The sequence below is a fragment of the Chiloscyllium punctatum genome, chromosome 39 (genome assembly GCF_047496795.1).
Source record: "Chiloscyllium punctatum isolate Juve2018m chromosome 39, sChiPun1.3, whole genome shotgun sequence".
In the NCBI taxonomy this organism is placed as follows: Eukaryota; Metazoa; Chordata; class Chondrichthyes; order Orectolobiformes; family Hemiscylliidae; genus Chiloscyllium; species Chiloscyllium punctatum.
The window spans coordinates 26,963,620-27,251,977 of NC_092777.1; the positions used below are offsets into that span (position 1 = coordinate 26,963,620).

The following is a 288,358-nucleotide window of genomic DNA, read 5'->3' on the forward strand; positions in this document are numbered from 1 at the left end:
GTTCCGATGATGTTAAAGACAGCCACAAAGAGGGAGTCTCTTTGAGAGTTAAAAGTTTTCAAAGAAAATGAGCAACCAGTCTGCTGTTGTATTGAATAAAAAGGAAACCATGAGGATCAAACAGCAGTGTATCTTATTGTATAAAATATTACTTCGAAATTTTAAAAAATGCTGTTTCTCATGTTGTGTCACTGCAGGACGATGTCTGCTTAGAGGATGAGAAAACAAGAGCCAGACAGTCTGTATGCTCATAATTATTCATACAGTAGCAGTAGAGGTTTCTTTTTAATTAACTGAAATTATTTATTTCAATTGAAGCAATTTTTCAGTAACACAATGTCTTAGTACCATCAGTTATGATAGGAAAACAAGTTTTTCAATGAACAAAATTAATTGTTTTCCATGGTAATGGATTTTATATTTTCCTCTGCTGTGGATATCTTAAACCAAGTGATTTGGCACACAATAGAGACATACTCTGCAAATATGAACGTTCTAGTAAACCTACCAATGTACCCCTTCAACCACACCAGGGGCAGCTCCAAGTATAAAAATCTCTTGTGAGTGCCCCACCCATTCGCCATAAATGTCAATGATTTCAGATGCCATTCTTTATGTTACCAGTAACAGAAATAACAAACCCAGTCAATCAGCAAATACAGAAACATGGTAAACCCAAAGGCTGAATGAATTTGGAGGCCCTTTTTGGCTTCCTGTGATGGTGAGACAGCAGTCTGAAAAGCTACGCATTGAGATAAGGCACCAAGACAGGAATGTTCAAGCTGAGCTCAAGGCAAAAGCACTACAGAGCAAAAGTGAATTAAATTTTAAAGAAACTATTTGGCACTTAGTTGAAGCTGCAATAAGCACTGATCGGTGGGAATCTAACTAAGCAAATAAATAACCTAATAGATCTTTCTTAGAATAAATACATAGCTTTTAGCTGGTAGTTCAAACAGAGAGATTGTGTTCAGGTGCATAAATCCCTGAAAGTTGCCACCTGGGTTGATAGGGTTGTTAAGAAGACATATGGTGTGTTGGCATCTATTGGTAGGGGGAATTGAGTTTCGGAGCCACGAGGTCATGCTTCAGCTGTACAAGACACTGGTAAGGCTGCACCTGGAGTATTGCATGCAATTCTGGTCACCGCATTATAGGAAGGATGTGGAAGCTTTGGAAAGGGTTCAGAGGAGATTTACTAGGGTGTTGCCTGGTATGGAAGGAAGGTCTTACGAGGAAAGGATGAGGGAACTGAGGCTGTTTTCATTGGAGGGAAGAAGGTTAAGAGATGACTTAATCGAGATGTATCAGATAATCAAAGGGTTAGATAGGGTGGACAGTGAGTGACTTTTTTACTCGGATTGTGAAGGCTAACACGAGGGGACATAGCTTTAAATTGAGGGGTGATAGATTTAGGACAGTTATAAGGGTCGTTTCTTCACTCAGAGAGTAGTAGGGGCATGGAACAGCCTGCCTGCAACAGTAGTAGACTCGCTGACGTTAAGGGCATTTAAATGGGCATTGGACACACATATCGATAATAATGGAACATTGTAGGTTAGCTTGGCATCAGATTAAGTTTGCAGGTTGGCGCAACATCAATATTCTATGTAATATTCTAAGTTCTATGTTCTATGATTCTGATGATGAATGCCATAAAATTAACTAACAATAACTTCTTAACTGTATTAACCCTGAATTGAAGTATTGAGATTTCCAGTCAACAAGAGGAATCTGGAATAGTTTTATTTGAATAACGTGACACAGTCTTGGTTCAAAATCTCGGCCATTGTCTTATTTAATTGCATCTTCTCCCGATAAAATCTATTTTTTTCCTGATCAAGATGCCTTTGCGTAAAAAGAAAAATCAAACATTTCAAAAATTCAGAAACTTCTGTGTGATAAAAAAGTTTATATTTGTTCAAAGATTTGTTCTCATGGTTTAAATTGTTCTTGGTATGTGAATAGAAACTTTGGATAAGTTGGACTGAAGTTAAAATTATCAAATATCTATTACTTCAAATAAACCATTATGAATTTCTAAAAAAAACAGAAGTTGCAGAGGAGTAACATTCAGCTTGAAACATTGGCTAAGATTTAGTGTACCCAGCACTAAGTGTGGGTGCCCAAGCCTTTAGGCACAACTAAAGCCCTATCCCTTGACCATATTAATGAGAAGTGCTACTGGATCAAGGTCCAATAACCCACCTAGGAGCTGACTGGAACACCATATTATGGAATCCAAGCCCTGAGAAAAGAGGGTACGTGACAGGTCAAGAATTGAGGTCTGGTGCTCTTTGGGGTCCAATGTGCTTGGGTCAGGATGGAGGCTCTTGTTCTTGAGTCAAGGAAGCAGGCCTCTGACTTCATGTCAGAGGCTGGGGCAAGAGTGGGACAAGAAGCAGCACTGGATCCTGTGATTTCTGACCCTGCCCCTGTCAGCCTCGACACTGATGTCTCACTCTGCCAGAAACTCTCAGTCAATCACAGGCTGACACCTTCTAGGAGCTGGAAGCCATTACTGGAGGCTCAGGTTACATAGCCATGAATGGCTGTAAATGTGCGGAGGTAATAATACCTCTTAGGAGGCTACAGGACCAGGAGAAGGGGATCAAGGAGTTGGAGGAAGGACACAGGGTGACATTTTTGCAGCCCTGCTTGTGCTCCAAATACTCTGGGATCGGGACAGGTTGAGTTTCCCACCAAGATGGTGGGCAGTCTTGCCTGTTGGGTAAATAGCAATGTTTCTAATCTGCTGGGAAGGCAGGTATTCTTGTCAGTGTTTGATTAAGGACCTTGAGTGGCTGTTTATTGTCCACTTAAGAACTTTAATTGGTAGCAAGTTGGGAAGGTGACCCATTAGCCTTCCCATCCATAACCTGATTGCTGTGATGGCCAGAAGGGTGAGAGCCTCTCTGGTGTCAACCTGCTTGATTATTTGCCATTCCTGCCACTGCCCCATCTCTGGTGTCCCAAAATATTAAAGACTGTGGTGGTTCAAGAGGGTAGATCTCACCAACACCTTGTCCAGGACAATTGGAGACGGGAAATCAATTCTGGCCTGGGCACTCATGCTCACAGCCCCTGAATGAACAACAGTACTGTAGAAAATAGATATACGAAACTATCCACTACCTCAAAGTTACATTGTCAAGGATAAATCATGAGAATCCTGGATCATTTGTCTTCCTGATTTGGATAGTCATGGCAAATTCATTAAATGCCTATCTACCCTAAGACACTGTCCCTGCCTCCAACAGAGACCGAGAAGTTTGTGCAAATGCTGTAGGAGTGCTGGGTTCCTATGCCTAATAAACTGTCTCACATTAGCACCTGGAACTTTGCCAATAGCAAGTAAGTCAATAGCTTTGCTAAGCTTCTCCACAGTGGGTTTGATATTCAGCTCAATCATGAAAGATAGGCTTTCTAAGGCATCTAAGCTAATTCAGTGAATGTATTCTTCCTAGGACACTTGAATAGTGTAGTCACCTATTCAAATATTTATTGTGGTTGGTAATATCTTAGTTTACAATTGATTTCAATGGAACTCTTTTCTTTGCTCATTGATTTGTCACTTCTTTGAACTTTTCAAACATGTTCCTTGACTCTCCTCTGTTAAAGGCCATCTGGATATTCTGGCCAATTTGTAGCTGATAGCCACTGATGCATTGCCCAGCGTTATGTTTGATTTTATTTTCAGTGGCTTTTATATGCAGTCTTAAACTTCTCACTGAGATCATTGTTCCAAACAGGTAACTGAATTCCAGAGGCAAGATGAGAGAGACCGGCCTTGAGATCAAGGGTGCATTGAGGAGATCTGGCAAAACTGTCTCAATGGGAATCTGGGGAAGATTAGAGCTGTACTTGGCACATTGGAAGCGGGCTGTGGTTATTGGAGGGCAGTCATTCCTGCTGTAGGACATCACTGCAGGAGTTCCTCAGGCTAGTGCCTTTGTCTCAATCGACTACAGTTGTTTAATGATGTCCTCTCTCTGTGATTCTGTTAGAAGTGGGGACAATCATTGATGACTGCATAATGTTCAGCATAATTTGAAACTCTTCAGATACAGAAGCAGTCTATGTTCAAATACAACAAGAGCTACATAATATATGAACTTTGGCTGACATTGCAAGCAACATTCAAGCTATGCAAGTGCCTGAATATCTCTAATAAAGAGGATCTAGCTATCACCCCTTGACCATCAAGAGTATCACCATTACTGAATCCCCTATTACCAACATCCTGAGATTTACAATTAACCAGAAACTGAATAGAGCTGACTATATAAGTACTATGGCTAAAAGATAGGTCAGAGCCAATAACCCATTTCATGACTCCCCAAAGCCTGTCCATCATCGACAAGGTACAAGTCATCAGTGTGATGGAATATTCTTTACTTGCCTGGATGGTAGAGCTCCAGTAAGACTCAAGAAGCTCAACGCCATCCAGGGTAAAGCAGATCACTTTATTGGCTTCACATCCACAAACACTCACTTCTCCATTACCGATACTCAGTAGCAGCAGTATGTACCGTTTACAAGATGCACTGCAGAAATTTGCCAAGGCTCCTTTGAAAGCGCTTTCCAAACCCCTGACCACTACCACCCAGAAGCACAAGGGCAGCAGATATGTGGGACCATCACAACTTGCAAGTTCCCCTCCAAGCCATTCACCATCCAGACTTAGAAATATATTATCATTCCTTCAGTATCGCTGAATCAAAATCCTGGAACTCTCTCTTTAATGGCAAGGATTGCTGCAGTCGAAAAGTGTGCCAGTGGAAAAGTACAGCAGGTCAGGCAGCATCCAAGCAGCAGGAGAGTCGAAGTTTCGGGCATGAGTCCTTCATCAGGAATGAATACTGGCACAGCCAGCATGCCCACATCCTGTGAGTGGATAATCAAAAACCTCTCTTTTAATGAATGAGAGCAGACAACTAAGCTTCAAGGCAGGTTCGATCATAGTGGTGTTAGCTGCAACTCACTCAATACTTTTCCACTCTTGCTTCCCATTTGATAAGTGGGCAGTCCAGCAGGTGGTTAGATTGTAGGAAAGAAGAGAAAGGGATGTGGGAACTGGACAGTTGAATGGGATTAGTACACAGTTCATGTGGAGGACAAAAATCAGCATTGGCCAGCTTGGACTGAGCAATCTGTTTCTATGTTTGATTTTTGTGTAACTTAAGGTAATGAAAGACATGATGTAGCTTTTTGAAGAGTGTTTGTAGTCCCTGTAGTGCTTGTCATTGCAGCAGTGAATTTCTCTGCAGTTTATCAAATGTAGAACTTAATGTTTCCTAAATTACACTGTTCTCCTGCACAATATGTTCACTTCCAAATCCATAGCATGATAATTTGTTGATCAATTCCTTCAAAGCAATTGTATTAATTACATTCTTGCAAATTGAATGGAAATGGATAGGCCTCCAACAAACACTACCTCAAAGATGGCATTCAGTGCCATTTAACTACTTGTAGCATTTCACAACTTAAAAACTTGAGATAGCTACGTTGAGCAAAATCTTACTTTTGGCACAATAAGGCATTGTTTATGACCCCATTCACATTCTATGCAGCATTTCCTGCTTCTTGAAAAGACCAACATTTCTCAGTACGTTCTGCCAGAAGTGAAACTCACCCGGCAATCAGACATGCCAGAACACCACAGATCAGCTGCTTACTTACCATGCACTACCACTTGTGAAAGCATAGATAATGATCTTAAATTCTCCTGATACTTGTGGCAAGTGGACAAGTTTTCATGTTTGCAGCTAGTTCTGAGAATTAATCTGACACTATGCAGACAGCTTTTTACAGAGATTGTAAAGTAACAGTGCTTGGAGTGGAATGTTATTCCACTTTTTGTGAGCACTGAATTAAGTCTACATTATCAGAACAATCAGAGCACTGAAGGAAGTGGCTTTGGAAATATTGGATACATTGATGGTTATATTCCTAAACTTGATAGATTCTGGAACAGTTCCTATAAATTGCGGAGTGGTGAATGTAACCCCACTATATGAAAAGGAAGAAAAAGAAATAAAGAGCTTTGGACTAGTTAACCAAACATCAGCAGTAGAGAAAAAAATGCTAAATGCTAATATAAACAATTTGATAACAGAACTTTTAAAAAGCATTAAAGGGATTGGACCAAGCCAGCAAAAGCATTAAAAAGGCCAACTATGCAAGATAAATCTACTGGAGTTTTTCACAAGTTAACTAGTAGAATAAGGAGAGGAGAATAAGTGGATGCGGTGCATTGGGATTTTGAGAAGGCTTTTGAGAAGAGGTTAGTCGGCCAGGTTAATAGGGATCTAATATTGATTGGGATTGAGCATTGATTGACAGACACGAAACAGACATTGGGAATAAGTGGATCTTTTTTGGTGTGGCAGGCAGTAACAAATGCAAGGATCAGTGCGTGATCTCAGTTTTTCACAATACATATAAATGACCACAATGGGGGAATGAGCTGTAACACTTCTAATTTTGCTGTTGAGTAAGAATTGGACAGGATTACGAGTTGTAAGGAAGATACAAGGAGGTGTCCAGGTGATTTTCCTGATGAAGGGCTCCAGCCCGAAATGTTGATTTTCCTGCTCCTTGGATGCTGCCTGACCTGCTGTGCTTTTCCAGCACCAGTCTAATCTTGACTCTAATCTCCAGCATCTGCGGTACCCACCACCATCCAGGTGATTTCGACAATTCAAATGAGTGGAGAAACAAATGGAAGAAGCAATACGATATGGCTAAGTGTGAAGTTTTACACTTCAGAATGAGAAACGGAAAAGTAGAGTATTACTTAATTAGAAATATATTGGGAAATATGAATGTCCAAAGGGATCTGGGTGTTCTCATACACTCATCAATGAAAGTGGATGGGCAAGTGCAGCAATCAATTGGGAAGGCAAATGAAGGCATCATGGCCTTCATCGCAAGAGTTCAGAAGTAGGGTTGCCTTATTTCAGTTATACAGGGACTTGGCAAAATCACACCTAGAGTATTGTGTGCAATTTTGGTTCCTCTACCTAAGAAAGAATAGACTTGCCTGAGGGAATGCGGTGGAGGTTGGCTAGGCTGATACCAAGGATGGCAGACTGTCCTATGAAGAGAGGTTGGTTTGACTAGGCATACATTCACTAGAGTTTAGAAGGATGAGGGAGGATCTGATTGAAATGTTTAAAATTCTAACAGGGCTGAACTGGACTGACTAGCCACAGAGAGGAGAATTTTCCTGGTTGGGGAGTCTTGAACAGGGGTCATAGTCTTAGAATATGGGGTAGACAATTTAGGACTGAGATGAGGATTTTATTTCATTGAAAGGATAGTGAACCTCTGAAATTCTTCACCTAAGAAGGCTGTGGAGGCCAAGTCATACATACCGGAAAGAGGTAGATACATTTTTAGATGTTAAAGGCATCAAGAGTATGGGAAACAAGCAGGAATATAGCATGAGATAGAGGATAAGAGGATCATATTGAATGGTGAAGCAGAATTGAAGGGCTGAATGGTCTACTTCAGCTCCTTGTTTATATGTTCTTATGTTACAATGCATCTTAACATCAAAACTGTGTTGTACTCCAAGTGTAGCTATACAAATTCACAAACACTCAAATATCCCAAACAAATGATTATGCTGACACCATCAGTTTAATTTCAGTTGGCACAGAATTATTAATTATTTTCAATCTTGAACTTACTGTTTCTTTCTAGAAGTCCCTCAATGTGAGTAGAACACTGTTCATGATGTAAAATGGTAAGAGCCTCCATCTGAAGTCTTTTTACAAAAGGGGGGGTTATTGCACTGCAGCTACCACATGCTTCTGGCTGACCTGGAAAATCTCCTTCTCTTGCTGCCTATCTTAGGCATACAGGAAGTATTTATTTATTTAATTTTAGATTAGATTACTTACAGTGTGGAAACAGGCCCTTCGGCCCAACAAGTCCACACCGACCCTCCGAAAAGCAACCCACCCAGACCCATTCCACTACATTTACCCATTCACCTAACACTACGGCCAACTTAGCATAGCCAATTCACCTAACCTGCACATTTTTTTTTGAACTGTGGGAGGAAACCAGAGCACCCGGAGGAAACCCACGCAGACACGGGGAGAATGTGCAAACTCCACACAGACAGTCGCCTGAGGCGGGAATTGAACCCGGGTCTCTGGTGCTGTGAGGCAGCAGTGCTAACCACTGTGCCACCGTGCCGCCCATAAATTGGTCACACTGTGACCACAGATTCCATGGCCACAAAGTGCTGCAGTAGGACTCATGCTTGGAGCTTGTGGGTCGGAGGTTGGGATACAATTCATTGCACCACATGAACCTTTCCCATCATTAACTGCTGTTCATTGGAAGCTGGGTGTTGGTTACTTTAGAAATAGAAATTGATTTTGCAGAGGACCCTTGCGGTCAACAAAAATGGGAGATTTCCATTCCTTCTATGTGAACTGGTTTTGAAACATGGGTCCTAGAAATAAAAATGGTGTCTTGCTTTGATATACCATTCTCTCCAGTTATGGTGATACTATTATGATCTAATTGCTCAGCTTGAGATTTTACACAATGCCTTCACATACTGGACCACTTAGGATTCTGTGCATAAATCTCATTCTGTGCATAAGCTTTCAATTATGCTTAAAATCACGAAATATCTTGCGGCAACTAAATGAATGTTTTCCCTGATCCTTGAGCCCCCTTATTTCAATACTTAAATTTGAAATTAGTTTGGATTCACACGAGTGTGGAACTATAATAGAAAATTTAATTAGTTACTGCCTTCAACCTTCTCAGAACTATTGCAACAATTGCACCCTGTAATTTAAGTGCTAAAAGTCAGCAGGGTATCACAATAAATGAGAGAACTGCACATAATCACCCTCCTCTACCTAACAATGATACAGTTAGATCATATTTACACCTCATTAAACTGATAATAAGACACACTGGGTGGATAAAATTGTTTAAAAGCATGATACAAACTATTCTTCAACAAGAATAGTTAAGAATTAGCTGTTGTTAGAAAACTTCCAATTTTTTTCCAATAATCTCCCTCCTAATTTCCTCCCCCTTCTGAAAGCATTAACTTGGTCTGATATAATAAAACAAAGAACTGTGGATGTTAGTGATCTGAAACAATCAAAACCAGAAATGTAGTTTGTTTCTCTTTTAGTTTGTTTTAGTCGTGGTTTTCATGAATGGTAATACCTTCATCCACATGGAATGATTTTACAGGGAGGTTCAAACCAATGGTTAAGTGAGTGTGCAGTGTGGCTGAGACCAATTCATTTCCAAACCTAAAAATATATATTTCTAATTTCATCCCCATCACTCAAGCTATTGACATTAATTTTAATCATGGTACCCTTTAGAAATGGTTAATTCAGGCACAACCAATTTAATTGAACTAACAATAAAATTGCTTAGGAATATTACTAACTTTTAAAGTTCCTTCTATGTATTTCACTTTTTTAAAAAGAATGCAACAAATAGTCTTCATTAATGTGTATATGGTATTCATTATTGATCATGTATATAGAGAACACTTTTTCAAATGTACCCTTGAAATTATAATTAAATCCTATGTGTAGGTGTACCTCATCTGCTCCACGTCACTGTCGCTGCTTCCATCCCTGCCCTTTAGGGTGCTGTCACAGACCCATAGAAATTGCCTGTCTGCTGGCACTGGCATCTTGCAGACTCATTGCAAATGAGTGTAGTGCTGGAAAAGCACTGCCAGTCAGGCTGCATCCAAGGAGCAGGAGAGCCGATGATTCGATCATAAGCTCTACATCAGGAATGTGACGTGACATTCCTGATGAAGGGCTTATGCTCAAAACCTCAACTCTCCTGCTCCTCAGATGCTGCCTGACCGGCTGTACCTTTCCAGCACTCTGATCTCCAGCAATAGCATTGCAAATGAGGGCTAACTACTGAAGTCAATGGGCCTCTAGCTGGTGCCTTTGGGTAGAAAATGTAATTATTCTGGCCACAACCCACACCATGTTAGAAGTAAGGCTTAACCTAATATGTCTAGAATTGACCGACCTTTACCTATCCGTAATGAAGCATTCACTTCTAACTTGGGTTCTGGCATGTAATTCAAAATGAAATTTCAAAGGAAACAATTATAATACTGTACACTCTTAGCAGTGCACTCAAGGGTGGAATATCCAGCCCTAATGCAAATTTTCCTGATGAAGGGCTTTTGCCCGAAACGTCGATTTCGAAGCTCCTTGGATGCTGCCTGAACTGCTGTGCTCTTCCAGCACCACTAATCCAGAATCTGGTTTCCAGCATCTGCAGTCATTGTTTTTACCTCCATTATCTACCCGTATGTCTTATTTCATCTTAATTTTTTGGTAGAATACCCTTGTTACCTGAGAGCTGGAATTTTGCACTCTGACCTTTGACTAATTCCCTATGCATTTTATGGATAGATCAATCATCAATAAACTGGAGAAGGGATCTGGTAGATCATTTTGTCCCTTGGTATTTCATTATCAAATAATTAATCAAAATTTACATTACAATATTAAAAAATAAGAAAGGACACAGTGCATAATAGCTCTACCTTCTTGGTAGCTGTTTCAAGAACTGATTTCAATTCACAATTGTTTTGAATGATACAAACACTTATGGTCCAATTACCTTTGAATAAATCTTGCTTTAATAAAATGTGGGTGTGAGGCGGCCAATCAGATGTAATTCTATTAAACTTAACATCAAAAAACAACTTGTACCTCTAAAGTACCATTACCATTGAAAAATATCCCAAGTACTTCTCTGAAGCGTAATTATACAACGATGGATGAAGAAGACTATAAGAATAGTGAGCAAAAATGTGCTCCAAGAATAAGGCCTTAAGGAGGATCTCTAGAGGATGTGAACAGCAAAAACAGCAACAACAGCTTGGAGATGTCTAACACTTCTAACATAATAAAACATCCCAATTCATTTCACAGAAGCACGATAAAACAAAATTAGACATTGAACCCCATCAGGAGATAATTAAGGAAATGACCAAATGTTTGATCAAAGAACAGGTTTTGAGACTTGTCTTAAAGAAAGTGAAAAGGAGACATCTTAAGAAGGAATTTCCAGAGTGTAGGACTGGACTGATCACCAGTGGTTGGGCTGATAGAAAAAGGGGCCCACACCAGGCCAGAGTTTGAGTACACGGATTTCTGGTAAGTTGTCGGACCAATAGGAATATGAAGATACAATAATAGTATACTAACATCATTTTTTTAAGGAACAGCCCAAAGAATGAAGTGTACTGTGACTTACATTGCAAAATCCAGTTAAAAATATGCAAACTTATCACAATTACATAGCAACAAAAACAAAATCAGCAGGATATTAAAAGAAGGATTATGTTAAATTAAAATGATATAGAATTACAAAGCTTGCAAGAATGAAATTACTAATAATAGGTTTATATACACTGATGTACAGTACTTAAAAATTACAACATTTTGTGGAGGACATAAATCATATAAAGAGGAGGGTTACGTGTGTCCTATATTTGAGGCATTGAGGTACCAGGAGCCAATGCACATCACAAACACATTGATGATGAATGAATGGACTTATTGGCTATAGAGTCTTGAATAAGTTGAAGCTTATACATAGTGGAGAATGGGAGTCCTTCCAAGTGAGTGTTGGAATAGCTGCATCTGGAGGTGATGAATGAATGGATGAGGATTTCACTAATTTTCTTAAGAAATGGTTTTCAGAAAGGCTTAACTTCCAACTTCTAGAGTCCCTTCTCTCCTTTTTCAAATTGTGTTCTTCAACAATTGGACAACCTGAGCTACTCCATAATTTCTTCTGCAAATGTGTCTTTTAATTCTTAATTGATTTTTAACAGCTCTTCAAACAACAGTTTTTAAATCAGGATATACGTTCCAGAATTTTCTTTTTCAGTATCCTCAATCTAATTCAAGGAGCTGACAGTTTGGCCCCTGTGGACAATTTCAGAATTGTGTTTCCCACATATGGCATTTCATTTTAAAAAGTTCATAACTGATGTTTTCATCCAAAAACTTAACTAATGTCAAAAAAGGCACTCCTAACAGCATAGTTTTAACTTGGTGCGTTAATTCCACTTTATGGGTTTCTACATTTACTATCCTGTGATAATATTTGCTGTTAGATTTTAGGCAGATTGGAAGAAATGTATAAACAGTGGCCACTTCAGCATTCACTGAAAGGTTCAGTCTTAATAAACAGCATAGGTTTATAGAACTTTCACTCCTCTATTAAATGCCACATATGTATTCCTATACCTTAAAGCTTCAGTGTAACCAAAATAAGTCTGTCCATTAACGTTATCTTAAATATAACTGTCTAATAATATGATGTTTGACACCATTTGGTACAAATAGGAGAAAATAAATGAAAATTTTGTAGGTTCTGGTGCAACGTACAATGAAGATGCAATCCCATGGCATGCTATCCCACTTACATTAAGTGTAGCATTCAGCTCATAGGAGGCTCAGTTTGCTTCTGGAGGTTGTGTTTTTGCTGTGAATGCAAAGTTAAAGCCTGAGCTGCAGCAATCATCTTTCTATTTAAAAAAAAAGCCTACTAAATGGATAGTTCATTCAAAAGATGCTTCTAAAATTTGAATTAACTCTAAATTGAATTTCCTGGAATGAGACAGCCACTGTGAATTGATAATTCACAATATGTTTTCATCTTTGTAGACACCATCAGCTGGACATAATCCATCATGTGCAAACTGCAAAAGATGTTTGGAGAAACGAGTTTTTCTGTGTTTGAAGATGAATGCATGCATTAAATGGCAATGCTTCAACTTGACTGATATTGAAGATTCTCACATAATTGTCAAAAAAGATAAATATGAGAGGGCTGCAGGATTTCCATGTTGCATAGTTGAGCAGACTTGAATATTGTTAAATAAAAAAATAAACTATGCCCAATTTTGATGTTGTAGTCGACTAATCTTGAATTATAGTATTTGTACGTAAAAAGCCAGGCCAATTCCTTGTTATCCATGATTAAAGTACATCAACAAATATAAATGTTGCCTTTTCGATCAAAGCAAAATTACCTGCTGAGTTTTGCCAAAGCAAGATTTTTTTTAAAAAATAGATTTGGTTTGGTAATCACAAATGGGCACTTACAGAAAATTATTTGGTTGATTCCTGCTCTGACCTTCAACAACCATCTTATCATCTGAATGATCTCTCCAAATTGAATGAATATTTCTTCCCCAAAGGAAATCTCCTATGGTTTCTGTTTCCAAACATTCTCTGAAATGAGTTACATCCTGATAGTTCCATCTTGATCAAATCGACTCAAATTTGAAACAGAGCTGCTATCATTTGCAGTTAAATAGAATAATATTTTTTAAAAATCAACTAAGAATTTTAACTAACTGCACAACAGAGGATGATACCATTTGACTCACCTTGTTTGAATGTGTGTCTTTGAAAGTGTTATCCAATTTGTCTTATGCCTCTAAAATTAGCTGAAGAACTGCAGATGCTGAAAATTTAAAACTGCTAAAGAAATGAACAGGTTTGGCAGCATCTGTGGACAGAGAAACAGAATTAACATTTTGAGTCCAGGAATTCATCTTCAGAACAGTCCTCTGCTATTGCTGCTTTTCAAATAGACACCAAATATTTTTTGTCAGTTTATATTACATTTGCTTCCAGCAGCCATTCAGGTACTGTACTCCATCCATAACAACTTACTGCATTAAAAAAAATCCCCAGACTTTATTTTGTAAATTGTCTGAAAGCTCTGTCATTGATGTATCTGCCATGCTGCTAATGGAAATAGTTCATTCCTATCTATTCTCCAAAACCCTTAGTAACTTTGAATGCCTCTCTTATTAAATCTCCCCCAAAATGTTCTCTATTACTGGACCAATTCCAATTTCTCTGGTTCCCACAAAAATTAAATCACTCTTCCATGGTATCATTCCAACAATGTAATCACTCCAAGGCCTTGACTTATCTCTTAAAATGAGACACCAATTGTACACACTAGTCAAGTCAAGTCACAACCAGAGGCTTGTAAGGGGTCAAGGCATGAAAAATAGGTAAACCTTATCTGAAAAAAGGGATGCAAGTCCAAACTATTTGGCTAAACTATTAAATGTTCCACATAAAAGCAATACTAAAGGAGAATCAACATTTAATGAGTTACAAAGGGATGAATCTAAGTCAGCCATTTCCAAAAAACTGTAAATTTGTGAGCAGCCAGAATCACAAAATGTACATCCACCTTCGAAATTTATAACAGACAAAAAAAAAACAAATCAACAACTTCTCATCTTGGCCGCAACTTGAACCAAACTGAACAGATTAATTTAGATGTTTAGAAGTCTGAATTATGTCCCTCCTCGGTGAGAGCTGAAATCTAAATATGCTCCTTCTTTTCACATTTTGACCAGTGCTATGTTTTTTGGAATTGACGTTTACTTGAACTGCAACTCAAATTCCTATCTCCAAATCATCCTTGATGGCTTTTTTATGCCTTTGGTCTTTCTTACTCTCTTGAAGATTGCTTAATCCAAAAGCTAATTTCTGATGAAAAATAAACACTACATCAACACTTATAATTAGCATTATAAGAATATTTGTTTAGAATAAATAATGATCTAGCCTTAATATTTCTACAAGGTATTTAGGATTCTTAATGACTTTTCCCAGTGTTCAAAGTTCTATATAATAGATATTATGTGTCTTAATGAGATGGAGACTCTTAATTCTTGAAACTGGTGCTGTATTTTTATTGTAATATGGGGGCTTAATGAGCATTTTCTATTTTCTCAACAATTGCAATTAAGGGACCATACTGCCCAGAAATCTCTGTCAGGGAGGATCTGTCCACTTTGCCGTTTTAAGTACTTTGTCCAAATAAATAATAAAGCTTGACTATTGACTTTCACTAATATTGATTATCACACTATTAGAAGCATATAAGTCATACTTCCATAATCCAGCATCTTCAGTACTGGGCTTTTGTTAGACTGGAGAATGTGAGGGATCACAAGAGGTCAAGTGTCAGGATCAGCAGAGTAGTTTTTAAACATGTTTAAAAAGTGCTTTGCAACATATTCAGAATAATTTTGTATTTTATTAATAGATTCAATTAGATTTTCTTGCAGTATATTATGTTTTGAAACAATAATTGTTTGTCAATGTAGCACCTAATATAAGGATAAAGTTGCACAACCACTAGAGGCATTTGTTCCGGCGTTTAATTTTTTTATCTCTCACACCCAGCTGTCAGCAACAAAATAAACCTTTTTACTGAAGGGCCAACAAGTATGAACATAATTATTCCACACAACAAGAGCGTTTCACTAAGGTAAATACTGGTACAGATTGGGCATGTGCACACCGAGACCTTGTGATCTGAATAATGACTTTACATAGACTGAAACCAGAACTAGACCCATACTGTTGGTGCCAAACCACAAAGCTTACCAGACTAGACAGTGCTGGATCAGGGAGGTACAACCTCTACCAGGAACACATGTTACAGCCTCACCTGCCAGATGTCTTTTCAGTCAGTGAACAAGTAAAATATGCCTTTAAATGGTAGATGTGAAGAAGATGGTTCCTCTTATGGGAGAGTCTAGGTCTACGTGTCACTCTATAAAAAAACCCATTTGAAATAGAGATGATGCAATACATTTTTCTCTCAGTGGGTGGTGAGTCTTCGGAACTCTTCCTGAAAAGGTAGTGGAAGCTGGGTCCTCGAATAATTTTATGGCAGAGGGGTAAAGAGAGTTGAAGGGTAATTAGGGATGGGTGGAAATGTAGTTTTGAGGTTACAATCAGATCAGAAATAGTTCAATTATAGAACAGGCTCAAGTGACTGAATGACGTATGTTCATATGTCAGGTGGGACCATCTGATCCTGTGCTGGTCCCAGATGGCAGGAAGGCTGGCGAACACTGAAATTGAGAACCCACCCACCATTTTTTTGGATAGTTGAGCTCGTTAACAAACCATCTGTCTAATACTTCAACTATTGTGGGCAGGCAGGAAGTGGGCAGAGTGGTTGGAAGGCTGTGATATTTTATTCGAGCTGGTTAAAAGGTGGGAGGTATGGGGTATATCCTTCCAGGGTTTTACTATGCGCACTAGGGGTTCATCCCCCATTACTGCTAGTTATCATTTCCCACCTGACCACTTCCAACCCCTTCCCTCCCTTGGCTTTGCATTGCCCCTTCCATTTTATCTCTACCTGTGATGTGGAGGTTCTGATGTTGGGCTGGGGTGGACAAAGTCAGAAGTCACATGACCCCAGGTTATTATCCATCAGGTTTATTGAAAATCACAAGCTTTCAGAATGCTGTTTCTTCAGAGGGTGAGGTGATATTCACCTGACAAAGGAGCAGCGCTCCAAAAGCTTGGAGTTTCCAATTTTTAATATTCATTCATGGGATGAGGATGTCACTGGATAGACCAGCAATTATTGCCCATCTCTAATTGCCCAGAGGCCAGACCAGGTAAGGATGGCAGCTCCCTTCCCTGAAGGACATTAGTGAACCAGATGGGGCTGTTGGACCATAACCTGGTGTCATGTGACTTGTGACATTTATCTCTACCTGTCCCCTCCATCCCAATCCTTGCACCAACCTCTCCATCCTATCCTCTCCCTAGTCTTCCGAATACTTCCATAGACAAAAGAACTTGGGACTTAGCTGGCTGCAGGATCCACATTCTATTTCTATAGTGCTCTTTGCAGTCCCAATAATGCCTATGACTGAATTATGGCACTGCTAGACCTACCAGCCAAACTGATGGGCTAGCAATGGTTTGAGGGCAGAACTTCCTCCAGCTGAGAGGTGGGATGTCCAATCCTCACCTGTTTAAGATTACCCAGAGGGTTTTATGACTGTAGGGGACCTTGTTTAACACTAATTTGTTCAGGATCAACTTTGCCTCTGGATAGAGGGAGAGCACATGGTTCCATCAGCCTGCAGTGATGAGAATGTCTGCCTCCTTTGCTGCATTATTGCATGAGGTGGATGTATAGCAAAAAATTGCAAGAGATAAGTTCTGAGCTCCACGATGTGCTGGTGATCATCATTTGCAAATCACAACTGAACATATTTGACATGTCAGTTTCTGATTCAAGTGCTTGATTCAATTCTGGAAGAAATTGGGAGATGTTGGAAGAGTACAAAAATAAGCAAGCAGAATTGTCCTCAGAAACAAGTGTGGCTATGTGATAAGCCAGGGTGGAGAAAGTCCATGAGCAAACAGTTTAGTGATTTGTAATGAGTCATACAATAGGCATAACCACAGCTGTAATCCTGACATAATTTGACAGCTAGCATGAGCAAGGATGACAAAGCTTTGAGTCCACTTGCAAACCTCCAACTTAATGAGAGACCCAAGGACATCTGTAAATCATTCCTGATCAGCTGTTACTGTGTACGATATAATGAAGACAGTTTAATCAGTTTTGTTTTCTGTTTTGATAAAAATTGTTAGACCACTTTGACAGAAATGATGGTAAGAAGGCTGTTGTTAATTAAGACTGGTATCACAGGTGAATGATTGTGAAATACAACTGGGATCAACGACAGTAATGATTGTACAGATGAGAAAGTTGCGGGTAATGAAAACAGCATGGCACCAAATGAAGAAAAAATTATCCCCTTCCTAGTCACACAAAAACATCATCCCTATGATCAATCAATTGCTACTGCTTTAATGTTTAAAGCACAATATTTGTAATGTGTGATTGCGCAGGAAAGCATATTCAATAACCAATTTCAAGAGTCATCATTTATCAACTATAAATTGTTGTTTAACTGGGTGACAGGCCAGAAGACAGTAACAACACGCACTTGTTTAATTATGTCTGCAAGGTACAACTATATTAATAAATAGTGACCAATGTGTCAACATGTTTGTCAAAGAATTAATTGCCACTAAAATCATGCTTGATGCTTCTAAAGATTAGCTAGAATTTGCTGAGTCTGTTTATTGTAAGAAAAAATGTTTGAGGGATTGAAAGATGTTGTTTCATTTTCGTTCAGCACATTGTTCCAACTAATAAGTTGAATATCCTTTAATACCTTTGTGTGCATAGCCCACCAAACCTTATATCAGTTGTACAACATAATGAGAAAAATCTTAGCACATTTCACAAGGGCATTACTTTCATAAAATCCAAGAAGGAAAGCAACTTCATTACAAATCAACATCCATTCTGACAGGGATGGAATTAATTCTATCCTTTTATTTTTTATTGATGCTTTTTACAACAGCTTTCAAGTGATTTTTAAAATTTTAAGGCAGATGATTTTCTATATTATAGACTTAAATCAATATTATTGTAGTCCAGAAAAGAGTTAAATCAGAGTTATTACAGGCCAGAAAAAGTAACAGCATGTCACACCATTATATATGTGCAAATTAGTCTACATATTCAGACTCTTAGGAGAAATGCAAGGAGTTGCAAATATCCAGAACCACTAGCTCTATCAATACTGCTCTACCATTTGTTTCATAAAAAGGATGTATTGCCCATGGTTTTCTATGCTTTTCTTGACCTTCCTGGATATGCATATGTTATTACAATAAATGACAAAATTGGTTAACAAGTGAACTAAAATACAGAATTAAACTATCTCCTTAATCGTAAACACATGTATTCACATGATGAACAAGACATTACGGCTCTGCTGAGATGATATTGAACTATTTTTTAAAAAATCAAAAGGCAAAAACACTGGTGGTCCATGAGTCCAAAGGCAAAGGATAAAGTGGGAAAGTATCACCCAGTCCAATTGATTTCTTGTTAATGAGATCGAGATGCTGATTGCCAAAGCATTGATGGAATTTTCAAATCAGACTTCAATTCATGCTAGGGTCAGTTAACAATCCTGAACTTTCAGTTGATCAAGTTCCCACAATACATACGCCAAGAGAGAGATCTTTTCAACCTGTTCAGCTTTAAGGAAAGGGAGTCAAAAGATATAGTGCTGGAAAAGCACAGCCAGTCAGGCAGCATCCGAGGAGCAGGAGAGTTGATGTTTTGAGCATAAGTTCTTCATCTGCAGTCATCACATTCTTCTTTAAGGAAAGGGAGTCTAGCTTTCTGCTGTAAGCTTTCTGAAGTCTTTCCTTCGGCTGAGACACCCAGGTGATCATGAAAAACCGAAACCAGCTCCACAAGTGTGTTGGAGCAAATTACTGCAGATACTAGAATCTGTACAGAAAACAACACCAAACTGCTGGAGATCACAGCATCCATGGAGAGAAAGCAAGCTAACGTTTTGAGTCGAGATGACTCTTCATCAGAGTTAGCTTGTTTTCTCTCCTTGAATGCTGCCTGACCTGCTGTGATCTCCAGCATTTTGTTTTGTTTTCTGTACAGATTCTAGTATCTGCAGTAATTTGCTCCAACACACTTTTGGAGCTGGTTTCTGTTTTCCATGATCACCTGGTCTGTTAGCTGAAGAAAATGCAGTCGCAATCAACTATAATTGAAAAATTTTGCAAACTTATTCTTTCAGGTGATAAATTGTTCATTGAGATTTTCAAAATTTCTCAATTTATTTAGTTTATTTTTTTCTTTTCTATTTCAGTTTTCTCTATCTCAATCCAATCAATTTGCTCTTAAGTTTTTATCTTCCTGTTTCTGATTTGACTGCAATTAATTCTTCATTGCAATACTCCTCTTATTTATTTTTCAATTCTTAATTTGCACTGAAGTTGGTCCCACTATTCACTGAGATTGACAATACCCTGTTGCTGGATTAGTGGTGCTGGAAGAGCACAGCAGTTCAGGCAGCATCCAACGAGCAGCGAAATCGATTTCGCTGCTCGTTGGATGCTGCCTGAACTGCTGTGCTCTTCCAGCACCACTAATCCAGTATTTGATTTTCAGCATCTGCAGTCATTGTTTTTACCTTGTTGATTAATACCCTGTTGCTGCCTTAATCATTTCATTGAGGAGCACTGGTGAGGTGGGAAGGCTGCAGAAGAATTTGGACAGGTTAGGAGAGTGGGCAAAGAAATGGCAGATGGAGTACAATGTGGGAAAGTGTGTGGTCATTCATGTTGGTAGGAAGAATAGAGGCATGGACTATTTTCTAAGTGGGGAGGAAATTCAGAAGTCTGAAGTGCAAAGAAACTTGGGAGTTCTAGTCCAGAATTCTGTCAAGGTAAACTTGCAGGTTGAGTCAGTAGTTAGGAAGGCAAATGCAATGATGGCATTTATTTTGAGGCCTTGAAAATAAAAACAGGGAGGTACTTCTTGATAAGGGTCTGGTCAGACCACATTTGGAGTATTGTGTGCAGTTTTGGGCCGTGGGGTGGCACAGTGACACAGTGGTTAGCACTGCTGCCTTACAGCGCCAGGGACCCAGTTTCGATTCCAGCCTCTGGGTGACTGTCTGTGTGGAATTTGTACATTCTCCCCATGTCTGCGCGGGTTTCCTCCTACAATCCAAAGATATGCAGGTCAGGCGAATAGGGCATGTTAAATTGCCTATAGTGTTAGGCGCATTAGTCAGAGGGAATGGGTCTTGGTGGGTTACTTTTCAGAGGGTCGATGTGGACTTGTTGGGCCGAAGGGCCTGTTTCCACACTGTAGGCAATCTAATCTAATCTAATCTAATCTTAGGAAGGATGTGCTGGCCCTGGAACGTTTTCAGAGGAGGTTCACGAGAATGATCCCAGGAATGAAAAACCTAACACATGAGGAATGTTTTAGGACTCTGGATCTATATTCAATGGAGTTTAGAATGTTGGGGAGGGGGGTCTAATTGAAAGTTACAAAATACTGAATGGCCTGGATAGAGTGGATGTTGGGATGATGTTTCCAGTGGGAGGAGAGACTAGAGCGTGAGGACACAGCCTTGGAGTAAAGGGAAGACATTTTAGATCCGAGATAAGGAGAAACTTCTTCAGCCAGAGAGTGCTGAATCTATGGAATTCATTGCTACAGAAGGTTGCGGAGGCCAGGTCATTAAGTATATTTAGGAAGAGGATAGACAAGTTCTTGATTGTCAAGGGGATCAAGGGTTATGGGGAGAAGGCAGGCGAATGAGGATGGGAAACATATCAGCCATTATTGAATGGTAGAGCAGACCCAATGGACTGTAAGGCCTAATTTCTGCTACTACGTGTTATGGTCTTATGGACTTATTATCAGCTCAGATATCCAGCAGCTAATGGTGCAAAATATCTCGACCTGTAGAGTCGAAAGAAATGTACACCTTTTTTAGGCTGATAACTGATATTACACCTGCTGACTGGAGAGCTAACCAATGCCCCACATCCCCCTTGTCCAGGAAATCTGACTGGTATTATTTGAAAATCCAACACTTTTTAGATCACCAGTGGGTCATCTTCCAGGACCAAGAGCTCTTCGGCAGAAATCACTCCCTGCATCATCTTAGTTAGAGTCAAGGCAGAAAGCTAGTAGAACCATCCCCTCTACCCCCAAGCCAGGTTAGATTTCTCTCTGCCACCAAACTCATGTCAGCAAATGGCACAAGACCTTGCCCAATGTTTAACAAACAGGGCATGCATACTTCCTCCACCAGTACCCTCTCCTCCATTGTGGGAAATAAAACCATTTGTATACATTTGTGGTGATATGTGCATGTAAAACAAATGTTCATCATACACGTTCACCCTTAACTCTGTAGAATGTTAATCCAATGAATTTTGCAATGGTTTTTTTTAATCTGTGAGAGGCCAAGTGCCTTTTAGTAATTTTCAGATGGAATTTTGACTTAGTTTCATTTCTAATGGTTGTGTTTAATATAAATTTGATTATATAAGTACTGTGACTACTAGTGTGTGTCATAAGGTGGAAATAACTCACCCCCTGACTCCTCAAGGCTGACCACTCAGCTGCAAGGCATAAGTCAGAAATTAGATGGAATACGCCCCTTGCTTGGATGAGTGTCACTTCAACAAAACTCAAAAAGCTCAATACTATCAAGAACAAAGAGTGCCCATATGACTGGCAACCAATTAACACCTTCAATATTCACTCCCTCTCGTATTGATTCCCAATGGCAGCAGAGTGTATTATCTATCTACAAGAAGCAATCTTCAAGACTCCTTCCAAATACGTGCCCACGAACATCTAGACAGACAAGGGCAACACAAGCGATAAAAACACCACACTCTGGGAGTTCCCATCCAAGTCACACAGCAATAAAAGTAAAAGATTGTGGATTGTGGAAATCTGAAATAAAACAAAATGGTGGGAGAATTCAGCAAGTCTGGCAGCATCTGTGGAGAAAGAAACAGAGTTAACATTTTGAGTCCAGGATGATGATTCTTAGTTCCAAAAGAAGAGTCATACCTGACTCGAAACATTTAACATTTTTTGCCAGACCTTTTGAGTTTTTCCAGCATTTCCTGTTCTCATTTCAAGCGACACACTATCCTGATTTTCAACTACACCATCATTATTGCTGAGACAATATCCTGGAACTTACTTCCTAACAGTACTGCAGCTGCATGTACACTACATGGACTGCAGCACTTCAAGGAGACAACTCAACTTCACCTTTTCTTGGGCAGTCAGTGATACCCACATTCCATAAATTATATTTTTTTAAAATCGTAATTCCTTTTTATCCTTTCCATCCCTGCTCATGCTCTTATTGTTCCAATACGTTGACTTCCAAACATACAAAAATTGGGGAGTAGATAAGAAACAGACTGCCCATCAAAATTTGACTTCATTGAACAATTTTACAGCTGTTCAACATGTTTGTTTGACGATCTTTCAAGAGCTTTAATCAAAAATATATTTTCTAAATAAATAAGCAAATCGAGAACACAGGGTCAGTTTAAATTATATCCAATCTTTGTTCCCTCATACACGATATAAGACCAACCAAGAAAATATCATCATAACCTGGTCAAAATAAATGGTGTTTTCTTTTTAATATGTGTATAGGGGAAGTTATATATATAGTGCATTTCACAGACAATGACTTTAATAAACTAGTAACTGATTGCCATAATGCACCCATAAAATGGATAATGAGATTTCATAAAATACAATGTAACATAGTAATGTTAGCTATCAGCTTCCAAAGCAGTTACTGTGAAATGGAATTGGTTAAATGATATTTGAGGCAATTGACTTGTGAGTACGAGGAAAACATTATATATTTCTCTAGACATTTAATTGCATTCACAGGAACGAAAGGTGCTGCAGACAAACTGTGTCAATAAATTATATTAAGATTTGATTAATCACTTTAGCATGCGAAATTTAGCTTTGAATTCTTCTATCTGCCTCCAAACAGGCATTGGTTATCAAACAGGGCTGATGTGGTGAGCTATAGATTTTAGAATGGAACCTAACATCTGAGAGTGTAGGTGAGGCAAGTTCAACTGGGACCTTCAAGAGGGAACAAGAATGTTATCTGCAAAGGAAGAATATGCAGGGCTATGGGGAGATGACAAGAGTGTTTCCATTAGATAAATTGCTTCTATGATGGGCTAAACAGTAACAATTAAACACTGCTAATTTTGTATTCTATAGCTCATTCATTTATCCCAAAGGTTAACTTACGGCTAAACTGCTCAGCAAGTGTTTAATTCATTAGATCCCTGCACTGCTTGTATTCATTTTAAACTACTGCTGGAAACGGTTTTCACATGTTCTAAACATGTTTTCAGAAGTAACCCTATTGGCTATGATATCAAAGGTCCTTTTGCCGATCTCATTACAGTTCTGCTTTATTTGTCTATTTAATACAAAACTGGTAAGTGGTTCCAGGTTGTTTGGTCAGGATAGTTAGGCTCTAGAAAATGATTCATGCAGAGACTATTATTTCCTCTGTTCTTCAATTAGGTTGTATTTCTTGAGAATAGTATTGGTGATAAATGATAAGATAATCTCAGCTATCGTGGTGAAACACTCTGGTGGATGCTGGTGAAATATTGTTTAGTGTTGGAGCTGTGTGAGAAACGCGAGAGGCACTTTGGAACTTTTCACCCAAATTGTAAGGGCATATTGTTTCCTCATATGTTTTGTATAGTTTTAGGTTACTTTAGCTTCTGTCCTTCAGTGTTTTCTTCTCAATGTAAATGGACACTTTAGTCTCCCGAAAAGATTGGAACAAAAGCAAAGTAGTGCTGATGCTGAAGATCTGAAACAAACATACAGTTCTGAAGAACTCATGCTGGACATGAAATGTTAATACTGTGTCTGTCTCCACAGATTCTGCCAGACTTGCTGGCATTCTCCAGCATTCTCTGTGTTTGTCCCTGAAAAGATAGGACAACATCAATACAGTTCTCTCAGTCCTTATTCAAGAGGAGTGGCCTCTTTGCTTGATTAGGCTTTTATCCATTATTATTATTATTATTATTATTATTATTATTATTATTATTATCCCTACTATTTCAGAGGACATTTGACAGCTTAACTTTACCTTTTGTTGTATATGTTATTGATCAACCAAAATATTTTGCTTTGCCTTATTCTCTGCTTTGCTGTGGCCAATGTTCTGAAACATCGAGATGATAGTAAAGGTCCAGTTTGGGCAAAACTGACAGGAATATGGTTCTCAAACTATGACAGATGATTGGATCCTCAGTGGCATTGTAATTTAAAATGCTAAGTACAGACATTTTCCCAGCAGTGTCTTGTATCTTTAGGTTATGAGTTAAAAAGGGTATTGGGCAAAATCTTCCATTTTCAGTTAAAATGCTTTCTTGAGTGAGATTCAGGATGTCCAGTCTGCCATTGCTCACAGCAACATTTCCCACACAATTTTCCAAATTTCACCTCATGTAATTGAACTCTGCAACATCTTCTGTATGGAGTCATAGGGGAGGAGTGACTGCAGCACTTACCACTGCTGCAGCTTTGTGACGTTTAGATGTCTCTGGTCCTGTATTTTAATTCCAGCTGCACACCACTTTAGACACTGCAAGCCACTTTTCATTGTTTTGCAGCCTTTGACATTTTATCGGTGAGAACGTGGTCCAGAAAGAGAAGCAGGCTGCTGCTTTTCAGACAGGAGCCTGGAGGTGCAGATGGGCAGACCAGTGGAGAAGACTGCCAGTTTCTACCCAGCTGATCATCATAGAGGCCATGTCGCCAAATATCACCCCCTTCTCTCTGCCACTATCTCCTCACTGCTATCTCACACTCTCAGGCCACCACACACTCCAACATGTACTCCCTTGTCCCAGGCCCAACAGAATACAAACCTGTTCTGATCATTTAACTCCTTTGGCCATGGTATCATTCTGGTGAATGTCCACTGCATCCCAGCAAAGCTGATGTAGCCTCACAGACATATGTTTCTCAGAACTGAACACACTGATCCGAGTGTAGTCTAGTCAGAGTTTCATATGACAGGAACATAACTTTGTATTCACCCCCTTTGAGATGACAGCTGAAATCCATCAAACCTTTCAATTACTTTTTGAGAGAAATACTGTTTTTTAGTGATTTCCAAATTGTTCTCGTAATCCAGTGTTCCAATGATTAATGCAAATGTTTGCTCATGTGCTTTTCATTTTGCTGAACGGTCTCTTTCACAAAAGTTTTTCAAATACCTTCTGGAAATTCCTATCTAAAAAATTCCATAGTCAGTCCCATACCTATCATAAAAGCACTTGAAATATGTCATAACCCGTCTGAACAATTTGATGAACAATATCTATTATAACAGCAAAATGTTAGGGATATGAAATTAAAACAGAATGAGTTTGAGAGACTCAGCAGGTATTACAGCACCTCTAGAGAGAGAAAAACAGAACATTCTGAAGGAGAATCATATTGAACTTGCAACTACTTCTCTCTCCACAGATGTTGCCAGACACAGATTTTTCAGTATTTTCTGTTCTTCTCCCATCCTGATTATGTTTGTGACCTCCTCCGCCAGGTTAGTTTGACATTATATTTGCTTTGCAAAAACACATAATACACAACAGTGTTAGTCATATTAGTCTATGGTTTATTCCCCCACCTTCTGAATCAATGATAATCTATAATAAGATGTGTTTTTTTTTCTGTCTGTCTCCACTGCTGTGATTGGTCAGAGGGCTGATCTAGAAGGTGAAGTAGCATATGGAAGCTGTCAATGGTTGGCGGTAGCGTTGGGATGGGGAGGTAGGGTAGGTGGAGAAAAAGGGACAGCAGAGGGTAAGGCTGGCTAATAAAGAAGTTACCCTGACTGGAAGGATTGGCCATAAGGGAAAAAGGCAGGGATGAGGGTTAACAGCTTGGAAAGGGCAGTTGGCAAAGGAGGTCCAACATGGGGGGGGGGCGGTATAACTGAATGATTGACATGCAAAGCAGGCTATGGAATGAGGAGAAACAGCACTGGAGATCGGGGCAATGGCATGGGAAGCTTGGAATGGGAAGGAAGGGTTGGATAGTAGGCAGGCGGGGGTTGATCGGTTTGGGATTGGAAGAAGAAAAATATATTTTTATAACACATTTCATAACCGCTGGGTGTTTCAAAGTCATTTTCAATCAATTTATTGTTTTTTGATGTGTAATTACTGCTATAATGTCAGAAATTTAACAGTCAACTTATCCACAACGAACCTCCCATAGACTGTAATGTGATAGTGAGCAGATAAGTTTTCTGTGTCATGTTGATTGAGGGATACGTATTGGGCAATATAACTGTCCAACACTTCTTTGAAATATTGCTATTAGATCATGCACATTGACCCAAGCAGACAGGCAGGAACTTGGTTAAACATGCCAATCAACAAATAACATCTCTGCAACAACACTTGGCCAGTCCTGGGCCATTAGCCTTGAATTTTAGTTCAAGATTCAAAGGGATGGAATGGCACAGTGTGGAGATTGACTGAAGTATTGTAATATTTATTTTACCACAAAAATCTCAGCTGGTTTTCTAAAACTGAAGGTAATTCCTATTTTCTTCACAGTTAATGAAGTCTCTGTCAACTTAAGATGAGGCCTCAGCAGAAATGTATCCAGGTAAAAAAAAATCCAACCTCACTAACAAATATTTATTATTCTGCAAACCACATTCTCATACACTGCTTATAACAAAGGAGAAAAACAAATATGTTACATTGTTGTGTTCACATACGTGCTTTGAATATCAATGTGACTTGTGCAACATGATCATAGGAGATGTTAAAAACTGCAGCTACCAACAACAAAGCCAAAAGCAAGTTATATTCAAAGCATTTATTTTAAAGAAATGTTCATCAAAATACTTAAAGCTGCTATGGTTTTACTTCTTACTGTTTGATATTTCAAAATCCTGTGACTTTGTTTAAATCAATTTGGATCTGTTAAGTCTAATTGCCTGAGTTCTACAAGAACATCTTTGTTTAAACATTCATGTTTGAAGTTTCATTGATCACAGACACACATCCAGCTGTTTCAGAGAAGCTAATTCAAGAGTCATATGAGTTGTCATGAGAAAACAATCAAGTTAGATATGCTCATTCTTTCTTTTCTCAGAGCTGGAGTCTGAAGTTCTTGTGTTAGGCTCACTGTGCCTTTACAATAATACAGAGTATTCACTGTAATTCAGGCTCAGAAAGCATATTTTGTATGAAACTAAGTTGTAGTCATCCAAATATTGAATCATGCTTTTATACAAACACTGACCATCACCCCAAATAGCCATTATCATTGAGTCTAAAATGGAGTGACAATTATGGAGTCTTGTACACAATTGTCCCAATTGTAACCTTCTCTGCCTGAATAGAAGAATGTTGCTGCCTTTAGAAAAGAGATATAGTACTTACTACTATGTTTAAATTGCACTTGATTTTCAGGCTGCTATTTTAATTCCAGTCTAGGCCGGTGATGCATTCGTCACAGTAGACAAGGATTTCATAATCATATATGATCAAAAGTCAGGGTCACATCACTAACTCCCCAGAAGATTTTCAATCTGAGCTGGTCAAAACTGTTCGCAAAAAGGCTCAAAACCTGGATACTTACAGTATGTTGGATGGTTTATTTCTGTGACAAGTGAAGTTCCTCTAGGCCACACAAAGACTCTTGGACCATGACTTTGTGCATTACTCTTGACTTGTACTTCACTAAAAACTTCCTTTTGTGCTGATTTCCACTCAACGGTTCAACCAAATAAGCCGGTTGCTAATCTTGCTCCCTCATGCCTTTAAAATGGAGGCTGATGTATCATCTGTTATGCACCATATTGTTCGGTTGCTTAGTTCAGGTTTCTGCTGCATCTTTAAAATACAGTGATTCAGTGTTGTTCACACAAAGTTCTCTTATTAATGATGAATAAAGACCAAACATGTCTGTCTGAACTTTATCTGTTGAGGAATTGCACACATACAATTAAAACTGACCTTTTTTATCTGATTTTACAAAATAGTCCATGTGGCATTTGATCCATTGAAGTGATGAGAATTTCCACTCTGCCTATATCAACAAAATAAAAACTACTTACAAGTCCTATTCAGTTCTAAAGAAGTCATGAAATTCGAAACATTGACATTGTTTTTCTCTCCACAGATGTTGCTAGATCTGCTGAGTTACTCCAGCATTTTCTGTCTTTATGTCAATGGTATAGTTTTTGTCTGTTTTTGTCTGTTTCTAATCTGTCTCGTGACACGCTTTTAGAATTGATTTTTTGCATAAATATGAAATACCTGTTGCATGAGAGGTTATGGTTTCTTTTCAACTGCACTCAGATTCTATCATATCTGGGAAAAAAAATCATTCACATTTTTATGCATCTTATATTTTAAGATACTTTAGCTTCTGTATCAAAGCCATCTGTATGTTAAAAAAAAACATGTTGCTTCTTATAAACTAAAAAGCAGGAAATTCAATGAGATTTGAGTCTTCATTTGCTATCTGTGAGAACACTCCTAGATGAGTATTTGCTGACGTTACTGTTTTGGATACCTGATGACTCCTTTAACTTAGCATCAGATTTATTAGATGCCAAGAAAGGAGAAGTATATTTCGTGGAGATTGCTAAATCTTTAAAAACAGCAAAACACACAATTGACTGTAGATTCCAATCCATTAATCTTTGTAGAATAGTAATTTGTTGTACATTTTTGAACTTGAATTACCACCACGTTCGTTAGCACCTCAGTATATGGATAACAAAATGGCGGAGGTGGCAGCTTAGGTAGTGTTTGTGTTCCTGGTCCGTCTACTTCCTTTCAGCTGAATGGCCAAATCCATTTTTATTATTATTTCTTCATATTATTATCTCTTAATTTCACCTTTTATATCAAATTAATCTTTTCTTTCTGTGGTTGAGGTGTACCAGTTTCGGTTGAACAGCCCTGGGTCCTTGGCATTTTCGATAGATCCCTGGGATCCAGTAGTTTCAGCAGGCCTCCTGGTTCTTGATGGTTTCAGCAGGCCTCCTGGTCCTTGATGGTTTCAGCAGGCCTCCTGGTCCTTGATGGTTTCAGCAGGTCCCCCTGGTCCTTGATGGTTTCAGCAGGTCCCCCTGGTCCTTGATGGTTTCAGCAGGTCCCCCTAGTCCTCAATGGTTTCAGATGACCCCAGTCCTTGATTGTTTCAACAGGCCACCAACCCTCAATGGTTTCAGCAGGCCCCCTGGTCACTGATGGTTTCAACAGGTTCCCCCTTTTCCTCAATGGTTTCAAAAGGCCCCCAGTCCTCAATAATTTCAGCAGGTCCACGATCCTTAATGTATACAGCATGCCCCAAGTCCCCAGTGGTTTCAGCAAGCCGCCAGCCCTCAATAGTTTCAGCAGGCCCGCTGGTCCTTGATGGTTTCAGCAGGCCCACGGTCCTTGGTGGTTTCAGCAGACCAATGGCCCTCGATAGTTTCAGCAGGCCCATGGTCCTCGATAGTTTCAGCAGGCCCACGGTCCTTGGTGGTTTCAGCAGACCAATGGCCCTTGTTAGTTTCAGCAGGCCCATGGTCCTCGATGGTTTCAGCAGACCCCCTTGTCTTTGGTTTCAGGAGGCCCCCAGTCCTCATTAGTTTTGAAAGACCCATAGCTCTTGACAATTTTGAGAGTCTGCTGGTTCAGGGCAGTGGGGTAAGGCCCTGGTCCTTTGCAGTTTTGGCAGCATTTCCACCCCCCCCCCCCCCCCCCCCCCCACACACACACTCAGCTTTGACAGTTATGCCAGCTCCACCGCACTCCCCAACAGCTTTGACAGTTATACCAGCCCCAACCCCCCAGCTTTGACAGTTATAACTGTTCCACCCCCCAGCTTTGACAGTTATTTGAGATAACACCCCCCCACCACCACCCCTTACCCCAGCTTTGGCAGTTATACCAGCTCCATTCCCCACCCAGCTTTGGCAGTTATACCAGCTCCATTCCCCACCCAGCTTTGGCAGTTGGGCAGTTCATGAAACCAAGATCTATGGAATGAACAAAAAATGATGTTTGCCTTAACTTTCCTTTTTTTATATTTAATTTATGTAATTAAAAGGTGCTAGTTTTGAGGTGAGTTACACACATTTTACTGTATTTTCACAAATACAAGTAACAATATACTTGTATCTATATTGATAATGATATAGCCAAAGAACAAATAGACAAAGTCTTTTTTCCCTGGGGTGGGGAGCCCTGAACTAGACTACATTGTTTTAGGGTGAGAGGGGAAAGATTTAAAAGGGATTTAAAGGGCAACATTTTCACGCAGAGGATGGTGCGTGTATGGAATGAGCTGCCAGAGGAAGGGTGGAGACTGGTACAATTACAGTATTTAAAAGGCATCTGAATATATGAATAGGAAGGGTTGAGAGAGATATGGGCCAACTGCTGGCAAATGGTTAGGTTAGGATATCTGGTCAGCATGGTTGAGTTGGACCAAAGGGTTTGTTTCTGTGCTGTACATCTCTATGACTGTATGTAGTTTCAGGGAACCAACAAGATGAAGTGAAAACCCGTAAGTGTTTCAATGATAATCAGAATATAGTCAACATGAGAATATAAAGTTAAAAATCCCACAGTGCGTGCCACCATTTATTAGCATCTGGAATTACTATCATAAAAAAGTTTCTTGAATACAGACTGAATGAAAAGGCGGGCAAGGGTTTATTTTGCCAACACAATAGAATCTGTATCGACTTGAAAAGAAAACACAAGCCCCTCATTCTACAGGTATTTTCAGTATTTATGCAAAAGGTCAATTCTGAAATCGTGAGATGGGACAGATTAGAAATAATCACAAACTAAACCACTGAGGATGAAAGATCTGGAGAGCTTGAATAAAAAAGCAGTACTCTTGTGTTACCATCTGCTGGTAAATAATTTAAACATATCTTTAGGCAGTTAGAACACCTGGTGTTGCAGGGGGTACACATTCATGGAATTAAAAAGGAACTTTATGAAATATGAAGAAATAATCAAGAGATTTATAGTTCCCATAGCATAGTTTATTCCAACCAAGCCTTAAACACTGAAGATGCTTGCAAGTGATTAATACAGGAATTATTATTGAATGTATTCAGGATCTTGCACAAAGGTGTCATGCTATTTCTTAGTTTTATTTTGGAAAATGTTGCTTTCTCTCTGAAAAGAATGACTTCGATACAAATAGGAGTAAATGGTTTTACATTTGGTTTTATAGTTGAATAATAGATAATTAAAATTAATCCTTTATAAAGAGCAGAGAGTTATCAAGAAATTGTCATCATTAAAAGACAAGGTAACACTAAAATTGTACATTGCTTTAATGGAGGAAGGGAAAAGTAATAGAAAATAAATTTAAGTTCCTCATCATTGCAGATCTTCCATATAGACCTGACCTCTTGATTTCTCAGTTTATGAAAAAAACTGGAAAGCTTTTAATGCATGGTTCTACCTCAATTTATATGTGTGAATTTGTGTGTGTATATATATATATATATATATACACACACGATGGTGGGAGATGCCAGTCCTGAAATATGATACTTTTCTAAATTATAATATCAATACTTCATAGTTAGATAAAACTTGACAGATAAAAAGTATAATCTTATCCAATCTGCTCCAAAAATGATTTAATTCTGAATTGAGAATTACCAGTTCTGAGGGAGCATGCAAAATTAGACAGATCCTGAAGTTGGCTCTGGGGTTGCAAAGCACAGGTCAAAGTGATGCAGGCAACAAGCAGATGTTGTAATTCCAGCAAACTACAACAATTATAGCAGGCAACCTAGTGCTGAGTGCACTTCAGGATAAGCTCCTCAAGTCTGCTATCATGAGAACAGGAATTCAGCTGTGTTACTTGCAGAGCATGGTCGCAAGATAAGCAGTGCACTCCTTTGCAGTTTCAGTACACGTTATAGTTTACAAAGCTGTGTGTGTTCTGTCGATGGCAACCTGGTCCAAAGGGAAGCTCATCGGCTTGGTAAAGGTGCCTGCATGCTCCCCTGTGCATCGTTTTTTTACAGAAAAGATAACAAAGTTTCTCCTCCTAAAACCTACTTCCTGTGCCATTTCTCTGATGCAGCATCGGGCAGTGAACAGCAATGTGTTCACTATGTCATGCGTTCCAGCCTGGAAGGATTTGAGGACAAATAAATCGGTCACCTCCTCAGTCACTGACAGTGCCAAATATACACTAATCTGAAACTGCTTGCTTCTTCTTGGTGAAGAACCCACTGAATTACAAAGAGCTCCTAACATATAGAGAGATAAGTGAAGTGTTCCTGTAAGATAAGGCCACCTTCTCATAGCTGTCCTCCCCTGATTCTTGGAATAGCTTTTCATCTTTACTGAAAAGGAGTGAGAAAGAATTACTACTATAACCTATATATCATAATCCAATAAAGTGGGCTTTGCAATAGCAATTGATGCCTTTGTCATGTGCAGCCTTTGCCTAATGTTATTGACACCTACAAATTAAAAATAGCCATTCGAGATTAATCAGCCGATAGCCCACAAGTCATTGGTGCTGCCTTTTAGCAACAGTGGAGGTGCCATCTCAAGTTGCTAAATTCACTTCCAACTATACCTGGTTAATAGTAGCCACTGACTTAAGTGAAAAGGTCCAAGTGGCTGGGGTAGCATCAAATTAGGTTTGTCTGCTGACTGAAGATAATCTTTCCACTCTACGTACTTTCTGAGCATGAAGATATTGCCACTGCTAATTCCCTCATCAAAATGGGATACAGCATGCATTGTGCAGCAAGTATCAGAAATAACAGGAGTGGCAAGTTGCCACTAATCCATTAGCTATCAGCATTAGGGAGCCAAAGCTTTTCTATGAATGCCATCATTACTTTTGTAACGAGGTGTATTTTGAAATCTGCAATGTGTTGTCCTTTGCACTTACAGATGTTTGGAGCTGTCTGGAACCTTGGGGAAATGGCTGGAAGATAATCTATCTCCTTAGCTGGTGATAGTTAGAAATATACAAAAAACAAAATGAAGAACAAGAAAATTTGGTAAACTGGATTCAAATTAAGTTCAGAAAGAGAAATACAAGTTACAATACAGGAAGATAAAATCGGAAAAATAAATAAAACTTTAGAAATGTTAAATGTTAACTTTAGAAATGTTAAAAAACGACTTGGAGCTTTAAAAGTTCCCTTTTATAGAATCACAATAGTTGCAGCACAGAAGGTGAGGTGCTGGATTGGTAGTGTGGTTATAGTGGTTATCTTATTGGACTAGTAATCCAGAGCCTCAGGCTAATGATCAGGGGAGGTAGGTTTGATTATGGAATTTGAACTCAACTTAGAAATCCTGAATTCATATCTGGTCTAGTAGTGTCCATGAAGTCACTTATATAAAAATGGGCCTCTTTCCCCTAATGCCCTTTAGAGAAGGAAATCTGCTCTCATGACTTGATCTGGCCTATGTGAGATTCCAAACCCATTGCAATGGTCCAGAAATTCACTTGGTTGTACTAAACTGCTACAAAGCCTCAGGTAAGGAATGATATCAGACAGACAACTTGATGTTGACTTAGACACCAGAAACTTACAACTCAAATGCAGTCCTGTTGGCTCTGCAAAGTGCTCCTTAATAATGTCCAGGGACTTGTGTCCAACATTGGAAGACGAGTCCCACAGACTCGAAATACAACTACCATGTTCCCATCATATTTTGTACCAACTTTGCAGGAAACATTTTTTAAACAGATCTAGCAACTGGGGTTCCAAGAGATTCAGTGGGCCAAATCAGAGCAGAATTAGAATTCAACCACAATCTGTATCTTCATGGCCCAGCAAATGCCCCACTCTACCATCAAGCTGGGGACCAACTCAAGTTCAATAAGAGGGGAACAGGGCATTCCAGGAACAGCATCAGGAATATGTGATAATGAGGGATGAAGACAGGGAAGCCGCAACATAGGATTACTTGCATGTCAAACAGTGGAGGCAGGATGCAATATGCTGTAATTGACAAAGCACAACAACAGATAAAATCTCAGCTCTGTGGGCTTGCCACTTTCAATTGTAAATGGCAGTGCATACTTAAACAACCAAAACCAATCTCAATAATATGGGGTCTCAGCACATAAATGAGGTCTGGGTGAGCATTTTTTTCAGGAGTGGCATGAATTATCCAGCATCCTGGAGCAATTTATAACTCACAATGTGCCCCCTTTCTTTTCACAGACTCCTGGATTGTTTAGACAGGAGTAACAGAGTGTGGATCTAACTCTCCGATCTTTTTTCAGCAAATGCCAGACTTCAGGATCTCAAAACAATGTTTTATACCAATCTACAATGCACAATATAATCTGGCTAAGATAACTTATTTATGGATCTGTACTGGGGAAAATGAGTTAAAAGCATTGCTCCCAATATTTTATAATGTGTCATAATTTGTGCATTGATATCTCCTTCAGGATAAAGTATCAGCAGACAAGGACAAGGTCTTGCCTTTAGGTACAGCATATAAATGAATGAATGAATGAATGAATGAATCTCCTTTCATTCCAGTTTAAGGTAACCGCCTTAAAGTCAACCATGCAATGAAACAATGAAGTTAGAAAGTGTTGGACACACACTGTTGAATATCTTTGATCTTCAGGACTGGGCAGTTTGAGCTGCCTATTCTTGGTACTTGCATTACTATATCTCATAACTCCAGCAGTTGCAATCCATTCAGCCAATTCAAAATTGGAGGAACAATCAAACACCCATCCTGTTTTAAGGTACCACAGAAGGACATTTTATTTATCTGAGAATGAAGTCTCATAACTTCTCCGCACCTTGGCTATTCATTTTTCCTCACAAATTAAAGCTCAACGTATACTAAAAAAACCTTTTCACCCTCTATAGTGCATGCGGCACCTGAGCTGCTTTTGTTTCCTTGTAGCCGTTAGACTCCTGGACCCACTGCCTGGTGATATGTCAGTCCTTGGATATTTAGAACAAAGCTGGAAGTATAGAGTTGTGGTGGGGAAAAAAATCAAAAACTGCACACTTACACCATCTGTAACCTGGAATCAGAAGAAATTATGAGCTTGAGGGAAAGCGGGATTTGAGGAGGAGGATTGGAGATGTACATTTCATTATCTTCAACCTTTGCAGCCCTGCCACTGGTCATGGCCTGAGTTCTTCCTGCTCCAATGATGGTGAGTGCTGTATCATTTATAGAGCTGTGAATACAAAGCTGTCCCCTCCCTGTTAGATGCTGCTGCCTTTGGTTATATATTGCATACAATATGGAAGTGAGGCTGTGGCTATGGTAGCATGATCTGGTTGATGTAATTGTCATAGCTGAATAGATAACGCTGTTTGACTTCAGGTAAGACTTGCAGCAGTATTAAGTTTGTAGAGGGTCAGGTGAAGCTATGAATATGACATATGACTTGTAATGTATGGAAATTATTTACAGGTGGTTGATTGTAATTTGTTGCATTGAGCAGTGTGAAAAGCTAGTCGTGGAGTTATTGGAATGACACATTTGAAGATGCATTTACTGACCTTGATCACTCATGGGAGATCATTGAACTAATTTCAGCACTGCCCTCAGCTCCTTGTGAGTAGCCTCCTGGCATTGACCTGTTCAATGATCTACTTCCTTTGAAGGGATTATCTGGAGGACCTCTCTCCTCTTCACCATCTCCTGCACCAAGGACTCCAGTATGCTACCAGAGAACCATGAACTGAGCTCTCTGTCAAGTTATACTATTTCATTGTCTTTCTCAAATCTAATGCTTCTTCAATGAATTCCTTTACTTTTTCAAATCCAAATTGCACAACTTCTTTGAGGTGAAGGCTTGTTTTAAGTATTCCAGGCCAGTGAGAATTCCTGTTAACACCTCAAGATTCTGCACCTTGTGATCTGGCTTGCAGCCACTTAGTGCTGGATATCGAATTGTTACAGTAAGTAACATCACAATGTTTTTGTGTTACCTACTTTGTAACAATTGGACACGAGTTAATTCCACATCAGTATCTTCATGCTCATTTATGAGCTAAAACCAAACTTTCTCCATTATTTCTGAAATGACTGCTTCATTCACAAAAGTTTACAATCACTCACATAAACAGGCAAGGAGATAGTCATGCCATGTCTTTGAAGTAAATAGTGACTGCTGATTGCAAATGACACTGTTATAAATACCCGTAACCTTTATTAAATGTGTGCTTTCAAAAACTCATAAATGAGGTAAAAGAAATTACCCAATACAGAAAATAGCACCCTCAGTTAAAGCAATCTGTGAATAAAATATTAAGATAATACAAAGAATTAGCAACTCTGTAAAAATAACAATTTCTGCGAAAAGATTTATAATTTTGAGATAACAAGTGTCAAAAAACTTCTAAATAATTCCAAGTTAAACTGAACTCTAATGCAAATGTGCTAGAGTGCTCATTCTATAACCTTTTGTAATATGTAGCTAATAGTTTAAATAAATAATGCAAAAATGCATATTTGAACATCAGGATAAAATAGCCTTGCTTCCAACAGCATCACGTCCAAATTTACTCAGTATATCTTTTTATCTTATTATTTTACTCAAAAAGTCTTATTGGTAATATTTTACATGCTTCGTATTTCAGTTATCCCAACCAAAATTCTGTCCTGTCATTTGGTAAAACTTCATGTTGAAAGGCCGGTAAAAGTCTCTCAGTCTCTGAACGACCTCTGGGTCAATGTTGGGATGGGTTCTGCCTTTAGTTTTGCCCAGACAGTGGGGCTTGCTGCTGCCCTCTGGCTTCTTCAAGCAGGGGAAGCCCTTGGTCTTGTTGAAATAGAAATGTTTGTCGGTGATGATTCTCTTCAGACCCAGAAAGTCCTGTACTTTGCCTAGTTCTCCGGCTGGGTCACTGATCAGCCTCTCACCACTCACAAACAGAATCTGGCCCATTGGGAAATAAAGGAGCCAATTCTCCAGGTGCTTGGCATAGATGCCAATCTGAATAGCACTCCATGAGGTGTCGATCAGGCCTGTAGTCCTATTTTTGAAGGCCAAACTCTCAAAACTGGGGATATCCGGTTTCTTTGAGAGAGTTTGTGTATAGTCAGAAATCGCCCTTGTGACAGGATCCCGAACCACCACTATTAGCTTGGCATCCTTGGACATTGCATAGATTCGGGCAGCTGCCTCCTTAGTAACAAAGTAACTTGGTGTTTTCTCCATGGTGATTTGTCCATCCAGTGTTTTGGGCATCAGACCCCTGTAGAAACATAAATTTATATTTTGAAAAAAAATCATGTCAGAAAAATTATCTAGAATTCAAATATTTTAATCATGCTAGAATTCTGTTTGGATATAATGGAAATACAGTTCATCGTTTACAGGAGACAAATTGGCTTCCTCTAAATATCTGCACCCAATTTTCTTTCCCTTTCAAATCAATAGACAGTAAAATCAAATAGGGGTGTGATAGCAACCGATCCACCAATACTCTAGTTATGCTTTTGCTGAAGTTGGCCTTTCCACCTCATCATTCTAGATATCGCTTTCTGAGCTTTTATTTTATGGAAGTAACACTTTGGACAACAGTTCGATAAAAATGAAAGAAGAATTTATTTCCTTTATTTCTCTCATTTCTTGTGCCAGGCACTAGGCCTCTTTTGACTTTCTTGCTGAGTGCTGATTGTTTTCATGAACTACCAACATGAAGTTGTATTTTATATTGAAGCTTTCAAAGCTGTAAGCCATTCCAATGTGTTTATACAGGAACACAACCAGACAAACAAAACTGACAATGAGCAGAAGGAATGCTTAGAACAAGGAACCAGAAATTTGATCAAATCAAGAAGTTTCATGGAAGATTTTAATGGATGGAATAGAGATGGAGATATGCAGAGCTTTGGGGAAAGAAATCAAGAGTTTTGGGTCCAGATGGCTGAAAGCATGACCAGCAATAGGTAGAATATACCCATTTAATGGAAGAATGTAGAGTTGTTGGAAGGTTGAAGGACTGGAGGACACAGAGAGATAAAGAAGAGCAAGACATTGAGGCATTGACTATGAGGCTGCAAATGCTAACATTATTCCAAGCAGAATCTTCATGTTATACTCAACTACAGTTGAAATCTTTCTATTTTTAGTGCTATTCTGTAGTACATACTGTAGCTTAGTACTGTCAATATTTCATTCCCAGTATTTGTTCTTCATTCCCTGAATTTGTGCACATTGATTGGCATTTGCTACTCTTAAACTCAATCCCCAACCTTTCCCCTTTTGGACTATTCATTCTCCTCTTACAGCTCCTCTCTCCTCAATTAATTAAGATAACTTTGTTTCTGTTTCAGCTTCCAAACTCATTTATGTCCAGTATCGGAGTTGACGGCCCCAAGGAACCTACTGATTATTTTTTACTGTTCCTTTATAGCTGAATGTGCAATGATCCTTTGTTCCTTCTGATTGAGCCAATCTTTGACTTGCTCCTGAGATTTCGACCAATTAAAGCACAATGCTGGGTCCAGTGGGATCTCACTGTTTACACAATGCATTCACTTCGGCTTTACTCTGAGGAAAAATCAGAACTACCTTGCCAAGAAATTTTATGGTTCAGACAGGATTTTCATAAACTCCAAATAAAAAAAAATCTAATTTGCAAGTCTTTGTACAGCAACCCCTCATTTTCACTCAGTGATTGAAACTTAAACAAAAGCAACAAAATGCTTTCTGAAACCACAGATTACTCACAATAGTGATTATGTGTGGCTGCTTCTCAAACAGACTGAACCAAGTTCCATGCTCTGTAAGTGCTTTTTAAAAACATGACCACTGAGTATTTTATGAATGGTTTAAGATTTTGTCATTGTAATGCGTAAACACTGTCAGTGAAAGACATGATTTGCTTGGTTTATTTCAAACACAGTTAGGCCTGGCTTTTGTTAACATGAGCCTTCTATCATTGTGACAGAGTTTCGTTCAGTGTGGATTTTCTAGAATTTAGCTGGTACTTTTAAAAATCTTTTTAATAGCAAGCCTGTAGCATGGGGCTAACTTGGGTACACTATCTGGAGTTTAGCGTGTACAATCAATAGATGCAATAATACTCCTGTGAATTGATGGCACTTGTCTTTTCTCCTCTTTAGCATACTCCCTGTGAGCCACTAGAGCTGGCTACAACTCCACAAACAGCAATGACACTAACGGTGGACCATCGGCCTCATAGACTCCTGACCTCAAGGACAGGCTGAGGTAAAAGACCGGTGACAGCTAATCATAGTACCTGTGCCAACTCTGTATTTCCACTGCATTCAGAGGGCAACTCTGGTCCCTTTATGTCATATCATTTTTAAAAGTTACACGCCTTTGATGCTCACAGGGATGCTGAAGACTTATAACCAGGGCAGGTCACCCACACTGCTTATTGTCAACTGGTTTCTCTGATGTGGAGCTGCCAGTGTTGGAGTGAGGTGAACAATGTCAGAAGTGATGTGTCACCAGGCTACAATCCAACAGGTTTATTTAATATCACATGCTTTCAGAGTGCTGCTCCTGCATTCGGCAAGGCTCCTCCTCTCACTGTTGTATAAGTTGTTGGTGAGGCCGCACTTGGAGTACTGTGTACAGTTTTGGTCACTCTGTTACAGGAAACACATAGTCAAACTGAATGCAAAGAAGTTTTACAAGGACGCTGCCAGGACTAGTAGGCTTGAGTTTGAGGGAGAGGATGACCAGGATAGGACCTTATTCCTTGGAACGGAGGAGAATGAGGGGTGACTTTATTCAGGTGTATAAAATCATGAGAGGCATAGATAGAACAAATGCATGTAATCTTTTTCCCAGGGATGGGGAAGTGAAAACTAGAGAGCACTGGTTTAAGGTGAAATGGGGAAGATTTAAGAAGGACCTGAGAGGCAACTTTTTCTTGCAGAAAGTGGTGCTTATATGGAATGTGCTGCCAGAAAAAGTGGTTGAGGCAGGCATAATAGCAACATGTAAAAAACATTTGGATAGGTACACAGATGGGAAGGGTTTAGAGGGATATGGACCAAATACAGGCAATTGGGAACTAACTGAGTGGGAACCATGGTCATCATGGAGCAGTTTGGGCCGAAGGGCCTGTTTTAAAGTTGTATTACTCTATGACTCAAAATAAATCTGTTGGCTTTTAACCTGGTGTCATATGACTTTTGAACTGGTTTCTCAGTGGGGTCTTTCAAGAATGCCTATTTTGCATAGCTAAGAGGCCTACTGCTTTAAAATGGTTTCCACGGATTTGGCAATGGGATGTCTGGGCAGATTGGGCACAAGCTATCCCACTAAATTCTGGTGCCTTGCAGCTATTTTCTGCCAAAACCAGGTGTCTGTAGGCATGTGAAAGAAAACAAAATCACAGTAAAACATGGAAATTTGGTACCAGTCCAAACTCATTTATGTCCAGTACAGAAAAGTGTACAAAATTATTTTGGACCAGTTTAATCATTTCCATGTTTTAATGCTTTTTTTTCCCAGTGGTTAGCACTGCTGCCTCAAAGCGCCAGGGACCCGGGTTCAATTCCTGCCTCGGGCACTGTCTGTGTGGAGTTTGCACATTCTCCCTGTGTCTGCGTGGGTTTCCTCCGGCTGCTGCGGTTTCCTTCCACAGTCCAAAGATGCGAAGATTAGGTGAATTGGCCATGCTAAATTGCCCATAGAGTTAGGTGCATTAGTCAGGGGTAAATGTAGGGGAATGAGTCTGGGTGGGTTGCTCTTCGGAGGGTCGGTATGGACTTGTTGGGTTGAAAGACATGTTTCCACACTGTAGGGAATCTAATCTAATATTCCATGATGAAATAATGAAACCCATTTTGTACACTGGTCCAGTTTAGACCAGAACAGGTGTTTCTGTGTTTCACTTATTTTTTACACTATAGCATGGTGCTCAATGTCTCCAATAACCCATGTGATCTCATAAACTTTGGAGCTGTTTCAAATAAAGCCCCCGCAGAACCAATGAGAGAGTCTCAGTTTTGGATCCTGTTGTGCTGTTGAGTTGGTTAGTCTCAATTGAGGTCAAGACGAGGGAGGCAAAATTGTACAAGGTTTCTCCACCTCACATTTAAGGCATCATCTGACTTGATTGGCTGTGACATCTTTCCAGTTTAATAGTCCATTTCTTGTTGGGGGAGTACTGTGGGGAATTGCTGTGTTCACTTTGAAAGGGAGTCTGTTTGAGTAATTGAGTGAAGCAAAATTTGAAGGCAGAAGTTTTCTGAAATGATAGATTGTTGTACAACAATTGTCGTGCAGATCAGTTGAAGCAATGTTGGCCAGTTCAACATTTTCTACAAGCATGTTAAGAAGTTTCAGCCACTAAGCGTTGTTGTAATGAATTATAGGTCAAAGAGAGGTTTCCGAGTTGGCTGATCATGAAACAAGACCACAGCTTTTTAAAATCAAATCTGATAAGTGAGGAGCCTTGGCAAACCATCAAAATGAACTTTTAGAAGCTGAATAGACAATTGTCCCTGAAATGGAGACGTGGCTCTTAAATGAACTTTCATTATAGATAAGTGAAATATCCTGCCAGATTCTGGGATAATGTTCAGTACTAATGTAATATCTGTTGTCATGTTGCCTTGGACCACCCTCATTTTTAAAAGTCACACACATTATATCTATTTATTCCTATGCTTCTTTTTATTATTTTTATATTCATTTCTTTAGCAGACTATGTGACTCTAATTAATATTAACATTTGCTCAGGCTAGGTAGGCAGCTGATGATGTAAATCCCATCACTCGTGGTATTTGTATATATGCACATGTGGATAGTGCAAATCATAAATTCCCACGATTAGCACAACAGGTCACCTCAGAACTTATATCTGTACAAAGTATTTTCAAGGACATCAAGCATAAGTGTGAATATGTGTGTCTGAACTTTGTCAACTTTGCCAGCATTCCACAAGGGTCTAACATCTGGTTTCCCTCTCTACAATTTACCACTAAATCTCCTGTAACACGGGACCCAGAATTGTACACAATATTCCAGCTGAGGTCCAACATGAAAATGGTCAAATTGCTCATCAGAAATGAATTAGCTCCACAGGTTAGTTTATTACCGTAACGTCTGCTTCATAACTAGTAAACCAACTGAAGTGTGCGCATGCAGGTTGCAAACCCAAAGCCAACTCACAGGATCACAATATTGTATACACACAGCATATGGAATCCTTAAAGTTGAACTTTCTTAAAGACAAAGCACAACACAACAGGAATCAGGAGATAAAATCATTCTCAAAAAGGGAGCAAGGGTCTGCAGTGCAGGACACAGATTCCTGATGGAATAGTGAATGGAAGGTGCAGGCTTTGGATGAAGAGCTCAGTGTCATGTTGAGGTAGAAGATAATCAAGATGGGAGTGTAAAGGGAAGATGTCGAGGCCTCAGCAAAGGATTGATTATTCAGTGTCAGAGAAATGTTAGGAAAAACAGAACAAGAAGTTCAGATGACATCAACTAAAAGATTTTCAATTTCTACATGCATGGAAACAATACTCAACTCCATCTCACTATCATTCCTCCTGAACACTCCACTGCCTTTGAGTTTGTCAAATTGACTATCAAACATTCAATATTAGATTAACAGAATTTTCAATAAAATATCAGGAAGACAGCAAACACTGTCTTTAACCTTCACCACAAACACCAGCACAGATTCTGGCAACTTTCTGAACCAGGCCATTCACAACCTTGGCATCCTATTTGAGCTTGATATTAACCTCCTAACCGCACATCCACTCCATCAACAAGATTACACTACTCCACTTCAAAGACATCATCTGATCCCAATCTGCCTCAGGTGATGTTTGGCTGAAACTCTCATAAATGCCTTTGTAAACACTAGACTTAATTATTCCTTAATTATTCTTCACACTTAACACACTCTCCAACCTTCAACTCATCTAGAACCCTGCCACCTGCACTTCAACTCTCACCAAACCGCTCTTGAAGATGGCAAAGACCATCTCCAACAAGAGAGAATCTAACCATTGACCTTTGACATCAATGGTATCACTATTCCTGATCCGTTAATAACAACATCTTGGACATTACCATTGACCAGAAACTGAACTGAACCATGTAAATACGTAGTTAAAAGAGTATGTCACGGTCTCAGAATTTTGTAACAAGTAACTCATTTCATGACTTCCCAAAGCTTGTCCACCATCTCCAGGTCAAAGATGTGGTGGAATACTCCCCAGTTGTATGGATAAGCACAGCTCCAACAAAAGTTCAGAAGCTTGACAGCCTCCAGGACAAAGCAGTCCATTAGATTGGCACAACATCCACAAACATTTAGCCACTCCACCACTGACACTTAATAGAATCAGTGTGTACCATCTACAAGACGCACTGGAGTAATTCACCAAGGCTCCTTAGGCAGACCTTCCACACCCGTGACTACTTCCATCTAGAAAGTCAAAAGGTAGCAAGTGCATGGGAACACCACACCTGCAAGTTCACTCCAATCCATACGCTACTGATTTTGGAAGATGTCCCCATTACTTCAATGTTGCTGGGTCAAAATCCTGTAATTTGTTCCACTGTGGGTCTAACTATAGCAAATGGATTTCAGATGTACATGAAAGCAGCTCACCACTCAAGGGTAGTTAGGGATGGGTAATAAATTTTGGGCCAGCCAACAATGTCCACATCCCAAGAATGAATAAAACATCAGAGGAAAGGGCAGGGAGGGGGTTTTGGAGGCACACTCTCACTTCGACTTTCCCCAGATTAGGGCAACTGGATGTCTAACCTCCCACCCAGCAGGCAGGCAGGCAGACAGGCAGACAGGCAGGCAAACAGACAGGCAGGCAGGCAGACAGACAGGCAGACAGACAGGCAGGCAGACAGGCAGACAGACAGGCAGACAGGCAGGCAGACAGACAGGCAGGCAGACAGGCAAACAGACAGGCAGGCAAACAGACAGGCAGGCAGGCAGACAGGCAGGCAGGCAGACAGGCAGACAGACAGGCAGGCAGGCAGACAGGCAGGCAGGCAGACAGACAGGTTGCCATGGGTTCCTAGTTGAAACTAGTCACATTTCTTGCTCACCACAGATAATCAGAGAAGAGCTGAGTTGAACTTGTAAGTGGCCAATAATTGGTCATTTAAGGACCTTAATGGGTAACAGATCAAGAATGTCACCCAATGGAACACCTTGCTCAGAACAGAAATTATTGAGATGGCAAGAAGTGAGTGAATTTCTCTCCAGGACAAATCTAGCCAATTATTTACAACATGCCCAAATATTTCCCTTCCAGACTCCCCCAGTGAAGTTTATTGTACCATTAAAAAATTATGTTAAAATAACTGATACACTTTCCTATCTCTTTTCCTTATCATGTTAGAAGACACACATTAACTGAGAGCAAAAGAAAATTTGTATCAGTAGGGCAGAGTCCCTGACTGTGCAAATATTATATCAATGACTGACCACAGCAGCATACTTACAGGAGGGGCAAGAATGGAATGATGAAGAACAGGAGCCACAATAAAGTTTCCCTTGCTAAGGATATTGCTACCAATGGTAGTACCCATACTACCACTCCAGATCTACTTGAAACAGCATACAGACAGTATATGAAACTGGATCCTTGTTAGACTTTATAGTTGAGACAAGAGGGTCAATATTCCAATATGGATACAGATTAGCTACAAATTATAAATTCAGGTATAAAATTTACTGGAAAAGCTGCGGGGGATGGACAGGCTGTTTTTCAATGCTCCACCGCCATAGAAGTATACTCTCCCAACACCAGTGAACCACAGCTGGTGTGTATACGATCTACAGATCGAGCTTCAGCAAGCCCCCATGGCTTCTTAGGCAGCTCCTTCACCCTATACTCCTGAGAGGACAGGACAGCAGGTGCATGGAAAAAAGCAGTCACCCTACTTTCCTCTTCAGCTCTTCATTTTCTTCTACTGAAAGCTGAGATGAGAGATTTCCTTTGGGGACATCTATTATTGACAGTGATGAAACTGTACAACAAGAGGTCAGGAAGCAGAACTATTGTAATAACAGTTGCTCTAAAATAACTGCCGAAAAAGAATTTTTAAAAAAACAACTAAAAACAAATGTTCAAGGAGTTTTAAGACTGATCTATTCTTTTTCAAACAGGATCTTTAAATGTGCTTGTGCTAACAGATCACCATATATTCTTGGAAGTGGGTATGACTGACAGTGCAACACACATGGACATCCAGAAACTGCATTCAGTTCTTCTCACTCCCATGTCACTATTTATAAGACCATAAGTTTAGAAGCACAAACAGGTCATTCAGTCCATTGAGTCTATTCCACCATTTAATGTGATCATGGCTGACCTGACAATCCTCAATTTCCCTTTCCTGTCTTTTCCCCGTAACCCTTGGTGCCCCTATAGATTAAAAATCTATTGCATCTTTAATAAACCTAACAACCCACCTCAACAGCCCTTGCAGTATATAATTTCACATGTTCATTATTCTTTGAGAGAAGAAATTCTTCCTTCACTCCATCTTAACTGGGCTATAAATGAAGATCACACCTATTTAAACTCCACATTCCTTGTCCCAGTTTCCCTACAAGGAAAGGCAGTGCACAATGTGGCTGGTAATTTAACACATTAGACTTCTGACAATTTACAAATGGGTTTTGAATAGGGCAAACAGGTTTGGTTGGAAAATCCTCAGGCAGTGATTGTTCTGTTGGAACTATGGGAAGGCTCAGAACTGACCTTGGTTCAAAGTAGTGGCACGGTGGCTTAGTGGTTGGCACTGCTACCTCACAGCGCCAGGGAACCGGGATCGATTCCACCCTCGGGTGACCATTTACGTGGAGTTTGCACATTCTCTGTGTCTGCATGGGTTTCTTCTGGGTGCTCCAGTTTCCTCCCACAGTCCAAAAATGTGTGGGTTAGGTAGATTGACCATGCTAAATTGCCCATATCATCCAGGCCTATGCAAGTCAGGTGGATTAGCCATGGGAAATGCTGGGTTACAGGAATAAGGGTAGGGGAATGGGTCTGGGTGGGATGCTCTTCAGAGGATTGGGATGGGTTGAAAAGCCTGCTTCCAGACTGTAGGGATTCTGTGAATTCACGTCATTCAAGTTAGGATTGTTTGTCATTTTATTATATAGTACAAAATTATGTATTACGGGAGGCTGTTCAGTCTGTCCTGGCTGAGGGAGAAAACCAAGGTTCATTTTCATCAGGGACATGTTGTTTGCAGACGACATAGCACTGGCAATACACTTGGGCGAGCAACTGTAATGCCTCACAGACAGCTTCTCTAGAGCCTGCAGGAGTTTAGCTTGGTCATCAGCCTGAGGAAAACAAACGTGTTGAGTCAAGGCGCTGTGCATCCCCCTGCCATTACCATCAACAACCACAAGCTGGAGGTAGTCCACGAATTTACATACCTTAGCTCCACCACCATGGACAGTCTCTCCCTGGACTCTGAGGTCAACAGATGGGTCAGACAAACAGCCTCAACATTCGTCAAGCTGTCAAAAAGAGTCTTGGAGAACAGAAAGCTAACGATGCACACCAAGGTTGCAGTCGACAGGGCCTGCATCCTCAGCACACTGTTTTACTGCAGCGAGACCTGGAGCCTCTACTCCAGACAAGAGCAGTGTCTCAACGCCTTCCACCTTCACAGCCTGAGGCACATCCTGGACATCAAGTGGACTGACCAAGTCACCAACAATGAGGTCCTGACCCATGCCCAGATACCCAGCTTCTTCACGCTGCTCCAACAATGCTGTCTCCACCGGCTGGGCCATGTACACAGCATGTCAGACGGGAAGATCCCGAAAGACCTGCACTACGGAGAACTGGCCTCTGGCAAGAGAGCACAAGGGCAGCCCCATCTTTGTTTCAAAAGTGTCTGCAAGAGAGACATGCAAGAGAGTCACTGAACATGAATGTCGAGAGGTGGGAGCACTTTGAAAGCGATCGCTCTTTCTGGGGGCTGGAATTACGCATAAGTCTAAAAAGAGAAGAGAAGCTGAGGCTTTCTGCTGAAGAAAAGTGCACTCACCAAGAAAACAGCACCAAGTCAACACTGGAGGACAGCACCTTCAAGTGCAGTCACTGCAGCCAAAACTGCCATTCCCATGTGGGTCTCTACAGCCACAACAGACCCTGCTCTACCAACAAGGATTGCACCAAGACATCCCAGGCGCAGATCCATGGGCTTACAAGACTAATGGATGCCACCAATATTGCAAAATAGATGACGTGATGGGAATGGCTGTTTCAACATGCCACCTTCAGACAAGAGGCTAGTTAAGTTAGGCACTGTGCCTGGGTACATTCACTGTCTTTTGGCCATTTAAAAACATTGGCTTTCAAGGCAATAATACTAAAATCGGCTGATTTTTGCCAGTAGGCCGATTCTCAAAATAATGTCTCAGTACAGCCTGCTAAGAACTGGACCAGGTTGAGCTGTCACTTTTCCTCATCAAAACTCACTCAATCCAATCAACTTGAATGACAAACTGCAGCTTTGCTTCTTCATTGCGTTAATTGGTCTTACAGGATGGACTAGATGAAGTTGTCTATCACTGTGATTGTCATTATTATGTAAAGCTAAGACGCCACAGAATATGAGAAAGTGCCAGATAGCCACTGGACTGGCACAGGGCTACATGCTGATGAAGACACTAAAATTTGAGTCAGTTGCCCCAGAAGTGTAATAAGAAAAGGCCACTTTCTAAGGTTATTCTGCTGTGGGACATAAAGAGGTCTTAGAATCTTTCATGCTGTTTGTTCGACATGGAATGAACATTACAAATAAAAGCTGCAATTGCAAACATGCTGAGGCATTTCAGAGTGCCACGTGTATTGAGAGAAACTGATCTCATTTGCACTTTATGTAAGGTCAACTGTCTGAGAATGTACTTTCATAAACGTTATGAATAAATATATTTTCAGAGGAACAAAAGTACCTGACAGCTATTGGATTTTCTGGCACGCTCAAATGTTAATAAGAACATCTGTGGCAGATGCTTCTTTTTGTCTTCACTGTAGTTCCATGAGTTTTGTTTGGAATTGATTTTATATCAAAGGGAAGCAGTCTTGAATAAATGTTTGGCAAAGATATTCCATCGGTGTTAAAATCATTTTTTGAAATTGCTTCACGAAAATTGTGTCACCTCATCTCATCACTGGTACCTAAATATTTTATTGCAGTGAAAATAATTTCATTATTTTCCCTTTTCTCCCTGAAACCTCAGAGCTAATATGAAAAAAGGAAATGAATATCTATAATCGCAGCAAATTTGCCCCATTTAGACAATGTGATTTACTGGAACAAAAAAAGAAATTACTGGAGAAACTCTGCAGGTCTGGCAGCATCTATGGAAAGAAAGCAAAGTTACGTTTCCATTCCAGTGACCAGCAATTTCTGTTTTTGGTTCAGATTTTCAGCATCCACAGTTGCCTGTTTTATGTTAGTGATTTACTAGTGACGTTGACATATGTTTGTGTGGGTCATCTCCAATAATTATTGAGACTCAATGAGTTGGATTTTAAAGGTGAATGTGTGTATCTCTTGACTTGAGTGTTGAAACATGTTGCTCAATAACTTTTTATTTATGATGGTGGTAGTTAAGTCGCACCATTCTTTGAAGATTGCTCTGCTCCAAGTTCCTGAAAATATCCTTCACTCAGCCAACAAAACAGGCAAAATTTCATAAAATCTTACAGTAGGTGATGAGGCCATTTGGCTCCTTGTGTCTCTTCCACCTCTTTATGCAAGAGACATTTAATTGGATAGATGAGAGCTTTCGTTTGCAACATCACCTTTGTTTTCAGAATAATTGTTGCTGAACATGAATTTGTTTGAATCTGTAACAATGTGGTACTGAAGGTCTAAGAGTTAGCCTGGCTGCTTCTCGTGAAACACAAAGGGTTCTTGTATTTACAGTTAATGTGTTCATGTTTATAAGATTGTGGTTTAGGCCAACTGTGTATGGTTAGATTATTAATGATTTACAGCTGTTCTCTGCCACTTCAATCTATTCTCAAGCTCAGGGAATTTCAAATTCAAAAGTCAAAAGCACAGTTTAATTATTTATTAAAACTGCTGGCACTGCTTGAAGGAGAGCTTTGTGTACAATACTTCAGCTCATAATAGCACTGCACAGCAAAGCAGGTTACATTCTGATAGCTAAATCCCAAATGAAAAGAGACTTGCCTGCACCACTTAGTGTGATGCATACAAACATAGAGATTGTGGATATTCGTAAAGGATGACTTTAATTAGCTGGGAATCTGCTGGAACCCTAGATAAGTGAACAATTCATGAGGCTATGGAATGTTGGTCAGGTTTACACCAGATGTTTTATTTTAGGCTAAACACCACTTTAGGGATAAAAGATAAAACGTGACAGCAATTTTATTCCAATGCAAAACGAGTTGAAAATCTTACTATAAGTTTTGATGACATAGAAATCCTCTGAAAGCATGATTTTGTCAATGTAGATGTGGCTTTGATGAAGCTCAGAAAGAGTCTGACAGAAAAAGTTAACAATTACAGGTAACAGTGGTATATCTGTTTATAACCCTGAGCCATTCATCACAAAATGAATCTGTGTTGAAATATTGGTTTTCAAATCTCTTCATAGCCTCACACTTCCTGACTCCTGTTATCGTATAAAGCTCGACAATCTTCTGTGAAATCTGTCATCCAATTCTGACCTCCTGCATCCCCTGTTTCCTTCACACCACCATTTGCAGCTTTATCTTTGACATTCCAGGAAGCTCAGTAATTCCTTCACAAACGTCTTTGCATCTCACCTCACCTCCGTCCTTTAAGAAACTATTGATAACCAACAGGATATGGTTAAAATAAGTTAGTACTATTTCCTATTTTTTTATTTAAACTAATACTCATGAGAGTTCATAGATGTAGTAAGCAGCAGTTTCTTTAGGGCTTGCTTGTAAAATATTGTACTGTACAAGGGTCTGAGCTATTGCAGCAGTAGCAGGCTAGTTTTCTTAACTAGACCCTTGGAACCATCAATGACTTCCTTACACTCCAGAGTTGTGAGTCCTGAGGTGACTAAACAGTCCCATACTGGATCCACATGTTTTGCTGGAGGTAAGGGAGATGGTGTTTGCAAAGGTGAGCAGCTGGGACATTTTGAGTTCCCACTCACTTCTCCCACTGTTTGTGCTTGGCCTCCACCTGGACCTATTGCAGACATTCAATGGTTAGTACCTTCCCATTCACTTCTTCTCCAGTTCCAGCCAAGTTAGCCAAGAGATTTCTGTGAGCCAATAGGGATGTAGTATGTTTTCAGGGATGCTTTGAGGACCTCCTTGAAGTGTTTCCACTGGCCTCCTGGTAGCTGCGTGTCGTGACGAAGCTCACAGCACAGAGTTAGTTTGGAAGTCGTGCACATGATGCGGTCTGCCCAAAGCAGCAGCTTAACAGTCGCAAGTGTCTCAATGCTAGGGCCATTGGGCTGAGAGAGAACACTGATGTTGGACTGTCTACCCCACCAATGGATTTGCAGGATTTTGTGGAGACCACACTGATAATATTTTTCTAGTGATTTGAGGTTTTTGCTGTACAGAAGACCATAGGAAATAGGAACAGGATTAGACCATTTGGCCATTTGACCATCTGCCATTCAATAGGATCATGGCTGATCCAACATTCTTCACAGCCACTTTCCCACCTTTCGGCTGTAATCCTCAACTCCTCTACTGATCACAAATCTATCAATCTTAGCCTTAAATATACATAAGGACACTGCCCCCACAGCTCTCTGTGGCAAGCAGTTTCAAAGATTCACAAGCCTTTGAGTAAAAGAAAAAAATTCCTTTTCATTTCAATCTTAAATTAGCTTCCCCTTATTCTGAGTCTATGCCCTCTCATCCTAGAATCTCCCAAGAGGGGAAACATCCTGTCAGCATTTGCCCTTTGAGAATCCTGTATATTTCAATGAGACTTCATTCTTCTAAACTCCAGTGAGTATGGAGTCAAACCTGTTTAGTTTTTGCTCATAAGACAATCCCTCCATATCAGGAATTGTCCCAATGAACCTTCTTTGAACTACTTGCAATGAAATGGTATCTTTCCTTGAACAAGGAAACCAAAACTGCCAGATGTGGTCTCTCACCAGCACCTTGGACAATAGTAGTAAGACTTCCCTGGTCTCATACTCCAATCCCCTAGAAATAAGGCCAACATTCCATTAGCCTTCCTGTTTACCTGCAGTGTCTGTATGCTAGCTTTCTATATTTCACACAGAAGTACATCCAAGCACCTTTGTCTGGCAGCTTTTCACCATTTAAGTAATGCTTTGTTCTTTTATTCTCCTTTCCAAAATGAAGAACTTCATATTTTCCCACATTATGTTCCATTGGCAATTTTTGCCCACTTAGTTAACCTATCAATATCTGGGATTCTCGTGCTTTTATATGAAGACATGCTTCATCACTTTACTCCTGAATGGCTTGGCTTTCTCATGCCTTCTTTTAATTCTTGAATCCTCCACAGAAGATAAAAGCTGCAGTGTACGAATCTGTAAGGAGAAGCTATAAGCAGAGGTTGGATAAACTTGGATTGTTTCATGAGAATGTCGCAGGCTGAAGGACAATCTGATCGAAGTATATAAAATCATGACAGGCATGCATAGGGTGAACAGTCTGAGTCTTTTTCCAAGAATGGAAATGTCAAAAACTAGGGTCGTAGGTTGAAAATGAGGGGGCGAAAGTTTTAAAGAGATGTACAAGGAAAGTTTGTTTTTTTACACAGAAGATGGTAGGTGCCTGGAACATGCTGCCAAGGGAGGTAGTAGAAGCAGATACACTAGCAATGTTTAAGAGGCACATGACATATGAACAGACAGGGATAAGAGGGATATGGACCACATGCAGGTTGGATGGGATTAGTTTAGAATGGCAACAAGATCAGCACAGACATGGTGGACTAACGGGTCTGTTCCTTGGCTTTACTGTTCTATATTGACATTGGTTATGATTGTACTCAGTTAGATTAGTGCACCCTTCAATCTTCCAAACTAAAGGGAACACAAGTCTGTGAAACTTTTCCTCATAATTGAACTAATTACATTCTAGCATCAGATGGTAGTGCAGGGGTAATGTCACCAGGCTAATAATCCAGAGACCGAGCTAAAGCTTTGGGGCATGGTTCAACACCCACCAAAGCAGTTAGTCGAATTCAAATGCAATTAATAAGTTTTAAAAATATGTAAAGGTGAGTCTTAGTGATGGCGACCATGAACTATTTAAAATAGTTGTACCAATCTATCTGGTTCGCCAATACCCTTTAGGGAAGGAAATCCATCTGATCTAAATGTGATCACCTTAACTCTCATTGAATTTAACAGTGTAATCTCCAGACAACCATGGATTTTCTGTGTTACAGCTGCAACAGTCTCTCTCCCAGCGCAATAAGATGACAAGAAAGAGTGAACGCAGTGCAGATTAGCAAAGATACGATACATAAGCCACAATGGTGAGTAAAATCCTCAACATATGTTGGCAAATTACTGATCTTTTAGCAGTGTTCTAAATATTGAAATGAAGAATAGTACATCAATGATCTACAAATTGATGATCAAGACAACAAAATAGCCAAATTCTTAAATACTCTAGGAAATGAATGCTTGAGAAGAATTAATTCCTCATATTTCTCTGACAACAATTGGAAACATACTGAATAGATATTGTCATAGTTATAGAGTCATAGTGACATACAGCACAGAAACAGACCCTTCAATCTAACTCGTCTAGCTTTCCTAAATTAATCTAATCCCATTTGCCAGCACTTGGTCCATATCCCTCTAAACCCTTCCTATTCATATACCCATCCCGACGTAGTAATTAAATGTTGTAATTGTACCGGCCTTCACCACTTCCTCTGGCAGCTCATTCATATACACACCATCCTCTGCATGAAAACATTGCCCCTTAGGTCCCTTTTAAACCTTGCCGCTCTCACCTTATATACCCTCCAGATCTTGAATTTCATAGAAGATAAGCTCAAGGTTAGGGTAATCTTCAGAATTCACAGGCTTGATTTTTCGTTTTACTTACATACTTACCTATGAACATATGAAACAGCAGAAGTAGACCATTTGGTCTGTTAAGCCTGCTTCACCATTCAACAAGATCATAACTGATCGGTTTGTCAAGTTAGAATCTATCCACCTCTGCCTTAAAAAATATTGAATCTGTTTCCAGTACTGTCTGAGGCAGAGAGTTTGAATGCTGCACAAAGTTCTGAGGCAAAAAGAAAATTCTCCTCTTCTCTGTCCAAAAAGAGTGACTAAGGGCAAGTAATCTCAAACCAGTGCCTGTCAAACCTAGCTTGTTTTTATCTACCTTTATTAAATGACTCACTCATTTAAGTTATCAATCTAGTAAACTTCCTCTGAAATAACTTCAACACACTTACATTCTTCCTTAAACAAGGAGAATGAAGCTGTATATATATATTTGAGATGTGCTGTCACCAATGGCATGTTTAACTAAAGCATAACATCCTTACTTTTATGTTGAATCCTCTCATTATGAAGTTAGTTGTATACTAGACTTCTCGATTATATGTTGTACATGCCTTTTGTTTCATATGCTTCCTAACCAACTGGATGCACCTGATTCCTTGTGGAAAAAAATAAAGAGAGTGGTGCAGAAGTTTGATTGAACAGCATATAGATAATTAGAAAGAAAAACTGAAATTGGGTTTTTGGGTCATTGTACCCGAAACATTAACTGTGATCTCTCTCCACATTTTACTGCCAGGTCTGTTAAGTTTCTTTCCCCAAAATTTATGTTTTCGTTTCTGATTTCCAGCTTCCGCAGGTCTTTCAGCTTTTATATACATAATTATCCCAGCTTCATTCAGACAAAGTGTAAGTGTACAAAGCAATAACACCAACACATTGATATGTGGAATGATGGAAAGGAAATGTGCTCAATGAGATCGTATAATATTACAATAAGCAATGGTCTATTCTCGGATAGAACAAAAGACAAGTTCAAATTGGATATGATAATCTACAAGTAAACTAAGAAGATGATTCATACACTGGAACTATTTTATTAATACCAGAAGACAATATATCCTAATAAACTGTTTATACCAACCTAAAGGAGCAGATGGCACATTGAAGTATGCAGCAAAATCCAAAGAACACAATCTGGTCTTGTACATATTCACTGAAATGCATTGCAATGTGTAAAGATCAGATCTGCAAAAGCATCTCTGTCATTCTTGATGTGTGTCCATGCATATGTTTTTCATCAGAAATCCTACCATTTGAATGAAAAGGGGTATGTTGTGATCCTGCATGTATCTAAGATCAGGGAAGTATGTACCTATTGGGAGAGTTAGATGATGATACCACTGTTATTTATCTCATGTGATATTGTTGCATGAAGATGTTAAAACCATCATGTATTGCTGCTGCTGGACTTTTTATCCAACAAGCAAGTCAATCATAAACCAGCTTAAGCTTAAACTATATCAATGATATAATTGTAATATACTTAGTTGTTCTAGAAATAATTCTTCTTCTATATGTTCTCAGTAGGAACCCAGTCTCAGTGTTCATATAAATCCAAGAACACATCAGACTTTGAACAAAATAACAGCAGAGCTTTTGACAGGATGATCTTTCTGTCAGAATTGAGGATTGGGACTAGCTGTAATCTTTTCAAAGTTTAGTAGGATGAAATTAAGATTCATCCAAGATATTGCAGAAGCTGCCTGACAGTTGCATTGGATAAGTTGAGAAAGATTACTGGAGAGTTGAGTACCAAACGTGGAAGCTGATTATCAAAGATTATAGGTGGATAATGGACTAGAAAGAATCAAAGTGGATCTGGATCTAGATGTGATGGAGATGGGTTGGGAAAGGAAGCAACTGCGAGAATGTTTTTGATGTGAGTGCTTGTGTGAAAATAGAAAAAATTGAGAGCCATTACAATAGCTTAACAGAATTGAAGATGAATGGTGTGGTTACCATACAGACAGGATGAGAAGGGACAATACACTATTTTTGAGAAGATTTGTAGCTCAGGTTGAAGCTTTGGTTGTAGGTTTGCTCGCTGAGCTGAAAAGTTCATTTCCAGATGGTTCATTACCTTACTAGGTAATACCTTCAGTGGCCCTCATGCGAAGCAATGCTGAAAATTCCTGCTTTCTATTTATATGTTTGGGTTGGTGATGTCATTTCCTGCAGTGATGTTGTTTCCTGTGGTGAAATCACTTCCTGTTCCTTTTCTCAGGAGTGGTAGATGGGGTTTAACTCGATGTGTTTGTTGATAGCGTTCCGGTTGGAATGCCATGCTTCTAGGAATTCTCATGCGTGTCTTTGTTTTTTTTGTCCTAGGATACATGTGTTGTCCCAGTCAAAGTGGTGTCCTTCCTCATCTGTATGTGAGGATACTAGTGAGAGAGGGTCATGTCTTTTTGTGGCTACTTAGTGCTCATGTATCCTGGTGGCTAGTTTTCTGCCTATTTGTCCAATGTAGAGTTTGTTACAGTCCTTGCACAGTATTTTGTAAATGACGTTAGTTTTGCTCATTGTCTGTATAGGGTCTTTCAAGTTCATCAGCTGCTGTTTCAGTGTGTTGGTGGGTTTGTGGGCTAACATGATGCCAAGGGGTCTGAGTAGTCTGGCAGTCATTTCCATGATGTCTTTGATGTAGGGGAGAGTGCCAAGGGTTTCTAGACATGTTTGTCTGCTTGTTTGGGTTTGTTGCTGTGAAATCGGCGGACTGTGTTCATTGGGTACCCATTCTTTTTGAATACACGGTATAGGTGATTTTCCTCTACTCTGCATAGTTCCTCTGTGCCGCAGTGTGTGTTGGCTCATTGAAATAATATTCTGATGCAGTTTCATTTGTGGGTGTTGGGATGATTTGCTTCTGTAGTTCAATATTTGGTCTGTATGTGTTGTTTTTCTGTAGACGCGGGTTTGAAATTCCCCATTGGCTGTTTGCTCTACTGTGACATCTAGGAATGGCAGTTTGTTGTTGTTTTCCTCCTCTGTAGTGAACTTTATGCCAGTAAGGGGATTATTGATGGTCTTGAAGGTTTCCTCTCACTTGTTTCGTTTAGTGATGACAAAGGTGTCATCTACATATAGGACCCAGAGTTTGGGTTGGATGGTTGACAGAGCTGAAGTCAAGTCTCTGCATTACTGCCTCTGCTAAGAACCCTGCTATCGGAGATCCCAAGGGTGTTCAATTGGTTTGTCTGTAAGTTTTGTTGTTGAAGGTGAAGTGGGTGGTAAGGCATAGGTCCACTAGCTTGATGATATTCTCCTTGTTGATGAAGTTAGTGGTGTTTGGTGTATGTGTCTTTGGATCTTCTAATAGTGTAGTCAGTGTTTCCTTGGCCAGGTTAATGTTGATTGAAGTAAACTGGGCTGTTACATCAAAGGGAAGCTTTGCTCCCTGATCGCCAGAAGATTCCTTTCGCGGCTTTGTAAACCCTGGCTTTCTCTCTCAGAAACTCTCCTGCTTTTGGACTCAGTCTGAAAATGGGGAGATTCAACCCATTATTCGATGAAAGCTCAGCATTTAGTTCACTTCCGATAACTTATGAAAGTTATGCTGATGGGTGAAGAATCGCAGTCGGAAGCTGTGAAGTGAAGTATGTCAGATATTAACATTAATATTCTTGCTGATAAGGGAGAACTCTCACTCAGCAGTCTGGAGGCTGGAAACTTTGCAGAAAATTGGGAAAGTATGAACTGCATTTGCAAGTTTTCAGTAGCTTTCAGAGCGAGTGAAAATAGTGAACACCGTAAATAATCTCTTTCTTTGTTATTGACGCAGCAGCGCTGCATCTAATCTCCAACGTTAAAGAGAAAGAAAATCTTGAACTGGACACAAGGGAGATGAGATTGTGAGGTTCTAGAATAGTAAACAAAACCTGATATGCAAAAGACAGTGATTTTTCATGTGAAGAATACATGAGAAATCATGATTTGTATGAAATTAAACTAAGAACTTGCATTAGGAGCTGTGAAGTTGAGAATTGGCAGTATAAGTGATAGGTGCCTCAATCAGTTGTGGGGCTCAAAGTAATTCTCTGTGGCAAAGACAGGAACACTTAATGTTAGTCCGTGTAATACACATCTTTGGGTCAGAAGTAAAAGAGGAACAGCAGCATTGTGGAAGCACTTCAAAACCTTGCAGCAAACTTATAATGATGTCTCAGAGCTGAGCATCACTGAATATAAATACCACAGTGTAGGTGGAGTTAGAACACTCTGGAAGACCAACTGGGAGAAAGTGAGGATTTCAGATGCTGGAGATCAGAGTCGAGAGTGTGGTGCTGGAAAAGCACAGCAAGTCAGGCAGCATCCGAGGAGCAGGAGAATCGACATTTCAGGTAGAAGCCCTTCATCAGGAGGGCTGATGAAGGGCTTATGCCTGAAATGTCCATTCTCCTGCTTCTCAGATGTTGCCTGACCTGCTGTGCTTTTCCAGCACCACACTCTCAACTCTGGAAGATCACCAGAGTGCAAACTCTAGAATGGAAACTTTAAATAAGCACAAAGAAAAAAGATTAGTCCTTACCTAACATAACATTTAATCAGAGACTGATACATCTATGATTATGAGCAGAATTTAGTATTAATGTACAATGAATAGTGTTACTTTAAAGTCTAAGCCTAAAGGCAGTCATGGGTTTAACCTTCTCCTGAACCAGTCTGGAAAGACTCAAATTTTTTGGTGTGGCATCAACCACATGATTAAAGAAATGGGATAAGTGTTATCTGGTGAAGAAAATGGAAACATTCTTGGAATACACAAAAAAGAAGAGAAACCTTCCATTGTGAAACCTGAAATGGAGAGAGTGAAAGAAGAATACAGTAAATTATGTATGTGATTGCAGCAAAAGACCAGTCTTTCAGGAAGCTAAAAATAAATATGTCAAAAATAATAAGTGCAGAGAAATTCAACTACATTTTGGAAGAAAAAGTCATTTGGAAAAACATATGTAGAAGCAATAGCTGCAAACACTGGGTGCTGCTATTAGTTGTGAATAAAACAATTGTGCTATTTAAATGAACACAGGAACACAAGTGGATGTCGTGTCTGAGATCACAAGCAATTATAACATAAGAGTTTGGCAGCAGTGATACTACTGAAAGAAAGCTATATTACTGGCTTCACACAAGGAAAGCAAACAGAAGCTATCCTCTGTATTATGCCAAAAGATGTCCGTCCAATTTTTCGGTTGAAGTTCTTTGGTTAAAAAGTAAAGTAAAAAGAAAACCAAAATACTATGGATCACTTGCACTGGAATGTAAGAAACACGTTTAAGGACATTCTCCTTGCTTCGGAATACCAGATTGATATCATAATTAATAAAAAAGCTGGTCTGTTACAGCACCCCTGAGGAAAAATGTCATTTGCACTCGAGGAAAAAATAAAAGTGGAGCATGATAGAATAAAACACATGGAAGCACATAAACCAAGAGAATGAGCAAACCTGATTGCAACTGTTGAGGAAAGGGCTTGTAAATTGCAAATTTGCCTGGAAACTACATCAGGAAATCATTAGAAATTGGAAGAGTGCCTGAGGACTGGAAAGTGGCTCACTAAAAAACAATCTTTCCAAAGAAATACAAAGAACTGCAAGTGGTGAACCTCACATCTGTTGTGGGTAAAGTATTAGGAGACATCTTGAAAGAGGGGATAATGAAAGACTGAGATAGGTTTTGTATGATACCAGAGAAACAGTATGCTTTTATAAGAGGAAGTTCTTGCCAAATAAATGTCTAATACTTCTTTGAGAAAGTGACAACTCTCACAGACATGGAAAACGCTGGAGACAATCGCAGATATAACTGCATTATATTAACAAGCCATGTGGTTATCAGTGAGTTGCTACAATTGCAGAAGTCATTGGTGTCTTTACTGTACATCAATGATATTAAACTGAGGACAGAAACAAAGCTGAAAAAAATTGCAGATAATACTGAAGTAATATTGCACAAATAAATGGAAATTAGTCTGGGGAAGAGTAGTCACATACATTTTAGATGATAAAACATAACAAGCTCATTGAAACTAACAGCACAGCATGTACATAGCAGCAGTAAGGAAAGCCTTTTGAATTGATGTACATTCAGAGTGATGGTGTACAAACTTTAGAAGTCGATACTGGTTCTGCACAAGATGTTTGTATAACCGCAGTATGAAACTGTAAAAAGTTTTAATCACAATTCTAAAGCAGCAATATCTAAGCATTTGGGACAATTCAAAAACAAGCAACCAAATTGAGAGAGCTGAAAATAATGGATATAAACTGTAAGGAATTGGTCTGGGTTGACTTATTCGAATAACAGAAGGGAAAATTTAATTGTAATATATTTAAAACAATTACCGATTCTAAAATACCAGTCAGTATGGACTCAAACTTAAAAAGGAGCTCCATTTAAGTCTTGTACATGATGATGGAATAGAATTTCCCAGGAAGCAGTGAAAGCAACTAGTGTGGAAAAATCCAAGGGTAAATGGGTTAGAGATTGAAGATTATTGAGGCATATTTGGTTTTGAGCCAGCCTAGAGGACCAAAGAATCTTTTCCAGTTTAATACTTCCTTGTGTTGTGACATTGTTATGAAAACAGAAGTTATCAGAATTCTAACTTAAGAAAATCTATGCATAATTTACTACTGCTAAATACTGTATCAAGTTACATATGATCTCAGATTTCTGACAATTGAAGTTGAATTAAACATGGTGCAAGGCTATGCATTGACATCATTTCTGATAGTTATTTCCATTTTTTTCTATATTATCTCTGGCATATTGTTTCAGCTCTAGACATAGGTCATAAAGTGTGAAGGAAAGGTATATATACAATATTAAAACATTAATAGATGCCATAAAACTGTGGTTTAGCCCAAAAGGAACAGGTTGATTGTGGGTGGGACTGCTGGAAGATTCAGATTGGAATTTTGCAAAATTGCAGAATTATTTCAGCTCAGGAGGAGGCTATATGGTCCAACATGCCTGTGCTGGCTCTCTCATGGATAAATTCATTTACTGGATATTTTGCCTTTTTGTGTAGCTCTGCACATTCTTCCTTACCAAATAATAAAGCAATTCCATTTTGATTGTCTCGATTGAAACTCCCTCCACCCTACACTCAGGCAGTGGATTCCAGGTCCCAACCATTTGCTGAAAAATTTTCTCCTCATTTCACAATTTAAATCTGTGCCCTCATACTCGTAATCCTTCCATCATAAGGAACAGTTTCTCCCTATTCACTTGTTCTAGGCACACCATGATTTTGAATACCCCTATCAAATCTCTTCTCAACCCTTTCTTCTCCAAGGTAAACAATTGGAACTTACAATCTATCTTTGTGCCTGGAACTGGACACAATATTCCAGCTGAGGCTGAACCAGTATTCTATGCAGGTTTAACATAACTTCATTCTTTAGTACTGTATGTCCCCTTTAATGAGGTCCCAGGATGCTGTATGCTTTACTAGTTATAACCTCAAACTGTCCTGCCACCTACAATGATTTTTGCACATATACAACCAGTTCCCTCTGTTCCTGCAACCCCTTTAAAATTGTGCCTTTGTTCAATGTTCTGTCTCTGCACTCTTCCTACCAATTTCACATGTTTCTGCATTTAATTTTTTCTGCTACTTGTCCATCCGCTCGAACAACCTGTCCATGCCCTTTTGAAGCTCTACATGATCCTCTTTGTAGTTCACAATGTTTCCATGTTTTGTGTTATCTACAAATTTTGAAATTAATGCCCTGTGCACCAAGGTCTAGATCATTAAGCAGAAACAGCATGGATCTTATCATCAATCTCTGGGAACGATAAACCTTTCTTCAGTCTGAAAAGCATCCATTAACTACAATTCTATTTCCTGTCACTTAGCCAATTTTGTATCCATGTTGCCCCTGTCCCCTTTATTAATGCCATGCTTATATTATAACAGATCATTTGTCCTATTTAAAATACACCACAAGTAGCATCACTGAAACCATTTCAAATCATCAATACGTTGGACTTTGTACAAATTGCTATTACATGATCTAAGGTACATGGAACCTTACATTATGAACAAAAAGGTGATAAATTGCTACGAACCTACCTAATCAAGTGTTTCGTTAACATAGACCATTGTGTCTCAGCACTTAATGACAGCATTTTATTGACACACCTTCAGGTCTAAATTACTTTAGTTGAATGAATTTGTGAAGAAGTCAGTATGGACTGTAAGGATACAATTGATAAGTATTTTGGTGGGAAATTTGACTTAAGTCTAAAATGGATGGTAAATCAGTGAAGCAATTACTGAACATGATGCGCACTTCATCCATTTGAGGTCCATTATGGTCACAGAGGTCATTTTGCTTTAACACCCTGATTAGCATTGAGGAAGAGCCTATTGTCTTACTTTGGGTAATGCCAGTGAATCAATTGAAAATAGTTTTTGCATTCACCCCAAAGACAGTAAACTAAGGATCCGAAGTTACGCTGCTTAATATTTAAATAGCACTGTTCAAAAAATCGTTGCAATTCCTTTCCCTGCTAGTTTATTTCAAAAGCCTATTTCAAAAATGTCATTGAAAGTAATGTGAATTTGAAAAATAAAAGTACTGTATCAAAACTCCAATACAACTTGAGAGCCATAATCTGCAATGTGGCAGGAGAATTTAACATACAGAGCATAATGACCTTGATGGTAGAGTTCATATAGGCTAAATCTCTGAATTCATTTTTTTTCATTATTTAACTTCTTACATTATTATTTCATTTGATAGTAGTCCTGATTCTGCAGTGTCTCTTGAGTGATTTCCATTTCAAATAAATTAAGTAGGGACATTTACAATATGAATATAATTTCCAGTGGAAATTAAATTCCAAGTGCCTAATGGTTACTGTAATAGAAATGGTCAACATATTTCCAAGGACTGTTATTTCACTTAAAGAAGCTATTTTCTACAGCACTACATCACTATCACTCACGTTCAGACCTCTCTTGCAATTGACTGTGACTGCTGCTTTATAAAGACGGTTTGAAAGGTGAAATAGTGTGGGCTTTTTACATTACGTCTAATGTAAGTTGGAATGAAGCCACCTAAATCAAATCTAAATAGCAGACACTACAGCTACTTGAGACTGTCTCATCTATTTATACTGGGAAGGCCTGATTAAGGGCATTTCAGATTTGTTCAACCTATTCAATCTTAATAGATAATCAACATTTCCATCATCTGTTATCAGTAAAATGTAAGCTGCATCCCAAGTCTGAAATTGCAAACTGTTATTTACCCTGGCCAGGGACCTGTGTGTTACTAATATCACCTCATTGTTCAAGAATGGTGACCACATTCCTTCTTTTACATCCCTAAAGCATCATCATCTAGAGTCACAAAACTTTGCAGTACAGAAGGAGGCCATCCAACCCATCGTGTCTATACCATCTCCTGAAAAAAGCTAACCAGCTAGGCCCATTCTCTAGTCCTATTCCTGTAGATCTCAGAACTCCCCACTTTCAAATATATTACAGCTCACTTTTGAAACCTCCTATGGAATCCACATCCACTAACTCTCCCAGGCAGTGCATTCCAAATCCTAACAACTCTCTTAGTAAAGATCATCTCAACTCCTAGCTCTCTTGCTGACAATCTCAAAATTCTGACCAATAGTTGCTGACATACCAACTAATACAAGCAGAATATCCTTCTTTACCATGTCAAAATTGTTGATAATTTTGAACACCTCAGCAAGGTCACTTCTTAATTTTCTCTAAGGAGAATAAACCCAATTTCTCTAACCTTTCTTTGTATCTAAAATCCCTCATTCTTGTCATCATTCTTGTAAATCTCATTTGACCTCTCTCTGGGGCTTTAGCATCCTTCTTTAAATAAAGTGCTCAGAACTGAACAAAATGTTGCAAATGTGGTCTGATCAGTGATTTATAAATGTGTAGCATTCCTTGCTTTTGAACTGTATGCATATATTTATAAACTCAAGGATCCTATAAGCTTTCTAAAGAACTGTTTTAACTTGCCTGGCCACTTTGAGAATTTTGCATGTGAACCACGAGGTCCCGCTGCTCCTGCACTCCCCTCAATGTTGGACCATTGAGCCTGTATTGTCTCTGCATTTCTCTAACAAAATGCATCACCTTGCATTTCCTTGCATTGGATTTCCTCTGCCAGGTGTCTGCCCATTTGGCCAACTTGTCAATGCCCCTTTAATCGCTCAGTATCAACCTCACAATTCTTCCTAATTTAGTATCATCTGCTAATTTTGAGATTTAGCCCTCATCACCCATCTCTAAGTCATTTATATAAATCAGGAAAAGCAAGAGTCCCAATATCGATCCCTGGGGAACACCACTTTCAACTTGTCGCCAGTCTGAGAAACGTCACCCATACCTGCCCTCTGTTTCCAACCTTTTCGCCAAATTCTAATCCATGCTGCCAAGGATCCATCAATCTCAAAAATTTCTAATTTGCTAAGCCACCTGCCATGTGGCACTGTATCAAATGCTTTGTATAAGTCTAAATATATAACATCTCAAATAAGAACTGATCAATAGTTGAATTTATGAATAGAACCATGTTCTTTCTGAGACTACATGTGGGCCTATAAAAGGGGAAATATTTCCACTTGGGAGCAGGTCAGGTTTTCTTGCATGATTACATCTTATCATCCATGACATATTCATGCACAGGTAAAATGGCAAATTTTATGGGTTAGCAGGAAGGGCATTTCACCCAACACCTGGACTTTCCTGGACCCAACTTCCAGAAGTCATATTTAAAAAGGATCTTGTCAGCACTTTGCCCTGTGAAATCCAGGAGTAGAACTCAATCTCTGCTCCTGCCCACCCACCAAACCCTGCAGATGTCTGTGACCAGGCAAAAACCACCTACATGGTTCATGGATGCCTCTCTAGAGCTCCTCCTTAAAGCTGTCTAGGAAAGAAGTGTATTTCCCTAGACACAACAACAGGACAGCATCTTGACTGGCAAAGGCAGCCTATACTGAGGGAGCTAAGGAGGTCAAAACTATGGATGGCAGAAGAGAACATGGCTGTAGCACCAACACAAAGGATGAATGATCTGCTCTGTTCTGCCAGGGTTATTACCATACACTAACATTACTCATACCCCAATGAGTGGGAGTTAGTATTATAAAGTTGCCTCTGCAGGGGACTGTTGCACCCAAGATTGGGTGCCAGGCATCTCCAACAGATGCCTTGTATGCAATGTATATCTATTACATCATCCCAGCTAACAATATAACATGACCTAACTCAAGTGATGTTGTCTCTCACACATTGACCAATATTCATACTTAAAACATTAAAGGCACTCTAACACAAAGCAGCTCAAGCACCATCAGCTCACCTGACCTTTCATCACAACTTAGAGAAGGTACACACTAGCTTTCCAACAAAGGCATACATGGGATAAGAAACTACCACAAAAAATGGCTTTGGGATCAAAACCTCACAGAGACTTTTGGCACACATCATGTGAAGCTTCAGTAATTTGCATCAATTCCAGTTCTTTGCTGACACAACTAGCTCTCAATCAGAACCCTTTAACTCCTAAATTTCTCCAATTTCAATTCTTCTGAAGAGTAACAGTTCTGGGAACTGACATCCCTTTTGTTATCTATGAATGAGGCCCCATGCTCATTTATGCCAGCTGATGTCACTTAATGTTTCTGTCCTGCTGGAGACAAACAACCAGCACGATAATACACAGACAGGGGTGAGGGCTGGTGGCAGATGCCTGACCCTCCATTCAAGCAGGAGGTAACTTTGTCTGGTCGGAAGGTAAGGAAACTGTCTCTGTGATTGGATATCCACAACCATCTAGAGAAAAGACCTCCAATTTCCTATTCTCAATTGCACATCAAACACCAATGTCTTGGTAAGGGTGACCATTCTCAACACTCACAAATCTTTGTTTTTTTCAAGACAGTCTCCAGACCCTATTAGTTTTAGGTCTAATAGATCCAAGATCTCATAGCAAGGTTACAAGGGAAGAGTTCCATCCTCAAGTCCATCTCTAACAGCCCCTCTGAGAAGGAAGAGATGCAGGTGAAGACCTTATTCCCAGCCCTCCACCAGTTCATCTTGATTGATCATCTTATCAAGAGTATACTTGGGTTGTAGATAGAGCAGAAAGAAATAGCAGTGGTCTCCAACACTGCTGGAGAATAGGCTCTTGCCAAGCACATTGCAGATGAGGAGTCACTGGACTCAGCTATTAGTTTGAAAGACGTCTTTGAGAAGGTGGACTTAAGCTCTGCCTTCAACTCTTTCACCATTTACTCGCCCCATTTAGAATATACTTTTCTTCCTGTGACTATAGATGGTTTTCTCCTTTTGTCTGGTATTCCTCCTCTCTTTGTTCAATCTACTCCTGCAACTTTTGATGATCTCACTATTTCCCTTGACGTTCCTGACCTTCTCCCCAAATCAGCTCTTCTTCAGTTTCACTATCTTCCATGATATCCTTGCTCTTCCCTATATTCCCATTTCAATCCAGATCCCCATTCTCCGCTTTGCCCCTTACTCAGTTCACATGCTCGTTCTTCCTTCCCAATACACTCAGTTACCTCAATCCATTCCCCACCTTTAATAAGCATTGCCCTTTTACTGTGACCTACCCCTCTGCATCCCAGTTTGCTCCCTCCATCCCCCAGGATGCTACCAGCGCCAATGACAGCCACATCCTATGAGTTCCAGACCACCTTTCTGTGAACCTTTCCTGATGAGTCATCCTTAAGAAGGGCACCTTTTTCATTTCAGACCCCATTTCAGTTGAATCCTGGCTGCTTGCCCAGGTCAGCTTTCTGGCATCAGACAGTGTGACTACTTTGCTTTGGTAGGCCAGTGAATCTGGTCAGCCTCCACCGCTTACTCTATGAACATTTAAGAACCACAAGACAGACCGCATCTAACTGAGACCTCTCTTCAGCTGGCTCTCTTGTTGATGTTTCACCTTTCTCACTATCCATTTTAAAGAAGCGCAAACAGACTGTAACTTCTCATGAGCTGGTCAACCCCTCAGAGCGTAAGCCTTTAAAACCTGCAAGCAAGCAAGACTACAAACGTTAGAGACTTCTAATGAACTTCACTGCTTACTCTGTCAGTATTTTTACAAAGAAAAGGCCTGATCATGACAGAACCATGCGACAGAAGAAATTCATATTTGGCAGAGCTTGGAGAAAGACCTTTACCCCACCAAGAGGACACATTATATGCGTAGTTTAATTTTTGAACACACGTTCTTATTACTGATTAGTGATTGCGCCCATGAATGTGATTTCTGTGTGCTGAGGCATTAATGGGTATTCTAGGCATGTTAATAGATTTAAGAGAAGTTCTGACTATGTAAATTGGGAAAACCTGACTTGCCTGAAAGAAACTTAGTAGCAGTGTTTATCCATAATTGTGAACCTGAATCTTCATCTCCTGCCCAACAACATTCCTACACTCTTCCTACTAAAAACTCAGGCCATGCCTATTGTCTTCTCTTAGTTATTATATGCTATGATAAACAGAAAGAAAGGGTAGAAAAATGATTTTATTTATATATTGAATTTTATCAACTCAGGGTAAGTATTTCTCAACCAGGTATTACTGAAGTGTCGTCACTACTGTCGAAAATATGACAGTCAACTCGGGTTTAGCAAGTTCAAACAAAATTTGATCAGACAAGCGACTGGAAAATCCATTCTTGGTCATTGAGGGATTAGTGTCACTCAGGGTATGAGGGGAACTCCTTTATGCTTCTGTGAAAAGTACCACATAATCTTTGACATACAGCTAAGTTTATTTTACGTCTCATCTGAAAGATACTGAAGTGTCAGTATGGATGAGGTACTCAAAAGTCTGGAGTGGGACTTGAACTCATATTCTTTTGAGGTGGAGGTGACTGTCTGAGTACTAAGCTAAATCTGAATGATGAATGATTGTAGAAACTCACTCGCACACATTTCATGTTGGGTTAGACGCAGACCACACCTTGCCTGCATCCATGTGACTGTTTCTTGCTGGAATATCCAGTCCACCTGAATAAGTCTGACTTGATGTGAATATAAGGAGAAAGTGAGGACTGCAGATGCTGGAGATCAGAGCTGAAAGATGTGTTGCTGGAAAAGTGCAGCAGGTCAGGCAGCATCAAAGGAGCAGGAGAATCGACGTTTCAGGCATAAGCCCTTCTTCAGGAATCTTGGTGTTGTGGGTTGGCTGTAGGTTGAGAGTCAATTAACTTCCCGAGGGATTTTTCTGAAAAAGAGTCATATCGGACTCAAAACATTAACTGCTTCTCTCTCCACAGGTGCTGCCAGACCTACTGGGCTTGTTATTCAATTCATTATGTTCATTTCAGATTTCCAGTATCCTCAGTACTTTGCCTTTAAACATTGTTAAGGCCCTAATTAGGGGTGATTCGTGTGGTGGCACTAGGGCACCCACTCCAGTCCTTGCTCATTCCACATACTTGATGGTGGCAATCTCTCAGTGGCAGGCCTACACCCTGACATTGAGACCCTGACTCAGACAGAAACACCCATTCCCAGCTGTTGAACTTCACTACAGATCTCAAACAGTCATTAAAAAGAAAGTCAATGATTTTCCTGAAGTTACAAGTCATCTGATTGACCTTAATTATTTAGGAGTTGCTAAAATTAGGTGGATTTGCTTAAAAAACTAACATTAAAAACAAATTTCAAAATGACTAACTGAGAGCAATACCAAGGGAAATTGACCAGTATAACTGAAATGCTTTGAATTCTTCACTTCTGTAAATATATCCTTTTGCAAAATCATATCATGTGTAGGTAGACAATTCCTCTCCTAATTTTACGCTCTTATGCTTTTATGAAGTGCAATAATATGAGTGATTGGTATTCCAAATTGGTATTTACCATTCAATTGCAGAGGCATTAGGCGGCAAGAATGAAGTCAAAGTTGTTGGTTCATGTAACACTAATTAATGCAGTCAACATACATTAACACTAGTCCTGCTCCTCACTATGGTATACATTTCCCATAGCAGTAACCATAGCAACCATAACCCATCAATAGCCAACTCAACTTCAGAGCACAATGGCATTACCATAATCTCAGACACAGAAAACAATTTCTAATAATAGATCAGAGCTAAAGCTGAATCCTGCAAAAATAGTCTGTAATGACTCAGAGCTGCACAATAAAACTGAAAAGTTCACAGTAGAAAAAAAATGATAACTGGTCCATGTCTGCCTCTGGGGAAAACCCAATGCTACATGAGTCTGTATACTTCACTGTATATGAAAAGTCACACAGCATCACTCTGCAAAACAACTTCCTATACAAATAAGTGGCTGTTTCAATTCACTTTGTTTTCGTTCTTTTAAAGGCTTGAAAAATCATTGAGTGATTGAACAAGCTGTGGGATGAATAGAATACATTTTAGGGTGGGGAGTGTTAAGCTTCCATGCTTGAGTAACCAAAATATCATCTCATTCACTAAGTATTTTCAAAGTCCTGTCACAGTCTATATATTTGGTTTACTTCATTTATCACTGCGTTAAGGGCGGCATGGTGGCACAGTGGTTAGCACTGCTGCCTCACAGTGCCAGAGACCTAGGTTCAATTCCCACCTCAGGCGACTAACTGTGTGGAGTTTGCACGTCCTCCCCGTGTCTGCGTGGGTTTCCTCCCACAGTCCAAAGATGTGCAGGTCAGGTGAATTGGCCATGCTAAATTGCCTGTAGTGTTAGGTTAGGGGTATGGGTGGGTTGAGCTTCGGCGGGTCGGTGTGGACTTGTTGGGCTGAAGGGCCTGTTTCCACACTGTAAGTAATCTAATCTAGAAACAAGTATTATTCTCTACACCACCATGGAAAGTGCGATTTTAGATCTTCTGCTGAGATGGAGACTCTTTGTCAAGCAGAACTGAACATAAAGTGCAACACAAACCAAAATATGACCTCATCAGTGATCAGGATTTCATTCAAAAATTACAGGTACACAAAAAGTATTACTCTCCACTGCACCGTGAAAAGGTAAGAAACTAATGATTCTACGTGAAGACAATTCCCAAAGTAGTAAGATTGCCAAGCCCAAGCCAATGTTATTGCTTGGTGATAATGTCAAGTTCTGCTAAATGTGTAGATTTCTGGAGTAACAGAGTAATGGGGCAGTATCTGTCTCATGGTTGGTTCTATGTTTCAGCAGGAACATTGCAATTCAAATTAATCTTACTGCCTGAAATGTAACCAATGCGATTTTGAATAGGACCTGATTTAAGTCCTGTCCAAAATAGATAGGTGCCTCATCAATGTATTTCAATCAGAATCTCATTGGTATCCCCATGTATTTGAGATCTTCTGCTAGTTAGAGATTCTTTGCCCAGCAGAACTGAACATGAAGCAAAACATAAAATTGGACATGAAGTCACTAGCAATCTCATTCAAGCATTACACTCAGTCCTTGTACCAGAATCTCTTGGATTGATGTATCGAAAGAGCTGCCATGCATTTTGTACATTCTCAGGGGTTGGACATGGAATTTTCAACATGCAAGTGGGCAACTGTTTACTATTTAGGTAATATTAAATCTGACAGAATTTAAGAAAGCTTGTCCATTCATGACAAGTTTAAGGTTGTCAATGTGGCCACCAGCAAAGTCTGACAGCCAATAATAGAGCTTTGTAACACTTCACCTCCCCCTCACTGTCCCTGTCCGGTGGGAATGCTCACAGCTCCTTGGCTTCCTGGGCCTGTGACTAATCCGTGGGACTGAGGACAGAGATGAATTGAACCACAGGCTGGAGAATTTCATTTTTTTGTGGGAGGTAAAGCTGATGCATTGGCAACAATCTTCAATTAGAAGTGCTGAGTGTACAAGCCATCTCGGGCTCCTCCAGTGGTCCCCAGTATCGCTGCTGGGGACCACTGCTTGTGATATCAAGCAATGGCTTGAAGCACTGGATACCGCAAAGGCAATGGGCCCTGATAACATTCCAGCAACAGTACGGAGATTTGTGCTCCAGAACTTGCCACCTCCTGAGCCAAGCTTTTCCAATACAGTTACAACACTGGCATCTACCCGACAATCTGGAAAATTGCCCAGGTATGTCCTGTGTACAAAAAGCAGGAAAAATCCAACCCGGCCAATTACTGCCTAATCAGTCTACTCTCCATCATCAGTAAAGTGATGGAAGGTGTCATCAACAGTGCTATCAAACAGCACCTGCTCAGTATCACCCAGTTTGGGTTTCGCCAAGGTCACTCAGCTCCTGATCTCATTACAGTCTTGGTTCAAGCATGGACAAAAGAGCTGAATTCCAGAGGTGAGGTGAGAGTGACAGCTCTTGGTTAAATGTGGCCTTGAAGTCAACTATGGCATCAAGGAGCCCTGGCAAAACTGGAATCAATGGGGTATCAGGGGCAAACACTCAGCTGGTTAGAGTCATTCCTGGCACAAAGGAAGATGGTTGTGGTTGTGGAGGGTCAGTCATCTCAGCTCCAGGATATCTCGGCAGGAGTCCCTCAGGGTAATGTCCTAGGTCTACAATCTTCAGCTGCTTCATCAATGACCTTCTCTCTGTCATAAGGTCAGAAGTGGGGATGTTCTCCAATGATTGCACAGTGTTCAGCACTATTTCTGACTCCTCAGGTACTGAAGTCGTCCTTGCTCAAATGCAACAAGATCTGGACAATATCCAGGCTTGGGGCTGAAAATGTGTTGCTGGAAAAGCGCAGCAGGTCAGGCAACATCCAAGGAGCAGGAGAATCGATGTTTCAGGCATGCACCCTTCTTCAGGAATGAGGAAAGTGTGTCCAGCAGGCTAAGATAAAAGATAGGGAGGAGGGACTTGGGGGAGGGGCAGTGGAAATGCGATAGGTGGAAGGAAGTCAAGGTGAAGGTGATAGGCCGGAGTGGGGGTGGGGGAGGAGAGGTCAGAAAGAAGATTGCAGGTTAGGAAGGCGGTGCTGAGTTCGAGGGATTTGACTGAGACAAGGTGGGGGGAGGGGAAATGAGGAAACTGGAGAAATCTGAGTTCATCCCTTGTGGTTGGAGGGTTCCTAGGCCGAAGATGAGGCACTCTTCCTCCAACCGTCGTGTTGCTATGGTCTGGCGATGGAGGAGTCCAAGGACCTGCATGTCTTTGGTGGAGTGGGAGGGGGAGTTGAAGTGTTGAGCCACGGGGTGATTGGGTTGGTTGGTCCGGGTGTCCCAGAGGTGTTCTCTGAAACATTCCGCAAGTAGGCGGCCTGTCTCCCCAGTATAGAGGAGGCCACATCGGGTGCAGCGGATGCAATAAATGATGTGTGTGGAGGTGCAGGTGAATTTGTGATGGATATGGAAGGATCCCTTGGGGCCTTGGAGGGAAGTAAGGGGGGAGGTGTGGGCGCAAGTTTTGCATTTCTTGCGGTTGCAGGGGAAGGTGCTGGGAGTGGAGGTTGGGTTGGTGGGGGATGTGGACCTGACGAGGGAGTCACAGAGGGAGTGGTCTTTTCGGAACGCTGATAGGGGAGGGGAGGGAAATATATCCCTGGTGGTGGGGTCCGTTTAGAGGTGACGAAAATGACGACGGATGATACGATGTATATGGAGGTTGGTGGGCTGGTAGGTGAGGAGCAGTGGGGTTCTGTCCTGGTGGTGATTGGAGGGGCGGGGCTCAAGGGCAGAGGAGCGGGAAGTGGAAGAGATGCGGTGGAGGGCATCGTCGATCACGTCTGGGGGGAAATTGCGGTCTTTGAAGAAGGAGGCCATCTGGGTTGTATGGTATTGGAACTGGTCCTCCTGGGAGCAGATGCGGCAGAGATGAAGGAATTAGGAGTATGGGATGGCGTTTTTACAGGGGGCAGGGTGGGAGGAGGTGTAATCTAGGTATCTGTGGGAGCCAGTCGGTTTATAGTAAATGTCCGTGTTGATTCAGTCGCCCAAGATAGAAATGGAAAGGTCTAGGAAGGGGAGGGAGGAGTCTGAGACGGTCCAGGTGAACTTGAGGTCAGGGTGGAAGGTGTTGGTAAAGTGGATGAACTGATCAACCTCCTCATGGGAGCACGAGGCAGCGCCGATGTAGCGGAGGAAAAGGTGGGGGGTGGTGCCAGTGTAACTGCGGAAGATGGACTGTTCCACATATCCTCCGAAGAGACAGGCGTAGCTGGGGCCCATGTGGGTGACCATGGCTACTCCTTTGGTTCGGAGGAAGTGGGAGGATTGGAAAGAGAAGTTGTTCAGGGTGAGAACCAGTTCAGTCAGCCGAAGGAGGGTGTCAGTGGAAGGGTACTGGTTGGTACGGCGGGAAAGGAAGAAGCGGAGGGCTTTGAGTCCTTCATGATGGGGGATGGAGGTGTACAGGGACTGGATGTCCATGATGAAGATAAGGCATTGGGGACCGGGGAAGCGAAAATCATGGAGGAGGTGGAGGGCGTGGGTGGTGTTCCGAACGTAGGTGGTTGTGGTTGTGGAGGGTCAGTCCTCGAAAATATCCAGGCTTGGGTCAACAAGTGGAAAGTAACATTTGCGCCACACAAATGCCAGAAGTGACCATCACCAATACGAGACAATAACAACCGCCCCTTCACATTCAACAGTATTACCATCACTGAAATCCCCACTGTCAAAATCCTTGGGGTTACCATTGACCAGAAACTTAACTGGACTCACCACATAAGCACAGTGGCAACAAGAGCAGGTCAGAGACTAGAGATACTGCAATACCTCCTGACACCCCAAAGTCTTTGGGTTTTGTGAAGGGCAGGTCGTGCCTCACAAACCTTATTGAATTCTTTGAGAAGGTGACCACGGAAGTGGATGAGGGTAACGCAGTAGATGTGGTGTATATAGATTTTAACAAGGCGTTCGATAAGGTACCCCATGGCAGGCTAATGCAAAAACTACAGAGGTATGGCATTGAGGGTGCATTAGAGGTTTGGATTAGGAATTGGCTGGCTGGAAGGAGACAGAGTGTAGTAGTTGATGGTAAAGGTTCATCTTGGAGCGCAGTTACTAGCGGTGTTCCACAAGGATCTGTTTTGGGACCATTGCTGTTTGTCATTTTTAGAAATGACCTGGAGGAGGGGCTAGAAGGCTGGGTGAGCAAGTTTGCGGATGATACGAAAGTTGGAGGAGTGGTGGACAGCGAAGAAGGATGTGGCAGGTTACAGCGGGATATAGATAAGTTGCAGAGCTGGACAGAAAGGTGGCAAATGGAGTTCAATGTAGCTAAGTGTGAAGTCATTCACTTTGGTAGGAGTAACAAGAAGATGGATTACTGGGCTAATGGTAGACTACTTGGTAGTGTGGATGAGCAGAGGGATCTTGGTGTCCATGTACACAGATCTTTGAAAGTTGCCACCCAGGTAAATAGTGCTGTGAAGAAGGCATATGGTGTACTAGGCTTTATTGGTAGAGGAATTGAGTTCCGGAGTCCTGAGGTCATGTTGCAGTTGTATAAGACTCTGGTGCGGCCTCATCTGGAGTATTGTGAGATGTTTTGGTCGCCATACTATAGGAAGGATGTGGAGGCATTGGAATGAGTGCAGAGGAGGTTTACCAGGATGTTGCCTGGCATGGTAGGAAGATCGTATCAGGAAAGGCTGAGGCACTTGGGGCTTTTCTCATTGGAGAAAAGAAGGTTTAGGGGAGATTTGATAGAGGTGTACAAGATGATTAGGGGTTTAGATAGGGTTGACAGTGAGAACCTTTTTCCGCTAATGAAGTCAGCTGTTACTAGGGGACACAGCTTTAAATTAAGGGGTGGTAGGTATAGGACAAATGTTAGGGGTAGATTTTTTACTCAGCGGGTTGAGTTCATGGAATGCCCTGCCAATAGCAGTGGTGGACTCTCCCTCTTTATGGTCATTTAAGCGGGCATTGGACAAGCATATGGAGGTTATTGGGCTAGTGTAGGTTAGGTAGGCTTCGGTCGGCGCAACATCGAGGGCCGAAGGGCCTGTACTGCGCTGTATTTTTCTATGTTCTATGTTCTATGTTCTATGTCTATTCACCATCTCCAAGGCACAAGTCAGGAGTGTGATGGAATACTCCCCACTTGCCAAGATGAGTGCAGCTCCAACAACACTTAAGAAGCTTGACACCATCCATGACAAAGTAACCCACTTGATTGGCACCACATCTACAAATATTCAATCACTCCACCACCTGCGCTCAGTAGCAGCCGTGTGTACTATCTACAAGAGGCACTGCAGAAAATCATCAAAGATCCTCAGATAGCACCTTCCAAACCCACAATCATTTCCATCTAGAAGGTCAAGGGCAGCAGGTACTTGGGAACACCACCACCTGCAAGTTCCCCTCCAAGCCATTCACTGCCCCAACTTGGAAATATTCCGCAATTCCTTCACAGTCATTGGGTCAAAATACTGGAATTCCCTCCCTACCAGCATTGTGGGTCAGTCCACAGCAAGTGGACTGCAACGATTCAAAAAGGCAGCTCAGCACCACTTTCTCAAGGGCGAATAGGGACGGGCTATCAATGCTGGATAGCCAGCGATGCCCAAGTCCCACAAATGAATAAAAAAGTTTGTTCAGGTGGATTAGAGGAAGAACAGGCAATGAGAACATTTGGCAGGTTAACTACTTATGATGCCAGGATCTCTGAAGCAATTCTCTCTACACATTGCAACTGGATCGATTACCAGCTCCGGGTCCGTACTTCACTGGTGGAACCATTTGAAGCTTGCATTGGGTCTGAGTATCTGGTACTTAGTGCAATTGAAACCATAGCAGGTAACATTCCTGTGATCCAGGCTTAGCTACATTGGATGCAGGTGAAGTGAGCTTGCCATCACTGTACAGGCCAGAGAAAGTACTTCCTAAACAGCAACAAGCAGATGCCCTTGAAACTGAGGTAGAGAGCAACAACAGGGACACATACATCAGCTCTCAGCAAACCTGTAACTCCCAGTGATGCCTCTCTAGTGCGTCAGTCATTTTTGAAAATTGATCTTCCAAATCTGTTCTGTTTTGGACGAGTTTGAATATGTAAGTCTAATTTGTGAATACCACGATGCATTGGGCCATATAAAATTCATACAGTTTTGAAAAATATTTGATAACTTCAGGTGAACATAACATCCTGATGGAGTGTTGCTCCTGTGTTTAATTGGAGTTGCAGTACTTGATGTTTCAGGAACATGTTTTGGAATGATTGCACTATTTCGGGTTACCTTGTCAATTCTAAGCTATAGTCTACGTGACTTGGCAAGCACCTGGTATCACTGAAGAGAAGAAGATTTAATTGCTGTCATGAATGTCCCTTTTTTTCTCCCAGTGTTCCTCATTTTTGAAGCCAAGAAGGATATTTCTTTTAATGATTTCCTTCTGGAATAAATCCTCAGAATGGTTAAAAAAACTTCACAAATCTTGTATTTACTTTTACTACAATGTATCAGTGGTGTTGGATTTTGAAGCTGAAATAATAAGCGACAGGGACACTGCAGAAATACAACTACACCATGTTTTTTGACAGCTCTGAACAAATGCTTGTCACTTTGACCTTCCTCACTGCTACACCTGCTCATCCCAGCATGCTCTATGCAGCAGCTTATTGGCTGACAACACATGTCAACTCAGGTGTCTGTGACCCTCCTCATGTCATGTGATCTGACATGGAGGTCATGTGCTTGCAGTCAGGGAGTAGCTGGGTTTCCACAACATGTGTGAAAGGCATTCATTAGTTGGAAACAAAGGCTTTGATCTAACTTATTTAGCTTATCACGTGACCATGCTACAGGAAAGCCCTCAAGTCTTAAATTTCCACAATCTGCATGTGGTTTCTTTTACTGTAGCATCAATAAATCCAAGCTTATGACTCTCAGATTCCTGAGTAAAATTGAATCATACGGAACTAAAGAATGTTTCCATTCATAGTCTTATCCGAATCAAAAAAAATCAAATACCAGCTACACTTTAATCTTGTTGACCAGGGTTGTGCAATCCAAGGTGACTGCAGCCTCATATAATATAATGCATTTCTCATACTCTGCCATATTTTCACATATCTAGCAACTGTGCAATTTAAATTGATATACTGTCGAGAAATTGGAGAGTCACTTTAATGGGGACATCTTTACAAGTAATTAGTACTAACAATCGAGACACTTCAATGGGCTTCTGGCACGACTAGACTGCTGAATCAATTCTCTCATTCATTTCATGAGAAAGTAAAGCTCTTTTAAAACTAGATATTGCTTGTGTTTTCCAGCATATTTTCTTGTGTGCATTATGGACTAGAGGGTCCTTTGGGAGTGGGCTATTAGCTTACTGCTGCCAGAAAAGCATTTAAGTTCATCATTTCCTACTGCCAGGAGTAAGCTTATATTTTTAAATATTTAAAACGTTACTGCTGGTATTCAGCAACACTCCTGGCCAAAGTAAAGAACAGTGTCAGACAAACAGGAAAGGAAGTTTGATCATTTCAGCCATAGCCCACCTACACAGAACATTTTAAATACCAGCTACTGTGTGTAAGTCACAAATCCTAACTCACTTATAAAGCACATACTTTCCCAAAACATAATAAGGAGCATATATAAAATATAGCAGTCGATGCTCACAAGAAGGTTGTGATCAGTCTCATCTAGTAACCAGTCTGTGGGGTGAAGACACTTCCCACAATGCTGTTGGATATGATGTTCCAGAATTGACATCCAAGGACACTGCAGACATGACAAGATATGCCCAAGTCAGTGATATTTGGCTTGTGGGTGATGCCCCCATATGTATGCTACACTTCACCTTCTTGGCAATTAAGTTGTTAAGTTTGAGAAGTGTTACTGATGAAGCTTTGGCAACTCAAGATATTTTGTGAAGCAGCCTGCAACAGGTTGAGGAAATGGGTGTATAAGCTAGTGCATGGAATGCTGATCAAATGGATTCGCTTTGACCGGGGTAGTGCTGCAATTCTTGAGCAACTGCACCTATCTAGACAGAGATGAGCATTCCAACATACAGGCACAGGTCATAATGCTGGTACTGAATTTACATGTGGCTGCTCTCAATTGTCCACTGTAATCCATAGAATCTCTACAGTGTGGAAACAGGATATTTGACCCAACAAGTCCTCACCGACTCTCTGAGCAGCATGCCACCAGACTCGTCCCCCCCACTCTGTAACTCTACATTTCACATGGCTAATCTAAACTATACATCCCTAGACACTCTGGGAAAGTTAGCACAGCCAATCCACCTAACCTACACATCTTTGGATTACGCGAGGAAACTCACACAGACATAGGGAAAATGTGCAAATTCCACCCAGACGGTTGTCTGAGACTGGAATTGAACTCAAGTCCCTGGTGCTGTGAGGCAGCAGTGCTAACCACTGAGCCACCATGCCACCTCACAGTGCTGCATCTGCAAAGGCCTGAGTAAAACAGCAAATGATCAGGACACCCCTTGAAGAATTCTGATTCATCTAATGGGATTACAGTAAACAGAATAAGATCTTTCCAGGGACGTTCAGTATACTGGGACAACATGAAACAAGCTCCTAGGAAGCTTTGATTTCAGGAGTTAATATATATTATAGTCAATGTGTTAATGTGTCAAATCAATGACAGCTATGTAATATCATCAATGTGCAAATGTATTTTTAAAATAATGAAACAATTTAGTGCTCTAGACTATACGATCATGACAAAATCATATGATAATTCCCAGGATTCAAAAGACTTTTCCATTAATTGTATGAATGATGTGAAAGGCTCACAGTCAGAAAATTGCAGTCAATGAATTTACAGGAAATCATTTTCGCCCTAAAACAGATTCTCTGTGCTCTGTTAATCAGATGCAGCAGTCAAGAATTGAAAGTGATCTAAACACGGATTTACTTTGTAATGGTAGTGCCATCTCCATATGGTTGAAGAGTGGCTTCAGGTGAAACTGCAGATGGAGATGAATAAGATGAGCCATCTGTTAGAATGCATAAAACAAAACTCAATTTACAAGTCGCTAATCCATCTCCAAAAATGAGGTGGACGACCCCTCTAACTGCCTCACAAGGAGAGATTGCAATTGGAACAAAAATGACAAGACTGTGTGTTTATTACAACTTATTCTCTGCTACCAAATGCTGAAACACCCTAGTACACAGACATTCACATTTAGTGGTGATTTAGGTACTGGCTCAGTTATATGAATCACAGTTGCCACCAGTAGAATGATGGTAAAATTAGGATTGATTCACCACTCTTAAATCTAATCCAGTGAGTTATTGTTTAACTTATTCTTTTCGCTTTTTATTCCCATTCCTTCCTGAGCTGGGCCAAAGGGTATTCCCCAAGGCCAGGTTTTCAGATCCCATTTTTTTAAATAAACCCACAGCAAAAACCTATAATTTTAAATCAAAGACTGAGTTTATTAACAAAACATTTAAAAGGTGGGGGAATTGCTTTATTACTCCATGTACAAGCACTCAAGAAATTGTGTTGTGTCACCATCGTCAGTGCTTTCAGAAGAGAGAAGCTACAAGTTGTGATTTAACCTGAGGGCCATCAAAACTCAGGCAAGGGAAGAGGTTGAGAAGAAGAGTCCTTCAGGGTAACCTCAAAGCACTGAGGGAAATTGAACCCATACTATCTACATCACACTACCAACAATCCAGCCAACTGAGCTAAAGCAATTCCCACTCAAGAAGTTAAGGAAGGTAGCACAGGAGAGAAGCTAGGCTATAAATTACACATTTTGGTAAATCCAGAAACATTAAAACATCTGTTTATGTGAGATACACTTCCCAAGATCCAGATAGAATAACATTATTCTTAGTGAGCTGGGCTCAATAGCGACACACAGACACACTTCTATCTCAGCCCACAGTCCTGCTCATCTTCTTGAAATCAAACAGTAACTGGCTATGAATCCCAGAATTTTATATTTAAGCAATTCGATCAGCTCCAATTTCAGTCAGGTCTCAAAGACAGGCACTTCAGGTGCTGATGGCCCACCTCAGTGGACTAATTGGAAGCTTGTTAAGCTAATGATGCAGTTTTACTTGCACCACCAGAGTTTCTATTGCAGGATGATGAGGTAACTGGAAAAGCATTATAGCCCATTTTGGAACAATGGGGTCTTGATGTTTGCATTTGGGTAGAACCGGCTATTGTCCAGGAAGAACACCCAGCTCTGTAACATTGTGTCATATTTATCTGGAATGCCTATACAATGCATTCAGAAACTTCAGGAAATACAACTATTTGATCGATCTTAGCCATCTTATAAACCCAACGAGGTTGTCCATTATTTTAAAAGCAATAAAATTTAAACTCATGAGTATTGATGTTAATGCAATTTTCATTGAGGCTTCTCTTTGGCCATTTGGCCATGATTCAGTTCACATTCAGCATTCTGATATTAACATAGAACATAGAACATTACAGCGCAGTACAGGCCCTTCGGCCCTCGATGTTGCGCTGCCCTGTCATACTAATCTGAAGCCCATTCCACCTACACTATTCCATGTGCGTCTATTTGCCTGTCCAATGACGACTTAAATGCACTTAAACTTGGCGAATCTACTACCGATGCAGGCAAAGCATTCCATACCTTTACTACTCTCTGAGTAAAGAAACTACCTCTGACATCTGTCTTACACCTATCTCCCCTCACTTTAAAACATTTGAAGTGAGGATAGAACATTCATATATTTCAACTCTCATTCTCCATGCAACAATAATTTTCCAGCTTCTTTGAGAGTGGTACTCAGAATCATAAGGTTGAACCAGCCATTTCTTGTCATCTGAAGCCTGAATTTGCATCAATGTAAGTCATGGTAAAACAAATTGGTCACGGAACGATTCCATCACATGGGAGAAATGTGCTCATTATTAGGACTTAAGGTGCAAACTTAGATGAAGATTTAACTTGTATTTAGCAGCGCAAACATCTACATATTCGGCATGGACATTGGTTTAACTGGTGCTCATTTTTAGGCAGCTTTAGTGGATACAGAAGGCAAGAATTTGGGCCTTTGATGGGTTAAATTAAGGGTCCAATGTAGACTCCTGCTCAAAATTTGTAACTAACACTTGGAATAGAACCTGGCACTGACCCTTTGCAGGATTCTTCAACAGCTTTGATGACAGTAGCTTTACCTAGGTCAAAATCTTTCTTAAAACTATTTGTGTGGAGTTCAAAAGGGTTTCCCGTAATTCCACAGTTTTTATAATTAACCGTGCATCCTCATTCCCAATCCGATAACCCACTCCAAAACTCCATGATTGGAGTGCCCAGGACGACTGCCAGCAAGGCAGGCAGCCTGATAATATTTTCTAAAGATAAGTCCAGTACCCAAGAAGGCATGACCAGCCTCAGTGGCTCAGGCTGTGTAATGAGTCCTGAGGACTAATTTCTCTCCATCTGCTTGGTTCCAGCAAACAGCACAAAGTCCCGAAGAGGCCAGATGAAAATACACCCAGTAATGTTCATCTCAATGTTAGCGCAAAGAGAGCATGGAAAGAACACAACTTATAAATTCAGAGGCCATACAGAACCTGTTCTGCCATTTCAAGAGATCATGGCTGAGAGGTATGGTGAATTGCCCATGTTAAACTGACCCGTAGTATCCAAGGGTGTTCAAGCTAAGTGGTTTAATTGTGGTTTCGGAGGTTTGGTGCTGCCATGATGGGCCACATGTCCTCTTTCTGGCCTGTAAGGATTCTATGATTCTAAACTCTGCTCCCTGGTTCGAGACTCCCCCATTAAGGAAAACACCCTATCATTGTCCAAAGGCATTTGTCTATTCATTTTACTCTTCATCCAGTGGATATTTCTGTAAAATTATCAGATATTTAATCTAAAATTCAGAGGCCCATCTGGAAATAGCATTTTTCCTATTAATGACATAATCGTCATTGGGCATAACCATCCAACAGAGATTCCATTAAAACTGCTACAGTTGGAGTTTTAACAAATACATTTCCTGTTACATGGACAACTATTGAAGCCATGGCCATTAATCGTATGCATATTAACTTCAATTTTTTTTCAGTCTTTGCTTTACACCAAAGCACAGCTGCATGAATCACCCCATTAATTACATTTAACACTTCTGCACTCCATAAACTCTGTTTAATCTTTTACAATTTAACCCCAATGAAAGCAATGTAGATGAAGTTTCCCCAGCTGTTAACTGTGACACATTAAAGTGTTTTCATTTTCTGTCATTCTAAGTCATTAGCAAAGGCCTACAGATTTCGGACTTCACTTTGTAAAAGTTTTATGGAACAGCTGTAGAAGTAATTGGTTTATTTAAAAGGAAACCATGTTAATATAAGACAAAGGAATTTAGATTCACATTAACTGGATGAAGGATGGCTTAACAGAGTGGATTGCAAGAGTACATCTGTGTTTTGTCCTACCCTGTCACAACTGGATGATAGCATCCCTTTCCTCTAATGAGCTATTCTAGCAGCGTATGGAGTAGCAATCAAACTTAATTTCAATCTAAAGGTATGGGAGAGATGACTCACTTCAAGAGGTGCCTATAATTTGATAAAGTTGAATTCTAATCCAGGCTGTGCATCTCCTCAAACCTTTGCATTTGAAGTTTAATTTTGTGCTGTTTATTCCTGTTAATTCCCCCCAGTTCCATGTCAAAGGTGCCTGTTTGCTAAACTCCTCAAGATAATTGGAATTGAGCTGTTCGGTTTGGCAAATAGTCTTGAAGCTCATCCTCCCTCACCAACCAACTTTTCTTTCACACGATGATTCCCTCCACAAGAGTCTAACCCTCACTAGGGTATGGTTCCAGGGGTGTGAGTTTCCAGTATCATGTTCCCAAGTCATTTTTTAAATGTGTACATCAAGGTGTTAAGTCCTGAGAGGCATTGGACCTCCGTACATGTGCACTCAGCAATGGTGACTGAAAGTTGTCATGAATGGAGAGCTTTACTGATTAATTCCTTTCGAATTCAGGGACATTGCAACCAGGGCTTTTACCTCTGCCTCAAACTACTCAGTCAGCTAATTCAATGTAATCTTGCACTCAACTACTGCTGATCTTTCCTAATCTGTAGTGTTGGTTCTATATTGAGTCACTGACTGGTACATGTCTGAGAAATGAATTATTGATAGTTTCAGGAGAATTTGGACAAAATCAGAAGTTATTTGGTAAACAGAGGGTGTCAGTTCAAGGAATAAGCTTAGGAAATAATAGTGAAGGGAGATTTGCCCTAAATGTCTTCCCAAATGTTGAACTGAACCGGGGAAGCTCAAGCATTTAAAATTAGCAGCATAGGCAAAATGAAACCTTTCATATATCTTTTTCACAAGGGATGTGGGTGTATCAGGCAAATACTTATTGCCCATTCAGCAGTGAAAGTGTATACATTGCTGTGATTCTGAAGTGTCCATTAGGACAGTAGTGAACCAGATAGGTTTTGAACAACAATGATTACAACAGTTGCCATTAGACTAGTCTTTTATCCCACATTTATGAATTGAATTCAACTTCTATGGGCATTTAAACGGGCGTTGGATAGGCATATGGAGGATAGTGGGCTAGTGTAGGTTAGGTGGGCTTGGATTGGTGCAACATCGAGGGCCAAAGGGCCTGTATTGCGCTGTATAATTCTATGTTCTATGTTCTATGTTCTACTGTCTGCCATGATGGGAACTGAGCCCATCTCCCCAAGGCATCAGTCTGGTGGTTGTAGATTGACTATTCTCGTGACAGCCCCAATACAGCACCACCTCCCCAATGTAGATAACTCCCAAATAGGAAAGGAAGGAAGGAAGTCATGATAATTGTCTAAAACTAAAATTAGCCCACAGTTGGAATATTGTGTTCAGTTTTGAACAGCCAATCACTAAGGATATAACAACAGTTCTGAAGATGCAGCATTGCTTCATTAGAATGGAAATAAGGATGCAGTGGGCAGATATGAAGGGTGACTTCAGAAATCCTTCAAGGAATTTCCAAAGCAGACCCTTCTGCATTTCTGAAGCCCTGTGACTGGATAATACCGACAAATGTTTACCATTAGTCACTGAGTACAAATTTAAGATAATCACAGAGAGGAATAAAAGACAAGTTAAAAATCAAAATTGTTAGAATGTGCTGAAAATTTGCCTCAAACAGCAGTTAAAACAGAGTCGGCAAATTCCTTGAAAGAAATGAGATACTTGCTTGAAAAAGAGGAAGATTGAATGGTATTACAGGCAAGGACAAGGGCATCAGGATACTAAGCTCATGTGAAGAACTATAAAAATGGTTTGTTATCATGCTGTCGGATTCCACAATTCTACGTACAGAAGGAAAGACAGCATATTTTTTGCTTCCGTTTAAAAGTTGCAGTTATTTATAGTAAAACAAAACACAAGCTGGACTTTACAGCACACAACATGAACTTGAACATTTGTAGGAACAAGGCAGAGCTGTCATGCCACAATTTGCACTTAAGATTTATTCAGTATTTGGTACTGAATAGGAAACATCTCACAGACAACACCAGGAATTACACTGAACCCTGGTTCAGTCATGACCATCTGACCCTTAAGATTACTGCCCAGCTGTGAGAAACCAGCCAGGAATCCTGACTAAGATGAATGAAGTGATTTGACCTGCTGCTTAAGGAGGATACAGTCAAGGTACCTAAGAAGAAATAAGATAAATCACATTCCTCATAGGTTGGATGGTGCAGGATTTTGTTCTAAGTGCAGGAATTTGAATTATTTGAGTAACTTGATTAACTGAAATCACATTTTCTTTGATTCCCCATCCCCTTACCTCAAGATGCTGACTCTTGCTGAGATAATTCCATGGGCACTTGCAGCAATTCCTAAATGGTCATTTTATGTGTGAGACCAGACAATCACGGTGAATCTATAGTCGGTGGTGTCACATCTCGCTGAATTTGAGTTCAGTCTTGAAATTATCAAAAAATGGCAGCCACAACCCTTAGGTTGAGGATTTCAGATTTGATCTAGGAATGGGATGAGAGCATGTGACTACAAATAGAGGTGGTATGGGGATTCAAAAGGTAGATCTGGAGGATTCTCAGCCTTTGCATGTAACTAACACGTACAACACTCTTGCAGCCTTTGTGAATGGGATGAGGGACTGAAGAGAAAATGAGCAAGCTGACCACAGCATATGATACAGGAGGTCATTCAACTCAGGGACTGTAAAGGAATCCAGTGTAGGGGACTTTAAAATTGAGGATAGCAACTCTTCTATGTAGCACAGATTGAGAGTCACATGGCTGTGTTACCTGCTCGGCACTCTTTTTTTAAATAGGAACGGGGGTGCTGGAGTTGGAATGGGAAGGGAAAATTCCAGTTGTCATGTCTCATATGGATACCAACAACAATATCTTAGGTGGGGCCAAGATCAGAAAGGAGCCCTGCTGAGAGAGGGGAAGTAGCTAGGGGTGAAAGTAAAATATGCAAGCAAACTGGGACAGAGGACGTAAGGCTAAATGGCTCAATGCATAACTCAAAGGTTGGTTGAGGAGAGATGGCTTTTGAATCATGGGACACTAACACCAATACTGGAAACATTCTTTTGACTTCCATTGTGCTGGGGCCAGTGTCCTGGCATATCAAATTATTCAAGCTTTAGGCTGGGCTTTTAACTAAATGATGGTGGAGGGAGAGTTCAAGTGAGGTGAATTTTAGAAAATTAAAAATTGATCTGTGCAACGTACACAATGCTGTTTATGAATTTTCTTGTTCACTTTCTTTAACATTCAGTTAATCCAGTTTTAAAACCTTTTCATATTACTGCATGCTGACTTTAGTAGCTTGTTCACACTATTCAAGCAGGTTTTTACTTAGAAACACAACACCACACCCATTAGACCCCAAAAGTCAATGTGTTGCCCTTCTGCTGTCCTCACCTCAAAGGGTCAAAAGCTGAACACCCTTTTAAAAGCAAAAGTCACTGAACGTGCTTTGCATGAATGAAGGTTTCAGATTGTCTGTGATTCCTCCCTGAAATATAAACAAGATACCTCTCTACAAATGAAGTACATCTCCCTCTGGTATACTGATACTATGTCAGTTATACACGGTTGAATATTGCAAAGTAGAACAAAATAGCTTTGAAGCTCCCTACCCTGCTGGCATGTAACAGCTGTTTCCAACCCATTGCAATGTGAAGAGGTTTGTGGGCCTTCATTGTAGTGTAACTCCAGACTAATCCAGCCCCTCTGTGGGTTGACAAAGACTCCCCAGGATAACCTGACTCTGTATGCATCTGTCCACATAAAATGAAGTTGCCCCAAGAGTACACTTACAATGTAATAGGCCATTTGAACATTAGAAAAGACAAATCACACTGAATACCTCTTTTCTTCAAAATGGCGAAGAATTTAGTGTTTATGTCAATGCAGGACTCCTACCTGCTACTAATACGAATATGGGTAAATTTTGTATACATTTACTAAAAGAATACTGTAGAAATGGGTAACACATTCAGGTCTATGGAAGTGTACATTTCTTTTACAGGAATCCAAAGGCTGCCTCACCTGAATCGATGAAGTCAACCTTGCTCAAGCTGTTCTGAAAGTTGGCATTTTCTCAGTATGATTCTGTCATTTCAAATATGGGATGCATTGACCATGCATTCTGATCTGATTCATTAGCAGGAACAGATTCATTCACAGGTCTACAGGGCCTATGCCAAAGGGTCCAGCCAAATATGGCTGTTAAAAGTCACCATTACCCAAAAGTGCTTCTTGATATGACATTTGATTTTTTTTTCAGTATTGACAGTGTGAAAGGCTTTGGTCCTGTTGGATACCATGCCCAATATGGAAGTGAGAGACTCAGATCAAAGCTGAGCTAAAGGCAACAATAAAGGTAATTTTAAAAAAAACAGCATACTGAAAGAAATATTCCAAACAAATGAAGGAGGCATTTGAAACTTGTTTATTTGTTTGGCACTGATTTGTTCACAGCATTAATTCATGTTAAGGGAAGCAAAATAATGGAGCAGATTTAAAGTAATCATATTTTACTGAAATTGTGCAAGCTTTCTGCTGATCTGATATCAACCCCTGAGTAGACTGAAAACCTCTCATCCAAGATGTGTTGTGTGAATTTAGCTCGGGAGCAATACACCTTTTTCTCATGGAATTTCACTCTTTCAGGTGTGCACAAAGATAAGCCAATAGTGTCGTGGTAATGTTACTGTTATTAGTAAGCTACCCACCCAGGCTGATCTTCTGAAACTATGGGTTCAAATCCCATTGTGGTGAATTTTGAATTCAATTAAAAATCTGGGACAAAAGAGTGGCCACTGTGTTGTAAAACACTTTGTACTTCTCCAGTAATAGCCAGGTAATTACCATACAGAGGAGTTTGAAAGCACACTGAGTTTGGGAATAACTTACTGTAAACATTTAAGTCACAGTTGGTTGTTGAGATAAATTTATGAACTTTTCCCCTTTTAAATAAAAACAAAATGCTAGGTAAAGTTGAGATAATAATCATACATCCTGTCAGGAAGTGCAAGAAATATATAAAGCCATCAGCCTCTAAGATGACAAAAAAATCAGTTAACATGTATGACTCTGACTCTTTTGCTTGGATTATACCTTAGTTTGACAGAGAGAATGAATTTCAAATGTTAACCCAGCTTCTCTACACTTTTACAAATATAATAAACTGCATAAATATGAGTAGAATGTTCTAATTTATATGTTTATATTGTTAAATATAGAACTTCATATTTATTATGAGCATACTGCTATTTGCCATAAATTAAGTAAATGGAAACTGAGTGCATTCATTTGTTTATGATTCGGAGATGCCGGTGTTGGACTGGGGTGTACAAAGTTAAAAATCACACAACACCAGGTTATAGTCCAACAGGAAGCACACTAGCTTTCAGAGCGACGCTCCTTCATAGGTGATTTTTTTAACTTCATTTGTTTCAGATTACTAGATAATTATGCAGGAAGAAGTTTAAAAATATGGTGCAAAGTAATGTGTAGGCAGACAAAATCTGAATATTTGAGTTAAGATATAACATCTGGAACAGCAAATGATTTTGCACTCCAAATTGTATGGCTACTGTTGTCTACCTGTCAAATTCTGAGGTAATGGTGGAATATTGTTTATAACTGATTAACAGCAAAACAAGCGACTACAGATAAAGTTTTCTGCAATCATTTGCATTCAATCCATTTAAAAGCTGGTGAGTCCACTCCTACTGGTGATAGTGCTCCCATTACGATATTAGGCCAGTAATTGCTGAAAATTAAATCCATCTCATTTCCAGACTCTAATTCTTGTCATTTTATTTGATTCTGCAGGCAAGCTGTAAACGTTAAAAGTTACATCTTATTTATTATACGTATTATTTCCTCAAGTATTTGTTGATTATGCACAATGTGTGGTTCCAAAGCCATAGTGAATATATTTCTACAGGTGTCTTTGTTTTCCATTTCATTGCCACGATACTGTTACTCTCCCTCTCACCATATAATGGAAGGTTTTCTCATGGCTCCTGACTATGCTGTTCAACTTTAACTGATAGGAGCTGCTTATACGAGATGTAGGAAAATTTACCCTGCTGACTTTACCCCCAATTCCTGTGATAACAGCATTCTTCAGCAAAGAGGTCTCATGGCATCATTCATCCAAAAAATACAATATTCGACTTACAATCCACAGTAAAATTCAAATGAATCTGCCGTATGATGAAAGTGGCATCTTGATTGGAATGCAACTTTCCAAAGTGTTAATACTTAGCTTATTTTTACTGTCTGGAAAAAGTAAGGAACATTTGGTGTGTTTGATACGTAAGTTTGGTTACGGTTCCTTTTTGCCTCTATTATATACCATCCATTTCTCATGCTAAATTTGTTACTAGGTTCACATGCATTCAGGTTGTGAACCCTATTTCTCTCATTGACCTTGCCTGCTCTATCACCATCATGCACCTTTCTCCAGATACATGCACAAACATTCTCACTCACTCATTCAAACACTCATGCATTCACATTCACCTACTCACTCATGCACTCAATCATGCATTCACTTACTCCTTATCAGGAACATGCTCAAAGTGTCAATTTCTGACTGCCTGCCTTAATCTTAATTGAACAAGTGTTACTCAAGAACTCGACAGGATTGAATTGAATGCTGAATGCTCAATTCTACCCAAGGTTTGGGACAGTAGATGAATTTCTATAACTGTTTTCACTAGAACATTGGAGTTAATTAAATAAGGTGGCTCATCGCAACAAGGAATGAACAGAAACAATTGCAATCCATGCATTAGATTTTCAAAGGGGCATGGAAGCATGACACAATGCAGGTAAGAATTTGGAATCATGGCTGGACCCTTCTGTTCCCAGACATAATGAGACTGGAAGTGAGATGAACACTTAATTAGCAGAGTATGGTGTGTCCAAATCCTATCACCTTCCCACCTCCACCAGAATTAGGTTCTGGGCAGCAGGGCCCACAGTTGGACGACCAATCCCGCTGCCAAAGGAGGCCCTGAATTATCCGGTTAAGGACCAGAGCTCACAGCTAACTTCATGCAGCATTCCCACCAACATGTCACCCAGGACAGGGGTCCTTTAATCAAGCGTGATATCAAGAGATTGCTGGATACTATAGCCTCCATTAACATTCCAGCCATAGTACTAAAGACTTCTGTTTCAGAATTTGCCACACCCCAAACCAAACTGTTCCAGTATAATAACAACACTGGCATCTACCCAACTACATTGATAATTGCTCAGCTATGTCCTGTACAGAAACAGCAGGACAAATCCGGCCTAATCAATTACCACTTCAGCTAACACCCTCTTGATTGTCAGTAAAGTGATGAAAGGTTTCATCAGTAGTGCTATGAAGCAGCATTTGCCTAGCAACACCCTGCTCACTGACACTTAGTTTGAGTTCAACCAGGGTCACTCAGCTCTTAACATAACTATAGCCTGAGTTCAAGCATGGACAGAAGAGGTGAATTATAGAGATGAGGTGAGAATGACTGGCCTTGACATCGAGACAGTCTTTGAGCAAGTGTGGCATTAAGGATCTCCAGCAAAACTGGAGTCAGTGGGAATTAGGGAGGGAATTCTCCACTGGTTGGAGTCATATCTGGAACAAGGAAGATGGCTGTGATAGTTAGAGGTCAGTCATCTCAGCTCCAGGATATTTCTGTAAGAAACAAACACAGACAATGGAGAAACTCAGCAGGCTTGATTGCATCAGTGGAGAGAGAAAAAGATTTAATGCTTTGAGTCTAATATGAGTCCTACCAGCTATACTGGACTTGAAATGTTTTGCTATCCACAGATGGTGTTAGACTTCTGAGGTTATCTGGCATTCACTGTGTTTGCTTCAGCATCTGCAGTATTTTACCTTTAAAATTCTGAAAGATTTCCAAGGGGAATATCCTGGCCCAGCTATCTTCAGCTGTTTCATCAATGACCTTCTCTCCAATATAAGGTCAGCAGGGAGGAGGGATGTTCACTGATGACTGGACAATGCTCAACATCATTTGCCACTTGGATGGACAAGTGGCATGCAACATTTGTGCTACAAATGCTAGGTAATAACCATCTCCAACAAGAGTTGGAAACACAGTTACTGGCAATAAATGAGTTTGTATGTTTCATAAGCAGCTTGTTAAGGGCTCTGTCTTGCTGGGGTTGCAATTTTTACTCTTTTTTTTCCAGCCGGCCCAAGTTGTCTCATGCAATTCACAACATAGTTATTGAGTTTGCTACAGAGAGATATTTCTTTGTCCTTGTGATTTTTTCTTTATTCTCATTGGTCCCCAGGCAGACATTTATTGCCTGTTTCTAATAATCCTTAAGCTGATAAGCTCCCCAGGTCATTTCTGAAGGCAGTTTCGAGTCAATCACACTGCTGTAGATCTGGACTCAGAGACAGAGCAGTCAAGATAAGGACAAGAGATTCCCTTCCCTCAAGGACAATATGGGTTTTCACAACAATCACTACATGGTCACTATGAGCTTTTATTTCCAGAAATTCTTTTACTTTTTTCAAATTTCACCATCTGCCACAGTGGCATTGAACCCCTTGCTCCTCAGCATTCGCCTGGTTCTCTGCAGTATTAGTCCAGTGACATTCCCACTATACCACTATCTCAAAACCGTGGGGCCATCCATCATCAGTGTTAGTGTTACACCAATGTTTGTCTTTTATCCATGGCCATTTTCCATCAGATTGGACCTCCTGGTCATCTAATGGGATGCCTGTTCTGACCAGCGGTCTGAAGAAGGTTGCTGCCTTTCTTTATTATTAATATTTGGAACCTCCCACCGGGAAGCTGAGCTCACCTCCTGGACAAATCGGACATTTGCATTCAAAGATCATATTGTGAGAGGAACACGGCTGAGGCACAGAGTCGGGTCCTGTAATCCATCCACATACCGGGACCCGACTCCCATAAGATTACTGGTCAGTAATGGTTACGTCTGGCCAGATTCTTTATGCGGTAAATATGCGTTTATAGAAACAACGGAACAAGCTGTTGTGTCAGAGTAGATAGAACTATTTCTTTTAATATCCTGCAGTTTCACATCAAAGTGAAATTGTATTCTGATTTAATCAGTCTGTATATTATTTATAAGACAGATTGAGTAATCAGTTCCGAAGATTATTCTCATTTTAGATGTGACAGTGGTTTTAAAAAATAATCTATTCTATGTTTAATGAAATCATGGTATTTGTTTCCCTTTATCAGATTTTCACATATGTGCTATTGTCTGACATAAATATAAATTTTCTTCATTCCTGAATCTCAGCAATAGCGTCAGTGTGTCAGACTGGTAAGCAGCACTTAGATATTAATAATCATCTTGTGTGCTCAACTATCTGCTAAATTATAATGAGTAGAGAAAGCCTATACTTGGTAAAAACAGACAATTCACTAATTATATTAATTATTGTGTGACTTCCGTGTCTCAGCCAACTACTTGTTAAGATGCCTGGCCTGTTTTCCTTGTCATTTTGCCATGCAATCACTTTATCGCTGTGTATTATCTTTAGCACAGAAACACAACATTCAGCCCAAACAGTCTGGAAATTTTTATTCAGTTTGTTCAGACATGTTGTGACACACCTCTGGAGCAGATGAGAAAAAGAGCTTAATTTCCAGAGAAGGGTGAGAGTGGCTACCTTTGACACCAAAGCTGCATATGGCCAAACGTGGCATTGAGGTGACCTAGTAAAATTGGAGTTAATAAGACACAGGTTAGAGGCACTGGCTAGAGCCATACCTTGCACAAAGGAAGGTGGCTGTGGTCGTTGGAGGTCTGTCATCTCAGCTCCAGGATACCTCTGGAATTCTTTAGGGTAATATTCTAGGTCCAACCATCTTCAGCTGCTGCATCAATGACCTTCTCTCCATCATAGGGTCAGAAGTGGGGATATTTACTGATGACTGCACAATGCTCAGCACCATTCGCATCTCTTCAGACACTGAAACAGTCCATTTCCAAATAGGTTTGGGCTGACAAGTGGTAAATAATATTCAAGCCACACAAGTTCCCAGGCAATAACTGCCTCTGAAAGTGAGAATCTTACCAATGTCCATTGACATTCAATAGCATTACCATCAGTGAATCCCCCATTATCAACATCCTTGGGATTAACATTGACCAGAAACTCAATTAACCCTTTAACTACTGTAACTATAAGAGCAAGTCAGATTCTAGGAATTATGCAGCAAGTAACTCACCTCTTGACTCCCATACCTTGTCCACTACCTACAAAACATAAGTCAGGAATGTAATGGAATATTCCCCATTTGATTGGATGGGTGCAGTTCCACAACACTGAAGAAGCTTAACACCTTCCAAGACAAAGCAGCCTAAATAATCGGCACCACAAACTCCCTCTAACACCTACACTAAGCAGTGTGTGCTATCCACAATGTACAATAAAGAAATTCACCAAGGCTCTTTTGACAGTACATTACAAATCATAACAATTGCCTTTTTAAAGAACAAAGGCAGCATATACATGGGAACACCATCACCTATAAGTTCTACACATCATCAGTACGAGTTCCACCATCTTCCCTCCAATACCTCTGACTCTCTGTATCTCTGCTACTCTACATACATTCTGCCAAGGCTCATTCTCTATCACTTGCACAACTACCTGCAACACCTTCCATCCTTGATCTCCACCAGCCCAACCCCTGTCACCACTAATCCTGAACGTCCTTCATGCTTCCTACTTATTCACCTGGAACATTTTCTTGCTAGTTCCAACAGTAATATCTGCGCCACAAGCTTTCATCTTCTGTAATCCCTCTCTCTCTCTCTCAGTTCAAGAGTAATACAGTCCACAATAGGGCAGAAAGACTCAAAGTGGGTGGTGTATCTCCTCACTACTTGTAAAGAGAGCACCATGAATCTGACTTCTCCAAGCAGGACCTGGAATGGTGTCAGACACTTTGTCAGGGGCCCCTGAGCCAAAGCTATCACCCTTGTCTTGACTGAGACCTGATAACAACTATCACAATCTTCTTGGCTTTGCCTCTGCACTAAACAACAAGTGAAGCTCGCTGCAATATTTGGCTGGAGTCTCTGGCTATAAGAAAAAAGACCAAAGAGGCAAGGCAGGACAATGCGAGGCATGGATGCTGTGGGCATCCACATAGGCTCAAAGTGAGTGAACAGCCCAAAGATGCAGCCTGAGCACAACAGCATCACTGTGATAGTTACTCAGGCAGTCTGATGTGCAGCACTAAAGTGCAACTGGACATTTTAAATGGATCAGAGATTAGCCATAACGGTTCTTAGGGACTGTTGCATATCAGATGCCAACTTCTGTGAATAGGGCACATGTGTAGATAGTTATCAGTCTCTATGAGGATCATAAAGACCTGAACTCAATTTAGATACTTTAGGATATGTCTAGGAATATGTTAAATCATTACTATCTAATTTACATAATCAGTAGAAAATGTGCTTTCTGATATCCGTTCAAGTCATATGTTTCTCAGCAAATGGTAATTCAAATCTTCATTAAAGATTCAAATAGTATGAAGAAATATTATTCTTGAACTAATACAAAGTCATCACTTTTCACTTGGGGAATTGGAGGATTGTAAACAGCACTTGACATGAACGTATCATTCTCTGAAAGCTCTTGATCTATCAAGGTAGAATGAGTAATATCAAAGTATACTAAAAAGCCACTGGGGGTTGGAAGTAGCAATAAGCTTTGACAACTTCCAAGGCACATCTGACACGTTCAAAACTTGGAGTCTTTAGATAATACTATTTGAAAGCTTTCCTAATGTAATTTCCTTGGTTTCCATATCAATTACTCACTAGAGACTTAAGCTATGTGGGCATAGATCCTTCTGACCAAGTAATTTTCCCTATGAGAAAACTTTAACCACAAACTACAGTATGTAACTTGGATAACTGTTCTTAAGAAATCATTGTATCTGGAAGTGATCATGTATTTCCATGAGCCATCTGATTTTGGGATGAACAAAAATAATTACTTCACACTCCCCTGTGCTGTAACATTAACACTTGTTTTATTTGGTGTCACAAAGAGCTGCTTTTCAAGTTGTTGAAAGATATTGTGCAGAAATGGTTTCTGGAGCAAAACGCGATGGTGAGTAAAACCTCTCATCTTCTCCAATCTCAGAACCATACTGCCTTCGTGCATTGCTGCGTATGAACTGAAATGTCCAGTTTCTGGGCTTACACGTTCTCCATTTCTCTATTTAAAGTTGAAGCAGGCAATAATGTTGGTTTTGCCAGCTCCCTTGATTGAAGGCTCTAATTTCCCCAGGGATTTTGGAGCTCCCTGCTTATGCTGCTTGCTTTCTATCTCAAAGAATATTTGTACAAATGAAGTTCAAATGTCAATTTTTCTTTCAGACAAAATCATTTTTTTTTACAATATCCATTACCAATTTCTTTGCCTGTTGAATCTTTTGTTACTTAATTCTCCCTAGCTTCCATCCCATCACAGAGGTTCCCCTGCCCTGGCTCACCACCCCACTTGCTTAAATCACTCACATTTCTATCTTTCTTCAATTCTGATGAAACATCATTGACCTGAAATATTTTAACTTTCTCTCTCCACAGATGATAATAGGCATGCTCAATACTTCCTGTCTCTATTTCAGATTTACCACATCTGTAGTATTTTGTATATGAATGTTTCTGGTTTTCCATTTCTCCTTTGCTAGGATTTCAGTACCAGTCTTGCAGATCAGACACATGTATGTGGTTAAAAAGCACATGCAATTTTTCGCTTTAGTATCGATGGTTTTCATGTGCTTTCATGTATGATCACCTTTACCCTTTCACAGTTCTTGATCACAGAACCTCACCGAAATGGAGTCAGTAAATTTTCAAAACAAATTTATTTTTGAGAAAAACTGGCTTCATCAAAAAGGTGAAATATTTTTTGAAAGCCAGCAAGATAGCCAATGATGGATTTTGCACAATAATCCTTACATATGAGCACATGAGTTAGGAGCAGAGGTTAAGAATTCAGTCCTTCGAGCCTGCACTGCCATTCAATAAGATCACGGCTGATCGATTTGTTCCAAATTTGACATTTTCATTGACTCCCAATAACCTTTAATTTCCTTCATCTCAGAAATCTCTCGACCTCAGCCTTAAAACTCTTACCCATCTCCACTGCCTTTTGAAGCGGTAAGTTCCAAAGTTGCACAATTTTCTGAGAAACCTTCTATGCTAAAGGGGCAATAGTTACTGTTAAAGCCGTGCCCCTGGTTTGGGACTGACCAACTAGAGGAAACATCTTTTCCACATCCACCTCGTCAAGGTCATTCAAGACCTTTCCACTTTAATCCAGGCACCTCTCATTCTTCTGGACACCAGGTGCAGTGCAACAATGGGCTTCTCTTTATCTGCAGTACATGCTGCTCTTTCAAAGAACTCCAATAAATTCACCAAACATCTTTTGACTGCAGCTTCCAAACCCACAACTACATAGAAAGACAAGGACAGCAGATATATGAAAAAAACATCTCTTGCTAACTCCGCTCCTAACCGCTCACTGTCCTTAGGAGTATTTTCTAATCAATCTGTTCAGGGATAATAGTACACTCCACTGGCATAGTCTACCTACACCTCATTCAACAAGGCAGTTCACCATCACCTTCCAAACAGCAACTTGGGACAGACAATAACTGCCATCCTAGCCAGCAATGCTCACGGTCCAATAAACTTTTCTTGCTCAAAACCATAATAACTCCTCCAGATTATTTTAAATTTTTCTAAGTGCCCAGTTATAACCTCCTTAATGATCAATTCTGACATCTTCCCCATGACAGACAAGAAACTACCAAAAAACCAAACTGTCCTACAGTTTCTTGTTTTCTGCCTTACCTCCCTTGTGGAATGGAAGAGTCAAATTTGCTACTTTCAAATTTGATTGAACCTTTGGAGAAGTAACACAAATATCTTATTCCTGGCCTCTTTAAAGACCCTGTGATGAAGACTTTCAGGATTTATCAGTATACAGCTCCAGTACTTAGCTCAGTACCTCTTCCCTGGTGATTGTACACTTCTTGATTTACAGGTCTTACTGGAGTGTTTTTGTATCCTCTGTATTGAACACAGAAGCAAAATGTGTATTGATAACATATGCCATTCCTTTATTATAGAATTAGAATTATTTTTCTAATCCTAATAATATTGAATAATTCTAATTCTATAATATTATCTATTATTAACTCTCTATTTTTAGTATATGGTGGTCAAACATTCAGTTTATTATTATTTTCCTTGTTAAATACCTATACAAGCATTGCTATTCATTTTAAGTTTTCTAGGTAGCTTCCTCTTTACTGTAATTTCTTTCTTCTAATGAGTCATTCTCTCTATTCTTTATATTCTGTTCAATCATCTGAACTTCCACTCAACATTGTGCAGATATATGCTTTTCTCTACATTGGATGGTTTCCTTAACTTTTTTAAGTAACCATGGATGATGGATTTGCCTTTTGAACATTTTTCTTTATAGTAGAAATAACTATTGAGTCTTCTAATGTAACCCAAATAAATACCTGCCACTGTATCCCTATTACTCCATCTCCAAGCCTAGTATCCCAGTTTACTTCGGCTAGCGCAGCTTTTCTGCCCACAGAGTTCTTCTGTTTTAAGTTTAAAATGCCAGTCTTAGACCCATTCCTCTCTCTTTCAAATTGGATGCAAAGCTTAATCATAATGAGCTCGCTGCTACCTTTATCTGAGGTCATTATTTTATCCGGGTTATTTCTGTTGCTTTATGCAAATCCAAGTCTAATATAACTTGCTGTCTGATTAGTTCCACAATATGCTGCTCTACGAAACTATCTTAAAAGCATTCCACAAACTCCTCATCCTCTCGACTATTGCTGACCTGATTTTTCCATTCATTAATGCACTATATAACCATATGTACATGCTTAAGGGTCACAAGGGACTATTACAATACTCAATTTGATGCTGTTGGGGAAATGAGGGAACTATTCACAACATCATCCCTATCAATTAAGCTACGAATGTTGAGTTTAAATATACTGCAAAATACTTCCATTTAGTAAATGAATTTCCTTTTAATTGTCTCCAAGGATTCTAGTTTAAAAATAGCAAATAGTATGGATAATACTGAGGTGCCTCATAGAACTCAGCTAGCAGAAAATGATGTGATGTGTCACATCATTCATTTCATGTTCAGGTGTTCAGTCATCAAACTGATTTCAATGTATTCAAAATATTATGCGAACTCTGGATCAAAAGAGCATCTCCTGATTGCTAAAGAAAATCCCAAGTCCACTCAGACACCACGATAACATAACACCTAGACAAAGAGATTAAATCTTTTTGTTGCCATGACGAACATTACTCCTGAGCATGCGGAGGAGTCAGTGATGCCAATGGCAGACTGTCGGAACTCTTAATGATCCGAACCACAACTGAATATTCCATGACAGAAAGAAAAAAAGAGACAAAGCTGAAAACAACTCAGAAAGTGCTTTCCTTATATTGTCAGAATCTGCTGTCCTGTTAACTAATGCTTATGATTAACACTCTAGGATTTGACCAGAATACCAGGCTGCTATTAATTGCCTCAGGAATTCACCAAGCCTACAAACTCCCAATAAGCTGGCAATGCTCATTTATATCAGAATATTGGTATTGTATTTACAACATACAGGTTCAGTAATGACTTTCAAAACAGATGTTATATCTATTGGGAGAGAAACATTTACAAGGGTGACATGATGAAAGGGCAAGGGGCTAGATTAATTCGATAACTCTTCAAAAAGCCCAAATTTGCATTAGGCCTCATTGGCTTCTTCTTTGCTATAATTTTCTATAATTCATTTGGGAGTAATATCTGAGGCAGCTTTTGATTAATGCAACTTACTGAGCTGCCAAACGCAAGACAACAGGATAGCAGTTTGGTATGACAGTGAGCAGTACAGTACAGATCCATACAGAACAAGAACTTCGCACATTCACCTTTTGATCGATGCTGAGTTTTCAGCTGGATGTTGAAAAGATGTAAGAAGGGACATGTGCTATGATTGACCTCCGTCATGTCCTAGAGCTAAGAAAGGGAAAATGTGGCCAGATTGATGTTCAGTGATCTCTGTTGGCAATGTGTACTTATGAACATCAGATGAAGGCATTGCTGGAGGGTTCCTGTCATTAATGAATCATAATCCAACATTGACAGCTTCAGAAAAGAACAGCCATGCGGAGGGGGGGGGGGGGGGGGGGGGGGACGGTGGGAATAGTTTACAAATCATTAAATGTTTTCTAAAAGTCTTATTTAATGCAGGCAAGAGCTGAGGCATACAGGAAAACCCAGCAAGTGACCAGACAGTACACAGCATTCTCTAGTTGGATAGAATCTCCCTAGAGAGGAACCTAGCCAAGGTTCCTGCTCCTGATCACTACCCAGAAGTTCATATTGAATGTATGGACATTCAGTAGGGGTCCAGAGCAGGCTCAGCTGTGCTCTCCATTATGGTCGCTCTTCTCCATGATCAAATTGATGTATCACCCTCACTGTGAAGCTCATAATGCCTGAATAATAGGGCAATCAGAGCAATGTGTTTTTGATTAGTAATTATTAAATGTGAATATGTTTTATTTTTCTTTTAGACAGTTTTAATATTTAATTTCAATGTTTCAGCTTGATATTTTGAAATAAGCATGACCTCATCAGGTTTGACATGCAATGTTAACTTTTATTGTTTCTGTCTGGTCATCTTTCCATGTTTTTGGAACTGCAGATTTGATCAATTAATGGTATTGTGGAGACAATGGCGATTATTGTGAAAATGCTTCTCATTTCTGGCTAGGACCAGTAGCAAGATCCCAGCGTATTATTTAATGTTTCAAACAAAATAATATTATTGCTAATTATTGTATTCGTTTCTATGCTCATTCATTTAGCCTTCATGAGGGCAGTTAGGAATGGGAGTAAACCTTGGCCTTGATAGATGCTAACAACCCACGTTTGCATTAAATAAAATGATGATTTGGAAGTGGCAGAGAGTTTTATCTTGTGGTTGGCATTGCCAATGTTGGAGTAACACCTGAAACTATTCAATGTATCCAGAAATTGACAAAATATCAAAGTATTATTGAATATTGCTGAACATTTAAAAAGAATAAAATAGAATATATAAGATGGAAAGAAATTGTGATTCCAAAGTAAGATAAAACCAATATTATATGAGTAACTGTTTAACAGGAGTCAGAGATAGATTTTAATAGCTAGGGTTATAATATCTGTCTACCATTGATGTTGGATTAAACCCAGAGAGAAGTTTCAACAAGCTAACTAGGGGAAAGTCATTGTTGCAAAGTCAGCCTCTCAAATTGATGTAGCAGAAGATCTGTAGCTCAGGTTGTGGATGAGGTTGTAAATTTGCTCGCTGAACTGGTGGGTTAGTTCTCAGACGTTTCATCACCATGCTAGGTAACATCATCAATGAGCCTCCTTGAAGCACTGGAGTTCTGTTCCATTTGCTATTTATCTGTCTTGGTCTGTTGGGGTGGGTGATATCTCTTCCAGTTCTGTTTCGAGAGGTTGGTAAATGGGGTCCAAATCGATATGTTTGTTAATGGGGCTCCGATTTGAATGCCAGGCCTCTAAGATTTCCTGTGCGTGTCTTTGTTTAGCCTGCCCCAGGATCGATGTACTGTCCCAGGCGAACTGGTGTCCCTCTTCGTATGTGTGTACGGATACCAGTGATAGTTGGTCATGTCTTTTGGTGGCTAGTTGGTGCTCATGTATCCTGGTGGCTAGTTTCACATGGTTTTCCTGTACACCCTGGTCTGTAGCTCTCCATTGGCTTTGCGTTCTATGTGATGTCTAGAAAGAGGAGTCTGTTGTTTTTTGGTGAACTGGAGTTCACCAAAGGGGAAGAGAACAACAACAGACTCCCCTTCCTAGACATCATGGTAGAACATAAGGCCAATGGAGAGCTACAGACCAGCGTTTGCAGGAAAACCATACACAGTGACCAGATACTCAACTACAGGAGCAATCATCCCAACATCCACAAATGGAGCTGCATCAGGAAATCAGTTAAATGAGCCACAACACACTGCAGCACCCAGTGACTACGAGAAACTGAGGAAAAACACCTATACAATGGACTACTGGCCCTGAGGCATCATGTAGCCCACAAACCTACCACCACACTGAAACAGCTCCTGATGAATTTAAAGGATTCCACACCCACAGCCAGCTGAACGAACATCTTATACAAAATACACTGCAAGGACTGCAAAAAATATTACATTGGACAGATAGGCAGGAAACGAGCCACCAGGATACATGAGCACCAATTAGCCACCAAAAGACATGACCAACTATCACTGGTATTCATACACACAGACAAAGAGAGACACCAATTTGACTGGGACAATGCATCCATCCTGGGACAGGCTAAACAAAGACACACACGGGAATTCCTAATTCAAACTGTTGTGCCATTAACAAGCAAATCAATTTGGACCCCATTTACTAAACTCCTAGAAAAACAACCGAAAGTGACATCATCCACCACAACAGATCAAGACACATAAATAGAAAGTGGGACAGTACAGCAGCACTTCATCAGAGGCTCATTGATGATGTTACCTAGTATGGTGATGAAACGTCTGAGAACCAATCTACCAGCTCAGCAAGTAAACGTACAAGTTGATGTAGTACTGGATGAAAAAGTATAATCTATAAAAGGAGTTTTTTAACTCTGGATAAACTTTCCAGACTTCAAGATGAGGTGTTAGTAAACTGATCTTACCAACTGATTGTTTTATTTCAGGCTCTTGCCGAGAGTTGAAGCAGTAGCTTGGTGTGCCATGGGGCTGTGCCAAAATTCTTTATGACTTGAGTTATCAGGTTGAAGGTTGTGCAAAAATTAAGTGCCCCTGGATGAATGACCTCGATCATGCCTTAGAACTGGTGATGTTATGTGACCCTGTGTGAACAGTACAGAAAGGTTGTTCCCCAAATCCTGGATCAGAGAAATCAAATGATGCTATCACTGAGACACTAAAGCAAATGCATACACAAATACACCTATGATCCTGAGCCTTTGTATACAATTCTGAATACCTCCCAACAAAAACTACTAGATGAAATGAGCTAATTCAAAATGTCATTTTGGGGAGAGATGATGCACTCCAGTATCTGTGAAGACCCCCCCAGTCACAGAAGAACTGAGCAAAAATTGTCAGCACAGCATGAAGAAGGATAAGCTTCTGTTTAAGCTCACAATCTAGTGCTGTTTCATTAAGATGGGAGAACACTTGTGTGGGACATAAACAACAGCACAGACTGGTGGGGCTGAATGGCAGTTTACATTCTGTACGATTTGATGCATTCCTATGTAATCAGCAGGAAAAGAATCAAATAAAATCAAAAGGAAATTTTAAAAAGTGTTTTCAACTTAGTGAGGAAGGAAAGTAAATAAAGGGTGAGTCATGTTGTGTCCGTCTCAAGCAAATTCTAGTGAATAAATCAACAACAGCAGCTCAGAAAGTTGAGGAGAAATCTCTGGCCATTCTTAATCAGGCAAATGTGCATGGCAGGGATGAGACATAAAACAGAACTTTGTCAAAAGTAAAATTTAATCCTATTTCATCATCTTTTCAGTGCTGTCCCTGGAGACGGTAACATTTTGTATACCTTGATTAACATTTATAATGAATTCTACTTATTCATTAACAAAATGATTTTTGCATACAATATCACATACTCTTGCACAGGATATCATAAAGCCTATAGGCTTTCAGTGCATGTTAAGATCAATTTACAAAGGCACAGTTTGTCCCTGTGAAGAATTATTGATGGTACTGCACCCTGAGCGAAATCACATTACTCATGCACCTCCCACAGATACTGTGCCTGCATGGTAACAGAACCTTTCCAAACTATTGATGGTATTTCTACTCCTTATGAACGAGGCACAGCAGAAAGCTTTCCAGCAAAAAGCACGTGTGAGTCTCCAACATCTCAGCCCAGCAGCAATCCACCATTGTGTGAAATATTCCAGGAACCTACAGAGTGGAAACCCGCTGATAGACGTAATGTTTGCTGATTGAAAAAATATGGTCTGAATCTTATTGGCACTGTTAACTTTACCCTAGCACAATACTCATGTCTTCTGTGCCTCTCAGTATAACGTGTGTAAACACATCATGATAGTCCAAAATGCTAATTGGCTCTTTAAAAGGTTAGTTACAATGCTGTATATTCTTCCACCATCTTTTATATCTGTGGACAAGGATATTGATTCTGATTCAGACATTCCTTACGTCCCTCCCCCCCAAATTGCTTTCTCCAGTCCACATCACCATTGCTAATATCCAGCTCCTCTGAACTTTGTTTAGTAAGAGTCCAATGCTTCTGCATAAAGTGGGAGGGCTCAAAGAGAGAACCCACAAGCGTCTTCTCAGGGTGTCATTTTGAGGTGGTCTCATAAGTGTCCCCTCCTCTGCTAGGGCAAAACTCAAGGTAAGCTAACTTCAGAATAATCTGGCATTTGCCGTACTTGATGCACCACAGCGCCTTGACCCATCCTCATAGGGTATTAAATCCAGTGCTGTTCAGGGGCCAACACAAGGGATGAATGATAAATTCATTCTGTTCGACAGAATGAAAATGACCTTGCACCGGGTATCCTGCAGCAGTGTGTTTCAACACTATTGCAAAAGAAAAGAATCACATAGTACACTGAAGATTTATTTTACGTTTACCCAGTTCCAGAAGCAGCCTGTTCATGTCTGCTTTGAAAGCCTACTGATGCTGAAGGCTTAGATAAGAAATTACTCCGTGTCTGAAGTAATACCAGCGGTGGATGTCCAATTTGTCTGGGAAGGTTTGTTTTCTCTCTGAGCTGTTTTAGCTTCTGTGTAACCATCAGGCTTGTAGATGAATTGTCTGGACAGGGAGAAGCAGTGGGGTCATATAACTCCTCTGAAGAAAGACATTAAATCATTCTGCAATCAAATTCTTGTCCTTGAAATAGACAGAGTTTCACCAGTCACTTGATTAATCTATTTATTTTGGCAATATGTCGGAAATGACAATTGCCTGAGATTGAGCCATCTTATTAGAACAGGAGTAGACAAATATTTGTTTCCAGAGCAATCCTCAGCAATTGACGTCAGTTTTCCTGGCACAGTGGCACAAGCTGATACTCAGAATGGACCAAGGTGCCACTACTGAAACTGACCTGTCCAAGAAGGCACATCTGCTGTTAAATACTAACAAAAAGATATTCCAAACCTTGATACCTGTACATTTTCAAGTCTGATTTTTGTAATTCCATATCAGATTGCAGAATAAAGTACGACTGACATAAAATCTTAGAATCTTAAAACAAATACAAATTGATGTGGGTTATAATTCGTCGCATCAATCCTGCTTTGAAATGCTAGCCTATAGAAACACTCGCTGGCCTGTTTTACATGATGGGACTTGAAGCACTAGGTGCACCCAGATCAGACATAGCACCGATCAAATTAATGACTGATGATTTGTTTTCTCCATCCAAGACATATGCTTTAATCCAAAATGACAGATGTCTTTTCCTGCAATTACCACTATTGCCTCCGCCCCCACGCCAACCACCAGCAGCCCCCCTGCCCCATCCCCCAACTGACTAATGTAATATGTCCACTGTCACAGACTAGTATTTCTGTGGATTAGCTAAGTAAGATTTTAATGGAAGGTGTCACTTTGCGAATTCAAACATCCATTATGGAGTCACAGCCATGGGACCAAAGGGACTTGGGACACAATTTTTCCATCCGCTAGTTTTAATGGATAGATAATTATGGGATTTGGAACTTTAATGAGTATGAATCTGAGTCTGAATACAAGAATTTGTGAAATTCGCCTGTGTTTTAACTTGGAACAGATTTGTTCCAAGGTTTGGTTGCGATTGCTTAAAAAAAATCATTTAGGGTTTTTAAAACAATTGTTTTTTAAATGGGCATTGTTGCCTCCACTTCTAATTATGGTTTCATCATTGCTCTTGTCCAGTTAGCCTTTAACTAAGTGGTCACGTGGTGTTCAGGAATCTAGAAAGTGTTTACGATTCGATTTAATGGGCATCTTTGCATACTCCATACAGTTCTCCTCTGCTCTCTACATTAAGTTATCTCTGAGCAAGAAATCACTGAATCATAACGTGCTTCTCATTTCTTGACCAAAGATATTGAAGCCAACTGAGCTCTCAATATTTGCATTATCAGCTACAACAGCACAGTCTCTAAGCAAACCGTTGGTGTTTTCATCCATATGGCTCAGAAATATATATATAAAATCTTTGGGGAATGACCATCTTTGACATTGGCTCCACACGAATCAGACTGATAACATTCAGGGTATTCCACAAAACAAAATTTCTAATGATCGCAATTTGCATTCAAAGCCATTACTCGTACCATGCTCTGAAAAAACAAAAGGGACAGTAGTCCATTCAGCCCCTTGGGCCTTTCCACCATTCTAGAACATCATGGCTCACCATCTACCTCTGAAGCATATTCCCCCATTATCTTCATACCTTTTGATGAAATTAGAAACTAACTTCATGACTGAACTTGCACAGCTCTCCATGGTATTGAATTCCAAACTTGCACTACCCTCTTAATGAAAAGGTTGTTCCCCATCTTAGACCCAAATGGCTTATCTTTTATTCTGGGACGTTTCCCCCAGTTCTAAATGCCACAGCCATAGGAAAGATCCTTTTTGCATGTCCTCTGTCGTTCCCTTGAAAAATTTTGCAAGTTGTTATGAAATCATCTCCCATTCTTCTAAACCTCAGAAAACACAGGCCCAGACTCCTCAATTTCTCCTCATAGGATAGTCCCACCATCCCATGGATCAGTCTGGTGAACCAACACTGCACAGACTCTATGGTGACTTTATCTGTCCTTTGTAAGGGGACCTATAACTTCGGAGTTCAGTCTTCCTAATCCAACTCAACGAAGGGACTAAGGAGAAAAGAGCAATTGAACATTAATTCTGATTTCCTTTCATATTGCATTTTGCCCAATTATGCAGATATTTTACATAATTTTGGACTCCTGAGGGATAATCTCATGAGGAGTGGCTGAGGTCACCATAACCTATTTGATTAACCTTTCATTAAATAAATTGGCAGAAAATTTGTTTATGAAGAAACAAGAACAGGAAACATTCCACATTTAAGCTGCTAGTTTGAAGAGACTTTGAATTTAATTCAGCTTCTAATGAAATAATCTCTTTTAATGCAAGTTCTGAAATAAAGGACAAAAATAAGAAATGAATAACTAAGTGAACAGAACTGTACAGTTTCTCCAGTAACACAATACTCCCCATGCAACACCATTGGTGTGGACGCTAATCATCTTGTTAACTGCAGGGATATAATTGCTCATGATGTTGTGAACACACCTCTGAAAATTGAAGAATTATTCACAGTCAGCTCAACTCACAGACTGAACTAATAACCTGGTGCTGCTTTATGGGAATTTAATGCATCAATGTAGCCAACCAATTCCTAATAACAGTCCAAGGAAGTACTGCTGAAAATGCACACTGACTTTGTTCTCTACAGGTTGTATGTATCAATCACAGCCCAACGCACTTAATAAACCTCCAACTACACTTTCCCACACATTGCTTCAGAGCTCAGTGGGTATCAGGAGAAATAAAACAGAATCACCACAAGCAAGAGAAAGAGTAAAAAATTACATTAGAAAGAACAGGCGTTCAAAGCAATTTACCTTCCAGCACACTGTGAAGAAATTAACCTTCTATTAGCTTCCCGAAAACGACAAAAATAATTTAGAAACCAATTATCGCAAGGTTAACTTTGTTCATCAGCTTGTAATGAGAGTAAAGGGCCTACTGCTTTGTAGGCAAAAAGTGAAATTGTTCCCATGTCTGTATCTTGTTATATCATTTGCATTGCAATTACTTGAGTTGTATCAAAAACCAAGTCTTAATGTCCTGAATGAGAACTGAAGTTTGTGATTTTGTTACTGTCCTTCCCTTTTCAATGATCTTTGGTTTTAAATTCAAACCTTAAAGAAATATAAAATTTTAGATTAATCAATGCACAGTCAATTTCATGCTGTGAACACCAATGGAAAGTTGTTCTGATATTTAAAGAAAGATCTTGCAATTACATAGAACCTTTCACCTTCTTGTGAGATCAGAAAGAATTTGATCACCAAAGGATAACTTTTCAAATGTTGTGATTATTATCTTGAAAGACAACAAAGTCCCACAAACAATAGGAGTGCTGGATATTCCAGATCGAATACTGTCTGTTTTCCCTGTGCCCTTACCAATACTTACTGCTCAACCAGCATCACCAAAATGTTACTCATATTGTTATTCATCTGGTTATTGTCCATGTGACCTTTCTGTGCAAAATGGTTGCTGGCATTTGCCTGCATAACCATCATGGTACCACTTAAAGGAATTAATTGACTGTGAATGTTTTCAGCAACCTTAAAAAGCTTGTTAATTGATGTGAATCATGCCTCCAACAGGTTATTCTATCTGATGCATTGGTATTAATGCTAGTTGACAAAACAGATGAATATAGACATGGGTAATGTGTATTGAAGATTTCAACAGATGTTTATTAAAGCTCACTAAATTTGTACAAATATTGCATTCACTGGCATATCAGTATCTGGGCCTCTATTAGGTGATTGAAAAGAAATAATATGCTTTCATTAGCGTGCCATGTTTCATGTCAACATAAATAAAGTAGTATTTGAGGCGTTTATACTGCTAGATCACATGCTATGTTACAGAGATGATATTATACCCAAGTCTCTTAAAAGCATACCACCATCCTGACTGTTATAATATCCTGAAAATGTTTTTCTTGCCCTTCCTTCAAGACATTGCCACAACCTCCTGCTCCATGCTGAAACACAATGTTCTGGGGAAGTTTCATATCCACTGCACCATTGAAACTCGTAACAGTTAGCTTCCTATTCTTCTCAAACCCTGTCTGGCTAAGTTGCAATTCTGACAGCACATCAAATGGCCTCAGCGTGACTGACCAGTATCAAGGGAACTGAAGTCCAACATGGAGCTTAAATATTGGCTATACTGACGTTACTAGCACATGCTTTCATTCCTCTTACAAGTTATACATTTACAAATTTACAATTTGTAAAATTTAAACGTGGCATCTTATTTCTTCCTTTTTTCAATCCTGCATTGTAACTATCATCACAAATCTAAATTAATTTGCCCATGTTAAACCAGTTTATTGTGAAATAGTTACAGTTAAGTTGTGATTAACTGAAGATTTACTTGCATTATTTTTCTATAACTTACTTCTCTCCCACTGGTTCATCAGTTCTCTAAACCAGTGGTTTCTTTCCAAAGTAAAAAAAAAGCTTTGTTCTGTTTTCCATCCAAATTAGGGACCTTTGCTCTTCATCTACTTTCTGAATGATTTAAGACCCTGCAGAATTCTTGTCATTATTCGTTGAACCATTCAGTTTTCTTAAGAATCTAGATACATCCTTTTAGTGTACACATTGGTATAATACTGTTTTATTTGTGTTTCGGCAACACACAAAGGCCATTTATTATTCAGCACTTGAAATCATGACCTTTTATCACATTCATTCATTAACATTCTCACTGGTTCCTTTTTCTTAAACTATTGCACACTTAAAGAGAAATCATTTACGATAATTCTAGTTAATATCTAGTTAATGTCTAGTAATTCTAGTAAATGTATAGTAGCTCTTGTCTTGACATGCCATCAAAGAGAATATTTATTGCAGTACAGATGGGCCACAAGCTGTCACAAATCTAATCATTACTTGGCTCAGGGCTCAATACCCTGCAGCAGAGTTCATATATTTTGCAAATAATTAAAAGTTCTTTGTTTTCAAAGTTTACATACTGCTGAACAGCAGCTGACAAGACAAATCATTTTTCAGTTTTGGAGACGCTTTTTTAATGCTGGTGTTATTACAGATGCACTGACAGCCAGAAGAATTGTCTCAGCAAAAATATCTATTAGTTCCTCCCACTTGCTAATGATATGGTGTATCTTTTCATCATTGGACTGTCACTGTAAACCTGTTGATTTAAGCCTCTGCCACATGGCTAACCTTCAGCTGAACTGGTCAATAATTGCTGTCAACCAATATACTGAAGATGGTTGACAATTAAATGGTCGTTCTCAGCTGCAGGTACTGTGAATTGTCATAGCAACCTAGAGATATTTTAGGCCAATACAATTTGACTTGCAAACTGAAATTAGTCAAAAAAATTGAAACATAAAACTGACTTAATCACATATCCCACAAAATTTACCCCTGGAAATTGCACAGTGATATATGGTGAGCAGATTCATGCAAATCTCTCCATGTAATTTTGGCACAAAATTGGCAGAAGTGCAGTTAAATAAATAAAATGCCTCCATGTCAAAAGGGCAAACTTAAATTATTACATTTATGTGAAACACCTTCGGACATTTGTGAGAGATATGAAAAGCAGCTGTATGAATGCTGTTTTTTTGAACTGTTTCAAACACAGTTCTTTCAATACACAACTACTGGGTAATATCACAGATCCCTCAAATTTCTCTATGTTCTGAGCCGCCTATTTGTTGCACTGTGCTCTCGCTTTACAATTGCTGCACACTAAAAATGCCCATCCTGAAACACTTGAATTTCTTTCATTTCTTCCAGATCAAACATACAACTAAGTATTTCCTGATTTTGCTATCAGATTTTAAGTAGTTTCTGATTTAATTTTTACTTTTCATTTAAAATTTCTGAATCCTATTTATGAAACTCATAACATGACCTAACTTTGCTTTTGTTTAAAAATTTGTGGTATCATCTGCTTTTATGCCAACTGCACAATAATCCTACAATGCTAAATTCCAATTGTGCAAGGTTACACCACAATCATACATTAAATCCCATCCATATTGTTTTCAGTTCCTACGGCAGTATCATGTTAATTCCCAAGGGTACACTTTTGAAACTGATGGATAAAGTTGTTTCTTGCATCAGTGAAGTGAAATCTCCCTCATTTCTCTCTGGAAGGTATTACACAGTTCACTGAGAAGTTTGTAACGGCTTTGATCATATTGTTAATCTATCAAGTCAATGAACCTTCGTCAGAACCAACAATGGATCATTAACTTTAAAAGGAAACTGTTTCTCTCTCCACAGATGTTGCCGGAGCTTCTGGATATTTGCAGAATTTTCTGTTTTTATTTCAGATCAGCAACATCTGCAGTCTATTATTCATGATTATTTTATATTTGGAACACAGAAGAATAGATGACTTCTCCCCACCCTAATTTTTTCTCATGTTGTTCTCCTGCTGGGAATCCCTCACATTTCACTATGTTCTGAGATGCCCATTTGTTGCATTACGCTCTCCCTCTATGATTGCTGCATACCATCTAATGCAGACCATGGTTTATCTTTGTATACTGCTTGAAACATTCCTAGCTACTGTGCAACCTGCACAGAGGTGGCTATGTGTTCATGCAGCTCCTCCATGAATGCACAGACTAGACTGAAAAGGCAGGCAATGGGCAAAAACATCACTTTTATTATCACATTTTGGCACAAAACACTGTTTCTGAAATATTGTCTTCCACTATATACCCTGATGCTTTCAACAGGTTCAACTCCTGAATTATCAAATGTTTTCTCAAGATGCATTCAACACCACCTCTTGTCTTTGTGGTATTACAAGTAGTTGGGGGCTTATGCTTAATGAAATAAAATCTTGCATTTGAGATCCAAAGCAACAAGAGATATAAATTTACCTCTCTGTCTACTTGACCTTGACTGTTTGAAAAAGGAAAATCATTTTATGGTAGCATGCAAATAGATTAATTAAATGCCATCTATAGTACAGAAAATAATCAAGAAATGCAATAGAATTCTGGTTTTTACATCTAGAGGGCTAGAATGTAATGGTGTATAAGTTATGCTTCAGTTACACAAAGCTCTGGTTAGACCCTAACTACAATACCATCTTAGAAAGGTTATACTTCCCTCAAAATAATGGGCTGAATGGCTGTTTGTGCTGTAACCATCCTATGATTTTATAACTCAGCACAGTTCAATCTTGCACCTGCAGTGTAATTCTACACAAGGCAGTAAATATAACGTGTGGAGCTAGGAAGAGAGCAGGCTCAACCTGGGAAACCCAGAAAAGTTCCAGTGTGTGGGGTTCTGAATTAAAATGGCCATTATTATTGAACAGTATTATTTTCTACTTGTTTTTCAAAAGCTATCTTGTTAGGTCCCACTGCAATTAGTTATTTTTCATACCTGTGGTTGCTGGCAGATTTAAATTCAATTTATAAAATCAGGAATTGAAAGCTAGTCTCAGAGATGATGAGCATGAAACTATCATTGATTGACGTAAAAACCCATCTAGTTCACTATTGTCCTTCAGAGAAGGAAATCTGCTGTCCTGACCTGCTAGCTCTATGCTCACAGCAATGTGGATGACTCTGTCCTCAGAAATGGCCTAATAATTGGGGATTGGCAACAAATACTGTACTGGCCAGCCATGCCCACATCCCATAAGCAATAAAATAATCTCTCAAACAATCATCAGATTCTGATAGGGTGGTAGAAATGTTCAATAGTGGCTTTCTGAAGTGAATTGAATAAAGAGAAAATTATTGGAGGGATATGGGTGAAAGAGGGGCTAACTGGGTTGCTCTTCCAAAGAACTGATGCAGATCTGATGGGCTGAATGGTCTCTTCTGTGCCATATTACTCTATGATGGTATGAGGAAGTTCAGTTTACCAGAACAATATCTGGAATCCAAATGTTGAAATAACAAGAGTAATTAGAGAAATCAGGGTTATGTTCCCTGAATTTAGGTTAAGAGTGATTTGGTAAAAATTTAAAAGCTATTTAAATGAATAGATAAGGATGGTTGGGGAAGACTATTTTGACTGGTCGTGGAGTCTTGGACTAGAAGGCAAAGGACTGTAAAGTAGAGCAAAGTGTGCAGAGGACTGTGAAACTTTGCAGAGGCACATAGATAGTTTAAGTGAGTGGGCAAAGATCGGGCAGATGGAGTACAGTGTTAATAAATGCGAAGTCATCCATTTTGGTAGGAATAACAGGAAAAAAGAATGGTTAAATTAATTATTTATTTGAATGGTTAATTAATTATTTGAATGGTTAAAACATTGCAGCATGCTGTTGTGCAGAGGGACCTGGGTGTCCTTGTGCATGAATCACAGAAGGTTGGTTTGCACGTGCAGCAGATAACTAAGAAAGCAAATGGAATTTTGTCCTTCGTTGCTAAAGGCTTCATCGGTTGAATGGCCTCTTCCTATGTTCATGTACTATCCACCTCACTGTGCCTAAAGTATACAGAAGCACCAAGAGAGAAAGCACATGATTGTTGGATCACTGTGGAGCACTGGTGACAGTCACAGTGATATTAATATATGCAAAATGGGATGAGATTTAAGGAGAAACAAAACATATAATTTTAAAATTTGAAACTTTTCAAACGAAATTGTTATTCTGGTATTTGTTTAATGCTGACAGGTGAGGTTGAATAATGTGGAATAACTGAAACTTTTTCCTGATTTAATTGAAACTTGAGTCTGATATCAAAATATATTTACTGTTGGACATCAGACTGAATGCACCTATGGGGCTGTGCAACTTTAAAATAAGAAGAACCAGCTTTGAAAATATCAAGAACATTTCAAAAGGAAGTATCGTGATAACCTGGGGCAAGAATCTGTCAATCCTTGGTAGAAAGTAAAATAACGTTCGCATCATAAATCATGCATTTGAAAGTAGAACAGGGTTGCGTTTCCATTTTGAGCGCAAATGTACCTATTTTAAAAAGTTTTTCTTATCTAGATTTCCACTCAGTATTTGTACATCAAGAATGCAAAATCTGCCTGAACTAGTGCTTTAGAGCAATGTTTTAAAATATAACTTGAAAGAGAATTGCTGACAAAAGCAAATATTCAAGAATGGTAACTTGGTAGAAATATCCTAACTAGACTGGACTTCAATAATCAGTTCTTTAGTAAATTAAAAGTACTATTTGAAATCTTTCTACCTACTAAAGTTCTTGGGCAACATTTAATCTCCCAAAATTGAGATTGGAAGTTGGAAATGCGTTTCATTCAGTGGAAGCTGCTGAGTGGGGACCTAATCAACTTTCCAGTACTGCCAGTCTAAGTCTGAGGAGGAAAGTTTTGAAGGGCATTCTTCCCACCCCATTGCCTATTGATGTCTTTAAATGGTTAATTAGTGCCTAATTAAGGGCCTCACACAGTTGCCACTGATATTCAACCAGCAACAAGCAGAACCATCACCAAATAGGATGTCTGAAATGCAAACTCTGTTTGGGTTGTTTTCAACCTAACAAAGGAGACTTTAAAAGTCATTGAAAGGTACTTAGTGGCTGATTGAAGGACCTGACATTGGTAGAGGGGAGACTCACTGAGAACCCCTACCCACCGTCATTTACCTGTGGCCTAGATCCCTTTGTGATCCCTGGCCCCTCTCTAAGTGAATTGCCAACAGCTCCCTGTAGGTAATGGGCAAGAGTTTCATCGTCTTAATTGAAAATACATCTTGAGTCCAAACATTCCAGTTAGGTTTCAAGGCTCCCAAACACCTGCAAATGACTGCAATTAGTAGAAACTCCCATTGGTAATTAATTCACCTTGGGGGCATCTCCAGCTTTGTTGGTGGTGCCTGCCACTCATATCAAGTTTCCAAACCCAGCCCAAAAAAACACAGAAACTCAGGCTGCGCTGCCAGTAATTTACACTTAAAATTTTGCAATTCTCTGCATCAATCATGCTTCTATCCAGTAAGTTGCAAAAAAGAAGATGGCACTACCAAGCAAAAACTCCAGGCAAAGACAGTCAAATATTTTCAGTTTTAATCCCAAATAATTGCAATGTTTTATTTCATATTAAGAAATATAAGGCATTAACTACATTTTATTTTTCAAAGAAACTGTCTCTTTCAAAAAATGGAAACAGGTACAGACTTTGCAGTATTTTGAAACACCAGCTCAATTTTTATCTTTTACAGTCTTCTACTCAGGCATAAGAAAAGTGACCGTGCCAGAATTGATGGCTAATTTAGAATTGGTGACCAAAATCTTGGAAGCAATGATAAAACAGTGGGAGAAAGGATAGACAGCAGATAAAACAGAATGAAGAGAGGACAAAAGAGTCTAACAGTGACATCATAGGAAGATCATGTGTTGATTCATTGTTGAGCAGCTGTTGATAGAGATTGTGATTCATGTCCAGTAATTTTGGGAAAGCGTAAATTTCTAAACATACACAAGAAAAGAAAGAATTCACAGGCAGGGGAGAGGGAGCTGAGTTCTGAGCAAGAGTGAATAATTTATACTTTCTGCCAATCTCTAATTTTAATTCATAACATAAAGGTAAGATTGATGTGAATTCAAGTAACTAAAGCTGTAGATAAAATAACTTTAAAATACAAGTTAATGAATGGCAGGCCAGCTCAGCCAAGTGGAATCTCATCTTGTGGCATATGGGAGCAATGTTCCCTCTAAGCTAAGCTAAGCTACCAAGCAAAAACTCCAGGCAAAGACAGTCAAATATTTTCAGTTTTAATCCCAAATAATTGCAATGTTTTATTTCATATTAAGAAATATAGGGCATTAACTACAGTTTATTTTTCAAAGAAACTGTCTCTTTCAAAAAATGGAAACAGGTACAGACTTCTCTGACACTTCACCAGACTTCACTTTGCCAGACTTCACAGCTTCTCTGACATTCCATGTACAGCGATTGATGTTGGCAACTAATCACAGCATTGACTTCCAATTCCAGAAGTCACTGCTGCACATAGGTTTCAGAGGTGCATGCAGCCAGCGTGAAAATGAGAGCGAATGCTATGTGGGCACATCACAGAATTTATCACAACTTGATGGGCCCATGGACAGAGCCTTGAGATATAGGTTTCAGAGGTGGGTCAAGTAGATCAGTTAGATTGGGGGAACATTTGGAGAACAATGACCATGGTATCATGTTTAGCATGTTGCTGGAAAATGATATTGGTCAATCATGAGTAAGAATAATCAACTAACACAGAGCCAACGTCAATGGGACAAGAATGAAGCTGGGCCGAGTAGAGGGGAACCAAAGGTTGATAAGAGAAATAGTTACTGAAAAATGGGTTACTCTCAAAGAGGAGATGGTTTGGGGGACAGTTAAGACACATTCCTTCAAAAGGGAAAGGTAGGATCAACAAAAGACACAGCTCTCTGGATAGGTAAAAACAATGACTGCAGATGCTGGAAACCAAATTTTGGATTAGTGGTGCTGGAAGAGCACAGCAGTTCAGGCAGCATCCGAAGAGCAGCAAAATCAACGTTTCAGGCAAAAGCCCTTCATCAGGAATAAAGGCAGAGAGCCTGAAGCGTGGAGAGATAAGCTAGAGGAGGGTGGGGGTGGGGAGAAAGTAGCATGGAGTACAATAGGTGAGTGGAGGAGGGGATGAAGGTGATAGGTCAGGGAGGAGAGGGTGGAGTGTATAGGTGGAAAAGGAGATAGGCAGGTAGGACAAGTCATGGGGACAGTGCTGAGCTGGAAGTTTGGAATTAGGATGAGGTGGGGGAAAGGGAAATTAGAAAACTGTTGAAGTCCAGATTGATGCCTTGGGGTTGAAGTGTTCCAAGGTGGAAGATGAGGTGTTCTTCCTCCAGGCGTCTGGTGGTAAGGGAGCGGCGGTGAAGGAGGCCCAAGACCTCCATGTCCTCGGCAGAGTGGGAGGGGGAGTTGAAATGTTGGGCCACGGGGCGGTGTGGTTGATTGGTGTGGGTGTCCCGGAGATGTTCCCTGAAGATGTTCCCTAGGAGGCGTCCAGTCTCCCCAATGTAGAGGAGACCGCATCGGGAACAACGGATAAAATAAATGATATTAGTGGATGTGCAGGTAATACTTTGATGGATGTGGAAGGCTTCTTTAGGGCCTTGGATGGAGGTGAGGGAGGAGGTGTGGGCGCAGGTTTTACAGTTCTTGCGGTGGCAGGGGAAAGTGCCAGGATGGGAGGGTGGGTTGTAGGGGGGCGTGGACCTGACCAGGTAGTCACGGAGGGAACGGTCTTTGCGGAAGGCGGAAAGGGGTGGGGAGGGAAATATATCCCTAGTGGTGGGGTCTTTTTGGGAGGTGGCGGAAATGTCGGTGGATGATTTGGTTTATGCGAAGGTTTGTAGGGTGGAAGGTGAGCACCAGGGGCGTTCTGTCCTTGTTACAGTTGGAGGGGTGGGGTCTGAGGGCGGAGGTGCGGGATGTGGACGAGATGCGTTGGAGGGCGTCTTTAACCACGTGGGAAGGGAAATTGCGGTCTCTAAAGAAGGAGACCATCTGGTGTGTTCTGTGGTAGAACTGGTCCTCCTGGGAGCAGATACGGTGGAGGCGGAGGAATTGGGAATACGGGATGGCATTTTTGCAAGAGGTAGGGCAAAATGAGAAAAGATTAGCAATGAATGTAAATTTAAAAACCCACATATTTTATAAACATGCTAACAGTAACAGGGTAGTAAAAGGAAGAGTAGGGTTGATTAGAGATCTAAAAGGAAATTTGCACATGGAGGCAATCGACATGGCTAAGGTGTTAAATCAAAACTTTACATCTGTCTTTACCTATAGAGGAAGATGCTACACAAGAGGTGACCAAGAGGGGAAACTCAGTCACTGGAAGGATTTAAAATTGATAAATAGAAGGTTCTGGATAAACTATCAATACATAAAGGTGTTAAGGTATCTGGCTGGATGAGACACATCCAAGTATGTTGAAGGAAGAGAAAATAGAAATTGTAGGGATACTGATGATAATCTTCCAATCTTCTCTATTTTGGGGGATGCTGCTAGAGGGCTGGCTAATTATAAATATTACACCATCATTAAAAAAAAAAGCTGCTCATATCAGCCAAAAGTTACAAATCAGTCAGTTTAATTTCAGTGGTGGGGAAACTTCTGGAAACAATTATTTGGAATACAATTAATAAGTACATGGATAAAGGTAGGTTAATTCAAAAGAGCCTGCATGTATTTGTTAATTTTGTATCTACTTAACTTGTTGTCATTTTTTAAAGGGATAACAGAGAGGTTGATGATATGCTGTACATGGACTTCCAGAAGATATTTGATGTAAATCCTCACAATAGTCTTATGAGGGAACTCATAGGTCATGGGATCAAAGATAAAAATAACAATATGGATACAAAATTGGCTCTGTGATAGGAAACAAAGAATAATTGTTACTGGGTATTTTTCAAGCTGGAAGAAGGTTTGCAGTGAAGTTAGCATTGGGACTCTTCTTTTTAATTATATAGACTCATAGAGTCATAGAGATGTACAGCATGGAAACAGACCCTTCCGTTCAACTCGTCTGTGCCGACCAGATATCACAACCCAATCTAGTCCCACCTGCAAGCACTCGGCCCATATCCCTCCAAGTCCTTCCTATTCATATACCCATCCAGATGCCTCTTCAATGTTGCAATCATACCAGTCACCACCACTTCCTCTGGCAGCTCATTCCATAGACGTACCACCCTCTATGTGAAAACGTTGCCCTTTTGGTCTATTTTATATTTTTCCCCTCCCACCCTAAACCTATGCCCTCTAGTTCTGGACTCCCACACTCCAGGGAAGAGACTTTGTCTATTTACCCTATCCATTCCCCTCATGATTTTATAAACCTCAATAAGGTCACCCCTCAGCTTCCGATGCTCCAGGGAAAACAGCCCCAGCCTGTTCAGCCTCTCCCTATAGCTCAAATCCTCCAACCCTGCCAACATCCTTGTAAATCTTTTCTGAACCCTTTCAAGTTTCACAACATCTTTCCGATAGGAAGGAGGCCAGAATCAGACGCAATATTCCAACAGTGGCCTAACCAATGTCCTGTACAGCTGCAACATGACCTCCTAACTCCTGTACTCAATACTCTGACCAATAAAGGAAAGCATACCAAACACCTTCTTCACTATCCTATCTACCTGTGACTCTACTTTCAAGGACATATGAACCTGCACTCCAAGGTCTCTTTGTTCAGCAAGACTCCCTCGGACCTTAACATTAGCTGTATAAGTTCTGCTAAGATTTGCTTTTCCAAAATGCAGCACATGACCTTAATCTTGGTGAACTTGGGTCAATTTCAAAGTTTGTGGACAATACAAAATGGGAGAAGTTGTAAACTGTGAGGACCGTGTAGAACTTTGAAACGACTGACAACTTGATGGAGTGGGTAGATAGGTGGCAGATGACATTTAGTGTGGAGAGGTAATACACTTAGTACAAAAAACATGGAGAGACAGTATATATAAGTGTATTATGCTAAAGGATGTGCAGGAGCATATAAATTTGGGTATACATGTACATAAATCATTAAAGGTGGCAGGACAGGTCAGTAACTAAAGCAGACAGTATTCTCAGCTTCATTAATAGAAACATAGAATACAAGAGCAGGGAGTTTAGGCTGAATCTATATGGGACACTGATGAAATCTCAGCTGGAGTATTCTGTCCAGTTCAGAGCGCCATGCCATCGAAAGGATATGAATCCATTTAAGAGAATACAGAAAAGCTTTACAAGAATGGTTCCAGGGATGAGAAAATTCAGTTATGAGGATAGATTTGGAGAAGTTGAGATTGTTTTCCCTGGAGGGGAGAAGGCTGAGGGGAGATTTGATTGAGATTTTCAAAATCATGAAGGAACTGGTCAGAGGGGATAGGAAGACACTGTTGACACTTGTGAAAGGATCAAGAACCAGTAGGTACAATTTTAAAGTGTTCAGCAAAAGAAGCAAATGGGAGGTATGAAAAAACAGTTTTACTCAGTGAGTGGTCTGGGTTTGGAATGGACTGCTTGGATGTGTGGTGGAAATGGATTCAACTGAAGCATTCAATATGGCATTGGATGATGTTTTAAATAGAAACAATGTACAGGGTTATGAGGAAAAGGCAGAGGATTGGCACTAAGTCAAAATGCTCAGACAGCCAAGTGCAGACATGATGGGCCTTCCTTCTGTGCCAGAACAATTCTAATTCAGTGAAGAGGTAAATGGTTTTTAAGAAGCATTTCTAAGGAAGAGAGAGATTTACAGAGTCAAAGGGACTTAAGAAGGCAATTTCTGACTTTGGAGACTTGATGAGTGAAGGTATAACTGCCAATGGTGAGCCAAATAAAGTTAGGCGTTCACAAGTGACAAAATTGCCTGTAGTGTTAGGTGAAGGGGTAAATGTAGGGGAATGGGTCTGGGTGGGTTTCGCTTCAGCGGGTCAGTATGGACTTGTTGGGCCGAAGGGCCTGTTTCCACACTGTAAGTAATCTAATCTAATCTAACAAGATTTTCAAAGATATTTCGAAGATTTTTGAAGGACACTATAATATAATTCTGTGGATATGGCTAATTATAATGTTATGGGATTCAATGCTTTATAAACCACATCATTTTTCAAGTAGCAGCTAGTTTCTTCTGCAAAATAATTCGAGTAATGTTATTTGTTTGAATCCGGCAGGCATAAGAATTCTCACTGATCTTCAACTTTTCAAAGAACATTAATTCTGCAGCTCTCTATTGAGTGCCTCCATTCAGCCCCAGGTGACAAGGTACATTAACAACCTGTTTTTGTTTCTGCCTCCCTGTCAGATTATCCATTGCTATTTTTATTTGCCTTTGAAATATCAGGGAGAAAACATTGTAAAGCCAACAATAGATTAAAAAACCAGGAGAGAAAGTTATGTTTGAAGTGAACGTCTATTTATTTCTGATATTTCCTTTTATCATTACGAAATGTGCTACTGCATGTGTTCCTTAATGTTCACTTTATTTCTATACTGCAACACACATGTAATATGTCTTTGATCTCCGAGCAGAGGAAAACTACACAGTAAATGGGATGCTAGGTTTGTCTATTTGGGAAGATATGCTTGGGCATGAAATTAGTTTCCTGACAAGAGGAAATGTTAATTGGCCAATGTTGAAACATAGCTTAACATTCAGAAAAGATCAGTGTTGCACTCGTGATTCAGCTTAAGTGGAAATTGGGAACTCAATTCTGGGGAGATTGCAAATGAACCCCTTGATCATAATGGGAAAAACAGATATCTGCAATCTGATTAACTGAAAGAAAGCCCTGGAAAACTGGAGTGCAGAGGCAAAGTGACTGTAAATGAATATGAATCAGTTCTTTGATCATCCGCAACGACACTAAAGCGGACAACTAAAAACATAATCATGTCTATAAACCACATCTCTAACCAATAAGTGGCAAGAGTTTTCAAGTTTTGCTATCATAAGAAACTATGATGCTTCGAACAAGACCATAAGAAATAGAAACAGGCATATGTTATTTGGCCCCTCAGGCTTGCTCCACCATTCAATAGGATCATGGCTGATCCAACATTTCTCACCTGTACTTTCCTGCCTTTTCTCTAAGCAACCCTTGATATCCCTACTGATCAGAATCTATCACAGCCTTAAGTATATGCAAAGACTTTGCCTCCACAGATCTCCGAGGTAAGGAGTTCCAAAGACTCACAACTCTCTGAGAGAAGAGATTCCTCCTCATCTCAGTCTTAAATTAGTGCCGCTTTGTTCTGAGACGATGCCCTCTGGTCCTAGACTCTCCCATGATGGAAAACATTCTCTCCTGCCAAGCCCCATAAGAATCCTATGTGTTTCAATGGGATCACCTCTCATTCATCTAAATTTCAATGAGCGGAGTCCTACCTTTTCAATCTTGATCTTTGAGTTAGCCAGACTTAAGTAGGGTTATGGGGCACTGCAAACACTTTCTGCACTTTGTATGAGGAATGTTAAACAGCCATTAAATCTTGATTGCTGATCACTCAGAACTACAACTGGAGGACATAAGGGTCAGAGCAAAGTCAAGAAGGTAGCAGCTAAATTTTGGACTATTCTTCAATGGATGTTAAGGCCTTGAGGAAGGAGAGAATTAGAAAGAACAAAATACAAACTTAAAAACACTGCTTCATCTTTTTTCACTTTGAACTGGGTCATTGAAAGAAGCTGGTCTTAAGAAACCGTTTCTGGTCCTATCCATAATTCAACAAATGTTTCCTTCCCTAGCCCTATTTACAATGGAAATCCACTCTAATTTGAATCAACTGGATCTGTATTGATAGAATTCTTTACTCATTTCCTCCTGCACTTGTATGAAAATGTGTACTTTTACATAATACGTCGATCAATGCAGATTAAAGAGAAACACTTGTATCCCATAATGAGTGATACAGTGTACAGTCATAGGTTAACTACTCAATGTCGATCTCTCTCTCCAACTTCTCGGCAGCTGTAATATTGCTACCTGCACTCTGTTCTGTTATCCTGATGCACTTGTACAGAAAAATCTGCATGTAAGATAACCTTTTTTCACTGTACCTCTCAAGTAATAAATCAAATCACATTTTACTTGAAATCCCTTGGCTTGCATTAAAAATGGACTTACGCTACAATCTGTTGGGTTAACAATGCACTGAAAATGGAAGTAAATCCAAAGTAAGTGGATGTTAGTATTTACAATAATCTAACATAACTATGTAAATAAGAGAGTGCAATGACATCATGTATTTTGACCATGCCTGAAATCTCTCAGAAAAATTAATCTATAAAGCCATCTATGAGCAAAGTACCCACGGAGAAGCCTGGAAGCTCCTAAAACAATTGGTACCATATTTTTAATTTAGCTCAGAAAGGAAACTCAATCTCTACATTTTTCCAGTGAATAGATAATCATAGCAATTTTTGGTTTGTTGTCTGGGCTGAGAACAGGGAGGTCATGATTAGATTCCCTACAGTATGGAAACAGGCCCTTTGACCCAACAACTCCAAGCCGACCCTCCAAAGAGTAACCCACCTGGTTCCATTTCCCTCTGACTAATATACCTAACACTATGGGCAGTTTAGCATGGCCAATTCACCTGACCTGCGCATCTTTGGACTGTAGGAGGAAACCGGAGCACCCAGAGGAAACCCATACAGACACAGGGAGAATGTGCAGATTCCACACAGACAGTTGCCTGAGGCTGGAATCGAACATGGGATTCTGGTGCTGTGAGGCAGCAGTGCTAGCCACTGAGCCACCGTGCCACCCCATAAAGTGCTCCAATTGGGTGTCAGTAACTGCAACTTATGGAGGAAAAACTGATCAGAACGCTAACACCTGACCCTTACAATAGAAGCTCTTGCTGAAAGTGTGTTTGGGTAAGCGCCCAGGGAGAAACCCCACACTTGATCTCACTGGACCCACCAGAGGATTACCTTCAAAACCTTTGAACCTTACCACAATCTTGCCCTATCTATCTCTGTTTTCTCTCCCACCCTTACATTCACTTCCAAACACTCCCTTGCTCAACCTCCAGTCTTCAGTGCAATCATCTACTTCTAGCTCCCTACCCACCTCCCTCACGTTCTACAACTGGTTCAACTCTTTGGACAATCTTCTCTAAATTTGTCTGCCTGTATTCAAATATCACTCCAAGACCCAAATCTTTGATCAACTCTTTGTAGGTACCTGACATTTCCTGTTGTGGTTCAGCATCCAGTGCTTCTTATTTCTATTTGCGAAACACACAAAGGTATTTCTCTACATTAAAAGGTATTAAATACAAATTCTTTTGGACATTGTTGCTAGTATGCGCTGCAATTTTATGAGACCATAATTCTTGGACATATAATATAGCCTGGGTTTTCTATCCTGTGAGATGTTCTCTCCAATATTGTGCCAAACTGGCATTCACTGAAAATGCTAATGTTTATTGTTGTTGCGTGAAAACTAAAAACGAAGGATGCAACAGCCCTCTGCATAAAAAAAATCTCCATGTTGGGATTGCACAGATGGAGCCATCAGGTTTATAATTTAATTGTCAATTTACAGTGGATTCCACACTAGATTTGGACCAGAAAAAGTTCAATTATTCGTAGTGCTAAAATACCCTATTAATGCAGCAATTATACACTGTCACCAATACATTCCAAAACAAATGAGGATGATGAGTCAGATATCATTGCAGGGACCAAAATCTGATTGGAGCACTTCAGCAGAGAGTACCAGGAAAGAAGTGTATGGACTTAGAGGTAACAACATTATCAAGTGGAGAAAGAAATTAAAGCCCTAGGGCAGTTGTTTGCAAGACTATAAGAATTGAGGGTGACTTTGTGGAGGAAAGGAATATTGATCGATTTGAAAAAGAATGTAGTTTCATGAGAACAACACACATTGTCGGCCAGCATAGGTTTTCAGAAAGAGAAGTTGGATGGTCAGTAGTTTAATGGGACAACAAAGGTGTAGGTTGCATTGATCTTACATTCTTTTGGAGAAACATAACACACACGTGTAAGCACTGGACAAAGCCTGAGAGAATCTTAGAATCCCTGCAATGCCGAAAGAGTTCATTCAGCCCAGAAGGTCTGCACCAATCCTCTGAAGAGCTTCCTACCCAGACCCACCTCATCCCTGTAACTCTGGGACAGTTTAGCACAGCCAACCTACCTAACCTGCACCCAGAGGAAACCCATGCAGATGTGGGGAGAATGTGCAAACTCCAAACAGACAGTTGCCCGAGGCTGGAATCGAACCTGGGATCCTAGTACTGGGAGGCAGCAGTACTAACCACTGAGCCACTGTGCCATCCTGGGTTGGGGGAGAAATAGTTAAATGTTGGTGAAGAAAAAAAAGTCAGGGTTCATTTTTTTCTCTGAAAAAATAATGCACAATTCCTGTATTCATTTGCAAGTTTCCAAAAATGAATAGCATTCAACTTCAGCAGGTGTGTGGACAGTGGTGTATTGGCTAGACGTTAGACACCCCTATTGGTGTCCCTGTACATTGACTTCACTTCCTATTGAAGCCATTCAGGGTGTGTAATGGTTGAGAGTGAGAAAATGAATTAAAGGAATGGGGCAAGATTAGGCAGTGAGGGAATGATTCAACATTATCCATTTTATACTCTTATCCAACAAAATCGAACGTTTTAGTCAATTTGGAATAGACGGGAATAGAACTGTTCATTGATTTTGAACTCTGCTTCAATTTACTCAACAAGCTGTCTGTTCTTCCTTTAATAGTTAGAAAGGAAGGCCACCTGAGGGGAGGAGCTGTTGTTCTAACAGCAATGATCAGAGTTAATAGTGAGGATGGCAGATCGCCTAATGAGCCTGATTAATTATTGAAGAACAAATGATGTGTTTTCAGGGACTCAGCATGCAAAACCGACCCCCAATCTCTTTCCAAGCTTACCACAACTATGTATCTGATCTGTGCTCTAATGAGTAAGGAGTTAGCATCTGCTCCTGGAGACTGTGACAGCTACTTCTATCATTCAGTGTAAGCTTCTGAATGGAGGGAATTACAGGATTTTATGGAGAGCTTCGGCCTGGTAGGTGCTTGTCAAATTCAAAGTATCATAAAGAAATGAATTCATCCCAAGTTTCTGCATTAATGCTTGAAGAGTAAGAAGTGCTTTCAATGGCCTCTGATTACACCTTTTTTAAATTAAAGGACAGTTGCACAGTTAAGCAATTGATGACATAGCCTAAAATACCTTATTAGTTGATTCTTTCCTCATACATGCTACTTGTTCCAATTGGAAGCAATCAGACTTCCTAATAAAATAGCTTTTCATATAATAAAATTCAATCATGAAACTTTAGGAGGTCAGTGTTTTATTTAAGAGAACTTTACTGCACATTTAAAAATTATATACTCTGTTAATGGGATTAGAATAAAACTATCATAAAAATGGTGTATATGGGATTCAATGTTTTTCATGATGTTATATCTTCCACAAGGGAAAGAAAAGTATGTATGTATAAGTAAGAATGACACATCTTCCAAGAGAAAGATCTTATTAAAGTAGGCAATGATCAAATGGATTGCTTTCTTCTAGAGGACCCCCACTTAGTAACAACTCAGCAATATGCTTGAACTCCAGAGCTTCTCAGGTAAGGGTTTGGTCAGAATATTCATCATTCTGCATTGAAGCTTTCCTGAGATTGGCTGTGTGGTCTTTGGCAGATAGCATATTCGGGTTAAATAGGCAATTGTGAGCCAAAAATAAATGTATATAAAATATAAACCTTATGTGTACCAGGCTTGTGTTCTCACCACCTTCTACAATGACAAAGCAGGACAACTTGTACAACCCATGAAAAATTGTTGAGCAGCTTTCATCGCCACTGCCAGAGGCAAATACTGCAGACTTCCTAGTAGGAGAGAGTACTGAATACAGGAGACAATCACCATGCAGGGATCCCCAGCATGTTTGCCTGATTGGGTCAAAGATGACTCAAGTAGGTTGCACATGTCCACGGTGGAAGGGTATCTGTAAGTAACATGCCAAGTTGACTAGAGTCAGAGTTGATGCATGGGATGTCCTTGCTGTTAACTGGAGTGTCTGGATGCCAGCAGTTAAGAACTAAGTGAAAAAGACAGAAGGCAAAGATATGACCAGGTGGGAGATAAAGAAAGCCCCATTGGGAAGAAAAACCCTCCGTCAACTTCAGATTAATGCTGTTCGTCTGTGGCAGCTGCAGAAGAGACTGTCTCTGACGAATCAGCCTCCACAGCCACAACAGATCACATTCAGTTCAGTAGTGACAACTGCTGTGTGCTGTCCATTAACTCCGGATGAGCAGATGCCTATCTTTCTATCTACCATGACACAAGCCCAGTGAGAAATACTCAAGGAGAGGCTATGCATCTGCATTAACATTTTGGAACCTTTTCTGAATCACTTTTTTGTTCTCGATGAGGAATCTTGAAAGTGAAAATGCTTTATTGTATAAACTCAACCGAACAATTGCTTACAATTGATGGGAACAGAAGATATAATTGGTAGTCTCCTGTCTCATTTTCAACCAGCAGGCTAAACCACCTGAATGTAAATTATTCCTATTAATGTATAAAATCTACTGCTCTGTTAAAGGTAATTCAACATTCTACTTTGGGCTATCATTAGGTCATTTGTTAACCTCACAACTTCAGGTCACCCAAAAACAGTGTTTGAGGACAAAGGTCTATCTGTAATCTGAGATATTCACAATATTTATTTAACATTCATGCCCACTTTCCCTGTATCTTGTTTTCCTGTTTATGTAAACCATACTTTCCTTAGTTTTGTTGAATGTTTTTGTCTTTAGAGGCAATATTTTCCCTGGACTCAACAGTCTTATTTTTCAAGCTGGATTCAGCAACAGTTTAAAAACCCCAAGTTCTCAAAAGCTTTACTTTTGATAAATTAGTTTGAGCTTCATTATTTCAAGATAAGGTTTCTTTAGCAATTAATTATAGTTGCCATAATCCCATTAAACCCAATTAGTTTGAAAAGCTAATACCAATATCTCCTTTGGAAAACCATAAATCATGATTCTAAAAAGTCTCAACAGGGTCTAAGCAATCATACACAGAACTTTTACGAATGGTTATCGGCTGATTCTATTCTCTGACAATTCTAATTGCTGTGATTTCATATTTTCAGCTCCTTATATAATGAGTAAGATTTTCTATCCCATTTCCTTGTGCCACCTAAACTTCATCTGTAGTGGCTTAGGTACTTTGGGAATTATCCCTCAGGCACAAAAGAAAAGACAGGCCAGAGTACATCGAAACATAGGCTATCATTGACCAAATACCAGGAGGTGAGACAGGAAACATACATTTTTCCCTCTGTTGAAATAGGCCATTCTACTAATGATGGGGCAATGCTAATGGAATTCCTTCCAACTCCTGTAAACTGTCAAGTGGCAGGCAGCCCTGGGACTCTTTCTTGTATCCATCCTTTTGAGAAAACAGGCACTTTATAACTGAGGTCACTGGCACCACCCTGACAACAGGGAGGTCCATTGCACTGATTCATAAATGACAGCTTTCTCAGATACTCCTGAGTTTGGCAGAGGTACTCATTTTTTAAAAAAATCTATTAATCATTTTGAGTTAAGTACTGTCGTAGACTGTAAGTGCTACGTAAGGTGTAAGTTACTTTGAACCAAACACAAAAGCATGAATGTTCTTCGGTTTAAGGCACAACATTGTAGAAACCCATCAATTAAAGAGTTAGCCCCTTGGGATGGATAAATAAGTCAAGCTTGGCTGAATTAATGGCTTGATTGAATATGTAAACTTTTTGAGTTTCCCCAAATGAAGAATGTTATATTTAGAAATATATTTTAGAAGTTCATTTGTTGTGGGCTTGTTGGAGTTTAGATTGCAGAAATGTTTAAAGGGAGTTGGGGTAATGCAGTGACCATTTTACAAGTGTTCGCTTTGTTATTCTGTATTGGCATTAGAACATATCAATTAGAAGCAGTGTAGGCCATTTGGCCCCTCAAGCCATCTCAGGATATGAGCAATAGGGAGAAGTTGAATAGGCTAAGGCTGTTTTCCCTTGAGTGTCAGAGACTGAGGAGTGACCTTTATAGAGGTTTATAAAATCACGACGGGGGCATGGATAGGATAAATAGGCAAAGTCTTTTCCCTGGGGTGGGGAATTCCAGAACTAGAGGGCATAGGTTTAGGGTGAGAGGGGAAAGATATAAAAGAGACCTAAGGGGACACTCCTCACATAGTGGGTGTTACATGTATGGAATGAGCTGCCAGAGAAAGTGGTGGAGGCTGGTACAATTACAGCATTTAAAAGGAATCTGGATGGGTATATGAATAGGAAGGGTTTGGATAATGGGCCAGGTGCTGGCAGGTAGGACTAGATTGGGTTGGGATATCTGGTCGGCATGGACTAGTTAGACTGAAGGGTTTGTTTCCGTGCAGTACATCTCTGTGACTCCATGACTCTATGATCATTCAACAAGATCATGGCTGATCTGTTGGTGTTTCAAATTCCACATTCTCATCTATTCCTGTTCACCCTTGATACTTTTGCCCAACAATAATTCATCCATCTTTCATCATTTAGATAAATGATTTGGATGTGAGCATAAGATGTATAGTCAGTAAATTTGCAGATGACACCAAAGTTGGAGGTGTAGTGGACAGCGAAGAAGGTTACCTCAGATTACAACAGGACCTTGATCAGATGGGCCAATGGTCTGAGGAGTGGCAGATGGCGTTTAATTTAGATAAATGCAAAGTGCTGCATTTTGGAAAGGCAAATCTGAGCAGGACTTATACACTGAATAGTAAAGTCCTGGGGAGTGTTGCTGAAAAAACAGACCTTTGGAGTGCAGGTTCATAGCTCCTTGAAAGTAGAGTCGCAGGTGGATATGATACTGATGAGGACGTTTGGTATGCTTTCCTGTTTTGCTCAGAGTATTGAGTACAGGAGTTTAGAAGCCATGCTGAGGCTGTACAGGACATTGGTTAGGCCGCTATTAGAATGTTGCATGCAATTCTGGTCTCCTTCCTATTGGATGGATGTTGTGAAACTTGAAAGGGTTCAGAAAAGATTTACAAGGATGTTGCCAGGGTTGGAGGATTTGTGCTATAAGGAGAGTTTGAATAGGCTGGTGCTGTTTTCCCTGGAGCATCAGAGACTGAGGGGTGACATTATAGAGGTTTATAAAATCATGAGGGGCATGGATAGGATAAAGAGACAAATTCTATTCCCTGGGGTGGGTGAGTCCAGAACTAGAGAGCATAGGTTTAGGGTGAGAGGGGAAAGATATTAAAGAGACCTAAGGGGCAAAATTTTCATGCAGAGAGTGGTACATGTGTGAAATGGGCTGCTAGAGGAAGTGGTAGAGCCTAGTATAATTGCAACATTTAAAAGGCATCTGGGTGGGTATATGAATAAGAAGGGTTAGAGGGATATAGGCCAGGTCCTGGCAACTGGGACTAGATTGGGTTGAGATACCTGGCGTCATAGATAAGTTGCACCAAACAGTCTGTTTCCGTGCTGTACATCTCTATGACTCTTCTCCTCAACCCCATCCCCATGTCCACCAACTTCTGAGGCAGAGAGTTCCAAAGCCACATGATCAACTTGAGAAAAAAAATCCCCTCATCTCCTTCCTCAAGGAGTGTACCTTCATTTTCTGCTGTCTGACTCTGAACGTTTCATTAAAAAGACAAACAAATGAATGTGACAATGAAGTAAGTGTATTGAAATAAAATTATCAGAGGAGGTTGATCATTCTAAATAAAAGTTAAATTTTTTAAAAAAGTAATAAAAATCATTATCCTATGTTATAAGTCTTTTCCAATGCATTTTTAGATTTCCAACACAAGCTTTTCTTTCTGTCTCTGCGGGGAGGATTATATGTGTGTTTGCATTCTGAGTTAATCTTTACATACAAGTCCTCAAACATAGTATAAAGAAGGACCTCCTGCCAAGAAGGATCTTTGATCCTACTCACAATTGAAGTGTAATATTTTAACACACTAACTTCGACTGATATCACTGTTCCTTCAATCTCTGAGTCAAAATCCTGGCACTCCCCTATTCTTAATAGCATGGTGCGGGTGTACCAGTGACTGCAGCAGTTCAAGAAAGCAGCTAAACACCACCTTTTGCGAGGGCAACTGGGGAATGCCGATAAACACTGGCTTTGCCAGAACTGTCCAGATCCCACAAGACAATGGAAATGTAGCAATCTCACTTCATACTCAAATTGCAGCAATTGTGCTTATGTCACCAGAATGCAGAATGAAAACCTGACCTGACATTGGTCATTATGAGACCTGGAAACAACCGTTCTCTTCCACTTCTCCTCAAAGTCAACTTAATACCAATGCTTAACTTTGTGGTGTGAATGCACAATAAATTCTTGTTCAAAACGCTATAAATATTCTTCCAACCACAACCCACTCCCTTGCACTATCTGACCAAGCTATCAATCTGCTTTCATTTGAATGACCAGTAGTTCTGCAGTGTTTATCTGAAGGCTGTACTTTTATAAGTCCTGCTCCTCTAGCTTAGTGTGAAAATTTATGCTTTTTAAAATACAATCTGCTGAAATAGAAATCATAGCTAACATCTAAGATGCAGCCAAGGCAATGGAACAAACTAAGTAAGATTTCCTTAAGTGATCATGCATTTTCCCATTTCAAGTTTGTTTTAATGTAACCCACAATTTTAGTTCAATAAAGTGAATGCATGCCAAGAAATAATTTTTAGGCAGTGGAACAACTGATGAGATTTGCACAGCAAATGTTGATTCACCACTGACCAACAATTGAACCCTCAGATTAGAATTGCTTCCACGCACGAAGTGGTATCTGCAATTTTCATACACTACTTTGAAAGCCAGAGATCAAATTTTTTATTAAGAATGGTGATGAGATAGGGCACTATTTGGACAATTCTGAGGATTGAATAAGGGAATTTAAACATGCCAAAAATATGATGTGTGTTTCAATAGCCCCACCCCAATAGCTCCTATTTGTTTTGCCAGTGAGATATATTGTTTCAGAATTTTGCTTGGATTTTAGAATTTTAATTCTTTATTCAAGATAACTAACCACAAAAAGAAACCATGAGTGTAGCTAAATCAAGAACTATGAGATGAAGAATTGGTTAAGTAAACATCCCATTCTGGTAAACACTTAATTATTTTCACACTTGTTACCAAAGTCCTAACGAAACAGAGTTTCGACTAACATAAGACTGCAACTTGGACAGCGAATCAGCGATCTGTAGAGCTTGATTAACCTACATTTATGGGTGTATTAATTCAGGAATACCAATGAACATTGTGGCAGGAACTGGGTATGTTGGTGTGTATTTCTGGAGATTCTTTCAATGAAGTGAACTAATGTATTAGAAATATTCCTTTCTTGGGCTACAGGTAAAGGCCAGCCCTCTGGGTCATAAATTGATAATGATTTTACCAAGCATTCATCTGCGTTTGACCTACTCTGGAAATCTGGATGCTAACACTGAATGAGGAAAGGGGATAAACAACATTCGTCTGGTGTGATCTCATCGTTCTGTGAACTGAATAGTCGACGAAAGAAACTAAGTACCCTTGTACCAGTGATATAAGACTATGTTCAGACCACCAGCTTGCCCTTTTAGCTGAGCAAGAATTAAAAACTATGTGTAGAAATTTTAAAAGGAAAAGATTTGTTTTATATCTTTCCTATCATGGGATTTTAGCATCATTGGCAAAGCCAGCATTGTTGCCCATCCCTATTTGCCCTTCCTAGATCCTTTGAGAAATAACCCATTGCAATGAGTCTCAATCACGTGTAATCAAAAAGTGTGGTGCTGGAAAAGCACAGCTGCTCAGGCAGCATCCGAGGCACTGGACAGTTGATGTCTCAAGCATAAGCTCTTCATCAGGAATGAGTTGAAACGTCGACTCTCCAGCTCCTCAGATGTTGCCTGACTGGCTGTTCTTTTCAAATACCACACTTTTTGACTCTGATCTCCAACATCTGCAGTGCTCGCTTTCTCCTCCCTGAATCACGTGTAGGCCAGACCAGTCAAGTATGGCCGTTTTCCTTCACTAAAGAGCTGAATTAATTTGTTTTTATTTAAAGACAATCCACAGTTTTCTTACGGTCACAAGTACTGGGACTGGGTTTCAATTCCAAATTTTTATGTAATTTAGTTTTAATCCTAACCACTGGTGTATTTGGAGTAGAACCCATGTCTGCAGAGCCAGTGGATGACAGTCCAATTATATCGCCATTAAAGTACAGTCCCTCTGAATGTCCGTGCTTATCAGGATGCTATTACTGCTTTGTGGGCTCTGCAAATAGTTATTCTTTATTGGAACCTAGCTCCCAGCTACCCTCTGATTTCTCAATTAAACAGTTGACATTTTTATTGGAAGTTTTGACAGTTGGGGTCTTAATTTCATTTGTTCAGTTCTGGGCATGGTAGCTCTGACGACTTTGATGGAAGTAGCCAGTTAAATGCTTTGGCAGATTGACAACGCCACAAGTTTTCTCAAATGAAAAAATGAACCTTTTCAGTATGTTTTTAATATTTTCTATGAAAAGAATTAAATGCAAGTCATCAAATGCAACTGGTAACCTGATGCTCTTTATATCACCAAGCAAAGCACCCGGTTGCGTGGATAGACATGCTAAAACATCACCTTCCTATGATGTTAATCCAAATTCTATGCGAGCAGAATGCTTTGGCCTTTGCAACCACTGTTCTTGAGCTCACATAATGAAGACGAGTAACAACAACTCCTCATTTCATTTAAAGACCACCAATTCCATCACAGCGTTTAATTAGATTAGATTCCCTACAGTGTGCAAACAGGCCCTTTGGCCCAACAAGTCCACACTGACCCTCTGAAGAGTAATCCACCCAGCCCCATTTCCCCTCTGACTAATGCACCTAGCACTATGGGCAATTTAGCATGGCCAATTCACCTGACTTACATATCTTTGGACTGTGGGAGGAAACCGGAGTACCCGGAGAAAACCCACGCAGACACAGGGAGAATGTGCAAACTCCACGTTTGCCCAAGGCTGGAATCGAACATGGGACCCTGGTGCTGTGAGGCAGCAGTGCTAGCCACAGAGCCACTGTGCCACCCTAATTGTTTCATGAATGGTTTGAGTTTTTGCTTTATGCATCTTCACTGCATTTTACTAGTGCATGTAGACTTTATTTTTAAATCTGCAGTTCGGGTTTACCTACATCTACCTGCTCTATGCCATTATGTACATTCACTCCAATAAAGTCCTATCTTATTGATCTCCTTGAAGTTTTTGCCAGTCAATACCCATAAGTTAGTTGTCTGATGCTAAGGACCAACCTTGTCACCCTTCTGATTGTTAATGAGAACTAAGTATACACCTCAAGTAGTGGCCCAACATGAAATGTGTAGAGCTTTGGCACAACATCCAAACATTTGGCAATAAAGTTCAGTATTCTGTTAACTACATGAGCAGCTGCTTCACAAGACCCAGCTCGCTGTTGATTTGATTAGTGTTCCCATATCTTCTCAATCTCTGCCACTCATTGAATAAGCACAGGCCCTTGTTCAGATTGAGGCAGACTGCCATTAAAGTACCAGCTCCCCCAGTGACTAAAATGGTAAACTGTGCTTCTAGTGAGTTCATAATTCCATGTTGAGATCCAGTATTCATACCATTTTCCCATTCTGGCCTTTCCACTAAATCATGTGACCAAAATTAGCAATTTGGGGAAAAAAACACTAATCCATACCTGACTCCCATAATCTATTACAACCGGTGCTCTGGTTTCCTCCACAGTCCAAAGATGTGCAGGTCAGGTGAATTGGCCATGCTAAATTGCCCCATCGTGTTCGGTGCATAGGTCAGAGGGAAATGGGTCTGAGTTGATTACTCTTCAGAGGGTCAGAGTGGACTTGTTGGGCCAAAGGGCCTGTTTCCACACTATAGGGAATCTAATCTAATCATTATTAAAGCACTTAAATAACAGCATTACACTTGTCCAGATCTGTTTTTCCCTTTCAACTGCAAACTGGTTAGCTATTCACAAAATCACTTGCCCATAGCCTTCAGCTAAGATTTGTGACTTTGACCAACAAATTAAAAGTGTTGCTCTTCATCAATTGATAATTGATAAAATGTGGACATTATAGTTCAATGTATAAAAATGACCTGTATCCACAACTAGCCTCTACTTTCAGTCAAATGAAATGTTCATCAGAAAACAAATGTAAAGATAAAATATTTCCAAATGGGATCAGTGTATGGGTATCAGTGAGGGGAGATACATTGAGGATATTTCATCAATACACAGCATTATCAGAGTACCCTGGACATGTGGTTCTCTCTAGGCTGTGTCAGCACCTTCCCCATTTTCACAGCTTCCTTTGGTTCACTTTCAGACCTGAATCCCAACCTCTCTGTCTATTACTGCTTCAAAAATGGGCTTGCATCTTGTTTCACTTCTAGCCTTAATTTCTTAACACCCTTTTCCATTATGTGATTCGAACATGATCACGGTCTAGCATTGTTCTGATCAGACCTTAACTCAATCCACCAATGCTCTTTTCTAACCTTCCAGTTAGTGCTGATTCTATTTAATTGCTTGTCTAAATGTCATTTATTCATTTTTGCTGAAGGATTGTTCTCTTCAAAGATTTTGTTTACATTTCTGTTGTTTTTGTTTAGAAATCTTCTGAGGTAATTAGCTCCTTTTTGAGGTTAGAAGAGCTATTCTGAAACATTGTTCTTTCAATGGAGAGCAAAATCTGAGTCGCTGCTGCAACTATTGGATATGCAACAAACGAAGAGGATCTCATTTTGATTGTGAACACATATCATCCTGCATGAAATGTGGTTGTACATGCTGTTTTCAATCGTGTATATAAACATTTTGCAAAGGTGATGCTCACATCAAATCAAAATTAATGGGTTCAGTCCTGAATATTACCTCTCCATATTTAAACAAATCATTCAGGCTCACAGCATTGGACAGGCAGTACAACATATTAAACTCCTAAATAGTAAAGTTAATGGAGTAAATATCTGAACCTCCTACACCCACAGTTTGTCCCATCTGAAACAGGGGGACTGCAAACAGACTCCAGGGCTGAACAAAGTCTATAAAATGTGGCTTCAGGTGAATTTCAATCAATAAAAACTTATTTTGATGACAAATAAATGGCTTGTTTCATTTTTATTTTAACTTTCGTTAACATTGTATGATATATTTGTTTATACCAGGCCAGCATTTGTTACCCATCCCAACTTGAGTGGCTTCCTAGGCCATTTCAGACTACAGCTAAAAGTCAGCTACATCACTGTGAGTGTGGAGGAACATGTAGGCCAGACTAGGTGAGGACAGAAGATTTCATTGCGATTTTGGAGAAGGTTTGTAGATCAGGTTGTGGATCAGGTGGATGTTTGCTCGCTGAGCTGGTAGCTTTGTTCTCAGACGTTTTGTCACCATGCTAGGTAACCTCTTCAGTAAGTCTCTGCCAAAAAAACTCTGTTCACTAATGCGACTGATCATGAATGAAAAAGTACGCTAGAACGAGTCATCAACGCTAAACAACAGCGGACCAAGACAAAGAGAGGGCTAACCCTACAAGAAAAACTGGCCAAACTTACGCACAGCAATGACATGGACAATTCAGAAGCTCAGATAAAGAACCCGTCAGACAGATCACTCACAGACATGGAAAAAGCCATCCTAGTACGAGGTATGAACTTCAACCACAGGGACGTGGACAAAAAGGACTTCCTAGCAGCGCTGGAATCAACCCTGAAATACAACAGACTTACGGAAGAAACCCAGCAGACCTTCAGACAAGACAGTAGCATCAACACTAAGCAGGAAGAAAAAAAGGAACACTCCCAACACATAGGAAAGAAAAGCCCTGGAAAGACTCAGAAAAGACTGAAATATTGTAATACTACCAGCAGACAAAGGGCACATGACCATCATCCTAAACCGGACACAGTAGATTGAAAAAGCAAACGCATTACTCGCAGATACTGACACCTACCAACAGGTGCTGATAGACCTGACTTCACAGCTAAAACACCATATTACAACAAGCCTAAGGAAATTTCACAAGACAGGTGAAATTAACAGGACTTCCAAAGAATGAAATCTGAAGGATCCAACATGCCCCATTTCTACTGATTGCCAAAGGTACATAAACAAGGCCTACCCCCCCCCCCCAGACCTCTGGTCTCACTTCCCGGTACACCAACACCAACTAGCAAAGGAACTGCAATGCAAACTGAAACAGTTAGTAGTAAACTCAAACCACTCCATCCATTCACCCAGGAATTCCTTAGCACCATCAAATACACCAAGGTAGTGGACGTAGAGGTCATGGTTTCCTTCGACCTGATGGCCCTATTCACATCAATAAACATCACCCAAGCCAAAGAAACACTGGCCTCACTGCTAGCCAAACCAAGGACATGAACACCTGACCTCATCAACTCCATCAGCAAGAACAGCATCCTCAAAATAGTAGACCTGTGCCTCACAACCCACTTCACATTCAACGACAAGACCTACAAACAAATCAATGGGACGCCTATGTGGTTACCAATATCAAGATGCTTAACAGCAGAGGTTAGAACGAACAGCCCTTCCCACGAACCAGCCTAAGCTATGGTCCAATATGTGGATGACACCTTTGTTCATCACGAAACGCAACAAATTCGAAGAAACCCACAAACACATAAACAACATCCTTACTGGTATAAAATTCACCAAAGAGGAAAAGAACAACAACAGACTCCCTTTCCTAGATGTCACAGTAGAATGCAAAGCCAATGGGGAGCTACAGACCACCATTTACAGGAAAGCAACAGACACTGACCAGATATTCAACTACAGGAGCAATCATCCCAACATCCACAGATGGAGCTGCATCAGTCGGCAATCTGCTGATTCCTAAATAACAGACCTAAACAAGAAGATACAGTACGTCCAGAGATGACGACCAGACTACTCTGGCCCCTAGGCATCATGGTGACCCACAAACCTACCACCACACTGAAACCCTTCCTGATGAATTTAAAGGTCACTGTACCAATAACCAGCAGAATGAATGTCACATACAAAATACCCTATAAGGACTGCAACAAACGTTACATTGGGCAGGAAACTAGCCACCAGTTTTTCCAGGATATATTATCCCTAACTAGCCACCAAAAGACATGACCAACTATTACTAGTATCCATATACATAAACGAAGAGGGACACCCGTTCACCTGGGACAATACATCCATCCTGGGTCAGGCTAAACAAAGACACGCATGGGAATTCCTAAAGGCCTGGCATTCAAACTGGAACCCCATTAACAAACATATCAATTTGGACCCCATTTACCAACCTCTCAGAAACAGAACTGGAAGCGATATCACCCACCACAACAAACCAAGACAGATAAGTAGCAAGCAGGACAGAACACCAACACATCACCAGAGGCTCACTGATGATGTGACCTAGCACGGTGATGTAATGTCTGAGAGCAAATCAACCAGCTCTGCGAGCAAACATACAAAGAAGATTTCATTCTCGAAAGGACATTAGGGAACCCAATGGGTTTCATTATAATGACAACTGACAATGGTTAAATGGTCGGCATTAGACTTTTATTTCCAGGTTTAGTTACTTTTCACAATCTTCCATGCTGTAAATTAAACCCATATCTCCAGGACATTTGCCTGGGGCTTAGGAACACCAGTCCAGTGTCACTAACACTACACCAACCACTCCTCTACTTGCCTATATAATTAACAACGTTTTTGTAAAAACTTTTTTTTAAAAATGCAATGTGCGCTCCAGTTTTTCTTCAGTATTGGCATTTGAGTAACAGCTCGCAGTTGTTTTTCAAACAAGATTATAAATATTTTGCAAAGGTGATGCCTTCATAAAAGTAAACCTATTAAGTTTTACAGTAAGAGAGAATCTAACCATCACCCATTGGCATTTAAGGGCATTACCATTACTAAATACCTCACTTATCAACAAACTGAACTGAACTCACTGTACAATACTGTGACTACAAGAGGAGGTCAGAGATTGGGATTCCTGCAATGAGTAACTAATTTCCTGATTCCCCAAAGACTGTTCACCACCATAAAGCACAAGTCAGGAATGGGATGGAATACTCACCATTTGCCTGGATGAGTGCAGCTTTATCAACACTGAAGTAGCTCAACACCATCTAGAACAAAGGAGCCCATGTGATTGGCATCACATCTACAAGCATCTATCCCCCTTCTGCAACTGACACTCAGTAGTAATGTGCGTCATCTACAAGATGCACTGAAGAAATTCTCCAAAGGCTCCTTAGTACTTTTCAACCACTTCCATCTGGAAGGGAAGGGCAGCAGATATATGACAGAACTACCACCTGCAAGATCCCCTCTAAGCCGCACACCATCCTGACTTGCAAATATATCACCATTCTTGGAATTCTGAAACTCCTGTCTCTAAATAGACCACAGCAGTTCAAGGTGGCAGTTCACCACCTCTTTGTAAAGGGCAACTAGGGATGGACAATAAATGCTGGTTGAGCCAGCGATGCTCACATCCTATGAATAAGGTTGCCCTAAAGGTTGGATGGCACAGTGGCACAGTGGTTAGCACTGCTGCCTCACTGTGCCAGAGACCGGGTTCAATTTCCGCCTCAGGCAACTGTCTGTGTGGAGTTTGCACATTCTCCCTGCATCTGCGTGGGTTTCCTCCAGGTGCTCCTGTTTCCTCCCACAGTCCAAAAATGTGCAGGTTAGGTGAATTGGCCATGCTAAATTGCCCTTAGTGTTAGGTGAAGGGGTAAATGTAGGGGAATGGGTCTGAGTGGGTTGCTCTTCGGAGGGTCGATGTGGACTTGTTGGGCCAAAGGGCCTGTTTCCACTGTAAGTAAAATAATCTAATCTAATCTAATCTAACTATGTGGCTACACACATAACAATCAGCCTGCTGACTCCATTCACAGTACTGGCTTCTGGATCTGGAAATCACTGCCACACAGGGAACTCTGAGATCCATACAGAAGAAAAAAAAATGGTAACAATGCCCCTGAACAAATTTTTAAAATGACACTTGAATAAATATGAAAAATGGCTCTGCTTTATTAATTGAGGTTGCTGACTCCTGACCTAGAACAACAGCCAACACAGGAAAACAATACCATCTACACGATGGCTATTCAAGTCACATATACTCTTGACTGGACACATACTGCTATTCCTTTAGTGCCACTCATGTAAGGTCCTGGACCTGCCGACAGCAGTGTGAGAGCTTCTCTAGTGATTGAAGAACCATACTGGACTCAAAATGTTTCCCTCTCCACAGACGCTGTCACACCTGCTGAGTTTCTCCAGCACTTTTTTTTATTTCAGATCTCCAGAACTTTAATATTTTAGTTTTAGTCAAATGAAGAATTAATAAGTTGTCAGCAATCCCCACATCCCATTGATGAAAAAGTGAAAAAAAAACTCTGCAGATCTAGGTTTTAGATTTGACACTGCAAAATAGTACAGGTGCTGAAAAATCTGAACTAAAACCATGAGTGCTACGAGTATCCATTTTAATTTTGAATCTGGTTGCTAAGCCAAGGTTCTTTTTTGGAATCATAGAATCCTTGCAGTGTGGAGGCAGGTCATACGGCCTATCGAATTCACATCAATCCTCCCAAGAGCGACCCTTTCCCTTTAAAGCTGCATTTCCTATGGTTCATCCTACACATCCCTGGATACTAAGGACAATTTAGCATGGCCAATCTGCACTGTGGGAGGAAACCGGGGCACCCAGAGGAAACCCACGTAGACACGGGGAGAATGTGCAAACTCCACACAGACTGTCACCCAAGACAGGAATCGAACCCTGGTCCCTGGCACTGTGAAGACAGCAGTGCTGCCTGAATGTTTGATGAAGGAGCTACAATTAATGTCCTTGTGCTGAGTTAATTTAGAAAATGATACAACTGTCTTGACCACCGAATGGGAGGATATCATTTAAGGTCCGGATCAGGTTCAGCTACAACGTTCTTTCTATGGGCGTTCACTCACAATTACCCAGAAAAATATTTTTCAATTTCTGGAGGTGTTAGAGGAAATGGTTAAGCAATTCTACATCAGCAAAGTGACAGGGAGGGAAAGTTATTATTTTTTTACAAATGGGAAGTTAATCTTAATTCACTATTTTTAAATGGGTTCAGGAAATGCTTTCTTTGATTTACAACAAAACTATGAAAACTGTAATAAGTTCTTCTGCTAGTTTGTGGATTTGATTAACTACATTACAACTGGGCAAAACGATTAAATAATGAAAATGATTCCTTTGAGATTAGTTTGTTTTCATCCATCAGCAAGAGATTGCAGCTTCCATTAGCCATCAATTCTAATCCAGTAGATAAGATTTGAAAACCGATATATCAAAATGTTAAGGATAAAAGCTGGATCAATTCTCGCTTTGCGATTGATCTCATTACAATTTCATGAGGTTTGGTTGGATTCCAGCCTGCGCCTGATATGGCCTGTACAAAGAGTGTAGGATCACAGCAATACCATCAAGGGGATATACCAGTCACATACTGTACAAGAAAAAAGGGCGAGAAAATGAGCAGAAGAATCCCCATAGACTAAATCCTGCACCATTTAAGCAGCCAGTGAGACATAGATGGGGGAGTCAGCAGCAGGATAACTGGCTTATCACTGCACCTGCACAAGGAAATTAACGTGGTGAGGAATGACAGAACTTTTATAAGTCAAGGAAGGAAGGAGAATTCAGCATGGGAGTGGAGAATTTCACCTTTTTTCAGTTGACCAAGCATATTAACCTGCCTGGTCTTATCGCCTTCTATTTGAGATTTCTCACTTAATCTGAAGTAAAATCGTCTTTTTGATGGAGCATCATCACTCTTGTTATCTCAGAATCTGGAGTTGACCTGAATATATTCAAGCAAATGAAGTGAAGAGAAGGAAGCAGCTGCCCTTTGCCTTGCCAAGGCTCAAGATCTTAAGCTTCATCCTCCATTTTTAACAGGGCTGATAAAATATTAAGCTGAAAATAGAAATTTAAAAAAAAAAGGTTTTTGAGCCTCAGGCAATTCCAGGATTAAATCTGATGAAGCACAGGAACTTTGCTCATAAAATTAGTTAACTCTTCTCTTCCCTGTGGCACTGTCACTGTTACCAAGGTGACGAAGATGTGCATGGACACAACTGAGACAGCTGTCTTTTGTTACTTGATACTACAGTGCCAACATGGGGTATTGGACCGGTTTTAGTGTCTATGATAAGACAAACCTCTTCAAACTGCAAACATATGTTTTCATTAACTTTGCTCATTTCAAATTAACATGGTGGAATTCAAAAGTGAAACATATAGATGCTACTTTAAATAAGCAATAATAGGAAATAAAAGCCAATTTACATTTATAAGGCAAGATGCATTTAAGATGCTGTTTTAATAAAACTTGAAATGTGTACATGTTTCCCTCTTTGTTATTCTTTCTCACATTATAAATTGAGTGACAATGTTGCCCTGAGTACCATTCAGCCTCTCCCACATCATTGATCTCGGCAGGATAATCTTTTTTGAGGGTGGGGGTGCTGTTTCCATATGAAGATACTCAACAAATCTACATCAAAAAAATTCAAAGAGAAAGCTCTCACCAAATTCCAACAAAAACTTTAAAGTGCAAACTCTAAATTTTAATTCTGTTATGGTATTGCAACACCTTGGTGAAGATTTCACAGTATTAACTGTTTAATTTCACTCGTCGAACTGTTGAACTGATTCAAGCTAAAAGAATATCTGTTATTTTGCATTCTGTCCATTGTTCAAAGGTCCATGCTTGTCTCCATCCACTGAGGGATGAGCAGAAATTTCCTCCAACTAATTGTTGGGAGCACCGAAGCCATTGTTTATGGCTTCTGTCACAAACTCTATTCACCAACCACCAACTCCACCCTCTTCTTGATAACTGAGTAGGGCTGAATCAGATTATTTGTATGTGTGGGGTCATGTCTGAGCGAAAGATGCATTTCCACCTATATATTTACACATCAATAAGGTCCATCACTATGGGAGATGGTGGTGCAATAGTAATGTTGTGTAATCCAGAAACGCAGGGCAAATGACAAAATCTGGACTCTATGAAAATCGGCAATTAAAAACAGGCCGAATGTTAGCCATGTAACCAGTGTCAATTGTCAAAAAGCCCATCTCCTTCATGAATTCCCTTTAGTGAAGGAAATCTGCCAGCCGACCTGCTCTAGCCTATGTGTGACTCCAATTACACAGCCACGTGGCAACTTCTCAAATGCCTTCTGGGTAATTAGAGTTGGGCAATAAATGGTGGTCTACCTAGTAACACCCACATCCCATGAATTCAGTTTTTTTAACAAGACTGATGATGTTCATGTCCCTCACCATTTTCTGACTCCCTCCCTGTGTCAGCTAATCTGCTAGCGTAACCCTGACATTTATTACTTCCAAACCTGATTGTTCCATTGCATTGCTCACACGTTTATTCTCTATAAACTCAAGGCCACCTAAAACTCTTCAAACTGTACCTTAATTCATGTTAGGGGCAAAAAGTTTGATTTCGTAGAATCCCTACAGTGTGGGAACATGCAATTTGGCCCAACAAGTCCACACTGGCCCTCTGAAGAGCCACCCACAAAGACCCATTCCCCTACACTATTACTCTACATTCATTCCTAACTAATGCCCCTAACCTATACATCCCTGAACACTATGGGCAATTTAGCATGGCCAATTCACTTAACTTGCACATCTCTGGATTGTGGGAGGAAACTGGAGCGTCCAGAAGAAATCCACGCAGACACGAGGAAAATGTGCAAACGGCACATAGACAGTCGCCCGAGGCTGGAATTAAACCAGGTCCCTGGTGCTTTGAGGCAGCAGTGCTAACCATCTTTCCTGGACATGGTGAATTTGAATGTAGAAAGGCAACTTGCCTCAGCAAGATGGTGACATACCCAAAACCCTTCACCATCTCACATCCACCATTAAAAATTTTAAGAGCTGGTAGATCCACAGTCAACCATCCGCCATTGCCTCCAACTGCACCACTTGAATGACCAATTAAGTACCACTTAAGGGTCTCAGTTTCATGCCACTGAACTTGTCATCAATATCAAGGAGGTTCACTTGGAAAAGCACCAAAAATATCAAGAAACCTCATGGGGAACACTTAGAGATAAGGCACAAACCTCCCTGTATCCTGTCTACTCCTGTCTACACAACCCTCCCTGTACCCTGTCTACCCTGTCTACACAACCCTCCCTCTAACCTGCCTATTCCTGTTTACACAACCTTTGCTGTAGCCTGTCTACTCCTGTTTACACAGCTTTCCCTGTACCCTGTTTACACAATTCTCCCTGTACCCTGTCTACTCCTGTTTACAGAACTCTCCCTGTACCCTGTCTAGACATGTCTACACAACCCTCCCTGTACCCTGTCAACCTGTGTCTACACAAACCACCCTGTACCCTGCCGACATAACCTTCCCCCCCCCCCCCCCCCCCCGTACCCTGTCTACTCCTGTTTACACAACTCTCCCTGTACCCTGTCTACCCCTGTTTGCACAACCCACCCTGTATCCTGTCTACTCCTGACCACATAACCCTCCCTGTACCCTGTCAACTCCTGTCTACATAACCTTCCCTGTATACTGTCTTCCCATGTCTACACAACCAGGCCTACACCCTTTCTACTCTACCCTCCCTGTACCCTATCTATATCTGTCTACGCAATCTTCCCTGCACCCTGTCTACACCTATCTACATAACCCTCCCTATAACCTGTCTACCCTGTCTACCTAACCCTCCCTGTACCCTGTCTACCCCTACCAACATAATCTTCCCTGTACGCTATCTACCCAAGTCGACATAATCCAGCATGCAGTCTTTCTACTCAACCCTCCCTATACTCTGTCTCATCCTGTCTACTCAACCCTCCCTGTACCCTGTCTACCTATCTCTACAAAACCCTCCCTGTACCCTGTTTACCTATGTCGACACAACCCATCCTGCACCATTTCTACATAACCCTTCCTGTTTCCTGTCTACCCCTGTCTACACAACCCACCCTATACCCTGTCTACTCCTCTCTATGCAACACTCCCTGCAGCCTGACTACTATCATCTACCTATGTTTACACGACCCTCTCTGCACCATCTACACAACCCACCCTGCACCTTTTCTACATAACCCTTCCTGTATCCTGTTTATCCGTCTTCACAACCCACCCTGTACCCTGTCTACCCCTGTCTACGCAACACTCCCTGCACCCTGTCGACACCTGTCTACACACCCCTCCTTGTATCCTGCCTACACAATTCTCCATGTACCCTTTCTACATAACCCTTCCTGTATCCTGTTTATCCCTGTCTACACAACCCACCCTATACCCTGTTTACCCCTGTCTACACAACTCTCCCTGCACCCTGTTTACACATTGCTCCCTGTACCCTGTCTACACAATCCTCCATGGACCCTGTCTATCCCTGTTTGCATAACCCTCCCTGTACCCTGTCTAGCCCTGTCTACACAACCCTCCTTGTGCCCTGTCTACTCCTATCTACATGGCCCTCCCTGTACCCTACCTACTCCTGTCTACACAGCCCTCCCTGTACCCAGTCTACCCCTGACTACATAACCCTCCTTGTACCTGTCTACATCTGTCTACACAACCCTCTCTGTGGGTAAAAACAATGACTGCAGATGCTGAAAATCAAATACTGGATTAGTGGTGCTGGAAGAGCACAGCAGTTCAGGCAGCATCCAACGAGCAGCGAAATCAACGTTTCGGGCAAAAGCCCTTCATCAGGAATAAAGGCAGTGAGCCTGAAGCGTGGAGAGATAAGCGAGAGGAGGGTGGGGGTGGGGAGAGAGTAGCATAGAGTACAATGGGTGAGTGGGGGAGGAGATGAAGGTGATAGGTCAAGGAGGAGAGGGTGGAGTGAATAGGTGGAAAAGAAGATAGGCAGGTCGGACAAGTCAAGGAGACAGTAACTGAGCTGCAAGTTTGAAACTAGGATGAGGTGGGGGAAGGGGAAATGAGGAAGCTGTTGAAGTCCACATTGATGCCCTGGGGTTGAAGTGTTCCGAGGCGGAAGATGAGGCGTTCTTCCTCCAGGCGTCTGGTGGTGAGGGAGCGGCGGTGAAGGAGGCCCAGGACCTCCATGTCCTCGGCAGAGTGGGAGGGGGAGTTGAAATGTTGGGCCACGGGGCGGTTTGGTTGATTGGTGCGGGTGTCTCGGAGATGTTCCCTAAAGCGCTCTGCTAGGAGGCGCCCAGTCTCCCCAATGTAGAGGAGACCACATCGGGAGCAACGGATACAATAAATGATATTGGTGAATGTGCAGGTGAAACTTTGATGGATGTGGAAGGCTCCTTTAGGGCCTTGGATAGAGGTGAGGGAGGAGGTGTGGGCACAGGTTTTACAGTTCCTGTGGTGGCAGGGGAAAGTGCCAGAATGGGAGGGTGGGTCGTAGGGGGGTGTGGACCTGACCAGGTAGTCACGGAGGGAACGGTCTTTGCGGAAGGTGGAAAGGGGTGGGGAGGGAAATATATCCCTGGTGGTGGGGTCTTTTTGGAGGTGGCGGAAATGTCGGTGGATGATTTGGTTGATGCGAAGGTTTGTAGGGTGGAAGGTGAGCACCAGGGACGTTCTGTCCTTGTTACGGTTGGAGGGGTGGGGTCTGAGGGTGGAGGTGCGGGATGTGGACGAGATGCGTTGGAGGGCATCTTTAACCACGTGGGAAGGGAAATTGCGGTCTCTAAAGAAGGAGGCCATCTGGTGTGTCCTATGGTGGAACTTGTCCTCCTGGGAGCAGATACGGTGGAGGCGGAGAAATTGGGAATACGGGATGGCATTTTTGCAAGAGATAGGGTGGGAAGAGGTGTAATCCAGGTAGCTATGGGAGTCAGTGGGTTTGTAAAAAATGTCAGTGTCAAGTCGGTCGTCACTAATGGAGATGGAGAGGTCCAGGAAGGGGAGCGAGGTGTCAGAGATAGTCCAGGTAAATTCAAGGTCAGGGTGGAATGTGTTGGTGAAGTTGATGAATTGCTCAACCTCCTCACGGGAGCACGAGGTGGCGCCAATGCAGTCATCAATGTAGCGGAAGAAGAGGTGGGGAGTGGTGCCGGTGTAATTACGGAAGATCAACTGTTCTACATAGCCAACAAAGAGACAGGCATAGCTGGGGCCCATGCGTGTGCCCATGGCTACACCTTTGGTCTGGAGGAAGTGGGAGGATTCAAAGGAGAAATTGTTAAGGGTGAGGACCAGTTCGGCCAAACGAATGAGAGTGTCAGTGGAAGGGTACTGTTGGGGACGTCTGGAGAGGAAAAAACGGAGGGCTTGGAGGCCCTGGTCATGGCGAATGGAGGTGTAGAGGGATTGGATATCCATGGTGAAGATAAGGCATTGGGGGCCAGGGAAATGGAAGTCTTGGAGGAGGTGGAGGGCGTGGGTGGTGTCTCGAACGTATGTGGGGAGTTCCTGGACTAGGGGGGATAGGACAGTGTCGAGGTAGGTAGAGATGAGTTCACTGGGGCAGGAGCATGCTGAGACAATGGGTCGGCCAGGGTGGTCAGGCTTGTGGATCTTGGGAAGGAGGTAGAACCGGGCAGTGCGGGGTTCCCGGACTATGAGGTTGGAAGCTGTGGGTGGGAGATCTCCTGAGGTGATGAGGTTCTGTATGGTCTGGGAGATGATGGTTTGGTGATGGGGGGTGGGGTCATGGTCGAGGGAGCAGTAGGAAGAGGTGTCCTCGAGTTGGCGTTTGGCTTCAGCGGTGTAGAGGTCAGTGCGCCAGACTACCACTGCGCCCCCTTTATCCGCTGGCTTGATGGTGAGGTTGGGATTGGAGCAGAGGGATTGGAGGGCTGCGTGTTGTGAGGGTGAGAGGTTGGAGTGGGGGAGGGGGGACGACAGGTTGAGGCGGTTAATGTCCTGGCGGCAGTTGGAAATGAAGAGGTCGAGGGCAGGTAATAGGCCAGCGCGGGGTGTCCAGGTGGATGCAGTATGTTGGAGGTGGGCGAAGGGGTCCTCGGAAGGTGGGCGGGAGTCCTGATTGTGAAAGTAAGCTCGGAGGCGGAGGCGGTGGAAGAATTGTTCGATGTCACGTTGTGTATTAAATTCATTGATGCGTGGACGGAGGGGGATGAAGGTGAGTCCTTTGCTGAGGACTGATCGTTCGTCCTCAGTGAGTGGGAGGTCTGGGGGGATGGTGAAAACTCGGCAGGGCCGGGAGCTGGGATCTGTTGTGGGTGTGGAGCTGGGAGTGGGGTTGGAGCCAGTACCTGGAGTGGGTGTGATGGTGGGGGGAATGGGGGTGGAGGCATGAGCAGGGGTAATGTTGCCCTCGGGGTTCTGGGGTGTGGGTATAGTGACAGGGGGGTCTGTGGGGGCCGTGACAGCAGAATGCAGGTGAGTGGCGCTGGTGGAGGCGGAAGTGGTGGTGACCATGGCAGTAGGGATGGCGGGAGTCACTGAGCATGTGGCATCAGCGATGATGTGAGGGGCGGAAGTGGCTGTGGGAGTGGCCATGATGTGGGTGGAAGTGACATCATCACTCAGCGTGGGGGTGGTAGCTGCGTCAGCCGCATGGCTAATGGCGTTTCCGAGGCCAGGGGAATCTTCTGGAATGTTTGAGGAGCGCTGGTTATGGAGGTGGGTGGATAAAAGTTTGTTGTACTTACAGTTTTTGATGTTTGAGATGGAATTGAAATACTGTTTGTTGAGAGTATGAATTCTCCTCAGGATGTAGTACAGAGTGGGTCCTTTGCAATTCTGAGAGAGTGTGGCCCTCAGCTGAGGTAGGGATGACTGGAGAGAGGTGTACCCTGTCTACCCAGTCGACATAATCTTCCCTGTACGCTGTCTTCCCATGTCTACGTAACCCAGCCTGCACCTTTTCTACTCCACCCTCCCTGTACTCTGTCTATTCCTGTCTACTCAACCCGCCCTGTACCCTGTCTACACCTTTCTACACAACCCGCCCTGTACCCTGTCTACACCTGTCTACACACCCATCCCTGTATGCTCTCTACACAACTCTTCCTGTACCATGTCTACCCATCTCGACACAACCCTCCCTGTACCCTGTCTTCACAACCCTCTCTGTAACCTGCCAACCCCTGTCTACAGAACCCTCCCTGTACCCGGTCTACTCCTGTCACATAACTCTCCCTATACCTTGCCTACGCCTGTCTATATAACTCTTCCTGTACCCTGTCTACCCCATCTACACAACCCTCACTGTACCCTGTCTACCCTGTCTACACAACCCTCATTGTACCCTGTCTACCCCGTCTACACAACCCTCACTATACCCTGTCTACACTTCTCTACACAACCCTCCCTATACCCTGTCTACCCCTGTCCACATAACCCTCCCTGTACCCTGTCTATTCCTGTCTGCACAAAGCTTCCTGTACCCTGTCTACACAACTCTTCCTGTACACTGTCTACCCTGTCTATACAACCCTCCCTGTACCCTGTCTACTCCTGTCTACATAACCCTCCCTGTACCCTGGGTTTACCCATGTCTACACACTATACCCTGTTTACACCTCTCTACAGAACACTCCCTGTACCCTGTCTATTCCTGTCTGCACAAAGCTTCCTGTACCCTGTCTACACAACTCTTCCTGTACACTGTCTACCCTGTCTATACAACCCTCCCTGTACCCTGTCTACTCCTGTCTACATAACCCTCCCTGTACCCTGGGTTTAGCCATGTCTACACACTATACCCTGTTTACACCTCTCTACAGAACACTCCCTGTACCCTGTCTTCTCCTGTCTAAACAACCCTCCCTGTACCCTGTCTATCCCTGTATACACAATCTTCCCTATACCCTATCTACTCCTGTCACATAACTCTCCCTATACTTTGCCTACGCCTGTCTACATAACTCCTCCTTTACCGTCTACCCTGTCTACGCAACCCTTCCTGTACACTGTCTACAACTGTGTACACAACCCTCCCTGTACCCTGTCTACAAAACACTCCCTGTATCCTGTCTACACAACCCTCCCAGTATCCTGTCTACTCCTGTCTACATAACCTCTCTGCATCATCTGTCCAACATGTGGCAGAGCCCACCAATCACACACTGGACTATCAGCCATCACAGAACCCTTTGAAGTGGAATTATAGCAGGTTATCCTCCATCCCAAGACTGCCAAAAAGGAAACTTATGTGAGACCATTCTGTTCAACACTTGGCTCAAGGGTATTTGATCTATTTGTCATTTATCTATCTTTGTCCCTATATCTGGGAATTCCCTTCCCCAGCCTTACTCAGGTCTGTTTTTATCTCTGGTATCTATTGACTAACTTGGCACAGAAGAGGAGATTGAGAAACGTTACAATGACAAATAGATTTTGCAGTGGAGACCACCAGAGACTTTAGCTGCTCTGCTGAAGTAATTTCTTCAGTAAAGCTGATAGAAGTTTTGCAGAACCTTTCTGAAAAAAAAAGCATGACCAAATTATATCATTGGTAAAATGAATGAAGACAGAATGTTTGTCTGAACCATTGGGACTGTCTATGTGCTTTTTCAGAATCATCTGATATGGGCAAAGATATGACTTTATTACATTTGCTGTGAATCCTCACTATGGAGAACAAGGTTAATTTTAAAATTCCGTGCAGCAAGGTGTGTTGCCAAGTATTGATTGCAACATTTACATTGCATGGATTGAGTCTATGTATATTGGGGTGTAGTTGGATTTAGGGAAATAGTGAGCAATATTCCTGCTTTGCAAACTTGAACATTTGAAATATATTTAATTATGACTATTTAAATATGGAATCAACAAAGAAAATACTTCTGTTTTCACTGGGCACAATACTCTGAACTTAGAGGGATATCACCTGTCTCAGTCCTTAGGTTTAGCCCACTCAGTATCACAAGCCCAATGCAGACAAGACAAACTCTAACAACATGTGCTGATTCACAAGGAGAACACTGTTGCCAAAAGTGCAGTAATAATTACTCAGGCACTTTATGACAGGTTAATTATAGCCTAACTTTTTGTCAGCAACTATTCCAAGTTTCTGACAGCTATAAATGCTAACAACTAAAACTTCTTTCAATAGTGTCACGCACATCACACACATAGCCAAATAAAATTCAACACTTGGCTCAAGAATTATTTCTCAACATGCCAGTGGCACCAACACTGCTGTCATCAGTCTTGCTTGATTCTGTTTTATGTTATCTCTGTTAAGCTGCATTCTTTGGATTATACAAGTATGCTCACAGAAATGTAATTGATTCTCTTCCAATTTCTTGAGTCCTGAGCGTACATTGCCCCCCAAAATATTTGAGCTATAAGCTTCACTGAATGAAAAAAAAACAAATCAAAATGAAGGAGGATAAATAATGAGTATCATTTACCTTTGTTTATTGAATCATTGTAATGTTCCTAAGACAGTAAATGACTCAGAGCACAGTCACAAATTTGCTTGCGGCTCATTCCAACAATTTATTTTTTGTCTCTGTTGACTCCTGCTGGGTTTTATACTCACAGACATCAACAGTCTTCCAATATCTTGCCCAAAAATAAGAATTCTAATCACAAAATGATGCCTTGTAACCATGAGACCTTCCTTGGCTGAGTTCAGCCTGTTCTCACATGTATCTTCCAGCAGTGGTCACTCTGAAAGTGATCAGGAACAAGATGACTGACCGACTTATGGTAGATGGTGACCACATATTGTTAAGTTTACGCAAGGTGACCTCCTGAAGATGCCAAACACACTGCAAGATCTTTCTTGTAGTGTTTTGGTAATTTATTGATGAGAATTCTAGTGGGTCTGAAAGTACAAATAATTAGTACTAATGTCTATCTCAATTGTATTGGCAGGACTTATTTAAGTCCAAATACTGGAGATTGAACCTGACATCTTCTTGGTGCAGATTTCGCTACAAGCAATATAGTCATTGAATAAAGCCTGAAATGACTGCTTTCTTAATTCTTTGTTCATGTTATATAGCAGATGGTACTTTATTTATTGCTAAACCAGGAAAATGAACAATCACTGAGAAACAATCCAGTCACTAAAACCAAAGTTTGCCTGTACAAATTAACCAATAATGTTTGGAGAAGAAACCATCTGATTAATTAGCAAATTTTGATGTTAATCTATATCCGGTTTAGCTTCACGTGCCCTCCAGTTGTAAAAAAAATGTAATTATGGCTGAAATTTCAAATTTTGTTAACAAATCTTTTGGTGACTCAAAAGTATTCAACATGACACCAACACCAAGCAATCAGACTTAACACTGGTCCCTTTTTCATATTTATTAATAAAAGTGAATTTGTTTCGTAATTTGTTGATTACACAAGAATTGACTGAAAGTGTTTTAAACTTTGAGGTTATGTCTTAGGAAACGGAGGGCGTTTTGTCAAATCTATGTTTGAACATTGCTCAGCAGCTCACACCACACACTCCTGTTATTTTCAAAGAAGAATTAATCCATGCAAAGCTGTGACATTTGTGACCCAAGGACATGAGATTGGACAAATCACTTCCAGGTGAATAATAATCACTTGTTGAGGGGGGAAATAACTCTGTAGACCAGAATTAGGGAGTGATGCAAAATAGATTCTGTCCTCACGTAGCATAAAAATAATAACTAGCAAGTACTTTTTAGGACTGGCCTATCTTTCGTAATCAATGCAGACAGTTCTCTTTTTAAATAACAGTTTTAATTATTCTAATATACTGCTTGTCTACAATAGGCTAATCAATGGAAAAAGTAGTGCTTATGGGCTAAGGAAATATTTGTTCACACTTAATAAAAAAAAGCTACTCTGTCTTACGTAAGACTTGCAAAAGTATGTTCAACTTGAACTGTAGCAATTTCTCTTGAAGACTTTGATGTCCACAAAGAGCAGATTTTTTTTTCTGATTTAAATCAAAGTGCACATTTTTAGTGAAAGCCACCATGCTATGTGCATCATTCATGATTAGCGGTGCTGATCTTTATTATGTTATGTTATCTTTGTTATTTTCCTAGGTCTCTTGTGCAGGAGTTTATAAGACTGCACTGGAGAGAATATGGATAAGTGGAGTACAGAATACTGTCAATGCTGAATTATTTTACACTGCTCTCACTATTATCTTCTAAACCAAAACCCCACTCCACAACCCCCTGCCCAATCCCACCCCCAACACCATTCTCTCTTTTAGGAAGAGCACGTTACCAGGATTGCATTCAATTGTTGACTCAAGTCATGTCAAAATGACATCAATTGCCAAGTCTAATCCCTGCGCTATGAGAGATACCTCAACAAAGCATTGATAAAACAACACGGAGCTTACTGTATAAGCTGCTTAGTTCCTTGATTCCAGCAAGAGAAAATTAACCATACCAGCAATTCCATACAGAACATATTTGGATAACTTCTTTAATGTAAAATAATTGATTTCCCTGTCTTAATAAAAAGATGAGAACAAATTCAACCTGCTGCTGCTGTTTGAAAGAATATGACACTCATCAATCTGGTTTTATTGCAAATATAGCAATGAAATGTTTTCCCCAATTTCTTTGCATTGAGAACCAGGATCAAATCATTCAAAGTCAGTCATTATTTAATAACAGGTAGCAGCATACGTGGTGCATTGCATCTTCCTCTTCAGGACAATCGGGGATGCTCATTTATGGGCCTTTTGAAAAAGACATCAGCATTTAGGTTAAGTACTGCTTCCAGTAAAATCAGTGCCAGATCTGTTCATCATTTTTGTTACGCTGCTCAATTATCCCAAATAGCTGAAATTTCTCCACTGCAACCACAAATTTTCCTGTCAACACTAGAGTTTTAAGATCTAATTTGATTTTGAAACAATTTCAGTGGACAGGATAAAATTAAGCATTTTAGAAGCTGGACAATTGCCAGTCCATCATGCAACCTCTCTCCAGGGACTGGTGGAGCTGAGGAAGAGAAAGAATATGTTAATTCAGCCCATTCCAGTGTCCCAGATGCATGTATCAGGAATGACTGTCACTTAGTTTTATTCAGAAGTTTGCTCTGTATCTTTCCTATAGTCTGTAAATTATGTCACACACACTGAGAATAACCATCTCCTTCAATGTTGACAGCTCTGAACTCAATGTGTTTCTTTATTTTGGTTTGGCTATACTCCTGTTATAAGTTCACAGATGAGAAAAGTGTATAGTACATCTTTGTTCAATCATTCAAAAGACCCCATCTTGGCATCATATCAGTTGATCAATAATTGCAAGATTTCTAACATTCTTGACTGATCTTGTAAGATAAGAAAGGACATACTTGCATTTCTATAATGCCTTTCTCAATCTCAGGACATCTCAAAACAGTTTACAATCAATTAAGCAACTATGAAGTACAGTGTCATGATGATGAAGTATTTGTGGACACCTTGCAACACGTACGTTCTTTTACAAATAATACATGCAGCCAGAAGATGACTGTGGACATAACTTCAGTGGCTGTCTGGACAGCAACCCTGGAATTTCACACCAGAAGGTGCCAAGATAATTTAACACATCTTTAAGGGGATAGTGTCAAAATGTGTGGCACAGGCAAAGCACAGCCGGTCAGGTAGCATCCGAGGAACAGGAGGGTCGACATTTTGAGCACAAGTTCTTCATCAGGAATGTGGGGGAAAGGAGGCTGAGAGATAACTGGGAGTGGGGTGGGGCTGGGGGGAAGGTAGCTAGGAATGTGATAGGTGGAAGAAGGTGGGGGGGATGATGGTGATAAGTTGGACAGTGGACTGTAATTCCCCATAGCTGTGGAGATAACAAGGGACAAACTACTCCTGTCCCTTCTCAACTGAAACTATTGTCTGTGGCTGATGCCCAAACTATGGAGGATTTCCTGACCAAGAATATGGAAGCACAGAGGTCAGAAGCCAATTTCAACCCCTAATCTGTGGGAAAAGGTTTATGCTGGGAGGGCCACAGCTGAGAAAACCCCTGGCCATCCATGTGCGGTAGCTAAAAAGACAGGAAGACTCAATAATTGAGATGGACTAAGTTAAAAATCACACAACACCAGGTTATAGTCCAACAGGTTTATTTGGAGGCACTAGCTTTTGAAGCACTGCTTCCTCATCAGGTGGTTGTGAAGCAGGTCCATAAGACACAGAATTTATAGCAAAAGATTACAGTGTCATGCAATTGAAATGATATATTGAATAAACTTAGATTAAGTCTTTCATCTTTTAGAATAGAACTTCTTTTAAGACACATTCTCAAGATAACAAAAGGTGCCATCTCAGCTAAGACAATGCATTAAAGGTGTGAGGTTAAAGACAGACAGACAAACCTTCTCGTTCCTGATGAAGGGCTTATGCCCAAAATGTCGATTCTCCTGCTCCTCGGATGTTGCCTGACCTGCTGTGCTTTTCCAACAACACACTCTTGACTCCAATTTTTAACTTTGTTCACCCCAATCCAACATCGGTTCTTCCAAGTCTTTCCGGTGATTATGGGAAGATGGTAGAAAAAACTCACTAGGTCTCACGGAGAGATATTTTGTATTCAGTTACAGGATGACGATATCGGTGGCTACCCCCACATTTACTTGCCCATTACTAATTGCTCAGAGGGCAGTTGAAAAGTCAGGAGTCTAGAGTTACATGTCGGCCAGACCAGGTAAGGATGGCAGTTTCCTTCCCTAAAAGGACATTAGTGAACCAGTTGCTTTTTTACAACAATCAACAGTAGACTCATGATCATCATTGGACTCTTAATTCCAGATTTGATTATACTGAATTCAAATTCCACTATCTGTTGTTGGCAGGATTTGAAATTGGGTTCCCAAAACAAGACTGTGCCTTTCAATTAATAGTCTAGCAATGATACCAGTCCACCATCGCCTCCCTGAAATCCTTCATAAACCTTGCCAAAATTGACACTTTGCTGATTTATAGTGAAATTCAGCCCATTGTTGTTGACCATTTTCCCTGTTGTTGCTTGCTGATGCAAAGTGACTCATATTTTGCTTACAATCGCCCACCAGTCCACCTCAGTTCAGTCCAGTACATTGTCTAATTGCTCTCATCAGTAATATAAATGTTGGGGAAGCTATGGCAATGGAGTAATGTCTGGATTACTAACCCAGATACCCAGACTTATCCTCTGCGTTCATGATGTCACCCCCACCATGACAATGGATGGAATGTAAACTCATTGAATAAATCTGAAATTGAAAGCTAGCCTGATTAATCTGACCGTGTAACTAACGTGGATTGTTATAGAAACTCACCTGCTTCACTCATGTTCTTTTGGAAAGGAAATCTGCCATCCTTACCCAGCCTGGCCTATACGTAACTCCAGAGCTGCAGCAACATCATTGACTCTTAGCTGCTGTCTAAGCCACTGAATTCAAAGGCAATTACAGTGGAGAACAAATGTTCAAATTGCCAGCGATTCTTACATTGCTTGAAAGAATTTTACAAGATATGCAAATGAACATGACAAGCTCATGAACTATTAATTTGCTGGCATTACTGAAAGGGTTAATTAAAGGATTATTTTCTATATTAACCCGAATTAAATAAAAGTGGAAAGAGATGAATATTCAGAAACCATGGTGCCTTTACCTTTTAATTTTGCATGCAAATAGCTTCAACAGCAGGCTTGAAATAATGTCGAGATTAAAGAACAGAGACAAACACAGAAGACATAATTATGTCGCCAATAAAGATCTCCCTAAATGAACTCGAAGTCTTAATGGCATTAGAGATTGTGATGGTAATGAAGCTGTTATTACATGGTTATGGCTAATGAGCAGCCATCATTGAAGGGAAATGGCCCACAGGGAAATTGGTTTTGTGTTGATTTTTATCAGAAGTGTCTTCATTATCTGTTGGTGTCTCCAACTCTCCAAACACAAGCTACCCCCAGCTTTCAGGAGATGAACAGCAGGTTTTTAATTAGTTTACTCCTCTCTCTTCCTAAAGGCACCAACCGGCTGGGACTTTTGCAGGCAATGGTGACCCTGTCCACTGGGCAGGAGGTCAGAAGCAACACCACCTTTGCCACTTATGGGAGCTGTAAAATGTAAGTGGTAATTAATGCCTGTTGTCAGGGCTCCCATCCAGTTTAGGGACACAATCCAAATCTCCAGCAACTGCAGGCCCTCTTCAGTCCCAGCAGCCCAAACAGGAGCAGTTGTCACTTCTAAAACTTCAACCAGATAGCGGCACAACATCAAGGACAAAGGGTTGGACTGGGCTGTACTGTTCTCTCTAAGCACACAGAAAGATGATCCTTCAAGAATGCTAGGTCAGTGGGATTCGACATGTCAGCATCATTCATCAGGGCCCAGTGAAGGCAAGGGTTTGTCTGTGGGGGCAGTGAGTGGTACTACTACCCAGAAAACGCCCCTTGCCAGTCGTGTCCTTACTGTAGGCCACAGAGTGCACAATAGGTGAGCCCTCATTTCCTCCTGTGTCTGGCAGTCTCCCCACATCACAAAATGAATTGAAGAGTGGTCAGCCACTGAAAAGCTTCATTTGGCCTAAGGAAATGGATAAGGCCTGTCAACCTCCTTCCCTACTACAGGCCCCAGGAAAAATGCTAGCAGCTGCAAGAAGGCAATAAACGTTCCAGCTACTGCCAATTTTTATGATATCACCACTCTCAACCATCAACATCAACCTCTGAGCTCCTTGGTCCTGTACAATCATGCCTACTATTAACAAGCTTCATGTTTGTTATTCTCACTAACCCTTCAATACTTCAGCTAATGATGATTCATCGCACAGCTCTACTTTTGGCCAGAGTGAAGATGACTGAATGACTCCCCTGTCAATCACACATGGAAACTGCACTGCTGTCAATAACTCTGATTGATTTTACATCCATAATGAAACTATTATATGTAACTATTCTCCATTCAATATGTTTTGTGGGGAAATCACTATACAGATCATTCTGTTATAACACGCGTTTCATTAATGCAAATTCGCTGTAACGCTATTGACGAATTGGGGACAGTGTTTCTAAAGTGCAAACTTTTAAAACGTATTAGCTGTAACGTGATTACATCACCAACATCTAAAGCGTTAGTTGCAAAGTGTGATTTTTCTGTAACGCAGGGTTGCACAAGGACGCAACCATTGTGTTATAGAAGAACTGACTGTATTAAGAAAAGTTGCTGCAATTTCAGTAATACGTTCTCTTTGCTGCCACATTCTGTAGAGACTCTTCTTAAATAGACTTTGTTTGTTTTACAGTTTAAGTAAAGAGACTTTGGTTTATTTTATACAAAACACACTGTTTGAACAAATCCTGCTGTAATGTTCATCCAGCCTCCAACTCATTGACTCATATCATGGCCTCAGTGGGCTCACCACAGCAGGGTATCCTTGTGTTATTATATCCCAGCTCAATCGCCAGCAGCTTCACCTTATGCATGCGAGCTCAGGCTTCTGAATTTGAGTACATAATCCAGGCTGACAATTACTGCTTTGATGGAAGGGCCACTCTTTGGATATGATTCTAAATGCCTCTGGCGGTTCCAGTAGTTCAGGTGAATAGTATATTCTGATAGACTGTTGTGAAGAAAAGCAACAAGTTATCTGATTTACTAGACAATATTCTTCCCTTAACAGACATTAACAAGAATCAGTTAACGTGCTAATAAAAATAAAATACCATCAAAGCTCAAAATCTGAAATCAAAACAGAAATTTTGTCTCATTCTGGAATGGTCACTTTTCAGATCTTGATGGCATTCCTTCATGTCAAATGGTAATGGAGTACTGGGATCCATGCAAAATGAATGCTATATTGACTCGCAAAGGTACTAATAAACAATGTAAAACATATTGTTTGTTAATTGCTTTTAGAAGTGTCTGGGAAACATCACAAAACATCATTCTTTTTACTTTCATACCTGAGGCTGCCAGCAAAGTCAAAGGGCAAAATATATGTTCACTTGCCATCAACTGTTTTAGAGAAATACATATTTTGAGTTAAATGGAATGATTATCAGCAACATTTCTCATACTCATAGAATGGGACTCTGTTAATTGCAGGTTGTCATGAATGCAGTAAGTATGTGTTTGTTGCATTCTCCTTAGAATCACGGTATGATGAAATGGTCTGGTACATTCTGGCTGTGCCAAATTTCAGACTGGAGATTGTGTAGTTTGTTTTGTAACATGCCTAAGGACAAGCCACTGAGTAATTGAAATGAAAAATCATCAAGCTAGGGATAGCATTGAGTAAAGAAATACTTGTACTGCAGGAAACAGCTGTCATAAATGTCAAGTCTGTTGCAAAGGGACAAAGAAAGTATAGCACAGGAACAGACCCTTTGGCCCATCAAGTCTGCACTGATACATAATGCCTTTCTAAACCAGAAACCTTTCCCTCTTCCAAGTCCATATCCATCTATTTCCTGCCTATTCATGTCTCTGTCAAGATGCCTACTAAATGTTGCTTTTGTCTCTGCTTCTACCACCTCCAGCACATTTGAGGCACTTACCATTCTCTGTGTAAAAACTGTTTCCTTTAAACTTATCCCTTTACTTTTAGCCCACGTCTTCTTGTCTCTGACTATTCATTCTATCCATGCCTCTCGTAATTTTGTAAATCTCTCAGCCTTTGGCATTCAGATGAGAACAAACCAAGTTTATCCAATTTTGTCTCAAAGCTAATACCCTCCAAACCAGACAACATCCTCATATACTGTTTCTGTACCCTGTCTAAACTCTCTACATCCTTCTGATAGTGCAGCGACTAGAACTGTACACAACATTCCAAATATAGCCTAATTAAAGTTCTACTCAGCTGCGACATGACTTGCTGGTTTTTATACTCAATGCCAATGAAGGCAAACATATCATACGCCTTCTTGATCACCTTATCCACTTGTGTTGCCACTTTCAGAGAATTGTGGGCATGCATGTCTAGACCCGTCTATATGTTAATATTTCAAAGGGTTCTGCCATTTACTGTATACTGCCCTCCTGCATTGGACATTCCAAAATGCATCATTTTACATCTGTCCAGATTAAATTCTGTCTGCCATTTCTCCGCCCAAGTCTTCAACCTATCTATATCCTGCTCTATGCACTGGCAATACTCCTCACTATCCACAGCTCCCTCAGTCTTTGTGTCATCTGCCAACTTATTAATCGGACTATCCAAATTCTCTTCCACATCATTTATATATATTACAAACAACAAGGGCCACAGCACCAATCCCTGCAGAACACCACGAGTCTCTGTTTTCTATGACCAAGCCAGTTCTGCATTCAGCTCACCACACATCCCATGTGACCTCACCTACTATATTATCATACCATGATGGACCTTGTCAAAGGCTTTGCTAAAGTTCATTTGAACAAAATTCACCATCTTTCCCCCAATAATCTCTATTTAGAGAAGGCAATCTGTTGTCTTTAGCTTGGTTTAGCCTACATGTGACTGCAGACTGACCACAATGTGAATTGTGTCACTTCCTCAAAAAACATAATCACGTTTGTGAGATCTGACCTCCCTCGCACAAAACCACACTGCCTATCGCAAAATAGTCCATATTTTTCCAAACATGAGTAAAATGTGGGACTGCACTAATTTTCATGAAAATCTTGAACAACAATTCTTCCCTCCTCTCCCAGCAGATCTGAAGGTTCTTCAACCAAGGAAATTTTAAGTGGGCCATTTTAAGGGTGGACAAATGCATATGGAATGTGGAAGAGAAACTTGATGACATCCAGTTGACTCACTTGGGCCTCATGAGTTTGATGATTGTGGGTTCAAGTCTACTTCACGGCAATCCAATGAGGATTGAATGAGATGAGACAAGGTCCATCTGCCCTCGCAGGTGGATGTAAAAATTGTGTCAGTGTTCGTTCTCTTGTCTTGGACATTATTTAGCTTTCAACCAACTGGAGAGGTGGCAGCATAGTGGATAATGTCACTAGCCTAGTAATCCAGGGTTCCAGACTCTTACTGTGGAGACATGGGATCAACATCTTATTGTGGCAGATTGTGAAATCTGAATTTAAATAATGGGGAAAGACAAAATTGGATTTAAAAGCTCGCTATGGCAGCTGCTGTTGTTTTGTCACAAAAACAAAAGCTGGTTTACCAATGTCCTCCATTTAGAGAAGTAAATTTGTTGTCTTTAGCCTGGTTTGGCCTACATGTGACTGCAGACTGACAACAGTGTGAATTGTAAACCATCCTCGGAAATGGCCTTAATCCCAACAGGGGATAGGCAATAAGTGCTGGACTGACCAGTGATGTCCATATCCCATGAACAGTTACAAAAAGACTGATTGTGGTGTTCACAGTTTGGCAATTGTGCATTCTATATTAACGCTCACAAATATATGAACGAAGATTGGGGAAGTCAGTCAGCCCCTCAAGTCTCCTCCCCCATTTCAGAAGGTTTTTGCTGATCTGATTGCTCCACATTCCTGTGTAGACCTGATAACCATTCACCTCATGCTTATCAAGAATCTATAAAGCCTCTGGTTTACAAATATCCAAACTCGCTGCTTCCATCACTTTTTCAGGATGAGAGTTTCAAAGACTCATGACTCTTTGTGAAAAAAAATTTCATCTCTGTCTATAATGAAGCCTGAACAAATTAATTAATAAAACACGATGTGAAGGTGCCAATGTTGGACTGGAGTGGACAAAGTCAGAAGTCACACGGCACCAAGTTATAGTCCAAACAGGTTTATAGTCCAACAGGCCCTTCACCTGACGACAGAGCAGTGCTTCGAAAGCTTGCGATTTCAAATGAACCTGTTGGACTACAATCTGATGATGTGTGACTTCTGACTTCATTAAAACAGTATTAGAGTCCAGTAACTTATAAACAGAGATATGAGTTTTCCAGTAACTGATGGAAATTACCACATGACAAAGATTCTACTGTATCAAACAATCTAAACTTGAAAAACACTGAATATTACTTAGCAGTACCTAATACACCAAACCACAGTATAAGGTATTTTCCTCATTAAACAATTAACAAGCAGAAAACCTCACAATGTACTTATCTGTTACACTAAACTCTCAACATCTACATAGCCTTGGAGATGATGTTCCAAACTCCTCCTAACTCCCATCAAGATCCATTTTTCTTACATTCTTCTTTCCAAATCATGGAAAGTCCTCCAGTATCTTTAAAAAGTCTCTTCATTCAATCTCCTAATTACCATCAAGCCTATTCCCAGGGATAAAGCACCTTCTAGTGACACCTTACTCTTAACATCTCGACATGTTTTGTCTTTTCAAACAAGGAATCCATTCTCACCAGCTACCTACTTAGTGTTTAGCACAAGAACAGTTTTTCACTCTGTTTGGCACAGCAGTGGCTGTTTTCAGTCTCCCTCTTCAGGTCCTTCTGTTTGTCTAAGTCGAAGAGTCAGTGCCAGCCAGGCCAGCTTCCCCCTTTTATATGGAGGTGTAAAGCCAAAAGAAAAAAAAATCAGCAAAACTGGCAAATGAGACATACTGGTTTAGTTTACTTCAAAATGGGGCAGTCTGTTCATTTCTGGTTTTATACTGGTTTGCTAGCCCTTGAGTTTCTTTGAGTTTTATTCTGGGCTTCTGTTTCCATGACAACCAAACCACACAGTCTTGTTATCGGGCAGAATTCAATATTATTCCCCATGCTCCATTACAAGAAAATATGTTTTACCATAAATTAGAAAAGGCAGATTAAGACATAAGCACTTAATTAATTATGGTGTTTTTTACGACAGCCTGACTTCATGAAGGATAGGTTTTAGCTAAAATCTTAAAGGGCTTTCATGGTGCAGTAGTAGTGTCCCTACCTCTGGGTCAGAAGGCCTCTGTTCAAGTCCCTCCTGCTCCATAGTTATGTAATAAGATGTCTGAACAGACAGATTAAAAGTGTCCATAATTGCCAATATTCATTCTCTCCTTCCCACACTGGAAAGGCATACAATATGACTTCACGTGAGTGATATTGCTCATTGTACTCTGATTAAGCGAAACTGTTTACTGTTGTTATTCATTGTGCTTATTGGCTAAGTGTGGATACAGGGAACAATTAAATAAACTCCACAAAGAACTGGAAGTCCAAGCCAAAGCATTAAGTAGACATTTTAAAGCCCTGTGAATAACATCTGTTTCACACACAGAAACTATTAACATTCCTGCATAGATCTAAGATATAAAAAGGACAACAGCCACCACATAATCCTCTGATAATCGCACTTTGATCAATTTAACCAGCTATTAAACAGTAATGATCACTCCAAACTCTAGCCTGTTTACGTACTAATAAAGGTATTATTGTGTAAAATACTTTTAAAGACAATTATTAAATTAGGTCAGCTTTATTGTACTGAATTTATAGACAGAAAAGCAATGCTTTGGAAGATACATTGTACTGGTGTTCTTTCCAAGCCCTGTCTCACTATCTGCTGGTCAGAATAGAATTTTGGTTCAGGATTTTAAAATGCTAGAAATATACAACAGGTAAGTCAGTGTCTGAAGAGAATCCTCATGTTACTCTTTCAGCTAGACATACCTTTGGTCAGATTCCAGTTCCTGAATATTTTCAATATTTTCGATTGTTCAGATTTCTAACATTTGGAGTTTAGTATATTTAAATCATTTTGGATTTTCCATCAATTCCAAGACAGATATGCTCTTTATTCTCTTTTGTCAGCATTTCTACAATTCAAGAGAGAGGTAAGTATGTTACTACTCAGCAGTATAGGTACCTCCTCTCAAATTATTAGTGTTTCTATTCATTCATTGGATGTGGGCAGCATCACCAGCATTTATTACCCATCCCTAATTGCTTCAGAGGAAGTTAAGAATTTACCACATTGCTGTGAGCCTGGAGTCTCAAGTAGGCCAGTCCAGGTAAGGATGGCAGATCTCCTTCCTTAAAGGACATTAGTGAACCAAATGGATTGTTCTGAAAATCGACAATGATTTCATGGTCATTTTTTAGTCTCTTAATTCCTGATTATTCTTAAATATTATAATTATGAACTGCAATGTGCTACTCTATATACACTTAAACTATTAAGCGTTGCCTCACTGGTTATTTCTTGTTGAAAAAAGTCAAAAGTTATAGAATTCCACCAATTTACTGTGTTCATCAGTAGTTTGGCTTCATTCCTGCAAATGGTGAAACCTCTGTTTACATTATGGCATGATACAAACTTATCTCACGAGTAAATGTGTCCAATTAGCAGATTGTACAGTTCAACATGAGGGCCAATTTAAAACAGAACCAGATTAATCCTTTTGTCTCCATACATTTGATACTGTGAGGCCAACACCTAACACTGCTGTTGCACATGGACTATTTCTTTGGTAGTGCTAAAGTATAAAAAAAACCTGAGCATGTGACATTAATATGGAGTACTTATACATAAAGCATAACTATCGGTGATTTCATCCCTTCATATCATAAACAAAATACATTATGTGTCTATTATACTCAATATAGAAGTATCAAAGTTTTCAAGCAATATAATTATTGCTTAGCAACAATAATTAAGTCCAGGGTTCTTCTGTAGCACTCTGAAGATATTTTAAGAACTTATCAGACTTTCAGGAAGCTATAAACACTGACCAAATCTCCCCCTTGGCACAACAGCATGGATGGATTTTGGTTTTGGGCCCAGCATAACAGAGCCTAGGGCAAGATGTTGTTTCCTGTGCTTGGGGCACAGGAAGGGATAGTTAACCTGTATCCTGACCTCTACAAAATTTGCTGTTCTTGCAAAAATTACATTGTGGAGTATAATTATTAAAAAATTAAAAATTGGAACAGTGTTCTAATAAATATGCGTGGTTCATACTTAGCAAAAGAGTTGATAACTAGGAACATGTGCTGTGTTGATCTGGCCAAAACCCTTCAAGTTGAAATGAAATGGACCATTTCTTCCAGCAGCAGCTGTGTAAACTCTTCCCACTGCAGAGGTGATTATAATGGTAGTTAAAATGAAGGACAAAGTCTTATGGAATATGGTGAGATGTTGAAATGGCCATCGGTCTGGCAGCTACAGCACTGGCAGGAAGAACAGTGAGTTGTTCCAACTGACTTCTTGTGCTATGGGGGGAAATCATAAGCCAAACACCTATGCCAACAAGCCTTCCGTGAACACAATGCCTGGCATCTTCAAATAACACTCCATTAATCACTATTTAGACTCACATATGAGGTATACAACAGTGTGAATACTTTGATGCCACCTGGTATTGATCTCTCAGGGCATAAGTTCAGTCGGTGAGAGATGATCTGACTTTGATGACCACAGTCACAACTTGACATCATATCGATATTCTCTGTGAAATGTTGAATGGGTTGAGGTTTTCTGGATTGTGATTTAGGGAACCTAGCAAGTAAAACTTGAGAAAAATTGAGTCTTGATGTGGCAACAGATATTGATAAAGCTTTAGCCATGATGGAGGTACAGTGGTACCATTGCAAAAGTAAGTACTGTGGGATTTAGAGGTCAGAGGTTAAAGAGGCAGTTCATCTTTCTGATTCAAATTCAGTAAAGAGCTGGGGAGTGAGATGAAACTTTGACCTGAGGTGTGATATTTCTGGCAGCTGTCAAGAGGGCGTTTTGTTGGAACCAATGTTACACCCAAGAGTGCCAAACCATTCCAGAGTTGGGGTCGGATTTTCCAAAAGATGTCAGGATCACTGCACTGGCACCAAATAAGAATCCCATGCCCACACTTAGTAGCAAGTACTGGCTCAGGAACCTTCCAGAGACAGCTGTGTAGTTGGCCACCTCTGCTATCCTATTGAGGGTTGTGACTCGGCTGCCAGTCAGAGGACTGGTAGCTCTAGAGCCCCACTAGAAATTGTGGGCACCTCTGCATCAAGTTGAGGATTGTAAGGACAAGCAGGCATTCAAGTAAGTCAGAGATATGAGGGACGACAGCAATAGGTCCCATATACGAATCTGGGTGTGAAATGAATCCCACAGAGATGTCAAAATCATTCCCTAAATTGGGGACTCAGCTTGGCTGACCTGCTCTGTGGAGTGGGCAATCAATCTATTTTATGGCCCATTGCTATTTTCTAGACCCCACAGCCCACACTCAAGTCTAGCCCGCTACCACAGCATTGGGACAATTCAGTCACACAAGAAAGCCATTTACACCTTGGATGAGATATCAAAGAGTTACTGGTTGTTCGGAGTCAATGTCATCAGAAGGAAAACGCTGGAGATAAAATGATTGTCAGCAGTAACAATATTTTATGGGGGGGGTGCAAAATGTTTCTTGAGTTGGTGGTAAAAGGGACACAGGATAGCCCTCATCACCATACATGATGTTATCTATTAATTATACAAAGCAAAGCCAGTCTTATCACCAGTATTTCTTGCTCACCTCTCTTAAATTATTGCAAATACCAAGTACAAAAAGCTTGACGGGGGTGAAAAAAACAATTAAAGTTTTAAAGCTTTATCATAATTTGTTTATCAGTATGAGTCCATCCCATCTTCAGATTATCACCCTCTGACCTATTTAGCTAGCTATTATCCTCTTCTATTCAGCAAAGGAACAAAAAGGGCCAGGATTTCTTGGTCTCAGCAGGTGCTCTCTCTGCCTTTGAATCATTCAGCTAATAATAAACGATTAGCCTTTCTCTCCTTATAAATCCAACTTGATCAAAGCATTGTGTGTCTGCGCTTTAAGGATAAGCTTATTTGTACAGGCTAATTAAGAGTCTTTGCAGTCATTACAGGGACAACAGTCTTTATTTTTGTCCATCATCTCCCACAAGCAGAGGTGCTGTTCAGTGTGACGGGCCACATCAGTACCATAGCACCTGCTCCCTGCATTCCCCACATGCCTCTCGGCAGCTGATAAAAGAAAGCTGAAGCAGGTGCAGAGGTCCCGACTGTCTCCGAACTGCCAGGATTTATCCCAGTGTTTCCCTAATTGTCCTGTACTTGCCCTAATACTGTTAAGCCAACCATGAGAGACACTGGATCATGCACACATGAAGAAAGAAAATGCTGCCCTGAATTTAAGAAGGTTCCAGTGGGAAGTATTCCTAGCGTGTACACCGACGTATCCAGCGCACATTTGTGCAGGGTGCTTCAGCAGTGGGGATTGAGGGGGATGTTCCAATGACACTTCGCACCCTCCAGTCTGTTGTTCAAAGCTGGGTATTGTGTCCTCTCATCATAAGTAGGGTTTGGCATGGTTGATTACTCACTCAAAGCTGGCTGAAAGCACAACCAAGCTGACTGCTTACAATTTCCTAGAGGCTCTTAAGTTGTTCACTGGAATTTCTGGCCTTTGGTCTAACAGGGCACTCAGGCATTTTAAAGGAAATCAATAGGAAATTCATCACCCTGTTCTCTGACTTCTAACTGTGACTATTTCTTCATCACCGGTTCAAAATCCTGTTGAAATACTTTCGCTGCATGGATTCCAGAGGTTCAAGAAGACAATTTACCACCGCTTTCTCCCAGGTAACTAGAGATAGGCAATTAATACTGGGCCTTTGCACCCTTGCACAGATCCCTGGAGTGAATCCTCAAAATTGATGGGCAAGGAGAAAGAAAAACAAGAAATTTTAGCAAGGCTCAAAATGAATTTCAATCATTGGCAATTTTTGGCAAGAATGACACTAGCAAGAGAGACAATACAGACAAAAGGAGACAAGAAATAGGGACCAGGGGCAGAAGTTGCACCAGTACAGAGCCTAATTCTCTGCTCCAAGGTTAACAAAGTGGAAATGTTACTGGATGGGTTGAGTATAAAAATAGTTGATCTGTCTGATACTCTTGAAGTCTGTTCGTGAAAGCAGCATGTTCAGCCAAGCTTGTGATGTTGACTAAGCTCAGAGGTTTATATGTTATGAAACAGTGGCATGGCTAGATGGTCCAAAAGGACCACTTAGCAGGCTGACTGTAAACTTCACAGCTGCAACCCTCTCAGTCTGTTGAATGTTGACAGTGCTCACCTTTGATGAACCTTCACTCAAAGGTGCAGCTCTTTCACATCACCTCATGCCTCCAATTCTCATTCAGGATCAATCCTCCAATGGGTTAATACCTTTAATCATTATTACACAATCAAATTGCATGATACAAATGTCAGGGTTCTGCATGTGTCTCTTTCACCGCGGTTTACAGCATTTCAAAAATCAGGACTGCATTTTACTACTTCTGGCGAAATTTTAATTTCGTTGAGTTTCAAGTAGGTCATCTCTCTGCAAGGCCTAGCAAGCTTTCTTACCAGACTGACATCATTAACCACCTAACCTATGCCTATGATCTGATTTGAGGATCATTTTGCCACCCTCCACACTCGGAACAGCTCGTGCTGCCTGGATATCCCAGAATGTGGGTGGCACGTTGGCACAGTGGTTAGCACTGCTGCCTCACAGTGTCAGAGACCCGGGTTCAATTCCCGCCTCAGGCGACTGACTGTGTGGAGTTTGCACATTCTCCCCGTGTCTGCGTGGGTTTTCTCCGGGTAGTCCAGTTTACTCCCACAGTCTAAAAAATGTGCAGGTTAGGTGAATTGGCCAAGCTAAATTGCCTGTAGTGTTAGGTGAAGGGATAAATGTAGGTGAATGGGTCTGGGTGGGTTGCGCTTCGGCAGGTCGGTGTGGACTTGTTGGGCCGAAGAGCCTGTTTCCACACTGTAACTAATCTAATCTAATAAAGGAGCATCTCAGTTGCGAGCACCACCTTTAAAAAGCAAATGCTGTGCGTTCAGAAATAAAAACACAGGTTGCTGGAAAAACTCAGCAGGTCTGGCACCATCCATGGAGGGAAAGCAGAGTTAATGTTTCGGATCCAGTGACCCTTCTTCAGAGCTTCCTTGCATGGCTCCCGTCATTTGCTGCAGAGATGGCAGACAAGCTAAAATTGGCATCTCACTGAGGCAAGAGCTGCAGTAAATAAGGTCGTTTACAAACAATGCTCTCTCTTAGTGGGCAACTCCTGCTGCCGAGCAAGAAATTGCCTCAATGCTCAGAATCTAGTTCAAAGATGCAAGGGGTTGATTCTGTTGCTGAGGTGCATTTTATTTTGTCTTCTCGAACAATTTTGTGACACTTTTCCCCATAACCATGTTGTTTCATGTCTCTGCAAAAGTATACTCAAAGTTGAGTACTCACACGGAATCTGCAGATTACTTCAATATCATTTTGTTGAAGAACTTTTTTTATGCAAAGAGTGGTTCATGTGTGGAATGAACTTCCAGAGGAAGTGGTGAATGTGGGTACAGTTACAATGTTTAAAAGACATTTAGAGAAATACATGAATAAGAAAAGTTTGGAGGGATAATGGGTCAAGCTCAGGCAAGTGGGACTAGTTTAGTTTGGGGTTATTATCGGAACAGACTGGCTGGACCAAAGTGTTTGTTTCCATGCTGTACGTCTCTATAATTCTTTACTCTTCATGCTTATTCATTTAATTTGTTTTAGTAGAATATTTTAATGCCTTGCTTAGAGCACTTCAAATTTCTGGGTTTTTTTCTCAAAAACCACAGATTTGGTAACACACTTGTATCAATGTGACTCGCATCCTAAAAGCAAATCTCCATCAGATGGTCAGAAGGTCAGCAAACCAGGGATCAAACTTGGTACTTAACTGGTTGATATAGTTGAGTACCGTATCATACGATGCATTCACCCACTGATACTCCAGGCAATCCATTTACATTTTTTAACAGGAAACCCAGTACGGAAACTAATCTGGCTAAGAAACTGGAAAGCATTTTTTTTTTCTCTGGATTATTGCCAGTGTAGATATAAATAATTTAGAGAAAACAGCATGTGCTAGAGGCCATTTTGACTAAACATAGAATATATTTAGTTAAAAATAGCAATTTTAGTTAACAAAGAATTCACACTGGTCTAAAGACATGATCTGTAAACAGGGTCACCATAATTCCTGAACCAAATTGTTTAATTCAAACGGTCCTTGTGACTAATGGCTAATTATTACATTAAATATTGGAACATTTCTCAAACATCCTGGTGAATCAGCAAACATGGAGTGAAGCGATGGCATTTATGGAGTTGTTCAAAGACCAGGTAAGCTTGTCCTAACAAACAAGAAGTCAATTTGAAATTTCTTATCATTCTGCAGTCCTATCACAGTAAGACCACTGCGACTGCTTATCATAACAAGAATGGATTATCCGATAGGGATGGTATCCTTTGTCATACCCAATGACCTGTCTTGGAAATATACCACCATTCCTGCAGTGACACTGAGTTAAAATCCTGGAAACCTCTCCCTAACAGCATTGTGAGTCTGCCTACATCAAATGGGCTGCAGCGATTCAAGATGGTCCCTCCCTTCCATCTTCTCGGGGTAACTAGGGACAGGCAATAAATGCCTGCCGAACCAACTGTGCTCACAAACCATGAATGAATAAAAATAAATTTGTGTCCAGAATTTACAAGAAGAAATGAAATTGAAATATTTCCACTATTGTGTGTCCTCATTATACAGATGTTGCACAGAGTAAAGTGAAGCTCTTTTCCTCTTTGTTTATGTAATGTTTGTGAACCTGGCAAGGCCAGCATCTATTGTCCATCCCTGCTGTACTTAAGAAGGAAGGAGTGATTCACCTTCATGAACTACTGCTGAGATGTAGATACACCCTTCATGACGTTATGAAGAAAATTCCAGAATTTTCATCCAATGGCAGTGAAGGAAGATGTGGGGCTAAGAAGGGAATTTACAGGCAGTGGTATTCTATTTGATTTTTGAATTAAGTTTAAGTTTTCTCATGACTCCCAGCTATAGTGTAACATCATTATTTGAACTGTCACTTACACCTTTCGACCCAGCTGTTTCTTTGCTTGTTGCTGGCAGCAAATTCCATTTCAAGGTTCTATGAATTTTCCAGCCACTGAAGCTGTTGAAATTGTGCTTTATGATATTTTACTGCAAATCCTACCATTCAAAGAATAGAAATAAACAAAATGGCCTGCTCCAAAGCAGCCTGGGATGTATGGCAATATCTGCATAAAGTTAGGGGCTACCATTCTTCAAAGACATAGAAGCAAAGTACTGTAGTTACTGGAAATCTGAGAGAAGATTGTTTAAGAAACTGGAAATGCTAACTCTGTTTGTTGAGTATTGCTGAAAAGAAAAAGAAACATTTTGTCAAAGTTTTTCATCTTGCATTCATTGGGACAATTTGCAAGAATACCAATTTTAATGAGAAACTCAATATTTACACTGAATGAGAGGGCAGTCCTGTCTCCATGGATGTTCTGGACTTGTTGCTCTTTTCCAGTTTTTTTTGTTCTAACTGTCCATCCAGGCACTGCCTCTGAAGATGTTCGTGATTTTGACCATCTTCCCCACTCACTGAGGAATGTTGTCTTGAGAAGTGGCCCACAGTCTGGTCAACCCAATGCTTTTTCCATATTGAGTTTCTGTCAGTCATAAAACTCCAGTGCAACCAAATTCACCGTGTGTCCAACATATGGTTTGCTTCAAAGTTTATGAAAGTAGCAGCATTAAGTACGTCATTCAATTCTGCTGACTGATTCAATATCCCCCTTTTCACCTTTATTTTACAATTGCTAATAATTGGCAAGGGAACATCAGCAAATGATTTGCGTTCATTCAATTCCTTAAATATGATTAACATGGGTTTCTGAAATGCTTCAAACTATCATTTTTGATTTGCTGCAGACGGCAAAACTCAGAAATTATACAAATCCTGTCCAAAAGGGACCTGAGTGTAATCTGACCTGTAAACATAGTACCTGGGGAAAGCACTAGGTTAATAGGAATTTCCTGCTTTAAACAGGAATTTTAACAGTGGTAAAGCCAGAAAATGATTGAAGACTTTCAGCTTCTGTGTACAGCAAAATAGGCACTCCTCAGGCATTTACATAAATGAAATAGTTCTCAAAACCTCAATAACTACCCCATCTAACTTTGTTTTTTGTAAAATGAATGTGTTCACCAGGGCAATTTTCACTCACACCTTGAATAATTGCACTTAAGTCAATCAAATGGACACCTTTACCACTATCCCTGGGGATTGCAAGCTTCAAATTAGTAACTGTTTTACAACCGTCCTGCAATAAATCTAATGATAGCCTAACATAATGATGGTTTCACAATTGTGTGAGTGAGGTTCAGGAGCATTTTCCATAGTTTAGTGCTATCAGTAATTGAGTTTTGTGTACGAATGCCTAATTTTGTTCATGAACTAACACTCAAGAGTGCTGTTACTGATAGGAAGTGAATCACAGATCCCATTTGAAAGATTCCCAGGGGCTTTCAAAGTTGAAGTGTGGATCAAAGCCAACATATGATCAATAGAACACTTTCAAAATAATGCAGAGGTTAATATCATCGGGATAAATTCGGGATAAATGCTACAGAAACTGCAGGTAAGGAACAAACGTATGGTTGTACAGCTCAGCCACTGCCTTCAAGAAAATGGCATTCCACCCCTCTTTTTTTTGGGTATATGTGGTTTTTCCCAGGGAATGCAACACAGTAGGAGCAAATCACTGTAGATGCTGGAATCTGTACTGAAAACAACAAATGCTGGAGATCACAGCGGGTCAGACAGCGTCCACAGAGAGAGAGTCAGATGACTCTTTAAAGATTCAAAACATTAGCTTGCTCACTGTCCACAGATGCTGTCTGACCTGCTGTGATCACCAGCATTTGTTGTTTTCTGCACCACAATATGTTAACTCTTGTTATTACAAGCAGAAGTAACTTGTGATCAGTATCATTCATATTAAAGACTGTCAATCATTCTCTCTGACATTGAAAAGTAATTATTACAAAGGTGAATTCTCATGCCATCAGGGTTTAAACTTACTCAGGAATCTTAAAAAACATTTTGAATATTATTTTTCTTTTTAGCTTTCCTCTGTCTCTTTCTCCGTTTTATTTCACATTCTCTATCTGATTTTGAAATGTTATCCAATCCATTTAATTCATTCCCTTTGTCATTACTTCAGCTTTTTATTTCACAATGGTTACATTTCATTGATTAAACTTGATAACTTTACTGGTTGCTCCATCCAGTCAGCTTCTATAGAATTTGTTTTCAATGGTCTGCTACAATCACCTTTCACTTTCACATTTAATGAGGCAAAGGTTTCTCCGACTGAGAAACTGCAAGAGCCCCATGTCATCTCTCCTCAGGAAGGTCCACTGAACACAAGTGCCCAACAAGCACTGGTGGTCAGTGGCAGGTCTTCCCCATGATCAAGGACCCCAATCTCAACACTGCTGCAATGCCAACAGCACCAAGGGGAGTCGTGGCAGCTGCCAGCAATGCATCCACGAGAAACTGAGTGACCTCAAACCAAAAGATGTGTGAGAACAGGATAAAAGTTGCAGGTTGGGGCGGGAGTCACAGGGATGACCCTCAGTGGGGATGATGAATCCCTGGACCAGGCACTCAGTGCCTGGCTGTCATGGATCACCTGGCACCCTCATTTCTCCAAACCCTCCAGTGCCCACATGCAACCAAGACAAGGTCAGCTTTCTGGGCTCCCTGCATGCTCCTTCCGCACCTTCCACTGGTTAAGTACCATCAACAACTGGAATAGATGAAGTTGGTAATAACTGTCAACAGGGTGAGGAGACATACTGCCGTGACCTTCATCAGGGCAAAGGTGGGAAGGAACAGGAACCCACCATCCTCATATCTGATTAGAAGCATACCCTAGCTTCAAACCTCTGTCAGGGGATTAAATTGTGCCCAAAGAAAGCAAACCACACTTGAGCTGAAGGGTTCAGAGGCAATTTAATGGCACATGCTAACAGATGCCCTGCTGCAGCAAACACTGGCCCAATGTTACGTCTCCTCCAGTTGTACGTTATCATCGAACTGAGCTGCCCTACTGTAGGCCGAGAAACTACAGACCTACCAACTCATCAGTCAGTTAATCATAAACAGAAATAAATCTGCATCACCTGGAAATCATGCAGTGAAGAAGTGGACTTGGCAAGTCAGAGGTATCAATTTGATAAATCAATCCCATAAGCCACTCTGAAGCTAAGCCAATATCACCCAGAAACTCTTGGCTTACTTCTAACCATTAATCACACAGGGAGAATTTTCAGAATGCATTGAACTTATTGGTAGCATTTGTTGTGTGTACTATGAAATTCTATTCAGGAGATAGGATATAATAATCATATGAAGGCCATTTTAAAACAGTTGTACGATCAAGATTGTTTTCATCTAATGTATAAATGGAGGAAGCCTAATTGCAACAGTTCATTTCTGTTTCGATATTGCATAATATGTTCATTATTTCACTGACAAAACTTGTGTTAGCCAATATTACCCTGTGAAACTGGCAATGAATTCCAACTTGTAAACACGTGTGATTAAGCGTGGAGATCCAAATTTTTTATCACCATTTCCTGCTCCTCCACAGGGTGTGTGTTGAAGGCTCCACAAATGGCAATCTTTAGAAATTTTTCTAGAATCCACAATGTGGAAACTGGCTATTCAGCCCAACAAGTCACCTACCCTCCGAAAGGCATCCCACACAGAACCCCCCCCACCCTATAACCCTGCAGCTCCTTTCGCAAATGTGCCTAACCTACATATCCACAAACACTATATAGGTAATTTAGCATGGCCAATCCACCTAACCTGCACATCTTTGCACTGTGGGAGGAAACCAGAGCACCCAGCAGAGACCCATGCAGGCACTTGGAGAATGTGCAAACTCCACACAAATAGTCACCCGAGGTTGATAAACTTGATAACTTTACTGGTTGCTCCATCCAGTCAACTTCTATAGAATTTGTTTTCAATGGTCTGCTACAATCACCTTTCACTTTCACATTTAATGAGGCAAAGGTTTCTCCAACCGAGAAACTGCAAGAGCCCCATGTCATCTCTCCTCAGGAAGGCCCACTGAACACAAGTGCCCAACAAGCACTGGTGGACAGTGGCAGGTCTTCCCCATGATCAAGGACCCCAATCTCAAGATTCACTGCTGCAATGCCAACAGCACCGAGGGGAGTAGAGGCAGCTGCCAGCAATGCTCCGAACCCGGGTATCTGGAGCTATGAGGCAGCAATGGTAACCACTGAGCCACTATGCCACCCCTGAACTAATGAGAATATCCTTCTTTTACTCAGTAATATGTTATGATCAGGTGAGGAGAGTTCAAAGGATTACTTTTTCCTTACTCTTCATTTGACAGTATTTAATAAGATGTACTTGCCAATTCAGTAGGTGTTTAACTGCTTTATTCGCAGTGACTGTAAGAGATACGAACAGACAAGATATTGGTATTTATTATTCTAAGTAAAAATTATAGAAACACTCTGAGGTATACATTTACAAAAATGTAGGCATGCATGCACGTACACGCATACTCAATAAGTTACAGAGTGGGAGGATGGATTATCTGATACTTAAAAGTCCAATGACGTGGACAATTTATCTGTTCTTCTGGAGACTGCTGGGTTGAGCTCTTTAAAATCTCTGTGCAGCACACAGATAGTCATTCAGCAGATACAGTTCAAACTTACAAGATGGGTGTAGAAGAAGAAACAAGTGAGGCTCAAAAGTGCTATGCCGTTAGAGTCCAATAGCTTCCCTCTGTTCAAAGAAAACAATTTCTTAAACTCAAGGAGAGTTAGGTTGCTTGTCATATGATCTCTCTCTAACTGATCACTGATCCTAACATGGTCACGGTTAATGTATTCCAGCTGGATGGGTTTGATTTGTATCAGTTATGGATGGGGTGGATTCCTCTCTCAGCCAGAGTTCATTACTGCATTGATTACATTTAGTACATAGTTCCCACCTGAGTGATTGCCTGGATATTTTGTGAATAGGTTAGGAGACGATCCATCCACACTTCTTCAAAGTAATTGCCTCTGCTCAAGTTTTCAAAACAAGTTGACTCCACTCAATGGATTTGGAAATTATTCCACACAGTGATACAAATACATAGCCATGTTAAAAGGCTTCAAGTCACTGGGATATGCTTCATCCTTCTTAAAATCCCATCAGTAGTTCATAGCCAACAAATTCACAATGCATTATTTTTAATAGAATGTGCAACATTAGAATCTTGTTAATACAGTGCAATTCCTTTTAAATGTCACTTATGGGATGGTCCAGTGCTGGTTGGGCCAGCATCCATTGCCCATCACTCGTTGCCTTGAGAGGGTGGTGGCCACCTTCCTGAACCTTTCAAGTCCATGTTGTTGTAAGCAGACCTTCAGTGTCGCCAGGGAGAGAGTCCAAGGATTTTGAACCAGTGACAGTAAAGGAACAGCAACGTACTTCCGAATCAGGATGGTGAGGGGGCAGGAGTAGAAGTTGCAGGTGTTGATATTCCCAAATATCTGTTGTCCTTGAATTCTAAATGGAAGTGTTGGGAGGTTTGGAATCTGCTGTCCAAGTAGGCTGAATGAATTTCAGCAGTGCATCTGTAGGTGGTATACGTTTGTTACTGCTGAGCGTCAATAGTGGAGGGAGTGGATGTTTTTCTGAATGCGGTGCAAATCAAGTGGGCTGCTTTGACCTGAATGGTGTCAAGCTTCAAGAGTGCTGTCAGAGCTGTGTTCATCAAGGGAAGTGGGGGGTTTTCCATCACACTCCTGATTTGTAACTTATAGATGATAGATGGGCTTTGGGAAGACAGGAGATGAGTTACTCGCTGCAGAATTCCTAGCCCAGTAAGCCACTGTATTTATATGGCTAGTCGAGTTCTGTGCCTGGTCAATGATGACCCCAAGGATTTTGATTGGGATTCAGTGACAGTAATGTCATCGAATGTGAAGAAAACTGGGTTTTTACTTGGGTTTTTCATCAAGTTCCCTGTGACACTTGGAGCCAAATGACAAGTTGAACCTGTGAAATTGACAGGTGGGTAAAGAACAGCTGGTCACACAAGTCTGCCCCACACAACGATGGACAGTCCATCATGACCAAACACTTGTTTGTCCCCCTGCCCTGCAGCAATGTAATCTCCTGGGGGAAAGGAACAAAGTAAAGCCTAACACTCTGATTTCTCTGCTGAATTCACGACTGTGCAGAGCTGCAGCCCTGTGGTCTGCCATCCTGCACTTGCACCCAACCGTGATCACCTGTTTCTTGTGTTTTAGACAAAATGTACTGTCTGTATCAATCTGACATTGTCCAGCGACAAGAAAGACCTTAAAAGGAGAAAGAACAAATACAGCAGAGAATAACAAGTTACTGATTGGAAAAACACCTGGAAATGCACAGAGTGGACCAAATGCATTTGGTTAGTCACAGCACATTCCGGCAGAGTGTGACTACAGAGGGAATTACGATCCATTGCTGAAATCAAATCCTCGTGCCGACACTACCACAGAAGTTTCTCCTTTGTTCATGTTTGCCCCGATAAGTTAACATTGCCCAGAAAGCCAACAGTGTGAATGCTTTGGACTCAAGAACAGAAATACTAATCCTAAAGAACTGTGGAATCCCTACCCCCTTACAGCAAGGATATTTTTTGTATGTATTCAAGCTCAAATGCTTCTACCCCATTCCTGTTACTGCAAAATTGTCCCTACAGAATAAACCAGAAATGAACTTCAGTTTAATTTCTAATTCCATAGGAATACACTATACAGCCTGCAACCTCTAAGCACAGTAACTGTGCTCCTGTTGTATTTGCTCACTCAAATCTGTCGGCTACCAACGTCAGCTCCAAGTGGGAGGGCAATCTATCTTGCTCTGGCAGGACACCAAGTTTATATGCAGCTGCATTAAAATCAATACCAGTCATCGCATCTGACCACCCTCAAATTTAAATTTAAAAATCCACCCTCGTCACTAAAACAAAATCCCCAAAGCTGTGTATTATAAAATCAATGTGCATTAAGTGGAGATACAGAGCCTTCAATTGAGCCTTCCTGTACAGTCACAATCCACCTGCAACTATTTTATTGCAAATCTCCATACTGAAATTTATTTGTTCTGGAGAGGTCAGCATCACATATTTGTTTTAAGAATGTACTGCAGAGTCAATGCAGACATTTCTTTTCAACCACAAAAGCAGAGATTGCTGTAAAAACTCAATAGATCTGGCAGCTTCTTTGGAGAGAAAGCAAAGTTAACGCTTAAGATTCAGTGACCCAACTTCAAAATTTTCTTCTTTTCTGAAGAAGGGTCACTGCACCTGAAACGTTAACTCTGATTTCTCTCCACAGATGCTGCCAGACCTGCTGAATTTTTACACCTTTGTGTATTTTTATTTCTGATTTCCAGCATCTGCATTCTTTATTGATTTTTGTTCAGATATTTGTTTAGTTTATTAAAATGTAATTCTTGAAAGCATCAAGTCAATGGAGCATTGAAACAGTTTTCTAAGCAATCTAATTAGCCATGAGAGTAAAGTTTGGAAGTCCAAACTACAGAGTCATACAGATGTACAGCACTGAAAGAGACCCTTTGGTTCAAATCATTGATGCCAACCAGATATCCGAAATTAATCTAGCCCCATTTGCTAGCACTTGGTCCATATCCCTCTAAACCCTTCCTATTCATTTAACCATCCAGATGCCTTTTAAATGTTGTAATTGTACCAGCCTCCACCACTTCCTCTTGCAGCTCATTCCATATGTGTACCACCTTGTGCATGAAAATGTCACCCCTCAGGTCCTTTTAAATCTCTCCCCTCTCAAGTTAAACCTTTGCCCTGCAGTTGTGGACTTTCCCTGTCTATGCCCCTCATGATTTTATAAACCTCTATAAGGTCACCCCTCATCCTCTGATGTTCCAGGAAAAATAACCCCAGTCTATTCAGCCTTTCTCTGTAGTTCAAACACTCCAACCCTGGCCATATCCTTGTACATCTTTTTTGAACCCTTTCAAGTTTCAGAACATCCTTCCACAGGAGGGAGACCAGAACTGAATGCAGTATTCCAAAAGTGACCGAACCGAGGTCCTGTTCAGCTGCAACTTGACCTCCCAACTCCTATACTCAATGCTCTGAAGAATAAGGAAAAGTATACCAAAGCCTTCTTCACTAACCTGTCTACCTGCGATTCCACTTTCAAGGGACTATGCACCTGCACCCCTCGGTCTCTTTGTTTGGCAAAACTCTCCAGGGCCCCACCATTAACTGTATAAGTTGGACCTGATTTGCTTTTCCAAAATGCAACACCTCACATTTATCTAAATTAAATTCCATCTGCCATTCCTCAGCCCATTGGCCCATCTGATCAAGATCCCGTTGTACTCTGAGGTAACCTTCTTTGCTGTCCAGTACACCTCCAATTTTGATTTCAACTGCAAGCCTACTAACCATACCTCCTATATTCACATCCAAATCATTTATATCAATGACAAAAAGCAGTGGACCAAGCACCGATCCTTTTGGGACACTGATGGTCACAGGCCTCCAGTCCAAAAAGCAACCCTCAGCCACCATCCTGTCTCCTATCTTCTTGCCAGTTTTGTATCGAAATGGCTAGTTTTCCCTGTATTCTAATTCTAGATTCACCGTGCCTTCTGAATGGTTTTACTATTGAATGCTGTGTTTGGATGTGTGAATGTCAGAAATGCGTTGTCCTTTATCAGAGCTCTGTCAGAGTTTCACTTTGGTGCCAAGTATGAGTGACTGGGTGGGATGAGAATTCATACTCATGATTCTCTCACTGAACAGCACGATCACAATTCCACCTGTGCGATCAAAGGCAAGAACTGAATTACCCCTCTGGCCTGCTTGCAGAACTGTACTTTCACACTGAAGGAGTTACGTAAACTGGGATTTACATATTAGCAAACCAAAACTAGCAAACCCATTCGAAAATATATTAAGTTTGTTTAATATATTTCAGCCGCATGACACTGTAATCTTCTGCTATAAATCCTGTGTCTTATGGTCGTGCTCCACAACCACCTGATGAAGGAGCAGCACTTTGATAGCTAATGCCTCCAAATAACCTGGTGTTGTATGATTTTTAACTTTATGCAAATTGCACAGTGAACTGATGCAGTTCGGGCCACTGACAGCCATGTAAGTGACTTGATCTCCTGAGACCTGACAGCATTGCAGACCTATATTTTCATGAATCTCCAAAACTGCCATAAGCCTCTAGTCAACTGTAAAACAGCACAACTGGATTCATTCTCTCTCAGGGATGGAACTCATGGATTTTCGATTTCGAATGTGTCTGAAGCTGGAATATCAGAGGCACATGAATTTGTCAGGGAAAGGCAGCGCAAGGCTGCATTTGAACAACATGCAAGCGTGACCAAGTATGCCCAGTCCCTTTGCAGTTATTTCAGGGCACATCTGATCATCTTATAGGGGATAGCTTAAGAGCTACAACGTAACAGAAGTGAGTAGATTGTCTAATGACTGCTGAATGGTATAGAAAACATAACATGGTTAAAGAAAGTATCGAAGTTGGGAAATTATGTTGAGGTGATACAGGTCATTGGTGAGGCCTTTTCTGAAGTACTGTATCCAATTCTGGCCATTCTGTCATAGGAAGGATATTATTAAGCTGGGGGATGGGGGGGTGGGGGGGGGCGGCTCAAAGGACACTTACCAGGATGTTGCTGGGAATGGAAGGGAATGAAAAAAAGTCCTAGCCTATCCACTCTCTCCCCATTACTCAATATGGGCAGAGACTGGATAGGCTAGGACTTTTGTTTTCCACTAGAACGTAGGAGGTTGAGGCATAACCTTAAAGAGGTTTATAAAATCATGAGAGGTGCAAACAAGATGAATGATGGGTGTCACTTCCCTAGGGTGGGGATTTCAAGACTAGGGACAGAATATTAAGATGAGAGAAGAAAGATTTAAAAAAGACACGAGGGGTTTGTGAGTGGAATGAATGTCCGGAGAAAGTGGTGGATGTAAGTGCAGTTACAATGTTTAAAAGACATTTGGATAAATGCATAAATAAGATATGTTTGGTGGGCTATGGGCTAAGCATAGGCAGATGGGACTACTTTAATTTGGGAATATGGTCGGCATGGACTGGTTAGATCGAAGCATCTGTTTCCATACTATTTGACATGGTGACTCTAAAATTATGGGGGAGAATTGAATAAAATAGACTTGCATTGTATTACAAATTTCAAAAGCTCAGAACATTCCAAAACTCCTTACAGCTAACAAATGATGAATTGGTATTGGGTAGAAAAACAAATATTAGCCCCGGACATCAGGAATAAATCTATGTTCTTCTTCAAAACTCTCGTTGGGCGTCAAACAGGTCTTAAGACAGCACCTCCAACAATATAACTTTGTATTGCACTGGAGTTTCAACCTAGACTGTGTGCTGAAGCCTCTGAAGTGCGTACCTGAAGCTTTATGCTTCTGCTTCAGAGCTGGAATTGAGGCACATCATAATGATAATGGAAAAGGTGTTTCTGAGGCAATGCATGATAGCAGAAGGAAAGTTAGGATCAAAGACCAGTCTATGTGGTATGGCTACAAAAATACGGGAGCAAGTGTCATCCAAGCCATCAACTGTTATTTTGTTTTTTGTTCTAGCAAGTAATTAGCTTCAACATAGAAGTTCAATGGACTATGCAACAGAACTAGCCTCAAAGTAGATGGAGATTACAGACTTGGACATGCCTCTGCAATTTTAACCATTACTCATTCCAGTTGAAGCCAATTATTTTCTTTTTCACAGCATCGCCTTATAAAATCTATGCTGGTGCTTTTGCCCTACTGTCACACATTTCCTCCTATAATTTTACAGTTTGATCAATGTTCATAAACTGGAATAGAACTCTCAATTTGGCCTCTAATGATTTTCATAAATAATCTTTAATTGGAGGTTAAAGGCATAGTGAATATGGTTACAGAACGTCTTTTCCCCAATCAATTCTTGAATGTTTGGTCAACAGAAGAAGTCTACGGGAAACAGTCACCAACATGTTTTTCTGCCAGTAATTAGAGTGTGGCTATTTTTCACCTTAAATTTCTCTGGCTGATTCTTACTCCAGTTATTTTCCTCTGACTCTTGTTTGTAACAGCAATCAAACCAGCTCAGTTCAAGAGAAAAATTGTCTGATTCAGGTCCAAAACATTATAGAACGTTATAGTACTCAATTGACCGTTGCAGCCAGCCAGAAAGAATGATTATATTGAATTCCCCTTGAGCTAGTTCTGATATAGTGCACAGGACACAGTCTCTCTGTAATCAACAACAGATTAGTTCTCTGTCGACTGGGAGCAAATCTCTCACACTTACAATCCCCATTCATAAGTATTGCAGCACACAGCACTGAGCTGCCCATTTTGTACATCAGGTCTGAAAAACAGTGGTACCTTGGGAACAGAATTAACAGCACCAAACTTTTTCCGTCAACAGTTTTACATAGATTTTTAACTGTCAACTACACTTATGGTATAGAGGGATATTATGATAGCAGCTCCCACATTTAATTCCTTAAAATATACTGAATGTTTTTGCTATCCAATATTGGTGCTTTTATTGCAGGGGTGGTACAGCGGCTCACTGGTGCCTCACAGTGCTATGGACCCGGGTTTGATTCCAGCCTCGGGCGACTGTCTGTGTGGAGTTTATACACTCTCCCTGTGTCTGTATGGGTTTCCTTCGAATGCTCCGGTTTCCTCCTACAGTCCAAAAATGTGCAGGCTAGGTGGATTAGGCATTGGAATTGCAGGGTTAGAGGGATAGGGTAGGGGGAGGGTCTGGATGGGATCCTCTTCAGAGGGTTTGTGTGGACCTGATGAGCTGAACGGCCTGCTTCCCCACTGTAGGGATTCTATTTCCAGCAGCCTTAACGAGCAACAAGATGTCTCAAAGTGCTTTATATTAGGAGCACAAACTAGTGAATGCCAAACTAGATGCAAAACAAATGAGGCACATTAGAGGAAGAGAGCTTAATATACACCATAGTCAGAATCACGATTATTCAATAGAAAAATATATAGTTTTATCAGGTTACAAGGGTAGACCTGAATGAATATCTCAGAGATTGACTGAATGATCATTATCAGACTTTGTGGCCTAATTATTTGACAAGCATGATGATGTTTTTGATGTTCAATAGATTAATATGTATCATAGAAGGAAAACTGAACTTGCTGAACCTAAAAGATGGTAATAGCGTAACTGCACAGTATAATTGACAGAGATGTCAATGTGCTTAATTATGATTTCAACTTCTGTAGCTAAGACCTGGTAAAGGGTCAGAGTCATGGAGCTAAACTACTCCTTTCTCTGGAGCTGAGGGCAAAAAGGAAATTCAATGTGAGAACTGCATAAGTTATGTGCAGGGATACAGGATGGAAACGATCACTGAAGTAGAATGGGCCAAGGTCATGAGCAGTTTTGAATTAAGTTTGTTAATATCCACGGTGCTATTGAAACTTGTGCTGATACTAATGGGGAGTTTGCACAGATGAAGACCTGAGTTGCAGCATTTTAAAGGAATGCAAGTTTGTTGGAAATCCTGACAGGGAGCCTGTCCAGGAGAGTCCTAGAGAAGACAAACTTTGAGATGATGAAGACATGGACTTGAGTGTTATGTATAAAATGTTGCTGCAATGAAAGAAACTGGTCTTAGTCACGGAGCAAGCACAGAGGCAGAGAAAAAACACCAGGTCAAAGATTCTCCATCCTTTTAGGTCGAGGTATCACGAGGGGGTCGACGTTTGGACTTGCAACACAAATACTACTGCCATACATGAGAATGAGAAAATTAAAGTAGTTATTCACTATTTATAACTTGTCAAACTAAACTTTATATTCACTCACATCATTAGATGATGAAGCCTAAAAAGGGGAAGCCAAAGACCACAGGAATTAAGAGGAATTAATGGATGATTACAGCTGATGAATAAATACATGGGTGTTACGTGAAAACAGCTGAGTTTTGTTTTCCATCTCATTAAGTATGTTAAATTGCTTAACCAGTTTCTGGATTCTGTTCCTTGGCCCTGATCAGGTGATAACAGGGATTATATTAGGGTAATTTATTTTCATTGTACAAGTTAAACACCCACACTGGAGCATTTAATTTAAAATAGATCCATTACAGATATTAACCATTCTTTCTAGTTTAAGCACCTCAAGCTCTTTTCTATCACTGGCACCATAGGAAGGTCTTCCCACACTGAGTATCCCTCAATCTCTGGATTTCACCTCAGCCAGCAACAAGAAAGACTGATTTTTCACTTTGTGTCAGCAGAAGTTTTACAATGTGATGTAGAGAGTTTGCCAAATAACACAAAAAAAAGTTCTGAAGAAGGGTCAATGGACATTAAAAATTAACTCTGCTTTCTCTCTACAGATGCTGCCAGACCTGCTGAGGTTTTCCAGCTATTTCTGTTTTTGTTGCCAAAAAACCCATTGCTAGTCTCCATATTAATGTTCTGTAAGATCATGGCATTAATATTGCATTTAAGTCTATACTCTTCAGATTTGGTGTCAAGGCCAATATTTATTGCCAGTCCCTTGTTGTCCTTAAACATAGTGGCAACCCTCATTTTTAACCAATGGAATCAATACAGTGAAATACACTTTGTGATAGAGTGCTAAAACTTTGACCCAGTGCCAAATTGGCATAAACAGCTTACATCTTTACTGACCCTGTTTTACAGATTCATATGCATGATCCTTAGTGAAAAATTGGAAGAGAATCACTCTTGACCACTCTTTGAATTCCAAGGTGAAAAGATCTTGTAGCTCTTTTCATATTTCTCACCATTTACAATCAATGTGTCAAGCAGGTATTTTGTTTCTATGCCCGTGTTAACATAGCTGACTCAATTGACATTCAAAGTGCAGGATGGTACAGCAGCTTCACATCAGTTACAATCCTTCCTCTCAGTCCTCACATCCTCCTATAGCATCTCTTCTGAAGACGCAGCTAAGACAAGCAACTTCCTTAATGTAAATTCCAACTTGTCTGCCACAGCATTGTCTGGTGTAAAAATAATTTTCAGACTATTGTTTACAGTTGCAAATAACACATATCCATACAATATGAGCTAACCAATCTCCTCATTCTATACACACCCCACCACCCTTAGCACCACACACCTGCTGGCTATTTTTGATGCTGACACATTTACTGGAAATACTTGCATGAACACTAGCAACTAAAGGAATGCATTGTCATTCCAGAGACTGTTTGATCAATGGGCAATGATCCAAGGTGCTGCTCCTCCCATTTATTGTGTGACAACTGGAAACAGGTTACACGAAGATTAAATGCTTCTCCTGAATTGTCAGGTAACCTTTCATTATTTCCTTTAATCCTGCATAATAAATGTCAGGATGTCACTAACGCTCCATTATACAGGAAACAACCAGAAAGGAAGATCTGAATTTCCCTAAAGACCATCAGCACCATATGAGCACGAATTAAAACACATGTTGATTTTAACCAAGTGAACAAAGAAATCCAATTGGAGGATCTGTACAAAGTGAATAATCTGTTTCTTTACAAAACTGTACTCAGTCATTTCAGGTAGCTAGCTCTTCAGAAACAATATTAAAATGCACAGTCTACTTTCTGAAGTATGTTTGTAAAAGTTATGCAAAAGCACACTTTGTTTTATTTGTTATTTTCTTTGTTATTTGTACAAAACATACAACCTTGGGTGTAACTGAATTGTATAGCTACTAATGTGTGATTTAATTTACAACTCAATTAATTCACAATATTGTTTGGAGCATTAGCAGAATTAAAGGGAGAACATTTTGTTCCAGCAACAGCGCAAGAATCTTATAAAGTCATGCAAAATCAATTATTCATTAATGAAATAACAAGTGTCACTTGTGCTAAGATTGAAACTTTTAAAACTTAGATGTTTCTCATTTTCTCACTCATCAGAAACCACAAGAACATCAGTACCTGTTGAACACATTGTGGGAGGTAATCTGTCAAGCCTGCACAACTGATAAAGTGAACTTATTGCAAATAGTTGAGAGGCTATCAGTGCAGTGAACGATGAGAGAAACCAATATTTTTCATCTCAGCAATGGATAAACCCCACAGGGGTAGCTTTGCACTTCTTTTCCCCCAGACCAAGACAATTTTTCCCCAATGTGTCAGAAACCGCAACAGCTAGCTTCCCGTTCTGCACTAGTAACGACACTATTATATATAAGATTCAAATTGATCTGTTTTGACATGTTGTGACACATGTTTCGAGCAGGTGGGGCTTAAACCTAAGCATTCTGGCCCAGGGACAGGACCTGAAAACTCCACCATTGGGGCCTTTGAAATTATTTTTAATCAATCTACTCAGGCATTTTATAACACACCTCGAGGACAGGTGGGACATTAACTTTGACCTTCAGTCCTACAGGTAGGGATACTCCCACTGCACTACAAAACCCTTACAACATTCATTATATATTTTCCATTTTTCTGATTCCAGTGAGCTGAATGAATAGCCATGATAGCAGCATTTCATAACAAATTCAACATCTATTGGAATTACAGGTCAAGCCATAAGCAATGCCAATGAGGCAGTTGAAAGGTCATGGGGGCTTAATTTAGTCAAATATTCTTTTCCGCAAAGCTGCATTGTGTACTACATAGAAACATATGTATGTTTATATTGTTGAATAGTGAGGGTTGCCATACAATGGGTTTTACAGAAGTCAACTTCATGAGAGAAAAGTTTGTATGCGTGTTTCAGTGGATCAATCTAACCTGCCTACCTCTGCACTAGTCTGTCTCAAGGGTTATGTGTAGTGCACCCCCCCCCCCCCGATTCAATCACATGCCTGCCACCCACCAAGGCAAAAACTTTATGTGACCAGGTCCTCAACATTAAGGTGAGTCTTCCAAGTTGAGAAATTTCCTAACCTGAGCCACCCACCTCCATAGCTAAAATCAAGTCTTCAATATCTAAGACTGTTTGTGTTCTGGTGCTAATTTAGGTCAGATTGCAAGAAAACGATGTCCATCAGACAGCTCTCATGTTTATTCAACTACATCTGGCAGCAGAGCCAGTCATTCATGGGACTACAGTTCTGCTGCCAGGATAAAGGAGACAGATTTAGCAGTGTAAACCAAGACAGCCAACACACAGACATTGGTTTCCTTTAGTATCCAAACAGAACAAGTACCCAGCTAAAAGTGGTCTTACCCTGTTTTCATAATTGTACTTCCAAAACCAGACAACTTTTTTTTAAAAAATCATATTTAAGGGATTTATTTGTTGCAATGCTCGCTGCACTAGTCTTCGAGCAACACCCTTCCTTCTTTTTTATGATATTTTCATCTCTTATAACTCATCAAGCAATGGCAATTGGCAAAATATTTAAGATTATCAAAAACTCATGAAGAATGGGAAGAAAGTTAGTGAGGTTTTTTTAAGCGCATTTGTCACCACAAATATTTACAGAAGCACCACAGATTGGTTGATGAGTTGCAAATTCAAATATAAAAATCAATTTTCATGAAGAGCTGAGCAGATATTTGCACCCATTGAAATCGGAGAGCTAGACATACTTTAAACCCTGGGTTGACATTTAACACTAGAACCTGGTATATCTTAGTGATTGTAAGCTACAGCAAAGATTGACTTCTGATGGACAACACATGCTTCAGATTCCGGTAATGGAGTAAAGTGAGCATTTAGTTTTGTTGAGTTTCTGGGTTAATAATGTAACAGGACTGGATTAGATCTCACTCTTGTGTACTGCTTTAGGAGGGGTAGGAATTTAATGTTATGATGATATTCAAATTATAGTGTGTTGTATTTAATACTTTGAGAAAATTGTTTTCAAATCAATCACCTTTGCTTTAACAGGTCATTGGTAAAGGTGGACATCAAATGTAAAACAGCAAAACAAATTGTTTTGGACTAATTAAATATGGACTATTCCTTTAAAGAACATCGTCTCATATTTTATAACGAACAGCAAAGGAACTACCTTTGCCATTCATTTTGTTTTCAGTTGTGCAGAGACTTTGAGTGGGCTTGTCAGCAGATATATACTCTACCAGCGTCTATTTGAAATCAGCGCCCTCTAAAGGGGAAGTGTGGCACATGTAAGCAAGGAAAATTGATCAACAATTTTTAGAGAAACCAAATTGAACCATGTCGACAACAAAGGGGGAAGTCAAAAACAGAAAATATTAAAAGAACATTGAAATAATTGTATAGTAAGCAGAATTAATAATGAGAATATACAAATAGAATTACGAGAGAAATATTAAAGTAAAAGATGCATAAACTGGTTAAAGAGCATTTCAATGTTATTTTGTAAAAAAAAACCTTACAGTATTAACTTTTTTCTAATTACATATGACTTCACACTTATAAAATTAAATTTGATGGGGCAGGGAGTTCATCGAGGATGGTATATGGCTTATTACTCCATTAAAAACTCAGTCACTCCTGATTTGATAAAACTAACTTTTCTTGTCTTTAGCAAGAATAGTGGGCAAGAAGCACAACTTAACACTATCAAATTGATCTCTCTGCCAATTTAACTGATGAAGACTCCAACAGGAGAAGAAGGACATCAGTGACAACAAGTATTAGATTGTCTCATTTCATTGCGCATGTGCGGGCTTCAAACTTCCTGCTAATTTTACGCTGTAATAAAGACGATTGCAACAGTGTGTTTTAGTGGATCAGCCTAACCTGCTCTACTCTGCACTAGCCTGTCTGGCGGGCAGACCGAATTCCAGTCCAATAACTTACTGTGGAATCTAAAGTAAATCTACCTCTTTGCATATCGCCATATTGGTTATACTCCTGTACTCAAGCATCTTGCCTGTTTCAATACTCATTTATACAAATAGGTGGCTCAGTGGTTAGCACTGCTGCCTCAGCAGCAGGGTCCCAGGTTCAATTCTAGCCTCGGGCGACTGTCTGTGTGGAGTTTGCACATTCTCCCTGTGTCTGTGTGGATTTCCTCCGGGTGCTCCGGTTTCCTCCCACAGTCCAAACATGTGCAGATCAGGTGGATTGGCCATGCTAAATTTCCCATAGAGTTAGGTGCATTAGTCAGAGGGAAATGGGTCTGGGTGGGTTACTCTTTGGAGGTTCGGTGTAGACTTGTTGGGCCGAAGGGCCTGTTTCCACACTGCAAGGAATCTAATCTAATTATATTGAAAGAATGCCTGCAAGTTAGAGAAACAATATTAATAAGATTAAAAGGACAAGGTAAGGCAATGAATAGCTTTCATTTCCAAGAGGATAATTCACACTGAATTTGAAGAAGGTTTGTTTTCAACTTGCAAGGACTTCACAAATGACTTTGCTCCCTTTATTTGGATTTAAATTTAAGTAACAAATAGGCACAGCAGGTTTGGCTGAAGCTGAGCAGAAATCATTTTTCCTCTGAAATCAATCACCCAAAGTGAAATAAGGTTACCACAAACCACACTGCTCTTAACTTTGTCTTTCCTTCTCTAAGTATATGTATGCATAGCACAGCTGGTTAAGTTTCACATTACTTTCATAATTTATATTAATATTTTGTGCTGACAAAATACTGTGAAACTTGGGGACATAAAAAAGCTTGAATAGTTCATTCCATCAAATGACGTCACAGGTTTGACATTAATGCCTTGTCAATTTACCAAATGTGTTGCAGTAGTTTAAACGCATGTCTACTGATCTTAAACTTCAGGGCAGAGGACTGGGGTCACTGCAGGAAGAGAGCACTGAGGTGAAGCAGTTATAGAATGGTATTACTACATATGACGTGCAACATAAATCCCAAAATCACTCACACACACATGCATACATGTGCAGACACACACAAATACATATACACACATGTACACTTCACAAATCTAGGTATGAATTTTGCACAAACAGTACAATTAAAATGGTATGGTCAATAACAGTAATTTACATTGATACAGAACACTTACAGTCATAAAATATAATTAGGCACTTCACTAGATCATTGAATGCAAATCAGCCTTCTTAAATCCACTAGAACCCTACCAAACCACCAGCCCCCCCATCCCCCCACCCCCCACCCCCACCCCAGACAATAAGCATGGAAATTCTGTTTCAATGGTCAAACAAGATAAAATCAAGTATAACACCAAGATGATAGTGAGTCAGGTAACTGAACTCTTAGTCAAAGATAAAAATGAGACAACACCAGGTTATAGTCCAACAGGTTTATTTGGAAGCACTAGCTTTCGAAGCGCTGCTTCTTCATCAGGTGGTTGTTAAAGAGGCAATATCATAAAGAAAGAAGGCAAAGTTTAGGGAGGGAATTCCATGACATTGGACCTAAGATACTAAAGATGAAAACACCAATACTAGAGTTGTTCAAATCAAGGACGTATAAGAGGCCTGAATTAGAGGAGGAATGATAGCCCAGAGAATTGTAGTGTGACAGGAGATTACAGAAATAGGGTCAAGATCCTGTAACAATTTGAATACAAGAACAAGAACATTAAAATCAAGACATTGTTTGACTGGAAGCCAAAGCAGATCAGAAACAGTAGGGTTGAAAAGAAGAAGTTTAGTTATGTCAATAATTGAATGTAAAAGTAGTACTGACTTTATTTCCTGCCATTGCCAGAGTCAAAAAATAAAGAACACAGTTTAAAGTGGGGACTGAAAACAATGGCTTCAGTCTTTTCAGTGCTGAGAGAGTAAGGTACCATTTTTACTCTTTTATGGAATGTGGAGCTTGCTGGCAAGGCCATCATTTGATGAAAATCCTTATGAAATGAGAATGTAGACTCATGTATATGTGTTCTTCTGATGTACTCAAAAGATTCATGGCTTTGTGGCACTACGTGCTGACATGGATTTGCATAATAACAACATGTTACATGATAAAATCACCCATTGCTTAGGAAAAGCAAGCACAGAATCTGGCAGGCTTTTAAAAGAGGATGGTGTTTATCTCAGAACAAAGACCAAAGTCTATCTGGAGTGGTTCCTACATCACTTCCTTCTGGTTGCAAGTCTTGAAAACCTATCAGCATCACAGAAAGCAACTAGAAGCATTCGATTTTGTTGTCCTAGATTTATTTGCAACAACACATGATAGAACAAGACACCCAACACTGAGGTTCTTGCTATAGACTGCCTATTTTGCATCATCAGAGCTCAGCGTTTTTTGGATTGGTCATATGGAGAACTCCCACAACCTAAAAGTTGCATTCTACTCCCATATAATAAGCCAAATGTAGGTATAAAGACAGTCTAAAGCCCAAGTTCTGAACTTGTGAGCTGAATCCCAACAAATGGGAAAAAAACAACCTCAGGTGGACCTAACTGGAACTTCATCAAGCAATTTTCACATTTAAGGAGACAGAATCAAGTAGCTTCGGGAAAAGTGAGTGCAGCACAAAGCCAAAGCCTCCATTGATCCTTTCAATTTTCCATTATATGCAGAATATACAATTGATTATACAAGCCAAGACTAGGTCTGACATTTCACGTGAGACATCAAACTAGACTCTAAACCACTCTTTGGTGAACATTCAGCCACTGAAGCAGTGCAAGAATCAAACATCATGAATATCGGGGTAAAACAGGATCTTGTTGTGTTTGCTTACAAAACAACCAATCCCTCATTAATCTATTTAAAATGAGGAAGACTCCTGCAAGGCATAGCAGGCACTAAGTCGAGTTTTTTTCAATCATTCACAGAAAGTGGGCATCACTGTCAACGTCAGAATTTATTTCTTATTGCTATTAATATTTGGGAAGGTGGCGATGAGCTGGCTTCTTAAACTGCTGCAGTCTTTGAAATTTAGGTATAACCATTGTGCTGTTAAGGAGGGAATTCCAGGACTTTTCCCAGTAATAGTGATGAAACAGCAATGTAGTTGCAAGTCAGTGCAGGGAGGAGGGGAACTTGTTCCTATACATCTGCTGCCCTTGATCTTCTAGGTAGTTTGTAAGATGCTATCAGAATAGCTTTGGTAAGTTACTCCACTCCACCTTGTAAATAGTACACACCGCTGCCACAATGGTGGAGGGTATGAATGTGAAATTGTGGTGGACAGGATGCCAAACAAGCTGCTTTATCCTTTATGGCATGAAGCTTCTTGAGCTCTGTTGGAGTTGCATCCATCCAGGCAATTAGAGAGTTTTCTTTCGCTCTCCTGATTTGTACATCATAGATGTTGCATAGCAATTGAAGAGAGAGGAGATCAGTTATTCACCGTAGATTTATAAGTGTCTAACATACTCTGGTAGCCACAGTATTTAAAAGGTTGGTCCAGTTCAGTTTCTGCTCACAGGTAGCCACCAGGGGTTTTGTACTGGGGATTTAGCAATGGTAATTGAACATTACCAGCCAATGACTATATTCACTGTTCTTAGAAATGATCATTGTTAGACACATGTGCAGTGTGAATGTTACTTGTCACTTAACAGCCTTGGATGCTTATGAATATGGCTTCTTCAGTGTCTGAGGAGAAGTGACTGGTGCTGAACGTGGTGTAATCATCAGCGAACATATTATGATAGAAACTAGGCCATCGATGAAGCAGCTGAATAAGTTATTTTGTGGCAGATAAGACTCCATCCAGAACAAAGTATTCCTCCTCAGTCCAGTTTTGCTGGTGTCCCTTAACACCATATTCAGTTCGATGCTGCCTTGATGAAAAAGGAGCAGACCTCACCTCCCCTCTGGAGTTCAGATTATTTATTCACAATTGGACCAGGGCTGTAATGAGGTCAGGAGCTGAGTACCCATGACAGAATGCAAACTGAGTACTACTGAGTAGGTTTTTGCTGAGCAAATTGGCACTTGATAACACTTTCGACAAATCCTTCCATTCTTGATTAGTAAAGGGATCAAGGGTTATGAGGATGGGGAAGGCAGGTGAATGGGGTTGAGAAATATATCATCAACAGACTCAATAGACTGAATGGCTAAATTCTATTCCTATATCTTGTGGTCTCATGGTCTTCTCACTTTGCTGATGGCCAACAGTAGACTGACCAGACAATAATTGGGTCAATTGGACTTGTCTTACTTTTTGAGTACAAGGCACACCTTCTATTTTCTACATTTCCACATGGATGCCAATATTGTGTGTGTAGTGAAATATCTTGGAAACAGACATGTTAATTTTGGAGGACTAATCCAGTACAATTACTGGAATGTTGTCAGGGCTCAAGTCCTCTACAATATCTAATGCTTTCAACTATTTCTTGATATCATGTGAAGTGATTCGAATTGGTTGGAGACCGTCATCGGTGATGCTGGTCACCTCTAAAGGAGGCTAACATAGATCATCCACTTAGCATTTGTGGCTGAAGATGAATACAAGTGCATCAGCCTTGTCCATTGCTGATCTCTCCCATTATTCAGGATATGAATATTAATGGTGCTTCCTCCTCCTGTTATTCGATTAATTGTCCACCACCATTCACATAGACATGGGAGGACTTCATAGTTTAGGTCTGATCCTTGGATAAATATCCTCATATTTGTAAATTGCCCTTGGTCACAGTAAGTTGATTCAGTTGTTTTAGATATATGGAGGACACAGGATTTCCTGGCCTGTCTTCTGCATGCTGCTTCTGTATGTAACTTGATGAGTGACTTTATGAGAACACATCATATTTCTTGTTGTAGTGGCTACACGTATCAGATGCCACTTCAAAGGATGTCTGTGAACTCATGACCATAACCCACGGCATAGCAAATGGCCAATATCCATTTACCAACATGATGGAGATGCCAGAATCTTCCTTGTAAGCAAGAAAAGGATGATTGGTACCTAAATTGAAATACTTTCTTACAACTCTTAGTGACTGATTCAAGAATACCATTGACAGAACTTTGACATATGCTTTGTAGGCATTCTCCTTGTTTGACAGAACAGGTTGAGGTTTAAAGAGAACCCAACAAGAAGGAGCCAATTACTTGTCAGATTAAAATACGTAAAATAAAGCTGAAATGTAAGTCACATTGTCCATTGGATATATGCTGCAGAAAATAGTAGAAAACCACTTTAATAGGAAATAAGAAAGAGCATAGCCCTCAATAATCCTGGTTATTGAACATATTTGTAAATTGCCCTTGGTCACAGTAAGTTGATTCAGTTGTTTTAGATATATGGAGGACACAGGTAGGAAAAAGACATCAGAGACTTACTCCACAGAGCAACCTTGAGGTCAAAACCTGTGATTATATTGTGATAGCTTAATTTTTATTGAAAACACTGACAACATAATTTATGGGATGTAAAATTTGAAGAAAAATTATGATATTTGGAAGTTAAGTCAATATGCTGGAAGTATGTACCCAATTCATTTTTTTTCTAGAAGCAAGAGTGGAATTTCCATGGTGTTGTACATGGGATATAATTGTTAAGTACAATCTTCTGCTGAATCAAGATTAGTGGGCAAGGGAATAACTGAAACAGAATTGAAGTTCTTATTCAATCTCATTTTAATGTCATACATGTTATCCTTATGTAGACTGAATTATCTTTACATTATTTATAGCTAAATTTACAGTGATTTACAAAGTAGCAAAGTAGTTGGAGCATCCAGCATATGCTGAAGAGCAAGAGGTCATAAAGTTGAAGTGTTAACAACGAGATGCAATTACAATATGACAAAGGTATATAATGTATATCATTGTAAATGTGCATAGAAATTTACAATTGAAAATGTTGATATAGAGTATAACACCAGAAAGTGATATTTTATACTCTCCACTCACAAAAGAATTTAATATATCATACAAACTTTTTTTTAAGAAATGAAATATTGCCTTTCCACAGTATTAAAGAAACTCACAGCACAGAGGGAGCTATTTGGTCAATCATGCCTTTGAACTTATTCCTAAATCGACAATGTTTGGTTGCGATCTTCATTTTCTCTGTTCAAGTTGCAAACTTCAAAGATCACAGTGACTGATACAGGTCTGTGAGAGACCAACTACCTGGCTCTGAAATAGGTGGTGATATTTAAAATTGCACAGCTGTCTCTAGAAATGAGATCAAATATTGAATGATCATGTAGCTTACTGCAACTTTTTAACATTCTTTCAGAACTTAATTGACTTCGATAATTGAAGAATTTTTCTGAAGAATAATATGAATTCAAAATTAATGAGTTAATTGAAAAAAGTTAAAACCTAAGAATAATGGTAACAATGGTTTATTTGAAGCAAGGAGGGAGAAGCATTAAAGATGCTAATTTTCTGGTTCTTCTGTCGAGCCCTTGTGATGGAGTCAGAGTTCCTGCACTTCCAACCTGTAATCCTAGCTAGCAATATCATTAATGCCTATTAAATTGAGGATTAAATGAAAAAGTACCATTTCTTTCACTCTCCTGATGCATAATGTTCACTACTATAATAATCACTTATATTATGCTTGAGGCAGATGGATTTTATGAGATACTTCTGCATGCTCTGATTGAAACCTGGACCAGGGTCCAAATTTCAGTTTTGAAAGGAAAATGAAGGCAAAGCCATGAAAACAATAAGCGGTCCATGTATATTTCAAACCTTGTAAACTATTTATTCTCTTGCGTTTTTTCTCTTAATTAATAATGACACTCAACTGAATTCAGGTCTTACAAAGTGCAGCAGCGTGATTTTTAATCTGCGATTGTTAACCTAATTCCCAACACAATAGAAAAACTAGTGGAGAATGTTATTTCTTGGAAATGAATGTATGAGATGTACGGCAGCTATATTTTGAAGTACACGAGACAAGAGCAGTATGTATGACTGACAAGTTTTCCTGCTGTTTTTTCCCGGGGTATAATTTCAGGGGCCTGACCCTGGGCTGGTTCTGAGTCAAAGGGTAATGGTATTTTCAAATATAAAGGTCTCATTGGGAATTAGGCTACCTCAACACTAGTGGGCTTTACTACTACCATTAGCAGCATCTACTTGTAGAGCACAATCGTCAAAAGCAATGGTCAGCCATGTTGGGGTCTGCTGCTTTCTTGCAGAAAAGCAGTCAAAATATTGACGGGCTAGCAGGCTCTATGTGCATGAAGGTGACTAAATGCCCAAATGAAAGATACTATATGAATTCCACTACTGTAAAGTCTCAGAGTCGTTAAAGTGTGCCACCAATAAATTTATTTACATTTTCCATGCATTGATTCAGACAGCTATGTTCTAAACGGTTCAAGTTCCAAATTGATTTCCCAACTGAAAGTTGTCCTCTGGCCCTTCCAAGTCTATTAACACATTCCTTGAGGAACTTAACAAACCGTTGATTGGAGTTGAAAAGGTACCCAATTCTCTCTCTCACCCTCACTTTAAAAATTCAAGCATACCTCAGAGGCTAAAATCATCTTGGAGTGCTTTTACTCAAACATACACATTATGTGCCAAGAGATGATTGAAAATCCTAGTCCAAATCTCAGAATGAGATTAACTCTGATTTAACTTTGAGTAGTTCTAAACATAGAGCCTCATAAAAACATAAGGAGTGTATTTTTAACTTATTATTCATTTCCAAATGCATATATTTCTGTGGGAGGCTTCTAGTTTTAAAATGACAAATGACTTCATACTAAAAAATAAATTATGACAAGTATCAAAAACTTTCATAATTGACCCATATGTTTTTGGGAAAAAATGAGCATTTACAGCATTGATTAATAATGGCAATATCAAAACACAGTAGGCTTTAAAATGTTCAAGCGTAATAATGAATTCTATTAAGTAGCTCAAAAGCTACAATCCACATCCATATATCGGGGACTAACAAATTAAGAATGTTACACTAACAGATTCATATGGATTGAGAACCACATCCAGAAAATTAAACTTATTGTAAAAATCCACTTGAATATCTCTTCTGGTATAAGTGTACAAATTCCAAGCAATCTTGAACTTTGATTTACTAAACTGCAGTTAATTTTCACTAAGGTCATATGGAGACAATTCCCGTATTACGATCAGAGTCATTTACAGAGTGAGTTTCCACAAGGAAAGTCATTTTGTTCAGTTAACTTTTTGTCAATATTTTTAATAAGGTGGTGCTGATGATGTCTTCAATAAAGGGTCTGACCGGAGTTGGGGCTGAGTAGTGGCACTTTGTTGGCACTTCAGTAAATGCTGTCATTGACTCGGGAGCGTCAGTGTTAGCAAGTAACCCCTCTTGTTCCAATCTTTCGATACAAATTAGTAAACCTCCACCAAACTCACCCTCACTGACTGCACTATTCTTATTCATTTGTATCGGTTGAAAACCTTACAATGCTCCAGTTCTACTTTAAAAAATAAAGGCAGCAAATCGCTGAAACTTTTCGATAACTTTTGCTTTGAGGGTATTTAAGAAGTAAACGTGCTACGAAGTTGTTCATGAAGATTGCAAGCGAATAAACACAGCTGAACTGGTTGCTTAAAAAAATCCATAAAGCACAAATAATCCAATTAATGTATTACTCTTACATGCCGGTTTGCAGGCAATTTCTGAAAACTAACCCAACCGCCTATTTTGTTTTGTTTACAAATCGGAAATCACAGATAACTCTTGAATCGGAAATAAACCGAGAGAAAGAGATCTACTCCAAGATTAAAAATCACACAACACCAGGTTATAGTCCAACAGGTTTAATTGGAAACACACTAGCTTTCGGAGCGACGCTCCTTCATCAGGTGATAGTGGAGGGCTCGATCGTAACAGAATTTATAGCAAAAATTTACAGTGTGATGTAACTGAACTTAAACATTGAAAAATTGATTGTCTGTTAACAGACAATTGTTTTAACAGACAATCAATTTTTCAATGTATAATTTCAGTTACATCACACTGTAAATTTTTGCTATAAATTCTGTCACGATCGAGCCCTCCACTATCACCTGATGAAGGAGCGTCGCTCCGAAAGCTAGTGTGCTTCCAATTAAACCTGTTGGACTATAACGTGGTGTTGTGTGATTTTTAACTTTGTACACCCCAGTCCAACACCGGCATCTCCAAATCATTATTCCAAGATTAGCTGTGTTCACGGTATGAGTATCACATAATCAACATTTCAACCGATCATGTGAAAGGAAATGGAAAAAATCTGTAAGAACTGCTGATGGCATTGTCGGTGCAGTCTGTACGTGAGCATTTCAGTGAAAAGTTTCAACAAGATCTCAGGCTGACACGCGCCACTCTGCGTGAACATTCTATACTCTGTGAATTCGCTGTGGCCCTGAAAGGAAACTACTGTGTTATACATACTGCTGAAAAAAACAATGCAAGTATTTGAGATAGCACAGCGCTGTGAGGCGTGGGAATTTATTCATCACCCCACCCTCCCCAAACCCCGTCTCTCCCAACTATTTAGCTGAGATAAATTTCTTGGCTCAGTGAGAATGTCTGCAAATAAGTGCTGTAACTGAGGCCTGACTCTTTACCAACACCCAAGTCTTAATGGCCCAGCAACCACAAAGCAAATGACTACACGCTTTCTTGAAGTTGACAAAACACACGCCACTGGACTGACATTACTGCAGGAGAATTATTTGAATAGTAAAGGCATGTTTTGCTTCACAAAGGTGAAAAGACGAGAATATGAGGTAAAAAAGATGAGCAACCACATTAAAATTAGATTAGCGAATAGTTTCGCACAAGTTTAAATAAACGTTATACACTGACAGACATTGGAGTTGTATTATGTATCGATATCTATCAAGATAAATTATGTATAGATGTCTGGTCTCCATCCGTAACGCATAACATTTTAAGTTCTTTTTTTTAAAAAACACTCTTTATCCTGGGGGACAATTGCTCGAGATTGTTTAGGAACTTCGAATCAACAAGTGACTGCTAATGATAAACTGTTTGTGTACGTAGCGTTGTATGTGTCAATTTGGAGTGAAGGGCCAAAGATCCTTTACCTGTACCAGCGCAGTCCCTCATCGTAGTGTCTGTCGAAAAAGTGCGGCTCTGCCCCCACCGCCCGGACGTCGGGATGGACCCGGACGAATTCCAGTAGCGCCCGGGTGCCTCCCTTCTTCACGCCGATGATGATCGCCTGCGGCAGCTTCCTCACGCCGTCGCCGCTGAAGCTCAGAGTGCTGGGCAGCGGGTTCCCCACCACGGAGCCGCCGTCCCCGGTCTGCCGGTTGAGGTTGAAGGACTGGAACTGCAGCCTCAGGTCTCGGAAATATTTCTCGGGCATGTCGCCTTTCCAGTAGCCCCGCACCTGAAGCTTATGCAGCAGCGTCTTCCGGTGGAGGGACTGCCACTCGTCAAAGTCCGCGGCCAGGTAGCCTTCCGAGCCACGGACCGGTCTGGGCATGGTGTGGCACACATCCGACAGATAATACAAGAAGTACAGGGACATCAGCAGCACGCAGAACATGACCACGATCTTGCGGTAGACTTTCGTGGGTAGAGCGTCCGAAAAGACTGTGCTAAGTGCCATAGCGTGTAGCAGTCCCCGGCACAAGAGAATGCCATGCTAGGCTGTAGCCATGTATTAGCTGAAAAGAAATATTTTATTGGTGTGTATATATGTGTGATCCTTACATATGTTTGTTTAACATCTAAAGCCTGATCTCTGAATTCAATTGGATGCCACTCGTTCCCCTGGATGTTTTTTGTTTGTTGTTTATGCCCTCCTAGTTTTACGGCTCCAGCCTTCAGCCTCATTTACTTGCTGGTGCATTTTGTATTTTCGCTCAACAGCTTGTGAGTGTGTGTCTCTGTGCTGTCACGGCGCATTACTTGCTACTTTGATACATTCCCACTTTCCGCCCCAGTTACACGGAGACAAATGTAGCAAAGGTTTCCCCTGAGTTCACGCAGGGGGCGGGGATACCACCATTGACAGCACGACCGACCAATCGCAGTCTCGGCTACCGCCAGGAGAGCCGCCAATGAGGCGGACCCTGGCCGCGCTCCCGGCCACTCAGAACGGGAGGTGGGCGGGGTCTGGGCGGGGAGCTGGGCAGAGGGAAGTCCCGGGCTCGGCTTCTGCTTCCTATTCCACAACCTCCACCAGCACACACCTCCCCCCCCACCCCCCACCCCACGGCCCCCCCATCAACTGAGCCGGAGCGTGAAGCGCAAGAGGCTGTATTTGTAAAAGGGGATGGGGTGTGCGTGTGGGGAGTAGAGGCGCGGGGAGGAGGAGGAGGACAAACTGGTGAAATGTTGGTGAATATACACAGAAGGCGCTGTTCCACTGATCAAGTGGAGGTGGAGAAGCCACATCCCACCCCAGACAACTTGTACAAACGTATTTTGCATGTTTTTTTGCGGGGGCGGGAGAGGGTAGTGTCAATAAACCAGACACACTCCGCCGAAATCGCATTATTTTAGTTTGTGTCACATTCTGCGCGGGTGAATGTTCACGAAGCGGATTTAGAGCAGGGTTCAGTGGCTAACTCTCCCCCCCCCATCCCCATTTCTCAGGGTGTTTCCCGGCGGCGGAGTTCTCCCACTGGCCCGGTGTCTTAGTGTCAGGTGGTTTGAGCTCCAGAGGCCGAGGTTTGCTGGGCACTAGACCCCCACCTTTGACACTTGAAGCTGAGAACTAGTTTCCTTTTCGTCGCAGGCTGTCACAGTAATGTCAACAGCGGCAGATCGGGGGATAATTCATTAACTGCTTTCTTTTGTTTTAAGAAACACTTTCATACAAATTAACCGATCGCCAAATAATACTTGGAAGCCAATTGCCTGTCTCCGCGGAATGCATTGAGTGGTTGAGCGATAGACACCGCACTGTCTGATAAAGCACTGAGAAAGGATGTTTAAAATGATTCCTGTGCAGCAATGCAACCAACTTTTATTATGACGGAACAGTAATTCCTGTTCGTTCATCACTTTGCATGTTGCACAGTTCAAAGGGAGATATCCACTATAAAATAGCGAAATTATTGACTAAAATGTTGAACTATATTTAATTGCGATGTTGAATTTGATCTCCCAACAAAGTTTGAAAAGCATGATTATGCATTATGTCTTATACAATTGACCCAACTGCAGATTGGAACTCTGCCGTTAAACATTTGTTTTTTGAAAGGAGAGTATTTTTGGTAGGACTTGTTGAAGTGATGTCCGACCGTCAGAGAGGTTACTCCAGCCTGGAAAGTCCACACAAGTGAGGTTTTTTTTGTCGCCGCCTGTTTAGGACAGTTCTCTCTGTCTCTCCCCAAAAGCTTCAGGGCACATTTTCGACAGCGCGTCGCTGCACTCATTAAACTCGAGTTCCAGGGAACATATCATTAAATCAAACACTAGAATAAAATCGGCCCTTTTGCGGTGAATGTAAAGACGTGTGTGTCTTTCTTCGACTGAAATGATTGGTGATGAATTCTCTTTTTAATGTAAAATTATCGAATTAACTTCTCATCCTCAGTAGAATGAACGGTTCCTTTTCTCACTGAAAACTGAGCGCTGAGTGGCAATCTACTGTATACAAGAATGGATGAAGGACTTTCTAAAAATATATACATAACATAGTATGAAGTACTACCTAACCCCACAAAGCCGGTGCACTTAAAGAGTTTTGTTTTAAACCGTTAGCCGCTTGGACAATTGGAAGTTGAATCAGTTCAGATCGTCTCCCTCCAGTTGTATATCTGCCACCTCTCCAAACTTTATATTAGCGACATTGGTTGTGGCATCTGCAGTTTGTGGGGCATTGACGTAGACTGGAGAGAAATTATTTCACCTGAAGTTCAATATAAAAGCATCAGGCTGCAGTAGGTAAATCACAGGCACGGCAAAGTGCCTTCTTAATGCTTTCATTTCCTCGGGCCAACGGGAGCTAAGAATTCCGGACCAGATAGTCTTCCTTCAACCCGATCGTTTCTGGTTCATTTAGCTTCTGTCCAGTTTTGTTTCATTCTGTCACTTGTTGCGTGTTAACATCTCGCTCTCCCACAAAGCGCCATTAATTTAGCGCAGATTTTGTACAAACTTCATCTTACAGCCCACCAAGGGAGATCACTTTTATTAGAACTTGCCTTGTTTCTCTCTCTCTCCCCCTCCCCCGGAACCAGCACGTCCTTTCGTCCGGAGTTTGATTATTTCTTCACAAGGGCACAACCGAATGTTTCACATCTGTTGCCTGATTTTTGTTATTGTGGTTGTTGGTGTGTACTTTTTTTTCCTGGAGGTTAGAATTTGCATGAAAATAACGAAGTCAGTGCTTCAATTTGTCCGCACATTAGCGCCTGAGAATAGGAAAACGACTCAAGAATCAGCGACCTCGGATCTACCATATGTTGCAGGACTCACAACAATAGGACGAGCCCCTGGTTAACAAATCACCTCTGTGAGGGTGAATTGTGGGAATTCATTGGCCAGCAATGTTTCAAAATAGTTTTTTTATTAAAAGGCTGATCACTAAATTTATTAAGTACTAATACACTTAAACTTTGTTTTTTTATATATTGGCCCCTTTATTTGTACAGCACTAGATGTATGTATCCCAGTAACTGCTGTCTAGACCTAACTAGTGCTCCAATATTTAGTGCACTAATGAACGTTATTGCCTTTTCTGCTTCGGTTTGTAAACAAGCGTCCTTTCCAAATATTTCAGGAATAGCACGTAAATGGATTTGAATTCCTGGACATAATCGTCCCGTTTCCCTCATAAAACTTCAGTGTAGGAAACTGTAACTCGGCAAAGTGTTTTTATTAACACACTGGCGTTTCACCAAGTTTTTGAAACTGAAGTGTTGGGGGCTGATTTAACTTTGTAAACTCCTGCTTTGAAAGCTAAACAGGGTCTTACAATTTAAATTAATGATCCGGATTGGGTTTTTTTTAGGGGGAAGGGGGAGGAGAACACACGAGGTTTGGAAATTTGCGAAATAGCTGTGCGTTGCTGAGCAAGTAACACTCTGTCGCTGAAGTCGGTGACGAATTTATTTGACTCATGCTTTGGCGAGCACAAGACCATCACCCCGAGAGCGGGGAGGGCGTGAAAGTATTTTTTTGAACGATTCAAGTTTCGATGGGAGAAGCTGCGCACAGTTAGTTTGTTGCGAAGATGTGTAATTTAAAATGTGGAATTCATTCTGCTGTTTCCTAGTAACGACATTTGTACATCCAGTCATCTAAACTCTGCTCAGAGATTCTGGATAAATCGTTAAACATGAAAGCCCAGCGTGGCAATTGTACATGAGCTAGCAATTCGATTTATCCTAAAGCTAGGTGAATTTCCCCATGATGTATTTTAAATGTTGGAGTGACTGGTTACAATTTATCAAGTGACTGCATTTTACCACAGAAAGTTAATTTGGCGTCCAATTGCATGTATAACTTGCCGTTTGTTATCAATCATGTTTCAAAACACAGTGCTTGAGTTCCTGTTTCTCAGCAACACTTTCATAATTAGACAAGAAAGTTCCCTCTATAAAATCTGAAACGGGCAGTCGCTTAATGAATGGTTAGATACGTAAATATTCTTCTTATTAAGATGTTTCACTTGTTAAGTCAAAAAGTATCCCCCCACCATCACCCCCATTGATGGTACTTTGGAATTTGCAGCTCACTCGGAGACACATACCAGCCTCTGAGAGGCAGTAAGAGCGTGCGAAAGGCAAAGTCGAGCCAAAGCTGACAACACCCAAATCCTGCACATCCGAGCGCCTATGTGAATGAAGCAGCAACCCCCCCACCTCCCTCACCTCACTGAGAGGGAAATATCCTGTCCTTGTGATAAATCACTCGGGCAGTGAAATGAGTGGAGAATTGTTAACTTTTCACAATGCCGCAAACCTAACGAAAGCAGCGTTTCGCTTCACGTTATGCGAATATTGAGTGAGGGATGCTCGGTCGAGCCGGCCCACTCGCCAGACGGAATGTGCGGACAGCGGTTCACCCGCTCGCTGTCGCTGCGGCCATTTCCAACAATGTCAATTTCAAGACAAACTTGTCACCTTACAAATTGGAAGATTAATGCTGGAGGAATGATCACTTCCACCAGTGTATGCAAGCAAAAGCAACACATTGATTTATTAAACGATTGATGGCCAGCTATCAATTGTGGAAGGTTTGCACTATAGAAAAGGACAAACTTGCTGCGTGGTGTTGTAACACCTTAAGGGTGTGTATTTAGATTTATTAGTAAATGAGCGACTGTAAGCAGGAAATTTAACCGACTGGGCGAGAATAAAGCATTGCTCGCAGGATATAAATAGCGTTAACATTTACAACGCTGAGTTCCAGCTGAATGGGAGAAGGATATTCTTGGTTCCGGGGCTTCAATCTACTATAACCGAGAATACAATGCTGACACTTGAGTTGATTTTAATGTATTTAAATCACCGTCTTATTAAAAGGTATTCCGAGCTGTAATGTTAATTGAAAGGCAAGTTTAGAAATTGACACGATCGACCTCACTCTCAACATGTAGAGTATTAGCAGCACGCTGTTTCTTTTCCTGTAGAAAGTGGTTTCAAGTTAATATAACAATATCCATCTCGCTGAATTCAGTGAAAGTTGCACTTTGTTGATAGAGCTATCTGGTTTCTACGATGGGTGCAGTGTCACTTACTCGGTAATAATCTTTAATGTATATATTCAGCGAGATGAAAACAGAATTTGATTGATTCATCGATATCTAATTTAAGTGTAAGAAATCTGATGATGTGTGATGTGAAAATTTGGTGTTGTAACTGCCTAATCTGTCAGCGGCCAATGTTTTATGCAGAAGGTGAGATTGTAGCTTCTCGCCTTGGACCGCTATTCCTCACTGCTTTCCCATCTTTCACCCGGAGTGAAATGAATCAAATAAAATTTCTGGAATTATAAACATCTACATCACGAATCTCGTCTGGTCACTTGGAAAATAAGTAATGAAGATCATTCATTAATGTCACCGAGGGGGTGATACATGGGCAGGGTGCTCTCCCACTCCCGGCTGAACCGGTGCACTGATTATATCTCCACTTCCTTGGTCACTAGTCAGGCGTGAAGGATGTGCGCGAAAATTAACATATCCAAATGACTTTATACTTGTCAAAACAGAGGCGAAAATACACAAGCAAACAAAACAAAACTTGCTTTTGTCGTTGGATATTTGGCGTAAGTCATGGACCTTTTTTTTAACTTTATCGTCAGGCACGGCTAAAGACAGACTCAACATTGTCACTGGTTATGATTAGCTTATTAGGGACATACAGAGTTTCAAAAACCATTGGGTCAGAATTTGGCTCCTTCAAGTAAACTATTTATGAAAAATTATTTACAGGTATAAAGTTTTCGCATTTTTCTTTAACTTTTCCCTTCTTTCTCCAACCGTTCTTTCCCTGTCTTTATTTTTATTTTTTGTCTAATTTGCCTCCGATTCATGCGATTTCTTTCACCATTGATACTCTTTCTATCGCTATCTTTAATATTCATTGCCTAGACTGAAGAAAAATCCAAGGACAGCCAATTGGGTTAACAGGAAACTTTAAAATGCCACTTGTGGCTGTTTAAACTATATTATTGATTTACTTCTTCAAAAAGATATCTTCTGTGTCTTAAAACATGGAAAAAGTTTTTTTTAAAAAAATAAGCATATTAGTTACAGAAAGCACCCAAATATTTGTATTTGTTTTGACATTTCTGGGCCTGCAGAATATATTAATAATCACCTCAGAGCCTCAACCTGCCTCCAATGATATTCAACTAGGCCTGTGGTGAGCCCAAACAACAAAACCTGTGGGGTCTGTTTGCAGCTCCAGAAGTTCCCGAATTGTCAAGGAGATTGAAATCATGAATGAGGGCTGGTCCACTGTCATAGAATCATAGAGATGTAGAGCATGGAAACAGACCCGTTGGTCCAAATTGTCCATGCTGACCAGATATCCTAACTTAATCTAGTCCCATTTGCCAGCATTTGGTCCATATCCCCCAAACCCTTCCCATTCATATACTCATCCAGAAGCCTTTTCAATGTTGCAATTTTACCAGCATCCACTTCGTCCTCGTTCCATACAAACACAATCCCTTGCATCAAAGAGTTGCCACTTAGGTCCCTTTCATTTCTTAAGATTTCATCCCACCAGATGGCCTCTCCAAGTGATACCCATTCCTCTTTTATTCATTTGTGGCCTAAGTCTCTCATTTACCCTGGGCATTTGATAAGTGCACTATCAGCTGTTACCACTGCTCCCTGGTGGTACTAAAAGCAATGATACGTTGACAGCCTCTGATTGGTGGGCAGCTCTTATAGAAATTCCACAGGAACTATTCCCTTGTTAACTCCCCAGTTGCAACATAATTAGTTATAACTCACTAATTTCTTGCTGATAATTGAGGATTTTGCTAAGTCATTCCCAAAGCAAACATAAATTTGTCGGGTGGTATTTCCAGTCACCCAATCCCCTCCCCGAAGTACTTGATCCTAAGGAAAGCTGCTTCTGGCCCTCAGTTTGGCTGACCCTGCTCAAAAGAGGTAATATTAACTAACTCTCAAACCATGAGAGGGAGGGACGGAGGAACTGCCACCAGCTGGATAAACGTCTTTCCTTCTCTCTTTGGCCTTGGAAATGACAAGTGTCGACCACAAATGGACTATGTGGCTCTTAGTGAATATTGTTGTGGTTCTGTTCGCCGAGCTAGGAATTTGTCTTGCAACCGTTTCGTCCCCTGTTGAGGTGACATCCTCAGTGCTTGGGAGCCTCCTGTGAAGCACTTCTGTGCTGTTTCCTCCGGCATTTATAGTGGCTTGTCTCTGCCACTTCCGGTTGTCAGTTCGAGCTGTCCGCTGTAGTGGCCGGAATATAGGGTCCAGGTCGATGTGTTTGTTGATAGAGTCTGTGGATGAGTGCCATGCCTCTACGAATTCCCTGGCTGTTCTCTGTTTGGCTTGCCCTATAATGGTAGTGTTGTCCCAGTCGAATTCATGTTGCTTGTCGTCTGTGTGTGTGGCTACTAAGGATAGCTGGTCGTGTAGTTTTGTGGCTCGTTGGTGTTCATGTATACGGATTGTTAACTGTCTTCCTGTTTGTCCGATTGTAGTGTTTTGTGCAGTCCTTGCATGGGATTTTGTACACTACATTAGTTTGGCTCATGTTGGGTATCGGGTCCTTCGTTCTGGTGAATTGTTGTCTGAGAGTGGCTGTTGGTTTGTGTGCTGTTATGAGTCCTAATGGTCGCAGTAGTCTGGCTGTCAGTTCAGAAATGCTCCTGTTGTATGGTAGTGTGGCTAGTCCTTTGGGTTGCGGCATGTCCTCATTCTGTTGTCTTTCCCTGAGGCATCTGTTGATGAAATTGCGAGGGTATCCGATTTTGGCGAATACCTTGTTTAGGTGTTCCTCTTCCTCTTTTTGCAGTTCTGGTGTACTGCAGTGTGTTGTGGCCCTTTTGAATAGTGTCCTGATGCAACTTCGTTTGTGTGTGTTGGGGTGGTTGCTTTCATAGTTTAGGACTTGGTCTGTGTGTGTGGCTTTCCTGTAAACCTTTGTGGTGAATTCTCTGTACAGAGAACACCGAACGGAATTTACAGAGAGCACATCTGGCTCTTGCCTGGAGCAGAGTGAGGCACAGGGATTGTTTAGAAGATTTGAACTTTCTTTTTGTTACTATTTTTGTCCCTGCTATATCAACCAATCAACCAAAAATATATTGAACTAAGGGAAAACATATCAGATTATTGCAAATGGAAAACAAATGGAAAATAAAAAGTGTGACACTCAACCATTGCTTAATGATTGCCTATGTTCAGAATACTTTGTTAATACCTATATATGTTTAAAAATGGTATTCAAATTGGAATGTTTCTGTTAATAATCCATTAGCATTCTAACAGAAGGAATCCTGAAGTTTAATGTATTTATTATCAAAATACTTAAGCATTGTGTTCATGAGGACAATTAACTGACATTAGAACACATGGCAGAAATTCCACATGAATTAAGGTAGAAAGTAAAAAATTTACAGAGCACCTTTTATTACTCTGTTATATCCTGAAACTTTTTTTTACAACCAATGAAGTTGTATTAAGATCATAAAACATAGTAACAAGAGTAGACAACCAGCTCATTGGACCAGCTTCACTATTCAAAGGACTGATCTGATAATCATCAACAGCACTCTCTTACCTTTTCTCCATAATCCTCAAATAACCTCTCTATCTTGGCCTTGAATGTACTTAATGTCATTGCCTCAATAGCCCTGGGTGGTAGAGAATTCCATTGATTCACTACTCTTTGAGAAAGAAATTTCTCTTCATCTCTGTCATAAATGTGCAACCCTTATTCTGGTCTTAGACACTCCCACAAAGGAAAACAACCTTTCTGCATCTACCCTGCCAAGTCCCCTACAAAACCTATACATTTCATTAAGGTCAACCCTCATCGATTAAATTCCAATAAGCTAAGGCCCAACCTATTCAACCTCTCCTCATACGACAGCCCCGCCATTCCCAGTATTCGTCAAGTGAACCTTCTCCAATTTCCTCCAATGCCAGTATATCTTTCCTTAGATAAGGGCCCAAAGCTGTTCACAGTATTCCAGCTGTTGTGTGATTAATGCTTTATATCATTTTAGCAAATGCTCCCTACTTTTACACTCCATTCTCTTTGAAATAAAGGCCAACATTCCATTTCTCTTCCCTACTATCTGCTGAATTTGGATGCTAGCCTTTTGTGATTGTTACACTAGAACTCCCAAATCCACCTGTCCTGCAGTTTCCTACAGTCTTTCTCCATTTCAATAATATTGAGCTCCTCTATTCTCTCTGCCAGATTGCATTACCTCACATTTTCCTACATCATGTTCAAAGCGATATGGGCCAAATGCTGGCAAATGGGATTAGGTCAGGTTGGGAAGTCTGGTCAGCGCAGACAAATTGAACCAAAGGGTCTGTTTCTGTGCTGTATGACCCTATGACTCTATGATCCATCTGTCAAGTCTTTTTGGCCAACAGCGTTTCTATCTATATTCTTTTTTGTGTCATTCTCACTACTTGCCTTTCCATCTATATTTATGTCACTCACATAGTTGTCTACAGAACACTCACTTTCCTCATCCAAGTTGTTAATATATATTGTAAATAATTGTGGATCCAACACTGATCCCTTTGGCACACCACTAGTTACAAGTGATGGTCTAATGATATTATTACTGGATTGTTAATCCAGAGACCCGTAATGTTCTGGGGACTGGGTTTGAATCCTGCCAAGGCAGATGATGGAACTTGAATGCAATAAAAACCTGGAATGAAGACTCTAATACTGACTGTGAATCCATTGTTGATTGTCAGAAAAAAATCCCATCTAGTCCATTAATGTCATCCAGGAAAGGAAACCAAAATCCTTGCCTAAATTGACATATGACACCAGACCCACAGCAATATGGTTGGCTCTGAACTGCCCTCTGGACAATTAGGGATGGATAATAAATGCTTGCTCGGTCAGTGCCTCCTTCATCTTGTGAATGAATTAACAAAAAAAGGCATCCTGAAAGTGCCCAACGTATCCCAATTCTCTGCTTTCTCTTAGTTAGTCATTCCTCTATCTGTGCTAATATGCTACCTCCAAACCGTAGACTTTTATCTTACTAAGTAGTCTAATGTGTGATCCCTTGCCAAACACCTTCTGAAAATTCCAATTATATCATATCCACTGCAATAGAGGAAATGCAGCAGCTAATCTGTTCACAGAAATTTCCTACAAACAGCAATAAAATGAATGACCAGAACATCTCCTTTTGGGGCATATTAAGTGATCAACATTGATTAGGAAGTAAGATAAACCCCTCTAGATATAATTGTTTCCCATTTCAGGAGAAATACTGTTGGCAAAAGCATATTTCCTAACTGCACAGGTTATTTGTGAAAACTTGCAATTTAAGAGCTAGGACAGTGATGCAGAAAAGTGTCATAAGTGGACATCGTTCAATAGTGTTTCCAAATCTGCCTCATGGTACAGTGGCTTTGAAGGTATTGGAAATAATCTTCCCAAGGAAGGTGTTTCTGATGACATATATCAGCTGCAATGAAAGCTGTATAAAGTAAATGATGTATTTATGATTATTATAGGCAAGCTGGACTATATCCAGGAAATAAAAGGATGCAGTTACAAGGATGTTGCCAGGGTTGGAGTTTTTAAGCTATAGGGAGAGGCTGAATAGGCTGGGGCTGTTTTCTCTGGAGCATTGGAGGTTGAAGGGTTTATAAAATCATGTAGGGTATCGAAAAGATAAACAGACAGGTCTTTTCCCTGGGGTGGGGGAGTCCAGAACTAGAGGGCATAGGTTTATGGTGAGAGGGGAAAGATATAAAAGAAATCCAAGGGACAATGTTTCCATGCAGAAGGTGGTGTATGTATGGAATAAGCTGCCAGAGGAAGTGGTGGAGGCTGGTACAATTCCAACATTTAAAAAGCAGCTGGTTGGGTATACGAATAGAAATGGTTTAGATTGATATGGGCCAAGTGCTGGCAAACTGGGTTAAATTAATTTAGGATATCTGGTCAGCATGAACGAATTGGACTGAAGGATCTGTTTCTGTACTGTACAGCTGTATGACTACAAATTGATAAGTAAAAATAATATTTTTGAAAACATTTTTAAGTAATAAAGAGCTGGATATTCCTCCTACAGGCACATGGACTAAATGAGATAGGTGAGCTGAAAATCTGGGTTGAATATTCTGGATTAAGTCTTTAGCAATGTTGACATCGAAATATTTGTAGTTTGCAATTCTAATGAAAGAGTTAACAGACCTGTTCTTTTAACAGATGCTGATTGGCCAGTTATATATTTCAACCATTTTGATTTTACCTCAGATTACTTGTTTTTTATTATTTTCTTCATTGTTTACTGCTTTTAGTGTATAATGTATCACATCACAGCCAGTAATGAAGAAATACTAAACTGTAGCCATCCCTGATCCACTGCTTAGACCTATTTTCAGTTCTATGTATGGCATTTATAATAATGTGTTACATCCATGCTTCCTAGCTATGTAATCTCTAGGAAGCCCAACTCTACATGGTGAAATGCTTCCAGAGATGTTATAACATCCATGGACTACACAGCTACTGAGCAAAACACTACAACATTCTGCTATATATTTGTGCTAATAGTCTTGGTTCTCCTTCTCTGTTTGGTAGCTGCCACACTCAGCTGGATCTATGTAACATAATGGAGTTAAAACATTCAAAGACTAATTCAGTCAATGATTGAAAATTTTTAAACCAATAATGAGCATCTGAATTGATAAATTAGGTTAGCGTCTTGAACTTGCTCCCTAGTATATCAGTTCATGTATAATACACTTCCGATTGCCTTTGGATGTTTAATTTTATTTTTGAGTCAATGAAGGTCATTTATGCATCATATAGTTGATGCAGGGTAATATTTTTGAAGACCATTTAATACCTTGTTATGAAATGGCTATAAACAATCCACTGAACTGTGGATTTACTGCAGTTGTTAAAATGATGTTCTTTCTGGAATTTCATCAGAGGTTTTCTTCCAAGTGCAATTAATATTTACCACATTGAACTCAGCAGGAATTGAACTGATGATATAGATTATAGATTCTCATTTTTTTGAATTAACAAATATAGTTTTCATGGAACAAACATTAGCAGATGCTGTGGACGGAGTCAATGGGTTTAATTTAATTCTAGTGATCAGCTGATGTATATAAGCTGCTCAGTCTACATTTTTGTGGTTTTATGATGTCATCTAACCTTTTGATAGAATTAGACAATCGAGCAGGTCACTGCATATTAGCCCTTATCATATACAACAATCCTTTATTTTGTCAAGTTAACAGAACTTTTTTTAAATTTATATATTCATCCATCATTAAATTGTTTTAGATTTAAGTATAGGCCAACCACACATCCCATAATCTTACAACTATCCTTTGTTTGCCAGCATTATCCTACCCATCATAATTTACCTGGATACCACGTGCCATATTGCCAGATAAAAAAAAACTTTAAACTGTCTCAAGGATATGTCCCATTTCTGTATTTCCAACAATCTAGAAAAGGATGTAAAAGATTCATGTTTAAAGATGAGTAATAGTGTTTGTGAGCATTGTACTAGACTTTCTGAAGCACCAAGTGGCATCAACGAAATGTACTGAATGGCATGCTTTTACTTCCAGATAGTCCAAGAAAACTTTGTAATTCTGCAGGTTCTGGAGAACAAAGCACTTTTCAGCGGTTTGCATTAAATATCAGTAAGTTACACTTCCAGCATGTGGTTACGGAGCAGTAGTGGAACAACATCACACTTCCCCCATAGCCAAGAAAGTAACATTGGTAGTTTTTGTGAACAAATGCTTAACAGGTTGATATGCTTTCTTTTCTCTTTTATTTTAGTACAGGCATTGGGTTAGCATATCTGTTACAGTTTTGATTTTCCACATAAATCAGCTCTTTGTGTTCTTAACGTTATAAAAGGAAAGTGATTTTTAAGCTGTTGTATGGAATGATCCTCAATCTCAGTGATGAGGCTATAGGTTCGAATTTACCATATCACTTGTCACTAATTGACAGGAACATCAATTTTTTTCTCGCTCTATAAATCAAACCAATGTAGTATATATACAATATAACCTAAAATGTTATATTGTAGATTCTTCACATTGATAGGTGCTTAGCTTGTAATTTTCCAACCTATTTACTATATTTTGGATGCAGTGTTAATATTAATTAAGCTGAAAGCAAGAGAATACGTCAATTTCTCAACCTGGCCTAAAATGACTATCGAGTGAATATCTTCAACCCATTAATATATCGGACAAAACATTTTTCTTAAAATAAGTTAATTATTGAAAATAAATTATTCTGAGACCTGAAATTGGTTTTCTTTCAATTTGTTTGCACATGAGGGTGGTTAACTAGGCTTGTGAGGGTCAAACTAACTAGACAGAGGTTATCAGGTCAGAGTGTGTGTAAGGGTTAATCGGGCAGAGTGCACAATGATGTTATCAAACAGTCGATTGAACAGATTATTGAATTTGATATATTGTCACCTGATAGATAAGTAATACAGTCTAACGTCTGGGTGTACAGGACAGTTTACAAACTCCAGTTAACTCACGTCTAAAAATTTGTAGTCTAAAAACGGAGTATTTTTGCTGACTGATGTATCTTTCCATTCTTAACATTTTTGACAGGAGAGATGTTTTAATGGAGACATTCTTCCATACAGTTGTGATTGTTCCAAGAATTATCATCTCTATCATTTATATCATTGCCCCTCTTGCTTGGCCAGGAACAAGTTCTGTCTTAGGTTTTTTTTCTGGATTGTACTGGGAGAAATATCTTTAAAGATGTATGTTTTAGTGACAGGAATTTAATTTCAATATCTGAAAATGTCCACATCAGTGCAAATGGTGCTGGTTCAGCCAATATCACAGATGATGTGGAATTGGCAAGTTGTTAGACTGCTATTATAGATTGAATAAAACTCTTGCTGCTGTCTATCAGTAATGGAAGGAATGAATGTTGCCTCAGCACCACCTTAACCATCACACAAGTGGTTTATCCAGGATGGTGTTCTACCTGTTGAGCCTTTTTGGAGCTGTGTTCATCCATGATAGTGCGAACGTGCTTTTCTGTTCCTGTCTTGTGCCTTTTCATTGGTGCACAGGCATTGAGGAGTCATAGAAGCTGGAGGATAGCTTGTGCAAGATTCCTAAACACTGCCCTGCTTTTGTCACCACAGATTTTATGTGGCTAGTCCATGTAGGTTTCTGGTTAATGGTAACTGCAGGACGGTGATATTAGGGAATTCAGCAATGGTAATGCATTTGAATGTCAAGGAGAGATAGTTAGATTCTCATCTGTTGGAAATAATCATTGCCTGACTCATGCCTGGTATAAAAATTACTTGCTACTAATCAACTTAAGACTGCATGTTGTCTTGCTGAATATTGACAAGCATTGCTTTGCTATGTGAAGGGTCGTAAGTGACACTGAAAAGTGTGCAATCATCAAGAACATCCCTAATTCTGAACTTATGATGGATGGAAGGTCATTGATGAAGCAGCTTAAGATGTTTGGTTGCAGGATGCTACCCTGAGGAACTTCTACAGTGATATTCTCAGCTGAGATGATTTGGCCTCCAACAACTACAATCACCCATAAATGTCAAGGTCAATCACTGTCACCTCACCTCTAGAATTCAGCTCTTTTGTCCATGTTTGGACTCAGAAAATGAGGAGACTAATGGCTGAGAAAGATCTTCCAAGCATGTCTCGCTGAAGATGGTTGCAACCATGACAGTTTAATTCCTTTCCTCCTATTTGGCTTTGTCAATATTCAGGATGAGGATGTTCTTGGAGTCTTCTCCTCCTGTTACTAATTTAAAGGTTCACCAGTCTTCATGATGCAACGTGGCACGACTACAGAGCTTTACATTTGACCTATTGGTTGTGGGATTCCTTAGCTCTGCATCCCACTGCTCTGTACTCTTTTACTGAATCTTCACCAGGTGCTGCTGCTGATCTGCTCTCCTACACCCCTCATTGAACTATGGTTGGTCTTGAAGACAAGAGTGGGAACAATAATACACCTAGCCATAACTTCGTGGATCGTGGTGGAATACAATTTTATTTCTGGTGATGGCAGAAACAAAAAAAACAAAAGTGGGGATTTGATTTAATATATATGGAAAAATGCTGGATTACTACCAACATCTGCCCTCGAAAAAAAGTGGAAGGAAGATGTTATGTGAGGCCAGAAATTGTGATCAGATGACAGTTGTTAGCATAATGTTTTGCTTCCCATTTCCACCTTCTCTTGATCCAACTTTATTTCTTTATTTGTCCCTTTACCATCTACCATCGCAGTTGTCATTTAGTCCCTTTACTTTTCCACATTGTTCTTCTCACCCCATATTTCTCCTCCCTATGCACTTGCTTAAAACTTGTTACATTGTTTTTTATCCTCAAACAAAAGGGTCATCAACCTGAATCATTGGTTTGAATTTAGTGATATTGACAGGCTGAAAATTGGGGTGGGATGGGTGACCTGGGTGCCACCTTGTCAGGGGCCGGCAGTTCATTCCTATTGGGGATAGCCGCTCAAACCTCAAGAACTACTAATCAGATGACCAACAACTTCATCAGCCCCACCAGGGAAAGTAGCCACTACTAGCATCGGATCATACATTGCTGAGTCATTGGCCCTTACATGTAACTAAGTTGGGTCTGAGGTCCCAGGCTTAGCTAGCAGGCTCTGTGGTTAGGGTGGGTGATAGAGTTGCTTCAGAAGCTACTACGACCATCAGGAGGTCTGCTCTGTGTCCAAAGACTTCCTGAAGAAGAACCTCCACTAACTCCATCCTTCTCCCACCACTGAAGCCAACTGCGAGGCTGCCCGGGTTTATCTGGTAGCTGTCACACAGCATAGCTGTCTGAAATCTCACTTAGGTCAGACCAGGTAAAGATGGCAGATTTCCACCCTTGGAAGACATTAGTGCCACGATGGATTTTTACAATCTTCTATAGTTTTACATGATATAATTTTTTTTTGATTCCCCACTTATATTGAATTCAAATTTCAACAACTGGCACAATGGAATTCAAACGCATGTTCCTGGAATATTAGCCAACACCCAGGATATGTAGAGCAGTGCTATTGCCACTACACCATGCCATCACTTGGCTTACAATGAAATAATCATAGGTTTGGTGGAAGCTCTTCTTCAGCAAGTCTTTGCATCCAGAGAGGACCTCCTGCTGGTAGTTGTAGCTCCTGAAGCAACTCTGTCTTGTGATCCATAAAAGATTTATTCATAAGTCTCAAACATTAAAAGAAAATAACAAAAGATAAGAAAGAATTGTTTGATGAAACTTTAATGTGATTAGAATTTTAATGCCTACTTTCCGAAGATGTTTTAAATCCTGATTTTACGAAAAATATGTCTGTCAAATAATTGAAATCCAAAACCCTTAATAACCAGCGATGCAAAATTTGATGACAACAGTGGGCTGCGCACTCTGAACCTTTACTGAGGATAGTCCAATTCATTTCATACAGACCTTCAACAAGCATTGGATTGCCCTTTGTTTCCTTGTATTGACCTTGGTCCCTGAAACTACAAGGTTGAACTGTGGCAGTGACCCTGATGGAAGAAGAAGAAAGCAGGAGAGGTACTGATAAGGGAGTCATTAGTTAGGGGAATATTTCTGTGGCCACAGATATGACTCCAGGATGATGTGCTACCTCTGTTGTGCTGGGGTCAGGACTGTCACTGAGGAGCTGCAGGGCATCTTGAAGGGAAAGAGTGACAAGTACACATTGGTGCCAATGAGATAGATAGTATGAGGAATGAGGTCTTGCATCAAGCACTTAGGGAGCTAGGCAATAGACTACATGCAGGGTGTTAAAGATTACCCAAGGTGCCACATGCTAGTGAGTACAGAAAAGGAAGAATAGAGTCACGAGAATCTGTGATTCAAGAGTTGGTGTAGGAGGAAGGCGTTTAGATTCTTGGATCACTGGGATCATTTCTAGGGAAGCTGGAACCTGTACAATTGGGACAGTCTACATCTTAACCAATTTCCTTATGGCTGGGTTGGCTCATGCCATTGTGAGGAATTTAAACTAGTTGGTCAGGGGGAGGGGACACACAGTGTTAGTACAATAGGGCATGCTTTAGTAAAGGAACCAAGGCAGAAGGAGTTCAGCCGTATTGAGTTTCAAAGGAGTAAGGCAAAGCTGGATGGCTTCTACTTTAATGCTTAGAGTATCAAAGGTAAGACTGATGAGTTAAAGGCCTGGATTGATATGTAGAATTGTGATATTGTTGCCATCACAGAGATGTGGTTGAGGGAGGAGTAAAACTGACAACGCAGCATTCCAGGGTACATAATCTTCAGGCAGGACAAGGCAGGGTGTAAAAGAGATGTCTAGTGATTATAACATTAGGCCATTGCCTCTCCTGCTGTGCAGCAGAACATTGGAGGGGAAGGGGAGGCAGGGCTTTCTAAATGGATTTATAGACAATACAGGACAATACTTTAGAGTGAAATGAAAGAGCAACAAGCCGAAAGAACCCTGTATGTCTAAGAGTATTCAGGTCTAGGTAAGAAGGAAATGAAATATTTTTAACTCGTACAAAGACTACAAATTAGTGGAGGCCCTGATGGAGTATAACAAGTGCAGGTGTACTTAAGAAAGTAATTAGGAGAGCAATGGGGAAATGAAAAGAGAAACACGAGTGGGTCAGATTAGGAAGATTCTGAAGATGTTCAATAAGTACATCGAGTGAAAGAGGATAACTGGGGAAAGAGAAGGGGCCATTAGAGACCAAGGTGGAAATCTGTCTGTGGAGCTGGAGGACTTTGATAACCTGCTAAATAAATGCTACACATCTGTCTTCACTTTGGAGAAGGAGAATGTAGGTATGGGATTCATGAAGTGGGACTGTGAGATTCTGTGAGCACTTTGATGCAGGGAGTAAGGAGTTATTGGAGGTTTTGATGGGATTAAAAGTGGTCAAGCCGCCAGGTCTGGATGAGTTGTATCCCAGGCTGCTGTTGGAGGTGAGGGAGGAAATGACAGTGTATCTAACCAAAATTTTTAATTCCTCTCTGGCCACAGGGGAGAGATCAGAGGAAAAGAGGGTAATTAATTTGGCTCCAATTTTCAAGAAGACTGATAGGGGTCAACCAGGGAATTATGCAATATTGAGTCTAACATCAATGGTAGGGAAATTATTGGCAAAGAAGTTCTGAAGGGAGACTTAATCTCCATTTGGGAGTCTAGATTTGATCAGAGATCGTCAGCATGGCTTTGCCAGAGGGAGATCATGTCTAACAAATTTGATTCAATTTTTCTAGGAGGTGACCAGGTGTGTAGATGAGAGTAGTGCAGTTGATTTGGTTTATATGAACTTTAACACGGCATTTGACAAGGTCTCATATGGGAGACTGACAGGAAAGCCTCTTGGAATCCAAAGTAATTTGACAAAATTGGCTTAGTGACTGGAGATAGACGGTGGTAGTAGAAGATCGCTTGTGTGACTGGAGGATATCTGGTGTCAAGTGGCATACCACAGAGATCAGTGCCAGGTCCCTTATTGTTCTTGATATATAGGGATATAGAAGAAAGAGTTGAAGGAGATGATAAGTAAGTTTGCAGGTGACACAAAAATTAGTCAGGTGATTGACTGTGTGGAAGAAGATCTTAGATTACAGGAGAATATACTATAGATGGAGTGGTCAGATGGGAAGATCAGCAGGAGATGGAATTTAACACTGATAAGTGTGAAGTATAGTGCTATGGATGAAGTAACAAGACAAGGGCGTACTCAATCATTGGCAGGAAACTAGGAAGCTCAGAGGAACAAGTGGAATCTTGGGGTGCTTAGTCACAGATCCACGAAGGCGGTAGGTTAAGTTAAAAGAGAGCCTACGGAGGTATAGATGGCACTTGCTTTTATGAGTCAAGGCATACATTATGAGAATAGGAAGGTTGTGTTCTGGCTGTAGAGAACTTTGGTTCGGCCACAACTGGAGTAAATGTGCAGTTCTGGTCACCATACTGTAGTAAGGATGTGATTGCACTGGAGCTGCTGTGGAGGAGACTCAACAGGTTGTTGCCTGGGTCAGAACAACTTAACCATGAAGAGAGTCTGGATAAGCTTGTGTTGTTTGTTCCAATCAGGCTGAGGGGGCCTGACTGAGGTGTGCAAAATTATGAGGAGCACGTGCAGGGTGGATCGAAAGCAGCTGTTTCCCTTAGTTAAAGGGTCAGTAACAAGGGGGCACAATTTTATAGTGAAAGGCATGAGGCTTAGAGGGAATTTGAGGAGAAACCTTTTGACCCAGAGGGTGGTAGAAACATGGAATGTACGGCCTGGGAGGGTAGCTGGGTTGGGAAACCTCATAGGTTTAAAAGGTACTCAGATGAACACTTGAAATGTCATAACATTAAGGATATGGGCCAAATGCTGTGAAGTGGAAGAGTGTAGAATTACAGTAGTTTTTACTTTTTCATATTCAGTGGATCACACTGCCTCTTCTGTGTTGTATAGTTCTATGATATTGCATTGCCAGTTATGCCATTCATAATAAAAAAGACTCCTAAAAGTGAATTTAGCTATCTTCTGGTCAGAATTACAGATTTATTATAATGCAGGAGGCCAATCAACCCATCAATGTCTGCTCCAGCTCTATTATCTTGTGCCTTTCCCCCATTTCTCTGCACATCAATAATATCTAAATCACCATCCTTGAATGGCCCAGTTGAACCTGTCACCATTGATTTCTAGGCAGTGCTCTGAAATCATGTTGAACATGAAGATGGCATCACATCTTTTCGTAATTTTACTTTCTGTTTTATTGTGTCAAAATCAAGTAGCAATGAAGACTTTGTTTTAAAAAAATTGCATGTGAAGGCTGAATAAACAGATGAGGTAGAAAGAAATACAGGGCATGTTGACAGGATTAGTTGAAGTAGAGAATGGAGGAAGCACATCTGCAATATAACACTGGACCTGTTGCATCAAATGGACAGTTTTTGTGCTGTGGCTGTAATGCTATATGATATTCAATGTTTTTCTTTCTCTAAAGTCCTTATTGTGAAACTGAATAGGTTGCAAACTACGTTGTCTCATTGAATTTTTTTTTGTTGATTTGCAGTTGGGATGTGTGTGAACATTTTCCGGTTGAATTAATTAAACCCTGATATCCCATTCTGTTCCCTCCTGTAAGAAAATGCTGTCAATTCTCTATTTTGAACCTCTGCAGGCAGTCAATTCCACAGGGAATTAAATGAAGTAAAATTACTGTAATCTTAGATGGAGTAACTCCACCATTATCTTGTTTCCCCTTCAGACAATTCATCATACTGGTACTGAGTAAAGGACGTTTCAAATTGAAGCTATTTTGCTATAATGGCCTATCCATATGTAAACACTCCATGCTGACTGTTCCCTGCAAACATTTGATACGGGCAGAGTAAAAATATTGCTGTAAAGTCTGTGGCATATGTAAACATCTTTAATTTACTACAGATGCATAGCTTCTCAAGGCAATCTTTGACTGTTCTGAATGGTCAGCTCAAATCAACCAACTAATAACTTGTTTATGCTGAGGCCCAGCACCTAAATCTTGGCTCAACCATTGAATCTATAATGTTTAATGCTTTCTACTCAATGCTGTACCTCCATCAGGTTTTTTTTTGTAGATGTACATCATGCTCCAATTTACAATTGTCAGGCACCAAATACCACATACATGCAAATATTTTATATAATACATTTTAAATGTATATACACTTGCTGTAATGCTGCTGATGCAACAGCAAGTCTATTAAGTATTATGTTAAAGTTACTTTCCAATCAGTCCTAGTAGGAAACCTTTGCCATCATTGGGTTGATATTACACAATCTGCAAAGTTTTGTTGGTAAAACAAACCAATTTTTAATGAACATTAATGTCTGTGAGTGCTTGATTGTAAACAGTGAAATCCTGTCTAACATTTCAAGGTAACTAAATCACAGGTGTTTCCATATCTCTCCATCATCCTGGTAAAAACAGTTGCAGAATTTGTGAAGGAAAGCTAAAAATATTGTTCAACGGGGTCCTTGTACAATGATTATCTTGTCTTCTCCCACTCCCAGTTTTACATGCTCACAGTTGACAAAATAACCTCCAAACATTCCTTGAAACCTATGTAGATTTAGGGAGCATCATTGCAGACTAAGGGGACTCTGACTTAAAACTTAGATCCAAAGGAATTTCTTCTCTCACAAAGTAATGAATTTCTGGGATTCTTTAATCAGAGAGGTGTACAACATGGAAATGGACACTTCAGTTCAACGCGTCCATGCCTACCAGATATCCTAAATAAACCTAGTCCCATTTTCCAGCATTTGTTCCATATACCTCTAAACTCTTACTGTTCATACACCCATCAGATGACTTTTAAATGGTACTATTCCTGATGAAGGGCTTTTGCCCGAAACGTCGATTTCGCTGCTCATTGGATGCTGCTTGAACTGCTGTGCTCTTCCAGCACCACTAATCCAATTATACCAACCTCTACCATTTCCTCTGGCAGTTCATTCCATACATGCACCACTCTCTAAGTTGCCTCTTAGGTCTCTTTTAAATCTTTCCCCTCTCACCTTAAACCTCTGCTCTCTAGTTTTGAACTCCCCCAGCCTTGGAAAAAGACCTGTGCTTTGTCGAGGCACTATCTCTGAAATTTATAAAGATGCGATGATAGATTTTTTAAGTAAAGGAGTTGAGGGTCATTTGGAGCTGGCTGAAGGTGGCATCAGGACCTAGGGCAGACCAGCCATGATCTCATAGAAAAAAATGAGCAGGCGTGAAGAGTTGAATAGCCTACATGTGTTCCCATTTCTTATATGCTTTCAAATTAGTGAAATTGATGATGTTGATGAGTTACTCTATTTTCTAATGTTGGATTAGCTTTACAGGATATATGTAGTCATTGTTTAACTTTAAATACACAAACATGCCAGCGTTTATTGCAATAACTTCAGGATATTGACTGAAATCTTTGGAATCCTGCTTGTTACGAAGGAGAAACCATGCATAAAAATAAACCAACAGAAAACAATGCAATGCTTTTTTTCTGGTTCAAAATGGTTTTAATCAATAAAGAGAGGCTTACTGGAAGAGAACTAGCATTCTCGGTTCAGTTCATTTAATTTTGAATTCCAAACAACGTGTCTATTAATAATCTAGCAAACAGTTGTGTATCATACACCATATGGGAATGAATGGTGTCAGTACGGAACATTCACTCAAAAGAAATTGAATAAACTTGATATCAACCAATGATGCAATGTTCCATCTGTGCTTGGGTGTCTTATGTCACAGTGATGGTGTTCATCTGGTCCAAGAGTCTCCAATATCAAATTCTGGGACAGCTTCAAGTCCCACCTCAGGATTTGATGACCACAGAAGGTGTGTCATAATATGAATAAACAGTTTGATGTTCATTCTGTAAATGCTTCTGATATAATAGGTGGGAGAGTTTACTGATCAGCCACAACTGGATGCTATCCCCACGATAAAAGCCTCTGAACACAAGTTCTTGTGCTGAGCAAGGGTCGGTCTTGAGCTAAGGGATTACCACACACACACACACACAGACACACAATCATGCACGCACACACATGTGCACACTCACACACTCACACAAACACACACACACACATATTCACTCGTTCTCACACACACAGACTCTCACATTCTCTCTCTCACAAACACACATACACATTCCGTCTGCACCAACAAACCTATTACTGTAATCTCGAGCAACAAGTTGATTCATTTATTCAAAACCTTCAAGGAATTTTGAAGTTTTTGTTTGCATAAAATATTACAGCCAATCATTTCAAGCCAATCAAGCACTTTCCAAGAAGACAGACACTTCCCAGTCATCTGCAACAGGAATATTGATCACTTTTACTGGCAATGTGGACAAGATGCTCGAGGATTTCCTAGTTTACACAGTGAAGTTGATTTTAGTCACTTTATTATTGGAGTGCGATTTTTAAAAATGGAAACTAACAGAAAAGAGCCTATCAAAATTCAAATGATCTTGCCCAGCACAATGATTTTGTTTTGAAGTCTATACAGAATTTTAGCCCTGTGGCTGGGCCATGCTGAGAGAGTACTGAGTATGATTTGAGGAAGGGGAATGGGCTTTGGGCTGAACTTTCTTCTGAAATCACCAAATGCCAATTTTCGGGATTTTCACAGAGGGTGTTTTCTTCATGAACCGTAAGTGAGTACTCTCATGCTTTTCTCTGCAGCTTGCTTCATTAGCTATGCAGCATGCCTCTGTGGTATCGTGTTTGTGCTACCTGACACTCAGCAACAGGGCAAGTATTTGCCATTGCTGGGATCCTCCCAGTGCTGCCATATTTAAAGTCCAAATATGCACCAGGTCATGTGCTGCCAGTCAGAAACTGTCCTTCCCTGTGAGAGAGGTGTTTCTGAAGGCACATCGGTGGCATTGCTGATTTGTTGCAACTGCAAATGCACATTCACATATGTACAGTCACTTTACATTGTCACCTGCTTGATGAACAGTTGTTGCAACTATAGCTACTAGAATCAAGCAAATATTTTACCTGTCCTTAGTGTCATGCCAGCTTTCAGCCCTGTCTAAGGTGGTGATACCTGGGCGATGCCAGCTATATTGGCAAAACCTATTTCCTGAGCTGTTGCATTTACCTTGTTACAGGGGCATGAGATAAAGTGGTGCAATTTGTTACAAACTATTGGTCAAGGCTGTTGGGATCCCACATATATTCCCAGTGGATCCTTAAAAATAGCCAGTTGCATCATGGTTTAGCATGGCTGTCACCTTGATAGCCACGCGGATAGGATGGCCACCCATTTCATCAGGTCACAGGACCCATTCCAGCAGTTGATGCTGTTCTGTGATGGTATTGTGGGACATCCTCAGTCAGTGGGAACACTACACCTCTCTCACCTGGAGGAAATGGTATTAAGACTGGGTCTCCTCTACCTCCTGCGAACCCTGTGACATCTTCATGTAAAGGCTAATCTACAGCCACTGGAGGTTGCTGCTGGTCCTGAGCTTGCTGACCCATGTATTCTTCTTTATCCTCTCTGCAACATGGTAGCACAGTGACCATGACTCCTGCTGTGGCTGGGTCCATTGGTCACATCCATTGTGTGGGGAATATCAGAAATAGAATTGACTGAGGGAACTAAATGTAATATCTCCAACTTTGTAGATGATTCAGAGCTGGGCTTTGAGCTGTGAGAAGGATGCAGAGACACTTCAATGTGATTTGGACAAGGTGAGTGAGTGGGCAAACCCATGGCAGATGAATTATAATGTGGATAAATGTGAGGTTATCCACTTTGGTAGCAAAAACAGTGAAGCATTTTATCTGACTGGTGACAGATTGGGAAAGGGGGAGGTATAATGAGACTTGGTGCCCTTGTATGCCAGTAAGTGTGCAGATGCAGCAGCAGTGAAGAAGGCAAATGGTATGTTGGCCTTCAAAGTGAGAGAATTTGAATAAAGGAACAAGAATATATTGCTGCAATTGGCCAAGGCTTCAGTGAGATGACACCTGGAGTACTATGTGCAGATCTGGTCTCCTGATCTGAGGAAAAACATTTAGGCCATGGAAGAAATGCAACAAAGGTTTACCAGACTAGTTCCTGGGATAGTCAGACTGATATATTAAGAGATACTAAATTGATTAGGTTTATATTCACTGAAGAGTGAGGAGCAATCTCATCCTCAAAGCTATAAAATTCTAACAGGACTAGGCAGGACATACACAACTAACATGTTACTGATGACTGAGGAGTGCAAAACCAGAGGTCACAGTCTAAGGATATGAGGAAAGCCACTAAGGATTGATATGAGGAGAAATTCCTTCATTCAAAGAGTGGTGGCCTTATGGAATTCTCTGTCACAGAATGCAGTCAAGGCCAAACAATCAATGTTTCACGACCTGGATGAGGGCGTAGAAGGGTGGGTTAGTAAATTTGCAGATGACACTAAGGTCGGTGGAGTTGTGGATAGTGACGAAGGATGTTGTAGACATAGATAAGCTGCAGAGCTGGGCTAAGAGGTGGCAAATGGAGTTTAATGCGGACAAGTGTGAGGTGATTCACTTTGGTTGGAGTAACCGGAATGCAAAGTACTGGGCTAATGGTAAGAGTCTTGGTAGTGTAGATGAGCAGAGAGAGCTCGGTGTCCAGGTACATAGATCCTTGAAAGTTGCCACCCAGATTGACAGGGTTGTTAAGAAGGCATACAGTGTTTTAGCTTTTATTAATAGAGGGATCAAGTTCCGGAACCATGAGGTTATGCTACAGCTGTACAAAACTCTGGTGCAGCCGCACTTGGAGTATTGTGTACAGTTCTGGTCACTGCATTATAAGAAAGATGTGGAAGCTTTGGAAAGGGTGCAGAGGAGATTTATTAGGATGTTGCCTGGTATGGAAGGAAGGTCTTACGATGATAGGCTGGGGGACTTGAGGCTGTTTTCGTTAGAGAGAAGAAGGTAGAGAGGTGACTTAATAGAGACATATAAGATAATCAGAGGGTTAGATAGGGTGGACAGGGAGAGCCTTTTTCCAAGTATGGTGACGGCGAGCACGAGGGGGTATAGCTTTAAATTGAAGGGTGATAGATATAGGACAGATGTGAGAGGTAGTTTCTTTACTCAAAGAGTAGTAAGGGTATGGAATGCTTTGCCTGCAACGGTAGTAGATTCACCAACTTTAAGTACATTTAAGTTGTCATTGGACAAGCATATGGACGTACATGGAATAGTGTAGGTTAGATGGGCTTCAGATTGGTATGACAGGTCGTCGCAACATCGAGGGCCGAAGGGCCTGTACTGTGCTGCAATGTTCTATGTCCTATGTTCTATAAGGAGTTAGACATAATTCTTAGGGCTGTAGAGATCGAAAGGTACGTGGAGAAAGTAGCAATAATTTACTGAAATGGTGATTATTACATTGAATGGTGGAGTGAGCTCAATGAGCTGAAATGCATACTCCTGCTCCTATTTTCGATGTTTCTATGTTTTTAGTGCAGGTTCTCTCATATGAGCAGTAAGCATTCACATCAACTATAAATGATGGTTGAGCATAGTGATATAGTGTTACTTGCAGGTCTCCAACAAGGAGGGCCACGTAGAACTTCGGCATAGGAACTTTATCCCAAAAAATGCAGCACAAGTCATGCCATGCATGTACAGTAGGAGATTGGAAGTGATATTTGCTTATTGATATCTTGTCCCCTTACCTCAACTCATTAACATCACCCCAGAAAGGCAACATTGCACATAAGAGAAGGTTGGTGAATGCTTACACTTCAAATTGACAGAATACCAACTCCATGTCCTTGAACATTCTGTGAGATCTTTGTCTTTGTGAGTAGTGAGCCACATGTGCCACTTTTCAGATCACCTCTGATTATTTCTGCTTCACAGAGATGACTCTTGTTTCACACAATTGGACATGGCATAGAGTTTACATGCAGTGCGTTATGATTACTGATGTCTTCACCCTGTGCTGTGGTAAGTGCCCGATTAATGCGATTCTCCCTTGAGAGAGTCTTCTGTCATTCACAAGTAGGGTCATGTATTCAAACAGTTAAAAAACATTAAATCTGTCCACTCCAAGTGTCCTCACAGCCATTTTCAATTTCCATTGCTTATTTATGATTTAAATAAGAATGGAAGGCAACACCGGTGATGTTCAGTGTCATGAGTTACTGGCTCAGCCTCATAAACAAGGGGCCCTCTTAACCTCTAATGTTCCTTTCTTCCTTCCACTCCCTGTTGAGTTTATAAATAGATCTTCTGCACCTTCCCATACACCTCTTTCAATTGATTCTTCGTCTCCCAACACTACCTGTCCTGGAGATTAATCACCGTGTTACCCTGTCCCTCCAATCCCCCAGCAAGTCCAGGATGGTTGTAACTGTCAATACCAGCTCTCCCATAAATTCCCATGTTGTCCAATGCACAATTATCTCCCTACCTTACCTGCTGAGTTGCTGCCCCTCTTTCCAATTATTGTATTCTCAGCACAATGCTTGCAAACCCCACAATTAACTTAATTAACTTCATGCCCACAGCACCCCCCACACCCCTTGACTTTCATTGGCTATCTCCCTTGACCTGACTGTAGACTACTTGCCTTAGACTTGGAAACTTGGCCATTTGGTTGAAGCACATGCCGTGTACTTGCTGTGTAAGCTTCTGGCACATGGTGCAATTTTCCCATTAATGTAAGGCTGAGTTGTACGGCAATATGTTCACCCCCTCAATTGATCACCACTGAAAGCCATGACAAGCTGCCTGGCTTTGCATCTGAGCTAAAATGCAAATAAAGACTGAGGTACTGTAAGCCTTTAAATTCTGAATAAGGTGGAAAGTGTGAAAAAAAAAGTACAAGGCAAAGCAGAGATGCCATGAGCATCCAAGTAACTGCAAAGTGAGCGAACACTGAGAGAACAAGCAAGGAACCTTGAAGTGCAATCTGATGCAGTCTATGAGATGAGAGCTTGTCTTTGGAGGCTAAATGTCCTGGCAGCAGTACAATGAAAAGTGCAGCATTGAAATGGAGAACCATATTGAGAATGGATCGGAGATGTGACAAGGCTGGTACATGTCCATTGCCAAACCTCATGAATTGGGGTGGTGCGGGTGGTCACTGCCCATGTTGGCACCTGATGTCTTAGATGGTAGTGTGGAGGAGCAAGCTGAAGTCATAGGTTCCACTCTGACTTTCATGTTGGAAACAGTCCCTGTCTGGTTTCTCTCTGGTGCATGAGAGAAGAAAAAAAAACTATATCAATGAGGTGAGATTGGATGCTAATGGCATTGTCAATCGGTCTCTTGCCATTCTCATCTCATCGTTCAAACTTGGTTAAAAGCAAGGACTTTGGACTTGATACAAGTCACATGGATGAGGCAGCAATGCTAGTTACCTGCTTTGAAAATATAGTAGTAAGAAACAATTCGGCTGACACAAAAAGATCATGTGAAAGCTTTGAACCAGTTGCAAGACATCTATGCAGCTGAGACAATAAACTACTCTATCGTATAATTGGGAGTATGTCACTCAATGAGTTATTCTAACTTTGAATTCACCTAAGAACAAATCTCTTAGAAAGCTGTTGACAAGAGGCCTTGCAGCAGATAGAGAAATTTTTTTTTCACAAGACCTTCATGTCACCCAAAACATCAAATCATTTAAGCAACCACAGGCCTCCCACAAAAAATACAGGCAATTATGCATTGTAATTGCATTGCATTTTTCCTTCATCTGTAAGTCATCTTTGTATGTGAGTTGAAGGAGTGAAATGTTACCAATATTTTATTACATCCAGAACAAGAGTACAATAACAAATAATGGAGAAAGTGAGGACTGCAGATGCTGGAGATCAGAGCTGAAAAATGTTTTGATGGAAAAGCGCAGCAGGTCAGGCAGCATCCAAGGAGCAGGAGAATCGACGTTTTGGGCATAAGATTCCTGAAGAAACAGCGATTCTCCTGCTCCTTGGATGCTGCCTGACCTGCTGTGCTTTTCCAGCAACACATTTTTCAGCAATAACAAATAATTTAAATTCACAAAAATTACTGCTGGATGTATTTATATTAGAACAATAACTCTAAGGGTAAAATTAAACACAGCCTTTTACATGTAAATCTCATGAGCAATAAAAAGGAACACAAATTTTATCCGTAACAACACTAGTCATTGCTACTTTGATTATGGAGAAAGAGAAATCTTTATTTGAGCAAAATAATTCTTAAACTCCATTTGAAATTCTACTATCATCTTTGGAGAAGCACACAACCTGGTCCAGCTTTCACAGATGAAACTATATGGGCTGGTGCTCTGATGCTGTTGCTATGTCAACAGCTACGGTTGCTCAAAACTATTCTTTTTATTTCACTGATGCTTCAAAACAGATAAGAGCCTTCAAGAAACAGGTCTCAGAGAGCAGTGCCAGACTCAGCATGGCACCAATACATTCTCTGTGGGAAAGAAACGTTAATGAAATATGCACTTATGAGTAATGCATTTAAGTAAAGCAGACTGTGCCACATTTGTTCTCCTTTCAATTAGCTCTTGAAACTATGCAAAACTAATTAATTTACAGAAGGTTGCTGTGTCAAAAGAAAAGATAAATTGAAACTTAATTTACTGTGATAATGACGGCCCTAAAATTCACTTGCCTGTATGTAAAATAGTTAAGTGTGACCCACAACAGAGCAAATCTTCTGTTAGTTGTTCAATATTAGAAGAGGTTATACGGAACTCTTGTCTAATCATGTGTCATTACAGATATATAACAGTTATTGTGTGCGTTTTCCAGCATGTATGGCTTAGGATTTCACCTAAATAGCATAAATACGGTATTCCAAGGTCTATTTATTTCATAACGTACAAATAATAGTTGGTAAATCAGCAACCCCAGATCTGTTCCACCAGCCAGTGAGTTTGTGGCTGATTTTTATCTTAGCCCTGTTTATACATTATTGTTCCATAACCCTTCCGAATCTTACCTTACAAAAAAAAGTCAAAATGTTTCTACAATTGCCATTAATTGCTGGGAGAGAAAACTCTGGATTTCCACTAAATTCTGTTTGCCACTGGATACTTTTGTCCCTCTTTATTCTCTTCCCTATTAAGATACCTTTTCAGAATATTTCTGTGATATAACTAACTCTTCTTCTGAAGGTTAGGAGTATCCATGAGTCACTTTATTACCCCTCCTAACCATTTTGTATGAACTGTTGAATTTTGCTTCCAGAGGTTCACCTTGCAAAGATAATAATAACCAATACTTCATATTCCAGAGGCAGAAATCCCATTTACCCCAGAACTGTTGACCAGTTAGAAACTAGCAACTCTCCAGTGCTGTGATTGCACCTGGAGTGATGGCTATTCCCAGTAATGCACCCACTAAAGACTCGGATCAATGAAGGACCTTGCCCATAAAGGAGTAAGGATGGGTTTGGGTTGAGGGATTGCTATCCAGGGGCAAGGAGGGTTGAAAGAAAAAAACTATGGGTAGAATTTCTGCATGTCCTCTTTCCTGTTGCTGCACACCTTAATCAGGCATTCTTTGTCTTGTAAATGCGATTCAATCTCCCACCTCCTGCACCCAATCCACTCTTGGAAGCCTGTTCTCTTTTCTAATGCCACTTGTTGAGTATCAGCCATGGCAGGATGATGTCCATAATAGGTTTGATTAGCATCTGTATGGAAAGGCCATCCACAAGATTTCCCATGTCTGGCTTGATTGAATGGACGGAGGACGACAGTGGGTCCTTATTTACACCATCCCATCTGATTAAATGCCAGATCACCATGAAACCTACTGCTGGAGTTTGGCAGGAGATGGGGGTGCATTAAATCTACCTGAGAAGTGAGAAGAACTGCTAACATTTCCTTTTCCTATAAGACAAATCCAAGCCACACTTTTTTGTGGTATAAGATTCAAATAGAAGATTTGCTACCATCATCCTCTTCCCTGATCGGGGTTCACAGGGCTAGCTTGTTCTAGCGTGGTACAGGAAAAACATTTCGCAATCTAATAAGAAAACACTCTTTTCTTAAACAAGATAAAATGCATTAAATTTAAAATTTATTGTATGATAACAACTAGGCACAAGTTACATTGGTATGATAGACATTGTTACTCAAACTATGAGAGACACTCTGATGTTTGATCTTACTTCTTTGAGACCCAACCGGTATGATGTGACATCATCATTTTGAGCAATGCTTAACGTAATTCTCAGCATTAGCCCTTTCAGATCCTTGCACCCTACAGAGGAGAACTGCACCAATGGAACTGTGATCTACTGACTCCCTAGCGATTATGAGGAGATTAATCCATGAAATCTCCTTAACTTTTATGGCTGAGTTTTACACCAATCAAATGAGTCACGAAAGGGCCACCACGAGATTTAATGGATGTGAATCCATGTATTCTTCTCAATGGTTAAAATCCAAAATCCAATAATCAATAAAACTGAAGAAGTTAGAAGATAAATCATTTTAGCTGTGCTTGTTATTGTTGCTTTTCTCCTGGTCTATCAACAGACAATATTGTTCAAATTAGGAAAAACTAAATGCCAGACCATTTTATGTACATTCCTTGGAAACCTGGCACCATTGTACTAAATTCTCATTTTATGATATAAAAGACTGGATCATTTATTGTTTGAAGACAGACATCAGACTTAATCCAAATAATTCAATGGTTTATTGACGGCCTGAATCCCACAGCACTGCCAGTGACAGCATAGATGAATGGTCCATTGTTCTCTAATAAGTAGTTTTCTTCAGAAGTAGAACTTTTATAAGATTATGAAACATTTTGTGTTTGGAAAATCAGTCAAGTTGACATTTACAGCAGAGACTGACAGCTATAATGTCCCAAGTCCTACCTCATTCCCACAATTCATGTGTTTCCTTGAATCAACAGCATATAAACAACAAAGACAGAAGTGAAGTTTATATGAAAAAAATTTCAATTTTCCCATACATATATTTTAATGCCATTAGTAACAATTCAATTTCACCATGTTCTATTTTAAAGTCAACTAAAGCCTATCAGAAACTTTGTTATTTAATTCTTTTCTGCAGTTTTCAAGAATTACAGGGTATGATTTAAGTTTTAGACCTCTATCATTCTGGATGTAAGTTTCTGCTGATCTGGAATGTTCATTTTCAGATGTTTCATCACCTTACGAGGTAACATCATCAGTGAGCCTCCAGTGAAGCATTGGTGTTATGGTCCACTTTATGTGTTTAAGTTTCCTTGGGTTGGTGATGCAATTTCCTGTCTTGCTGAAGTCATTTCCTGTTTTTTTCTCTCAGCGGGTGACAGGTTAAAAACAGGAAATGACATTACCAACACAGGAAATGACACCGCCAAAGGAAATGACAACACCAACCCAAGGAAACCTAAACACATAAATACAAAGTGGGCAATAACACTAGCGCTTCACTGGAGGCTCACTGATGATGTTACCTAGGATGGTGATGAAATGTCTGAAAACAAAACTTCCAGCTCATTGAGCAAACTTACATCCAGAACCTCAACCTAAGCTACAAATCTTCTCCAAACTCACTAACCTCTATCATTGTTCAAGGATTTAATCTGATGTCTTGATAGATTTTGTTTCCTTAATTGTAGGAGAGAAAAGTGTAAAACATGACCAGTTATTCATTCAGAGGATGTAAATGTGACTGACAAGGCCAATGTTTATTTCATAGAAGTAGTTGTTCCTGAGAAGGTGATGTTGAGTCTCTTGGCTCACTGCAGTGAATTAATTACCAAGTTACTGTCAGTTAAAAGTCTCCAGGATTGTGACTCATTGACTCAATAACAATGAAGGAACAGTGAGTTGTTTGAACATCAGGATAATGTTTGACTTAGAGAGGACCTTGGAGCTAGTGGTGCTCCAATGTATGTGCTACAATTAAGCAGTTTTTGTTTGAATGAGGTTGGTAGCCTTTGGTGTAACGTATAATCTGTTAATGTTCTTATTATTAACTTATCTGCAGCCTAACCTGCTCCAAAGTAAATCAAGTTGACTTCTATGCGGAATCCTATTTATAAAGGAAAAATAACATAAAAAGGAGTCCGAGTCAAAACTTCACAGCTTTCATGGGTGTCCAAGCTTTTGTGTTTCCGTCCCAACTATGTTATGAATCCATTATGGTTTAACATTAATTAATTAGTACCCCAGAGAATTGTTGATAATTGATCAGCTATCCCGACTAATGAAAAGGTTCTCAAGAGTTACCCAAATCACTGAAGACTGGGATTTTCCTCACTCAGCCCAATATAGGCTCTGCAGTCAATGTCCTAATACGATGGATTGTTATTTGTATGCTATTGTTGTTTATTTATATGTGGGTGGGGGTATGGAAAATAACTGAGGATTCACTTGTGCCAAAATAAATAAGACAGAAATCAAAGTTTTTTCATATTTCATCAGCACATATTTAGAAATGAAAAGTGGCCCTTCAGAAATTTGGTGGACAAGCAGGAGGCTGAAAGAACACAACCAGCCAGGCAGCGTCAGGAATTGGAGAAGTTGGCATTTCAGGTGTAACCCTTCTTCAGGACTTCTCCACCCCCCTGCTGCTGCCTGGCTTGTCGTGTTCTTCCAGCCTTCTGCTTGTCTACCCTGGATTCCAGCAACTGCAGGATTTTTTTTTGTCTATTCAGAACTTTGGGCTAAGTTTTGCCTTGAAACTGAAAGAACCCTTCGATTCAAAGTATGATAAAGAAAAATAGATCCATAAGTGTCACAAAATGGATATGAGTTGAACTTACACTTGTAAAATAGGATTTTCAATGGGAGTGATCGATCCCACGACACAGGTGCCTTGGCCGCACTACTATAATACATTGATCTATTTTGGATATCCTGAAGGCAATCTGAATAGTCCTGTTATCAGGGTCAAAGATAGCAACAAACATTACATTTGTTGCAATTGTTCTGATATTATAGATTCATCCATACCTGGTGTCCTTTATTTGTATTAGGACTTTACTTGCAGCATTTCCTTCAGTTGCAATGGAACGGAGTACTCCCTAATCCCCTGCAAACCATAATTACCCTTTTTAAGAATCCCCAGACAGAAACAAATCAAGTGGACATAAATAACATAATCTGAAGGCATTGTTGTAACAGCTTATAGCTCAAACCAAGGATTTAACTTGACATTTTCCTCATTTCTACAGCTCACTGTCATTGCTGGCGGCTACATTTTCTAACTGAACCATCGCATAGAAATGTAGCTTTAAATGTCTGCATTGAGGTTCTATGCTGAACAGAGTTTTAAAGTGCTTGTACATGGCCTAACAAAGACACGTCTATAGATTTTGGATTAAGTCAAGTCTTTAAAAACATTTCTGGGACCCAGTAGAACTTAGAACAGTTTGTGTAAAGTGGATCAGTGTCCTGTACAAATAAATTTAAAATAATATAATAATGCCACTGTTGGGAAGACCTGTCTGGACTTTAATGTACAATGACTCTGTCTATCTGTGTATTTGTAATTGAAATGGATAACAGCTGTAATATCTCAGCTATATATATTGCACATGGTGCCTTGTTTGTGCAACACAAATGGGGAAAAGTCAAGTGCGAGTTTCAAAGAATCCCAGCATTGTAAATGTCCTGAACCAAAATATTTATAGACGCGAGGTTAATTATGACATCATCAGGTGCATCACACAGGGCAAGGAGGAAATCATTATGACATCATTGATTTAGCAACAAGCAAAGGCCCATTAAATGATATAATCTGTTTTAGGAGGCATACCAGCCATTTAGCAACATTGGCATTAGACCAATCTTTTTCATGACAAGAGTGGCATTGTCTGAACTCTTGCCATTAGACGCACAGCAGATTCCAGTTAATGTACTTGAAAAGTACTGCTCTCCAAAACTTCAATATGACTTTCTCCAAGCCGTAGCTACAAAATTGTGATAGACCTGTCACCATAGGTGGCCTAAGTAATGCCAAAGTTGGCAGGTTTGGGATGTCCTGATCTTTCCCCCCTCACATGTTGCATCAATTATTTATTGAACTATGTCGCTGCACTTCAGGGTTGGGTATTAAACGTGTCAAGAGGTTTATTATTTTCATCAGCCTTGTTTGCATCTTTCATGTCTCACCCATCATTATTAAATTCTTTTCCCCATCAAAATAAATCACAACTCTGTCTTATTTCATTGCTTTTTCTTTTGTGTTCCCACATTCTTCTCGGATAGCCTTTATTTAAATAACTTGCAAGATGACCTCCGCAGAACCTCAAGAGTACAGGTTCTTGATTTGTCAAGCTTCATATCCCTTGCATCTTATTTGGGAGCATTCTTTGCTGAATGCTTACTGTTTTAGACTGTAATTATTTTACTATTAAGCCTGTAGACCTTATTAGTTATTTGTCTAGAATGAGATCATGTTTAGTTTGTGTATTTTTTTGTCAGAAGATTTCCTTCAAGTCCTTTGTTTATTCACATAGCACATAGTTGAATCTATGGTTTAGGAGAATATTTGTGTTTCAAATTTTCTCCAGTAATTTGTGTTATTAGGTTATTTTGACATTTACCACACATGTTGTATGTTATTCAATAGATAGATCTATAATACAGTGGGAATTTGGTAGTTCAACAATGCTTTTGAAGAAGAGACTAACTTACTACATAAATGTATGAATTCTAGATACTAACCAAAAAAGTTACCTTTGATTCCTCTAATTACAAATGCTGTAGAATTCTGCAGTTTTGGAGAATCAGTGCATGTAAAGCACGGTTCTTACATCCACTTTCTGGCAAGTTGCCAAGTTTGTTCATCATTTCTTTTATCTAACAGTGCCAGCTCACATCAAGATACATTACTAGTTGTACTTCTCTCTGCCTACTCCCAAAGACCAATTCTTCATCTATGTCTCTAGACAGAGGAAGGTACCAAACTTGGCATTATAACTAAGTTTGTTTTTTTGTCTCATGGTCAGATATAAGTTTAGTGGGTGTGGTGAAAATGTGATCCAAAGCAAGAATTTGACAACTGCTCTTTGCTTTCTCACACCAGGTGATTAGCGAAGGTTTGCAGTCCGTTTTAGTTCAGCTGACAGTCCAGGTCAGGAAACAACATGGACATTGCTTGATCTGTAAAACTAGTTTGATCCTGGATTCTACATTTGTTATAAGGGAGCCAGAGGCCCAGATACTAAAGATTTTTTTCAAATGGTCATGGGATTTCAATAGGGAAGTCAGCGTTTTCCTGTATGCTGTAAAGTTTTAACAACACAATGAGCTGTTGATTTGTTTTCTGTTAGAATGGTTGATGTGTTTGGCTTCCTGCCAGATGGGGAGGACTTTAGGGCAGGTCCCAGGAACAAGGGGTGAGGGTGCTTTGGGAGTCAGATGGAGAGAAGCCACAGGTGGCAGGGCAGGGTGGGGGGGGGGGGGGGGCAGTGGAGGGCAGAGCAAACACACTAGATTTCTATCTGGGGGAGGATGGGGGGAGAAGAATGCCTGATGGCAGATAAGTAAGTCACTTGTTGGACAAAAAACAAAGAACTGTGGTTGCTGGAAATAAAAAAAAATCAGAAATTGCTGCAAAGATCAGCAGATCTGGCAGAATCTGTGGAGAGAAAATCATTTACATTTCAGTTCCAGTGTCCCTTCTTCAGAAAGACCGAGTAACATGGTCGCCTGGAGTCCATAGGCATTGCCCTATAGACACGAACATTTTATAGAAGTTGTCCACATCTCTCTTGATCTGCCAGGTTTACAGAGACCTGTAATTCAACTGGCCAGAGGTAAAAGTGAGAGATGGGTTAAATGTGCAACTCAGTCTCATAAAATTTAAATGACCAATCTATCTCTTGGCTTCCTATTCCCCATTGCAGTTTCATTAAGTCTGAATGTGAGTTTAGATGGGTGGGAGTGAACTGGTCTCAGACTTGCAATGTTAATGTGCCTACATTTCACTCAACCTAATCCACTCATTTTTGAGAGTTAGCATTGCCCAAGATGTGTACTTTATGAAGTAATTTTACACACAGCCATGAAGACATTGTCTTCTGAAATTTGCAACTTGGCCAGCAAGTAGGCAGAGTGAAGGAATTTGTCTCAAATTGAGTTAACATCATTAAAATAAAATTGAGAAAGATTACAGATAAAACCAAACCATGTTTTCTTATAAAATGTCCAAAAGAGAAATAAAATGAACTCACATTTATATAGCAGCTTTTATATAATGAAATATCCTGGGCCCTTTGCAGGAGCATTATTAAATAAAGTGTGAGGAGACATTGAGACATATTACCGAAAGCATAGTCAAAAAGAGAAATTTTACAGAACATCTTAAAGGAGAAAAGCAATGGGAGGGCTGAGTGTCACAATAGTACTTCAGAGTTTGGGATTTAACCAACAGAAGGTCGAGTCAGCAATGCCAGAGTATCTATCATCAGCAATACTCAAGTAATCAAAATGAGCGAAGTGCAGGTATCTTGGAGGGTCACAGCATTGGAAGCAACTTCAGATATGGAAGGACCAGGCCACAAAGTAATTTGAAAACAAGGATAGAATTCTCAGTGGTTAGCACTGCTACCTCATAGTGCCAGGAACCCAGGTTCAATTCCAGCCTCGGATGAACGTCTGTGTGGAGTTTGCACGTTCTCCCCGTGTCTGTATGGGTTTGCTCCGGTTTCCTCCCACAATCCAAAGATGTGCAGGTTAGGTGAATTGGTAATGCTAATTTGCCCATAGTGTTCAGGGATGTGTGGTTAGGCACATTAGTCAGGGGTAAATATAGGATAATATGGTAGGGGAATGGGTCTGGTTGGGATAGTCTTCGGAGGATCGGTGTGGACTTGTTGGGCCAAATGGCCTGTTTTCACACTGTAGGGATTCTATGTCTATTCTAAATCAAGGCATTTCTTGACCTTGCTAATATACCATGATTATAGTAATATATATTATTTTGCACAATACAATTTCCTACCATTGCTTGAGATAAAAATGTATTTAGTTTGATGTATAAGTGTGCTGTGCCAAAATTATAACGGGCTAAAGCTAATCTGAATGTGTATTAACCCCGTAGCATACTGTTTCTTGGAGAATGTGACGTAGATTCCTTGCTATGTTCCATAAAACAAATGACGCAATCCTGGGTGTGGTTGGTAACTGCAAATGTTGTAAATTTGTGGTCACCTTAGCTTTAGAATAGTTCATAACCTTAATGATGATTGATAACTGACTGGGGATGCCTAAAGTTAGGAGGAGAAAGTAATGATTTTTAAATGGAGAGATATATAACCTTCCATTTATTTCAACTAATCTCCAATTAATCATAATTATAGGAACAACCCTGTTTTAAATAATAGACATATTCCTGGAAACTGAAACTTAAATTAGGAACATATATGTTGAAGCAGGTTTTCCTGTTTAAATATGCAGTATCAGGAGATTGATGTATTGCTAATCCAAGACTATCAGCTCCAATAATTAATTTAAAATTGAAATGCACTGTATTTATTAGGTAGAAATAAATAAAATGCAATGTGTAATATGCACATTTGACTAAACTAACGCTTGCTATCAATGATTAGGGAAGGGGTTACTGAGAGATGGAAATTGGATGGTTTCCTTCTATCTCTCACATTTTGGTACCTGCACCCCAGGAACATCAGGACTTTGTGGTAATGGGTAATTGGAAGTGTCACTGTCCCTAAGCCAGGAGCATCAGGCTCAAGTCCCATTGCCAGGACCTTCAAGGTAGAGGTGTTGATAACTCGGCCAAACTTGAACAGCAAACTGTGAATCCGTCCAATATGCAAGAATAGAATAGAATCCCTACAATGTGGAAACAGGCCATTTGGCCCAACAAGTCCACATCAACCCTCCAAAGAGTATCCCATCCAGACCCATTCCCCTACATTTCCCCTAACCAATGCATCCAGCTTACACATCCCTGAAACACTATGGGCAATTTAGCGTGGCAGATTCAACAAATCTGCACAGCTTTGGACTGTGGGAGGAAACTGGAGCACCCAAAGGAAACCCACACAGACGGGGGAGAATATGCAAACTCCACACAGTCACCCAAGGCTGGAATCAAACCTGGGTCCATGCACTGTGAGGTAGCAGTGCTAACCACTGAGCTACCATGCCATCCACAGTGTACGATTTGAGGATAGCAAATGTGGTCCCCTTGTTCAAGAAGGGGAGCAGGGATAGCCCAAGTAACTATAGACCAGTGAGTCTCACTTCTGTTGTGGGCAAAGTCTTAGAGAGAATTGTAAGGGATAGGATTTATGAACATCTGGATAGGAATAATGTGATCAAGGATAGTCAGCATGGTTTTGTGAAGGGCAGGTTGTGCCTCACAAACCTTATTGAATTCTTTGAGAAGGTGACCAAGGAAGTGGACGAGGGTAAAGCAGTAGATGTGGTGTATATGGATTTTAGCAAGGCGTTCAATAAGGTACCCCATGGCAGGCTAATGCAAAAACTATAGAGGTATGGCATTGAGGGTGCATTAGAGGTTTGGATTAGGAATTGGCTGGCTGGAAGAAGACAGAGTGTAGTAGTTGATGGTATAGGTTCATCTTGGAGCGCAGTTACTAGCGGTGTTCCACAAGGATCTGTTTTGGGACCATTGCTGTTTGTCATTTTTATAAATGACCTGGAGGAGGGGCTTGAAGACTGGGTGAGCAAGTTTGCGGATGACACGAAAGTCAGTGGAGTTGTGGACAGCGAAGAAGGATGTGGCAGGTTACAGCGGGATATAGATAAGTTGCAGAGCTGGGCAGTAAGGTGGCAAATGGAATTCAATGTAGCTAAGTGTGAAGTCATTCACTTTGGTAGGAGTAACAAGAAGATGGACTACTGGGCTAATGGTAGACTACTTGGTGGTGTGGATGAGCAGAGGGATCTTGGTGTTCACGTACACAGATCTTTGAAAGTTGCCACCCAGGTAAATAGTGCTGTGAAGAAGGCATATGGTGTACTGGGCTTTATTGGTAGAGGAATTGAGTTCTGGAGTCCTGAAGTCATGTTGCAGTTGTATAAGACTCTGGTGCGGCCTCATCTGGAGTATTGTGTGCAGTTTTGGTTGCCATATTATAGGAAGGATGTGGAGGCATTGGAACGAGTGCAGAGGAGGTTTACCAGGATGTTGCCTGGCATGGTAGGAAGATCATATGAGGAAAGGCTGAGGCACTTGGGGCTTTTCTCATTGGAGAAAAGAAGGTTTAGGGGAGATTTGATAGAGGTGTACAAGATGATTAGGGGTTTAGATAGGGTTGACAGTGAGAACGTTTTTCTGCTAATGAAGTCAGCTGTTACTAGGGGACACAGCTTTAAATTAAGGGGTGGTAGGTATAGGACAGATGTTAGGGGTAGATTTTTTTACTCAGCGGGTTGTGAGTTCATGGAATGCCCTGCCAGTAGCAGTGGTGGACTCTCCCTCTTTATGGTCATTTAAGCTGGCATTGGACAAGCATATGGAGGTTATTGGGCTAGTGTAGGTTAGGTAGGCTTCGGTCGGCGCAACATCGAGGGCTGAAGGGCCTGTACTGCGCTGTATTTTTCTACGTTCTATGTTCTATTCCAATACAGGAAAAGGACTAAGTCATGCAGTCTGTTGAACCTGCTCTACAATTCAGTACAATTATGGTTGATCAGCCACTTCAATGACATTTTTACTCCAAATCTATTTATGAGATTGGTATTTATATATCTGTCAGTCTCTACTTTGAACATAATCAATGACTGAGCTTCCAAAGCCCTCTGGGTTAGATGATTTCAAAGATTCACAAACCTCTGCATAAAAAAACGTTCTCCTCATTTCAGTCTTAAGTCCCTTAATTTGAAATGGTGTCCCTTTGTTCTAGATTCCCCAACCAAGCAAAGCTACCTATCTATCTGTACTCCGTCTATCCCTCAAGCGATCACTCTCATTCTTTGCAACTCTAGAAAATACAGCCACAGTTGTACCAGTCCCTGTTCAAACAATAATCCTATCATTCTGGGAACAAGTTTGCTGAATTACTCTATGGCAACAATAGCCTTCTAAGGTGTGGTCCCAAAACTGTCCACAGTACTCAAAGTGCATTGTAACCCTGCTTTTGTACAATTGAAGCAAGATTTCATGTCACCTGTGCTCAAATTATCCTGTGATAATGCCTAACAAACCTATCGCGTTCCTAAATGCACGATGCACCTGCATGTTAGCCAAATAATAAGAGCATCCAGATCCTTTTATATATCTCCTCCTTCTAACCATTTTAATCATTTAAGAAATCGCCTGCACTTCTCTCCTTCCTACTGAAGTTTCCTAACATTTTTCACACATTATATTCCATTTGTTAAGTTTTTGCTAGCATACTAAGTTTGTCCAAATCCTCTTGCTATTGCTATGCGTCTTTCTCATAGCATATATTCCAATCTTGCTTTGTGTCAACCACAAATTTATAAATATTACATTTGGTCCCCAGATCCAAATCATTCATAAATACTGTGAACAGCTGTGCCTTAAGTACCAATCCTTTTAGTACTCGACTTGTCACAGTCTGCCAATACAGGAATGACTCATCTAGTTCTGCTCTGTTTTCTACCTGTTAGCCAATTTTTCATCAAAGTCAGTGCATTAATTACTTCCAACCCATGTAGTTTAATTTTGCACATCAGCCTCCAATTAGAAGCTTTGTCAAAAACCTTTTGAAAATCTAAGTAGACATCAGCTAATGATTTCCCTGGATCAATTCTGTTAGTAACACCCTCAAAAAATTCCAAAGTGTTTGTCAAACATGATCTTCTATTCACAAAACTCATGCTGATTATATTAATTAGATAATTATGACCAGTGTCACTTATCATTCATAATGGATTAACTGGGAGATTAGAATATCCAGGAGATTAGTATCTCCTCAATTAAGGACAGACTCCAATCTTAAAAAAAAATTAACATTTTTCATATTTCAGATGTAAGGCTAACATGCCCTGTTTACTCTCTGTATATGAAAATTCTCCCAATCTTCAGGTTTATTACTACTTCTGGCAAATTTATAGGGTCTTTCTTTTAATCTTTAATTCAGATGTACAAAAGGATCTGGATGTTTTTGTTAATGGGCTAACATTCTCTGTTAGCCATGCCTGAGTTATCTTTTTGCATTTTGTGCCCTGAAGAAATGTAAATTCCTAAAGGAATGAAGTTGTTGTAAACTATGGAATAAATCTTTAAAGATTAACTGTGGGCTATACATTTTCATACTTTTTTAATGCATTGTCCAAACTCACCTGTCAATTTGACCCTGATACCTCCATAATTTAATGTTTTCGTGTATAATATTCTGTCTTCAGATTGTGTTAAGGTCTCCGCTGATGGTAAAACTGACCCCAAGTCAGATCCCAAATTGAAACTTGACTTGATAGACCATATGTTTCACTTTTGCAGTTTGTTCACCATGGTGGTTAGTGACTTGTCTTCATATCTATATGGCACAAAAGTTCAAATGTGTAAATATTTCATCAATAAACTGCCAAGGTATTTTATTCTGTCATTTAGCTTAGGCCACACACTTTCTTGGAAATGGTGCAGGATCTTATAGGAGCCTGAACAATATGGGCTATGCCAGGAAATGTGGCAGTACCACAAGAAGTCTGAAAGACAGACCTTGATGTTGGGAGCAACTTGCTGCGTGTTACAACCAAGAATCAGTCACCAAGGTGAGATTCTCTCTAGGGACCAGTGCATTGCCTATTAAGAGGAGTTAGTCTTTGCTAACAGCCTCATTAACTGCACATCTTACATCATTAATATGCAGCTTCCAATTTTACCGCTGATTGTGAGCAAACTAAGGGTAGAAAAGTCTTGACATGGAAGTCAGAGCACGTATCTGGCAACTTCAGCTTGTCACTTGTTTCTCAAGGATCTCCATGTTGGATAGCAGACATAAGCATTTCGGGGAATGCAATATGGGCACTGGCCAGGCACACCCACATTCATGGACATTGGCAGCCAACATATGTTAGCTTCGAAGAACGCTCACAGAACATCTTTAATTCACTTCCAGTCCATTTCTGCACTTCAATTCTGCACCAGAGGTCACAGCAGCAACTACAGTTGTAATGCTTCAGCAAGGACACTGTGTGCTCAGGGACACAAACTCAGCTTATGGTCTGCATCAGAAACATCTCCTGTACGCTAGTTTGCTGTTATTGTGCTCATTCAAATGTGACAAAGGTTAATAATTAAGTTTTAAAATTTGGGTGGCTACAAGGATGTTCACAGCATCTTTGCCTTCCCTTGCCTTGTCTTGCCATTTTGCACTTTGGTGCTCAGCCCTGAGATACCAGGATTATGGTATTGCTGTATAGCCATGCTGTTTAGCACAGACACAAAGCCAGAAGGCTTTCACAGTTGTCAACAGTTCTCAGTCAAGACATGGGAGATAGCCTTTGGTCAGGAGGTCTCAAGCAAGGACAGCCTCCATTATAGGTCCAGAGGCTTGGACACAATTCATTAACCATTCAGAGCAGTCCGGATCCTCTCCAGTCTGGATCTTCTCCCTGCTACCTCACATTTCCAGGATCTCAACTATACACTCTAACTCTGCACTCAACAACTCTTAGTCCCCTCATCTTCCCAAACCACTCACAATTCCTTCTCTCTATGCTTCCTACTCATTCCCTGATGATACCTCATCTCTTTTGCCCCTGTATCGCCACATCCACTTCCATCATACTCAATCCATCCTTTTATCTCACTGCAGGAAAAATAGTCTGTTGTTGAAAAGTTAGCTGACTTTTTCACTAACAGATCAACAAGAAGACATTCATTGACCAGCAGAAGAGTTCAAGGAATGCAGAAATTGAAAGATCCCTGTATAATATGAACTGACTAAAGTAAGAAAGTCAAAACCCAGTTTGACTGGGAGTGCAGAGCAGCAGGATTTGACTGACTTGTCAAGCACAATGGTGCACAGTTCTATAATGATCTCTTGGATATTCCTGCAAGTCATCTCACCTTCATCCTCAGAGGATTGCTGATGATCCCACATTTCATTTGCATCCAGGATAACGGCACATATTCATTCACGAAATGAGGGCATCGCTGGTTAGGCTAGCCTTTATTGAACATCCCTAATTGCCCAAAGGGCAGTTAAGAGTCAACCACATTGCAGTCCAGACCAGATAGGAATGGGAGTTTCCTTCCCTAAAGGACATTAGTGAACCAGATGGGTTTTTTGAACAATCAGCAATGGATTCACAGTCATCATTACATTCTTGATTCCAGATTTTTATTGAATTCAAATTCCACCATGACAGGATTTGAATCTGGGTTCCCAGAACACGACCTGGGTCTCTGGATTAACAGTTGAGAGTGTGGTGGTGGAAAGGCACAGGCAGTCAGACAGCATCCGAGAAGAAGAATCGATATTTCTGGCATGAGCACTTCATCAGGAATGACATTCCTGAAGAAGGGCTTCTGCCCAAAACATGGATTGTCCTGCTCCTGCTCCTCGGATGCTGCTGAAATGGCTGTGCTTTTCCAGCACCACATTCTCGGACTCTGATCTCCAGCATCTGCAGTCCGTATTTTCTCCTCTCTGGATTAACAGTCCAGCAAAAACATCACTCGGGCATGACCTGCTCTATGTTGTCTCCAGTTGTGAAGGTTATAGTATGTCACAATGTTGCATTTAACCATTTTTGGGTTGTAATGCAAGGCCCTGCTGCATAGTGGCTCAATGGTTAGCACTGCTGCCTTACAAGTGCCAGTGACCCGAGTTTGATTCCAATCTCAGGCAATTGTCTGTGTGGAGCTTGCACATTCTCCCCATGTCTCCGAGGGTTCCCCCCGGGTGCTCCAGTTTCCTCCCACAATCCAAAGATGTGCAGGTTAGGTGAATTGGCCATGCTAAGTTGTCCCATAGTGTTTAGGGATGTGTAGGCTGGGACATTAATCAGGGGAAATGTAGAGTAATAAGGTCGGGAAATGGTTCTGGTTGGGTTACTCTTCAGAGGGTCAGTGTGGACTTGTTGGGTTAAATGTCCAGTTTCCACTGTAGGTAACCTAATCTAATCTGGAGCAGTCTATGTATCAAAACCTCTCCTTAAAATGAACTATGGTCTGTCCTACTATGTCCTCCTTATCTACATCTCTCCTAACCCTGTGGATAAGAAGGATTAGGAGAGACCTTGCCACTGCCCCAACTCCCCACCCCTGTGGGTCGCAGGGCATGGGGCGTGGTGGTGGTGGCGGGAGTGGATGGGGGGGAGGTTCCTAGCAAGGAGAAGAAAAACTCTGGTTTCAAACCTCCAATGCCTTGCGGTCAGACCCACACATGGGAAAGCCTTCAGCAGTAAATCTCAAGGAAAAATCCAGATCCGGGGCCCTGAAGGCAGTTCATTGTTGGCGGCAGCTCCTTTGACGGCGCTGGTACCAAACTGTAATGGCTTTGCTGTTTCTTTGGATTAAGCAGAGTCAGGGGAAGGTGGGGGTGGGGGTGGGTGGTTGGGGTGTGCTTCATGGGCAACAGCTTGTTCCCCATACCACACTGCCTAGGCATGCATCCTACCACCCCCGCATCTGGAGAAGACACTCCAGCTTCGCCCGTACTGTCAACACAACAAATGGGCGCAGCTGAAACCAGATTTACGTCAGCACTAGATTGGCATAGAGAATGGCGCCAGGGGTTGCTCCCGATGATGTGAAGGATTTTCGAATCCCCCCTATTGCCTGCTTCAAGCTGGGCAGCCCCCAGCCAGTAAGGTGCTGACCCACAACAATCTGCTATTCTCATTGGATGCATGGGGATTGGGAACTATCCAAACAGCAGATTGCAATCACCACACCAAACAACAAAAGAAAATAACAAGAGGGACCAGCTCTAAAATTGGGAAGTTGGAATGTCCAGACAATGATGGCCAGCCTCTCAGAAAACCTCCAGGATGTCAGTGGAAATCAGCTGTCATAAATAACAAGCTCAAGAGACTCAGCGTGGACATAGCCGCCCTCCAGGAAATAGGGCTGGCAGAGGCGGGCTCACTGAAAGAGAAGGACTACACATTTTACTGGCTGGGAAAGGGCTCTGATGAGCCCAGAGAGCGCAGAGTCAGCTTCGCAGTGATGAACAGCCTGATGAACACAGTAGAACCAGGCAGCAATGGCTCCGAGCAATTCGTGATTCTTTGCCTCAACAGCACCTCAGGCCCAGTCATCCTTGTCAGTGTGTATGCCCCAACACTGTCCTCCACACCTGACACAAAGGATGAGTTCTCCTGCAACCTTGCACCCCTCATTAGCAGCACCCCTAGGAAGGAGCAATTTGTTCTTCTGGGTGATTTCAATACCAGAGTGGGTGCAGACCTTGATTCACGGCCCTCCTGCCTTGGGTATTTAGGTGTGGACATAATGAATGAGAACGGACAGCGACTGCTCGAACTGTGCACTTAGCACAATTTCAGCTCATCCCCAATTCCTACTTCCAAACAAAGCCTCAGCATAAGATTTCCTGGAGACATCCACGTTCAAAGCATTAACACCAACTGAATCTGATCCTAGTTCGGCGCACCGGCATCAAACATGTTCTCCACGCATGCTCTTACCACAGTGCAGACTGTGACACAGACCACTCCTTAGTGTGTTGCAAGATCAGGCTGCAACCTAAGAGATTCCATTGCACTAAACAACAGGGGAATCCTTGCATCAACGTCAGCAAGATGTCCCAGCCAGACCTTATGCAACAGTTCTCAGAGGCTTTCAAGAGAGAACTTAGTATCACCTGACACGGAGACTCTGCCAAGGAGAAGTAGGAAACCTTGCAGGATACCATGCATTGCACATCCCTGGCTATCTTTGGGAAGAAGATCTGCAAGACACACGAATGGTTTGAAGTTAAGGCAGCCCATCGTTGATGCCAAGTGTGTCACCCTAGCTGAGTACAAGCTGTCAGCTAGCAGAAGACCCTGTGGATTCTCAGGGCTGCCAGGAACAAGGTTCAGCAGACTGCCAGGTATTGCGCTAACCAGTACTAGACACAGCTAAGTGAGGAAATTCAGACAGCCGCTATAATGGGGAACATCATGGGAATGTGCAAAGGCATCAAGAAGGCACTAGGACCAGCTCAGAGCAAGACAGTCCCCCTGAAACTCTCTACTAGAAAATTAATCACAGATAAAGGCCAGCAGATGGAGAGGTGGGTTGAACACTCCTCTGATCTCTACACCAGAGAGCATACCGTGTCTGCTTCAGCATCTGATGCCATCATGTGCTTGCCAACCATGGACGAGCTAGATGCAGAGCCATCAGTAAAAAAGTTCAGCAAGGCTATTGACAGCCAGGCCTCAGGTAAGGCCCCGGGTAGCAACAGGATTCTTTCTGATCTGATCAAGTGCTGCAAGAGTAGCTTACTGCTCCCATTGCACGAAGTCCTCTGTCAGTGCTGGCAAGAAGGAGCTGTACCACAGGCCATGAGGGATGCCAAGATCATTGCCTTCTACAAGAACAAGGGTAAGAGAAGCGACTACACAACTACAGAGGCATCTCTCTCCTCAACAATGTCAGCAAAGCCTTTCTCGGGTCATTTTGATTCGCCCGCAGAAACTGTAAGAACGTGTATACCCAGAGTCACAGTGCGGCTTCCGAGCTAAAAGCTCAACAGTAGACATGATCTTCTCCCTTCGCCAACTGCAGGAGAAGTGCAGAGAACAGAAAATGCTCCTGTATGTCACTTTCATCGACCTCACCAAGGCATTCGACCTGGTCAACAGAAATCATCTTCTCAAAGTTCCCCTGAAGATCAGCTGCCCACCAAAATTGCTGGGCATGATCGAATCCTTCCACAGTAATATGAAGAGGACAGTACAGCTCAACGGCAACTCTTCTGAGCCCTTCGACATCTGCAACGGCATCAAACAAGGCTGCATCCTCTCTCCCACACCCCAATAGAGGGGATTTACCTACGCACTGGATCAGACAGTCGGCTCTTCAACCTGGCCCGCCTCAGAACCAAGACAAATGTATGGGAGGCACTCATTGGGGACATGCTGTTTGCCAATGATGCTGCAGTTGCAACACAAACCCAGCAGGAACTCCAGTTACTGATATACCGCCTCTCTTACGCTTGCAAAGATTTCATGCTGACTATTAGTCTGAAGAAGACGAGAGTCCTGGGAAAGGATACAGAGACACCACCAGCATTTACCATTGATGACTACGAACTCAATGTCATCCATCAGTTTACTTACCTTGGCTCTACCATCACTGACAAGCTCTCCTTGGATACAGAGATTGAGAAGAGGATTGGGAAAGCAGCCTCAACTCTTGCTCACTTCATGATTCAAGTATGAACAAATCCAAAGCTGAAAGTGAAGACAAAAATGTCATTCTACCACACCTGTGTCTTAAGCACACTGCTGTACAGCAGTGAAATGTGGACTACATCTGCCAGACAGGAGAGAAGATTGAATGCCTTCCACTTGAGGAGTATTCGGCGTATTCGGCGACCACAATTCTGTGACTTTCACCTTGGTTATGGAGAGAGATAGGTGCGCACAACAAGGAAGTTTTTACAATTGGGGGAAGGGAAATTACGATGCTGTAAGACAGGATTTGAGGAGCATACGTTGGGAGCATAGGCTGTCAGGGAAGGATGTGGTGGAAATGTGGGACTTTTTCAAGGAGCAGATACGTCGTGTCCTTGATATGTATGTACCGATCAGGCAGGAAAGAAATGGTCGTGTGAGGGAGCCTTGGTTGACGAGGGAGGTTGAATGTCTAGTAAAGAGGAAGAAGGAGGCTTACATAAGGTTGAGGAAACAAGGTTCAGACAGAGCAGTGGAGGGATACAGGATAGCCAGAAGGGACCTGAAGAAAGGGATTAGGAGAGCTAAGAGAGGGCATGAAAAATCCCTGGCGGATAGGATCAAGGATAACCCCAAGGCATTCTATGCGTATGTGAGAAACCTGGGAATGACGAGAACGAGGGTAGGTCCGATCAAGGACAGTGGTGGGAGACTGTGTATTGAGTCGGAAGAGATAGGAGAGGTCTTGAACAAGTACTTCTCTTCAGTATTTACGAACGAGAGGGACCGTATTGTTGAAGAGGAGAGTGTGAAACGGACTGATAAGCTAGAAGAGATACCTGTTAGGAAGGAAGATGTGTTGGACATTTTGAACAACTTGAGGATAGACAAGTCCCCCGGGCCTGACGGGATATATCCTAGGATTATGTGGGAAGCAAGAGAGGAAATTGCAGTACCGTTGGCAATGATCTTCTCGTCTTCACTGGCAACTGGGGTGGTACCAGGGGACTGGAGAGTAGCGAATGTTGTGCCCCTGTTCAAAAAAGGGAATAGGGATAACCCCGGGAATTACAGGCCAGTTAGTCTTACTTCTGTGGTAGGCAAAGTAATGGAAAGGGTACTGAGGGATAGGATTTACGAGTATCTGGAAAGACACTGCTTGATTAGGGACAGCCAGCACGGATTTGTGAAGGGTAGGTCTTGCCTTACAAGTCTTATTGAATTCTTCGAGGAGGTGACCAAGCATGTGGATGAGGGTAGAGCAGTGGATGTAGTGTACATTGATTTTAGTAAGGCATTTGATAAGGTTCCCCATGGTAGGCTTATGTGGAAAGTCAGGAGGCATGGGATAGAGGGAAATTTGGCCAATTGGATAGAAAACTGGCTAACCGGTCGAAGTCAGAGAGTGGTGGTAGATGGTAAATATTCAGCATGGAGTCCAGTTACAAGTGGAGTTCCGCAGGGATCAGTTCTGGGTCCTCTGCTGTTTGTAATTTTTATTAATGACTTAGAGGAGGGAGTCGAAGGGTGGGTCAGTAAATTTGCAGATGATACAAAGATAGGTGGAGTTGTGGACAGTGAGGAGGGCTGTTGTCGGCTGCAGAGGGACTTAGATATGATGCAGAGCTGGGCTGAGGAGTGGCAGATGGAGTTCAACCCTGCCAAGTGTGAGGTTGTCCATTTTGGAAGAACAAATAAGAATGCGGAATACAGGGTTAATGGTAGGGTTCTTGGTCAGGTGGAGGAACAGAGGGATCTTGGGGTCTATGTACATAGATCTTTGAAGGTTGCCACTCAGGTGGATAGAGTTTGTAAGAAGGCCTATGGAGTATTATCGTTCATTAGCAGAGGGATTGAATTCAAGAGTCGTGAGGTGATGTTGCAGCTGTACAGGACTTTGGTTCGGCCACATTTGGAGTACTGTGTGCAGTTCTGGTCGCCTCACTTTAGGAAAGATGTGGAAGCTTTGGAGAGGGTGCAGAGAAGATTTACCAGGATGTTGCCTGGAATGGAGAGTAGGTCGTACGAGGATAGGTTGAGAGTTCTCGGCCTTTTCTCGTTGGAACGGCGAAGGATGAGGGGTGACTTGATAGAGGTTTATAAGATGATCAGAGGAATAGATAGAGTAGACAGTCAGAAACTTTTTCCCCGGGTACAACAGAGTGTTACAAGGGGACATAAATTTAAGGTGAAGGGTGGAAGGTATAGGGGAGATGTCAGGGGTGGGTTCTTTACCCAGAGAGTGGTGGGGGCATGGAATGCGCTGCCCGAGGGAGTGGTAGAGTCAGATTCATTGGCGACCTTTAAGCGGCATTTGGATAGGTACATGGATGGGTGCTTAATCTAGGATAGAAGTTCGGCACAACATCGTGGGCCGAAGGGCCTGTTCTGTGCTGTATTGTTCTATGTTCTATGTTCTATCCTGGGCATATCCTGGCAAGACAGAGTGTCCAATGCAGCAGTCCTATCTCACGCTGGCCTTCCCAGCATGCACACTGTACTCAGGCAGCGGAGACTGGTCTGGCTGGGCCATGTTCACCACATGGAGGATGTCTGCATCCCAAAGGATATCCCCTATGGAGAGCTCGCATCCGGGAAGAGACCCACTGTGTGTCCCAAGCTGCCCTACAAGGATGTCTGCATGAGGGAAATGAAGGCACTTGATATCATTACAAAGTCCTGGGAAAGGACTGCACCAGATGGAGAAGCTCCCTGATTCCATCACCTCAAAGAAGCTGATGAGTGCTGCAGCAGACAAGTGGGCATCAAGGAAAGAGTGCAGCAGCTCCAGCAGATCAATAACCACATACAGATGTGACCTCTGTGACCGGGACAGTCACTCTAGCAAAGGTCTCTTCAGCCACAAGTGACGTTGTTTCAGGGAAGCAGAATGCTAGAACAACGAGGATGCAACCCATGGTCAGCTATGACAAAACGGGCCTCACCCCTACTATGGCCCTGGAGGTGGCATGGGGCAATCTTGTATTTCCATTCTGCATGTTTAAGGGTTTTGTAAAGTTACCATCAGCCATATTTGGGCAGAGTTGCTCCTGGCTCCCAGCTGCCTTTCCTGTATGGTGCATGGTCCTGGGAAGCAGGCAGGAATCTATTAATTCTCATTATATTATGATAGCTCCCAAGGCATCAAGTACATGCCTCCAGAATCTGGCATCAATGGTTACAGATGAGCTCACTTTGATGGATTTGGAAGCCTTTTCGGTTGTCGAGCTCCGCAGGTTGGTGTTAGGGTGCTGTCAAGGCAATGCTGGGTCCAGTCTAACGCACTCTGGAGAATCTCCCTGCCTGTGCTATTTGACAGTCCTTGTGTGGGAGAAAGATATAAACTGGTGCAATCAGGAGAAAATGGCATCTATGATTTCCCAGATGCTTTTGTGGACTGAGTATTGGGAGATTCTGCACAGGTCTCAGTTTTCCTTGGAATGAACTGCTGGCATAAAATATAAGGAAAGCTGTGACCTTGATAGACACCGGAACGGAACTGCTTCCAAATCCCTCCGAGCACAGTTCCTGATCCGACAGATTATCCCATATCATTGATGATGGGCCGGGATGTCTGAAATTTGTGCCTATACTGGATCTCTGATGGCTTAGGTAATGACAAAGTCTGATATTTTCAGAGTGTGCTCGTTCTCCTCGTCCTCCTGGTCTGAGCAGGAGCATCTTCAGCTGTTGGCTCTCCCACTGGAAGCTCGGTGGCAGCTGCTGGAGGTTCTGGTTTTCGCTGGGCTCACTGACAATGGTTTAATTGATGTCTTCTTCAACACTGCCATCTATCTAAGTTGCAGCAATGCCACAGAAATCCTCCAAGCGCTGGTTTCATCTCCTATGAGTGATCAGATAATCTGTGGAGAATGTCAGTAATTGAACAGTGTGTCAGTAATAGCACTCCTGATCCCTCACATCAATCACAATCAAATTACATCCTGCAGCCTCAAACACTGTGGCCAATATCATGCCTCAATAAGGAGCTCTATAACTTGTGAACATCAGCAAAAAAAAACAGGTACTGCTACTCTGGGTGCACTAAAATGCCGAAACCTCTTCATCATTAAAGCAGACCTCCCAAAAATGTGATTCTTAAACATCACAGAACATATCATCTAAAACTCACAACGAAGTGTGATGGTGCAACATGTCTGAAGCATTGTCAATTATGAAAAGTGATGCTGAATTGGCAAAGCCAGCTGAGAGTTTAATGGTATTCCTGCTTTGCCGATCTGACATGACAGAGGACCAATTGATACAAAGCATGTAGTTGTCATGAATGCTTGAGGCCTTTGTTTGCAATATTAATTATTGTGAAAAGAATGATTACCATTCAATCGAATGATTATCACAATTGCCTTACATACTGCCTCATATGCAATCATTATAGAGAGTCCCCAAAAGGAACGCGGTAACTTAATCTGCCCAAATGCCATGATGTGGCAGTATTTTGTCTCCTCACCATTCCCTCAGTGACACAGTCCAACGAATCCCAAACACAGACTGGAGCACCCAGGCCTGACTTAGCCCACCCAGCTGCTGGACAGATGTCTCCACAGCACTCCAAATGAGGTTCTTGTGAAATCTGGACTGGTTGCATTAGATCTGCAAACTGATTGCGGTTCAATACTAGACTGCAAGGACACTGAGCCCTAGACTTTGGTTGAGCCAAATGCCTGAGTGATCATGGAATGAGATCAGAAAAGCTCTTTGATTGAATGTGGCTGCACTTCCTATCTCATCACAGTCCTCCCTTCACTCCACTTTGACTCTCAGGCAATGATCATCTGGTTGAGTCACATGCAGTGTGTTTGCCACGTAAGCTACTGTGCAATCTGCCAGTATGACATTGATGTAGCACAATGCTGTACAACTGTTGAAGAGTGTGGAGCTGGAAAAGCACAGCCAGTCAAGCAGAAAAGCTGGCAGCCTGTAAGTTATGGCTGAATGTCCAAAACAATAAAAAGCAATGGAAGAGACAAGGTTTGCAATCTTGAAGCCAACATAAAGTGAATTAGTGCTAGGAAAGCAAAATAAAAGTTATAAGAGGGAGGAAGGGTGGAAGAAGATGGTGTCCATGGGGCATTTGGGGAAATGATGGCGATGGAGGAGCTGGATGTCGCCCTGTAGAAGCAATGAGCTACTTGCTGCCAGTTTACTGTCCTGACTTTCATGTTGGGAATTGGTTCCACCCAGTTCCTTGTTGAAGAAGGTGAAAGTGCAAAGCTGCTTAAAAGTCAGTGGAGATTAGGTAATAACGAGATGCAAGTGCATGAAAATATAATTGTCCCTGCTCATTCATAAGACTCAGAACTTGCCATTTAAACCTTAAGAGGAAAATTGGACATTTTTCCCCAACTTTGGAAATCTGATATTTTTTTCATTCTCACCATATTTTCACAACATTCTCACCATTGCCCATACTACTCAAGGTTGTGAAAATTCACTTAATTTAAAATTCTGTCAAATAGCCATTTCTCTCTAAAGATTATTTCACAGCACCATTACTAATTAGCCCCTTATTTGTTTCACAATGCTGGATATGAAGTAGCCTGTCCTTTAGCTGTTTCCCCAACATACTGTTCTAAGAAAGCATTCCAACACACAACAGAAACTCTCCTCCACAGCATTGACTACACCTTCTCCATTTTACTGAATTACTCATCTGATATGCTTCTCTAATCTCTAGATTAATATCATACTTTGCACTACCATACTATTAGGTGACCAAAATAATTTCTCCCAATGTTTGCTGTTCCTTGCGGTTTCTTAGCTCCACCCAAACAAATTCTATATTTTGTTCTTCTGAACTGAGATCTTTCCTCATTGATGTCCTGACCACATTCCCTAATATTAACACAATGCCTTTTATATTTTGCCCATCCCTCCTAAATATTAAATATCCTTGAGTATTCAATTCCCTTTAGTCATGTTTCTGTAATCTAAAAGGAAATTAGATCACAATTTTCATCTATTTGTGCCTTTAAGCAATTTATATTGCTGTGTATATAGTGTATCTTCAAGTCGAGTGCCCTTAATTTGTTTTTTGGCCATTGTTTTGCATTCTAAATTTGGTTGATGCTCATCTTCAGCTTGTTAATCTCACAATTTTACTTATCACTTTGCTAGATCCTGCTACCAGACTTAACTCCTTCCAATTTCAGTCACCCCTCACATTCCCACCTCCCTGACTGGTTAGTTTAAACACTTCCCAATTGCAATAGTAAATCTGGCAGTGAGGATATCATCACTGATCCTGTTAAAGTCTAGCTTTTAAATGTTTTACCTGCCCCTGAGCTGATCCCAATGCCTCAGAAATTTGATTTCCTCCACATATTCTCCAACCCCATGTTGAATTGAGCAGCTTTCCCAGTCCTATGTTCACTAGCACATGGCACGGGAATAATCTTGAAATTCTTGACATTAAGGTCCTGATTTTTAATTTCTGTCTAAACTTGCCAAAGTCTTCTTTCTGGGTCACTTCCCTCTTCCTACCTATGTTATTGGTACCAATATGGACCAAGCCTCCCAAGAAGAATATCCTACAGCTGTTCTGTGATATCCTTCTGGTACCATAGAGGCAACACACCACTTTGTTGTGATGAAGACTCATCGGACTTGAAATGCTAACTCTGCTTTCTTCCCACAGATGCTGCCAGACCTGATGAGTTTCTCCAGCAGTTTCTGTTTCAATTTCAGATCTCTGGAATCCACAGTTTTTTGTTTTGTTACAACGTCCTGGAGTTATGTTTCATGTCTGTCTGATCCCTGACAATGGAATCCTCTTTCACTTCTATGCTTCTTCCTTACCTTGTGTATCGCTGAGTTGCCTATTCTGCCACAACTTTGTCTCTGGGTGTATTCTACTGAGGCACTATTGCTCTCATCAGTATCCACAATGCAAAAGCAATTGACAAACAAGAAAGATTCAGAGAACTCTATTGCCTGTCTGGTTCTCTTAGTTTCTTGGCCATTATCTATTCCCTCCCTGCCTGTATGCTTATAGTGTACCTTTGGATAATCTCCGTAAGCATGTTATCCACATAGTCCTCTGATTCATGAATGCATGACTGCGAATCCAGCAGTCACATGAGTTTTAAAACCCAGGGCTCAAGCATGTTCAGCCAGCGACACTTCCTTCAGATGTATTGGTTTGGACCTATGATGCAACCATGACTTCCCACAGGATGTATATCCTACTTGACCAAGCTGACTTGCCATACATAACCTTAAAACTATTTACTACGATTAGAATAGGTAGAATAACCTATTACTCACCAATTAGTTTCTTCCTCTCTAACAAAGTAAAACCCAATCACTGGAGGCCATTCATGGTTGAAAATGGAGGGAAAGGAAAGAGAAACGTAAGGCACTCCGCCTTCTCCTCCTCATCAAACTCCCTTCCACAACAAACTCTCTACACTGTGTGGACACAAAACAACGCTCACTGCAGGTTAGGCAGTACTAAGGAAGGTTTTATTTTAACTTACTTTCAAAAATAACAGAACTAAGCTTCTGAAAGCTAGTTTTAACCAGCCTATCAACTAACAGGGGTTTAGATTAGATTACTTACAGTGTGGAAACAGGCCCTTCGACCCAGCAAGTCTACACCAACCCTTGGAAGTGCAATCCACCCCCCTACGTTTACCCCTTCACCTAACACCACGGGCAATTTAACTTGGCCAATTCACCTAACCTGCCCATTTTTGTACTGTGGGAGGAAACCCATGCAGACACAGGGAGAAAACTCCACACAGTCAGTCGCCTGAGGCAGGAATTGAACCCAGGTCTCTGGCGCTGTGAGGCAGCAGTGCTAACCACTGTGCCACCCACAGGTTGTTCTCCAAGATAACTGATATACCTCTGTTTTAATACTGGAAGATGACTTATCTTCTCTAAATAAGTTTTTTTTTAATTAGTTGTTAAATTAAAACAAAATTAGACTTTAGGTAGAAATTAACTCTTTGAACTCAACGAATCACGAGCGCACTCCCCATCACTTGGGTCAGTCAGGTGAATGAACGTACATTGTAGCTTCCAACATTATCATCTATCGCTCCAGACATACATGTAAATCTGCAACGTTAGACCACGACTTGAGTAGTGTGCACAGTTTTGGTCATCCATTTGCAGAAAGGATGCAATTGTACTTATGAGGTACAAACGACATTTATATGGACATTACCTTGGCTGGAAAATTGCCAACTATAAGAAAAGATTGGATATGATGTGGTTGTTCTCCTTTACCAGGGGAAGCGGAGGGAGAGTTGATTAGAATGAACAAGGTTGTGAAGGGGCTGCATAAAGTGGATGGGATGGACCTATTTCCCTTAGCAGAGGAATTAATGACTTAGTGGCATAGATTTAAACTGTTTGCCGGAAGGCTTAGAGGGGAGATAAGAAAAATACTTCCACCCAGAATATGATCAGGGTCTGGAATTCTGCCTGAAAGTGTGGTAGAGGCAGGGAACTCTCATTTCTTCTGAAAGGTATCAGTATATGTACCTGAAGTTCTACAACCTCCCGGGATACTTAGCAGGTACTGAAAAATGGGATTAGGCGATTCATTTTTTTCAGCTTGCACAGACAAGATGGCATCCTTCGGCATCTTAAAGTTTTGCACACTTTTTAAATTAAGCTGAAGATCTGAAAAGGAGAAATGTCCAGCGTTGTGGGAAGTGGTGGGGGAGTGCCAATATATAAATTGTTTCTTTTGACATAGGTTGAATGGCCTTCCATGCTATTATGTTTCGATGTAAAGTACTTGAATCAATTTTTACACTTTGTGCTTTTGCTTTTCTTGCTACAGCTTCCTGATGGCCTTTTTAATTTCTCTGCTGATGTTTAAATTTATGCTCAAAGAAGGATAATAAACTTAACAAGTTTCAGTGTTTCTTTAAAAAGTTGGAAAGCCTTCAACATTTGTCATAATGTTAAATGCTTCCTTTTCTTCTCCGTCTTCCCTGACCAAAGGGCAATGCTTCTAAAGCTTGTCACTTCAAATAAAACCTTGTTGGACTATAACCTGGTGTCGTCTGACTTCTGACCTTGTCCACCTCAGTCCAACACTGACACCTCCATGTCTTGGTGACCATCTTCCCTTGCTCGAGCTCACTCTTATTCAAGGCTACATATGGAATCTTAATGTTATAACAGCCGGGCTTCACTTGTGTGGTAGTAACATTACATGTTGACATTATGCAGTTTCTTACTGACAGCTACTTCTCCTCATGATTTGTACTTCTCATTTTAGTATTTTATTCACATTTTCATTTACTAAAAGATCAGCAGGTCTTAGGGAATGACATGGCATTGTAGTAATGTCACTGGATTAATGTTCTGGGGGCATGGGTTTGAATCCTGCCCTGGCAGATGGTGAAATTTTCATTAAATAACAACCTGGAATTAAAAACTAAGCTAACAGTGACCTCATAGCCATTGACAATTGTTATTAAAACCCCATCTGTTTCACTAATGGTCCTTAGAGCAGGAGATCTGTCATCCTTATCTGATCTGGCCTACGTGTGACTCCAGATTCACAGCAATGTGGTTGGCTCATACTGCTCTCTGAATGACTATTCAGTCCAAGGGCAATTAAGGATGGGCAACAAGTGTTAGCCTTGCCCAAATAATACCCAAATCCTAATCAAAAATAAAATGTAGATTGCCACTGGTGTGCAGTGATATTGCATTCTATTCAAAGTTTGGGAGAAGATTTGTAGCTCGGGTGCTCGTTGTTGTGGTTCTGTTTGCCGAGCTGGGAATTTGTCTTGCAAACGTTTCATCCCCTGTCTAGGTGACATCCTCAGTGCTTGGGAGCCTCCTGTGAAGCGTTTCTGTGCTGTTTCCTCCGGCATTTATAGTGGCCTGTCTCTGCCGCTTCCGGTTGTCAGTTCCGGTTGCCTGGACCCAATATACCGGCCACGACAGTGGACAGCTTGAACTGACAACCGGAAGCGGCAGACAGGCCACAATAAATGCCGGAGGAAACAGCACAGAAACGCTTCACAGGGGACAGGGGACGAAACATTTGCAAGACAAATTCCCAGCTCGGCGAACAGAACCACAACATTGCATTCTATTCCAGATGGATTATAAAAATAACAGTAGAAATATACATTTTTCATTCAATAAAACACTCTACAATATCTGTGCACATGTCTGCGACTAAATGTGTGGTGGAAACCCAACGATAAGGAAGAAAAGTTAGAAAAAATGACAAAGAGCAATTATATAGAATGGTAGATTTCAAGGAGATGTGAAAAGGTGGGAAGTGTTGCAATATAATAGTTGGGTTTGGAAAGGTAACTTGCAAACCATCACTAACCCTGGCTGAGAAAAGCTTAGTTAACTAGTCTGGCTTGACTGTGCTGAAATCATTCTATATTACAGCCTGAAATAATGGAGTTGTGATTTAATATGCATTACATTCAGTTATTTTGAAAATATTTAATATGCATTCATTCTATATGACATTGGTTGGTCACATCATCACTATCAGTGAAGTTTCTTTCTAAATCTCCACAATTACTGATATATTCACTGGATTTGAATGAAATGCTGATTTGCCTATTTAAACAGATTATATTACATATGTATGTTAATAAAAATAAAGGCAGCATTTCACCACAGTGTAGCAGCAAAATACTTGAAATCCTTTGTGTGGTAGAGTAATTCACACAGCAATTAAAATTCTAATGCAATTTAGGATCATTTGATTCCATTAAAATCTAATTTATTCATCTACTGTGTATTCCAGCCCATTGAAATAATGCACAATTCACGCAAATAAGTGTCTGTAAGTATATTACTGATTGCATTATCTGATTCAAACATTTGTTATTCTTATTGTCAGGCATTCCTCAGAGAGTAACTTTGTTAATTTGATATCAAATGTAACATCGCAGTACGCTGTTTACGACACAACATTTCAATGTTTTTTTTCATGAATTACAAATTATGCAAATGATGTTGAAAGGCACCCAGGGCTTTGCAGAAATTGAATGAAGTTGCTACGGTTTACTTGTGGATCATAATGGCACAGAATTATATTACAAACCGTTGTTACGAATCTTGTACTCAAATTACCATTTTCTTTGCTTCTGATGGATGAGCCATTATAATCAGTAGCGACAATCAGATTTTCAGGGAGTTAACTCCTTCATACCTTGGTAGTCCCACATTGTCATCATGAGTTTGACTCTTTCAGGCGTTAATATTGTGAAATCATTTCCATTGCAAGTTGTATTCAATAAATGCTTCTGTTCACTTTTCATAAGGTTACGATTAAATCAATAAAACTCTAATATTTCTGGCTTTAGTTTAAAGATCATTCTCATTGCACTGCTGTTTTGAAACAGAGTATGAGAGGAATGTCTTTTTGTGAGGAGTGACAATGGGGAAGTCTGGGGTGATAGAAAACTAATAAGAAGTTGTACATGGGAGAAACAAAAACAGTGAGCATAGTGAACAGGGAGCTGTAACCATAAGTAATTAGAAGAGGAGTTTAACAAGAGGAATGTTTATTACCAGGAGGAGCAAGCAAGAAGGAAGCATCGAGGCCTCTGCATGATCTTATAGAATAGCAGGGTAGGTTTGAAGAGCTGAATGCCCTACTCCTGCTCTTAATTCATAACTTTATATTTAATGAGGCAAGACACTGCCTTCAGCAAGAGTGGACATAATGGTCATGGTGACAGGAATATTTGTACAAGTTTACAGTGTGTTATAGATGTTTGTTTGTGTGCTCCAAATAGTATTGACTAAGTAGGATCATGTTGATGTTCATGCACCTGACAAAGCTTCTCCCAACCTTCCTCGCCTAAGCATATCAACATAATCTTCCATTTCCTTCTCCCTCATGTGCTTACCTTGAATGTTAGTGACCACATCTACAATGGGAGCGAGAACCACTCCTTTCCACTCTTTCCTGAAAAAACAAATTTAGAATGTGTTACCTTCAAGCTGGTCACCTTCATCCTAGATGCACCACTCTTCCCCTCCATCTACCCTTTCTTTGAAAAGAAACAAAAAATCTCTGCTATCTTCCTATGACCCTAGGGATGGACATTCTTCAATAAAGACTGCTTCCCAGTGACTTGTATCAACCTTAATTCCTGCAGCTGGTGGATAAAGAAGATTTAAAGCCACATAAGCACCTCTGGTTAATAAAGAATGGGGCTGATTTGAAATAACATATGATGTATTGGTAATCCCTCCTATTATATTGAAAGGCAGTAAGCAGCAGCTCTCAAACTCTTAGCAAAATACCCCTTGTATCATAAAATTGAATAGAAGAAAGTCAGAAAAATTCAGGCTTCACCTATTTTGTGGTCTCAGAAAGAATGGGTCCTCCAATTGTGTCTTTGTTATTATTCATGATATTTGCATACCTGGACCTCACTTGTGGTTGTGTCACTTCTCCTAACGTGGATAGACCGTGTTCTTTAGTCTCGTCAACTTCTAGGACTGCTGCACATCGGAATGATCTGTTTTAAAATTTCCTTTAATAAATTTAAATGTGATTTTGCCTCTCTCGGGCATGAATGATTGTCAGCATTGCTTACTGCATAGGCTTGGAGCTGATAAGGTTTTTGTCAAATCAATGGTGATTGCATCCTCTTCCCTCTGGTTCTGTTGTGTTATTTTCTGACTGGCACATTTGCAGCTCTCATATTGATGAACCAAGTCAGATTCAGTGGCCTGACCCCAGGAATCGTTCTGCTCCCCATAAATAAAATAAGCCTATTTAGTTCACAACATTCAGCCTGTCAGGTGGAACTGCACTGACTTGGCTGTTGTAAAGTTCTTGAAAGATTTTAAGAATTCCAATAATGCTTCCTTTAGCACCTCTATTCTAATGCAATCTCTTATGATCTCATCTCTCAATATTCTATATTAGTAATTGTCAGCATAGGTAATTTATAAAGCAATCAACGATCTCCCCCGACAATCTGTGCCAATTAAATTTGGCCCAGACTACTGTACACCGGGCCACAAGCTAACATACAAATCAAAGGGCTTATTTTCTTCTCAATATTTGACCATTTCTTCTTTGATCCCCTGCCCCAGACAGATTGGTGTCAGCATGACTGCTAATTGCAAACAGCAATACGTTAACCTGATACTTACCGGCTTCGAAGCAAGTCCGGAAGTAATCGGGTATTGATTGAAGTGGCAATGCCAATTGATCCATGCAGGGCTTAGTTGAGGCTCTTCATGTGGCTCATGGCCTCAGGAATTGCAATGTCTTTTTCAATCATCCCATTGACTTCTTGCTTCAGTTCTCATGGGACTCCAGTAGTGAATAGTTGCTCCAATTATTGCTGTGGGGGATTTTACAAATGTACTCTGCCAGACCAATGGATTTTCATTTCCTCAGATTTATCAGCGTTGACTCGTATCCTTGGTACATGGTTCACAACCCACTGTAACCATGTACAAATATCAAGACTAGGTTCAGATTTCTTTTAACAGATGAGGACTGGAAACCATTCCAGACCAAAGTAATGAATTAATTATTTACATAACATTAGGAAACATGGTTCAGAGGGACTCCACTAGACAAGATCCAGTTCCATGGGTTTTGACATCACTAATGATACTCACTAGCAATTGGCACGATAGGCAATGTGCTACAGCAATATGCTGGAAGTCGCTGAAATGGCAATGGATTACCTGTTGAACCTGAGAAGCTTCCACTTGAGAACTAGAGGAACAGAATTGTGGTTGTGGCAGGGAGCAGACATTTGAGAATTGAAGCATATTAAATGGACATTACTGCGGTGGGAACAAAACTTTTCCGGTTTTGATGTAATGTCATTGACTTGAAATCCTAAATCTCTTTCTCGCTCCACAGATACTGAAAGATCTAATCAATATTTCCAATATTTTCTATTTCTAAACAAGAGAGAAGTATAATTGATTGAGAGAGAAGTTGGGGAAAAGCATAAGAACTTGTTTTATGCATTCAGGCGATGTGGGCTTCACTGGCTGAACCAATAATTATTGCTGAACCCTAATTGCCCTTGAGAAGGTGGTGATGTGCTGCCTGTTTGAACCGCTACAGTTTGTGGTGTAGGTAGCCCCACAATACTGATAGGGAGGGAGTTCCAGGATTTTGACCCAGTGACACTGAAGGAACAGTGACAAAAGTTCAAGGACAGACGCTAAAGGAGAAATATTTTGGCATATCGCATTTTAGAAGTCTGCACCAGATTCCTTGGGATCTGCCAAAATGCCTATGTTCCTGTTGGCCGTCATGTTTTTGGTTCATTCCAAGGGCCAGAAGTCTTACAAAGATGGTTAATGGGAGATAATGGTGGCATGGTGGCTCAGTGGTTAGCACTGTGCCAGACAGCAACAGCAATCCAGATTTGATTCCAGCCTTGGGTGACTGTCTGTGCAAAGTTTGCATATTCTCCCCATGTCTGTGTGGGTTTCTTCCCAGTCCCTGCTAAATTATCCTATAGTGTCCAGGGATGTGCCGACCAGGGGATAGGGTAGGGGGATGGATCTGGGTGGGATGAGTTTTGGAGGGTTGATGTAGACGACATAGGCTGAATGGCCTCTTTCTGCACTGCAGGCATTGTATGACAAGGTCTACCCTCTCTAAATTAGAGTGGTGCTGGAAAAGCACAGCAGTTCAGGCAGCATCCGAGAAGCAGTAAAATCGACGTTTCGAGCAAAAGTCCTTCATCAGGAATACAAGGCAGAGAGCCTGAAGGGTGGAGAGATAAGTGTGGGGGCGGGGGGGGGGGGGGGGGTTGTAGGGAGAAAGTAGCATAGAGTACAATAGGTGAGTGGAGGGGCTGAAGGTGATAGGTCAGGGAGGAGGGTGGAGTGGATAGGTGGAAAAGAAGATAGGCAGGTAGGACAGGTCATGGGGACAGTGCTGAGCTGGAAGTTTGGGACTGGGGTGGGGGAAGAGGAAATAAGGAAACTGTTGAAGTCCACTTTGATGCCCTGGGGTTGAAGTGTTCCAAGGCGGAAGATGAGGCGTTCTTCCTCCAGGCATCTGGTGGTGAGGGAGCGATGGCGAAGGAGGCTCAGAACCTCCATGTCCTCGGCAGAGTGGGAGGGGGAGTTGAAATGTTGGGCCACAGACCGGTGGGGTTGATTGGTGCGGGTGTCCCGGAGATGTTCGATGACTATATTTTGCAATTCCCTGACTGAGGCTGAGTGTGGTTGAATATAGCAACAAAAACGGATATTGCTGGGAAAACTAAGCAGGTCTGGCAGCATCTGTGGAGAGAAAGCAGCGAACTGGGGGGGGGGGAGTAAACAAAAGGAACATTACCTTGTTCATCTGTCCAATTGTTGTTTTCTGTCTCTCTGAGCTTTATCTCCATCCATCGTTTACTCATCCCTCTTCCTCCCACCTCACCTTCAGCAAGGGTGGCATGGTGGCTCAGTGGTTAGCACTACTGCCTCACAGCACCAGGGACCCAGGTTCGAATCCAGCCTCGGGCAACTATCTGTGTGGAGTTTGTCTCTATCGGTTTCCTCCGGGTGCTCTGGTTTCCTCCCGCAATCCAAAGATGCGTAGGTTAGGTGAATTGGCCATGCTAAATTGTCCATTGTGTTGCATTAGTCAGAGGAACTGTGAAGTAATAGGGTAGGGGGATGAGTCTGGGTGGCTTACTCTGCAGAGAGTTGTTGTAGACTTAGGACAAATGGCCTATTTCCACACTGTAGGGATTCTATGATACAACAACTTTCTCCAAACTACAATCACTTCTGAAGAAGGATCACTGGACCCTTTCTTTCATAGATGTGACCAGACCTGCAAGGTTTTCCCAGCAAATTCTGGTTCTGTTCTGATTTCCAACATCCACAGTTCTTTGTTTTTGAAGGCAGCCTATTCTTCAATCGGGGCAATCATGGAGCAGACCGTAGACATCTTCAAAATGAGGTTCCGTTGTTTGGATCAATCTGGGAAGCCTTCCAGTATACTTCAGCCAGGGTGTGCCACATAATCCTCATATGCTGTACTCTGCAGAACTAAAACCGGCAGAGAGAGATCGTGATGGATGCTGAAGAGCCGAGAGAGCAGTAGCTGAGTTTGAGGAAGAAGATGAAGGCATTGAACAGGAGGAGCATCACCTTCACCATGATAGAATGCTGCAGCATAGTGTGCAACAAGACAGACAGGAGTTACTTGCCACCTGTTTCCAACAGATTTAGTTGCGTGAAGATATCATTCAGAGAATATAACTCTGTTGCTCCAAAGTCAAGCAGACCCTGTTTTTAGTCCCAAAAGCAAACCAACCTTCATTTCATTTGTTCTTTATTTGCTTTTCCTGTTGGTTAATTAAAAGTTAACCACACAGAGGGTGGTACGTGTATGGAATGAGCTGCCAGAGGAAGTGATGGAGGCTGGTACAATTGCAACATTTAAGAGGCATTTGGTTGGGTATTTGAATAGAAAGGGTTTGGAGGAATATGGGCTGGGTGCTGGCAGGTGGGACTAGATTGGGTTGGGATATCTGGTCGGCATGGACGGCTTGGACCAAAGGGTCTGTTTCCATGCTGTACATCTCCATGATCTATGACTCTATTAATGACTGCCTGAATGTGTCACAACATCTGAGCCAAATCTTCAAGAGCAACAGGCTATGTCACAATGGGCATTAAGGAAAGAGCAGCATTCCTTCAAGCACTGGTCTAATGTCCTATAAAATAAAATAAAGAACTGTGGATGTCAAAGATCTGAAGCAAAAAACAGATATTGCTGGAGAAACGCAGCAGGTCAGGCGGCATCTGTGAGAAGAAAGCAGGATCAAGGTTTTGAGTTCAGTGACCCTTTAAATGCTTCCAAACTGCTGAGTTTCTGCAGCAAGGGTGCGAAGGTAGGAGAATATCTGCAGCTTCATTCTTGTAACTGCAGCTACAATAGTAATCGATCAGACATATGAAGATTAAAAGTACACATGTAGTTATATAGAGATAAGTGATGTTGATATTAGAATTAAGTGTAACCTATGCACCCTCAGAACATTTCATTTATCTTTGCCATCCTGTTAAGTCTAAGTGCAGTCTTGAAGTCTGCAGCTGGGGCAGAAGGAGCATATCCTAAAGTGGACCCGGTTGACCTTGAAGTTTGAGCAGATGATGCTGGGGCATTTGGAGATAGAGGGCCCAGGAATGGTGACAGTGACCAACCTGGGTGCAGGATTATCCTCCTCAGCTCAAAGTTCACAGTGTTGGGGACGTAGGCAGATTGAAGGTGAAGGAGCTGGGTACCTCTGAATGATCCTGAGAGGGGACTTCGGCGAGGGTGGTGTCTGTAAGTGTTTCCTGCTCTGGCTGGCTGCCTACTGGCTCTACCTTTTCTCCATGTGAGGAAGGGATACTTGGAGGGGGATCAAGGACACTCTTCCCCATTGATGCTGAACACTAAAGGCTAAAGCGATGGAGTGCAGGTCTATGTTAATCTCTAGCAGCCATTGTACATTTTGCTGGACCCAGCTTTCCATGACAGCCTTCAACCCATTCAGGAAAACAGCCAGGCACATATACACTAGAGCCAGCATAATACTCCTCCAACCTTCAATCCAGCTTACTGAATGCCTGACAAAGCAGCCTCATCCTGGACCTACACCTTTTCATAAGTCATTAACAGCTGACACAAAGGGGTCCTCCTGAAAACTTTCTTGTGAGCTCCAGGACTTTCTCCTTGTAGAAGGTGAGGAGATGATGTTGGCCAAGTCCTCTACTCTTCATAGGCTACTTCCTCCTGCAATGGGACAGAGGGAGGGATTGAGTGAGCTGAAAGTATCAGCTATTAATTGTGGTACAAGTGCAGGGAAGGTGGTGAGGTATCTGAAAAGAGTGAGCTGGAAGGGAAGATGAAAGAGGGATTAGTATTTTAGGGGGATGGAATAGGTAAGAGCCGTTTAGGGAAGACGCTACATTTGATAGTGAGTGGTCAACAATAAGCTTTGGTGGGAGGTAGGTGCAATTTCTGGTTTAGAGTGTGATTTGAGGTAACCAAGAGAATAACTGTAGTTGTCCTTGCAGAGTGCAGCAGCACATTAACCATCTTGTAGCCTCACTGCACATTCATCTGAATTATGGACACTGCACTGACCCAGGAAGGTGAGTGCTTGGATCCAATTAATGGAGGGAAGAATTGAAATAAAGTCTAAAAATGAACTTTAAGGCACATGCACAGACACACCCCTCAGTGAGATTATTCTTCCTTTCTCTCCCAGTATATCCAAGTGCAGTACTGATGTCCACAGCTTGGGTACTGGGACCCTAACCGCAATTGTCTTGGAAGACGTGGCTGATCAATCCTATGGGTTTTTGGGTCTATAGGGCCTTGGCCTGTTGAGAGTCTCCTTTTCAAATGGAAGCCCACCCTCCTCAGCTTGGACTTCTGTATGCTTCAGCATGACCAAGAGGGAAAGCAGGAGGACTTAGGCATCTTTGGAGTCTTCTAAGAGGAAGCTTCCATGGGTTCTTAGTATGGCTCCTCCTTTGTCTCCGTGAGAGGAAGGTACAGCTGGAGTAAATTTGAGGCCCTTCGCCCCTCTTTTGTCTTGCTGTTGATGCTGAGCACCAATGACTACAATGGTACTCAGCTGTGAAAATTTCCACAGACACTGAGTGTACTGGTCACTGACCTCACTAGTTGTACACATGCCAGAGACAGCATGGAATGGAACATGTTGGGACACTCTCCATCCTTCGTTCCAGTTACCATCCACCTCTATCAAACCTGCCTGTGGTCACCGAGCCTCTCTGCACAGTCAACAATGACCAATGGGATTATCAACCCACAGCTAAAGTAAGAGCAATGTGCTCCCCAGATTGTGCTCCTGAGTCAAATCTAGAAAGAGAACTCATCAAGGCGAAAGTCTCAGATCTGGTAGAGGATGCAGGAAGTGGAAGCCTTGCAGGGTTCAGTAGCTTCCTCATTCAGTGTTAGCTGAATGTGGACAGCACTGCCGTCCTTCTCATTTGAGTTTTCTGGGGCTCTGCTTAAAAGAAGAGGAGGAATTAGTTATGTGAAGAGGATAAAAGCTTATTCAGGATAAGAATGGGTTATCAGTGAAGTTACTGGGCGAGGAGTGCAGCACTCGGTTCATTGCTCATTAAGGTCTCAACATCTCCATATGAGCCCTCTTCCCTGGTCAAATCCAGCATTTTCTCCTCTTTTGAGGTGAGAAGTCTAATGTGCACGCTGCCACTGCTGGGCTGAGTTCTCTCCGCCCGGATAAGAGAGATGTTTTCCTGCAATGAGACAAAGGGAAGGATTGAGGATGATGAAAGTGGATGGGGGAACCATTAAAGAGGAGATGAGGTGTCTTCAGGGAGTGAGTAGGGAATGCAGGGGGTAGGGAGGGTTCATTGTTTGAGAGGACAAGGTGGCTGAGAGCTGTTGAGTGGATATGCTACATGCAATGCTGAGAGTTGCAGTGCATGGACCTTGGTGAAAGATTTATGCAGTGACCGAGCGTGCATGGATAATGATGGACCTCTGAGTGTGAGACAGAGGAGAGAAAATGGCAGCACTTCATTCAGGATTGCTGGGCATTTCCTTTCGCTCACAGTGTTCCAAGTCCCTATCCCCACCCAGGCTGGCTGCATCTTGTGGCATGGTCTCCTTTGCTTTGGGGGTCTGGAGGAAAAAGCACAACCCTCCACCATGCCCGCCAAGCCCTCCTGCAAGTCCCTGCTGGAGGAACGAGGTGTGAGCTTTGCTTTTTGCACCATTTGCTGAGTCCAAACGTTGCAGAACGACAGTGTAAGGGGCAGTTCCTGACTTACAGTTTCCAAACTACATGCAGAAAATGGCACTGGCAACATGAACATTGCAAAATCCCCAGCAACAGTGAGCAACCCCTTCACTCCTTTCACACTGGTCACCATGCAGAGTGATGAAATAATTAATGAGCTGAAGGGTGAATAATTGTGTGAGAAGCAACAACATGGGCTATGGTGAACCACCTGCAATGAATCTCCCTGAAAATGACACCTCACCAAGAAAATAGGAAAACTCTGCACTACATCTTGTTTACTCAACCACATTCTTCTCATGAGACCAAAAGGTAGCTATCCTCCCACCCACTCAACCATGTAAACCCCTGACGAACCCACACACTTAGAAGATATGGATGGCAGCACTCATAAGTTGTATAATTAGACATTTGCCTAAAAACAATACACAGTGCTCTCAATTATATCTTAATCATTTATCTGAAAAGGTGGAGAAGTGTGTGTGCTATACCTTTGTTTTGTTCCCCCTATTTACATTCAATTTATAGAATTGCAGTGGTCACCCAGGGGTCTGTTAGGTACCTTCAGCGATAACGTGTATTGTGTGAAATTAGGAAGAAAAGAATTAAAGCATATTTATTGAAGTGATATTTATTGCAACTTTTAAAAATGCCAGAGTTGGCTGTTATGAGGCAAATCAGCTAAATAAGAGTTGACTTAAGAACCTTCAAAAAGAATGGAATTTACTTTTCTGTATTTTTGTCTCTTTTATTACCTTTGCACAAATGAAGTCATTGTTATGAAGAATATAAAGTAATAAAACTGCCTGATAGTGTTTCATTGTAACATCATCAAAGGGATTCAGGTGATATTGTAAACCACAAATCTACAGTTTAACCAGTTTACAAAGTCATCTGAGCTCTCAGATTGAGTTTCAGGTTTATAGTATACTCCTGGGTTACCTGCTGTTTGCTGCAGAATGTGAAATGTTTCTGAGATCACAGCACTGAAACAAGCTGACACTGTATGGTTTAAACTGTGGTCTTAGCTGTTGCTTCCTTATCACATCAACTGAATTGAAGATCTTTTTTTAAAAATTGTAAGCCGAATCTACAGTGCAATTTGTGATGCCTGCTAATCTGACAGTATTGGATTTAAAATTTCTAATAGCAAAGTCTATTGTTAAGTCAAAGTCCAATAACATCGATATGAGTCAATATGTTGGAAATCCATTGCTGCATGTGATGAAATTGGACACTGCATTCAGTAACATTTTACATTTAAAAATAGTTTTACTGGTCAAATGATTAAACAGATCTGAACTGTACTACCAAGGGTGAGAGAGATTTACTTTCAGTACAAACTGGGGATGCATGAACATATGAGTATACAAATTAGGAGGAGACCATACAGTCCTTCAAGCCTGCTCTGCCATTCAATAAGATTATGGCTGATCTGATTATTCAACTATTCCCATCAACCTTCACCCTTTACTTATTGTGAATCTATCTACTTCTTTCTTAAAAATGATTAAAGACACAGCTCTTGCCTTTTTTTCAAGTAAGAAAGTTCCAAAGACTCATTGCCACCTGTGAGAAATTAATTCTGCTCATCTCTGTCTTATATGGGTGACCCATTATGTTTAAATGGAGAACTCAAGCTCTATATTGTCCAACATGATGAAACATCCTTTCCACATCCATCCTGTCAAGGTCCCCATGGTTCTAATGTTTCAGACAAAAAAAACTTAAGAATTAGAATGAACATTAAAAAATTGGAACAATTGCAGCCTCGGTAAGGCAGTGCAGCTTCCAAAAGTGTAAGTGTAGATACCCAACACCCTTCAGAGCCATGACCGTATGGAATCCATTAAAGGGCAACTAGCAGACAAGAGTGTGTGGGAGAAGCACTATCTGGAGACATAATTGCTGCAGTCTGATGCCTAGTTATGACAGAATTCTTTCAAAGCATTGCCTTTCAGTAGTGTTTTGTATGTTTTTTTTCATCGAACTAGAATGGGAAAGAGCAAAATTAAAATGACCAATTAGGTTAGTCTATTAAAATGCAATCAAGGGGAGAATCTCTTGGAAGAAAAACACTGATTGAATGCCTAGAGCCTGCAGTAAATTTATTCCAATAACTGTCTACTTTTTTTATTCCTGATCCCTTCCTGGTAAGTTGCAATGCACATACTTCAGTTTGCCTACAATTGTTTTTAAAGTAACACGTGCATTTTGCATTTTATAGATTACTCCAAGGCATTGTTCTGCGCAGCAATCTTGTGTAAGGATTTGAAAGCATAGAGAGGTAAAAGTAATTAAGAAAATGATTCCAGGGATAATGTAGCTCAGATTGGGCAATTTAATGTGAATAGATTGGCAAAGCTAAATTTTCTCCTCAGAATGTTGAGAGGTGATTTGATAGAGTTACTCAAAATGCTGAGGAGGCGAGACAGAGTGGATCGGGAGACACCAGGGACCTGAATTCGATTCCCGCCTCGGGCGACTGTGCGAAGTTTGCACATTCTCCCCATGTCTGTGTGGGTTTCCTCCAGGTGCTCCAGTTTCCTCCCACAATCCAAAGATGTGCAGATTCTGGTATAGTGGTGCTGGAAGAGCACAGCAGTTCAGGCAGCATCCAAGGAGCAGTAAAATCAACGTTTTGGGCAAAAGCCCTTCATCAGGAATAAAGGCAGAGAGCCTGAAGGGTGGAGAGATAAGTGAGAGGAGGGTGGGGGTGGGGAGAAAGTAGCATAGACTACAATAGGTGAGTGGGGGAGGGGATGAAGGTGATAGGTCGGGGGGGGGGAGGGTGGAGTGGATAGGTGGAAAAGAAGATAGGCAGGTAGGACAAGTCATGGGGTCAGTGCTGAGCTGGAGGTCAGGCAAATTAGCCATGCTAAATTGCCCATAGTGTTAGGTGCATTAGTCAGGGGCAAATGAGGGAATAGGTCTGGGTGGGTTACTCTTCTGAGGGTCGGTGTGGACTTGTTGGGCCAAAGGGCCTGTTTCCACGCTGTAGGAAATCTAATCTCTAATCTAATTATTAACATAGGAGCTGAGAAACAGAGAGTACTGATGTAAGGTGAGCAGCAAAAAACATAAAGGTGGCATGAAGCCTAAAGTTTACATAACAAGTGGTTAGTATCTGAGATGTTGCCTGAGATGTGATGGAGAAAGATTTGGCTTTGAAAGGGGAATGGGTTTATCACAAAAAGATAAAACAAAATTGAAGAGCTACAGAGAATGTGTGATGCAATACAACTAGGTGAGTTACTTCTTCAGAGAGCTGGCATGAGCTTGAGGAGGCAAATTGTCTCCTTGTGTGACACAATCATTCTGAGGTTAGTTTGCAGTTGACTGCTGAGCCTTTCAAAGATGGCCACCGGACCAGGTAGATCTCACCACTTACCCAATGACTGAGTGGAAAGTGCAGTGGCATCTAAACATGGGGGTGTTCAATTTCTTTCCAGAAGAGTGGGGGGTGAGGGGTAGTTGGGGGGGATGCCTCATCACAAAGGGGGAGCTGATTTTGATCTTGAAAGGGGAATGCAATTTCAATAAGATTTGGGGTGCAGTTTGCATTTGAGGCTGTCTGATACTGAGGGCATTTGGAGCAGGTGGAAAGAAAGCACACATCCTGCTCTCATCCCACAAGAAATAATGAAAAGACACCTGTATTTCTCTGAGGCTGTTAACGCATCTTGGTAACTTTTGCATTTCCCAGGTTTTATATCAACTAGACCCAAGATTTCCCATGGGATAACACTATTCGGGAATATATTAGATGCCTGTCCTACATCCCACCTGAGTCGAACCTGAAGGCAATTTCCAAATAGATTCAAACCTTTTGCCACTATAACCCCATTGCTCCGCCACCATCTGGACTCAATTCCACCTGTTCCCTCCACATTAAAATTCTGCTTCATTAACTCTGCTTTTCTTTTTGCAGCTGCCAGATAAACTGCTATTTCAATCTTGTGCCTTTTCATTATTTGAATTTGAGTTGCCAAGATGGCTGCCAACCACCTGCATGTACAAATGCCTATGATTTCATTTTTTACTCATTTGTGTGATGCGGGCAGCACTGGCTGGCCAGCATTTATTGCCCTTCCCAGTTGCCCTTGAGAAGGTGATGGTGAGCTGCCTTCTTGAACCACTGCAGTCCAACTGCTGTGAGTTGACCCACAATTCATTAGGGAGGGAATTCCAGGGTTTTGACAGTGACAGTGAAAATACGATATATTCCAAGTCAAGGTGGTGAGTGGCTTGGAGGAGAACTTGAACATGGTGGTGTTCCCATACATCTGCTGTCCTTGTCTTTCTAGATGGAAGTGGTCATGGGTTTGGAAGATGCTGTCTGAGGATCTTTGGTGAATTTCTGCAGTGAATCTTGTAGCTGGCACACACTACTGCTACTGAGCATCTGTGGTGGAGGGATTCAATGCTTGTGGATGCAGTGCCAATCAAGCAGGCTGCTTTGTCCTCGATGGTGTTAAGCTTCTTGAGCGTTGTCGGAGCTGCATTCAGCCAGGTAAGTGGGGAGTATTCCTTCATTCTCCTGAAGTGTGCCTTGTAGATGGTGGACAGGCTTTGGGCTGTCAGGAGGTGAGTCACTTGCCACAGTATTCCTTGCCTCTGGCCTGCTCTCGTAGCCATGATGTTTATGTGGTGAGTCCAGTGAGCTTCTGCTCATTACGTCACACCACCTTGACAGAGCCAATCCCCTTATGCAGAGCCATTTGGCTCTCCCACTCACCACCCCACCAACAATCCCACTGTCTTCAAGCCTCTGACATCCATTCCACTGCTGCCAAGCTGCAAGGCCTGCTATTTCGCTTAGTGAGTAGGGCAATCAGTGCAGTGATAGTTGAGGCACCAAGGGTTTGTTTCTGTAGTGAAACCATATATATTGAAGTTATAGAGTCATAGTAATAGAGATGTACAGCATGGAAACAGATCCTTTGGTCCAACCCGTCCATGCCGACCAGATATACCAACCCAATCTAGTCCCACCTGCCAGTACCCGGCCCATATCCCTCCAAACCCTTCCTATTCATATACCCATCCAAATGCCTTTTAAATGTTGCAATTTTGCTAGCCTCCACCACTTCCTCTGGCAGCTCATTCCATACATGTACCTCCCTCTGTGCGAAAAAGTTGCCCCTTAGGTCTCGCTTACATCTTTCCCCTCTCACCCTAAACCTATGCCCTCTAGTTCTGGACTCTCTGACCCCAGGAAAAAGACTTTGCCTATTTACCCTATCTGTGCCCCTCATAATTTTGTAAATCTCTATAAGGTCACCCCTCAGCCTCCGACGCTCCAGGAGAAACAGACCCAGCCTGTTCAGCCTCTCCCCATAGCTCAAATCTTCCAACCCTGGCAACATCCTTGTAAATCTTTTCTGAACCCTTTCAAGTTTCACAACATCGTTCCAATAGGAGGGAGACCAGAATTGCACACAATATTCCAACAGTGGTCTAACCAATGTCCTGTACAGCCGCAACATGACCTCCCAACTCCTGTACTCAATACTCTGACCAATAAAGGAAAGCATTCCAAACGCTTTCTTCACTATCCTATCTACCTGCAACTCCACTTTCAAGGAGCTATGAACAGCACTCCAAAGTTACTTTGTTCAGCAACACTCTCCAGGACCTTACCATTAAATGTATAAGTCCTGCTAAGATTTGCTTTCCCAAAATGCAGCACCTGGCATTTATCTGAATCCCATTGGCCCATCTGATCAAGTTCCCATTGTAATCTGAGGTAATCTTCTTCGCCATCCACTATGCCTCCAATTTTGATGTCATCTGTAAACTTACAAACTATAGCTCTTATGCTCACATCCAAATCATTTATATAAGTGACGAAAGGTAGTGGACCCTGCACCGATCCTTGTGGCACTCCACTGGTCACAGGCCTCCAGTCCGATAAACAACCCTCCACCACCACCCTCTGTCTTCTACCTTTGAGCCAGTTCTGTATCCAAATGGCTAGTTCTCCCTGTATTCTGACGTACTGTAGTGTCTGTTGATTTCAGTGAGCTAACAGTTAGGAGTTTAACTCTGCCTTGAGTGGTATTAATATGGACAGCGCATCTTTCTTCCAGGCAATGACCATCCCATTGCTTTGCAGTGATGCATGCACAGCTGCTGCACCACCTAGTGGTGGTGTAGGCAGTAGACACAGCCTTCTATTACAGAAACTGGTATTGACCCTCCCTTAAAAGATATGCTGACCATCAGGAAGTGGCATTACGTCAGCACCCAAAATTCTGCTCAATTGATTCCAATTCCCACTGCTTTTTACACTTTACGCACTGTCAGGCACATCCAGCCAGTTTCTGACATAAGCTGAGAATCTCCCCCCACAGGGTGGCATGGTGACTCAGTGGTGAGCACTCTTCCTCACAGCACCAGGGACCCAGGTTCGATTCCAGCCTTGGATAACTGTCTGTGTGGAGTTTGGGTGCTCCGGTTACCTCCCAAAGATGTGTAGGTTAGGTGAATTGGCCATGCTAAATTGCCCATAGTGTTTGGTGGTTTAGTCAGAGGGAAATGGGTCTGGGTGGGTTAATCTTAGGAGGGTCAATGTCGACTTATAGAGTCATAGAGATGTACAGCATGAAAACAGACCCTTCGGTCCAACCCGTCCATGCCGACCAGATATCCCAACCCAATCTCGTATCACCTGCCAGTACCTGGCCCATATCCCTCCAAACCCTTCCTATTCACAAACCCATTCAAATGCCTCTTAAATGTTACAGTTGTACCAGCCTCCACCACTTCCTCTTGCAACTCATTCCATACACATGACACCCTCTGCGTGAAAAAGCTGCCCCGTAGGTCTCTTTTATATCTTTCCCCTCTCACCCTAAACCTATGCCCTCTAGTTCTGGACTCTCCCACCCCAGGGAAATGAATTTGTCTATTTACCCTATATGCCCCTCATAATTTTGTGAACCTCTATAAGGTCATCCCTCAGCCTCCGACGCTCCAGGGAAAACAGCCCCAGCCTGTTCAGCCTCTTGTTGGGCTGAAGGGCCTGTTTCCACACTGTAGGGAATCTAATCTAATCAAACACAGGTACGTACAGAGGCACCTGATCTTGCCAACCTAAGATGGAGATGTGGCTCGTGGAAGCTTTTATTTATTAACCAGAAACAAGTTACTCTTGTTGTGTTTTTGTACTTGTCAGGATGAAAAATATGTCAGCAAATGGAAAATTCTGCTGCTGTTTACCTTGAGTGCTAGCAAGGCAGTTAGATTAAAAATGGTAGTAGCAGTAAGATTTCAACCAGAAGAACATATAGAAGACTTTATTGGGGAAATGTGCTAATTGGCACTCTCAGCAAGCAGTTGTGTATGAAGGGAACGCAGGCTGGAGGGAAGGATGTAACCCTGGAGTGTTGCTTTCTGACCCATGCCTTCTGAAGCAAGAGATCAGTGAATTTATTGTATATATATTGGTGACATGTCAAAGAGTGTAACACCCTGTGGATTTGGGTGACAGCCATGATGCGCTTTGTTCATGCGTTTTACAATGTCAGTCAAATTCTTTTTTTTTGTACAGCCTTGTAATCCACACCTAGTTATCTGATATTTGCTATGTAATACGCTGTTAGGTCCTCCAGGTCTCTGCAATTACTGTATTTTGTACTTTCGTAATAGTTCAACTTGGATATACTTTGGGCAAATAGTTAATAATGTGGATGCCAACCTTGGTTTCGAATGATGATATTGCGTCCAATTCAAGAATTATTTTATGCATCACTTCAGAAGGTCATACTGTAACAGTGAAATTTTAATTCAGAACTGTCAAAATATATTTTCGCTGTAAACTTTGCAGTTAGGTTATGCTGTATCAAGCAGCACTAATATCTCTCCATGAAACTGACCTACTGTTCATTTTGGTGTCAATTTGCACTGCAGATCATGAAATACAGCAGAAACAAAGAGTCTCTGATACTTAAGAAACACACCATAGCTTGTGGCTGTGAGAAATCCAATTCATCTCCCTTGGGTTGGCAGAATAAAATCACACTAGTGTCTCAATTTTTCAAACCAAACAACTTACATTTACATTATATGCTTTTGAATGGGAAGTAATTTGGGTTCAAATAAAGTACACTATACCCAAGAGTTAAAACGAGTCTCAATGGCTATCCACTAAATTGGTTATGAGTAATAAATAGTAGAGGTCTATTATTTTTTGCAGATAATGAGTATACATTCTGGGAAGATTTCAGTGGAGAACTAAAGTATTCTTTTGTATTTGAAGTCCCTTCAGAAAATCATAACACAAAGTAGAAGGCTGAATGTAATTTAGTCAATAATTGACTCATTTAGAATTAGAGTCATTAATTTTAATTTAAGGCGATAAATGCGTGTTTCTCTAAATCATTTTGCAGTTTTCCAACTGCTACAAAGTCAGACGAAAAATTATTCTAGCTCACATGTAACTGAGTAGCCAACCATAAAATTGGCAGACTTTAAATTGCAATTTTCAATTTTTTAGATGTCGGAAGTTTGCATTTTTCTGTAAGTGAGAGATGTCAGTGGCTAGTGAAAGCTTATATTATTCCTAGGTTAAGTATAGTATTGAATGGATGCACCACACAACCCTTCTTGCTGGAAACCATTTTAACTCCCAATCTACAACAGCCCTTGAATGTGAATTAGAGACAGAAAATGCTGGAAATACTTGGGGGGTTTGACAGGATCTGTGGTGAGAGAGAAGCACAGAGTAAACATTTCAAGTCTCTCATCAAAACTGGGATAGGTTAGAGATGTAATATGTGTAGATTAGAGTGGTGCTGAAAAAACACAGCAGGTCAGGCAGCATCTGAGGAGCAGGAAAATTGATGTTTCGGGCAACAGCCCTTCATCAGGAATAGAGGCAGGGAGCCTGCAGGGTGGAGAGGTAAATGAGAGGGGGGTGGGGGTGGGGAGGAAGTAGCGTAGAGTACAATAGGTGAATGGGAGTGTGGTTGAGGTGATAGGTCAGAGAGGAGAGTGGGGGAAGGTTTCAAAGAGTACAATGGGTGAATGGGCACGGGGATGAAGGTGACCAGGTAGTCTGTGATTACCTGGTCAGGTCCACACCCAACAACTCACCCTCCCGACCTGGCACCTTCCCCTGCCACCGCAGAAATTGCAAAACCTGCGCCCACACCTCCTCCTTCATCTCCATCCAAGGCCCCAAAGGAGCCTTCCACATCCATCAAAGTTTTACCTGCACATCCCCCAATATCATTTATTGTATTCGTTGCTCCTGATGCGGTCTCCTCTACACTGGGGAGACTGGACGCCTCCTTGCCGAGCGCTTTAGGGAACATCTCCGGGACACCCGCATCCATCAACCCCACCACCTTGTGGCCCAATATTTCAACTCCCCCTCCCACTCTGCCGAGGACATGCAGGTCCTGAGCCTCCTCCACCGCTGCTCCCTCACCATCTGACCCCTGGAGGAAGAACGCCTCATCTTCCACCTCGGAACACGTCAACCTCAGGGCATCAATGTGGATTTCACCAGTTTCCTCATTTCCCCTCCTCCACCTCACCCCAGTTCCAACCTTCCAGCTTAGCACCGTCCTCATGACCTGTCCTACCTACTAATCTCCCTTCCCACCTACCCACTCCACCCTCCCCTCTGACCTATCACCTTCATCCCCACCCCCATTCACCCATTGTAATCTTTGCTACCTTCCCTCACCCTCCTCTCTGATCTATCACCTCCATCTCTACCCCTATTCACCTATTGTACTCTATTCTACTTTCTCCCCACCCCCACCCCCAACCCCATCTTGTTTATCTCTCCACACTGCAGGCACCCTGCTTCTGTTCCTAATGAAGGGCTTTTGCCTGAAACATCAATTTTCCTGCTCCTCGGATGCTGCCTGACCTGCTGTGGTTTTCCAGCACCACTCTAATCTAGACTCTGGTTTCCAGCATATGCAGTCCTTGTTTTTACCTAGAGATGTAATATGTGTTGAGCAAGTGCAAGTTGATAGTGGGATGAAAATAGGTCAAAGAGGAATGTCTGTCATTGAGTGGAGGACAAGAAAGATTAAGTAACTAAATGTTTCATGGTGCATGATTAAAGGGACTAATAACAGAACAAGGAGGAAAAGATTGTCAGAACCCTTTGTCCGAAAACAAAGGAAAGGAAATAAGAAAGATAAAACAAGCCAACAGAGAAAAAGATGAAACAGAATGGGGTCAGAGGTATGAACTAAAGTTGCTGAATGCAATGTTCTAGAAAGCGGTAAACTGCTCAGTCGAACAAATCCTTGGACAGTGGGAACAATTTAGCATGCCAATTCGCCTCACCTGCACATCTTTGGACTGTGAGAGGAAACTGGAGCACCCGGAGGAAACCCACGCAGTCACAGGGAGAATGTGCAAACTCCACACAGACAGTTGCCTGAGGCAGGAATTGAACCCACGGTCCTGACACTTTCAGGCAGCAGTGCTTACCGCTGGGAGAAAGTGAGGATCACAGATGCTGGAGATCAGAGTCGAGAGTGTGGTGCTGGAAAAGCACAGCAAGTCAGGCAGCACCTGGGGAGCAGGAGAATCGATGTTTCGGACAAAAGCCCTACATCAGTGCTAACCACTGATCTATCATGCCACCCTAATGTATTCACTTCTGAAACCATTCTACCCTATGGTGGAAATAGGATGCAATTGAAAGTAAGTCATTCATTCAAAAGATTGTTTTCACTGCAGCCCATGAATACCAAAATTGCAAGCACTTGAAACCTCTTTATTTTATGTAAATTAACAGAGAAATTGGCCCAACAGATCAGAGAACAACAGTTGTTAATCATGGATTGCAACTGTTTCACCATTCTAACACGTGTCTGACTTACTGGACAAACCTCATTATGCATTCTTCATCATTCACACTACACCTAGGACAATTTTGAGGCTCCCAGAACCAGCAGTTCTATAAAAGCGGGACAGAATTCCTGAAAATTGTGCAGGCCTAGGACCTATATAAGCCGGCAATGGTGCCTGACAGATCATGAGAACTTGGTGCAGATTCACAACCTGAAACATTTCTCACCATTAATTGGCATTGCTAAAAATTTGGACTGCCAGCAATTGTAGTTGGCAATCCCTGAATCTGGTCCCAGCTACCATTTTCACAAATGGAGTCTCTTAACTCCATAACAATCTAGTGTGTAGTCCATCGATATCCATTGGCATGAGATTTTGAGTTCAAAACTGACTAATATCCACTTAATAAATGAAGCCCAACAGGACCAGCAAGATGAAGTATTCACCAAGTTATGTAAAGTTCTGAGACATAGAGACATAGATCAGCCATGAAAAGACACTACATCTCTCTGAAGTGAGTTTAACAACATCATTCTCAGTAGTGGTCTAATATGAATGAGTGACTAACTATTCAATATGAATAGATACCATGTTAATTTGAATAGTAATTTGATTTTCTGTTGACAGATTGACTTGTTTTGTGTCTGACACTAATAGATTTACACAGATGCTGTTTCAGTACATACACACTTACATTTACGAATATAAATGCCTCAGATTACTTGTTTCAACTGACATACAGAAATCAGTGGAACTAATACACAAATATTGGGTTAAGTTGTGATTGTTTTGTACAACATATAAATCTAATAGATCTTTGATGTTGTAACATCTTGTGGCCATATTTAGGCAATATTTATTAACTTAAGAATTGCATGAAATTGTCTTTTTATTTTCTTAGATTTGCTAACAGATGATTCATCAAAATTACCTTTCCACATTGCTCTGTTACTTTTAATACAGTCATTGAGCTGATATTGGTGCAGATCAAACATAAATTGTTTATATAGAGATAATTTGTGCCTCAGTCCATTTCCTTTATTATTGGAAGAATTCAAACATTACTTAATTAAACATTTTATTAGTTTAAAATTACTCCCTGCCAATTTAATCTCTCATTTGTTTTCCTTCCATTTTATAAAGCTTTTAACTATTGAGCTACATCCTCTTGGGAGACTTGATGAGACAAATCATGGGATCTGATGGTTTACATCTGAGAATCCTAAGGGAAACCAGGCAACAAATAGTGGAACCTCATAATGATAATTTTTCAAAATTCAAGAAGATTATGCAAAAGGAATTCATCCTAACCTATTGCTTTCGAATAAAGGGATAGAACAGGAAATGGTGATGGTTTGTAAATTGTCAGTGTTTATAATGTTGATGAATTCACTGAGCATATCAAGAAATATAAGTTAATCAAGGAGGGCAGAATAGGTTTAAGCAATATTGCAGTATAATCTGAGGAAACATCTGAAAGCGGATGGGAGGCATATGTTTAGTAAAGTTTCTATATGGATATTTAAAAGATATATAATACAAATGTCTCATAAAAGACTATTGGAAAACATAATAGAAATGTCAGAAATATGACCCTACATGGGTGGAGAAGGTTGAGGATGGATGTTATTTAACACAATTGTATAGGATCTGGAGTTAGAGTTGAGAAAACATTATCCAAAACTGTAGATTGTACTAAATTGAGAAGTATAACATGATATGCAAGATTGTAAGCATATGTAAGAAGGAATGAATGGTAACAGTTTAAGTTCAACCTACAGTGATAGAAGCAATATTTTCTAGAACAACAAAATTTGCATTTATGTAATGCCTTCAGTGTGAAGGGTGCTTCAGAAAGGTGTCAAATAATTCAATATTTCAAATATTTCAGTGCTTTAGCATGGATTGAAATCTGTTTGGAAAGATTCAGAACTGGAGGGCGACATTGATTTGAGAAGTGGCAACATATTCAAGAATGTTGAAGAAGAAAAGTAGAAAAATAAAGTGGAAGACATTTATTGAGAGTGTTTTTTTTATGGATGGCATTTGAAGCTGATGTCTGAGAGGAAGGGGTCTCCTTTGACATGCTCAAGGAAACAGCTCTGGTTAGCATAAACCCGGCGAGGGGGAACTGGAAAGCTCCAGGAAGAAGGGAAAGCTGCTAAACAGATGCATTAGTGACATCTGTTAGCTCTTCGCGTTAGTTGTTTGATATCAGAGATGAAGGGTTAAGGATTTAGTTTGTATATCGGAAGCATTCTTAATTAGTGAATGATTTGAACAGAATAGAGCGAGGTCTAATTGTGCTTCATGTGGTCTGTCACAGAATCGCAGAATTGTTCAGTGCAGAAAGAGGCTATTCAGCCAATGGTGTTTGAACAGGCTTGCTAAATGAGAATTTTACTTAGTTCAATTCTCCCACCTTCTCTCTATAACTCTGAGCATTGTCCTTTCCAATAAAGAGTCTAGTTCCCCTTTGAATGTTTCAATTGAAACTGCCTCTCAAGCAGTGTATTCCAGACCTTAGCCACTCACTGTGTGAAAAAGATTTTCCTCAGGTCACTTTTTTTCTTTTACCAGTATCTGTGTTCTCTCATCTTCAATCCTTTCAGAACAAGGCACAGTTTCTCTCTATCTATTCTATCCAGAATCCCCCAAGATTTCCGATGCCTCAATCTGATATTATTCCCCAGCCTTCTCTTCACCAAGGAAACCAGTCCTAACTTCTCCAAGTTATTTCCGCACTGAAGTTCCTCATCCATAGAAATATTCTCATGAATATTTTCTATACCTCTACCATTACCTTCATTTCTTTCCTTAAGTGCAGAGTGCAGAACTGGACACAATACTCCAGCTGAGCCTATACTAATATCTTATACAAGACACATCACTTCCTTACTCTTATATGCCCCTCTCCTGTTAATAAAGCTGGAATGCTAAATTTCTTTTCTGATTGTATTCTCAACCTATTCTGTAATCCTCAGTGAAATTGTGCTCAGCACACCAGGGTCCAGGTAATTAATGTATTTGGGAAAAGTAAGGAACTCAGCACTAATCTCTGGGGAGTTCTAATACTAACCCTTCCTCCAGATGGAAACTAACACCCCTTACCCAGAACCCCAGCAACCTGTCACCAATCCCACCTTTCCGTTTCTGTCCAGTGATTCTGCATATGTCACAAATTGTCAAACAGCATGGATAAGTTACATAAAATAGCTACTTGGGTAATCTACTACAGGAAACTGGCTCTGTCAAGTCAATTTGCTGTTGATCAAGTAGAATCCAGAGGAGTCTGGCTATCAATAAAGTTTGACGGGGCATGGATTATATTTTGCCCCATTCTGGAATTCATCTGAGAGTGTTATTTTGTTGTTTGATTTTGAATATGCATGTAGTTCTAAAACCCTAGCCTCAGGAAGAATATGCTTTCCACAGAGGGAGTGCAACAGAGGATGACAAGATAGTTCCTGGGATGGTAGAACTATTCTGCAAGAAGACGTTGAGCAGACTGAGTCGATATTCTCCAGAATTAAAAAGAGTAAGAGGATGTCTCATACAAACTTGTAAATCTCTTAAAGGGACAGACAGAGTAAATACAGAAAATAATGTCTCCCTTAGCTGTGGTGTCTAGAAGACTATAAATCCACAAGATATATCAACAGGAGTAGGTGTTCTGCTCCTTAGCCTGTGCTGCCATTTATTAGGATCATAGCTGATCTGACATTCCTCATGCTTACTTTCCCACTTTCCCTGTAATCAGTTATTTCCCTACCAATCAAGAGTGTACCTGTCTCAGCCTTAAATATACACAAGGAATCTGCCCCCACACCTCTCTGTGGAATGGAACCTCAAAGATTCTCAAGCCTCTGAAAGAAGAAAGTCACTCTCATTTCATTCTTAAATTGGCACCCCTTTATTCAGAGACTATGCTCCCTGGTCCTCGACTCTCCCATGAGGGGAAGCATTTACCGTGTCAAGCCCCTTAGGAATCCTATATGTTTCATTGCGATCACCTCTCATTTTTCGAAACGCCAGTGAGGAGAGTCTCAACCTGTTTAGCCGTTGTTCATAAGACAATACCTCCATATCAGGGATTGTCCGAGCTAAGCTTCTTTGAACTTCTCAAATGAAATAATTAATTTCAATTTTAAAAAATGAAATAAGGGGACCACAACTGCTCACAGTACCCAGATGTGGTGTCCTCAGCACCTTGTACAAGTGCAGTAACATTTCCCTCCTCTTAAGCTCCAATCCTCTCGAAATAAGGCCAACATTCCATCCACCTTCCTGAATATTGCCTGCATCTAACCTTGTGCTGGAACCAGGGATATCATCTCAAATAAAGTCAAACCATGCAGGACTGAGAAGAGAAGGAATTTACTCACACAGAGGATCACTGAATCTTTGGAAGTCTTTATCCCAGCAGGCTGTGAAAGTTCACTCACTTATGAAGTATATTTGAGACAGAGATAGGTTTCTATTTTCTAAGGGATATGGGGATCATGTAGGAAATTTGCTTTAAAATAGATGGAGTCATAGAGAATGACAACATAGAAACAGACCCTTCAGTCCAACTTGTCCACGCTAACCAGACATTCCAATCTAGAGTCATAAAGTCATAGAGATGTACAGCATGGAAACAGACCCTTCGGTCCAACCTGTCCATGCCGACCAGATATACCAACCCAATCTAGTCACACCTGCCAGCACCCGGTCCATATCCCTCCAAACCCTTCCTATTCATATACCCATCCAAATGCCTCTTAAATGTTGCAATTGTACCAGCCTCCACCACATCCTCTGGCAACTCATTCCATACACATACCACCCTCTGTGTGAAAAAGTTGCCCCTTAGGTCTCTTTTATATCTTTCTCCTCTCACCCTAAACCTATGCCCTCTAGTTCTGGACTCCCTGACCCCAGGGAAAAGATTTTGTCTATTTATCCTATCCATGCCCCTCATAATTTTCTCTATAAGGTCACCCCTCAGCCTCCGATGCTCCAGGGAAAACAGACCCAGCCTGTTCAGCCTTTCCCTGTAGCTCAGATCCTCCAACCCTGGCAACTTCCTTGTAAGTCTTTTCTGAACCCTTTTAAGTTTCACAACATTTTTCCGATAGGAAGGAGACCAGAATTGCATGCAATATTCCAACAGTGGCTTAACCAATGTCCTGTACAGCCGCAACATGACCTCTCAACTCCTGTACTCAATACTCTGACCAATAAAGGAAAGCATACCAAATGCCTTCTTCACTATACTACCTACCTGTGACTCCACTTTCAAGGAGCTATGAATCTGCATTCCAAGGACTCTTTGTTCAGCAACACTCTCTAGGACCTTACCATTAAATGCATAGGTCCTGCTAAGATTTGTTTTCCCAAAATGCAGCACCTCGCTTTTATCTGAATTAAACTCCATCTGCCACTTCTCAGCCCATTGGCCCATCTGGTCCAGATCATGTTGTAATCTGAGGTAACCCCCTTCGCTGTCCACTACACCTCCAATTTTGATGTCATCTGCAAACTTACTAACTGTACCTCTTATGCTCGCATCCAAATCATTTATGTAAATGACAAAAAGTAGAGTGCCCAGCACCGATCCTTTTGGCACTCCACTGGTCACAGGCCTCCAGACTGAAAAAGAATGCTCCAGCACCACCCTCTGTCTTCTACCTTTGAGCAAGTTCTGTGTCCAAATGGCTAGTTCTCCCTGTATTCCATGAGATCTAACCTTGCTAATCAGTCTCCCATGGGGAACCTTGTCGAATGCCTTACTGAAATCCGTATAGATCACATCTACTGCTCTGCCTTCATCAATCTTCTTTGTTACTTCTTCAAAAAACTCAAACAAGTTTGTGAGACATGATTTCCCACGCACAAAGCCATCTTGGCTATCCCTAATTAGTCCTTGCCTTTCCAAATACATGTACATCCTGTCCCTCAGGATTCCCTCCAACAACTTGCCCACCACCGAGGTCAGGCTCACTGGTCTATCATTCCCTGGCTTGTCTTTACTGCCCTTCTTAAACAGTGGCATCACGTTTGCCAACCTCCAGTCTTCCGACACCTCACCTGTGACTATCAATGATACAAATATCTCAGCAAGAGGCCCAGCAATCACTTCTCTAGCTTCTCACAAAGTTCTTGGGTACGCCTGATCAGGTCTTGGGGATTTATCCACTTTTATGCATCTCAAGACATCCAGCACCTCCTCCTCTGTAATCTGGACATTTTGCAAGATGTCATCATCTATTTCCCTACAGTCTATATCTTCCATATCCTTTTCCACAGTAAATACTGATGCAAAATATTCATTTAGTATCTCCCCCATTTTCTGTGGCTCCACACAAAGGCTGCCTTGCTGATCTTTGAGGGGCCCTATTCTCTCCCTAGTTACCCTTTTGTCCTTAATATACTTGTAAAGACTCTTTGGATTCTCCTTAATTCTATTTGCCAAAGCTATCTCATGTCCCTGTTTTGCCCTCCTGATTTCCCTCTTCAGTATACTCCTAATTCCTTTACACTCTTCTAAGGATTCACTCGATCTATCCTGTCTGTACCTGACATATGCTTCCTTCTTTTTCTTAATCAAACCCTCAATTTCTTTAGTCATCCAGCATTCCCTATACCTACCAGCCTTCCCTTTCACCCTGACAGGAATATACTTTCTCTGGATTCTCGTTATCTCATTTCTGAAGGCTTCTCATTTTCCAGCCGTCCCTTTACCTGCGAACATCTGCCGCCAATCAGCTTTCGAAAGTTCTTGCCTAATACCGTCAAAATTGGCCTTTCTCCAATTTAGAACTTCAACTTTTAGATCTGGTCTATCCTTTTCCATCACTATTTTAAAACAAATAGAATTATGGTCACTGGCCCCAAAGTGCTCCCCACTGACACCTCAGTCACCTGCCCTGACTTATTTCCCAAGAGTTGGTCAAGTTTTGCACCTTCTCTAGTAAGTACATCCACATACTGAATCAGAAAATTGTCTTGTACACACTTAAGAAATTCCTCTCCATCTAAACCTTTAACACTATGGCAGTCCCAGTTGATGTTTGGAAAGTTAAAATCCCCTACCATAACCACCCTATTATTCTTACAGATAGCTGAGATCTCCTTACAAGTTTGTTTCTCAATTTCCCTCTGACTATTGGGGAGTCTATAATACAATCCCAATAAGGTGATCATTTCTTTCTTATTTCTCAGTTCCACCCAAATAACTTCCCTGGATGTATTTCAGGGAATATCTTCCATCAGCACAGCTGTAATGCTATCCCTTATCAAAAATGTCACTCCCCCTCCTCTCTTGCCTCCCTTTCTATCCTTCCTGTAGCATTTGTATCCTGGAACATTAAGCTGCCAGTCCTGCCCATCCCTGAGCCATGTTTCTGTAATTGCTATGATATCCCAGTCCCATGTTCCTAACCATGCTCTGAGTTCATCTGCCTTCCCTGTTAGGCCCCTTACATTGAAATAAATGCAGTTTAATTTATTAATCCTACCTTGTCCCTGCCTGCCCTGACTGTTTGACTCACTTCTGTTCTCAGCTGTACCCGTCTCAGATCGACCTCTTTCCTCACTATCTCCCTGGGTCCCACCAACCACACCCCACCCCCCCCCCCCCACCCCCAACGCCCATCTTACTAGTTTAAATCTTCCCAAACATATTCCTATTTGCAGCACTTGTCCCGTATCCCACGAAACCCTTTTTATTCATATTCCTTATCTGGATGCCTTTTCAATATTGTAATTGTACCAGCCTCCACCACTTCCTCTGGCAGCTTGTTCTTTACATGCATCACCTTCTTTGTGAAAAGATTATTCATCCAGTCCTTTTTAAATCTTTCCCCTCTCATCTTAAACTATACCCTCGGGTTTTCAACTCCTCTATCCTTTGGTTATTCATTCTATCCATGCTCCTCATGATTTTATAAATTTCTATAAGGTCAGCCCTCAGCCTCCAACACTCCAGAGAAAAATCTCCAGCCTGTTCAGCATTTTCCTATAACTCAAACCCTCAGACTGTGGCAACAACCTGGTAAATCTTTCTGCATCCTCTCAAGTTTAACAACATCTTTCCTATAGAAGGGGGATGAGAATTGTATACAGTATTCAAAACATGGCCTCACCAATGTCCTGTCCTGTCCAGCCATAACATGATATCCCAATTCCTACACTCAATGCATTGACCTACGAAGGCAAGCGTGCCAATGCCTTCCTCATCACCCTGTCTACCTGTGACTCTACTTTCAAGGAACTATGCACCTGAACTCCTTGGACTCTTTGTTTGGTGACACTGCCCAAGGCTCTATCATTAAGTGTACAAGTCCTGCCCTGGTTTGCCTTACCAACATGCAACATCTCACATTTATCTAAATTAAACTCCATCTGCCAGTCCTCGGCTCATTGACCCATCTGATCAAGGTCCCATTGTATTCTGAGGTAACCTCCTTCACTGTCCATTACACCACCTATTTTGGCGTGATCTGCAAACTTACTAACCATACTCCGACATTCACATCCAAATTGTTCATATAAATGATGAAAAGCAGCGGACCCAGCACTGATCCCTATGGCTCACCACTGGTCACAGGTCTCCAGTCTGAAAGGCAATCTCTATCACCACCCTCTGACTCCTAACTTCGAGCCTCTTTTTTAATCCAATTGGTTAGATCCCCCAGATTCCACAGGTTGTAACCTTACCATCCAGTCGACCATGTGGAACCTTGTCTAACGTTTTGCTGAAGACTACACTGCCACTCTGCCTCCATCAATCTTCTTTGCCACCTCTTCCAAAAACTCAATCAAATTAGTGAGACACGATTTCCCACACACAAAGCCAAGTTTTCACAATCCCTAATCAGTGCTTGCCTTTGCCAATGCATGTAAATCTTGTCTCTCAGAATCCCCTTCAACAACTTACCCACCATTGACGTAAGGATCACTTTTCCTTACAGCTTTTCCGAAACAATGGCACTACATTTAGCCAACTTCCAATTTCCGGCACTTCACCTGTGGCTGTCACTGATACAAATATCTCAGCAAAAGGCCTCCCAATCTCTTCCCCGACTTCTGTCAACTATTTCCTAGATTAGCAGAATAGGCTTAGGAATAACGTTGTCCTCTTATTTCAATCTTCCTATGTTTTTAATAAGTAAATAGGCAGCTCAAGCTTTGCTTATTCAATCTTGATATATTTGTTGTGTTAAAACCAGGTTTTCTTATCTTTTACTTCGGTTTCTCTGCACCTTATTCAATTGAAGAAAACAAGAGAGAATGAGTGGATTTGATTAACAAATAACTCTCCACAAGTGATTGTTGATTGGCCAATTATATTTTCAGTTAGCATCTAATGCAAATATTTTAGCTTCATGCAATTGCAAATGGGTGGAATTTGAATGCATAGCTCTCTGAATAAAATTGAAGCCAATGTTACAAGACAATCCCAAAAGATCTGAGTTCAACTTCTCATTCATAGTAGAGCTGTTTGAAAGCTTTCCAAGGGGATTTGTTGGGCCAGTGTCAATAATCTTTCGTCACTTCAAAATGTCAATACTAGTGCTCTGACTATATTTGGAAATTTCCTTTTCCGTCATGGCAGACAGTGATGTGGAATTTTCAGTATTCCTCAGTTTATACTCTTGTTGTACTGCAGAGCTGTCAGTCATAAATTAGTTCCTCTGATAGAAGCTTGCTCTTAGTCTGGATACTGATTCATTCATTTATTTAAAGGAATTTTTAGAGAATTATCGCATGTTTGACCAGGAATAAGAAGTTCAAATCTAATCTCCAATTTAAACTGGATAATTAATAGCCTTTTGAGAACAACATCCAAATAACTGAGCTGTGTGCACAGTGCCAACATATTTAGCAAATGCACATAATTGATACTAGATGACGAAGAATGTATTCCAATTAGTTAAAAAAAGGCAGTGTTTACACGTCAATATTGTGGCATGATAAATCTAGGACTAACTTATTGATGAATGATTAGAAGGCTAAGAATCATGGCAGATTAGATTAGATTACTTACAGTGTGGAAACAGGCCCTTCGGCCCAACAAGTCCATACCACCCCGCCGAAGCGCAACCCACCCATACATTTACCCCTTACTTAACACTACGGGCAATTTAGCATGGCCAATTCACCTGACCTGCACATCTTTGGACTGTGGGAGGAAACCGGAGCACCCGGAGGAAACCCATGCAGACACGGGGAGAACGTGCAAACTCCACACAGTCAGTTGCCTTAGGCGGGAATTGAACTCAGGTCTCTAGCGCTGTGAGGCAGCAGTGCTAACCACTGTGCCACCGTGCCGCCCACAAATGGGAACTAACTGAGTGGGCACCATGGTCATCATGGAGCAGTTTGGCCCGAAGGGCCTGTTTTAAAGTTGTATTACTCTATGACTCAAAATAAATCTGATTCCTATCGCAGTATTTACAAATTACCTGGCAGCGAAAATTATGAGTTGACTTGATAGGCAGCAAAATAAATGCACCTAATGATATCTTAAAGTTTTCTGTATTCAGTAGGCAGATAATGCATCGTCAAATAAGATATGGTTGGCTTTTCCTCTTGATGGTGATATTTTGTTCAACACTGTGGTAGGCTTGATTTGTGCCTTGCATTAGCTCACATTGGACATGTCTCTGGGAGAAGAACTACAAGAGAAACTAATTGTCCTTTGTCCTTACCCTCCAACTGTTACTATTACTTCACTCTGCATCTGGTTGCAGAATGGAGTTGGAAGAAACTCAGTAATATGTTCATTTCCATTTTGTCAGCTGGAAATTTAGACACGACAAGGGGAAGAACATAAAAGAAGGACTGACAAATTAGAACAGACGGTTATTTATATTATTATCTTAATTTGAGTTAATTTGGGATGTGATGCATGTCGCTTGTAATTTTGTTAATAAGTTAGATATATTACATGATCTGGGCAAAATTCCCAAAGATCCAAGAAAAATAAATATTTCTGAGTAAGAAATTATGATATAACCGTTGATCAAACATGATTTTTCAGAGTTATATGTTGAATACATCAGAAAGCTGTATAAATGTTCCATTCATCTTGCACAATTCTGATTTAATACACCCAGATTTTGCAGCAAGAATAATGGTGAGACTATCAGCCCTCGGCATTATGAAAAGGTAAGTGTGTAGCACCCTTCAGCATCCACAAATACACAGTTAAATGCAGAAATGTAGATAAAGTGTTTGATTTTCCCTGCCTTTCCACAGACTTTGCTGCTATACTGATACCTCGCTGGAGATTCAGCACTCAAACAAATGAGGGACTTGAAGCTGTAGCACATCCTTAACAGAGAGCTCCTAAATAAACCAGAAAATACCATGGCAGGTACATTTAAATGAAAGTTTAAGAGTGTTTTAAGATTTATATCTGTGCCAAGTTGTGTTCCTTTAGAACTTAATTATTGTCGGATATTAATAAACCTTTTATTTCCACCTCCTTCAGTTCAGTATTCTTTTCCATTCACTTTCTGCACATGATTTTGCATTGAATCAAATATTCAAATTTACACTTAGCATCTGTGAGCTAAGATGTGAATCTGACCCAGGTGCAGGCTCAGGAATTGTATTGTGCAACTACCCTATGCTGACTGTATTGATGCAGGCAGTGTGAACATTTTGTGCTACCTGCCATTCTCTATGATTGCAGTGTACAGTGATACTGAATGCACTGCCGAGTGGCTGCACACGGACCCCCACTACAACCAGCTAAAAGGAGCCTGTAATATTTAAAGTCAACTGCAACTCTTAAAAAATAGCACTTGCATCTCCAACAGCTGTTGGAACTGTCCTTGAAAGTGTTTTTCACAAGAAAGAAAGCGAAGAAATGGCGTAATAGGCCAGAGAAAGGACTTTCACCTTCCCACTGCAGTATTAGTGGCCTTCAATCCAAGCAGTGGAAAGGATCAGAAATGTCCTTAGAGCCCAGGAGATCCTTCAGACATTCAATGCTACAGGAATGCTAGCTGTGGAAGTCAGCACAGAGTCTGGGCCTGAGGACCTGCCTGCTATCCTACTAAAAGCTCAATGTCCTCACACAAGTCATCAATGTCAGTGAATACTCCTCCAAATTCTATATTCTAATGATAAGGACTCATAGAATCATAGGGATGTACAGCACAGAAACAGACCATTCCGTCCAACTCGTCCATGCCAACAAGATATCCTAAATTAACCTAGTCTTATTTGCCTGCATTTGGCCCATATCCCTCCAAACCCTTCCTATTCATATACCCAGCCTTTTAATTGTTGTAATTGTACCAATCTCCACCACGTACCACCCTTTGCAAGAAAAAGTTGCCCCTTAGGTATCTTTTTAATGTTTCCTCTCTCACCTTAAACCTAAGCTCTCTGGTTTTTGACTCCTCCCACCTTGGGGAAAAGACCTTGTCTATTTACCCTATCTATGATTTTATAAACCTCGATAAAGTCACCCTTCAGCATTCAATGCTCCAGGGAAAATTCAGCATCTTCCTTTAGCTCAAACCCTCTAACCCTAGCAGCATCCTTATAAATTTTTTCTAAACCCTTCAAAGTTTCACAACATCCTTCTTGTAGCAGAGAGACCAGAATTGCGCAGTATTCCAAAAGTGGGCCGAACCAGCATCCTGTACAGCTGCAACATGACCTCACAACTTCTGTATTTAATGCATTGACCAATAAAGAAAAGCATACCAAATGCCTTCTTCATTATCCTATCTACCTCACATTTATATGCTGAACATTCATATGCTTCACTTCATCCTCATGAAGCTGGAAGACTCACATGCTTCAGAATAGCTAGGACAATGACATATTCAGGATGCTAACACTAGTCTCACTAAACACTCTGGTCTCCTTTTCGTTCACTGAGGTAAGACATAACAAAAGCAGAAATGGCTGGAGAAACTCAGCAGGTCTGGCAACATCTATGCAGAGAAAGCACAGTTAACAGTTCAAGTCCAGTGGCCTTTCCAAGTTTCTCCAGCAATTTTTATTTTTGCTTCACATCTACAATATCCACAGTTCTTTGTTTTATTTTAGTGTCAACATAACAATGTGGGAACAGCAGTGAAGGCAGCTACAACTGCATTTTCTGAGCTTCCTGAATGAGACAATGCTGCAAATAATTGGCACAACCATCACTCAGGTCTTTGCAACCAGTGTAAGTGAAACCAGTAGTTTGATGATCTGCTCCTGTCTCTTGCACTTTACTAAAGCCTATTCCAAACTTGTCTCACAATCTGTCATGGCAGTAAGCTGCTGGTAATGTGACTGTAGAACTCTTTGCTTTCATGTCTCCTCCTCTAAACCTCACTCCAACTCTCTCCTTCTGTATTTATGGCTTCAGATGCCCAAGGACCTCTGCTGTGCAGTCTGATGATGAAAGGTGAGAG

The 288,358-nt window shown here is 40.8% G+C and overlaps 1 protein-coding gene across 1 annotated transcript; it reads right to left on the reverse strand.

Moving 5' to 3' along the window:
- Positions 1-36,500: 36,500 nt before the first annotated feature.
- Positions 36,501-196,981, reverse strand: LOC140463891 (heparan sulfate glucosamine 3-O-sulfotransferase 3A1-like). Its single transcript, XM_072558339.1, has 2 exons — positions 195,984-196,981; positions 36,501-37,564 (listed from the first exon to the last, which is right to left on the reverse strand). Exons 1-2 carry the CDS (start codon positions 196,511-196,513, stop codon positions 36,943-36,945), a joined length of 1,152 nt encoding a protein of 383 aa, XP_072414440.1. The 5' UTR covers positions 196,514-196,981; the 3' UTR covers positions 36,501-36,942.
- Positions 196,982-288,358: the final 91,377 nt, after the last annotated feature.

Excerpts from the sequence above, each read along its gene's own strand:
- LOC140463891 (XM_072558339.1), bottom strand. The coding sequence starts at position 196,513 with ATGGCACTTAGCACAGTCTTTTCGGACGCTCTACCCACGAAAGTCTAC. Across the intron at positions 37,565-195,983 it reads GAGGGACTGCGCTGGTACAG|GGGTCTGATGCCCAAAACAC; the intron begins GTAAAGGATCTT and ends ATGTTTCTACAG.